This window comes from Balaenoptera acutorostrata, chromosome 5 (genome assembly GCF_949987535.1).
Source record: "Balaenoptera acutorostrata chromosome 5, mBalAcu1.1, whole genome shotgun sequence".
Classification (NCBI taxonomy): Eukaryota; Metazoa; Chordata; class Mammalia; order Artiodactyla; family Balaenopteridae; genus Balaenoptera; species Balaenoptera acutorostrata.
Genome location: NC_080068.1, coordinates 43,757,642 through 44,045,999, shown reverse-complemented (window position 1 = coordinate 44,045,999; position 288,358 = coordinate 43,757,642).

Sequence of the window (288,358 nt, the reverse complement as noted above, 5' to 3'; positions counted from 1 at the left end):
CTTGCTGCTTTTAATATTTTTTCTTTGTATTTAATTTTTGATAATTTGACTAATATGTGTCTTGGCGTGTTTCTCCTTGGATTTATCCTGTATGGGACTCTCTGTGCTTCCTGGACTTGATTAACTATTTCCTTTCCCATACTAGGCAAGTTTTCAACTATAATCTCTTCACATATTTTCTCAGTCCCTTTCTTTTTCTCTTCTTCTTCTGGGACCCCTAAAATTCGAATGTTGTTGTGCTTAATGTTGTCCCAGAGGTCTCTGAGACTGTCCTCAATTCTTTTCATTCTTTTTTCTTTATTCTGCACTGCAGTAGTTATTTCCACTCTTTTATCTTCCAGGTCACTTATCCGTTCTTTTGCCTCAGGTATTCTGCTATTGATCCCTTCTAGAGAATTTTTAATTTCATTTATTGTGTTGTTCATGATTGTTTGTTTGCTCTTTAATTCTTCTAGGTCCTTGTTAACCGTTTCTTGTATTTTCTCCATTCTATTTCCAAGATTTTGCATCATCTTTACTATCATTATTCTGGATTCTTTTTCAGGTAGACTGCCTACTTCCTCTTCATTTTTTAGGTCTGGTGGGTTTTTACCTTGCTCCTTCATCTGCTGTGTGTTTCTTTGTCTTCTCATTTTGCTTAACTTACTGTGTTTGGGGTCTCCTTTTTGCAGGCTGCAGGTTCGTAGTGCCTGTTGTTTTTGGTGTCTGTCCCCAGTGGCTAAGGTTGGTTCAGTGGGTTGTGTAGGCTTCCTGGTAGAGGAGACTAGTGCCTGTGTTCTGGTGGATGAGGCTGGATCTTGTCTTTCTGATGGGCAAGTCCAGGTCTGGTGGTGTGTTTTGGGGTGTCTGTGACCTTATTATGATTTTAGGTAGCCTCTCTGCTATTGCGTGGTGTTGTGTTCCTGTCTTGCTAGTTGTTTGGCATAGGGTGTCGAGCACTGTAGCTTGCTGGTCGTTGAGTGAAGCTGGGTCTTGGCGTTGAGATGGAGATCTCTGGAAGATTTTCACTGTTTGATATTATGTGGAGCTGGGAAGTCTCTGGTGGACCAATGTCCTGAACTTGGCTCTCCCACCTCAGAGGCATAGCCCTGACGCCTGTTTGGGGCACCAAGAGCCTGTCATCCACACGGCTCAGAATAAAAGGGAGAAAAAAAGAAAGAAAGAAAAAGATAAAATAAAATTTAAAAAGTTATTAAAATAAAAAACAAAAAATAATTAGTAAAAAAATTTTAAAAAGTAATTAAAAAAAAAAAGAAAGAAAGAGAGAACAAGGAAACCAAAAAACTAATGCACCAATGATAACAAGTGCTGAAAACTATACTAAAAAACAAAAAACAAAAAACAAAAAAAAATGGACAGACAGAACCCTAAGACAAATGGTAAAAGCAAAGCTATACAGACAAAATCACACACAGAAGCATACACATACACACTCACAAAAAGAGAAAAAGGGGAAGAAAAAAATATATATTGTTGCTCCCAAAATCCACCGCCTCAATTTGGGATGATTTGTTTTCTATTCAGGTATTCCACAGATGCAGGGTACATCAAGTTGACTGTGGAGATTTAATCCACTGCTCCTGAGGCTGCTGGGAGAGATTTCCCTTTCTCTTCTTTGTTCGCACATTTCCTGGGGTTCAGCTTTGGATTTGGCCCCGTCTCTGCATGTAGGTCGCCTGAGGGCGTCTGTTCTTCACTCAGATAGTATGGGGTTAAAGGAGCAGCTGATTCGGGGGCTCTGGCTCACTCAGGCCGGGGGGTGGGAGGGCTACGGATGTGGGGCAAGCCTGTGACAGCAGAGACTGGCGTGATGTTGCAGCAGCCTGAGGCGCACCGTGCGTTCTCCCGGGGAAGTTGTCCCTGGATCATGGGACCCTGGCAGTGGCGGGCTGCACAGGCTGCCGGGAGGGGAGGTGTGGATAGTGACCTGTGCTTGCACACAGGCTTCTTGGTGGCGGCAGCAGCAGCCTTAGCCTCTCATGCCCGTCTCTGGGGTCCGCGCTGATAGCTGCGGCTCCCGCCCATCTCTGGAGCTCCTTTAAGCAGCGCTCTTAATCCCCTCTCCTCGTGCACCATGAAACAAAGAGGCAAGAAAAAGTCTCTTGCCTCTTCAGCAGTTCCAGCCCTCTTCCCGGACTCCCTCTGGGCTAGCTGTGGTGCACTAGCCCCCTTCAGGCTGTGTTCACGCAGCCAACCCCAGTCCTCTCCTGGGGATCTGACCTCCAAAGCCCGAGCCTCAGCTCCCAGCCCCCGTCCGCCCTGGCGGGTGAGCAGACAAGCCTCTCAGGCTGGTGAGTGCTGGTTGGCACCGCTCCTCTGTGCGGGAATCTCTCCGCTGTGCCCTCCGCACCCCTGTTGCTGTGCTCTCCTCCGTGACTCCGAAGCTTCCCCCCTCTGCCATCCACAGTCTCCACCCGCAAAGGGCCTTCCTAGTGTGTGGAAACCTTTCCTTCCTCACAGCTCCCTCCCACTGGTGCAGGTCCCGTCCCTATTCTTTTGTCCCTGTTTTTTCTTTTTTCTTTTGCCCTACCCAGGTATGGGGGGAGTTTCTTGCCTTTTGGGAGGTCTGAGGTCTTCTGCCAGTGTTCAGTAGGTATTCTGTAGGAGTTGTTCCACATGTAGATGTATTTCTGATGTATTTGTGGGGAGGAAGGTGATCTCCACGTCTTACTCTTCAGCCATCTTGAAGCTCCTCTCCTCTCATTGATTTTATACCAAGTAGTTTATATCTCTTAATCCCCTTCCTCTATCTTGCCCCTCCCCCTTCCCTCTCCACATTGGTAACCACTAGTTTGTTCTCTAAATCTATGAGTCTTTTTCTGTTTTTTTATATTCATTCATTTGTTTTATTTTTTAGATTCCACATATAAGTGAAAACATACAATATTTTGTCTTTCTCTGTCAGACTTACTTCATTAGGCATAATACTCTCCAGGTCAAATCATGCTGTTGCAAATGGCTAAATTTCATGCTTTTTTATGGCTGAGTAATATTCCATTATATCTTCATTTTCCATTCATTTGTTCATGGACACTTTTAGGTTGCTTCCATATTTTGGCTATTGTAAATAATGCTGTCATGAGCATTGGGGTGCATATATATATATATATATATCTTTAAAATTTGTTTATTTTTGGCTGCACTGGGTCTTTGTTGCTGTGCGCAGGCTTTCTCTTGTTGCAGTGAGCAGGGGCTACTCTTTGTTGCAGTGCAGTGGCTTCTCTTGTTGTGGAGTACGGGCTCTAAGCATTCAGGCTTCAGTAGTTGTGGCACATGGGCTTAGTTGCTTTGTGGCATGTGGGGTCTTCCTGGACCAGGGCTTGAACCTGTGTCTCCTGCATTGGCAGGTGGATTCTTAACCATTGTGCCTCTGGGGAAGTCCACATATATTTTTTTTGAATTAGTGTTTTTGTTTTCTGTTGGAACTCTGTAGATGGGCCATGTTATGCATGTTTGCCTCAGTTCCCACTTTGTCCGTTTAGCCTTCTAGATTACCTGCCTGACCCATGTAGAAGCAAATATTAGAGGCTTAAATCCGGATTATGAAAGTCTCATCTCCCTACATATATATGCCTTTAAACGTCAAGTTTTAGTTCCCTCTGTCCCTGTTATCCAATAAAATGGGCATAGACAGCTAATTAATAACTGAGAAAAGCCATTAGAGTTAAGAGTTTTCAAATCTCCAGATAAGGAGAGCCATAGCTTTCTTTTGCAAAGGAGATAGGAAAGTATTAAAAAATTGCTTTGACCTGCTTTTTGCAGTCATGATTTTGATGAGCAAACCATATTAGATCCATTGTAAAGAGCTTAAGCAGATCTTTGTCTTCAAAGACATATGCACATATTTGTCTATAGATATATTAAAATATTAAAAATTTTGGAAAAGGTATGCCAACCAACTAGAGGGCCTATTTGTTCTTTTAAAAAAATATAATAGCCAAAAAACCTTTATAAATGTGTCCTGGCCATGAGAGAGCTTATCATGGTGTAGAACTTGTTCTTCCACCATAAACAACTAAAAGCTTGGATAAAATAAACAAATCTTTTCAAACCACACAGAATTGGGACAAAAAGCCATCCAGGACTGTGATCCCTGAAAGAATAGAAAAATATGGGCCCTATGAATAGTCCAGTCTCTAGAGGCAATTTTCAAACACTGGCAGAGGGAGGGGGAACTCAAGCATAGCACATTACACTCACTGACTTGAGGAGATAGAAACTGCAGTGCTCAGGCAACTTGAATTTTAAAACAAAGTGCCAGTGTAGAAAAAGCTGTGCAGAGAGAGAGAGCGAGCTTCATGAACCTGCATGGGGGGTGTCCCTCAAGTCTTTGAATGAATACCTATCTGTCCATTTGCTCATGAAGCCAGGAAAAGAACATGTGTCATAAGAGAGCTCTAAGGTGAACAATTCCATTAACTCATGTAGGACAGAGAGTTAACCAGGTTCCATCAAGCCAGACTAGAGAGACCTCCTGGAACACTTGGGGCAATTAGTAGATACCTCAGAAGAATCATGCCTCAATAACAGGGCTAAATTAGTCTCAGAGTAAAATTCCTGTTTAACCTGCCCTAAGTTTTAAAAAAGTCTTAGAAGGATTAAGCTGTAACTTATCTGATAATTAAAACAAATTGCAAAAACAAAAATATCCAACAGTCAATAGTATAACATCCACAATGTCCAGCACCAAAATCACTAGATATGTGAAAAAACATGTGTGACCCATAACCATGACTGGAAAGTCAGTCAACAGAAGCAGAGCCAGAAATGGCAGAATTAATGGAAATAACAGATGAGGACTTTAAAATCTCTACTACAAATATTTTCAAGGATTTAACAGAAAACATGAACATAACGAGGAGAGAAATGGAAGATATAAAAAGAACAAAGTGGAACTTTTAGACAATAAAAATATATATCTAAAATGAAAAATTCACTGGATAGGTTTAAAAGGAGCCTATAAGCTACAGGTGAAAAACAAGTGACCTTGAAAACTTAGAAATAGAAAATATTCAAGCTGAAAAACAGAGAGAAAAAAAATACTGAACAGAGTTTTAGTGAGCTATGGGACAATATTAAGAAATTTAACGTGCATGTAATTGGAATCCAAGAAGAAGAGAATGGAGCAGAAGAAAAATATGGAGAAACAATGATAAAGAACTTTCCAAGTTTGATAAAATATATAGACTCACAGATATAAGACAGTCAAAAATGGCAAGCAAAATAAACATGAACAAAACTATGTTGAGGCATATCATAATTAAAATGCTGAAAACCAGTGTCAAAAAGCAAATTTTAAGAGCAACTAGAGAAAAAGGTCATATTCTGTACAGTGAAACAAAGATAAAAAAGACCACAAATACATACCACTACCAAGTAGGATTAATTCCAGGTATGCAAATCCATCCTTCTTCAAGCCACCTTGACTGGGGTTTTCCCATCAAAGTTTTAGCACTTCTGTTTAGAGCAGATTGGGCTTGCTCTGAAGTTAAAAAAAATAAAAAATAGGAAATGCATGTCAGTCCTTTCTTCTAATTGATTCTTTTCCTGTTTCTGCCTGTTTTGGTTCACTCTTCATTGCCTTCAGATAGGTGTTTTTTGAAAATATTTTCCCATAATTTATAGATGTTATTTATAGAGGGTTCTGATAGTAGCTATTCATCAGTATCAGAAGAAATCATTGATAATTGTCTACAGCAAAAGTAGTAATTACTTATTGTGGAATTTATAATATCAAATTAAAATCTCAACTGTAGAATAAAGGATAGGAGAGGAGAATTGTAAGATTCTTTATATGTGAAGTATAACATTATTTGAAAGGGGACTGTGGTTAAGTTAAAGATGCATTTTGTAAGTCATATAGCAACAAGTAAAATGCTAAAACAAACAGGTATAACTAATAAGCCAATGGTGGAGATAAGATGAAGTCCTAAAAAATACTCAGTTCATCTAAAGATAAGAAAAGAGTAAAGAAGGAACAAAGAGGAGATGGAACAAGTAGAATGAAAATGGCAAGAGGGTTGACTTAAATCCAACCATATGATAATTAACATAAATGTAAATGGCTTAAATGCTCCAAATAAAAGGCAGAGATTATCAAGATGGAAAAAAATCAAGATCCAATTATATGCTATCTGCAGGAAACACACTTTATTAAATATGAAAACATGGATAGGAAAAAGTAAAATGATACAATCAAACACTAATCATAAGTAAGCTGAGGTGACTATATTAATGTAAGAAAAAGAAGACATCAAGACAAGGAATATTACCTGAGATAAAGGATATTTCATAATGATGAAAGGGTCAGTTCATCAAGAAGACAGCAAATGTGTGTCTAACTGCAGAGCTGAAAGGAGAAATAAGCTATCCATAATTATAGCTGATAAAGGAGCAGACAGAAAATCAATAAAGGGGTAGGGGGGAAGTCTTGCAGGACTGAACCCGTAACCTGTGGAATTTGATGCTATCTCTGGGTAGATAGTGAGCTGAATTGTAGGACACCCAGCTGGTGCCTGAGAATTGCTTGTTGGTGTGGGGAAAACCTTGCCCCCAACCACATTGGAATTGGTACCAGAACCTATTTAACATGGTTCAAAACTGTGTTAGGAGTTAATGAGATGAGTTAGTATAGTATATCCCCAGCCTGTTTCACAGTATACCAAAGTTGTGGTTGTACTGTGAAAAAGTGGTTCCTTAGGCAAACATTTTGAGAAATGGTGCATATGTAATCCCTATCTGGAAATCCCTCCCCAGGCTTTACTAAGTTTTGCAGAAAAGAACTTGTTTAACTTCATTTAAACCAGTGTTTTCCAAGTTTAGTTAACCTCTAACATGGAATGCTCCATCCATACCAAATACTCATCAACATATTCTGAGAGTGTCTTACAGAAGCCACTTTGCAAAACCTGCACTTAAATATTGTTGAGTTAAATAGAGGGCCCTTCAAAGTTAGACAAAGTGGATTTATGATAGATTCTGTCAGTGTCATTTCCTCATATCTCCTAGCAATACTCTGCCATCCAGGAGTCAGAGATGGGGAACATTGGGGCAGCCTAATGTGAGCAAGATTTGAGGTGGGAGTGGTCAACTGTAAAACGAATGTCACTAACCCTTAGTGTCCGTGGTATTGAAACTGAGTAGAAAGATGAAAGAAGCTAGATAGTGATGAGAACTAGGAAAACAGGGAGGCTGGTGGCTTTTATGAAGATGGAGAGCAAGTTTGGTAGAAAGGAGGGAGCAGGAAAGGCAGAAGGTGGTGGACAGAGGGAATTTTGAGAACTTGAGATAATAAGGTGTTGACAACCTGAGCCCATTCTTCAGATTCTTTAGGGATTCGTAAAATGTAGAAGTTGTTTATTTGGAATACACAATCAAAAATCATCTCTAGTCATAGAGATGACTGGAAGTTTACTGCAGAGACAGTAGATCAGGTGGTTTTCAATGTGTGTTCATATTTGCCATATCTTTAGCAAAGACCAAATGACATCTAGTCTGAGAAGGCTGACAGCCAACCTTAAATTATTTTGCAATGTAGGATCTGTGTATCTATAGACTGTGGACAATTGCTCATTACTCATATTGATTTATGTTAGGCAGTGCAGTGAACATACAATTAATAGTTGACTTCATTGGCAGCCAGCTGTTAGTACCATAATTTACTATGAGAATGGTTTGGTCTGGGGATGAACAAGAATTATACTGGGAACTGTATTTTTTAACATTTTAAAGGTCAAACTCAACTCTTATTAATTTAGTCAGAGGTTTAGGTTGATTAAAAAAAAGATTTTTGCTGATGCGGGATCTCTCACATGCTAATGTGAGGCTAAACTTAGGTAAAGTCTCTTTTATTCTTTGATTTAAAGTTGCCTTTGAATTTAATGGTTAATGAAATCCAGATTTGGACTGGGTGCAAAATATCTGAAGATATTCATGGAGAAGTTTTCAGAGTCTCAGAGAGTCTGAAGTCAGAACATAGCAGTTATTTGGCAGCAATAAATATTTTTTGCTTCTTGGAAGAAATACTTAAAGTTACCTCAAAGAGATAATCATAACACAGTTGTGGCTTCAGTTAAAAATCATAAGCAGAGACTTTTCTATGACCATCTTAGTATTTAAAAAATATTTATTGTGTGCCTACTATGTGCCAAGTTGCCATGCCGAGTGCTCTACTTGTTGCTCCCTTTCAATTCCCAAAATAGTTTTGTGAATTGTTCTCATTACCACCTCTCTTTTAGATGGGAAGAAACTGAAGCCTTGAAGGCAAAGTCATACCGCTCATGAATGGAAGAGCATGAATCATAATCTAGGCAGCCTTACTCTAGAATCTGCTCTCAAGTCCTGCATTAGACCGATCTAAATGCAGAAGGAACTCTGAGGAAGTCGGCATTTGGGTGTTTACCGAGTATGGTCTCTCTCTCCCCTTTAGGAATCTAAGATCAAAGCGTAGCTGAAGAATAAAATCTTTGGAGGCAGATGACTTGGGTTCAAACTTTAGCTTCCCATTTCCTGGCTGTTATTTAACCTCTATAAGGCTTAGTTACCCCAGTTGTAAAATAGGTATTATAAAAATAATATCTGTCCTAGGTTTTTTTTTTTTAAGATTAAATGAGATAATACGTGAGAAGTGCTTAGCAGTATGACTAGCACATCATAAGTTCTTAATAGATTTAGCCTGTGATTTATTATTAATTTTGATGAGTGCACAACAATGACAAACGTCAGAAGAAATGCCAGAGATATGGTCCCATAGTAAGCTCTTTCAAAGCTAACATGGAACAGGACATTTAATGAGGGCTCACTCATTATACCATTTGGGGGGTTCATTATTTTATAAAAGTACTATACGGCCCCTACTGGGACAGTTTGAACATCTAAATGATCATAATGGCTTTTTACCCAGTGAATAAAACAGGAATTTCTAAGACCACACTGATAGAAATAAATGGGGAAGAGGAAAAACTCTTCATTAGAGTAGAAAGCTAACTGATACATATAGAAGGAATGATGGAGTGATAAAATCACCACCTGGCAAATGTCATGGTAATGTTGATTCCTGCAAGAATCATCAATAAATGTTAAAACTTGGTAAAAATTTGATGAAGAACAGGATATTTATGTAGTTCCGTAGTATCTTTCTACAAAGCATTTATTACTTACAAAGGAAAAATAGTAACTTTATAGTGGAGAAACCAAGTGATGAAAGTTAATATCATAGTAATGGTGCAGACCAACATATTCCTCTTAATATGATGCACTGAAATGGACATAACACCACTTCCATGTTAATACTGCCAAAAATGCATAACGATAATCTAATCATGAGAAATTCCCTGATAAAACCAAATTGAAGGCCTTCTACAAAATAACTTGGCCAGTTTTCTTAAGAATGGTCAAGGTAATGAAAGAAAAATATAGACTGAGGAACTGTTCCAAATTAAATGAGACTAAAGAGACATGGCAGCTAAATGCAATGTATGATACGTGATAAGAGATTTTTTTCCTATAAAGAGCATTATTGGGATAACTTCTGCAGATTAGATAATAACATTGAATCAATGTTACTTTCTGGATTTTGGTGATTGGTTATGGTAGAGAATGTCTTTTTTCTTAGGAAAAACATGTATTTATTGGTGAAAAGATATCATGTCTGCAACTTACTCTCAAATGGTTCAGAAAAAATCACACCTCCCCACCACATCCGTACACAAAATAGCAAAGCAAATGTGGTGTAACATGTTGACAATTGATGCATCTGGGTGAAGGGTGTATGGAAGTTCTTTGTACTGTTCCTAAGCTTGAAACGATTTCAAGCTTATCTGTAAATTTGAAATTATTTCAAAATAAAAAGTTAAAATTATTTCAAAAAGTACAATATAGGAAGTGAGTTATAGTGAGTTTTGCTTCAGTTAGCAAACAAGATTACCACAGTCAATTTTGTTCGTTAAAACTTTTAAATTTCCCTAGGTGCCTTTCTCTGTTTTGATATACTTAATTTTTCTGATTTCCCCTTCTTTTCTAGGTAAGAATTCATAGTGAGTCACTTATGACTTCATTGTGCTCTAATTTAATAAATTTCTTTTCCTGGAACATTTCACACTGGATTATGCTAGTATTTTTCATATGGTCAGGTTTATTTTCCATATGAAGACATGAAGTCTGCTTTGGTTATTTTGGAACATTTAAAAAATGTACATGTGGTAGATTGAATTGTTGCTCCATTTCTTCAACTCTCTATGTATCCACACTCTTTGCCATGTGACTCTGGAGTGCTTGCCAGTAGAGATAAAGTGTATTTCCTGCCTCTTGATTTTGGTCTTGATCACGTGACTTGCTTTTGGCCAATGTGATGTTATCAGGTGTGATGCAAACAGACACTTGTTGTTGCAAATGGCAGGATTTCCTTCTTTTTCATGGTTGAATAATGTTCCATTGTATATATGCACTGCATCTTTATCCATTCATCTGTTGATAGACATTTCAGTTCTACATATCTTGGCTAATCTTGAATAATGCTGCAATGAACATGGGGGTGCAGATATCTCTTTGAGATCCTTTTTTCATTTCCTTTGGATATATGCTCAGAAGTGGAATTTCTGGATCATATGGTATTCTGTTTTTAATTTTTTGAGGAACACCCACACTGTTTTTCACAGTGTCTGTACTAATTTACATTACCACTAATAGTGCACAAGTGTCCTCTTTTCTCCACATCCTTGCCAACACTTGTTACCTCTTGTCTTTTTGATGATTACCACCAGGGCACTTTCAAGCCAGCAACATGACATCACAGAATGAGGAGTTGGAGACAGATTTGCACAAATGCCTTTTGCAAGTTGATGGGAACTGGTTTTGGCTCCTCCACTGGAATGGAGGAATCTATGGTAGTATTTAGGTTTCTGGTTTCAACAAATGAGTGGATGTAATGCCATTCACTGAGAGGGTGACACTTTTTTGAGAAGCAAATTTGAAACAGACAATGATAAGTTACATTTAGGACATGTGTCTAAGTTACAATTTTCCATTCGAATTGGTTAAATGGATCTTGAGCTTAGAAAAAAGTTCCAGCACAGAATTTGGAGTCATTGGAATATAAGTGGTTTTTGAAACCATGAAAGTGGCTGAGACTTTCTGGATAGCAAGACTGAGTGTGTAAAGTAAACAAAACTGGGGATTTCATTGCCCCCAAAAATTGCCAACTAGATACATTCTGTTCTTCTGTTCTTCCTTTGCTCCATTTTAGGCCTTGAGGATTATTTATAAGAGAACCAGGTTGTGGGACTGCCCGTCCGGCCTCCCAAACTAGAGCTGTGTGTCTGCTTTGATCTGTGTTTTAGAAAATGTAGTAGTTACTGCGAAGACATCTAGAATGATACTGTTTCTTGTTTTCAGATTGAAGACTGCCAAGATCAGGTAAGGAAAGATCAGAGCTTTTAAAATTTTACTACATTTCAGAAGAGGCAAGCTGTTTTTACTGAGTAGGTAGAAAAATCACATGAGAAGATGGATCGGTCTACACTGTGGTTCAAAAATTGCTGCAACTAAGAACATAACAACAGCCTGGCTCAGCAAGAACAGAATGGGGCCAATACAAATATCATCATTCCCTTGCCTTTTTTTCCAACTGCGGGAGGAATTGAGGCAAGAAGGTGATATTATGCAAAAAGGAAAATTCTGTTTTTACTCATCTAGAAATAGTTATGATACCAGGCAAAAGTTGTTTTAACCTCCATCAGTTTAAAATTCTAAATCCCCTTCCTTGTTCCACATCAACTTCCTTTCCATTACACTGCCCTTCAGGCATTTTTGATAAGGGCAAGTTGAATTGGGAAATCATTTAGTTGAGTTTAGTGCAATACACGTTGAGGTTCAGAGTAACTTCCACATAGTTACGTTATTCCTAGCAGTCCCTGGATAGGAGAGTCTTCCAGGGATACTCTTAGAGCCTATGGCATGGATATCCTTTGTAATGGGAAAGTGCAAGGCCAGAGATCATATCTCATTATGAATACATCCTTCAGTCCCTGTTTCTGGAAATATGTGGGTAGTGGAGGAGAAAGAAGGATTAAAATGTGCAAAGTCAGAAGCCAGTCTATGGAAGATTTTTCCAGTCATCCATCATGTACAAGTTCTAAGTGAGGAATTTCGTTCTCATCAAAGTGGAAGTTTTTTCTTGTCAGAAATATATTCAATAAGACAGTGTTTACAATTATAAACCTCTCATGATACATATATTTTTCTCTTTTGATGAGAATGATAAAAATAGTGTTTCTCAGAATTCTTGTGTTACACAGACATAAACTTTAGCAGAACCACAAATAGCAGATACCTCTGTGTGAAGTGGCCGGTTCTATGCACCTCCATTGATTGCATCATGTCTCAGCATAAGTCATGCATCTTGTTTTGACAAATTCTGTTGGTTCCAGATTAAATGGTACACAGAATTGCCACCAGTAAAAAAGCTTACTGCTTTCTAAATATTGTCTCAGAAAAATATGTAGTTTTAAAAAATAGAGGACCAGCAGATTGTATTAGTGTGATTTCTAAATATTTAATACCTTGGGTTACTGTGTATGTGTTGGTTTGTAAATTGGCCCCTATATGCAGAGGGCAAGGAGGGACTAAAGAAAGAGAGTAGCCACCCAAGATTGGGAGGTGGCATATTTAAATAGTAAGGGAACCTAAACAGGAGACTTGTCATTGGTGGCTGCAAGACAAGTAAGTCTCCACACCTGCCCAACAGAATCAAAAGTTTATATATAGAGGCCTTAATGGGGTTCAGTCACACATACCATCCAGATGGTCTCAACATCACATTGCTCTCTCAAGGCTGTGTCCTTGAAAACGGCTCCAACTGTGCAACCAGTGGGTGTAACGTTCACTCCAAGGACGGGGGAGGGGGCGAGGAGCCTCCAATTGCCCCAGTCCAGCTCGTGGGTCAATTAGAGGTCACGTCTTCTCAGTAACCTCCATCAACAGTATGCTAACTTTTTCCATTATATTTACCGGCAGTTTATTGTTAGTACAATAAACAGTAGTAATAATTAATAGGCGATACTAATTTTTAAAAATATCTAGCTACTTCACTGAGCGCTCATACTGATGGATCATTTTTTTCAATTGATTTTCTTAGGTTTTGTAAGTATTCACACTATCGTTATTTGCAAATAGCAATAATTTTGCTTCCCACCCCCAATTTTCAAATAGCACTTATTTCTCTTTCAGACACAACTCAATTATTTGTGGTGACAAGGGATAGAATTTATATGGCTAAAAGAAATAGATAATTAAAATCTAAAAGTCATTTTAGCCTAATATTTAAAGCTCTTCTACTAAAATCTTTTATAAAAAATACACAAACAATTAATGTTGCCTGTGTTTCACCCTAATTCTTTTTCTCAGCCTAGGATAGGACTTGTCTTTAGAGTTTTGAACAGAAGAGACAGAGTTGTGATCAAATTCATTTGGAGGGAAACAGATTCGGCCATGCAGTGACACTTTTTACCTTTCTTGTAGCCCATACATTTTCTTCATTGTATTGGAGTTATTCATGAATATGTCTTCCGTTTTTTACTGGACTATAAGATTTTTCAAAGACTGGATCCTTATCATGTTCTTCCTGTATTTCGTGCTATGTCCAGTGTTTTGTGCAAATCATGAGTGTATTGAGTGGGCTTTGTTTTCTTCCAACTACTGCCATTCACCATGCTCTTCCTTCCCCGCCCCTTGACATCTTGGGTAGATCTCATATCTTTCTTTTTTAAAAAATTATAAGAACACTGATTTTTAGTAATCAGGATATTTTTTCAGTTATTATAAAGTCTGGTCTGTTATAAACTAAAACTTTCATTTCACATCCAATCCCAAGCTCACCCATTTCTTCTAGCTTAGACTTGACTTGTGGCACAGGAACTTGAGTGAGGAAAGGAGACTGGCATGTTATTTCACTTTTCCTCCTGGCCGTGTCACACCACTATCTCTAATTCCGGTGCTTCTGCTGCTTTCAGGGCTGGATGGGGGAGGAGGGAAGAAAGACAGGAGGGGTGTGGATTAGGGTCCCCTGGTATAATTCTGCCATGGTGTTCTGGAGTGCCAGGTACCCACATGGTAGGGCTCTCAAACGGGACATTTATGGGCTCTTTGGAAACCTTCTGTGGCGATCTGCCCATTTCTTTGATCAGTACCATGTACTTTCAAGCATATTTCTGATGACTTTCCCTTCAATTCTTGCTCTTAAATTGAACTCCTGCAGCAGACATTTACTTCTGGGATCTGCTCTCTCCAGGAGGCCATGATTGAACCCTATTTCATTTGACGGCCTCCACTTGGCTCATAGGAAACGTATCATCTTTGCCATGTAAAACCCTAGGGGTGTGGTTTGCCCAGTTGCTCCTTTCCTTCCTTTCCTTGCCATAGTTGGCATAAGTAGATTGCCTTCTGTCTTCCAAATTCACCAGGTAAGAGGCAGATACCAGTCTCCAAATTCATAATTCCTCAAGCTCTAGGAGACACGCTGATTTCTTCTTAGAACTTTCTCACTGGGCCTTCTCCTGGTCCTGTGGCAGCACTGGGGTTAAATATTTTGTAGCCGGTAAACAACGCTCTGGGGAGTGAGAGTAGGGTTGTTCTAGTGATAGGGGTCGATAGTGCTGGTTGATAGCCATTTAGTAAGGCTGGCATTGATGTGATTATTTCCCCTTTTTTAGATTGTGAGGGTACTTGTTGTTTTTAGCTTTTGTGTTTCAGCTAAGATTTCATGACTACAGAGATTAACCTGTCTAATGTTCTCTTATATACAGTATTCACTCAATCAATATGTGTCATTTAATTATTGATTAATTGTGAATCTGTAGGCAAATTATGGTAATATCTAAATTAAAACTAAAGTTATGCTATGGAGTTTGATTTCCTTGAGTGATATGTCTAGAGACATTTACAGTCCTAATTTTTATTAGAACAGAAAACCTTAAGTGACTCCTTAAGGGATTTCAGTTCTGTTTTGAGAATACTGAAAGGTAAACTGAGGCATATAACTCTTTGACATAAATCTCAGCAATATTTTTTTTGCTCTGTCTCCTAGAGTAATGGAAATAAAAACAAAAATAAACGAATGGGGCCTAATTAAACTTAAAAGCTTTTGCACAGCAAAGGAAACCATAAGCAAAACAAAAAGACAACCTACAGAAATATTTGCAAACAATACCACTGACAAGGGATTAATCTTCAAAATATATAAACAGCTTATGTAGCTCAATGTCAAAAAAACAAACAACCTAATCAAAAAATGGGCAGAAGGTCTAAATAGACATTTCTCCAAAGAAGAGATACAGATGGGCAAAAGGCACATGAAAAGATGCTCAACATTGCTAATTATTAAAGAAATGCAAATCAAAACTACAATGAGATATCACCTCACACTGGTCAGAATGGCCATCATCAAAAAGTCTACAAACAATAAATGCTGGAGAGGGTGTGGAGAAAAGGGAACCCTCCTACACTGTTGGTGGGAATATAAATTGGTACAGCCACTATGGAGAACAGTATGGAGGTTCCTTAAGAAACTAAAAACAGAGCTGCCATATGATCCAGCAATCCCACTCCTGGGCATATATCTGGAGAAAGCTATAATTCGTAAAGATACATGCACCTCGATGTTCACTGCAGTGCTATAGCCACGACATGGAAGCAACCTAAGTGTCCACTGACAGATGAATGGATAAAGAGGATGGGGTATATATATATATATATATATATATATATATATATATATATATATATATATATACACATACATATACACAATGGAATACTACTCAGCCATAAAAAAGAATGAAATAATGCCATTTGCAGCAACATGGATGGACCTAGAGATTATCATACTAAATGAAGTAAGCCAGTCAGAGAAAGACAAATATCACATGATGTCGCTTATATGTGGAAACTAAAAAAATGATACAAATGAACTGATTTACAAAACAGAAATAGACTCAGACATAGAAAACAAACTTATAGTTACCAAAGGAGAAAGGGGAAGGGAGGGATAAATTAGGAGTTTGGGACTAAAATATAAACACTACTATATATAAAGTAGATAACCAACAAGGACCTACTGTATAGCAGAGGGAGCTCTACTCAGTATTTTGTAATAACCTATAAGGGAAAATAATCTGAAAAAAATATAAAACTGAATCACTGTGCTATACACCTGAACCTATCACAACATTGTGAATCAACTATATTGCAATAAAATTTTAAAAAAATTTTTAAAAAGCAAAAAAAAAGAGTTTTTTGAAAATACATTGATGCAGAATTTCGGCACCAAACCAAAGGTGTATAGGAGCATACCACTGATAGGAGCTAGGGGAAGCAAAGCAAGGAAATTATTTGATTGGCTACAGCTTGTTGCCTTATTTAGGGAAGTCTAGTTGGCTGTTTTTGATTGGTTGTTCTTAAGTTTCATTTTCTCCAGTTCAGTTGCGTTGAATCTGGCTTAGGTTTTGGTCTGCTTATGTAGACTGCCAAGGTACTAGAGCCACTCCAGTCTAATGGCCTCCTTGTTTAATTACTTTTATAAGAATCTCTGTACATGTGAAAACAAGTAAGGAACAAAGCTCCACCAAGAGTCTCATAGTCTGCCCAAGCTGAGTTGCTACCACCTTACTGCTTTGACAAAGTTTGATTCAAGTGCTTGCTTTAGCAAAATTTAAAATCTTTACACATCTTAGACTTGTGACAGTGCTAAGAAATAGTTAAAGCCACAAATATCAAATTCACCACTGCTAAAGTGAATTTTATTTGGTGGGTCTACTTTTTATTAACCTTGTATTATAAAGACATAGAAAACTTTTGATCTGAATTTGTAATTCCTCTCTAAAAGACTGTGTAGTACACCATTCATTACAACAATATAATTTGCAGTGTTTAGAATGATAAATATTTGCTATAATTAAAGTCAACTGCTCCTCAAACAATCCTATATTCTATCTTAATATGAATAGCCAGTTGGTCAAAAATTAAGAAAATAGGAAAATGTGTATGATTTAGAAAGCTTGTTAGCAATGAATCCAATGAAATATTAGAATAACCCTGTGAAAGAAATACTTAGATTTAGCTTTTTTTTTTTTTTTTTTAATTTATTTTTGGCTGCGTTGGGTCTTCGTTGCTGGGCGTGGGCTTTCTCTAGTTGCGGGGAGCAGGGGCTACTCTTCCTTGCAGTGAGCGGGCTTCTCATTGCGGTGGCTTCTCTTGTTGCGGAGCATGGGCTCTAGGGCGCCCAGGCTTCCGTGATTGCGGTGCACAGGCTCAGTAGTTGTGGCGCACGGCTTAGTTGCTCCGTGGCATGTGAGATCTTCCCGGACCAGGGCTCGAACCCACGTCTCCTGCATTGGCAGGCGGATTCTTAACCACTGTGCCACCAGGGAAGCCCTAGATTTAGCTTTTTAACATTCATCAAATCATATTAAGTTTTCATGGGCTCTGTGGATTTTGCTACCCCTTGGGACCTTCAGGCCATAGACTATATATATATTTTTTTGTCTAAAACTATTGGTTTTTTTTAGTAGCTCAAAATTCAATCATTTTCTCTATGGGAGCTTTACCCATGGTTAACTCCCAATAGTCATTAAGACTAGAAAATGCCAAATACATTAGAAAATAAGGATCTTATGAATCAATCCAATCCTTAAGGAAGGTTTGGCTCTCTAGGCCCATCATTCAACACATTCAACAAGTAGTATATTTATTGCGTGCCTATAAATGTTAGTATTTTTATCAATTCCTAGGACAAAACATGGATATAATCTTGACTACTGCTAGGCTTATTATATTTTATAATTTGGTAGGAAGGCTTTTTTAGCCTTACATGCCGATTTTCCAAAATTACCCACTTATCACTCAATGTTTCCATTGGCGTGATTGATATTCCCAGTTCTTCCTACAAAAACAGAGAACAACCATTGCCTCCTTAGTCACTGTCTCACTTCATTTTTTTATAGATTTATTTTAATATTTATTTATTTATTTATTAGCTTTGTTGGGTCTTCGTTGCTGCACATGGGCTTTCTCTAGTTGTGGCACGTGGGGGCTACTCTTCGTTGTGGTGCGAGGGCTTCTCATTGCAGTGGCTTCTCTTGTTGCGGAGCACAGGCTCGAGGTGTGCAGGCTTCAGTAGTTGTGACATGCGGGCTTCAGTAGTTGTGGCTCGCGGGCTCTAGAGCGCAGGCTCAGTAGCTGTGGCGCACAGGCTTAGTTGCTCCGCGGCATGTGGGATCTTCCCGGACCAGGGCTCGAACCCGTGTCCCCTGCATTGGCAGGTGGATTCTTAACCACTGTGCCACCAGGGAAGCCCTCACTTCATTTTTGATGTCTCTTTCTTATACCCTCAATTTTGTTGCCTTTCAAATATTTCTAAATGAACAACAAGTGAAAACAGCAAAGTTAGGACTTTATTGTTGAACCTGATGGCCATGTACTCTAACCACTAGGAGGAGCTCCATATTCCCAACACTTTTATACGCACACAAGACACACACAGAGACACACACACACGCACACACACACACATCAAAAGAAACACAATTAAATGTAATTTTTAGTAGGAAGGCTAAAAGTATTACAAATAAAATTAAATGTAGGCTGTGCACTCTCCTTGGACCTTTCTTTGAAGTTCTCTTTTCTCTTAGCCCCATGAAACTTGTGGTTTAAGTTAGAGCTTCTAGGCATCTTACACTTGGCAGATGCCTCCACTTTTGGGACGCTAAGCTAGGCCAGGCTGGGGCTCAGAGAGAGGGAAGCATTGAGAAGAAACTTAGGCATCCTCCACACTAGACCTTTGGAAGACAGGATGGTACTGTTTTGTTTACCTGCCTTCTCATAATGTTACATCCAGATGACCAAGATCAGCTATATGGTATGGGTGAAATTGGGCAAGAAGATGGTTCTTTGTTCTGTTTCTAGTTTAGATCTTAAGCTAAAATAGCAGAATGAATCCACAGGCTTCTACATGGTCCAGCCCAGTTAATATCATGCATGTATGTAGATTGTCCCTTGTGCTTTACATCTCTCCTCAACCTACTGCAATGGGAGACAACTGTTAAGTCCTGGAGGGTTCTAGCCTAGCCTCTGTTATCATTAGGAGACCCAAATAACAGATCTCCTCTGCATTTGATTGAGAAATGATGTTCAATCATATAGGTGTCTTTGCATAGATGGTCTAGTTTATGTTGGCAATATGATATCAGGACTTAAAAGGGATAAAAAGCTCATGATAAATAATAATAAATGCCTGATAACACATAACTATTAAACACTGGGGCTTGCTCCTTTATTATTTATTCTCATTGCAAAAATAAAAACACATGCTATAAATAATTTAGACAATTTAGAAATGTTTTAAAAGGTGACTCCCATACTTTTAATTTTCACAGATAACCATTGTTCAAAATTTGGTATCTATGTGTCTGTATATATATGTATATGCACATATGTATTAAATATATAACAACATAAAGAATATATCTTAAGCATCTTTTCATATCAGTACTCATAGGCCTTTTCCTATTAGTATACATTCTTTCTAACAGCTGCAGAAGATTCAGTTATGTGTAATTAATATCCTATTCATTAGTTTTAAAATCTTTTTATTACAAATTTTGCTGTATTGAATATTGTTGCTTATATTGGGTTGGCCAAAAAGTGCCTTCAGTTTTTAAGTAAAAATAAAAGACACATTTTTCATTTTCACCAAGAACTTTATTGAACAACGTATTCACCCTTTATTCCACTACCTTCTGCCATTTTTCAGGCAACTTCATAATTCCATCTTCCCAAAACTTTTTATCTTTCTGAGCAAAGAACTGTTCCAGGTGCCTTTTACAGTCTCCCAGGGAATTGAAATTTTTTCCATTAAGAGAATTTTGTAAAGACCAAAATAAATGGAAATCTGAAGGTGCAGTGTCTGGTGAATACGGCGGATGAATCAGAACTTCCCAGCCAAGCTGTAACAGTTTTTGCCTAGTCATCAAAGAAACATATGGTCTTGCATTATACTGATGGAAGATTATGAATTTTCTGTTGACTAATTCCGGATGCTTTTCCTCGAGTGGTGCTTTCAGTTGGTCTAATTGGGAGCAGTACTTGTTGGAATTAATCATTTGGTTTTCCAGAAGGAGCTCAGAATAGAGGACTCCCAAACCCACCATAAACACATCACCATCTTTGGATGAAGACCGGCCTTTGGTGTGGTTGGTGGTGGTTCATTTCGCTTGCCCCACAATCTTTTCCATTCCACATTATTGTACTGTATCCACTTTTCATCGCCTGCCACAATTTGTTTTAAATATGGAACGTTTTCATTATGTTTAAGTAGAGAATTGCATGCGGAAATACAGTCAAGAAGGTTTTTTTCTCTTAACTTATGTGGAGCCCAAACATCAAAGTGATTAACATAACCAAGCTGGTGCAAAGGAATTTCAATGCTTGATTTAGATATTTTGAGCATGTCAGCTATCTCCCGCGTGGTGTAATGTTGATTGTTCTCAATTAATGTCTTGATTTGATCACTGTCAACTTCAACTGGTCTACCTGGCCATGGAGCATCGTCCAGCGAGAAATCTTCAGCACGAAACTTCACAACCCACTTTTGACGTGTTCAATCAGTCACAGCACCTTCTCCATACACTGCACAAATCTTTTTTTGTGTTTCAATTGCGTTTTCACCTTTCTTGAAATAATAAAGCATAATATGCCAAAAATGTTCCTTTTTTTCTTCTATCTTCAATATTAAAATGGCTACACAAAAATTCACCAATTTTGATAACTTTTTTAAAATACACGCTGATATGACAGCTGTCACAATACAGTCTCATAAAATTGTTTCAAATGAAGTTAAAGATAACTAAGTGCTACTAGAGCCATCTTATGGAAAAAAACGAACGAACCTTTTGTCCAACCCAATATATGTGTACACACATCTTTAATTATACTTACGATTATTGGAAGTAAAATCACTGGGGGTGGGGATCAAAGGGTTAGCACATTTAAGACTTTAATAGATTTTACCAAAGTTCTTTCTAAAAGGAAATGTAAGAATGTGTACTTTTCTGATAGTATGTGAATATTTCCCCACACCCTTGGACATTTTAAAACTTAAAATCTTTTAAATAAAATCTCCATTATTTGTTTTAATTTATATTTTAAATAAGGTTGAGCCATGCTAATTGACTATTTTTAGTTCTTCTTCTATGAGTTTCCTGGTCATGTCCTTTGCCCATTTTCTCATTTTGTTTTACCTTATTATTGTGCTTTGTGATAACTCTTTGTGAATTATGAGGTTTACTTTCTGACTTGTGTGTTACATTTTTTTTTAAACAATTTGTCATTTATCCTTTGGCTTTGTTTATGTTGTCATTATTTTGCAGTCAATTTAAAAATTTTACTCTGTTCTTAAATCTGTCATTCTTTTATGATTTTTTATGATAAATGAGTCAGTCTTTTATTATTTTTAGTTTTCATAAAATGTGCAAACAAAAGCTTCCCTATCACCCTAAGATTATAAAAAAGTTCACTCGCATATTATCCTAGTACTTTTATGACTTCATTTTTTTACATTTCCATCTTTGATTCAGTCTAGACACTAAGTTCCAGAAGGGCAAGACCCTGTTTCTTTTGTTTGTTTCTACATCTCCAGTGCCTAGTTTCTAAGTGATGCATGAATGAGTTTAGTGGAAAAACAAAGTGAATTGGCTTGTGGAAAATGAACTTTATGGAAATGTGAAAGGTTTAGAGAAGTTCTACCTTTATGTTTTTGCAAAAAACAAACAAAGAAACAAAAAAACCTATGTAACCAAACAATTTAGGTTCTAAAGAGAAGAGAAGATAGGGTAAACTATTGGTAGTTTGAGGGGGAGGGACACCATCAACACAGACACTTTGCATTTCTCTGGTGAAGGACTGTGTACAGGTTTTGAAGTCTTAGGATTTCTTGATCACAGTACCCACGACTCCTTCTGAGGTGTTCCTTGACAGTTGTGTAAATGGTGAGAATAACTTTACAAGTTTGAAAATAGGAGTGCTGTTCCTATTTCCAGAGTTTATTGTTCATTCTTGGATATGCATTAATGTAAAATATTTGTGTGAAGGAATATGAACCCAAAGTTGAAGTTTGACTATTCACCCTTTGGTCTATTATCTGGGGGATTAGGTCACTTCTGTTTCCCCCTTTGGAAGCTTACTTTCAGAAATTCAGGCATATTTGTATGTCTCAGGGGGAAAAGGCTGGCTACTCAGTTTCCTAGTGAGAGCTAGATGTTGGTATTCTGTCATATAAACTGATTTTAGAACTTGGGATATTACCCAGGAACAGAAATCAAGGTGTAGTTGTTAATTATATTTTCTATTCCATCGGTACTGAAATTGGGAAAGACCTACAAACTGGACAATGGACTTGATACAGCTATAGCTGGCCTAAACAAAAAGGAGTGCTTTATTTTTCTCTCTGTTTTCTCTAGTTTTGCTGGTGCTCCAGGAGTCACACAGTGATCTTTTTTGCCAACATTTTTCTTTTTTGTTGTTGTAGATCTCATAGTTATCGTTCCTCCTAATTTTTCACAAAGAAAACTTTTTCAACGTTTCTTGTATCTTCTTCACCCCTCCCCCACCCAAAAGCTATCATCAGCTATCTCCTCACATTCATTTTTGTTGTCTTTATCTTCATTTGTTAGTTGAAAGGCAGGAAATATTGCCTCTTTGCTGGGACATAGGTGTCAGGATGTCTTAGGAGGATGAGCTAGGCAGGAAGGCCTCCTAGCTGTCATAAACCAGAGGGCAAGCTATTGGTCCCAAAAGATTGAATGGAGCTAGAGTGGATTAAGTATACAAGTAAGAGATTCAGTTGAGGGAAATCAACTAAATTGGAAAGGCTATTCATATTTGTAGGGTTCAGAGTTCAGGAGATCAGAGTTTCAAAAGCAGTGATGTTAGCCCTCTTCAAATCTTCCCAGAGCTCATTCTTTCACACCATTTGGGTTTCTGTTGGGAGATCTCCCTGCCCACTTATCTAAAATTGCTCTCCTCATCTCCCACAACTCTGAGTCTTTCATTCCTGATTTATTTTTCATTATCGCTGATCACAATTAGAAATGATTTAATGAATTGATTTTCTTACTCATTGTCCCACTAAATATAGGGTACATGAAGGTAGCAACTTTGTTTTGTTCACTTCGGTAGCCACAGCACATACCTGCCCAAGAGTAGACTTGGACGAATATTCATTGCATGCATGAATGAATGAGTGAATGAGGGAGTGAATAAAACATAATCCTGTTTGTCTTCTTATAAAGGAAGTTGCCTAATCTGTGATAAATCTGTATCATATATTATCTTCAAAGCAGAGCACAGTAATTGTTTTGAAAAATAGGCTTATGGACAACAGCTTTTTGTATTCAGTATAACTATTCTACCCTGTTGGTCATAGATTGGCAGAAAGGTGAGAATGGATGATACAAATTCAGGAGTCCTTCATGCTGAGGAAACCCCTAGAGTTATCTGGGAATGGTTAAACAGTTAAACCTAAGAAGAAGTTTCCTTTGAATTGACTGAAAAGCCTTATAAGGTTAGGTCCAAAAGGTCTTGGTAGGTAATGACATATGGGACAATACATGAAAGGTGCTTGAGCCAGCCGACAGACTGGAGGAACAAATTTTCTCTGAAAGGGATTGTGGGTAGTTTCCTCTGCATTGCCATAGTTACCTTTTGGTAACACCTCAGCCCTGAGTAATATGATGAAGCAGTAATATGATGAGATCTCTGCCATTTCTAGTTATTTCTTTAGGGTAGATTGTGGAATTACTACATCAAAGGGATTAAATATTTTAAACTGAATTAAAAGATTTTTCTCCATAATTTCTTCAGCTGAAAATAAAGGATGCTAATATTTGTCCTGTTGACTTAGCCAGTGTTGCCAGATGGTTTAAACTCATGTATGTAAGAGTGCTTGGTAAAACATATGGTGCTGAGCAAATACCAAATATGGTTTTTTATTGTAATGTATATAGGTTTTGCTCTCAGAAGTACCATAAGACACTTCTTAGAGCTTAGGCATATTTGGTTTATGTGGAGGAAAAGAGAAAATTTTCATTAGGTGTGCAAATGTGAAATAGGAAAGTATGGATGTTTTGTTTGGAGGGTTAAAATGTTGATACTATGTTATATCATGATGTTCAAAAGTGCATACCTTCTCCAGAATTCTTTCTCCCACTTAGTCTTTCTAGTGCATCTATAACTGATTACAAGCTCCCTCAAGGTTTTAGCAAGTGAATCACTAGCTACTTGGCAGGCATTTGGAGAGCTCTGTAGTGAAGGAGTGTGGAGTTGCCAAAGTGAGCTGATTGTAATCAATGTTCTGTGATTAATGCAGGGACATGTTCCTCCATTCTTTTTAGTATTGATGGGAGATCATGCTTAGCAAATGGAGAGATGGATGAACCTCTTTAAGAGTTCTTCTTCGAGGTATCATAGATGTTTCTAATATCTAGTTATGCCCCTGGTTTTACAGAGCAATACATTCCTGAGGTCTTCACCGTGAGGTAACTGAGCAAAGTGACAGCAAAATTCTTCACCTTGCTAGATAGCACCGTCACTATCTCATGACAGCAACGAAGAATCACACTTAGTCTATTTCCCACACTCATGTTATAGATCACCAACTCTTATCAGTTCTACTTCCGAAACATATCTGGAATCCATCTACTTCTTTTTACTGTACTGCCATCATGATAGTCAGAATGTTGTTATTTCTCACCTGGGCATCGCTGTAGCCTTGTCTTGTCTTCCTGATTCCATACCCACTCCCTTACAATACGTTCTCTACCCAACTGTTACTGTGAGAGATCTTTTAAGAACATAAAGCAGGTCACATCACGTTCCAGCCTAAACCTTCAAAAATTTCTCATCGTTCTTCAAATAAAACCAACCCCCTTAAAATGGCCTACAAGGTCCTGGATGCTCTGTAACCCCATTTTATCCCTCTTTCTGCACCCCAGCCAACCAGCCTCTTTTCTGAACCTCTGACCCAGCAAGCCCTCTTGTGCTGTGAGGCTTTCCTGCTCGCTGTTGCCTCAACCTGCAGTGCTCTTCTCCAGCGCTTTGTGTGTTAACTTATCTTCATACTTCACTTTCAGCTCAAATGATTCCTACTCAGAGATTTTTTTTTTTTCTGATCACCCAATGTAAATTGGCCTTCCCTATGACTGTCTCATCACCCTATTTCCCTCATAACACTTACCAGGATGTGTAATCATATTTTAAAATTTTGTTTACTTGCCTAATTCCTTTCTCCCCTCCTGGAGTATAAGCACGTGAGGGCAGGTTTGCATACTCATGGGGCTGGCCCTAATGCTTAGCAAAGTCTATGGCATGTGGTTAGTGCTCAATGATTGAATGAATGAATGAGATCCAATGTGTTTTATCCATCAGTTAAATTTGTTGAATGGGCAGCTAAAAGCAATAATCAGTGATGCTTAGCTGGAATTAGTGAGGAAGCAGTGTGGAAGAATGGAAAGGTTTGTGGATAAAGACTCAGGAGCTCTTGTTTTTAGTCCTGACTCTGTCACTAATAAGCTTTGTAAGCTCTCTAATCTCTACTTTCTGTATCTGGACAGCAGTTTCAAGCTCTGGTATCTATAGGGTTCTTTAGATACCTTGGGTGAGATCTTTCTGATGTAAGATGTTCCTAAGCTTTTACAAAATAGGTACCCTTAAAATTTTATGGGAGCCAGTCCATGACCTTTAAATGGGGTATCCTTTCCAAGAATCAAGAGGTGCAGTATCCAGGTTGGGACTGGGCATTTCTGGATATTATTTCCAACTTGAATCCTTTAGTGATTGTAGGAAGAAACATCTCTCTAGATTATTCAAGGATGCTGAGGAATGGGAATTGCCCATGCTAAGTGGGAATGGAGGGATTGCCTTCAAATTTGGTTATCTTTTGGGCTGGCTTCCAATGTACATCTAGAGGGTTTTGAACAAATTTCTTAAGAGAACTACTCTTTGAAAGAATTAAAACCATTTTCACTCATGTAATATGGAATTTGAGTGCAAAGAAGAGAGACACACCCTCTTCTGTCATTCTTGATCGAGGCACATCCTAAATGATGAATTCCAGAAAGAAAAGTTGAATTATACTATCATAGTATTCTGGGAATGTCTCTAAAGTGTATATCAGAGTAAGATTTTAGGAATGCTTAGAAGTTCTTGCATTGCCAATTTAACTCTCTCATTAGAGATGTAGATATTATTTCTGTACAGTTTGAGTTTAGATATAATAAACTCTTTGAAAATCAAAAAGATGGTAAATAATTTCATACAGCTCTTGTGGCAGTATTACTTAATAAGACATTCTTTTTAAAAAATTTTTAAATTTTATATTGGAGTATAGTTGATTAACAATGTTGTGTTAGTTTCAGGTGCACAGCATAGTGATTCAGTTATGACATAAATCACAGCAATATTTTTTTCCATCCATCTCCCAGAGTAATGGAAATAAAAACAAAAGTAAACAAATGGGACCTAATTAAACTCAAAAGCTTTTGCACAGCAAAGGAAATCATAAACAAAACTTAATAAGACATTCTATGGTGACTTTATGATGATTGGGAAGGGACTGGTACATTATATGTAAAACCAGGTCCCAAATATTTAGTTGCCCTTTCTTTGCTAGATCTTTCATTATCCTATATCTATTAATGTTTCCCCTGGGCTAATAAATTCTTAGATTATTAACAATTAGCTTTAATGCTAATTATAATGTTAATTAGAGACATCTTAAAATCTCAAAGCAGGTTAGTCTCCAGATTAGATATTAACCTAATCAGTGACTTAATTCTGTTGCCCAGACTTTGTGAAAGAAGAAATTGAGGCAAAGAGAATGGATATAACTTAGTCCATGCCCTAGAGAATGTCAGTAATGGAGTGGGAGACAAGAAGTTAGACCCACCAGGTCCCTGAGTGGTTGAGTTGCTCTTATCAGACTTTAGACATTTTACACTCATGTAATGAGGAACTAATTGATTTAGATTTGTGGTCAGGAGCAGGCGATGGAGCAGGAGATGGAGTGGGCAATGGTATGGTACTTCAAATAGCCATGATTAATCTTGGCGACATGGAGGTGCAGAGGGAATTGTTAAATAGGAAGTAGAGGAAGATGAAGAAAGACTTGAGGGGTGCATGAGAGTTGTTTTCAGATAATAGCTTTGGGATTTCTGGGTTGTAGTAAAAGAGGCTCTATGTGCATCACCTGCTCAACTGCTCACACTCTCTGCTGAGCCCTCCAGGGACCTCTTTCCCTGTCTTTACTAATTTCAGTGTGTTTTTGCTTCCTTAGCTGGGTGATGCATACCCAGTGGGGTCTGCAATTGTCATGACGTAGATGCCAATATATGTTGAACTACACACAAAATAAAAGTCCCTGAGTAGGCCCAAGAAGAAAATAATATATTTTTTTGGTCCTTTGGAGAGTCAAAGCCAGATTAGACAACTCAGTCTAAGAAGAAACTCCTTTACACTCATTAGGATGGCTATTACTAAAAAAAAACAAAACAAAACTAGAACATAAGTGTTGATGATGTGGAGAAATTGGAACACTTGTGCTTTGCTGGTAGGAATGTACAATGATGCAGTTGCTATGGAAAACAGTGTGGCAATTCCTCAAAAAATTAAAAATGGAATTGTCATATGATCTAGCCATTCCACTTTTGGCTATATACTCAAAGGACTTGAAAGCATAGAATTTAACTAAGGAGATGAAAGATCTGCACATTGAAAACTATAAGACATTGATGAAGAAAATTAAGAAGACATAAATAAATGGAAAAATATTCTATGCTCACAGATTGGAAGAAATAATATTGTTAAAATGTCTATACTACCTAAAGTGATCTACAGATTCAATACAATCCTTACCAAAACTCCAAAGCCATTTTTTATAGAAATAGAAAAAACAATCCTAAAATTTGTATGGGACTACAAAAGACCTGGAAAAGCCAAAGCAATTTTGAGAAAGAACAAAGTTGGAGGTATCACACTTCCTGATTTCAAACTACATTACAAAGCTGTAATAATCAAAACTATATCGTACCGGCATAAAAATAGGCACAGAGCTCGATGGAACAGAATAAAGAGCCCAGAAATAAACCCATGCATATATGGGTTAACAACAAAAGAGCCAAGAATATACAATGAGGAAAAGATAGTGTCTTCAATAAATGGTGTTGGGAAAACTGGAAAGCCACATATAAAATAAGGAAATTGGACCACTAACTTATACCATACCTCTAAATTAACTCAAAATAGATTAAAGACTTGAGCATAAGACCTGAAACCATAAAACTCCTAGAAGAAAACATAAGTGGTTAGCTCTTTGACATTGGTCGTGGAAATTATTTTTTGCATTTGACATCAAAAGCAAACGCAACAAAAGTAAAAATAAACACATGGGACTACATCAAACTAAAAAGCTTCTGCACAGCAAAGGAACCATCAACAAAATGAAAAGGCATCCTATGGAATGGGAAAAAATATTTGTAAACCACATATCCAATAAGGAGTTAATATCCAAAATATACAAGGAACTCATACAAATCAGTAGCAAAAACCAAATAATCCAATTAAAAAATGGGCAAAGGACCCGCATAAGCATTTTCCAAAGACAAATACGCATGGCCGACAGGAACACAAAAAGGTGTTCAACATCACTAATCATCAGGGAAGTACAAATGAAAACCACAATATCACCTCACACCTGTTAGGATGGCTATTATCAGGATGCAAGAGATAACAAATGGTGGCAAGGATATGGAGAAAGAAATCCTTGTGCACTATTGGTGGGAATGTAAACTAATACAGCCACTATGAGAAGAGTATGGAGTTTCCTCAAGAAATTAAAAATAGAACTACCATATGATCCACAATCCAACTTCTTGGTATATATCCAAAGAAAATGAAATTATTATCTTGAAGAGATATCTGTACTCCCATGTTCACTGCAGCATTATTCACAATAAATAGGTTAGTAAAAGGGTACAAACCTTCAGTTATAATATGAGTAAGGACTGAGGATCTAATGTATAACATGGTGACTATAGTTCATAGAGCTGTATTGGATAATTGAAATTTGCAAAGAGAGTAGAACTTAAATGTTCTCACGAAAAAGAAAAAAGGCACATACATGAAGTGATGGATTTGTTAATTAATTTCACGAGGGGAAACCTTTCACAATGTATTTGTATATCAAATCATCAGGTTGTATACTTTAAATATCTTACAGTTTGGTCAATTATACCCCAATTAAAGCTGAACAAATGAACTGAAAGCAGGGATTTGAATAGATATTTGTATATACACATCTTCATGGCAGCATTACTCACAGTAGCCAAAAGGTAGAGGCAACCCAACTGTCCATCAATAGACAGATGAATGAATAAACAAAATGTGATATATACATACAGTGGAATATTATTCAACCTTAAAAAGGAAGGAAATTCTGATAGTGTTACAATGGGGATGAACCTTGAAGACATTATGCTAAGTAAAAAGGAAAAATACTGTATGATTCCACTTATATGAGTTCCCTAGAGGAATCAAATTCATAGAGACAGGAAGTGAAATGGTGGTTTCCAGGGGTTGAGGGGAGGGGGCAATGGGGAGTTGTTCAGTGAATATAGTTTCAGTCTGGGAAGATGAAAAAGCTCTGGACATGGATGGTGGTGATGGCTGCACAACAAAGTGAATATACTTAATGCCACTGAACTGCATACTTCAAAATGGTTGAAATAGTAAATTTTACATTAAGTACATTAAAAATTTTAAAAAATTAAGATTAAAAAAAGAAGAAACTTAAAGGAGCTGTTGTGAGAGGGGCTCTTTAACCTTTCCTTTTCAGGTGCATCTGATTACCTTCATGGTGACAAGGGACTAACATACTTACTAGAGGGCTAACGGTAAGGTGTGGTAAGAAGAGCCACACTTTGAGAACTGGTGTTATTTATTTTTGTTTCTGAAGAGTGATTTTGCTCCAGGCATTCAATTATTGTTTGTATTATGGTAAAAGTGCCTCCCCAGTCAACTTAAAATTGATCATAATACTCAAGCCCATCATGATATCCATCACCCTTGCTCTGACAAAATCTGCCTTTATACTATTATTAGGGAAAGTGGTGTTTTTCTATCTTTTGTTTCTTTTCTCTTTTTTTTCCTCTTTCACTTGCCAACAAAAGAGTTGTCAAAAGTAATGTTTATAATAATTTAACGGATTATTTGCTTATTAGGTATTAATCATTCTGCCGTGCCTAGGGCCCATGCTGCTGCTTTGCTGCTAGAACAGTGATTCTGATCTCAATTAGATTATGTCTCTCTCCTTTACCTCCCCATAAATCATTCCGGCAAACTGAAATTAACAGCTACTGGAGCGCATTAATAATCTGCCTCACACATTGGAAAATGCATTAGCCGGAACCCTCCCATCGCTCTGACTGTTAAGCACATCATTTTGTTTATGAAATATAAACATTTCATGGAAGAGCTCTCCCACATTTCTCTGGGCCTGTGACAGCTAAAATGATTGCACACGATTGCCAGTCAGTCATGCGCCCAAATAAAGTTTGTTTAAAGTCATGGTTCTGTGACTGCCCCATTTTCTCAGGCATTTAAAAACCTACATTAAAAAAAAAAATCCCCTGTGATCATGAAAATAATAATACTAGTACCTTAAAATTGATACCTCATGTGTACAGTCCTTTGCATCGTTTACAAAGTGCTTTCACTTTCTTATGCCTGTGAGCTAGCAGGATGCTATTATTATTCACATTTTATTTTTCCCCATAGGGGAACTAAGGCTGAGAGATGATTTGATCAAGGTCACACAGCAAGTGATGGAAGGACGGTCTAGAGTCCAGGATTTGACTGTAAGTCTCATGTTCTTTTCAATGTTCTACATTCTATACTGTAAACCACACTCTTTGTGTATCTATGTTCACGCTATTTCTGTTTGTTCATTTTATAATGCAGCCATGTGTCCTTTGTGGAGAAATATCTGACAGATTAAAGAGCAAAATCAAGAAAAGTCAGAGGTAAAAGGGTTACTTTCTTTATTTTAATTTACTGCACTTATTCATTGCATCAATTACAGTATATTCACTGCTGTACAATTCAGCGATGATGTACACAGCAGAGTACTTAAAATGGAGATTTGATATATTATCAACAGCATTTTTGGGAATTCGCTGGTGGTCCAGTGGTTGGGACTCCGCGCTTTCACTGCCAAGGGCCCGGGTTCAATCCCTGGCTGGGGAACATCCTGCAAGCTGCACGGCTCGGCTGAAAGAAAAACCCAGCATTTTTTTTTTTTTTAAGTTTTTAATTTAACTTAATTTATTTTTTATACAGCAGGTTCTTATTAGTTATCTATTTTATACATATTAGTGTATATATGTCAATCCCAATCAAAACCCAGCATTTTTTACTCCTATATAGATAGCATCTCTGGATGATTCAAGAACTTAAACACCCTCCTTACTTCAACAGTAAATGTCTTGGTCTTAATTTACTTTGATGGCAGAAAAAGTCAGATGGCAGCAAAGTTGATCAGTATTTTTTGTTGTTGTTATGCCCAAGCAGTTTTACTTAGTGAAGTTAAACTGATTACTGCCCAACTAGTATCTAAGTTCATCAGAAATATTGACTGCAGCATGTTTTGGCTGGTTTAATTATGGCAGGTAAATAACAGTCTTAGCTACCGAATGGAAGAAACAAAAATATAAATTTGTTGGAATTTTTTAAAGATTTATTGACAATCCAAACTTCAGACAAATTTGCATCTAGTCCCCATTGTTTTTATTTATTATTGTTTCTATACTCCTGACTAGTCCCAGAATTGTCACTTCTGTGTGGTTAACCTCTCTAAACTTCAGTTTATTTATCTAGAAAATAAATATAATAACATACCCTCCTTATCCCAGAGGATCAAACAGGAAAAAGTATGTGAAATGCATTTCACTAGAAAATTTTTTAAGATTATATATCATTTTAATCAATTATTTTGTGGCCAAGTAGTTGAACAAATTCTTACGAGGCGTATTTTTTTCTAAGGAGTTCAGGTAGCTGAGAAGACACAGTCTCTTTTTTTTTTTTAATTTATTTTTATTTTATTTATTTATTTTTGGCTGCACTGGGTCTTTGTTGCTGTGTGCGGGCTTTCTCTAGTTGTGAAGAGCGGGGGCTACTCTTCGTTGCTGTGCACGGGCTTCTCATTGCAGTGGCTTCTCTTGTTGTGGAGCACGGGCTCTAGAGTGCAGGCTCAGTAGTTGTGGCACATGGGCTCAGTAGTTGTGGCTCACTGGCTCTAGAGCGCAGGCTCAGTAGTTGTGGTGCACGGGCTTAGTTGCTCCGTGGTATGTGAGATCTTCCTGGACCGGGGCTCGATCCCATGTCCCCTGCATTGGCAGGCGGATTCTTAACTACTGCGCCACCAGGGAAGCCCGACACAGTCTCTTGACAGACTGTTGATTGATGCTGCAGGTGCCTTCCTCCCTTTGTCCCCACCCTCCCAAAGACTAACTCATTCACTTTCTTGCTGAACAAGAATAATACCTGAACTGTCTTTTGCCTGACGTCTATAGTTTCATGAGTATGTGTTAATAGGCTGGATGTACCTATGATTAAGTTTGAACACCAACCTGAAAAAAATAAAAATTTATTGATTGTAGACCTTAAGAACTTTGAGAACATGACTGGTGTCTTTGGGATCCCAGCACCTAGCACAACGTTTGGCCTGCAGTAGGCATGTAATGAAAGTTTGTTTCATGAATTGAAAAATGTCACATTTCAGTCATGCTTCTATTGCACAAAACATTTTCCCATACTCTCCTTTTAGGTTGCTTACAGGTCACAGAAAACAAACAAACAGAAAACCCACAAACCAAACCAGTCTCATTAATCTCTGGCCAAACCAAAACTCTTGTGCTGGCTTCATTCACAAGTCTTGGCTAGTAATATCTTTATCTGTTTCAAAAGACTTTGCTCCTGAGAATTCCCTGGTGGTCCAGTGGTTAGGCCTTGGTGCTTTCATTGCCGGGGCCCAGGTTCAATCCCTAGTTGGGGAACTAAGATCCCACAAGCCATGTGGTGCTGCCAAAAAAAAAAAAAAAAAAAAGAAAAAGAAAAAAAAAGACCTTGCTCCCAAAAGGATTTCGATCAGTCATAGTGATGATATTCAAATGACTATGCAAAAGCGTTTCACAAAGGTGTTACACCTTGTCAATCCATCTTGTAAATATGTATTATTACAAGTGTGTTACTTAAGTGTTTTCATTAAGGGAAAGAAATACTATGCAGATGAAAGTCAGTATGAATTAAAAAAAATTTTTTAAATGAACCTATTTAAACTTGGTTGAAGTCCGTGTGTTTTGAAATACATTGTGGAGCACGTGGAATATTATTGCCTCTTTGGGTGAAACTATAGTGGCGCTTTCTGTGAATGCTTATTAAGCATTATCCTGATCTTAATTATTTTCTTTTATGCCTCTGGATCCTGTGAAAAAATCACCATTGTAGTTTTCCAGAAGTCTTCATGGCAGGGTAAGATCTTTCAGCCAATATTAATTTGGAGGTAAATAATTACTTTTAAAATGATGCAGGAAATTAAGTAATTTTTGTACAATCTATGTTACTCTTCAAGCAATCTTTAATGAGTGCAATATAATAAAGCAGTAATTGAATTGGTAATATATTTATCATTCCTGTTAAAAGCTCTTTCTTCTGCCCAGCAATAGGAGAGGGTCATTTGGAAAGTGAGCATTAAGTATGCGTGATACATACAGTATCGCACAGTACTGCCAAGTATCTTTTGGAGAAGCAGCTTCTATGCATGTGTAATAACCAATCTTTAAATGTCAAAGTTGCAGCCATTTTAAGAAAGAAATCCATATTTTGGACTAAATGTCATTTCAGATAACCAAGCTATTTGAAAGCTCCACGAGGATTTTTAAAAAAGTAGAAAAAAGCCAGATCCCCATAAGCTTTGACTTATTTATTTTTGCATTTCCATAACTTGATAATGACCAAACCAAACTTCCCAGAAAACTGAAAGCAAAATTGTGCTCTGAGCCGAGACCTGGTGTTTCTTGCTTCACCCTGAAGGAAATCTTCAGTTTAGTTATAAATCCCTGAAAATTAGGTTTTATATTGGAAATGCTGAGAGGCTCTCTGCCATTTTAACAACCAGAGCTAGAACTGCTTTAAAAAGGATGTATGTGCCTATAATATGCATATATCAGGAGGTTATAGCTATCTTACCAGTGATAAAACATAACATTCATAAAAATTAGTTTCATATACTGTGTGTTGAATAAACTTTACCTGTTCCTCTTTGCCTTTCTCTTTACACCCACTTACCTACCAACAGGGGGGTAACAAAAACTATGCTCTTTTGCACCCAGGAGTAAAACTTGGTGCAGTCAAGTCCCTGGCTCTCCTGGCTTGTTGTTTCTTAGAGCAATTCATCAGATACCTAACAGTATCTGTGCAGACTAGAACCCAGCCTCTTTTTCAGCCTTTGTTTTATTGAACAATAATTTCTTGATCTCTTGTGAGTGAAATCTTACACAGTTTTCTTTTAGGGCACATTCAGTACAAACCTATATGCAATACAGCTTATATGTGTGGCAGGTTTACGCACGCTGCATTCAAAGAAGACAGCCATCCAGGGATGGGGCTATGATTGGGCGTGCAAGGGAAACTTCACGTGGGGAGAGGATTGGACTTTGAAATGGATTGCCCCCCGTTGCCCCACAACAGATGACTACTACTATTTGCTTCTGTCTCCAAATTTTATTTGATATTGTGGAGAAAGAGTCACTGTATCTTGGAACCAAAAAGAGTTAAGAATCTAGTCAAGAAGTAGTTCTTTTCTATAAAGATAGACAACAGGGATAAAAACCCCTATTAATTCTTATTTCTAGTGCATCCCTTGTCCTTTGCAGGAGAGGCAATAAATCTTTGCTCCCCAAATGAACAGCAAAGGGGAAAAAAATAATGTTAGGAGTGCCTACAACTTGTCAGATCAAATGTTAGTGAATCATGTCTTTGGAGGAAATGGTTTGCTGGAGAAGAGCTAGCTTGCTTGCTTGCTTTCTCTCTTTCTCTCTCTCTCTTTCCCCTTCCCTTCCCTTCCCTTTTCCTTTCTTTCCTATCCTTCTTGCTGCATGGGGTTGCAGGATGACAGCCATCATCATCATGTTTATTACGTCATATTTCTCCCCCTCTCCTCCTGTCTTCTAACACATAGACAATGCTTGGGAATTACTGACAAGTGACTTCTTGCAGGAGTTAGGAACAGGAAGAAAGACGCTACATACTCTGTAATACTGGCTGTGTGCCACGTACCTTTATGATGACTCTAAAATCTGCTTGCAGCTAGAATTTTGTGCCCTTTGAGCTGAAAACAAAGTCAAAATGGTAATTGATATTTTTTGTCCTTTCATTATTTCATGAGCATTATCTTCATTAACTAAATAACATAACCCGTTACTTTGAATGGTCAAGGTTTGGGGGCGTATATGCTTTGAAATTCAAGTTTTGTGTTTCCTTGCAATGCAGACAGCCCATTTTATATTTTCATAAAGAAAAGGATGCCCGAAGGTGAATGATGGATGAATCTTAAATGGTTGGTGTCCAGTTTGAACAAGCACCTGGAAGGTGGGCTGTTTTGCTGCATTCCTACAGATCTTTATTATTACTTAGCATTCATACAGCATTTGGTATTTGCAAAGGGTTTCACACTCATTTTTATAAGCTATTCTTCATACCAATCCTGAGAGGCAGGTTCATTTTCCTCAGTACTCCGCTGAGAAGACTTGGCAGAGGACTAGTTAGCTTCTTGCGTTAAGGCATGTGGGACCTTAAACAGGGCAGTGGTTAGGCTGAGTACGCTCAACCATTGTGTTTCCAGGGCGTATTGGCGAGTGCTTGTTTTCATAGCTGAAGTTACTTTGAAAGAACACTTTAATTTTACTAAGGCACAGCTTCCAAAGGAAAGAAAAGTTGATAAAGTAGATACTGTACTATAACAAAGAAAGGCATCGATTCCCTGGAATATTCAAGGATCTCAGATATTTGATCTACATTTAGGGTGTTTTAGAGAAAGAGTACTGGAAAACAGTTCAGCTGAAGTCATTTTTAAAGGACATCATCCTTCTCTCCTCTCCTTTTTTTTTTTTTTTAACCTTTTCTCCTTTCCCTGCCCCCCCCCTCCCCTCCCCTTTCCATCTTTTGCCTTGTGTTCTAAGCCTTCTCCTTAACTCCTCATTTCTAAAATGTTGCTGTAAAGTCCTGCCTGAGATAATGCTGGTAAAGTGCCTGGTAAATTTGTTGGCTCACAGTAAATCGACATATCTTGTTATATTAGTGGTATTGTATGTTCCGGGATCAGTGTTATTTTCACATCTCTGGTTCAAATTAGGCATTAGCAGCAATATGTACCCAAGATTCACACAGAATAAAGAGGAAGACTTGGTAACTATCCCAGTAGCTTAGCTATATTCCTTCCTTCTCAATTTTATAGGCAACTTAGGCAAAAATCACTGTTAGACGTTTACGTTAATATTAATTTATTTTGGAGGTGGGAGTAATTTGCTAGAGAGAAAAGCTGAATTACCTTTGGCATTATGGAGTAAAGAATGAAGTCTGAATGTGAGACAAGCATTCTTATAATGTGGCTTCTAATACATCCATTGCTTTTCTGTCCATACATTCAGCATAAATTTTATCAAGTGGCCATTGATCAGTACTGACTTTTCTTTCTCCTAATCCTCACTGTAACGGGAAGGATTTGAGAAATGACCTACAATTTATGATGCTTTATCAATGTTTTTACTCACTATGGAGGAAAGTGTGAGGAACATATTTCATGATGAAGTGGGTTTCTAGTTAACAGGACAAAATGAAAGCAAAGTCATAGATCAGTGTAATATGTCAAGCACAGAAAGGATTCAATTTATTGTAAATAATACCCAAGTTGCAAAAGAAATACAGCAACAGAAATCAGCTTATTCTATATGTGAAAAAGGAAAATTACCAGGAAAAGGTAATAGGCTCCATTTATCCCTTGACAGAAATTCATATTGTTTGTGCTTATCCCCTCTGGGGGATCAAGGACTCTGTCTGTCTTTGGGATTTTTAGAAGGATGGACAAACATATTAAACTTCCTATGGCAAAGTTATAATAACCAGCACCTTTAAATTCAAAACATTTTGCTGCTGACATACAAAGGTACTTCAGGGGACATTCCACCATTTAAGCAGTGTTTCTCAAAGAGTGGTTCCAAGTCTGCCTGCACTGGAATCATTCATAGTGATTAATTAAAAAATAAGCTTTCCTGACCCCACGATAGAACAATCCAATCCAAATCTATGGACTTGGGAGGGGAGGAATTGGATGAAGGAAGCCAAAAGGTACAAATTCCAGTTATAAGATAAATAAGTACTAGGGATGTAATGTACAGCATGATTAATACAATTGACACTGCTGTATGTTATATATGAAAGTTAAGAGAGCAAATCCTAAGAGTTCTCATGACAGGAAAATTTTTTTTTTAATTTCTTTACTGTTGTATCTGTATGAGACGATTCATGTTCACTAAACTTATTGCGGTAATAATTTCATGATGTACGTAAGTCAAATCATTATGCTGTACACCTTAAACTTATACAGTGCTGTATGTCAATTACATCTCAATTGAAGAAAAAGAAAAAAACCCAAATCTATGGGGTTTGGAGACTGAGAATCTGCATTGTAAAGTAAATATTCCAGGTAATTCTTATTCTAGGCTTGCTAGATTTAGTAAACAAAACAAAATGCAAAAAACAAGCAAACAAAGAAAAAAAAAACCCAGGACACTCAGTTAAATTTGAATTTCAGACAAACAACATTTTTTAGGGATAAGTATATCCCATGTGATTTTGGGAACATATTTGTATTAAAAAACACTTTATTTTGATCTGAAATTCAAATCAAACTATGCATCCTGTCTTTTGTATGGCAACCCTATTTGACACACACTGAAGTTTGAGAAACACTGATTTAAGGGGTATATTCAAATGTTCAGAACCAGCACAAAGCTCTGGCCATAGCTGAAAACTTTTTGGGAAATGAAGGGTGGAGGGATTTTTGCTGATCTGACTCTAAATGCCTAAGAAGAGCTTTGTAAACTACTAAAGCATGCAAACATGGGGTCAGCAAAGCCTTGCTTCCATCCTGTTTTACCAGGTAAGTGTTTTCCCACAGGAAAAGCAACAACTTTAGGAAATCTGTGTGTTATCAGCACACAGCTTGTTATCTTTTTAAAGCTTGTTCTCTTAACGGTAGGGGAAAAGAGAAGGGAGGATGGACAGGTGCTTCCTAGATGGACATTTTTACAACCTTCTTTGGGAACCTATGATGATTTTCTAAATATTGGGCTAAACAGTTTGTTAACTCCTGTTCAGCTCTATCCATGTTAGGGAAGTGAAGTTATTCCTTGGTTAACATCAGTCTGTATTTTTTGTAAGGAAACTTTTTGGAATTCTTGGTGTAAGTTTTAGTTTCTTTTAGAGGAGACGAGGGTTTGATGATTTTTTTATTTCGATAACAATCCAAACAATCTTTCAGGCTGAAAGTTGTGCAGAATTGTGAGAAAGTGATTGCCTGGGACATCTGTTCACACAGGCATGCTCTCTCTTCAGAGGCCTGCTGAGGGGTGACTCTGGAGGAGTGAAACCATCTTTTCACCGCCCAGGTTTGTATGAAACGTGCTTAAAAACATGCTTCATGAACAGACTGGAGAGTCCAGTAAAGTCTGATCCACAGTGGGCTCAAGAACATTGATAGAAAGAACATTCCTTCTTCTGACTTCATTTTACTACAGTTTCTTTCCAGCTGAAGGTAAGGCCTTTCATTGATTTTGACTGGCTGGGACCATATTTCTAATTTACATCTCCTGAGTCTACACTCACTGCAAAGAAGCCCAGATAAAGTGGAAGCAAACAGAGCCTGCTGGAGAAACCCTCAGCATGAGTAATATACTATTTACCTTAATGAAAGCACTATCAGAAACAGGAGGGCCAGCCTGTTTTGTTATTGCTACACACAAGCAGTCTGCAACCTGAAGGAATAATTGCTGCTCCGTGTTCTGTCTGAACCTTTCCTAAATAATTTCAATTCTGTTGATTTTTTTGGCCTTTTAACCAAGCCATCAACTTTCTAGATAGCTTTGCTTCCATTTCTAGAAATCCATAGCCCGAGGAAAGAGTGAGTAGCTCAAGACATCTTATAAACCTTACTTCATTTATCCTTACCATAGCCTTGAGAAATAAAAGGTCTATAAGTCCTAATGACCCCAGTTTTCATATATGAAGAATGAGGTACAGAAAGGCTATAAATGACACAGAGGCTGAGAGTTCCCTGAAAAACTAACAGTCTTCATACTTTTATCTGTGATTATTAATTATAAGCATTGGTTGGCTCTAGTACTAGGTGAACTATGAATAAAATAAAACTGCCTCTTTCCTGGGAGATTTGTAAAACGTTATGAGATTTTATTTAGAGTCTATATTCTTATCATGTTAGAGCAATGTGCAGAAACCAAGGTCCCCTCTCAATATTGCCTAAGTTCTTTGAGTTTATCAAACACAGGTGATACACCATTAGAAGATGTTTATATGGGAGCTTTGGTGAGATGAATGCTTGTAGCCAACTGATCTAACCGAAGTCTTTCTTGGTGTGATCCAAGGGGCTTTAGTACCTAAATGATCAACCATTATACGGTCTTTTCTATCATATGGGTCCATTGGTGGGATGGCAAATATTTTCTGGGTTAGGAAAGATATCATCCCTTTATGACCCTGTTGCCGTAACTCAGACACTGGGTCCAAACCCAGCTCTCTAACCCTTGATCTAAAAGGTTGCAAATAAAATAGTAGACCATGGAACTGGTGAAAAGAATAGAAACACAGGGGGATGCCTGAACCTACTTGAATAAGGGGGACACTTGAGACTTCCACCTCTGGAGGGTTTTGCCAGTGTTCACAGACAGGGATAGTTTAGGTGGCAGATATATATGTCAGCAACTTTGACCACTCTTACTCCTTAGTGGTAAGATAAGAAGGGTTAACAGTTGAGTTGAGGAGAAGGTCACTACCTATGAGCTGAGTCTTCTGAACTCTGCTATGTTTATTGTCTAAGGAAGAGACCTGTGTCTATTAGATACCTTTCTGGGACAAGTGACAGGTCAGATTAGATGGGCTGGAGAGAGAGAGGGCTGGAGGACTAGATACAGAAAAAACAGAGGAGGCGGGCTGTGTGCAGCCCCAGCTAGATTTATTTTAGCCCTTATAAATAAAAACATGAGCAGAGCCTCTCTACAGAATTATTTACGGAAGAATTTTAAGCTTTGGGCCCTTTCCAGGCTAAGCACTGAATGCTAAAGTTCATGATGTAGAATGACTTTGGCTCCTGTGGCCCCAATTTGGACAAATCTGCTATTAACACCAGCATGGCAGTTATTTTACTGGGGGTGACAGATTGTGAGGTAGGGAGAGTAATTCAGACTATTACCCAGGTGAAGGCACGAAAGCTCAGTGATATATGAAGACCACTTAAATTCATTGTATCTTGTACATCACATCTTTGATAGATTATAGCTGTGGCATTAAAATGGAAATGGTTTCTCTGAGGCCTGACAGGGGCTGGGGTGACCTATGACCTCCCTCTGAGGAATGTGACTGACCGAATTATCAGTTAAGAGAAAAATCTACGGGGAATAGACTCACAGTGATGGCGAATCCCCCATGCATATATATATCTATATCTTTTAAACCTTTGGTTTGATTGAAAGCTTCAGCACTCAAACCTTGTTTCCACCTCCTGCCCCGGACCCTCCCCCCCGCGGCGCGCCTGCCGCAACCCACGCTAACTTTCTCAGCTCAGATTTCATACCGGCGAGGCCCCTAATATTGATTGAAAAATTGTTATTAGAGATAGTGGGCCTCCTGCACGCTGCCTACTGATTTAATTTGGAAAACATTTAATTTTATGAAGCGGTAAATGACCGTGCCACGCTCCCCTGTGTTAGGGAGCATCTGGCTCGTCACCTCCTCACCCGCCCGAGTCCCCAGCGTCCTCTTGGCAATCATGTGCTCCCTTCCCCTTTGCTTAACAAGTTATTTCAATTTCGAAACGAAGGCTGAACAAGAGAAAGACAACATGCAAATTGAGCTCCAAGCCGCCATTCACACGTGAAAAAGTTCCCCTGGAATTCCCTCAACTCAGCCCACCCCCCCCACCCCCTGCATCTGTCATGAAAAAAACAGAGCCCTTGTTCTCCTCAGATTGTTTTCACCAATGACCTGACACCACCATCTATAATTAATTACATCATTTACATTAGACTATTGACTAAACAAATACATAAATCATAGGCAGAGTCAATAGGTGCAGACATATTTAATCATGTTCTAAATAATGATTACTGCTCCCATAATGCAATAATTATTTTCAGCAGCTGACTTGAATTAATCTTCTGTCAGTGTGCCATCTGAAAAAAAAAAAAAGAGACGAAGGTGAAGAAGGCAGCGCCAGCGATGGAGGAACTCTTCTGTTTCTCTCAGTGTCTCTTTTCATTCTTCCCTGCAGGTGCCCGCTGCTCTCCCTCTCTCTTTCTGTGACCCCTCTCGGCTTCTCTTTTCCTTTTCCTCTGCTTTTCACGCTCCCCTTTGTCTCCTCCTGTGTTCACGTCCGCGTCTCATACTTGTTCTTTTTGCCACCTGTCTCCGTGGCTCTTTCTCCCCCGACGTGTAACTTCCCCGCTCTTCTTCCTTTGCATTCGTCCTGCGGCTGGACCGTGGCCCTGGCGGCATCCAATCCCCCTTTCCAGCCCCCTCCCCTCTTGCCCCAACCCTCCTGCCCTCCCATCACCTTCATTTCTAAATCTCTGTGGACAGTTTAAATGTTAAAGACTCAGAGAAGCAGTTTTCTTAATAACTTATCCAGATTAGATTTTCCTTCTCTCCTGTTTGACAGCTTTTCCTAAATCACTTTCCACTTTGGAATGGCAAATTGATTAAAGAGATGGGGTAGTTATAACACAGGAGTACTCTCCAAATGCAACGCTCGTAATTTTTAGACTAATTTAGCTTTTGTCATCAGAGAGAAGAGAATAAATCAGTGTTTGTAGGTGTACATGGGTCTAACTTAGAAATGGAATCAACTCTTCAAAGTATTTTATTTGGGATAGAACATACTACAGTTAGTGGGTGCTTTGCAAATAAAATAATGCCTCCTATTCTACTTCATATTTGGCTATCGGTAGGCAAGACCAATTATTAAGAAGTGACAGCCTGAAGGAAAGACATTTATTTACATACCAGTAGTTTGAAGTACTAATTCTAAGAGACTGCGTTAAGCATAAACGCAGAATATAATTTTACATGCTGTCTTGTCCTTAGCACCATCCCTTGCTTTCTTTTTTAAGTTTATAGACAGTTGTTACATGAGAGGAAAAGTCATTTTGGGTCAAATAATACAAAAGAGTTGCAAATGTTTACTCCCTGTAGTTAGTTTTAATGTTCTCTCCTGAAAGCTTTTCTGCAATGACCTTTTTAATTAATGCTTGTCCTCAGGGATTTGTGATCAAAAAAAGTCCCGGATCACTATCCATGAAATGGGGAATATATTTCCTAACCTCTTTTCTCTAGTCTCATCCCAAAGGATGAGCCATTTTTGATCCTGTGCACACTCATATGTTGTGTCTGGCCGGCCAGGCCCCTCTTAGCCTTTCAAGCAATGACATCCTTTGTGGTTGTGGTACATACTTGCCAATTTAAGGGCCATGTAATAGGAATGTGATTGGAATTTGTCCTGATTAGCGATATAAGGGAAGACAGCCTTGGCAGGGAATATTTAGAATCACAGGTAATAGACTATTCATTCATTCAAAAAATATGTACTGAGTGCCTGCCTGTGGCAGATACTGTGCTAGGTACTGGTTATCCACAATAATCATCAGTTCATAGACATTATTAAAGCTACTTTCCTAAACTCCTCGTTAAATTCCATAGAAGCAAATTTAAATGAACAATTATTTTGAGAATAGCACACTGTACAATTGAAATTATTGAATATGCCAGCTAGGATGAATTTTTTTTGGTGTCATGTGAACCAGGTATGTTCCAAACAGTTCAACAAATGTGTGAGGCTAATGTGAAACTCAGTGAAAAGTATCTGAAAATGTTAGATGTGGGGTTTGACTTTTTCCCATTTACATGTCTGTTCCCTAAGGAAAAAGTCAGAGGATAGAGAAGGATAGTTAAACAAGAGACCTAGTAAAGGGAAAGAGAGAGGGCTATTAGGAAGAATGAAATAATTTCCCCCTGTCCACTGACCAAAACCATCACGCACTGTGGAAGTACTTACCTCAAACAGATCCTGCCTCTGAAATGAGAGCACTATTTTGTAATTTATCCAGGGAACAAGTGGAAAGGGAATACACAATTTACATGAATTGTTTGAAACTCTGAGGTGTCATTTATTCAATATATTGCTTATTTATCAAGAACAACAAAAAATATCTTAGTAAAAAGGGTAAAACTGGCAAGGCAAAATGCAGTTTTCCTATGTGAAAACAGGGGGAAAAAATCTACTTCCTAGGGATGTTGTGAAGTTTAAATGGCAACATATTTATGGAAATGCAGTGCATCTGGCAATAGGCCATACACATAGTAAGTTCTCATAAAATGGGCTCTGATGCTGTTACTACAGAATGATCAAGTACAGAGTCTTAGGGTGCTTGTAATTAATTGAAGGATGGGTTGATTATTTTTAGGTAGTTTTGAGTAGAACAAACCTTTGTATGGTTCTGATCCCCCCCAAGATATATGTGTGTGTGTGTGTATGTGTGTGTGTGTGTATATATATATATATATACACACACACACACACACACATACACACACATACATAGTTTGGCTGCACTGCATGGCTTGCCGCGGCAGTGAAAGCCTGAAATCCTAACCACTAGGCCACCAGAGAACTCCCCTAGGTATGTTTTTATATATACAACTCCATCGTTAGTTAGTTAATCTTTTATTAGTTACCAGAATCATTCATGCAAAAAAACCCACAAAACTATGCATATTCTGTGTGTTAAAGAAATTCACATTCTAGGACTGGAGGCAAGTGCACAGACAGTTTTCATAAAATTATGAAATGCAATGTAATATAATGTTCAATAATCCTTTGTTCCTGTAGTGACTGGAACTTCCCATCTCTGTAGTGGTACTGTATAGTGCTTGGATTAAGTATACTGTTAAACCAGATTTAAAGTCAACACAGAGGTAAATACAAACTAAATTTTTCTAAATTAGCATGGCAGTCACTTCCTTTACTTGGTCTGCGACTCAGTGGTTTATTCTAACAAACAAGCCATGTGCCCACTAACTTGCCTGGGGAGGCCTGTTCTTAGTTGCTGTATAGTCAGTGACATACTATTTTTATGTGTAAGCATCTTCTGAAATGCAGAGAAGTGTGGGGGCAGTTATAATAAACACTTCTTTTGGGACCCATAGCAAAGAATTTGTAGTACTTCATAACCTAGCACATCAAGGAGCTTATATAAAAATGGAGGAATTGTGCATTTTGGCTACCGATTTGAAATATTTATAAAGGTAAATGAAAAAGGAGTCCACCTTTCCATCAGAGCCTGTGTTATAGCCTGGTTAATATTGCATGATGAGTGACCTATAAATAAACAATAAATAGAAATAAACATAGTGAATATAAAAATAATTATTGATATAAATAATAAATGAATAAAACATAAGTTTAGGGCTGAGATGGAATGGAACTAGATATGAAATTTAATTGAGCTTGATTTTGAGTTTAAGTCTTTTGGAGCCAGTAGTTCAGTAAGGATTTCAGGATTTTTTTTCCTTTTAATTTTAAATGAATGTGCTCATAGATCCTGGCTCCTCAGGTCAGTCAACCAAAGATAACTATTACTGTAATTCTAAATAGCTGCCTGGGGGAAAGTATTTGGCCTGAGGATAGGTTTAGACCAGGGGGACCAGAGGTTTCCATTTTAAAAGGATCATCCCCTGCTCAAACAGTTTTGATCTGTCTTTTAAGAAGTCTTTGGGGAACTGTACATTATTCCCTTTTCTCCGGGAGAAAGCAGCAGGAGGAAATTCTTTTCTTCAGTCTTGGGAGAAGCCTTCCAGATCATTAACCAACTGGGCTATCGGAACCAAATTTTCCAGAGGAAGTTGTTTGGGGAAAAAAAAAAAGTTTTAGTGCTCTACCTGCATGGACTCATTCCTTTAATTCTCCCAACAGTTTAATTCAATGAGGCAGGCTGTAAGAGTTCACATCTCTGTTTTAGAGGGGAAACTCAGAGAGATTAACAGACCCTTGCCCCGGGTTATAAGTGATGGAGCCAGCCTTTAGTTGGTCGGTCTGACTCCAGAGGCTACACTGAAAGGGGCAGGACACATGGTGAAATCAGAGGCCAAATCCTATGGGGAATTCTGAGGTTTTCCACCAGTAAACCAGTGAGATAAGCAAAGGTAGAACTCTATTCCTCCCTCTCCCCAGCTATCCCACCGTCCCTACGACCTCCCTCTTCTACTTCTTTTCCATGCTTTTCAGGTACATTTTGCCTCCTGCCTAGTTTCCTTTTGGATAGTTAATATTCCTGTCTTATACTTCACTAACGTATCCTTTTGTAGTATCTAATTTGCCATTAATATCATTCAGTGTATTTTTTCATCTTACACATTATAGTTTTTATCTCTAGAGGCTGTTTGGATTTAAAAAAAAATCTTCTATGTCTCTACCTAAATTTTGGATAATTATAAAAACTGTTATAAGGCTTTTGCCTGGTAATTCTAACATCTGGGTCAATATCAATTAATTGATCTTTTTTCCTCTTCATTATGGGTCACATTATCATGCTTTTTTGCATGCCTGGTACTCTTTGGTTCAATGCAAGGTATAAAAATATTGTTGCATTTTGTTCTAGGACACAGTTAGGATACATTTGGGTTTTGCTTTCAAGATTTGTTAGTAGGACCAGAGCCATGTCTAGTCTCTGGCTGATTATTCCTCACTACTAAGGCAAGACCCTTCTGAGTACTCTGCCCAATGCCCCATCCATTATGAGGTTTTCTAGTCTAGCTAGTAGGAACAAGCACTATTCCTGGCCCTGTGTGGGCACCAGGCCCTGTTCTATCTAACAGTGAGCAAGGTAGAAGACCCTGTGTCTTCCTTTATAGTCTATTGGGAGTTAATGCTGAGTGATAACTGCTGAGTGATGAGAGAACTATGATGGTATATCAGAGGCAACCATGGCCAGACTAGAAGGATCAGGGAAGTTTTTTATTTTTGTTTTTAAGAGGAAGTGATCTCTAAATCAAGTTTAAAATCCGAGTAGGTGTTATCCAGGCAAAGAATAGGGAGAAGTGTTTTCCACTTAAAGAAAATGACATATGCAAATGTCTAAAGCAAGATAGAACAGGGCCAGTTTGGTTTGAAGGATTGAAATAAATCTTAGATGGCTTTAGTGAGGAGTATGAGGAGTAAGGGTAGGAGGCTGCCAGGTCAATTACTCTTAATAAGCAACTGAATACAGCATTAACACAAAAGGCTCCACAGTCAGACAACCTGTGTTCAAATTCTTGGGGACGATAATATTTATATATTATAGTAGGATTGGGTTGGGTGACATGTAATAGAAAATCCAAAAGATCAGTAGCTTAAGAAAGGTGGAACTTTACTTCTCTCTGTGTAAGAGACGTCATCAGAACGACCTAGGCTCCTCCTGTCTTCTTCTGACATCCTGATGCATGGTTCAAAATGGCTGCTGGAGCTGCACCCATCACATCTGTTTTTCAGACAGAAGGAAGGAGGAAATGGGGAAGGGGCAAAAGCGGAGATGACTTTTTTTTTTTTAAAGGTTCTTTCTTTCTTTCTTTCTTTCTTTTTGGCTGTGTTGGGTCTTCGTTTCTGTGCGAGGGCTTTCTCTAGTTGCGGCGAGCGGGGGCCACTCTTCATCGCGGTGCGCGGGCCTCTCACTATCGCGGCCTCTCTTGTTGCGGAGCACAGGCTCCAGACGCGCAGGCTCAGTAGTTGTGGCTCACGGGCCTAGTTGCTCCGCGGCATGTGGGATCTTCCCAGACCAGGGCTCGAACCCGACTCCCCTGCAATGGCAGGCAGATTCTCAACCACTGCGCCACCAGGGAAGCCCGGAGATGACTTTTTAAAGAAACTATCTCTGAAATCCCTAACAACTCTTCTGCATAAATCTCATTGGTTAGAAATTATTCTCATGGCCTTCCTAGCTGTAAAGGAAGCTGAGAAATGTCTTTTTAGTTGGCAATATTGTCACCGTGAATAAAATTAGGGTTCTATTGCTGAGGACAAAAGGGAGAATGGATATTGGGTGAGCAAGAAGCAGTTTTTTTCTATGTCTCATAAGCTTAATGTAAGAATAAAAAAATGCATATAAAACATGTGTCATAGTCTCCGGCATGTGTTAATTGCTTAGTAGATGTTATCTCCACAAAGCCAATTCAAAACAACCCCTTTTCGGAAGCATTGTATAAGGGCAATTAGCTTTAAACTAAAGGGTCTCTTACCTACACTTGGATGAACTGGTTTTTCTCCTTCATTGCTGTGGCACAGGTGGGAGTCTGTGACACCATGCATATGACTAACAGCACAAGATCAAATAAATAAGTCTCCTTCACACTGTATTGGTATAATATATCCCACATCTAATTGCCCTTTGTTGACTTGAAGAGTTATTAATCTTTGTTAGAAAGACATGCTAATTGTACCTGATCAACCTGACAGAATAAGCAAATCATAAAGCCAACCAGGTAGAAGTCAAACAGAAAGAAAATGAATTTTTTTTTGGTCATGGGGCCACCATATTTATTCATGAGGTGAAGCAAACAGTCATTTTATTGACTCAAGTTCTTTCATTTGCATCTTATCTCAGGCTATTTGCTTTAGTAGTTTAGCGCCCATCAGTTAGGAGAGAAGGCTGTCCGCATCCACCTCACATGCTGGCATCAGCATCATCATCATCATCACCAACACCATTACCCTCCCTGTGGTCATGATTACCCCCATGCAGGGACGTTTTTCGCCAACCTACAATTAGCTTAGCTGGGCATGGTAAACAAAGGGAAGTGCAGCCCTACTTCCCCTTGGCCTGCTTGACTGGGGATAGATCTAGCTGGAGCATTAACTAAGCACTAAGAGATAAAGCTATCGTCAGCTGGAGCAGTGAGGCTGGGAGGCAAGTCCATTAAAAACAGGGGAGGCTTGACTTATCACTACACGTGACTGTGTGCTTTTAAATGTCGACAGCTTCTATAAAAATTCCATCTTCCTTGCATGGGGTCAACTTGACCTACTGCAGTGAAAACTGGCAAGGTTCTGACCCTTCACATTTGTCTCAGCTAGAGCCAGATAACCTTGCCCTGTGGCCTAAAAATACCCTGCCCTCCCCGGTATCCTCTTTATCTCTCTAGCAATAATGACAAAAATGAGCCTGGGCCTTGGAAACAACGTGTGGACTTGGAAAACTGTGCATTCCCACCCCTGCAGCCCGAACACACTAGACCTTTGTTTTCAGGAATTGTGAACACAGAAGCTCACGCCCAGGGGTGAGCTGAGGACACCTGCAGGCTTTCTCAGGCTCCCGCTGCCCCAGGTTGCAGCTGCTCCTGAAGTCCGCTGATCACCAGGCCGGTCTGACAACACTTTCCGTGGTTCTCTCTTCCCCTTCACTGGAGTAGTGGAATTAGGAGTCCAGAAGCCCTTGTTCAAGTCCTGTTTTGTCACCGAACTGTTGGCCTTGCGAAAGCCACTCAGATTTTGGGGTCTCCACTTCCTCATCGGTAACATAAGACAATTGATAAATCGTTTTCTAAAATCTTCCAACCTCTACAAGCAATGATTCTTTTTTCTCTTGCTGTTAACTTCCTAGCTTTTCATCCGACTGCCTCAGATTTTGCCTGCTTAAACTTCTGCTGGTGGTTTGCTTTATTTAGCATCTTGTATTTTCTCCTCTGTCTCCACCTGGGATGTCAATCACGTGATCCCTGGGTTGGTGGGTAAGTCATTGTGGTGAGCGCCCCTGTATCCTCCACGGCACACACGAGCTGCCCAGAGTTTCAGAAGTTCCCAGGGATGATCTGAGATAAACCAAGACGATGTTTCTGGCCTCAAAGTGCTCCTGGTATGTTCCTGGCAGTTTATAAAATTAAAGGAACAGAAAAGCTTTCCAATGTGGTCTCAGTAAACATTCCAGAAAGCACAAAGCCAGCAGAAAGAAACCTCGGTGCCTGGTTTCAGATATAACACTGAGGCTGGGGACTAATCACCTGGACTGTCGTTTCAGTCATACTGAGAAAGGACAATCGCAGTGTGCTTGGTATAAAATGAAATTTAGGCTTTTGGAGGGATTGTGCTTGTTTGGCCAGCCCCAGCTCAACCCTAATTTGGTTCTGTACAGCACGGTGTTGACCTGCCTGATTTGCAGTGTGTCTCCTGGAGTTTGCTCCTTGGGTCGGAACTGACACAAACTTGAATGAGCTGAATGTGGCCTGAAACTGATACTGTAGGTGGAGCCCGAATGTTTTAAACAGTCCATAAGCAGATTGTTATTAATGAACTTTGTTAATTATCAGCTTAAGCTGTATTTAAAAATGACCTTTTAAAGTGATGCTTGAGAAGCACAGTCTATACCAATGTGAGCAAGCCTTTGACATGATTAGATCCCAATACCTTTATCTTGATGAAATTGCAACTTATTAACATTCTCAAATGAGATGGAACTATAAATGTAAGTGGGTTTTAATACAATCATTTCTGAGGGAATGTCAAACTTCATTGCACTCCTCTCTCTCCTGCCCCCTCCTTTAATGGAAGAATTCAGTGAAGGACTGAGCCAGATTAATGAGCGAGGGATGGAGAGGATTTTGGAGCCAGGGAAAAGACCACATAGCCGATCAGTCTCTAATTTAACATTTTAGTAGGCTATTCAGTGAGCTAGCATTATTGAACTACCCCGATCGTATTTATGTACCTGTAGAAGGAAAAACAAGGGAGAAACTAGGGCTGAGTTTATGAACATGAGGGAGACAGGAAAAGAGCAAAATTGTCAGCCCGAGAAGTCTGTGACCTGGAACCAAAAAGCATAATTAGCTAAGAAAATCCACATAAGTAAATTAAATATCAATAGCCACTGATTGGGAATTGCACCACGGACAGAATATGCTTGCTGTTAATGACCCACAACTTATTTACACCTTAAACACCGTGTTTCCTTACTGCTCTAAAGTAGTAAAATTGCCTTCTTCCTGGTGAAATTTATTGCCATTTAAACATGCCAAAAGGCCATTCTGGCAGTCATTACAATAATCTATCATTTCTGCAACTGCTGGTATCCTGTTCTGTGGTCAAATTCAATCTGAGAAGGGTCAACAGAATTTTTCCACCAAATGCTTCCCTCTTGACTATCATCAATTTACTTTTGTCAACAAAAAGGGCATTACTAGGGAATGAAACAGAAGATCCCCTTAAGACCTCTGGCAAACACCGTGAGCTTCTCTGTGTCTAGTGTCTCTTCAGCCTGCAGATCTGTCTTTCTGCATGTGTCTCTATGCATGGTTGGGTCACTGCATGCAGAAGCATGAGCGGGAACCCTGCCACCTGTCTGTTTTTCTTGCCAATGACAAAAGAAACGTACCTGACAGGAGCTGACATTCTTTATAGTTTCTGGTTTCCTGTAGGACTGGCATTTTCTTTGAAGGAGGAACTTTTTGGGATTTAGAGATGAATTGTTGCTATTGCTAGTCACACTGCTTTTCCCCTCTCTTCTTTTCTCTTCTTTTCTGTATCCCCTTACACCTCTTTGTCAGTTTTGATATGACACTTCTTGTTCAACATTCAGACCACACAGTTCCAACCACTGCACACAGCAAGGGATGCTGGCTCTCTGATATAGAAAGGAAAAAAAAAAAAAATCCTTTGTTACGGAGGTGAGCATTGAGATTTTCTCCACTCTGGAAAAATGAGATGGAGAATTAAAGAAAAAGAATGAGGTTAATTCAGATCTTCACCTGTGTTTTTTTCTGACAAACTTGGAAAAGGGGGCTGTTGCTTCTTATGGGAGTAAGGAGAGGGACTTGGATAAGTGGAACCATTTCTGTATTGTCTCCCTTGGTTAATGTTTGAGGATATAGCCCCCATTCCAGCTTTCCATGGCTGGGAGCGCAGCACAGCAGAACAAGTGACTGCCCTCTATATTATAACTACGTGGTGGTGATCACATTGCCCCTCAGCCATCACCTGGTCACATGGGCTGGAAACAGGTTATGATTTATAACCAACAGGTTTATTCTTTTTTTAAAAAAATTATTTTATTTTATTTATTTTTGGCTGCGTTGGGTCTTCCTTGCTGCGCGCGGGTTTTTTTCTCTAGTTGCAGAGAGTGGGGGCTACTCTTTGTTGTGGTGCGTGGGCTTCTCATTGCGGTGGCCTCTCCGGCTGCGGAGCACGGGCTCTAGGCGCGCGGCCCTCGGCAGCTGCAGCACGTGGGCTCAGCAGCCATGGCTTGCGGGCTCTAGAGCGCAGGCTCAGCAGCTGTGGCGCACAGACCCAGCTGCCCCACGGCATGCGGGATCCTCCCGGACCAGGGCTCAAACCGCGTCCCCTGCATTGTCAGGTGCATTCTTTTTTTTTTTTTTGTTAAAGATTGATTGATTGATTGATTGATTGCTATGTTGGATCTTCGTTTCTGTGCAAGGGCTTTCTCTAGCTGCGGCAAGTGGGGGCCACTCTTCATCGCAGTGTGCGGGCCTCTCACTATCGCGGCCTCTCCTGTTGCGGAGCACAGGCTCCAGACGCGCAGGCTCAGCAGTTGTGGTTCACGGGCCCAGTTGCTCCACAGCATGTGGGATCCTCCCAGACCAGGGCTCGAACCCGTGTCCCCTGCATTAGCAGGCAGATTCTCAACCACTGCGCCACCAGGGAAGCCCCCGTCAGGTGCATTCTTAACCACTGCGCCACCAGGGAAGTCCCAACAGGTTTAATCTTGAATGATCAGACTGCAAACTCGAGGATGATATAGTGTTTATAGTGTGTTTTTGGGGGTGGGCAGGATAAAAATTAACTTTTTATTGTTAGTAGCAGTCTTATATTTCTTTGATCATATAAAGTTTACTTTCACATTTTATCAGTTACCTATATATATATTTTTAAAATATTTATTTATTTATTTATGGCTGTGTTGGGTCTTCGTTTCTGTGAGTTACCTATATTTTTTTGCAACAATTCCAAGCAGGCTCTCTCTTCCTAGGAAAATGGATTTTTATTGGGATAGAATTGCCTTTTTAATTATGTATAAGGACCTTGACAAGCTGAGTGTTGCTCTTCTTTGGCTTTTTGATGCCTATCTTACCATTACATTTGTTAGGTTTAGTTTGTGTTTAGTTTGTTTACTTTCAACTTTATATATCATATGGGCAGATTTGGAATTTGGGTTAGTTTAGATGTGGCCATTACTTTTTTCCCCCAAGTTATTAAATTTTTATTTTATACTTTATGTTTTTTAAGTTTTAAGAAACATTTTACAAACCGAAGATTACAAGGGTTTCTCTTAATTTTATCTAGAAAATTTATATTTTTAACTCTCATATTTGGTTGATTATCTATTTTGAGTTTTCAATTACATACTGTGGAGATAAGAATTGAAGCTCAATTGTATATGGCTATCAAATCGTTGCAACATCATGTTTCAAAAAGATTATCTTTTCTCCATTAAGTTTCCTTAGCAGCTTTGTTGAAAATCAATTGACTACATATATGTGGGTCTATTACTCAATTTTCTGTTTTGTTCAATTGATGCATGTGTCCATGTTTTTGTCAAACCATGCAGAATCTATTACTCTAGCTTTTTTTTTTTCAATTCTAGGCTGCAGCATAACAAAGAATGTATAATTCCTGCAGGGAAATCTGCATCTATCAGACACAAAGTGTGCTAATGTAAGCATTTTAAAATTGATCATCATCTCCTGTTTAGTTTAGTTAGAAGAGTAGGGAGTAGCAACCCATAGAGAAATGGCTATTTTATGGAAGTCCTCCAAGTAGCTAATAATAGAAATAACCATGATTTATTATTGTTTATTAAGGCTAAGTAGTCTACTAGGTGTTCAATTTGCTATCTATATTATTAAAAAGCTCTTCTTAGGTATTAAAATTCACCTAATTAAAAAATAAAGCTTATATAAGAATTATCCCAATTTTTACCAAAAAAAGAAATGAAGCGTAAGTAAGGTAAATGACTGTTCAAAGTCATACAGGCAAAAACAGTAGGATATAGAACAGGGATTTGAACTCAGAGGTGTCTGAACTCAGTGTCCGTACTATTTACCTTATGCTAGGTACTCCTAAAATAAGCAATGTACAGTGTTCCCTGGAAATCTCTGGAACAGAAATCTATGTCTGACTATTGTAAATACATTGTCTGATTTTTAGCTGTCAATTCTTTTTTTAAAAATTCTTTTAATTTTTATTTTATATTGGAGTATAGTTGATTAACAATGTGTTATTTTCAGGTGTACAGCAAAGTGATTCAGTTATACATACACATGTATCTATTCCTTTTAAAATTCTTTTCCCATTTAGGTTATTACAGAGTATTGAGCAGTGTTCCCTGTGCTATACAGTAGGTCCTTGTTGGTTATCTGTTTCAAATACAGTAGTGTGTATATGTCATACCCAAACTCCCAATTTATCCTTCCCCCCGACCTTTCCCCTTTGGTAACCATAAGTTTGTTTTTTTTTGTCTCTGAGTCTATTTCTTAGAAAACATTTTTTGTTACAAAAAATTGATTCTAGAAAATATAAATAAGAAAAAAGAAAATTTTTATTATGATGATATTAAAATCATTAATAATCCTACAACAATAGAGATAATCATTTTTAATATCTGGGTGTATAACTCCATACTTCTTTATCTATCTCCCTATATATATTTACAGAAAATATAGGCACACTATGAGTTTTATATAAGATGTTTGTAGGACTGCCATTCATAATAGCAAATACCTTCAAACAACCTGAATATTCATCAAAATAAATTATAGTTCATTTATACAATGGAATAGTATATCGCAGTCAAAATGAATGAGCTGAAGCTGGCCACAAAAATAGATGAATCTCAGCAACATAATTTGAAGCAAAAAATGTTTCTCCAAAGATTAGATACAGCATGATACCCTTTTTATCATTAAGACAAAACCAACAAAACCAAAAAATGTTGTACCTATGCTTTAGAAATACAGATAGATGTGGTAGAAGTTGGAGGGTTTACTGCAAAGGTGGCAGTGGGAGTGGAGTAGTTGCCTGCTGTCCAACTCTGGGGAAGAAGCCCAGAGATGCTAACACTCGACAGACCAGTTTCTCTCTTTTCTGTCCCAATTCTCATCTGCTTCCAAGCCATCGGTATCTCAATCTTGGCACTACTGACGTTCAGGACAAGAGACCCCTTTGGTGTGGGAGCTGTCCAGTGCATTGTAGGATGTTTAGCAGCAGCCCTGACCCCTCCCACTACCTTCAGTAGCACCCTTCCCCCAGTTGTGATAATCAACAAATTCTCTAGACATGGCCAAATGTCCCCTGCTGGGCAAAATTGTCCCAGGTTGAGAATCACTGTGTTAGGAGAACACACATCAACTGTTACTGGCTCAAGAAGAACATGGCTGGTAAAGTAGATCTTGTTTTAAAAATTCTCTGTTTTTAAAAATGTAGTTAATCACCACTTAGGACTATCCATCCTATAAACACTACAAAATGTAGTTTCCCATTTGGTTGATTTTGGTGTTAGTAGAGCCTGCTGAAATAACATAGCACAACCCACTAAAATGACTTGGTACAGAAATGGATTTTGCTGTTTTATTAAAAAGTCCTTTGTAAAAGCCACTGACATATTTTTGTTGGCTCCTATGGAGCTCTGTTCTGCAACATCATTGATTCTCTAGGCTGTATGGTAGGGGACCCATCCTGCTGGGTGACCTCAGGGAAGCCACTGTGCTTCATCAATCCCATATGGGAGAAAAAAAGAGCAGTCATAACAATTAAACTGGCTAGCCTAGAAGGCCTTCTGAAGAAAGGTCTGTGTGAGGACAAACTTGTAATATTTATTGTGATTATCAGCCCCTCAGGGGCCTTTTGAAGAATTCTGTCTGATTTATCAGGCAGCTGCCCCATGGATATGCATGAAGGGAGAGGGGAAGGATTGGGGGTGGGGTGGGGAGAAGTGGCGAGTGTGACCAGGCTGATGGCAGTGCTCCAAGGGTGACCTCATATTTACCCCCAGATGTTCAAATCATTTCTAAATATCATCACAATCTTGGTGTGATGCCATTTTCTGTTCTTGCTAAACTTTGGGAAGCAAAGAAGACTTCAGAATTTTAATGCTCACTTTAGCCTGTGAAAGACATGGTAATGTTCAAAAGTAGCCTGACCTTTTCATTTTTCATTGCTGATTGGTTGAGTGACCATTTCTATTCCCCATTCCAACTACTTCAGCAACTTTCTTGTCTCCTCCCCTTCTTAGCACCAGGTACATAATTCTGTGGAGGCCCTGACCTTTTCCAGTATATTTCCTTACCAAGATCTTGTTTATCTTATTCTAGCCCATTTTTTTTTCAAGGTGAGAACTGAATGATGGAATTAAAGTTTAGCAGAAAAATCAAAATCAGTGAATGCCAGTGTCTAGAATTATTCTTTCATCAACAACAAAAAAAAGGAACTATGTGATAGGCTAGCTTGTATAAGAAGCTGGGCATTGTCCTTAACAATTCAAATAATGTAGGTAATGAAAATGACTTTGAGGAGGAATACTCAGATTCCAATTAATTCCAAACAAGAAGGGGATATATATAATAAAAATATCCCTTTCAAATATTTTTCAAGCATTTCCTTGCCTGTTATTAGCAGTAACTCTGGCTGTTTCTCTACTTGTTATTTAAGGAAATCTTTAAGGCTCTAATTACCCAAATAATTTTCTCAGTGATTGGATTTCGTGAATATCCTGGCTAAAAATTCCCACCACTAGCATCACTCTTGCCCATTAAGGTAGGAATATTTACCCTAGAGGCCATTACTGGAGTTCATATCTGTTACCTGGAAACGGTAGAGGCATTGAGGAAAGGAGAGGTACAGCCATCTTCCATGGACACACTTTCAAAAAAATAGCATTAAATGGTTGACTAAATTAACCATTTAGACATTGAAAGCAGAGAACAAGCTCTGGGTTATGGGATAGAGGAAAGACAAACTTTAAATAAACCTTTGTTTTCTGATATTGACTCTGAGAATATCATATTGAATCCATTGTTTACCACTGGCTAAGTCCATTCTCAAGCTGTCCATATTTCTCTGATATAGAATAAGACATATTTGTGAAAAGAAGCTGGGGTGTTGAATCCATCACTGAAGTAGTGACAACCCTGTCAGCTTTAACTAGACAGAGGAAGCAATCGTTTAGTATGATCTTCACCACTTACAGATAAAGTAATCACTAAACACATGTTAGATGACAAAAAGATGTCTCTTCAATGACAGTTCCCTGAAAATGAAGAGCTGAGGTTCACCAGACAATAGAAAGCCCATGAACCAATACAAATTGAGGCTTTTCCTCCCCCATGTTAGACACTCCATCCTGACACCTAACAAGTACCAGACTTGTCTCTAAAGGGATTAGCTAAGAAATTATTGCGTGCAGCTTGCACTCTACTAAGCTATCTTATACACCCTTATCAAAGACCATTTTGAAGTGGGTAGAGATCTACTAGGTATTTTATAAGCAATTAGTACCACCACCTAAAGGAATTATAATAAAGAAGTTCATTTGGAGTGACACTGAAAAAACAACAGTCAATTTTTTTCTTCATTTTAGATGGAATAAAGACTGATTTAGACTGTGAGCTCCAAGAAGGCAGGGACTGGATCTGTCTTCTTCATGCTGTATCCTCAGCTCCCAGGGTGTACACATTAAAAGTTGTAGGATAAATGAATCAATGAATAAATGTTTGCATTATGTCAGTTTCCATGTGCAATTTCATTGATAAATGGCATTATGGCCAAGTTGTGAATTCCTCCATAGAATTATAATTGCTAACATTTACTGAGTATTTACTATGCTCCAGGCACTTTTTAAAGTGCTTAACGTGTATAAGCACATTTAATCCTCTAACAATCCTATGCAGCAGGCACTCTTTTAATCACAATTTTCATATGAGGAAATTGAAACTTAGAGGAGTAAAGTAACTTGCAGCTGGAACCAGAATTTGAATTCAGGTCTATCCAATTTAGATAATCCACTGTACTATTTGAGATCCATTTAATTGTTTACTAAGATTAGTTCTAGACTTGGGAATTCCACTACTCCAATGAGGTGCAAATCCTTCTTGAATTTCCATCACATCGTTTCCGTTTCTTTTTCCTTTCTTCCTCTCTGCTCTTCTTCTTCCCCTTTCCTTCTCATCTTCTTGCCTTTCTCTAACCCAGTGGGGTAGTTGACTTTAAGGAATAGGGTCCGGATTGTCAAAGAGAGCGAGGGAAGAAATCATTCCATTCCCCTCGTAGTTTCCCTTTTCTTAACTCCTTTTCATGTTGCTGCTTGTGGTAATGGAGGATGTACCATAAAAAGTAAATAAAATCCAAGAGACCAACTTAACTTTTAACGTCTAGATTTTTATTTTTTATTTTGAGTTTGGAATCCTAACTCCATCACTCACTGTCTTTCCCTGCTTCTCTTTGCCTGTTTCTTCATCTGTGAGATGCAGGACTCCTGATGGTTGTGATGATGAAATGACACGATATATGTAGTGCTGCCGTAATACTTTGCTCAAATTGTGAAAATTCAGTAAATGTTTAGTTTTTCCTTTTTCCTCGCTGTGTCTCTTCTTAGAAAGTGATGACCAAGTTGTGATGTCAGGGAATAGGGCAATAGAAGGACTATAAGGATGAAACAAGTTTAGGTGTAGTTTCACCCAGATAAGCCTTGTGTATTTAATGACACTATGGTGCTTTCTCTTGAAGAGTCTGAAACCACATTTTACTCAGGAAGGAGTGTCTCTCTTGGCCAGGCTCCACCTGATGGCCCATTTTAATTCCTCAGTAGGAGCCACTAAATGAACCAATGGCACATGTGCTCATTCTTTGGGTGGATTTTGAAATTTGTCTTCTTCAGGTCATTGTTTGAGTCACCTGATCCAGAGCTCCAGGGAGTCCCCTGGAGCTGTGCGCAGCCTGTGGGTTTTAACATTCCTGGAAGGAACCATCTAGTTTCTGGTACAGTACTACAGTAACCTGACCCTTTCTCTTGGCCCATATGGCTGGTACCAAGACACCTGAAAAACAGAAAAGCCAAATGAAGAAGACATCTGCCCACAATTATATCAGCTTTAGCTTTGTTTGGTTTTCGAAGAGTTATAAACAGGACATCATCGTAGGAGCAAATTCAAGTTTTTTGGGGGGCCTGAAGCTTATACAGTTCAGGGGGTATGATTCAAGAGGAAATATCAAACTGTCCCTTGAACATATTGCTAAAGCCCCTGGCAAGGCTTTGGAAGGAGCCCATGCAATTTGAGAGACTCTGCAAAGAAACTTCATTAGCTTTGTGTTAAATCCACCCATGGTCATATGATTAAATCAGTTAAAGCCTTTTTAATCAACAGCTTGGACCTCAGCTGGGCCCATTTTATTGGGAGGTCATGCTCATTTGCATGAAAAATATGTTCTCTTTTTACTTTCTTTTTTAGCTGTTTGAAGACAGTTTTTCCTGTCTTGGAATTACCAGAAGCTTCCAAATATCATTATAAAAGCTTCTAAATATCACTCTAAAGGGACCCTTGGCAAATAGATTATAGTTGTTGATTTGTAAGAGTAGCTAATATATTTAAGCATTTACCGTGTGCTAGACACTGGGATAAAAACTTTACATGTAGTTTCCCGTTTAATTCTCACACTATCTCTACGAGATATCTGCTCTATATTTTTCTCACTCGATAAAGTAACTTGCTCATTCTCATGCCCAGTGGATGGAAGAAACAGGGTTCAAACCAAGGCCTGTGTGATTAGATTAGAATCCAAGTTGTTAACCACTTTGCTGTAGTTTTAGGATTGAATATGTAGTGGGTGGGCGATACTAGTTGTTCTATGTGCAGTGGAAACAGTACACTTTAAAAAAGCAGGCAGTTTGGGATCCAGTTCTCCTCCATCTCATTTGCTTTCCTCCCCTCTTCCTTAACTAAATAACTGTGCAGCCATTAATAAATGAACCTACTTCTTCTACACCTCAGATGCCCCAGCTGTAAAATGGAATAATACCTTATCTGCCTGAAAGCTGCTGGCTAGGTCATATATTCCTTGAGGCTTAAGTTCTATAATTACTCAACCACTGCTCAAGTTCCTAAACACCTGTCTCAGTATTTGCCTGATTTCAGATCTTAAATAAATAACTGACATCCAAATGTTGTCCCAGAGTTTAGGATGGAGCCAGCCATCAAACAGAAGTCTCCAGTGGAATGAGCCAGTGCTCAGACTGAAAAACAAAGATCAGTCTGAAGAAGTTCAAAGAGAGGAAGAAAAAGGTATGTTCCTAGTTAAATGCACCCATGTTGAACTGAAGACTCAGAAAAGTTCTTTTCATTTTATTTTATGTTGGACTGACTTTTAAGAAAACAATCTTGGAAGTGTTTATTTTATAACTCTAACAGCGTCCAAGAAAATGTGGACGGCCAAACTCTGAAAAAGCACAGTTGTGAATAGAACTCATTTTCAGTAAGCAGAAAGCCCTTTCCTGTCCCGAACCTACATGGTCATAGTGAAACTGTCCCCCCAAGAGGAGAACAAAATACACTGTCAACTGGGTAAGGCCTCCTGAGCTAAGAAGGCTTCCTCTGGTGCTTCTTGAATTGGACAATTTGAAAGCTTGTTCTCCATCGCAAAATGGGAGAGGAAGCCATATTCCTTATTCTTTTGATTAGTGTTGCAGCTCAGATTATGATTTGGGAATTTGGGGAGTAGGATGTCATCTTAAACAGACCCGAATGGACTACAGTTTGTGTTTTGCAGCACTGATGATGTGTATCAGGACAGTATTTCTGCTCTTTGTGTGTTCTTTAGTATTTAAGCAGTTGTAACCAAACAGATATTTCGTAGATCTTAGCTTATGCTATCGAGATTTGTTCAAGATAGCTTTAGATGGTATAAGGGCCTGTTTGTGTGTGTGCGTGCACGCATACTGCTGATATCCAGAAAGCACAGAACAAAACTGGAAATGACTGAAGTGATAACACCACTAGTTCTTAATACATATATGCACCTTGTATTTTTTGTTAGCACTTTAAAATACTTTATCAAAGAACTAATAGTTTACCACAAATTTATATTGAGGAGAAAATCCTATTGCTGTTAATCTGTGTTTAAATTTTTGATGAAATCTATATGTGGATATTAAAAAATATTTATCATAGTTTAGACTGGGATTTTTTTGTTTTTTACAGATTTGTACCCAACTTATTAAAAAGTGACAATACTTTAATGGAAAAGAATATCAGATTACTAAATTCTAAAGATAGGGTTCTAGTGTAAGTCCTGTTACTACCTACTCATGTAACTATGAGCAAGTCCTTCAATATCACTGAATCTCAGTTTCCCCATCAGCAAATTGGAATAATGATAACTCTGCCTCTTTCATAGACTGAAGCAATGACCAAATGATTTAATATATTTATGGAATTTAAGTGCTATGAAAATGCAAGGTGCATTTTGCTTCAGATATTGCTTCAGATTGTAGCTCCAAAACATAGAACACATAAAGAACACAATTAGGCAGCAAGAAGTGTGATAACATTTAACCTCATGGCAAGAATAGCTTATTTCTCTAGTTTTCTGGCCAGATCATACACAGGCCTATGGTTATGATATCTGTACTGTAGATTAGAAGAGCTGCTTGGAGATATATAGAGAGTTTATAAGGAAATACGTGACAGCTGAAATATGGAGTTCTGTAAAATATTACACCAATTCTTACAAGTGCAGATGGTTAATCGAAGGAGTCTAATGCAATACATAGAGGTTTTCGACCTGGTTGTGCATCAAAATCTGTGGAGTTTTCTAAAACCACAGACTTGTGAGTCTCTTCCCTGGAGATTATTGATCCAGAGGTCCACAAATCCTGGGCATCTGTAGAGTTGAGAACCAATGCTGTGGCTATATTTACTGGCTAAAGTCATTACCATGGAATACAGTGAGGTGCATGTTTCTGTTGGTTCTAATTGGAGTTTGCAATGATGTCAGCCACATTGCATGACTGGTCATCAACTCCCAGGTCCTCACTCTTATGTTCTCTTCATCTTGCATGCCTTTTGGGTAATCTTTTTTTCGGCCCATCTCCTGAGCTTTCGGCTTCTGCTCTAACCATACAACCTTCTTGACATTCCTTCTGAGCCAACCACTCCTGATTGAAGCCATCACAAGTTCCGCCAACCAGAAATGCTTCCTTTACAAGTAATCTCTCTTAAAACCAGCCCGAATCTCAGCCTTCCATGATACCTTTCCAGATTGAGGAGTAGAGAAATAAGGATGCCTGCCACTCTACCTCCCTGGATTTTATGAATAGGGAGTAGTGTGATGAAAGCAATATTTTATGTTTTTTTTTTTGGCTGCACCATGCGGCATGTGGGATTTTAGTTCCCAGACCAGGGATCGAACCCACTCCCCCTGGAGTGGAAACATGGAGTCTTAACCACTGGACCACCAGGGAAGTACCCTGAAAGCAATATTTTAGATAGACGAGGCTAGCAGTGGGGTGCAGAATAGATGCAAAGGAGGAAAGCGTGGAAGCAAGGACATCACTAGAATTTTATTGCTTTGGTCTAGAGGGATGATGGGAGAATGATGCAATTTCCTAGTTGACTGAACTAGGGATGAGAGTGGGAGTGAGGAACAGGAAAGGTGGAACCATTTGAGGAGAACAATCAATTTCATCTTAAATATTCAGGGAATTTAGTGGTCATAATCCTTTTTGTTAAATAGTGAACCACAAATGCATTTTCAATGGCACATAGTATAGCAGAAATGGCCTGAAACAGGCGAAAGAAAATTTGAGGTCTTAATACTAATCCTCCCTGGCTGTGTGTTCTCTGGCCCCTCATTTACCAAGTCTCTGCTTCAGTCTCTTCCTCTGAGGATCATAACACCTGCTGTATCTACCACACATGAGAAGGAAGTGTAACATACATACCACATTTCTGGTTTTCTTATGTGATAAGGTAGTTGAATAAATTCCACTTGAGGAAGAAAGGACGTCTTCAAATGTAGCCCAGGGAACAGACATCATGAGCACTGAAGCTCATTTCCACCCCTGGGTTATGCATTTTGCTCCTGGATTTTAAAGGCCTTGTCCTTGCAATCAAATTGCACTGAGTTTGTTAATAAATGACATCCAGGGAATCACACTGGCATTGGGATTTGTCTATTCAGGCAGGGCTTCCCGGAGTGAGGCAGCATGCTGCCCTCAACAGAGAACTCTGTTTATCACTTTGGAGATGCAATAAAAATAACAAATGTCCAGAGTAAACCTAATTCACTATGCTACTTAGTATTTGAAATACATAAATATGTCAAGCAAAAGACCTCTAATAGACCCTTTTATCCTGGTAATAGTGTACATATAATTTTCCTCTCATTAGTACAAAAACTACCTAGGGAACTCTCGGCCCATCCTTCATCCATTTAATCTGCATTAGCTTACTTTTACCTTGTGTTTAATCTGCTTTCCCTCAAGGTATTTTGAATAAATCAATAGGAATACATGATTGTTTAATGATTTTTAGAAGAGCTCCCTTCGACCACAGCTGCATGATTTGGAATGACTAATTCCACTTTTTACAATTGATCCTTCCCTGTGTTGACCATCCATTTCTGCCAGGCCATTGTGAGAGAATTCTACAGCAGACTGCTCCCTACTCTTGGGGCTCCTGGCGGCCGGATGGTGTGCTAGCTGGCAGTTCCACTACCTCATCACCATCTGATTAAGCATCACATAAAGGCCTAGTCTCAGCCCCCCTGCTCAGCTGCTGTTTGGGGGCAATTTTCTGGGAGCTTGAAGGTGTCCAGTTTCAAAATCTCTTTCTTCCATTTCTCTTTTCACTGTTCATGCCTGGGAGCTGGACTCCCCTTTAAATGTATTCAGAATTTCCTGAATATGCTGATAGAATGATGGGTACAGATATGACGAAGTAGCAGTAATTCACTTTGTTAGAGGCTCATAATAGCTGTCTAGGTTTATCTTGTGTGTGTGTGTGTGTGTGTGTGTGTGTGTGTGTGTGAGAGAGAGAGAGAGACCTTGGGATTCCTGTATTCCTGTTCTATATGGTTACTTTTGAGAATTCTGAATTGGGACTGAGAGATTCTAGTCTCATCCTGGGTCAGTTGCTTGAATGCTCTGAGTAAGGAGCTGTGGATGGTGATGGGCTTGGAGAAGCAGAGAAAACTGACCAGCAAAGAAGGATGAGGCAAGAGGGGCAGACACAGGAGACTATGTGATGCCCTTCAGGGAGGGCGAGAGCTGAGAGAGTGACTGCTGCCTTCCTGCCAGCTTTTCAGGTCCTGGTCCTGCTCCTCTGAGACCTGGTGGTCTTCCCTCCCTGCGGTTCTCTGACTCTCTGTTTTCTTATAATAAATAAATCTCCTTTTTTTTTCTTAAGCAAATTTGATGTTTCTGTTACTTTAACTCAGGGAACTTTGTTTTTTATTTATTTTGAATTTTTGAATTTTATTTTTTTATACAGCAGGTTCTTATTAGTTATTTATTTTATACATATTAGTGTATATATGTCAATCCCAATCTCTCAATTCATCCCACCACCACCACCCACGCTACCACTTTCCCCCCTTGGTGTCCATACATTTATTCTCTACATCTGGGTCTCTATTACTGCCCTGCAAACTGGTTTCATCCATACCACTTTTCTGGGTTCTACATATATGCGTGGAAATATATACGATATTTGTTTTTCTCTTTCTGACTTACTTCACTCGGTATGACGGTCTCTAGATCCATCCACGTCTCTACAAATAACCCAATTTTGTTCCTTTTTATGGCTGAGTAATATTCCATTGTATATATGTACCACTTCTTCTTTATCCATTCGTCTGTTGATCAGCATTTAGGTTGCTTCCATGACCTGGCTATTGTAAATAGTGCTGCAGTGAGAACTGGGGTGCATGTGTCTTTTTGTATTATGGTTTTCTCTGGGTATATGCCTGGTAGTGGGACTGCTGGGTCATATGGTAATTCTATTTTTAGTTTTTTAAGGAACCTCCATACTGTTCTCTGTAGTGGCTGTATATTCCCACCAGCAGTGCAAGAGGGTTCCCTTTTCTCCACACCCTCTCCAGCATTTGTTGTTTGTAGATTTTCTGATGATGCCCATTCTAACTGGTGTGAGGTGATACCTCATTGTAGTTTTGACTTGAACCTACCTCAACATAATAAAGGCCATATATGACAAACCCACAGCAAACATCATTCTCAATGGTGAAAAACTGAACACATTTTCTCTAAGATCAGGAACAAGACAAGGATGTCCACTCTCGCCACTATTATTCATCGTAGTTTTGGAAGTCCTAGCCACAACAATCAGAGAAGAAAAAGAAATAAGAGGAATACAAATTGGAAAAGAAGAAGTAAAACTGTCACTGTTTGTGGATGACATGAGAATACATACATAGAGAATCCTAAAGATGCCGCCAGAAAACTACTAGAGCTAATCAATGAATTTGGCAAAGTTGCCGGATACAAAATTAATGCATAGAAATCTCTTGCATTCCTATACACTAACAACAAAGGATCAAAAGAGAAATTAAGGAAACAATCCCATTCACCATTGAAACAAAAAGAATAAAATACCTAGGAATAAACCTACCTAAGGAGGTAAAAGACCTGTACTCAGAACTCTGTAAGACACTGATGAAAGAAATCAAAGATGACACCAACAGATGGAGAGATACACCATGTTCTTGGATTGGAAGAATCAATATTGTGAAAATGACTGTACTACCCAAAGCAATCTACAGGTTCAGTGCAATCCCTATCAAATTACCAGTGGCATTTTTTACAGAACTAGAACAAAAAATCTTAAAATTTGTATGGAGACACAAAAGACCCCGAATAGCCAAAGCAGTCTTGAGGGAAAAAAATGGAGTTGGAGGAAACAGACTCCCTGACTTCAGACTATATTACAAAGCTACAGTAATCAAGACAAGATGGTACTGGCACAAAAACAGAAATATAGATCAATGGAACAAGATAGAAAGCCCAGAGATAAACCCATGCACCTATGGTCACGTGATCTATGATAAAGGAGGCAAGGGTATACAATGGAGAAAAGACAGTCTCTTCAATAAGTGGTGCTGGGAAAACTGGACAGCTATATGTAAAAACAAACAAAAAAAATGAAATTAGAACATTCTTTAACACCATACACAAAAATAAACTCAAAATGGATTAGAGACCTAAATGTAAGACCGGACACTATAAAACTCTTAGAGGAAAACATAGGAAGAACACTCTTTGACGTAAATCACAGCAAGATCTTTTTTGATCCACTTCCTAGAGTAATGGAAATAAAAACAAAAATAAACAAATGGGACCTAATGAAACTTAAAAGCTTTTGCAAAGCAAAGGAAACTACAAACAAGATGAAAAGACAACCCTCAGAATGGGAGAAAATATTTGCAAATGAATCAGTGGACAAAGGATTAATCTCCAAAATATGTAAACAGCTCATGCAGCTCAATATTGAAAAAACAAACAACCCAATCAAAAAATGGGCAGAAGACCTAAATAGACATTTCTCCAAAGAAGACATACGGATGGCCAAGAAGCACATGAAAAGCTGCTCAACATCACTATTTATTAGAGAAATGCAAATCAAGGAACTTTGAATGCAAGAGAATAGTGTTGATTGGACTCTAATGATATAAGACTTAATTAAAGTGATCATATTAGCTTAGATTCTTATCCCTACTAGACTCAGGAGGATAATCTTGGCGACTTCCATGTTCACAGAAAAATAGATAAACAAACTGTATTCACAGTTTTCTGAAGCAGTGCCCACTATTAGTGAATAAAAATAAAATAGTTGATTCTCTATTGTTTGTTATATAGACAATAAAATGTAATGTGTATTATAATTATTAGAAAACAGTGCATTTTAGCAAGGATTTAGGTGTTGAACATCAGTTTCTTTTGCCTTCTGAGTCTATTATGTACCTTCCCAAGCCTGTTTACTCATTTGTTGTATAACACGGAGATAATTTCTTCTTCTCAGGGTTGTCGTGAGAATTAAATGGGTAACATATGTCAAGTGCCTGGCTCACAGCCGGTATTTATTTCAGCACAGGGGACATGTATAGAGTGGTCTCTGATGTATCCCAGTAATAATAGCTAGAACTTAAGGAGTGCTCACTCTGTGCTAGGCATGACTCTGCATCCTTTTGCATATTAGCTTATTTAGTTAAATTCTCACAGCAACCACATGAGGTATATAGCACAACTGCTTCTGTCCTGCCCAGTGCCCTCTGCACTCACCTGCTCACCTGCAAGGACCTTACTGCTTGCAGCCGCTAGCTCCTGCAGCTCTCTGTCTGACCGTGGGAGGCTGCCAGGCCTGCAGGTGGAACAGCAGGAGTGCCAGATCTGAGAGTCACACCTGGGAAGCCTGGCTCTGGAGGCCACATGCCCAACCACCTTGCTTTTCTAAGACTAAGCAGGATCCAGGGAGGTCAAAGCCAAACCAGAAACATCTGCTTTCCTTCTTGGCTGATGGGATCTGGGACAATGGAATTGTATATCACTATACTTTAGAGCTTCGGTCTTCATTTTTTTGTAGGACAAACATCGTGCTCAGAGACATGGAAAGACTTGGCTAAGTTCACAGTATTCAACACAGATTAGGAATGGAATTAGATATAACTCATTCTGCACATTTTGGGGGAAGTTTTAAAACTTCAAAATTTCATTTTATTTTGAATCACATAATAAAATCATTGGTTAAGTTTCTATAAAATTGCAAGAATTTGGGCATAGGAATCAACCAGGCTTCAGGCTGTAACTGCTATGACAGTGAGTGAGGCTGATGATGGAGAAGGACTTGGGAAATCAGCTGGACAGGATTCTCTTTAATAGCTCCAATGATGTCCAGACCTCAGCCACCTCAAGCTATAGTCAGTATAGGACCCAGATGCACTTTTAGAAAATAGGAGAATGGATCTCATTATCAGTTAAGATTATTAAAAAAAACCTTTGGGGAAGAACAATGACAGGACTGAATGTCCATGGGAGAAAGAAGCAAAGTCAGTTAATATTTTTCAAACCACCCCCCATGCATGGGCAGACATCAATCTACTAATGTAAGGGAGCTTGCCCTCTAATGGACACCTGTAACTCCTGGTACCCGAAGCTGACAGTGCTTCTTTCTCTCATCTCACCTGATTTCATTCTTCCTCTCCAACACCCTCCCATTAGGCTGTAAACACCTTAGTGACTAGCCATGCCCTGCGTTCATGCTTTCTGTCTGCCTACATTGACTACCATCGATGATGTAGGTACCTGATTAAGCATTTTCCAAGCATTCTCTCATTTCATTCTTTCAACAGCTTTAGGAGGTAAGTATTGATACTATTATTAACTCCATTTTAGAGATGAGGAAGATGAAGAAGTTGAGAAACATAGGAGCCCTATAGAATGTAAGTGAGCTGCGGTTCAAACCCAGGCACTCTAACTAAACAATTCTGTGTATAACCTCTCACCTTGGACATATTTATCTACTTGAGGCAATTGCTGAGCATAAAAGTTTCTTTGTTCTGTAATCATGAGAAGGAAAATATGTGCTAGACTCTTTTTCGTGTTTTAAAGACTTAATTTTTTAAGAACAGTTTTAGGTTCACAACAAAATTGAGAGGAAGGTACAGAGATTTCCCATATACCCCCTGCCCTGACACATCCATAGCCCTGCCATTATCAACATCCTCCACTAGAATGGTACGTTTGTTACAACTGAGGAACCTACATTGACACATCATAATCACCCAGAATCCATAGTTTACCTTAGGGTTCGCTCTGGATGTTGAACATTCTGTGAGTTTGCACAAATGTATAATGACATATATCCATCATTACAGTATCATACAGAGTATTTTCACTAAACTAAAAATCCTCTGCACTCTACCTAGTCATCCCTCCTCCTCACCTTGATCCCTGAAAACCACTGATGTTTTTTGCTGTCTTCATAGTTTTGTCATTTCCTGAATGTCATATAGTTGTAATTATACAGTATGTAGACTTTTCAGATTGGCTTCTTTCCCTTAGTAATATGCACTTAAAGTTCCTCTATGTCTTTTCATGACTTAATAGATAAATTTCCTTTTCAGCACTGAATCATATTCCATTGTCTAGAGGTACCACAGCTTATTTACCCATTCACCAGCTGGAGGTCATCTTGGTCGCTTCCAGGTTTTAACAATTATGAATAAAGCTGCTATAAGCATCAGCGTGCAGGTTTTTGTGTGGATGTTAAGTTCTAGATACTTTTTTTACACACAGTGTTTAATCTGCCACAATTTTGTGAGGTACTTCCTTCACATTTTGTAGGTGAAAACTTAGGAACTCAAAGAGATGCAGAGCCACCCAGAGCCACCCAGCTGGTAGGAGCAGTGCTGGACTGTACACCCAGGCTTGCCTGACTCCAGAGATGGCATTTTAACCCTTTCCAGCACTGCCTGTCTCAAAGAAAGGGTGACTCTGGATCTCTCTGTCCATATATTTTTAAGGGGGCTTGCATAGGTTGTTGATTAAATAGAGTTACACAACACTTCATTTAAATTTAGTGGAGGAAAGCATTGGACATGCTAAAATGAAGGAGTGGGGCTGTTCAGGCTCATGCTCCCCTAACCATAGGTAGTAGAATTAGAAGGTACAGAATATAATGAAGGGGGCTATGGGGAAGTTTGCTCATTTGGAAGGAGGAGAGTGAATGGGGAACCATGTTGGTGAATCAGGTTAGGAGAACCTACACTGACAGAGGGGAGACCTTAGTTGAGTCTTTGTTAGTGTTTGTTAGTCTGGAGGGTACTTCCCTTCCATGTGGGTTTCAGAGAGAGGGTGTGGCTGATTTGAGAAGCAGTTTATTCAGTAAAGAGCTGGCAAAGGCTTGTATTATTTGTAGCCCAGAGATGGTCTCTGTTTTAAAATTTCTCAGTGTCTCTTTAGCCCTGAACTTCAGTGAAGAACACACTGGGCTTGGGATCAATTAGAACTTAAGTCACTGAGATAGAACAGCATTTGGAATTCTTCGCTTGAGGTTGAAAGAATTGAAATTCGGTTGCCCCTTGCCCTGCCTTCTCAGACTAGTGCACACCCTGAATTAGGAAGTTGCTCTCCTGCTGTTTGACTTTCCACCTGGAGGAAGCCCTAGCTGAAATTCAGTTGACCACCTTTGGGCACTATCATAACCTGTCATAAGCCAGTATATTCATAATGTACTGACTTTGTTAAGGAAAACTGGACCAGTGAGTCATTTTTTTTTTTTGAAGGAAGTTTGGAGTTGAGGTGCTATTATTGTATTAGAATAGATGAAGAGTATATATATATATATATATATATATATATATATATATATATATATATATATATATATATTAAAAACAGAGCTCTTTACTCTCACCAGGTCTAGAAATAGAGTCCAATTGACTCAAGGCAGACAAATATTATTTAGTAATTTCTTTAAAGTACAGGAGCCACACCATTAAACCTCCTGGCTGCCTACTTCATAGTTAGAAACCTTGCTAGCTGCTCTTTCCAGCTAACTCACTGAGCCCATTCTTCAGGTTGAGCAAGACCTGAGGGTCCAGAGAAGCTGACATTTATATGTGTCACGGGGCATTATTCTTAGCAGCCATCTCATCATAATGGACTAGGTGTTTATTAGATTGACAAGCATTGGGACACTCAATAAAGAGTAAAAAGTTGGAAATGATCATTTGGCTATTTCAGGCCTCTAAAATTATGTGATTAATTCATATCCTAAAATTCTGCCCTGTGAAAAAATTTATGGTCTGAATACACCCATCCATAAATCACCTGATGTATGTCTGATGGGTGGGTAGAGTATGATTTCCTTTTTCTCTTTTTGGGTGGGAATGAGCGTGAGGTTCAGTGAAAGAAGAGTTTAATTTTATGTTCTTGACTTTAGATTTGCAAATTAAAAACATTTCTTTGGACTTGAAGTGAATATGTGTAATAAGCATATGGCATTGTTAACAGACTATAAAAATGTTCTTTTGTGTAAAAGCATGCACGGGTGGGCTTATACACATTTCTACATGAGATTGTTAATGGACTGTTTTAAACCCTTACATCAACTGTTTTTTAAACAAGCTTCTTTGGGGCATCGCTTAAAATGTTTGCATTTTGGTAGCTGATCAAAGTCTTGAAGGTTTTGTGTAAATCAATAGAGCTGGCATGACCAGTGCAGGATCTGAGGCCAAGGGAGGTTTTGTTTGAAGAATGGCACTGTTGCAGGGCTTGCCAGCCAGACTGTGAAGAATGCACTTCTGTTTTTGCCTCCCTACTGTACCTTCTTTTATCCTCTGCCTGTCCTCTAAGGACATATGGAATTCTTCCCAGCACCATTCTGCTTAACCTTGCTTCTGATCTTTCTATTCAGTCCTTTAAGACTCTCACACACATAAACATCTTTCTCTGACAACATGCCCATGTATACTGATTCCAAGACCTGGCCTCGTTTGCATGCAGTTGGTTTGGCTTATGTATCCTGAAGGGGGCTGCCTTGGATTGGACACATAAGGCCCTTGAAGTTGTGCCAAGCAAAAGCACTGGCAGTGAGACAGAACCTAAAAAGCTGAGTTGGCTACCTGTGCTGTGAAATGTAGACATGTCAAGCAGCTCCTCCACTCTTAGGCTCATTCAATCTGACACTTTCCAGAGTGGAGAATTGCTAATATTTATTTCTCACTTTGTTTGGGATGAAACTTCTGGGGTGAAATTGGTTTTGGCCATAGTGACCTAATTTTATTTGATGTATGGAGAGAGGGTTTAAATACCGAAGACTCCCTTATCACCAATTTTACCAGCAAACCCTGAGCAAACAATTTAAAACTAACAGAAAACACCTTGATGGCACAATCGTTATAATACTTCTCTAAAAGTAGTGTTTAACACTTGAATGATTCCTACTTATTAAGGAAACATTTTTTTTTTGCTTGTGTTTAATAAATTAAAGGCTATAATAAAGTGTAGGTTGGAAATAAAATCCTCTAATGCAATTTTATGTTGCTTTTTTTTTTTTTAATCATTAAGGAGACAGTTCATTGTCTCCATGATGGGAAAACATGACAAAAATGGTAACAAAAAATTAACAGTTTTCATGAAACAAGCTATTGCTTTCTCTCTACACGTGGATACCAAGGACCTTCTGTTTTACCAGAAGAATAAAACACCTCTTTGATTGTCCGAACTTCAAGGTGTTAAAATATGAAAAAATATATGCATCTTAAAATTTGTGAAATCTGCTAGGTTGTTTTGCTCCTGGGGTAGACTCTTTGAAGACTGGAAGGGCCTTGACAAATCTTGTTTTTCTTATAATGAAGGATCCCTGCCATCCATCCAGGAGTCCTGGGTAGTTGTGTCAAGAGAGGAAGCAATATTTTCCAGAGGAAGCAACATTTTCTAGAGGTTTTTCACATTGTCGGTGTTCTCAGTGGTTCTATATGGTGGGAACCTCATAGTTGGTGATTTTGATCAAGAAAAATGGGAACAACAATATCTACTTCTTTGTGTTGATATAGAAATTAAGTTAGATAAATCTAAAAGGCCTGGTGCATAGTAGGAGCTTAATAAATATTAGCATCTATCCCTTCTAATCTGAAAATAAGGAATAGATTGAGAGATTTCACATTCCCTAATTATTTATTTATATATCCATCCGCATATCCACCCTTTGCCTCAAACTGTGCACACCACATTTTTGCCCCCAGTGTCTAGAATATTGCTTGGCATGCAATAGGTAGTTGTAAGATAATTGTTGAATTGAAGACTGGGTAGTGGAAAATAATGTAAGATATCTGTATTTGGATTAAATTATGGAAGACTGGACTTGAAAGCTATGAAAATATGCTTTTTAGTTTGCCACTTAGTAAATATTCATCTTCTTTCCCCAAAACTTAGTTCTTAGAATCACCCATGTTCCTAGACTAGAAAGCTTGGGTTGCATTCAACTCTACCCTTTTCTTGCACCAAATTTTGTCATTTGTGCCTTCAAATTTATGGATTCAACATTTTCTTCTTTATTGCTATTTTATTCCCACCTGTCAAGAACCTTAACACATTAATTACTTCAATAGCATTCTAACTTCAATCCTGGCCTTCGGTTTTTTTTTCTCTTTCTAACGTTTCCATGTGAGATGCAAGGCTAATCTTTCTAGAGCACTCCTTTGATTATTTAAGACCAGGCTCAAATTTATGACCTTCCTGTGATCATGTTTCCCTCCTACTTAACAAAACGAGTCCAAATCCTTTATCTGACTGTCAGAATCTTCCACTGTGTAGAGCCCACTGTACTTTTTCTGTCTATTTCTTTTCACATATACCATGAATGTTCCACCACAGGAAGACTTCTATACCTATTTTTTTCCCATATCCTCCTGAATCCAAATACTTCTTCCTGCCATTTGACTTTGGTCATGTTTTTCTCTTAGTCTGAAATCTTCTGTCTTCTCCCTCTGCACTTTTCTACATCCTATTCATAAGCTCAAGTGCACAAAGTCTTCTCCAGAGATCTCAGTGCATGTTGATCTTTTCCCTATTTGAAAACCTCTGCAGTTATTCTTAATTGCTTTATGTATGTGAGTTTTGCTTCTCCTGCTAAATTGTAAGGCCCTTGCGTGTCACAACTACAGAGACCACGCACTCTGGAGCCTGCACACCACAACTAGAGAGAAACCTGCATACCACAACGAAGAGCGGCATGCCACAACTAAGACCTGATGCACTCCCCCCCAAAAAATTATATATAATAATTATATATATATATATATATATATATATATATATATATATATATATATAATTGTAAGGCCCTTGAGTCCAAGCACCTGAACTTATGTATCTTCTGTGTTCCTCTTAACACAGAGCTAGGACTTCATCATAGGAGTTGAAAATTGTTTTCTTATTGATGAATCGAATTAGAGGAGCAGTTAAGATGACTGAGCAAGAAACTCTCCCCAAAGAGAAAAGTGGTTCTTGAGGAATATAGTATGGTCCAGGGTGGGCAATGGAATGGAATGGAGTGAAGGGAGAACTCGTATCAGGAATAAAGCATTTTAGGTAAACTTGTGGATCATTGTGTAAATTGTTGCTGAAAGCTACTTGAAATTTATTTCTAAAATGTGTGGATGTTCAGGAATATAGTGAAGAAATATTATTAAAATCTCTTCAGTGTCTCAAGATGTAAATAATGTAATGGTGTGAATCCCTAGTTGATTTATACTTTTTGTGAGACTTTTCAAAGCTGTTACATGAAACACTGTATTCTGTGAGAAAGCAATAGATATTTTTTAAAAAAGTGTTTCATGGTCAATATATTTTGGAAATATGATTAATCTAAAGAGTTTTTTTTTAACTGCAGAGATTCTCAAAGTCTTTCAAATGCTGTTGTACACTGTGAGTCTCCAGATTCATGACTACAAAACTCCCCCTTTTTTTGAGAAGAATGCACATTACATCATAATGAACACTGATGTTCCATAGAACATAGTCTAGGAAACACAGCTGTAAAGGTAAAAGACTATTCAATTGTTTGATTAATGTTAGTCATTTTTATAATTTAATCTAAATAAACTTAACCTATCTTAATTAAGATAGGGTCCCTTCAAATTTCCCAAGTGTGTATGGCAGTGAGATGGTTAATGAAAGTCAATTTGCTCAAAAGTAAATCCACAGCAAGCTCTTGAAATGGGCAAGCCGAACTCTTTTTTACAATTGTGCTATCATGCTGGCAGCTTCAATTTATCAAGCTTACAGTGTTGCCAATTTTGTTGTTCAAATCCCTCTCCTAGAGCAATTGGATTTGCAAACCAGGAACTGGTAAATGGATGTTGGCTAAAGCTCACAACGGAGCTATAGATGCTTTGTTGGCACCATGACTTGGCATGGAACTGCATCAAAGCTTATTTGCTCATTTTTCCCCCTAAATTGGAGGCATTTAAACCTATTTAATGTTCTAGATTTTCCGAGTAAATGTTCTATGAGTTCATTATAAAACTGTACTATAATAACCTTCTGGAAAGCTCAAGTTTTTCCAATTCAGCATTCCAGTTGTATTCTTTTTAAAAGTTCTGTATTTCATTGTTCTTTCAGGTACCCAACAGCACACCATCATGACCACCATCATAACTTCTACTACCATTAACACCATTTAATGACCCTTACTGTGGACCAGACACTGTACTAAAAATATTACATATATTATCTCATGTAATCCTCACAACAGTTCTTTGAAATAGGGTTTTACATATGAGGAAATTAAGTTTGTGAGAGATTAGGTAACATTTGAACTCAGTTCTGTCAGAGTCCAAAACTTACACTCTATTCCATGAGTTTAGGCACAGTTTCTAATGGGTACTTATACACATATATGCATAAGAAATCACATATGTTCTTTTGTTCCTTTGGGTATTTCTTGGCCAAGATGGTGACAGATTCCTTTCATCTTGTGGTGGTTAGTTGGTTCCGTCACCAAGTCTAAAAAGCAGGGATATCTAATATAGGCAGTCCTCAATTTGCAAGTTGCTGATATGAACAGACTTCAGTTACTATGGTTTACTTGAATAGTATCAGAACCCAACAACATGGTTCAAACTTTAGTTACCACAGTATATTAACAGTGAGTAATTGCATAAACTTCACTGCTAGCTCTTTAGTCCACAAATCACTATGTAAATAACAAATAAGTATCATAATCAGTGATCAATCACATCACTTTTTCAAACTCTGTCAGTGATTGGTCATTGAGCAACTGTTATGCAGCTCATGCACAGACAAAAAAGTGTGTTGTTGTGTTGCCTCCTTGTTTTCCTTTGTTTTTTGCTAATTAAATATTTACTGCACACTCACTATATACCAGCCATCATGCTGGGTGCCAGAGATCAAGTGGTAAACAAGACAGCCTTTGAGGAGCAGATGCATGGTGAATTTGGGGGACTGACAAAGCCACATGGCATTTTACAGAAGTGGATCACTGAAAGAGGGAATTGGCTAACAAAGATGAAATTGCAACAAAGAAATGAAAAGTGATAATTCTGAAAGTGATATTCAAATTAAACTTAAATGGAGTTATAGAAGAAATAACTGACTGAGAGAATGTTGACACTGTCCTTATTCAAGAGACTCTGAATGTGCAGCCAGAGAAACTTGGTGAAGGCAAACTGGTCAACATAAATGAGGAAAGTGGTTGTGATGAAAAGGATGAATATATGCCGGATGAAGTGACACTGGCAAAAAGTTTCACATTAAAGGAACTCTCGGAGATATTTCATAACATTGATATTGCAAAGGATAAAAGATTGGGAGACAATTTATATTTAGAAAGGAGTAGGTCAATTTATCAAGGCATAGAAAAGATGCTAACGTGTATATAAGCAAGAGGCAAGTGCTACAAAACTATTCTGAGTAGTTTTTTTTTTAATGAATAAAACATAAATATTTCTAATGTTTTAAATTAGTGTATTAAATTAATATTAGTTTTACTATTTTTCATTTTATTACACATTTATAACTTACAGTAAGAGAGTTTTTAATGTTTAGATGAATTTTTTAATATGTTATGAGATCACCATGATTTTTTTTTTGTTTATTATTTAGGTTGATTTGCATGGTTTCAGTTAGAAAGGTCTTTTTAATGGTCCCATACTACCATGCAAAGTGAGAACTGCCTGCATACTAAAAAAAGTGTGAACTTCTGGTCTATCTGGGTCCTCTTGTGCCCATATAAATAAGATTCTCAGACACTATCACTTTGAATGAAAGACTATGGTCTCTATCTATGCTGGAATAAAGGACTTCACCAACTGGAGAAGACACTGAGAGCATATTTCAAAAAATGTTTTGAACTTGTTCAGCAGTTGATGAAAATCAGATACCTGGCACTATAGGGGCTTTATAGAAAGATATATGATATATCAAAAATGCTTTCATAGTTACATTCTAATACCAAAATTATTATTCAAGATGTGCAATTAAATAAGCAAACTTGCCCAGGGACTAGGGAGGGACTTGAGGCTAGTGGAAAATATTTGACTCTATTTCCACTAAAATGTAAGAATGGAAATGCCACTGTTAGACCCTGAAATATTCTTTTTTGGTGAAGTTACATTTTTAGTGTCTTGGTCATATTCAGTAAACTCAGGCAGAGCTGGGATGAGGGTGTGGCTTGAGAAGTACATGCCTTGGGCTAATTGGCTGAGCATTCACTCTTTCATTCATTCAACCAGTGATTTCTACCAATAGTTTTCTATCACATTCAAGGCACTGAGGCCAGTGGTGAATGACTCAGTCATCCCTGTTTTTATCTTGAGAAGGTGTCTTGACTACATGGATCACATATTTAAAGTGATAGCAGGCAAACCCCAGCTACAATTATGTAAATACTCCACTTAATGTAAGGGTTGTTTAGGAAATGCCACTTTGGAAGATACAACAAATATTTTGATAATTTTTACATTTGATCAAGACCTGGGGAAAATGTTCCTCTTTATTGTGGAAACAGCTCTTCAGAATAGGTTCATCTTGCCAGTTGTACTAGACCAGTTTATGCATCGTTCCAGATCTGCTTTGTCTTCTTCCCCCAGCCCTTGGCCATTTTCCCTGCTTGTCAGCCAGATCAACTCTGCTGACAGCTCACACTCTTCCTGTGACTGTAAAGCTCTAGCAGCCACAGCCTTATTTCCTAATGCCTGGAGTTGTTTTAGCCTCCTCTGTGGATGAACGCTGGTTTCCAGCCTGGTCTTCATTGAGCCCATGGAGAAATGCAGTGGCTATGGCACCATGTTCTGACCCAGTAAGACCCAGGAAGCTCTGACTTCCCCAGTGACTTACTTGAGGGGCCAGACAACACAACCAGGAAGCATCAGGTTGTTAATACTCCAATGAAAGAACTTTGACTGATGAAAGTTAGGGGACAGAAAGGAGGCAGTGGACATTCGCTTACCCTTCTTTTCTCTGGCAGACTTCTAAGACACAGTGGTCCCTTTAGCCTCCCTGTAGCTGGATAGGGAACAATCTGACATGATTAATCTACCGGTGATGCTGTATCAACTTCGTAACATACCATCTTGTACATGGTTTCCCCTGTTTCCTGCCTAGTTTCATTTTTTTTTTCACCTCACTCTTCCTTCCCTGGGATTGTGCCCTCAATAAAGCATTAACACTAAGGTTTGCCTTATGCCTATCTTTACTAGGAACCCAGGCGAAGACACTAGTGTCTGCTAAAAATGATCAAGGTCTGGTCTTAAAATAATCTGGTGGCTTTCTCATGGCTGAATAATATTCCATTGTATGTATATACCACATCCTCTTTATCCCATTCAGCTCTTGATGGGTACTTAAGGTAATTCTGTGATGTGCTAGAGGTGCTAGCTAACACTGCAATGGCAATCATATTGCCACGTATAAGTGTATCAAATTAACATGCTGTACACCTTAAACTTACACAACGTTATATGTCAAATATACTTTAATAAAAAATAATAGACTGGCTTAGTTCATTATTAGATATATTTTTACTAGTTTCTTGATCTGTCACATACACACACACACACGCACACACACACACACACAACCAAAACCCAAACTAACAAACAACAAAACAAGACAAACATCTCCACACAAAAAAAGAGTCTGGATTTAATAAATCTTACTTTGTGTACCATATGATTATACTAATTCCTTTTGAGGGTTCAAGATGGTCCCATCTCAAACAGTGGAGATTAGGAAAAGCTATAAGCATATGTAAACGATCACAAAAATAACTTTAATATGTGTTCATATAAGCCTTCAAAAATTTCTAGGCAATGAATGAAATGGTTTGTCAAAATTTTTCATTCTGTTATTAAAGCCACTAATAGTGGTGACAAGAACTTTACTGTGGGATTAGATGAGGAAGATAGATCACTCCAAAAGTTAAATTTTAGAAAATTATTGCTGTTATTCTAATCCTTACTTGTTTTTCCTGGGCCATGAGGCTGTCCCATGAGCAGCCTGAGGAACTCACAGATGGGAGGGACATACATTACCATAGATATAATTATTCAAAATAATTTTCATTAGGAAAAGGAATCTCATTTTAAAAGACAAGGCAAGGCAATCAACTATCATTCTGTAGCACACAGCCAGCAAGGTGTACAGCCCGAAAGAGGCCACACACCCCTGCCAGGCTACCTAAGACGGGCTCTGTTCCCTCTTACTGCCCTCTGGTCCTGAAAACCATTAATCCTATTAATTGCATATCAAAAGACTGGTAGCAATTCTACAAATGAGTAAACACAGAGATAAAAGTGTAATCAGACTAGTCCAGCAAATTGGATTCAGGTCTTCATTGAACAATCCTGTTTCAATTCAGCAATTTTATTATCACTGTTACTGGAACAAATCACTTTATTAAACAGATGGAGCTTTTGTGGAGAAATTTCTTCTTGTGGCCAACATTATGAAGCTCTCTAACATAAAAACAGCACTTATACTTGCAAGGGATTTCTTTAGGCAATTCAACTAATGGCTTGTGACAAGTAGGACTTGAAATGTTCATTCAAGCCTTCCATTTTGCAATGCAGCTGTATTTTTTTCATTCTAAGGGAAAAAAGCAGTCTTTTGATGCTTTTAGTGGAATTAATATTTTCAGTAAGGAGTTTGCCGACAAGAGGCTCTCTCTCTCCTGCTCTCTCTCTCTCTGTACATCCCACCACTCTCTCTCCCTCCCTGCCTCCCTCCCTCCCTTTTCCTCTCCCCTCCTCATTCTCTTCCTCCTACTCCCCCTTCTTCTCTGAAGGACAGTGGAGCTTGAGGAAAGAGATCATTGCAGAACATGACAGTATTTCTTTGGATTTAATTGAGGCAGATCATTCCATAGAAAATGTTGCACAAGGACCTTTAAAATATGAGAACAACTCATCCTACTGCTAAGGCTAGAAAATGAACAAACTGGAAATGGTCAATCATGAGCTTGCTTTTTAAATTCCCTTCCTAGGCAAGTAGGGCCCTGAGGAGTCAAGACCAGGGGCAGTAGTGGAGTCCGGCTCATCAGCTGCTGCAGGGCCTAGAGCTGAGGGAATCAAAGTCAGAATCCTAGGGAAAAAGCAGGCTCGGGACTCATCACGCAGGTTTAAAATGCCGTCCAGTAGAACCTTCTGTGATAATGGAAGTGTTCTCCATCTGAGCTGCCCAATATGGTAGCCAGCAGCCACTGTGGCTGTTGACCTCTTGAGATGTGGCTCATGTGACTGAAGAACTGAAATTTCAGTCTCATTTGATGTTAATTAATTTAAAGTTAGATAGCCATATGTGGCTAGTGGCTCTTACACATCTAAAGTCTGAGGACAATGAGGTCTGAGCAGTAAAGTGAAAACTTCCTCCAAAGAGAAAATAAGGTTTGGCAAGACATAGTGAAACATTTAAAAGAGTGAGAAAAGGTTGAAAGAATCAGCAGAAACTGGAAAACATTCCCATATGAAACATTGACATTTGGTCATTGATGAAGATGTACTTCTCTGAATATTAAATATAGTCCTAAGGAGACCACAACCCCTCCCATATGATCTTAGGTCTTAATAAACTGAATATCCCTGAAAATGCTATTCTCAAAACAAAATAAAAGCTGGTCAACCATGGACAGGGACCCAATACAAATTGCTGGAAACTTTATATAAATGATCAAAAGGGGTTTTTTTTGGTAAGTCAATAAATTTGGTAAATTATGAATTGAATGTTTTGCAAGTTGATTTTTCAGTGAATTAGCCATTCTGCAAATTGCTATCAGTGAATATGACAGCTGTTCCCATCTCTCTGTCCTCCTCCACATGCTCCAGTATGCTCAGGCTGGAACAGTCCCTCAGGTAGAGGAGAGCCTGTCTCATCCCATCCTTCTTTGCCTGGGAAACTCCTACACATCACCAAGATGCAAGTAAATGTCACTTCCTCTAGAAGTCCTCTCAGACTTCTTCACCCCATGCCCACAGGCAGAGTTAACTGCTAATTTCTGTGGGTTTCTGGAGGGATTAGCAATTGTGAGGATGATGTAACTCTGGAACTTTTGGTGATATTTCTGCCCAAAGAGGGAGAATCTGCTGGAGAACAGTGTGAACAGGGGAGCTGAGTGGAGAGATGGAAAAAAGGGACGGATTGTTTGTGACATTTTAACATCTGGATCTTGCTATGCCTCTTCAGCCTTGCACTTTCTAGTTACTTTCTAGTTACAGGAGACTCAGAAAGTACTACTTCATAGGGCTGTGGAGGACTTCCTGAGACATTAATAACTGTTAGCTCTTGTGATTACTTTTCCCGGCATTTGATGTGGGGCTCCTACCCCTTGATGTGCTCAAGGTGGACCCTGTCTCATAAAGAGGGCACAGAGCAGGGTAGAACATCCTCCATTGGTGGACTCACCAGCTCTAAGCAGCCTGGTGTTGTTACAAAAGGAAGACAAGTTGCTCCACCCAGGCTGATGCTGAATAGCCTTGAGGCAGAATTTACCCTTGGATGGAAGGAGCTGTTAAAATGTCCAGATGAAAGAAGAGGCATGCAGCTAGACTGCACTTGCTCTGGAAGACTTAATGGGAATTAAAAAGAGGAAGGTGAAAGAACCTGCCTATATTTGAAAGCACTCTTATTGTTCTTATTTCTTATATTTGGACTTCTGTCATTGCCAGTACCTTCACTACTTTCCAGATTTTGTCATGTGATGGTAGCAATGCCTTAGAACACACCAACTGAGATGCCTTTCCCAAAGACGTCTCAGGGATAACTTTCCCAGAGACACCTTGGCATTGTAAAAGATACCCTGCCTTGGGATCTCTCTAACTGGTTTCAAAGTCCAGATCTCCTTCCTCTTAGGCAAGATGTTTAATTTCTTTCTTTCATCTATAAAATGGGATGGTGATCATACTACCTTACAGAGTTGTGTGAAGATTAAATGAAGAAATGCAAGAGAAGAAGCCGTAAAAGCATTATATGTGATTATGTTGTTATTCCCAGTTTCTTATAGTTCTAGCAAATAGAGTTTCTGTTAAACTTATTGTGTACAGGCTCGACACCGCATACATAGTCCCTGTACAGATTGTTCACTGAGAACAACTACTCAGAGGTCATCCATGGGAAACTTCCCCCAGAAGTTTCAGATAGACGTAAGGGAGGAAAGAATATTGGTCTTTAGTAATTTGCACTGGAATGTGAATGATTGATAGATTTCTTTCACTCTTACCAGGAATTTTTATTTTTTAAAAATTGAGATATAATTGACATATACCATTATATTAGTTTCAGTGTACATCATAATGATTCAATATTTGTATATATTGTGAAATGATCACCACAATAAGTCTACTGACATCCATCACCACACAGTTATACATTTTTTTCTTGTGCTAAGAACTTTTAAGATCTACTCTCTTATCAACCTTCAAATCTACCAGACAGTATCATTAACTATAGTCCCCGTGCTGTACATTACATCCCCAGGACATATAACTGGAAGTTTGTACCTTTTGACTCCCTTCATCCATTTCACCGCCCCCCCACCCCCACCTCCCAACTCTGGCAACTACCAATATGTTCTCTGTATCTATGAGTTTGATTTTTTTTTTTTAAGATTGCACATACAAGTGAGATCATACAGTGCTTATCTTTCTCTGTCTGCTTATTTCACTTAGCACAGTGCCCTCAAGGTCCATCCATGTTGTCACAAATGGCAAGATTTCTTTCTTTTTTATGGCTGGACAATATTCCATTGTGTGTATGTACACCACATTTTCTTTCTCCATTTATCCATTGATGAACAGTTAGGTTGTTTCCATGTCATGGCTGTTGTAAATAATGCTGCAATGAATATGGGGGTACAGATATCTTTTTGAGTTACTGTTTATGTTTTCTTGGGATAAATACCCAGAAGTGGAATTGCCAGATCATATGATAGTTCCATCTTTATTTTTTGAGGAACCTCTATATGTTTTCCATAGTGGCTCTAGAAATATTTGGTTTGGGTGAATACTAAGTGTGGCCAATGATGTGAACACCATACTGAGTTGTAATTTATTTACAGCAACTGTTCACTCATTCATTCATTCAATTCACATGTGTGTGTGTGTGTGTGTGTGTGTGTGTGTGTGTGTGTATGTGGACAAGGGGATGGAGGGGGCATTGTAGGAAACAGGACACTTTGACTTGGCTTTCAAATAATTTAACTTTCAGTTTTGAAAACCCTCCAAGTATTGTGTGATGCAGACATCCTCAGTCCATCTCTAAGTCTCACCCCATCCTGGAGGATGGGGTCAGGGATGATGTGAAGCTGAAAAGTGCCTTCTGTACAGATTAGAAAGAAAGAAAGAAAGAAAAATGCCACTAGAGTTTTTACTTTGTTAAAATGGCTGTGCCCCAGAAGCCCATGGTAATGTCCCCGACCTGCATTACTTTCAAGTAGCTTCAGTGAGTCAGCCCCCTCGCTGGCCTAGAGGGGAACCCCTGATGCTGGGATCTGAAATCTGAGAAGTCCTGGTGGTGGTGAGGCAGGCAGCTGCCTCTTCAACTTGCCCTTTTACCTTCTGGCTTATTCCCTGAGCAACTGAGAGCTTGTTCCCTGCTGGGTGGCCAAGGACTGCTTTCTCAACGAATTGTTCAACATTTGTTAGTGCCAGCAGTGTATCAAATCCACTGCTTAGCTGCATTTAGGAACATTACAGCTGAAAATACCAGTATTGACTGAGAGTAAGGTGACATCAAAAGAATTCATTCATTCATTCATTCAACAAAGTTTTATTAAAAAAATAGTCTGTGCCAGGCATTGATCTCCAGGTTATTTATGGTCTCCTAGGTGCAGTAAGTGCTTTTTCATTTTGATGACAAGAACACTTTTTTTTTTTTTATCATCCTCAGACTTTTTGTGTGATTTGTTCTTTGTCATAAGTGGAAACTAAAACCTTTCATTTCTTTCCCCCTACATATCCCCTGCCAAAATTTCCCCAACAGTCCAAAAACCTGAATTTTCTTCTGTCAGTTCTTTTTCCACAAGTACATTAGGTTCACTATAGCTCTGCATTCAGTAAAGGGGTAAGAAATTAAAGCAATTCGCATGACTAGAGGAGCTTTTAAAAACTCTACTGTTTGGGGATGGTCATGTAATTTCCAGGTTTTCACAAAGGAAATGGAATTAAAATGAAGGTCATCGTTAAATTGAAACAAAATTAACTCCTTTTGCACCTCATCAGGGACTAATTAACGAGACTCTCACGAGTACTGAACAGTACTATAGATTAGGGGCTCCTGTCAGCACAAACACTTAGATTGGAATCTGTAAAATGCCCGCTTTCCCAGCGATGGCCCGGGCAGCAGCGCTGGGCTTGCCAAGTCTCTGTTATTGAGGATTTATTTAAAGATACTTTTAAAAGCATTTCCTCCTTTACAATGAATACTTTTCTGTGTGTATTTCAGTAGACATTTAAAATCCCAGCCGTAATCTTTTTGAAGTCTTTCCCTCATTAAAATGACTTGGCTTGAGAGCCCGTTGGCATTGCAACCTCTGATTATGGAAGGAAAAGCTGTGAGGAAAAACGGTTAAATAGAAATGAGTTGCCACTGAGGATAAACACTTTTCTCTGACTTGGGGTGAGTAATGGATTTAGGGATGGGTGGGCAAGAAACCTGGGAGAAAGGACAGTTTCTCATTACCTCTGGCTCTTGCCCCTTTTTTGGAGTAACTCTGGGGACTTGGAAAAGTAGGAATTTTTCCTGGGAATCTGAAATTTAACATCTCAATTTTTTCCTCATTTTTTTCTTTTTGCCTTCTGTGTTACTATTTTTATGTGTTTGTATTCTTGTGCGTAATTTTTAATTTTCCCTTGTTTGCTGCCCTTTGTTTTAGGATTCCAAAACAAAATTCTAAAGTTACTGTGATCTAAAATTTGACATCTGTATTCCATTGAAATTTTGGAGAAATTCTAAAATATATATATATATATATATATATATATATATATATATACACACACACATATATATACACACAACATTGGGACAGTAGCTGAGGTTTACAGGGGTTTTGCCTTTTCCCTCTAGTAGTAGCTCTGACCCATCCACAGCCTTTTTCCCCCCAGTTGTATTGAGATATAATTGACATATAACATCGTGTAAGTTTAAGGTGTACAACATGTTGATTTGATATATGTATATATTGTGAAATGATTACCACAATAAAGTTAGTTAACACATTCATTATCTCACATCATAATAATTACTTTTTGTGGTGAGAACATGTAAGATTTACTCTCTTGACAAATTTCAAGTAAATAATATTTGTTTCTATGAGCTCCACATTTTTAGATTCAACATGTAAGTGAGATCATACACTGTTTGTCTTTCTCTGACTTATTTCACTCAGCATAATGCCCCCCAGGTTCATCTATGTTGTTGCAAATGGCAGGATTTCCTTCTTTTTTATAGCCGAATAATATTCCATTGTCTACATATACCACATCTTCTTTATCCATTCATCTGTCGTTGGACACTTAGATTGTTTCCATGTTTTGGCTATTGTGAATAATGCTGCAACTAACATGAAGGGGTGCAGATTTCTCTTCAAGCTCCTGATTTCATTTCCTTCAGATATATACCCAGAAGTGGGAATTCTGGACCATATGGTAGTCCTATTTTTAATTTTTTGAAGAACCTCCATACTGTTCTCCATAGTGGCTCTACTAATTTACATTCCCACCAACAGTGCACAAGGATTCCCTTTGCTCCATATTCTCACCAGCACTTGTTACCGCTTGTCTTTTTGATAATAGTCCTTCTAACACGTATGAGGTGATACTTCACTGTGGTTTTGATTTGCATTTCCCTGATGATGGGTGATGTTGAACACCTTTACATGTGCCTGTTGGCCATTGTATGTCTTCTTTGGGAAAACTTTTGTTCAGGTCCTCTGCCCATCTGCAGTCAGCTGATTTGATTTTGCTATTGAGTTGTACATCCATAACCTGTAAAACTGTCCCTCTCATGGACTGAAGCCAGGTACACGATAGCAAGACGGCTAACCAGTTAGCAAATGTGGTAAGGCTTTGCCCTCTTTGTGATATTCTGAGTTCAGGAAAAACCTCTGAATCAAAGCACTGTAGATAAGATTCCTATTTCTTTTTTTCTTTTTTAAATTTTATTTATTTATTTATTTATTTATTTATTTATTTATTTATTTATTTATTTATGGCTGTGCTGGGTCTTCGCTTCTGTGCGAGGTCTTTCTCTAGTTGCGGCAAGTGGGGGCCACTCTTCATCGCGGTGCGCGGGCCTCTCACTATCGCGGCCTCTCCCGTTGCGGAGCACAGGCTCCAGACGCGCAGGCTCAGTAATTGTGGCTCACGGGCCTAGTTGCTCCGCGGCATGTGGGATCTTCCCAGACCAGGGCTCGAACCCGTGTACCCTGCATTGGCAGGCAGATTCTCAACCACTGCGCCACCAGGGAAGCCCCCTATTTCTTGTTAAAACTCTTTCCATCCATGCAACTTTCCACATCATTATTAGGGAAAGTCTGGGAGATGAGGGGGGCCACAGCATGAAATGCTGGGTAGAGACATAAAAGAAGTCTAGGGAATATTTGCCCAGCCTGAGTCTGCAGAATGACCGGCAGCAGGTGGGGAATGGCGGTAAGGACGTGGGGTGAGCACGGTCTCCATTTGAAGGCTGTGGCACACCTGGATTAGCCTGGTGACAATATGAGTGGAGACTAGGAGAGCTCATTTTCTTAAGCAAGAAATGACCGTACTCAGTAATAGAACAAACGGAGGGATGGAAGGAGAAGGAGTGAAAGATAATACCTATGATTTCTGCTTTGGAGCCACTGATTTGCAATAAAAGAGAAGAAACAGGTAACCAACAAGTCATTTATTAAGCATCCACTCTGCATTTAATATTGTGCTTAGAGCATCAGGGGGTGCAAAAGATATGGAAAACCTGTTCTCTGCCATAAGACAACCATGATGTAGTTTGAGATAGTGGAGCAGTCCGTGCACAGGAAAGTATAAATTAATAATAACAATAACACTAGCAATTTCTCTTTATTGGGGTTAACTGTGGGATGGGTCCATTGCTAAGCACTTTCTGTTTCTTTTGGTCAAATTCTCATACAGACCTATGATAGTAACACTATCTAAAATGAAAAATTGATAAAGTAACAATAACTTAGTTTCACTGAATGCTAAGATGCCAAGGAGCCATGCTGAGCTTCATAGGATGCTTGTCCCTCTGTGACTGGCACTATAGTTGCCCATAAGTTTCAGAGGAGAAAATGAGGCTTTGAGGCAAGTTCTTTGTCTAAGTCACATGGCTAATAGCTCCTAATAAGGGCTGGGGACAAACCTAGATCTGCCTAATTCTAAGGCCAACGTTGTTAATATACAACACAATGCTAAATAATCTAGAAAAAGAAATGCCCCTTTACTCCTAAAATACATTTAAGATTTTTTTCAGGGTAATGCAGAAGGTCTAGCAGAACCAGCATTCACATGAAGTTGCCTTATTCTTATGGTCAAGTCTTATTCATGAGAGCTCTGTACCTTCCATTTCCTGTATTCACTCTGTTGACCCACAAAGGACTTTATTATTTCTAAATGGGTGCAAGTGATTGCTGGGAAGCTTTGCATTTACACATGCTCTCTACGAAAATGCTATAAAGACTCTCCATTTGCCGTAAAGCGTGGGCTGTGCTGTTGAAAGTGAAGTATTGTCAAGATAAATCAGGAGAAAAAAATCCAGAACTGAATGCTGTGTTGGAGAGTACCTTAAAGAGCCTGTGCTTCAGAGAGATTTCCTTGGAATGTTTTAAGGAAACATAACTTGTTTAAAGGGATTCAGCCACCCTTTGCACTCTTAAGCATCAAATGCTCCCAGCTGGCGAGAAGGGGGTAACAAAGCGGTGCAGTGTGGTCGTCCCATTCCAAATCCATAGGCTCTGTGGGTGTCAGAGTTTCCCTTTTGTGTATGGCATGGAGTAAACTTTCAAGAGAGTTAATATAAAGTCTTACATTCTCATTCTCTATCTAGATGGCCGATTTTGGATAAGTAGTCCCGTGGGCAAAAGATTCTTGTGCCCGTTTAGTTCAGATCTCTTCCAACAGCTCCATTCAGTTTTGGGGGTTTCCAATTCATTTTCAAATTGTTTAATTCCAAAGGCAAATCTTTTAAAGTCACCCTCCCGTCTACTTTCCTCTTCACAAGCAAACTGTGCTACAAAAGCGGAGGCTTCCTCCGGCCCTGTTTACTTAGAGCGCAAACCGTATTCAAGCCGGCTATGTCAGATTAAAGGAAGAAAGGAGAGCGCACCCAAAGCCTTAAACTGCACATAAAAGGCAGCCGCTGGCAACCAATCTGTTCAACTTCCAACTATTTGCACTTTATGAATAAAGGTCAATCTGTTATTGGCACCCAAATGTTAATGTTCTTATGAGGGTTTAAGCTGCTTTAACAGCTGAATAAGTGAGAGTGAGCTATAGGGCCACACCTAATCATTCAGGCCCAGCTGGGACAGGGGGAGCTTCTCAAAAAGTCAAGAGATGCAGAGGGTATGGGTGTAGGGGGCTGGCCGAGGGGAAAGGGGCATGCATTTCGTGAGGGGGCAGTGAGGGGTAAAAGATGAAATAACTTATATAATATATACAGGAAACTCAAGAAGAAATGTGCCTGTGCCTTTTTTCTTTCCGCCTGTTCTGCATGCTGCTTGCTGTCTATAGCAGCTACCCCTGCCCCAGACCTTTGCAGTTTATAGCATTAATTATCTTCTAATATGTATTTGAGTTTTCTCTTTGCAAAACAATACCTGCACGCATTTTATAACCCCTCCCAGCAGAGTTCTCTGGGTGAACGGTAGAGAGTGCAGCTAGTCGGCAAACCTCTGACCGGCCCCATGGTTAGAGTAGCCTCCTTACTCCTCAGACTACAGGGACACAGTCACACTCAAGGAGTGCCGTTTCCAGGGGAAAGAATGACAGTAGATGCATGACAATGCCCCCTCCCCCCCCCAAAAAAAATAAGAAAGGAAAGAAAGAAAAAGGCTTGGTATCCTGCATCTAGGCAGAAGACAAGTATATATGAGTCAAATGCCACTTTATTGTATTGATACCTCCAAATTATTCCATGCAGATGAGGGCAATGCGTGACTGGAAGACAGATTTGTTTTGTCCCCCGTATGTGTGAGGCGAACAACCTCAGAAATTTCTGGTTCTGTTCCTACCTAAATGTCCCATACCCTCCCTAGACCTCAGTTTCCTTCTCTGTAAAATGATAGTTTCCTTTAAAATCCCATTCAACTCTGCTGTTCTCTCTTAGCGATTTTCTTCAACTATCTAGTAAGGATATGTTATTGTGAAGTAAAACAAAGTTATTTGCGAAAACCTTTAGAAAACTAAAACGTCATACTCAAGTAAGGCGTCATCGTTACAAATAGGACTTTTGTGAAAAACGTAGGATATCCTCAAGGCTGGGCTTCGGGAGGGACTGAGGACTGTTGCTTATCCTCACCCGTTGTAGTGTGAGCAGAAGCAAGCTGCTCATGTCCTTCATTCCCTCTCTCAGGCGTCTGTGGCCAGTTGCCCCACTTGGTGCATCCTGCCCCAATACTAACCATCTGTTCATATGCAACTCAGATACATCAAGTGGAAGTGACTGTCCTTCCATCTTTATTCTGTGACTTCACACATTCCTTGATGGATTATCACTGTTTCTGTACTTTTCTGTCTCCTCTACAGGGCGTCAGACTCTAAAGTCTGGAACTCTGTCATAGTTCCCTTTATACTCCTTGTAGTTCCTGGTGTGGTCCATAACATGCAGTAGTTGGGCAATCTCTTTGCTGAACAGAATTCAAATGATACTTGCTTTCTTCGCCTTTTAAATAAACTGATTTATTTTTCAAATAGTTAACAAATTCAAATGCTATAAATGCCAGAACTTACATATTTTTTTAAAAAATTTATTTATTTATTTGGTTGCATTGGGTCTTAGTTGTGGCAGGTGGACTCCTTAGTTGTGACCCGCTGGCTCCTTAGTTGTGGCATGTGAACTCTTAGTTGTGGCATGCATGTGGGGTCTAGTTCCTGGACCAGGGATCAAATCTAGGCCACCTGCATTGGGAGTGCGGAGTCTTAACCACTGTGCCACTAGGGAAGTCCCCACAACTTACATATTAACTCACAAAAAGTAATTCTCCTTCCTGCTCCCTTCTCCCTGTCCTCAGATTCCTGACCAGGAAGCAGCTGTTATGGGTTTCTTGTACTAGTCTTTTCTTTTCTTTTTTAAACCTCCTTCAAAGTCATGGAAAGTAAAATTAAGAACATATCTCAAAGTGGTTGGAAAGCCAAGGAAGGAAAAGTATCACAAAATACAAAGAGTCATTATTAGGAGACAGTGCTTCTCCAGTGCAAACAACAGTTGCCCGAATCAGGGAATCCAGGTTCTAGGAGAGTGAAAGGATGTTATTAACGAGCTGTATCTTGTTGGGCAAGACCTTTAACTTCGTTGGGCCCTTTGGATTCATGTCCACCCAACCTCCCATCTCTACAGTTCTCTGATTCTTATCTAGACAAGAGTGATTTCACAAAATCAGAGAATCAGTGTTTGAGAAAATGAATTCCATATTAGCATTTTCAATCAGGAATTTAACCTTCAAGCTGGTGAAGCGGCTTTGCCAAATCAATCTATTTAGAAAATTAAAAATAAAATTAGGCACATTTATTGCAAATTAAAGTGAGCTGGAATCGAACATTTCTAACTGGCGCCAGAAGAGAAATGTCCCAGCTAGATCTTTGTGCCAACAAGGCTAACGGGGCCAATCCTGAGTGCTATGCATTTCTTCCGGAGCTAGGATTTTCATTCTTGCCTCCTTAGATGGGCTTTGAGATGAGGGTGAGGGCAGGGAGGACAGTGGAGTCTATATCTTTGTGTCCAGTCTTTTATGTATATATGTGTTGGATTAGCCAGGGTCCTGACAGGAAGCAGATCTCACACTCAGACTGGGTAATTAGAAGAGAGGGTAATAATGGGCTATTTACAAAGGGCTGGGCAGGGTTTTTGAAAATGAAAAAGGATAATCCAGTACTCTGAAGTTAGCAGGGGAAAACGGTTATCACTCACCTGTTGGCCTGAAGGGGTCAGGAGGAGTAATTCTGGAGAAGACAGCTGTATGGAAAGAGCTTCCTAAAAAGAATTTCCACCTGCAACATCCACTTGTTCCTTCTTGCCTGGGTATATGCAGCTTATCCTTCAGGTTTCCCAGATGTCTGCTATGCCGGGAAGACCTTCCCTGAGTTCACCAGTCTGGGCTGAGTGTACACATTGGTTGCCATGAAAGAATCATGTGACTATTTCTATCATAGCATTTATCACACTCATTCGTAATTGCCACTTTACTTTTCTGTGTCTCCTACATGTCTGTGTACTTCTTGAGAGCATAGATTCTATCTTATTGGGCTTGTTTCCTTGGTATCCAGTCAAGTGTTTATAGAATGACAGGAAGGAAGGAAATGACAGCACTGTCACATCATTATTGTTCAGGGGCCTAGACTATAATTACAGGCAGTTCTCTAAGTGCCTGGAGGGGCAGAAGAATCCTAGATGTAGGTTTACTTGATGCAGTGATCACAAATTGGGAACATACTTTGCTAACTCATCTGTGAAAAATATGAAAACCTCCAGCCAATAGCTATTGAGTTTACATGATACCCATTATTGAGGCTGCATGAGAGGAAAACCAGGAATTAGAAGATTTAAGTTTTGCTCTAAATCTTATGTCTAAGAATTAACCCTAAGGCGACTACTAGTGAAATGTGAAAGAAAGTATGCTCATGATTTTCTTTTTCTTTTTAAAGATTTATTTATCATTTATTTATTTTATTTATTTTTGGCTGTGTCGGGTCTTAGTTGTGGCATGCGGGATCTTCGTTGAGGCATGCGGGATCTTTTGTTGTGGTGCGCGGGCTTCTCTCTAGTTGTGGTGTGTGGGTTTTCTCTCTCTAGTTGTGGCGTGCGGGCTCTGTAGTTGTGGTGTGGGTTCCAGAGCGTGTGGGCTCTGTAGTTTGTAGCATGCGGGCTTAGTTGAGGCATGCGAGCTCAGTAGTTGCGGCGTGCGGGCTTAGTTGCCCCATGGCATGTGGGATCTTAGTTCCCTGACCAGGGACTGAACCCGCGTCCCCTGCATTGTAAGGCGGATTCTTTGCCACTGGACCACCAGGGAAGTCCCGCTCATGGTTTTCATCATGGCAGTGTTTACAAAATAAGAAAACTAAAGGCAAGCTAAAGTCCATCATTTAGAATTTATTAATTAAATTATGATACTTACATACAATGAAATATATGTAGCCATGAAACATGATGAGGTAGACACATGGGAAGATGCTTATGATATGTTGTGTGAAAAAGCAAGTTACCTACTTATATGATCAGTATGATCATATTTTTATAAGTAATATCCCCAGTTCTGTGAATTTGGGCAAGTTACTTAACCTCTCCAAGCCTTGCTTTCCTCATTTGTAAGTTACATCTACTTAAAGGAGTTGTTCTAAGGAGTAAATGCAAATATCCAAGATGTCAAGGATAGTACTTGGTTCACTGTAAGAAGTTAATAAATCTTATTATAATCATTATTAATATTATCTATCTATATGAAAAAAAGATATACGGAAGGATGTTTGCAAAATATTTCTGGTAATTATTGGTATGTATTTTACTTTCTTCTTTGTACATTTCTGTATTATTTGACTTTTTCTCAATAATCTTCTATCAATTTTGCAACAACATTAAAGTTATTAGAAAAAGAAGACTTTTGTTTTAATTCTTCTTCTGCCACTTACTCTGTGTATTTGGGAAAGTAAGTGGAGACCCCTGAGCCTTATTTTCCTCACTTATAAAATAAAAAGAACTATTCATTTCTTTTCTACCTCAGAAGACTTTACTGCAGATCAAAAGAGTTATCGGATTTGTCTGTGTTCTTGGAAAACAGCAGAGTACTATATTAGATATTATTATTATTGTTATCATTTGTATTAACTTCACTGGGATCACACTTACTTGGATTTTTTTTCCTACTTCTCCTCTGGATGTTTTGAAGGAGACAAGTAGCCATTATGAAATGAGGCCTTAAAAAGCCCATAAATCATGGATTTGCTTGTAACATCACTGATCTGCTACCATCCTCATGATGAACTGAGAAGTCCTAGCCACCAAATTATTGACAGTGCAAACTATTTTATGAGCTTACCTTTGCCCTGGTTTATTTTCACTGGTTGTGGAGATCACTCTCTTCCTTTTTGGGCCCAAGCCTCTCCCCTTTCTGTGTGGGTTTGTCTGTTGCAACGCTTGCTGCTCACTTGAGCTATTAACTTAACAAGAGTGAGAGGTGAGCCAATCAGCAAACGTTTGGTGACTCCGTGAAGGGAACGTATGGATTTGGGAGGCAAGTCACTGCGTCGGTTCACGAGGTGGAACTGGCGTTGGGAGTCACCGGGGATTTGATCATATTTACCGTCGTTTCTGACGCATCATCTCCTTCCCCTTCACCTCATGAAAGATGCAGACGCCTTCAGGGAGGAGGTCCAACTCGAGCTTGACAGTATTCTGGGAACACAAGGAGGGACCTGTAGTCAAAATCTGCAAATCTGAAGGAGGTCTTTGTGCACAGAAGCTGTCCTGCCTGTAACCGTCCCCAGTCACCAGATTAGTGCCAGTTTATTTTCCAGTGAAGACACCAGTGGTTGGGGAGGGGGTTGGAGTTAGCAGCAGGGAGCACAAAGGAAAAGACGCACTTAGCACTAACCAAAGGAGCACCAAAGGAGCATCCGCCCAACGCGTGTTTGCTGAGGTGCCCGCTGCCGCCCTCAAAACAGCGCTCAAGCACATGTGCTTGAATATTTGTGGAACAGGCTTATGAATATTCCTTTTTCGTGATACCTTCAAAATGTGATTAATTTTTTTTTGAGGGGAGGGAGCGGAAGGGGTCCTGCAACTGAGAGAGAGCGTTTTTTTTTTTTTTTAAAGATGAGGAACATATTTCTAGTGAGAAATGATGAATGAGTTTGAGTGTCTTTTGCTGCCTAGGCACCCCCTCCCCCGTCCTGGGATTCTGACCACAAGTTTCAGTACATATTGGGCTGCTGGTGTGCTCAGGATTTAAGGCCTCCCTGAGAACCAGAAAAGGAACATTTACTCTCCCCCTTCCCACTCTTTGGAAGGTTGCAGTGCAAGCTTCTAAAAGTCATTTCCATTTTCAAAAGCGGAGCTGGTGAAACACTTTGGAAACTTTCCCTGCACCCTCCAGCCCCCCACCCCGCCCCACTCCATCTTCTTGTTCGAGAAATGCAAATTTAAAGCCAATCCTATTTTATGCTAAAAAGTGAAAAACATTTCAATGTATTCTTGTCTTGTATGACTGGCTGAGAGCCTCTAAATCCCCACCATTTACCAAATTAAACTAATTGAAAGTGCTTCCAAAAGCCACATCTGTAGGCTGACGTTTGTCCCTGCCTTTCACTTTCGGCTCGGGGAACTGTTCTCCATTCCATTGATCCCTGAATAGTCATGCCTGTCAGGAAGCCACATCAGCCATTATCATTCTAATTTTACTGCCTTTCTTGGTCCCTAATCTAATTTGCAATGATGCTTAAGCATTTCGCAAGGCCATAGCACTTTCTTCAGAATTTCAACAAGAGCATTAAACCCCCAATTTACATTAATGAAGTGCACATTTAATTAGGGAAGAGGGTAAATGGAGAGCTCTACAGGGGCAGTTTGTGTGATATGATAGGCACTCCAGAAGGGAAGGAGACAGATCTGACCAAAGATGTGCTGTATATCGGAAGGCTGCGTTTCTTTCCTTCACCCCCTAGCTTCCTCCCAGCCTCATCTTCCTTCTCCTCACCCTTCCATCAACAAACTCTACCTCTCTAAAATTTGCTTCACAGCCACGACAATAAAATTATGAAAGCAGACTTGTCAACAAGGAAGCACCAGGCAAAGAACTATGTAGGAGGATCATGGGGTTTTCAGTTCCCCTGCTGCCCCCCAAAGGGGAGATTAACTTGTTCTTTTAAATAATGAGAAACATAGGAAACCGTCTCCAGTCTCCTGTTTAATGAATGCATTAAGCACACAGGCCGAGCGGCACAGTGGTACTACACAAACTTGGCTTTATGTGGCGAGAGGGGTGGGCGAGGGGGAGGGGTGGGGATGAATTTCTGGTCATAGATCCATGCAATGAATTCATTACCACATATTACCCGAGAAGCAGTGATGTCACGCCTTGAAGTCTCTGCCATAGGCTCCGCTGGGCCAAGGCTTCTGACGCAGGGGCGGTGGGGTGTGTGTGCACCTGCGTCCCCTTGCATATTTATCTTCAGACAAAAAAATGTTCCTTCTTTTAGTGTAGCCTTTTGCATATGAATTTCACTATGCATGCTTTTCTCTTGTTGCAGGACTATCTCTTTTCTTTTGTAATCCGTAATTCATGGGGTGCAAAGGTGGGAGTGAAACTTATAGATGAATTTTAATTTTGGAATCTTGATAGTCTTTCTTCAAGTTCTCCGTCTCCTCTATTATGGAATAATAACAATGAGGGCAATGATGATGATAGTAATAATAGCAATGCTCTCAGAAATATAGTGACGTGAATAGAACAAGAGCAACTCAGTAATTCAATGCTGTTTTATGCTTAACATTTTTGCAAAGATTGATATTTTGCAGCTAAACATAAAAACATTTGTTCAGAATAGGGTTCCGTTTGTGTTTCTCTCAAGCATATAAGTTACAGTGCATGGAAAAATGTATGTATTCTACTAATTCAGCAGCACCACCTAGACAGTGATGTTTGGTCAAGTACAATGTCTCTCTTTCCAGTGTCTTATTAAGATATTGATTTAGGGCTTCCCTGGTGGCGCAGTGGTTGAGAGTCTGCCTGCCAATGCAGGGGACACGGGTTCGAGCCCTGGTCTGGGAAGATCCCACATGCTGCGGAGCAACTAGGCCCGTGAGCCACAACTACTGAGCCTGCACGTCTGGAGCCTGTGCTCAGCAACAAGAGAGGCCGCGATAGTGAGAGGCCCGCGCACCGCGATGAAGAGTGGCCCCCGCTTGCCGCAACTAGAGAAAGCCCTCGCACAGAAACGAAGACCCAACACAGCCGAAAATAAATAAATAAAATTAAAAAAATTAAAAAAAAGATACTTGATTTAAAGTCACACATCTTTAGAAACAAGTACCATTTTCAAGCACAGACAGGATGAGTATTTAACTAAGGATCATAGCTGTAAATAAGCAGGAAATCGCCTCCCTTCCAAATACATAGTCCATGGTCATTGCTCCCATGGCTGTGCCCTCACTATGACTCTGAGTGGCAGGAAAGGAAATCCTGAAAATAATCCCTTACTTGGATCTTGGACTTGAGCAAAGAAAACAAAAGAAGGTACTACAGGGACAGGGAAAACAATGGAATATTGAGGAAAAGAGGAAGCGGTAAATACCATGAGGGCATTAGATAGTGAGCAGGAGTTTGGAAAAACATGAAATTTTAATAAAAAGTTTAAGGAGTGCGGTAAGAATAGCACTTTTACAATCTGAATGTGAGCAGCTCTGGGTAAGATGTGTGATGCGGGGCAAGGTACTTTAATATTTGACTTTCTAATTTGCAAAATGGAGATAATAATCATACTTCATAAAGTTTTTCTGAAGATTAAATGAGATGCTTCACATAAAGTGCTTAGGATGGTGCCTGGGATCTAATAAGCAATCAATAAATGAAATTAAAGAGAGAATATAGTCAGCACACAATAAATGTTATTAGAGAGGAAAGGAGAGATAGATAAATGAATGGAACCCTAACAAGGACTGAGAAAGTTATGCAAGAGAATACATACTTAAAGGAAGAAGTCACTAGAGAAAGGAAGAACAAATCACATTTGGTAACCAATACTGTAAGTGTGGGACCTTGTGTCTTTTCTTTGGATGTGTCCAACAGAGAAAGAAGAGGCTGTTAAAAACCATGTCAAAGAGGGAGAAAATAAAATAGGTTGATGAGACATTTAAAAACCTGCATTCTAGACTATTAGAATTTATCTTTCCCGATAGCTATCTCAGTGGAGACTGATTTTTTTAAAAATGCAGCTGGGGAAGTTCTGCCTATGTCTGAAATCAGAAGTGTCTTTGTTTTCCATGTGAAACAAAATTGTATCTCTCCAAAAACCACAGTGCCTGCCCCTTTCTCCTCCACTGATGGTGGCATTTCAGTAACATCCCTTTCCCCAGAGCTCAGTCCTCTTCCCAGAGACAACCACTCCAAGGTGTTTTAGACCCTTCCAGAGAAAGTTATGCATATACATGAGATCCAGTTAAAAATTTCACCGTTCTTTAATCTCTTTGGTTGTGCCCAAGTCTAGAATATGGTCATGTAAAATGTCAAAGCGTTCAGCTCTTTTTCTCTAGTTACAGAAATAAGACCTAATCATTATTAAAAAGTTAGGAACAACACAGGACTCGATGAAGTCAGCCTGACTCTTACGACATTTATGGTCCACAAACTAAGTGTGAAAATGCTGTCTATGGGGAGGATGCAGAGACAGTTTAGTTGCTGTGGAGTGGTACAGATGTGCTGGATACTTGGAGGACACCCCCCGCCCCAAGTCTTCAGTTCTGGCCACCCAAACCCACCCAGTGGGGTGGAAGGACAAATCGCATAAGAGAAAGTAGGCTAAGCATCAGCACATATTGTTTTTGCAGTGGGCACAGAGCTTGCTGGGGCACCACTGGCCTCGTGGCTTCCTGGAGCCAAGGCTGACTCCGTTCATTGCTCAGGAAAGGCCTTCCCCCAGGAGTTTGATCTACAATTACAACATTCATTCCTCATCTGAAAGGTGAAAGGGCTGCTGTATCCTGGTGGGGACTAACTCCTAGTGAAATGGGTGATGGTTTTGTATTTGTGTATTTGCACAGCAGTTGGACTGTGACCCTTTCTCAAGCAAAAGAAACCTGGTGCAGGGGCTGAAGGATATACAGCCAAGACTTGCTCTGAGGACTGTAAGGCTGTTCATAGAGTGCTCTAAACCTGGCCCTCCTAGAGCCCACTCTGTCCCTACCAATGAACGCCAACAAGGATTTCGATGACCTGGACTTGGAAGCCTACTCAACCTATAGCACACGTGTAAAAATAGGCGAACGCAGGGGAAAAAAGTTGACTTTTAATCAAGATTTCTAACAATGGACTCAAAGCCTATCAGAATAAGTGAGGTTGATTTTTCAGGTAATTATACAATTTTCCGGATCCTCCTTTAATCCAGTTTAATTAGGAAAAGGAAGACTGCAAATAGAATACGTTGCTAAGCAATTTTCTGGGTAGAGTGTGGCTAAGAATATCTAAGGCATATTTGCCTTTTCTCTAAATATACTGCCTGATGGCTTGTGAAAATTAGGAACTTGAGCTCCTCAGTAAAAATCTTAAACTGGTAACTTTGTGGACATGAACCTGTGTATAAAACAGACAAGGGGAGGAATAGAAAAGATGACAAAATTTTAAGCACACAGGAATCTTTTTTTTTTTTTTTTCTAATTGCAGTATAGTTGCTTTACACTGTTGTGTTAGTTTCTACTGTACAGCAAAGTGAATCAGCCATACGTATACCTGTATCCACTCTTTTTTGGATGTCCTTCCCATTTAGGTCACCACAGAGCACTGAGTAGAGTTCCCTGTGCTATACAGTAGGTTCTCATTAGTTACCTATTTTATACATAGTAGTGTATATATGTCAATCCTAATCTCCCGATTCATCCCACCCCCTCTTCCCCCTTGGTATCCATACATTTGTTCTATACATCTGTGTCTCTACTTCTGCTTTGCAAATAAGTTCATCTATACCATTTTTCTAGATTCCGCATATATGTGTTAATATACGATATTTGTTTTTCTATTTCTGACTTACTTCACTCTGTATGACAGTCTCTAGGTCCATCTATGTCTCTACAAATGGCACAATTTCGTTCCTTTTTATGTCTGAGTAATAATCCATTGTATATATGTACCAAATCTTTTTTTTTTTTAACATCTTTATCGGAGTATATTTGCTTTAACATGGTGTGTTAGTTTCTGGGTTATAACAAAGTGAATCAGCTATACATATACATATATCCCCATATCTCCTCCCTCCTGTGTCTCCCTCCCACCCTCCCTATCCCACTCCTCTAGGTGGTCACAAAGTACCCAGCTGATCTCCCTGTGCTATGCGGCTGCCTCCCACTAGCTATCTATTATACATTTGGTAGTATATATAAGTGCATGCCACTCTCTCACTTCATCCCAGCTTACCCTTCCCCCTCCCCGTGTCCTCAAGTCCATTCTCTACATCTGCGTCTTTATTCCTGTCCTGCCCCTAGGTTTTTCAGAAGAATTTTTTTTTTTTAGATTCCATATATATTTGTTAGCATATGGTATTTGTTTTCCTCTTTATGACTTACTTCACTCTGTATGACAGAATCTAGGTCCATCCACCTCACTACAAATAACTCAATTTCGTTTCTTTTTATGGCTGAGTAATATTCCATTGTATATATGTGCCACATCTTCTTTATACATTCATCTGTCAGTGGACACTTAGGTTGCTTCCATGTCCCAGCTATTGTAAATAGAGCTGCAGTGAACATTGTGGTACATGACTCTTTTTGAATTATGGTTTTCTCAGGGTATGTGCCCAGTAGTGGGATTGCTGGGTCTTATGGTAGTCCTATTTTTAGATTTTTAAGGAACCTCCATACAGTTCTCTATAGTGGCTGTATCAATTTACATTCCCACCAACAGTGCAAGAGGGTTCCCTTTTCTTCACACCCTCTCCAGCATTTATAGTTTGTAGATTTTTTGATGATGGCCATTCTGACCAGTGGGAGGTGATACCTCATTGTAGTTTTGATTTACATTTCTCTAATGATTAACGATGTTGAGCATTCTTTCATGTGTTTGTTGGTAATCTGTATATCTTCTTTGGAGAAATGTGTATTTAGGTCTTCTGCCCATTTTTGGATTGGGTTTTTTGTTTTTTTGATATTGAGCTGCATGAGCTGCTTGTAAATTTTGGAGATTAATTCTTTATCAGTTGCTTCATTTGCAAATATTTTCTCCCATTCTGAGGGTTGTCTTTTCATCTTGTTTATGGTTTCCTTTGTTGTGCAAAAGCATTTACGTTTCATTAGGTCCCATCTGTTTATTTTTCTTTTTATTTCCATTTCCCTAACAGGTGGGTCAAAAAGGATCTTGCTGTGATTTATGTCATGGAGTGTTCTGCCTATGTTTTCCTCAAGAGTTTTATAGTGTCTGGCCTTACATTTAAGTCTTTAATCCATTTTGAGCTTATTTTTATTTATGGTGTTAGGGAGTGTTCTAATTTCATTCTTTTACATGTAGCTGTCCAGTTCTTCCAGCACCACTTATTGAAGAGGCTGTGTTTTCTCCATTGTATATGCTTGCTTCCTTTATCAAAAATAAGGTGACCATTTGTGCGTGGGCTTACCTCAGGGCTTTGTATCCTGTTCCATTGATCTATATTTGTGTTTTTGTGCCAGTATCATACTGTCTTGATTACTGTAGCTTTGTAGTATAGTCTGAAGTCCGGGAGCCTGATTCCTCCAGCTCCGTTTTTCTTTCTCAAGATTGCTTTGGCTATTTTGGGTCTTTTGTGTTTCCATACAAATTGTGAAATGTTTTGTTCTAGCTCTGTGAAAAGTGCCATTGGTAGTTTGATAGGGATTGCATTGAATCTGTAGATCGCTTTGGGTAATATAGTCATTTTCACAATGTTGATTCTTCCAATCCAAGAGCATGGTATATCTCTCCATCTGTTTGGATCATCTTTAATTTCTTTCATCAGTGTCTTAGAGTTTTCTGCATACAGGTCTTTTGTCCCCTTAGGTAGGTTTGTTCCTAGGTATTTTATTCTTTTTTTGCAATGGTAAATGTGAGTGTTTCCTTAATTTCTCTTTCATAGATTTCATTATTAGTGTACAGGAATGCAAGAGATTTCTGTGCCTTAATTTTGTATCCTGCTACTTTACCAAATTCATTGATTAGCTCTAGTAGTTTTCTGGTAGCATCTTTAGGATTCTCTATGTATAGTATCATGTCATCTGCAAACAGTGACAGCTTTACTTCTTCTTTTCTGATTTGGATTCCTTTTATTTCTTTGTCTTCTCTGATTGCTGTGGCTAAAACTTTCAAAACTATGTTGAATAATAGTGGTGAGAGTGGGCAACCTTGTCTTGTTCCTGATCTTAGTGGAAATGGTTTCAGTTTTTATCCACTGAGAAAGATGTTGGCTGTGGGTTTGTCATATATGGCGTTTATTATGTTGAGGTAAGTTCCATCTATGCCTACATTCTGGTGGGTTTTTATCATAAATGGGTGTTGAATTTGTTGAAAGCTTTTTCTACATCTATTGAGATGGTCATATGGTTTTTATTCTTCAATTTGTTAATATGCTGTATCACATTGATTGATTTGTGTATATTGAAGAATCCTTGCATTCCTGGGATAAACTCCACCTGATCATGATGTATGATCCTTTTAATGTGATTTTGGATTCTGCTTGCTAGTATTTTGTTGAGGATTTTTGCATATATGTTCATCAGTGATACTGGCCTGTAGTTTTCTTTTTTGTGACATCTTTGTCTGGTTTTGGTATCAGGATGATGGTGGCATCATAGAATGAGTTTGGGAGTGTTCCTCCCTCTGCTATATTTTGGAAGAGCTTGAGAAGGATAAGTGTTAGCTCTCCTCTACATGTTTGATAGAATTTGACTGTGAAGCCATCTGGTCCTGGTTGTTTGTTGGAAGATTTTTAATCACAGTTTCAATTTCAGTGCTTGTGATTGGTCTGTTTATATTTTCTATTTCTTCCTGGTTCAGTCTCAGAAGGTTGTGCTTTTCTAAGAATGTGTCCATTTCTTCCAGGTTGTCCATTTTATTGGCATAGAGTTGCTTGTAGTAATCTCTCATGATCCTTTGTATTTCTGCAATGTCAGTTGTTACTTCTCTGTTTTCTTTTCTAATTCTACTGATTTGAGTCTTGTCCGTTTTTTTCTTGATGAGTCTGGCTAATGGTTTATCAATTTTGTTTATCTTCTCAAAGAACCAGCTTTTAGTTTTATTGATCTTTGCTATTGTTTCCTTCATTTCTTTTTCATTTATTTCTGATCTGATCTCTATGATTTCTTTCCTTCTGCTAACTTAGGGGTTTTTTTGTTCTTCTTTCTGTAATGGCTTTAGGTGTAAGGTTAGGTTGTTTATTTGAGATGTTTCTTGTTTCTTGATGTAGGATTGTATTGCTATAAACTTCCCTCTTAGAACTGCTTTTGCTGAATCCCATAGGTTTTGGGTGGTCGTGTTTTCATTGTCATTTGTTTCTAGGTATTTTTTGATTTCCTCTTTGATTTCTTCAGTGATCTCTTGGTTATTAAGTAGTGTATTGTTTAGCCTCCATGTGTTTGTTTTTTTTACAGATTTTTTCCAATAATTGATATGTAGTCTCATTGTGTTGTGGTTGGAAAAGATACTTGATATTATTTCAATTTTCTTAAATTTACCAAGGCTTGATTTGTGACCCAAGATATGATCTATCCTGGAGAATGTTCCATCAGCACTTCAGAAGAAACTGTATTCTGTTGTTTTTGAATGGAATGTCCTATAAATATCAATTAATTCCATCTTGTTTAATGTATCATTTAAAGCTTGTGTTTCCTTATTTATTTTCATTTTGGATAATCTGTCCATTGGTGAAAGTGGGATGTTCAAGTACCCTACTATGATTGTGTTACTGTCGATTTCCCCTTTTATGGCTGTTAGCATTTGCCTTATGTATTGAGGTGCTCCTATGTTGGGTGCATAAATATTTACAATTGTTATATCTTCTTGGATTGATCCCTTGATCATTATGTAGTGTCCTTCTTTGTCTCTTGTAATAGTCTTTATTTTAAAGTCTATTTTGTCTGATATGAGAATTGCTACTCCAGCTTTCTTTTGATTTCCATTTCCATGGAATATGTTTTTCGATCCCCTCACTTTCAGTCTGTATGTGTCCCTAAGTCTGAAGTGGGTCTCTTGTAGACAGCATATATACGGGTCTTGTCTTTGTATCCATTCAACCAGTCTACGTCTTTTGGTTAGAGCATTTAATCCATTACATTTAAGGTAATTATTGATGTGTATGTTCCTATTCCCATTTTCTTAAATGTTTTGGGTTTGTTATTGTAGGTCTTTTCTTTCTGTTGTGTTTCCTGCCTAGAGAAGTTCCTTTAACATTTGTTGTAAAGCTGGTGTGGTGGTGCTGAATTCTCTTAGCTTTTGCTTGTCTGTAAAGGTTTTAATTTCTCCGTCGAATCTGAATGAGTTCCTTGCTGTGTGGAGTAATCTTGTGTAGGTTTTTCCCTTTCATAAATTTAAATATGTCCTGCCACTTCCTTCTGGATTGCAGAGTTTCTGCTGAAAGATCAGCTGTTAACCTTATGGAGATTCCCTTGTATGTTACTTGTTGTTTTTCCCTTGCTGCTTTTAATATTTTTTCTTCATATTTAATTTTTGATAGTTTGATTCATATGTGTCTTGGTATGTTTCTCCTTGGATATATCCTGTATGGGACTCTCTGCGCTTCCTGGACTTGATTAACTATTTCCTTTCCCATATTAGGGAAGTTTTCGACTATAATCTCTTCAAATATTTTCTCAGTCCCTTTCTTTTTCTCTTCTTTTGGGATCCCTATACTTCGAATGTTGGTGCATTTAATGTTGTCCCAGAGGTCTCTGAGACTGTCCTCAATTCTTTTCATTCTTTTTTCTTTATTCTGCTCTGCAGTAGTTATTCCACAATTTTATCTTCCAGGTCACTTATCTGTTCTTCTGCCTCAGTTATTCTGCTATTGATTCCTTCTAGAGAATTTTAAATTTCATTTATTGTGTTGTACATCACTGTTTGTTTGCTCTTTAGTTCTTCTAGTTTCTTATTAAACATTTCTTTTTTTTTTTCTCCATTCTGTTTCTAAGATTTTGGATAATCTTTACTATCAATACTCTGAATTCTTTTGCAGGTAGGCTACCTGTATCCTCTTCATTTGTTTGGTCATGTGGGTTTTTACGTTGCTCCTTCATCTGCTGTGTGTTTCTCTGTTTTCTCATTTTGCTTAACATACTGTGTTTGGGGTCTCCTTTTTTCAGGCTGCAGGTTCGTAGATCCCGTTGTTTTTGGTGTCTCTCCCCAGTGGCTAAAGTTTGTTCAGTGGGTTGAGTAGGCTTCCTGGTGGTGGGGACTAGTGCCTGTGTTCTGGTGGATGAGCCTGGATCTTGTTTTCTCGTGGGCAGGTCTGCATCCGGTGGTGTTTTGGGGTGTCTGTGACCTTATTATGATTTTAGGCAGCCCCTCCGCTAATGGGTGGGGTTATGCTCCTGTCTTGCTAATTGTTTGTCATAGGGTGTCCAGCACTGTAACTTGCTGGTCATTGAGTGGAGCTGGGTCTTAGCATTGAGGTGGAGATCTCTGGATGAGCTTTTGCCATTTGATATTACGTGGAGCCAGGAGGTCTCTGGTGGACACATGTCCTGAACTTGGCTCTCCCACCACAGAGGCACAGGCCTGACACCCAGCCAGAGCACCAAGACCCTGTCAGCCACACGGCTCAGTAGAAAAGGGAGAAAAAAAGACCAAAAGAAAGAAAATAATAAAATAAAATAAAGTTATTAAAATAAAAAATAATTATTAAAAATAAATTTAAAAAATTAAAAAGTAATAAAAAGGGAAAGGAAGAAAGAAAGAAGAGAGCAACCTAACCAAAAAACAAATGCACCAATGATAACAAGTGTTGAAAACTATACTAGAAAAAAAACAAAAATAAAAAAACCCGACAGACAGAACCGTAGGACAAATGGTAAAAGGAAAGCTATACAGACAAAATCACACAAAGAAGCATACACATACACACTGACAAAAAGAGAAAAAGGAACAAAATGTATATGTCTTTGCTCCCAAAGTCCACCTCCTCAATTTGGGATGATTCGTTGTGTAATAAGGTATTCCACAGATGCAGGGTACATCAAGTTGAATGTGGAGATTTAATCCGCTCCTCCTGAGGCTGCTGGGAGAAATTTCCCTTTCTCTTCTTTGTTCACACAGCTCCTGGGATTCAGCTTTGGATTTGGCCCTGCCTCTGTGTGTAGGTCACCTGAGGGCATCTCTTCCCTCCCAAACAGGAAGGGGTTAAAGGAGCAGCTGATTCAGGGGCTCTGGCTCACTCAGGCCGGGGGGAGGGAGGGGTGCATACTGTGGGGCGAGCCTGTGGCAGCACAGGCCAGCGTGACGTTACAGTAGCCTGAGGCGGCCATGTGTTCTCCCAGGGAAACTGTCCCTGGATCACGGGTCGCTGGCAGTGGCGGGCTGCATAGACTCCCAGGAGGGGAGGTGTGGATAGTGACCTGTGCTTGTGCACAGGCTTCTTGGTGGAGGCAGCAGCAGCCTTAGCGTTTCATGCCCATCTCTGGGGTCCACACTGATAGCCGCGCTTGCACCCATCTCTGGAGCTCGTTTAGGTGGTGCTCTGAATCCCCTCTCCTCGTGCACCCCATAACAATGGTCTCTTGCCTTTTAGGCAGGTCCAGACCTTTTCCCGGACTCCCTCCGGCTAGCTGTGCACACTAGCCCCTCCAGGCTGTGTTCACACAGCCAACACCAGTCCTCTCCCTGGAGTCTGAGCTCCGAAACTGGAGCCTCAGCTCCCAGCCCCCGCCTGCCTCGGTGGTTGAGCAGACAAGCCTCTCGGGCTGGTGAGTGCTGGTTGGCACTGCTCCTCTGTGCAGGAATCTCTCTGCTTTGCCCTCTCTCCCCCTGCTGCTGCGCTCTCCTCCGTGGCTCTGAAGCTTTCCCCCCCACCCCCGTCTCCACCAGTGAAGGGGCTGCCTAGTGTATGGAAACCTTTCCTCCTTCACAGCTCCCTCCCAGAGGTGCAGGTCCCATCCCTATTCTTTTGTCTCTGTTTTTTCTTTTTTCTTTTGCCCTACCCAGGTACATGGGGAGTTTCTTGCCATTTGGGAAGTCTGAGGTCTTCTGCCAGCGTTCAGTAGGTGTTTTGTAGGAGTTGTTCCACATATAGATGTATTTCTGATGTATTTGTGGAGAGGAAGATGATCTCCACATCTTACTCTTCCGCCATCATGAAGGTCTCCCCTCACATTTTCTTTATCCATTCGTCTGTCGATGGGCATTTAAGTTGCTTCCATGTCCTGGCTATTATAAATAGTGCTGCAGTGAACATTGGGTTCCATGTGTCTTTTTGAATTATGGTTTTCTCTGGGTATGTGCCCAGTAGTGGGATTGCTGGATCATATGGTAATTCTATTTTTAGTTTTTTAAGGAACCTCCATACTGTTCTCCATAGTGGCTGTATCAATTTACATTCCCACCAACAGTGTAAGGGGATTCCCTTTTCTCCACGCCCTCTCTGGCATCTATTGTTTGTAGATTTTTCGATGAGGGCCATTCTGACTGGTATGAGGTGATACCTCATTGTGGTTTTGATTTGCATTTCTCTAATAATTAGTGATGTTGAGCAGCTTTTCATGTGCCTCTTGGCCATCTGTATGTCTTCTTTGGAGAAATGTCTATTTAGGTCTTATGCCCATTTTTGGATTGGATTGTTTGTTTTTTTAATATTGAGCTGCATGAGCTGTTTATATATCTTGGAGATTACTCCTTTGTCTGTTGATTTGTTTGCAAATATTTTCTCCTATTCTGAGGGTTGTCTTTTAATCTTGTTTATAGTTTCCTTTGCTGTGCAAAAGCTTTTAAGTTTCATTAGGTCCCATTTGTTTATTTTTGTTTTTATTTTCATTACTCTAGACAGTGGATGGAAAAAGACCTTGCTGTGATTTATGTCAGAGAGTGTTCTGCCTATATTTTCACCTAAGAGTTTTACAGTCTCTGGCCTTACATTTAGATCTTTAATCCATTTGGAGTTTGTTTTTGTGTATGGTGTTAGGGAGTGTTCTAATTTCATTCTTTTACATGTAGCTATTCAGTTTTCCCAGCACCACTTATTGAAGAGACTGTCTTTTCTCCATTTTATATTCTTGACCCCTTTGTCATAGATTAGTTGACCATAGGTGTGTGGGTTTATCTCTGGGCTTTCTATCCTGTTCCATTGATCTATGTTTCTGTTTTTGTGCCAGTACCATATTGTCTTGATTACTGTAGCTTTGTACTATAGTGTGAAGTCAGGGAGTCTGATTCCTCCAGCTCTGCTTTTTTCCCCTCAAGATTCCTTTGGCTATTTGGGGCCTTTTGTGTCTCCATACAAATTTTAGATTTTTTTTCCTAGTTCTGTAAAAAATGCCATTGGTAATTTGATAGTGATTACACTGGATCTGTAGATTGCTTTGGGTAGTATAGTCATTTTCACAATATTGATTCTTCCAATCCAAGAACATGGTATATCTCTCCATCTGTTTGTGTCATCTTTGATTTCTTTCATCAGTGTCTTATAGTTTTCTGAGTACAGGTCTTTTACCTCTTTAGGTAGGTTTATTCCTAGATATTTTATTCTTTTTGTTGCAATGGTGAATGGGATTGCTTCCTTAATTTCTCTTTCTGATCTTTCATTGTTAGTGTATAGGAATGCAAGAGATTTCTGTGCATTAATTCTGTACCCTGCAGCTTTACCAAATTCATTGATTAGCTGTAGTAGTTTTCTAGTGGCATCTTTAAGATTCTCTATGTATAGTATCATGTCATCTGCAAACAGTGACAGTTTTACTTCTTCTTTTCCAATTTGTATTCCTTTTATTTCTTTTTCTTCTCTGATTGCCATCGCTAGGACTTCCAAAACTATGTTGAATAATAGTGGTGAGAGTGGACATCCTTGTCTCATTCCTGATCTTAGAGGAAATGCTTTCAGTTTTTCACCACTGAGAATGATGTTTGCTGTGAGTTTGTCATATATGGCCTTTATTATGTTGAGGTAGGTTCCCTGCATGCCCACTTTCTGGAGAGTTTTTATCATAAATGGATATTGAATTTTGTCAATAGCTTTTTCTGCATCTATTGAGATGATCATATGGTTTTTATTCTTCAATTTGTTACTGTGGTGTATCACATTCATTGATTTGTGTATATTGAAGCATCCTTGCATCCCTGGGATGAATCCCACTTGATCATGGTGTATGATCCTTTTAAAGTGCTGTTGGATTCTGTTTGCTAGTACTTTGTTAAGGATTTTTGCATGTATATTCATCAGTGATATTGGCCTATAATTTTGTTTTTTTGTAGTATCTTTGTCTGGTTTTGGTATCAGGGTGATGATGGCCTCATAGAATGAGTTTGGGAGTGTTCATTCCTCTGCAGTTTTTTGGAAGAATTTGAGAAGGATGGGTGTTAGCTCTTCTCTAAATGTTTGGTAGAATTCACCTGTGAAGCCATCTAGTCCTGGACTTTTGTTTGTTGGAAGATTTTTAATCACAATTTAAATTTCATTACTTGTGATTGGTCTGTTCATATTTCCTATTTCTTCCTGGTTCAGTCTTGGAAGGTTATACCTTTCTAAGAATTTGTCCATTTCTTCCAGGTTGTCCATTTTATTGGCATAGAGTTGCCTGTGGTAGTCTCTTATGATGCTTTGTATTTCTGCAGTGTACATTGTAACTTCTCCATTTTCATTTCTCATTTTATTGATTTGAGTCCTCTCCCTCTTTTTCTTGATGAGTCTGGCTAAAGTGTTATCAATTTTGTTTATCTTCTCAAAGAACCAGCTTTTAGTTTTATTGATCTTTGCTATTGTTTCCTTTGTTCTATTTCATTTATTTCTGCTTTGATCTTTATGATTTCTTTCCTTCTACTGACTTTGGGGTTTGTTTGTTCCTCTTTCTCTAGTTCCTTAACAGTAAGGTTAGAATTATATCTGAGCTTTTTCTTGTTTCTTGAGGTAGGATTGTATTGCTATAAACTTCCCTCTGAGAACTTCTTTTGCTGCATCCCATAGGTTTTGTATTGTCGTGTTTTCGTTGTCATTTGTCTCTAGGTATTTTTTGATTTCCTCTTTGATTTCTTCAGTGATCTCTTGGTTATTTATTAACGTATTGTTTAGCCTCCATGTATTTGTGTTTTTTACGTTTTTTTCCTGTAACTGATTTCTAATCTCATAGCATTGTCGTCAGAAAAGATGCTTGATATGATTTCAGTTTTCTTAAATTTACTGAGGCTTGATTTGTGACCCAAGATGTGATCTATCCTGGAGAATGTTCCATGTGCACTTGAGAAGAAAGTGCTTCTCAATCTGCTGCTTTCAGGTGGAATGTCCTATAAATATCAATTAAATCTATTGGTCTATTGTGTCATTTAAATGTTGTGTTTCCTTATTAATTTTTTGTCTGGATGATCTTTCCATTTGTGTAAGTCAGTTGTTAAAGTCCCCCACTATTACTGTGTTACTGTTGATTTCCTCTTGTATAGCTGTTAGTTTTTGCCTTATATATTGAGGTGCTCCTATGGTGGGTGCATATATATTTATAATTGTTATATCTTCTTCTTGGATTGATCCTTGATCATAATGCTGTATCCTTCCTTGTCTCTTGTAACATTCTTTATTTTAAAGTCTATTTTATCTGATATGAGTATTACTACTCCAGCTTTCTTTAGATTTCCATTTGCATGGAATATCTTTTTCCATCCCCTCACTTTCAGTCTGTATGTGTCCCTAGGTCTGAAGTGGGTCTCTTGTAGACAGCATATATATGGGTCTTGTTTTTGTATCCATTCAGCAAGCCTGTGTCTTTTGGTTCGAGCATTTAATCCATTCACATTTAAGGTAATTATCAATATGTAGGTTCTTATTACCAGTTTCTTAATTGTTTTGGGTTTGTTTTTGTAGGTCCTTTTCTTCTCTTGTGTTTCCCACTTAGAGAAGTCCCTTTAGCATTTGTTGTAGAGCTGGTGTGGTGGTTTTGAATTCTCTTAGCTTTTGTTTGTTTGTAAAGCTTTTGATTTTTCCATCGAATCTGACTGAGATCCTTGTCAGGTAGAGTGATCTTTTTTGTAGGTTCTCCCTTTTCACCACTTTAAATATATCATGCCACTCCCTTGTGGCTTGTAGAGTTTCTGCTGAGAAATCAGCTGTTAACCTTATGGGGATTCCCTTGTATATTATTTGTCATTTTTTTCCTTGTTGCTTTTAATAATTTTTCTTTGTCTTTAATTTTTGTTTGATTACTATGTGTCTTGACGTGTTTCTCCTTGGCTTTATCCTGCCTGGGACTGTCTGTGCTTCCTCGACTTGGGTGGCTATTTCCTTTCCCATGTTAGGGAGTTTTCGACTATAATCTCTTCAAATATTTTCTCTGGTCCTTTCTGTCTGTCTTCTCCTTCTGGGACTCCTATAATGAGAATGTTGGTGCGTTTAATGTTGTCCCAGAGGTCTTTTAGGCTGTCTTCATTTCTTTTCATTCTTCTTGTCTTTATTCTGTTCCATGGCACTGATTTCCAACACCCTGTCTTCTAGGTCACTTATCTGTTCTTCTGCCTCAGTTATTCTGCTATTGATTCCTTCTTGTGTAGTCTTCATTTCAGTCCTTGTATTGTTCATCTCTGTTTGTTTGTTCTTTAATTCTTGTAGGTCTTTGTTAAACATTTCTTGCATCTTCTCGATCTTTGCCTCCATTTTTTTTCCAAGGTCTTGGATCATCTTTAGTATCATTATTCTGAATTCTTTTTCTGGAAGGTTGCCTATCTCCACTTCATTTAGTTGTTTTTCTGGGGTTTTATGTTGTTCCTGCATCTGGTACATAGTCCTCTGCCTTTTCATTTTTTCTGTCTTTCTGTGAATGTGGTTTTTCTTCCACAGGCTGTAGGATTGTAGTTCTTCTTTCTTCTGCCGTCAGCCCTCTGGGATGCATGTATCTTTTTGAATTATGGTCTTCTCCAGGTGTATGCCCAGGAATGGGATTGCTGGGTCATATGTTAGTTCTATTTTTAGTTTTTTATGGAACCTCCATACTCTTCTCCATAGTGGCTGCACCAACTTACATTCCCACCAACAGTGTAAGGTTGTTCCCTTTTCTCCACACCCTCTCCAGCATTTATTGTTTGTAGATTTTTTTGATTATGGCCTTTCTGACCAGTGTGAGGTGATACCTCTTTGTAGTTTCGATTTTCATTTCTCTAATAATTAGTGATGTTGAGATCTTTTCACGTGTTTGTTGGCCATTTGTATTTCTTCTTTGGAGTAATGTCTATTTAGGTCTTCTGCCCATTTTTTATTGGGTTGTTTTTGTTTTGATATTGAGCTGCATGAGCTGTTTGTATATTTTGGAGATTAATCCGTTGTCAGCTTCTTCATTTGCAAATATTTTCTCTCATTCTGAGGGTTGTCTTTTCATCTTGTTTTTGGTTTCCTTTGCTGTGCAAAAGCTTTTAAGTTTAATTAGGTCTCATTTGTTTATTTTTGTTTTTATTTTCATTACTCTAGGAGGTGGGTCAAAAAGATCTTGCTGCAATTTATGTCAAAGAGTGTTCTGCCTGTGTTTTCCTCTAAGAGTTTTATAGTGTCCAGTCTTACATTTAGGGCTTTAATCCATTTTGAGTTTATTTTTGTGTATGGTGTTAGGGAGTGCTCTAATTTCATTATTTTGCCTGTAGCTGTCCAGTTTTCACACAGGCATGTTTTTAACATGGTATGCTTAAGAAGAAAAGCCATGTTACTCAACTCTCTCAAAGCTCTTGAAAATTGTCCAGATTCCAGTCTTTTGGGAAACAACCACCACAACTATAAAAGCCCAACAACTTTTCAGTGTCCCCTATAGCTTCAGGTAGGTGGTATTTTCCATTCTCCATAGATGGAGTAACTGAGGGGCACCGAGAGATTCAGCAGTTGTCTGAAATCTCCCAACAAGCTGAAAATGGAGCCCCAGATGACAGCCAAGTTTCCTGCCCTGAAAGTGAAGAGAGTGACCTAAAAATTAGGATTAGATTTGAAAGAGCATATATGCTTTCCAGGGGCTTATCTGAACTGTGTCTCCTCTCTGAGCATCTTTGAGTTTACCCATCATAAGTAATATCATGACCTCTTCCTCAAGTTATTCAAAAATGCATTTGTTCTCCATAATAGAGAGAGAATCTCCAGCCAAATTATATTCTAATGTATCATAGCCTTGAACCCAGGGACCATTATTGCATTGCTGACTAGGTGGCTTCTGAATACATTATTATTCTGCCAAGGTTTGTGTCAGCTTTGTAAAGAGGCAGATTACCCAGCTTGTCTCCAATATTGTTATGTTTATGGACTTTTTGGGGGGATGGGAAAAAATAAAAAGGGGAACAAGAATGAGTACTTGGGTATAATCTGCTCTTGTGACTGGATAAGTGTTAGCAGTCCTATGAGCCTTCATTCCTGCATGAATAGATATAGTTGTGCTGAAAATGGGTGTGTCTCTGACACAGGGGTCCCTAACCCCCAGACCATGGACCAGTACCGGTCCACAACCTGTTAGGAACCAGACCGCACAGCAGGAGGTGAGTGGCGGGCGAGCAAGCGAAGCTTCATCTGCCACTCCCTATCACTTGCATTACCACCTGAACTATCCCACTTCCCTCCCCCTGTCTGTGGAAAAATTGTCTTCCACAAAACCGGTCCCTGCTGCCAAAATGTTGGGGACCACCGCTCTGACAGAACTGTATGTTTCCAGTTGGGGGAGGTGTTGTAAGTTGTAGAAGGGCCAAAGAAACTCAAGGGGGTAAGTATTTTAAATACTGGAGGTAAAAGACCTATACTCTGAAAACTATAAGACATTCATGAAGGAAATTTAAGATACAAAGAAATGGAAAGACAGCCTGTGCTCTTGGATCGGAAGAATTAATATTGTTAAAATGACCATACTATACCCAAAGCAATCTACATATTTAATGCAAGCCCTATCAAAATACCCATGACATTTTTCACAGAACTAGAACAAATAGTCCTGAAATTTATATGGAACAACAAAAGACCCCAAATTACCAAAGCAGTCCTGAGAAAAAAAAGAACAAAACGGGTGGTATCACCCTCCCTGACTTCAGACTATAATACAAAGCTACAGTAATTAAAGGAGCATGGTGTTGGCACAAAAACAGACACATAGATCAATGGAACTGAACAGAGATCCCAGAAATAAACCCGCCCACCTGTGGTCAATTAATCTATGACAAAGGAGACAAGAATATACAGTGGAGAAAAAATAGCCTCTTCAATAAGTGGTGCTGGGAAAACTGGACAGCTACACTTAAAAGAATGAGATGAGAACACTTTCTCACACCATATACAAAAATAAACTCAAAATGGATTAAAGACCTAAATGTAAGACACCAAACCATAAAATTCCTAGAAGAAAATATAGGCAGAGCACTCTTTGACATAAATCATAGCAATATTTTTTTGGATCTATCTCCTAAGTCAAAGGAAATAAAAACAAAAATAAACAAATGGGACCTAATTAAACTTAGAAGCTTTTGCACAGCAAAGGAAACCATCAACAAAATGAAAAGACAACCTATGGAATGGGAGAAAATATTTGCAAATTATATGACTGATAAGTGGTTAATATCCAAAATATATAAATAGCTCATACAACTCAACATAAAAAAAAAACAAAACCCAAACAACCTGATTAAAAATTGGGCAGAAGACCTAAATAGACATTTTTCCAAAGAAGACATATGGATGGCCAACAGACACATGAAAAGATGATCAACATGGCTAATTATCAGAGAAATGCAAATCAAAATCACAGTGATATATCACCTCACGCCTGTCAGAATGACTGTTGTCAAAAAGACCACAAATGACAAATGTTGGCAACACTGTGGAAAAGGGGAACCCTGTACACTGTTTGGTGGGAATGTAAATCAGGGTAGGCACTGTGGAAAACAGTATGGAGTTTCCTCAAAAGACTAAAAATAGAACTACCATGTGACCCAGCAATTCTACTCCTAGGTATATCTCTGGAAAAAATGAAAATACTAATTCGAAAAGGAACATGCACCCCAATGTTCACAGCAGTGTTATTTATAATTGCCAATATATAGAAGCAACCTAAGTGTCCATCAATAGATGAATGGATAAGGAACATGTGGTATAGATATATAATGGAATATTAGCCACAAAAAAGAATGGAATTCTGCCATTTGCAGCAGTGTGGATGGACCTAGAGAATATAATGCTTAGTGAAATAAGTCAAACAGAGAAAGACAAATACCATATGATATCACTTATATGTGGAATCTAAAAAACCCCACACGAATGTAGATGGACATATGTAACAAAACAGAAACAGACTCACAGATATAGAAAACAAACTAGTGGTTACCAGTGGGGAGATGGAAGGGGGAGGGGCAAAGTCGGGTTATGGGATTAAGAGATACAAATTACTATGTATAAAACTGATAAGCAGCAAGGATATATTGTTTAGCACAGGAAATTATAGCCATTATTTTGTAATAATTTATAATGGAGCATAATCTGTTAAAATACTGAACACTATGCTGTACATCTGAAACTAATATAATATTGTGAGTCAACTATAAATCAACTTAAATAAATAAATAAATAATAAATAAACACATAAATAAATAAATAATTCTGAATTTCCAAGTTTCCCATGGCCTGAAGGAGTTGTCAGTTATCTACCCAGTGACTTGGACATGGAGAGGAGTCCACAATGCTTGATACTCCAGACCCTTTTTTATATGGAGAAAAAAAAACACTAAAAATTATTCTTCCATTTTAATTTGAAAGTCTGGATTCAAGATTCCTAGAAGAGGCAATCAAAGGAAAGCATAAAATGACTTACTGGTGAGAAATATCTTCTTCCACTAGAACTGGCTGGAGCCAGTCAGTAAGTGAAGCCAACAAATGAAGTAGTGAATGCTGCATTGCAGTTACCCATGCTATGCTAAATCACCTATCACCATAGCATCTGGATCCTTCGCCAGTGAATCTGCATTAGCCAGACCCCAGACACTGCATTACTAATGTAATGCATTAAATGGTCCCCTAGTGGCTGCACAGAGGGAGTGTTCCTTCCCAAATACCCTCTTAGTGCCAAGGAGGACTAAGAAAGGGGTGGGGATGGCAGATGGAATCCAATTTACTATTGGACAGAAACCTCACATAATCCCTTGACAGCTTGGCAATGTCATCATTTGGGATCCATAAGTCCTCAGGCATAGGTCCTAGAGCAGTTTTCATCCATGGGGAGGAAACTTGGCAGGCCTAGGGAAAATGTTTTTCTTTGTCTGGAGGCCGGAGTGGCTGAACTGGGTATTTCAATGCCTGAGTTTGCTAGATTATTCCTCAGTCCTGCCTAGTAGTATATTTTGACTGTGTAGACTCTGCCTGTATGAAACTAGGAGGAAAAGCTGCTTCCCCACCAATGCTGTTCTTGCCAACTTCTCTCTTCACATGTGAATTTGCCCCCTTGGGGCCTTGTGTGTTCATGGCAAGGTGAATGTCACTTTGATAGGGAGAATGTGATGTCCTTGTCCAATAACTTTGGAAACATCCCTGTGCCACCTTCCCTGTGGAAAGCAATAGTTTATTACCGACCAATTAGGAAGGATGAGCATTGTATCTTCACGAAGGATAATAGATGGTTAGAAGAAGTAACTGGAAGGAGAACAAGAAAAGGCATAAACCCTTTCTTTTCTTTTTGTTTCTTCTTTGCCAAGTTGAAGGTTCATGTTGCAAAGGCAGGGCAGTGGGAAGATCACCCGGCTGGGTGATCGGAGACATTCATTTGAATCTCTTCCTGACATGAGCTTGCCGGGTGACTCTGAACTAGCTCCCTAACCATTCTGGGTTTCCTCCTAGGGAACATTGGAGGGTTGACCTCATGTGTCTAGAAAGCTCCTCCAAGGTCAGTTATTTGATCGTCTGAGCCTTTTCTGTCTCATGGCTCTCACACCTGGAAGGACATGTTCATTTGATCACTTCAGTTATTCATTTGTTCAAACGACAACAGGTGTTAAGTCCTTTCCCTTCAGTTGCAGCTTCTTGAAAGTGGTCCACAGTCATTGCCTTAATCTTCTTTTTTTAAAAAAAAATTTTATTGGAGTATAGTTGCTTTACCATGTTGTGTTAGTTTCTACTGTACAGCAAAGTGAATCAGTTATATGTATACATATATCCCCTCTTTTTTGGATTTCCTTCCCATTTAGGTCACCACAGAGCACAGAGTAGAGTTCCCTGTGCTATACAGTAGGTTCTCATTTGTTATCTATTTTACATATAGTATCAATAGTGTATATATGTCAATCCCCATCTCCCAATTCATCCCACCCCACCTTCCCCCTTGGTATCCATATGTTTGTTCTCTATGTCTCTGTCTCTATTTCTTCTTTGTAAATAAGATCGTCTATACCATTTTTTTCAGATTCCACATATATGTGTTAATAATATATGATATTTGTTTTTCTCTTTCTGACTTTCTTCACTCTGTATGACAGTCTCTAGGATCCATATATACAATGGAATTTTACTCAGCCATAAAAAGGAATGAAATTGGGTCATTTGTAGAGATGTGGATGGACCTAGAGACTGCCTTAATCTTCTTAAGGCTTTTGGAGGCATTAGCTTTTCCAAGTGGCTACCCTGCCTCCGCGAAGCTCCTGGATCTGCTCTCCACTAGCCAATGTCTTTTTCTCATCGTTTCTCAACTTCCTCTGACCCTGGCGCATTTGACATGGTTGACCACATCTTCCTTCAAGAAACTGCTTCCTTGCTTGGGCTCCTCTGTGACGCCCATGATATCACTCCTTTCCTTCTTCTCTCATTGCTTTGCCTCAGACTCCTTCAGTACTTCTCCTCTGTAATCCTGTTCTTGGAGCTTTCCTCTTGTTTCTTGTCATGATTTCCTCAGCAGTCTCATCCCCTTCACTGTCTTCAGTTCCTACCTTAATGCAGCTGACTCACATCTATGACTCTGGTCCAGAATCTTCTCCTGGGCTCTAGAATCATCCAGTCAGCCATGGCCTAGATATTCCATTTGGATATTTCACCAAACACCCCCAGTCAGCAGGTCTGAACCATGTTTATTTTCTTGCTTCTGAAACCAGCTGCTGTAGATGACATCTGATTCCTCTAAAAAGTGCCAGCTTCTTTTAATGCCCAGATCAGAATGCTCGGTCTTTAATTGTTTTGGCTCCATTACTCTAGCACATCTAAAAAGTTACTAAATCCTGCAGGTTCCACCAGCCAATTAACACTCATATGTCCCCTTCTCTCCATTTATAATTCCCCCTCAGTTCCTTTTCATTTAGTCAGCCAGAAAATATTAACTGATTCCTAGGTGAAAGGGACTGCATTACATGCTGTGAGAGAGAGAAAATGTAGAAGATATGATATTTCCCCTTTAAGAGTAACAATCTAGGAGAGGTTTCATAAATTAACTCTAAAGAAAGGTAGATATGACCTAGCACTGGGCATATTTGATGAATATTGGCTGAATCAACAAGTAAATAATTTTTGGTAGAACTTCTTGAAAAAGAAAGAGAGGTAGAAAGGGCTAGGTGGCAGAAGAGAAAAAAAAATACAGTAGACGGGAGTTTGTAATAGCTACAAAATACACTTTTGTTAAATTTAATTTGTCCCAAATTCCATCTATTTTTATATTCCCGAATATAGTCTAAATATAAAAATTTTTGGTCTGAATTACATTTGTAGTTCTCATTTCTTCCATCATTTTGCATGCTTCAGGCAAGTCAGGTATTTATCTGATGTCCTGCTTTCAGCATTTGTAGTCTCTGACAGCTCTCCACGTAGTTGAAGTCTTATTTTCAGGAGTTTTGCATGTCTGTTATAGGAGTATCATACCTTTCCCTGGCCAGGGGAACTGCTGGATACTCTCAGATCAACATCAGTTTATTTCATTCCCATTTATTCTCAGCTAAGTACTCTATATGATCAACAAAATGTTTACACACCTGTTATGTGCTCTGGTGGTATAGGTTGGGTATAGACTGTTGAATGGGACCTGCTCCCACCCTCAAAATTCTCATATTCTAGTAAAAGAGTTAGACAAGTAAATGAATAATTTTAATTCAGTATGGTACCATGCTACAATAACTCTGATAGTGAACATTTATTGAGAACTAAATATGTCTAATGTACTGTTCTAGATTTCTTACATATAGTAACTCACTTAATCCTCACTGTACTATAGGAGGTCATTATTGTGATTTTCCCATTTTACAGAAGAGGAAGCTGACGTATAATTGTGGAAGGGTCAAGAGTTAAAAGCAGGCAGTCTAACTCCTGAGCCCACACTCAACCACTACTGTAGACAGCCTTCTTGTGTTCTGGTAGCACATAACAAAGCAGGATTGGTAATTTCAATAAAGAAGACTAGTTTCATGGTGTTTTAACTGTCTTGAGAAAAATGCGTAGGGTTTTAACAGAGAAAGAAAGAAAGGTTGGCACTACTTGCCAATGAGAGTCTTGAAGGGGCTACTGTTTAGAAGATTCAGTAAGTAGCTCAGATATTTTTGTGGAAGATGAGTCTGGCAAGGGCTAAGGATGGAACACTCACATTTAAAGAATGGAGGAAGAGGAGAAATAATGGAGAACCGGTTATCACAGGTTATCAAATAAATAACCTTCAGTAGATTGTAGCTTTGACATTGAGATGGAAAGGGCACCCAGTGGATTCTTGGGTCTCTTGGGGTACCTTCTTGCTCTGTTGCCACTGAATTGTATTGGGCAAGTTACTGGTTATATCTGGAATTTCTCCTTTTCTGTCAATAATGAAATGATTAAATAAGTCTCTTCAAATTAACATTTTAAGATGCTTGGATCTCCTTTTAACTCACAGAAATAATCAGCGTTAGACAGCTGATGGCCACTCTTTAATCTTTTGTCCTCCATGACATGGGGAAGTGATTTCTTACTCCACTTCAGCCTGATGATCCAAACAACTCACATCCTGTCAACCAAGAAAACTTTTTAAGTCTTGTGCTCTAAATTTTCTTCATTTCAACAGAGGCCAATTTTTTATCACACCCTATCAAGGGTACATACTATCAACATGAATTATGACTGTTGTTGTTAACTTTGGTTAGCTGACTGATGTAGTGTATGTCAGTTTTCTCCACTGGAAAGTTATTCCTTTTACCCCCTTTCCATACTGTACATTTTGGAAAGAAGTCACTATGTGTAGCCTACATAAGGAGTGAGAGTATGCCCTGCTTCCTTGAGGGTGGATTATCTATGTAATTTATTTGGAATTCTGCAGTGGAGATTTGTCTCTCTCCCATTTATTAATTTATTTAGCCATTATTTATGTCACCATGGACTCATGGATGTTTGCTTACTACTTCGTGCTATAATTCAATACTACTTTATTTGTTGTGTTCAATTTGCTCCAGTTTTGGCCATTGGGAGCTCTTTTGGTTGCTCCTAGTCTCCTTTTTTTTTTGCCAGAAAAAATTGTAACAATTTAAATTTTGACTGGCCATGTCTTAATATACTCCTAACAATATTAACATTTTAAAAACATATCTTCACCACTTTAATAAGAAAAAGTTACCTGTATTTCTTATCTATTGCTGTGAAACAAAACCCCCCAAAACTTAGTTGGCTTAAAACAACATGGCTTATTCTTTCTCATAATCCTGTAGGCTGGTTGGATTTAGCTGGGTAGTTCACCTGCTCATGTGGTATCACCTGGGGTCACTCACAGAGGTACTGTGCTCCTTCGACATATTCCCATGTGTGTGTGTGTGAGAGCACTTTCTTACTTTCTGGCTCTACAAGATGTTCCAAGATCTTGTATGCTTCCTGTCCCAGTCCTAGAATCAGCCACCTCTCTTTAAGAAGCACTACTCTCTTTCATTGGAGAATGGTATTATCAATAGAAACCAAGATCTGGGCATTAGGTATGCTTGTTGCTACAGGAGTATCATTTCTTCTGGACCCTTTCAACTGACATAGAAATTAATCTGATTTAAAGCACTGTAGTGGGTTGCATAGTGTCCCCTCAAAATTCATGTCCACCCACCAGAAACCTCAGAATATGATTTTACTTGGAAATAGGGTCTTTGCAGATGTAATTAAGATAAGGATGGGGATGATTGATTGAATTAGATGCAATGAGAGTGTCCTTATAAGAGACAGAAAGGGACCCACAGGAGCACAGGGAAGAAGACCATATAAGGAGATAAGGGATATTGCTACCATAAGCCAAGGATTCCCAGAAGCAAGGAAGGATTCTCCACTAAAGACTTTGGAGTGAATGCAGCCCTACAAATACCTTGATTTTGGACTTCTGGACTCCAGAACTGTGAGAGAATAAATTTCTGTTGTTTTAATTCACTGAGTTTGTGGTACTTTATTATGATAGCCCTAGGAAACTAACACAGGCAGGGTGAAGATAATATCTCTGTCCTTCTCCAAGCCTGCATGCAGCAGAGAACTCTGTGTTGGGCAGCAGAAGAGAAGGAGGCAGAGGCGATGTGTTGGAAGTAAGGATGCAGTGTGCTTATAGACTAAGAAAGGCTGGTTGGTACCGTCCTTCTTCCCTGAGAGTGCGGGGTCTAGGCTTCCCAAGGCCAGGAAAAGTGAGTGGTGAGAAATCGCGTTGTGATGGTCTCTCTATGTACCTTCATACAGACACTCTACTAGATTCTGATTCTGGGTGGTGAGGGAGGTGGGAGAGTAACATTCACTGAGTGTCTACCACATGTTAGGCACTGTACCCACATGATCTCATTTCATCCTAACAAGAACCCTGTTAGCGCCTGTAAAGCAGGCACTATTATTACCCTATTTTACAGACGAGAAAATGGAGAGTCAGAGAGGTTAAGCAACTTGCCCAGAATTATACGTATATTTTGAAGCTGGAATCAAAACTCAAGTAGAGTCACCTTTAATTCCTATGATGCTCTTCCACTACACTACCCTGAGTTTCAACACTCTTTTTTTTTGGTTTTAGCTTGACAATCACTTGATTAGAATTACTTTTCAAGTTTTTCCATTAGGGATGCTACTCTCCTTTTATCAGTGGATAGAATTTAAAATATTTTATTTTACAAATAATACATATTCATTACTGAGAAAAATAAGTAAGTCACAAAGGTTCTAAGCAAACACTTTTAAACATACCACCCAGAGAGGATAAAACTTCATAAATACGAAATGTGATTTTATGTGATTAAACTATACATTTTGATTTGTATTCTGCTCTTTAAAATTTCTTTTCACTCAAAAAGCTCACGAATGTTTGATGTGCCTTTTCCCTTCCCTTTCTTTTTCATTACCTTTTGCCACCACTTTGGCTTGGATCTTTATTGACTTTTAAAGGACAGCCTCAAAATGCCTTCACTGGTCTTCCCATTGCTTTTCCCTGCTTGATTCATTCCATGTGACTTCTCTGATCAGACAAACAAACAAAGCAACACACACACACACACACACACACACACACACACACAATCCCAAATCTGAGAAACACTATTCATGATCTGGCCCCATATGCTTTTTCAGCCCCATTTCTCATTTCCTTGTGTGCATGTGCCTTGGCCATATTGGATTATTTTCTGTGTATTGGATGTACCGTGTCCCCCCCCCCTTTGTTTATGTTGTTTATTTTGTGAAGGGTATGTCCTTTCCTCCATCTCCACCCATAAAAACTCTTTAAGGCTCAGCTCAAAAGCTACCTTGTCAATCATCTCTCTCCTTGCTTTACTCTTACGTTCTTTATCCAGAGGCAATATTATATGTCCTAGATTAAAAGTTCCTTAAGGGCTGTACTCTGCCTTCATCATCTTTGTATCTCCTGAGCATTACTTTCGAGTCTTGTTCAAAGTTTGCTTGAATACATGAGGTAGATAGATAGATGATATAGATAGATGATACAGATGGATAGATAGATAGATAAAGGGAGCATTGATGATGCATACAAAATTTACTTAATGCTGAAACTTCACAAAAAACAATAATACCATAACCCTGGGCCTCATTGCATTTTTTTTTTTTTTTTTTTAAAGAGTCTCTCTTTTTTTTTTTTTTTTTAATTTTATTTATTTATTTATTTTTGGCTGTGTTGGGTCTTCGTTTCTGTGCGAGGGCTTTCTCTAGTTGTGGCAAGTGGGGGTCACTCTTCATCGCGGTGCGCGGGCCTCTCACTATCGCGGCCTCTCTTGTTGCGGAGCACAGGCTCCAGACGCGCAGGCTCAGCAATTGTGGCTCACGGGCCCAGTTGCTCCGCGGCATGTGGGATCTTCCCAGACCGGGGCTCGAACCCGTGTCCCCTGCATTGGCAGGCAGATTCTCAACCACTGCGCCACCAGGGAAGCCCCCCTCATTGCATTTTTAAGTGTAAGGTAATTAAGCAAGCCAAAGAGAATGCTAATACCACTCTGTTAAATTTTCTTGCAATTATTTCTGTCTTTAGATTTAAAAGAATCTGACTTGATTCTTAAGCTGGCATTAAGATGACTTGGATATTATGACATAATAATACCCAGAGAAAGCAGGAAAACAGACATATTCATGTTGATTTAAATGGAATTTAGATTTATAATGACTAAAAATGTTGCAATAGAAGATACTAAAGGCATATTATGTCACTTTAATTTGGCTTCTGAGAAAGATTGGGAGGTGACTGAGGAATTAAGAAACAGAATATAACCACAATAGATGCATGTCATTTCAGGGAAAGCTTGTACCCAGCATGGAGCTGCACTGGATCTCAATTCAGAGAAGCTTAGGGCTCCTGTAGTGTTCCTTTTTCAAAGCCCTGTGCAAACATGAATGAAGTTAATCTAATTAACTTATTAGCTTTTTAAGCTAGTGGTACCAATTAGTCACCGCATCAGACTCTGGCTCAGTCTCATCACACGGCGCTTAGCTATAAAGGGGCTTTCATCAGAACCCCCAGGAGTGCTCGCATGGCATTTGCGTGTGTTTTCCAGAGAACGGCAAAAAGAACCAGGTGCGAGGCAATTACGGGAACCCTCTCTGGGAAAACCTTAATCACAGGGACCATTCTCTTCACCTCTTCCTAAAAAGGGAATCACGTGTTAGGTTTCATTCGTGGAAGTATGAACCCTTTCCTCAACTTGAGTCTGAAGAGTGGTTATAAATCTTAGACTTGAATTCTTGGATGCCTACAGCGGAGAAAGCCCCACCAGCAACAGGGAATCATGGAAGGTCTGGCAGTTTGGGTGGTATTTTTCTAAAGAGGGAGAAAAGGGGATTCAAGCAGAGTGCAATGAGAATAGTGATCCCAAAATACAGCCCTGAAGGAAGACTTCCAGAGAGACAATGGGGAGGGAATAAATAAAAAGAAAGTTATAAATTCATCTATTTGCTCTTCCCTGACCCTTGCTTTTACTCCTCTTCACTGCAACTACCCTGGGAAAGGCACAATACTTTCCCCTGTCACAATATTGAGAAAAATTGAAACGGGGAAGAAAGACCACCAGATGCTTTATTGTCTTAGACGTTTCCACATAATTAGCTGGGGATAAAGGGCCTCTGCATGGTTTCATTGCATTGAATGAACTTGGATATTGCTACACAGTAGTGTGTTTTATGATTCATGCTCTGTTATCCTGTGGCTTTTTGAAAACTGCCAGCTACTTTATCACTGCCGGCCAAGCCTGGGCCCACCACTTAAAATGCAGCAATGCAAAGTTAACTGTGCATGACAGATGTCCATGAAATTGTTTAACACACACATACACGCTCACACAGAGCACAAAGCTGGCTCTGGCCCTCTTACGAGTCCTGCTGTCTCAATGTCCTTATTAAACATAAATAAAAGTATAGGGCCAGGGAAGAAAGGAAAATTCATGAAACGACAGAGTAGAGAGCACATTTTGGACTCTGGTAACATCAGCTGCATTTTGAATTTCAAAAGGCCCTTGAAAAAGTTAAAAATAATGAAGTCATTAGAAGAGTAAAGGACTGCGGTACTTGGGGTTAGGTTAGGATACTGGGTATTTGAGGTCATCTTCTTTTCTCTCTGAACTGGTATCACCCAAGTACTATTCTTGTCTCCTCTCTTTAGTCTCCAATCCTGTGTGCCCTGGGGAGCAGTTTCTTAGTTCGGCCCCTCATCTCTTTTACATCTCGATGTCCTCTGTCCTAACTCTCCCATCCTTTAAGTCCCATGTATCTTGTATTTCAACTTCCCTGCACATCCCCCTATTCAATATACCAGGTCCTTTCACTTTTCTTGGGCAGTTACTTGTTCTCCACTCTACTTCTGTAGAACAATTTTTATATCATGATATATATTGAATTGTGACATTTGATGTAAGCGCCTCTCTCTCTTACCAGATTTGAAGCTCTCTGAGTGCAGGCGCTGTGACTTACTCATGTATGTATATCAGAGCTCATTGTAGCAGCTGACATACAATAGATACTGAACCAACATCTAGTGCACAGCGAGGGTGAGTGGGAGCCGAGTACAGACATTACCAGAGGAGGTGGGTGAAATGCAGACTTTCAGGAGTTTCCTTCAGTGAGGCTTCCTTCACCTTGACTTGTATATGTTACATTTTGGCAGTCACATGTTTCTCAGAAAACCCTGATGAATTAAGTTTCTAAGTAGAAATCACTCAGAGAGAGTAGGGGGTTCAAAGGTACAGGAAAATAGGACTGAGGTGGGTCGGGGTAGAGAAAGTCCCAACTCCAAACAATCCTGTTCCAGGGCAGACTGTGAAAGGGCACCCCATTTTGGAGAGTGACGTGCAGTGCCCATACGTTTTACCCTTTCCTTCTGAATCTTTCTTTCTGAATCACACTTAGCCCACCTTGGGGTTTGTCTTAGTCAGCTCGAGCTGTCCAAACAAAATACCACAGCAGAAGTTTATTTCTCACCGTTCTGGAGGTTGTTAGTTCAAGATCAAGGCATCAACAAGGTAGGTTTTGTTATGAGACCTCTTGGCTTATAGGTGGCCGCCATCTTACTGTGTGCTCACATTATCTCTTTTTTGTGTGTGTGGAGAGACAGAGCTCATTCTCTGGTGTCTCTTCTTATAAGAACACTAATCCTATTGGATGAGGGCTCCACCCTTATGACCTCATTTAACCTTAATTCCTTCCTTAGAGGCCCCGTTTCCAAATACAGCCACACTGAGGATTAGGACTTCAAAATATAAATGTGGCAGGGGGACACAAACATTCAGTCCGTAACAGGGTATCTGTAGTAAAGTTGTTGTTAAAGTTTTTGGCTAATTAAATAAAGCTCCACATAGAATATCATGTATCAGCCAGGGATCAGCAGGGCATGAAGACTTCCTTCAGTATTTCTAAAGTTATACCTGATAGGCTACATGTAGTCCGGCCTGACTCTATCTTGGCATTTCCCACCTTGTACCTTCTTTTCTTCCCCATTCCCAGGGCAGGATTCTCCTGCCACTCACAACTCCCTGCAGAGAAGCAAAAGCTGGCTCACTTCCAGAGAACACCTGTGGCTCAGATCTTCATGTTTTCCACCTCTGTTCCTTACACCTCATTCTCTTGATCAAAATTTACCCATCCTTTGTTTCCTTCAGTTGGGAGCATCTGTTCCTCACTCATGTGATTATTGGTGGAAGTGGATGCTAAAACTTCATGTTTTAATGTACCCTAGAAGTTACAAATTTGCATTTTGTTATATCCTTTTGGAGATAGTAGATTATAACTCTCTCTAGAGGAGGGACTCTAATCATGGAAATCTTAAGCACCAGAACAGGCCTGTGTATGAGTTCATCAGAGATGGGAGACAGAGGAGAACTGCCCCAGTAGGTGGCCTTCTCCTGTGTCCACACATGGGAATCTGCTCTTTTCTAAAACTCTTTGGCATTCACAAACCAACAACAATCAAAAAAATCCCCTCATAGAAAAAGGCAAAGACGTACTCATGGTCCTGGAATAGAAACATGGGAAAATATAAGTATAGATATATTGGACTGTAAAGAAGTTACCTTTCAGAATCTCTACTTTTTTGAAATAGAAAAGCAAAGAACTCTGTAGAGATAAAATGGGAAACCTTCAGTGGAATTTTCATCATGAGGATTTTGAGTTTTCATTCTCCATTTTCCCTCCCTCTTTTCCTTAACTTATGACATTACCGAGAAAGGCAACTTCCCCTCAGCTGGCTGGCAGCCAGCAGTCAGGCCCAATTCAATTGGTGGGGCTCTGCGCGATGGGACGTGTAGCCCCAGCTCCCCTCCTTCCTGAAAGCTGGGTTTCAGCAAAGCTTTGCAAGGGAGTTTGGTCTTTTGTGCTGCGGCAGGCTAATCCACGGTTTACAAAGAGCCTCTTGATAAATCAGAACACTCCTGTACCGAAGAGCCTCAACTCAGACAGGAGGGGCTCATGGACAACCTCCCCCCGATTCCAAGAGCTTAATTTTTATGCTTTTGTTGACATGTTTCTTTATATATTGTTGTTCTTTATGAGAGGTTAATGTCTCCAAAAAGTGAATATGCTTCCTATATTGGCCTTTTAGTCTGGAGTAGTTTAATGTGCCTTGTGAAGTCCTTCCTGGTGTGTTTTTAAGATTGTGCACTGAAGGATTATCAATGTTTGTATGTGATTAGAAATACCTGAGGATAAAAGAAAAAAAAAAGCATCTGAACTCTTTAACTTTCACAATACCCACTCTCCTCCAACTTAATAGATTCCTTATCATTATTAAAGGAATCAGTCTCTCTGGTTCCTTATAAAACCGTTTATCCCTCTGGAGAATCATGAAGTATCTCCCTAGAATGCCCACTAAATCCTGGGGAGAGAAAAGAAGATGTGTGAGGGCTCCAGATGTGCGTGTGTGTGTTTGGGTATATGCTGCGAGTATGTGAGTTGTGTGGGTGTGTGAGTGTGTACTGTGTGTGTGAATCGTGCGTGGTTGTGGGTTGTGTGTATTTCGTGCATGCGTGTGTGGGCTGGGTGTGGGTGGGGACTGTGTGAGTGTGTGTCTGTGTGTCCGTGTGGGGACTGTGGGTGGCCTGCTCGACATTTGGGTGGATGTTTCATTCCCACCCCTTTTACTATGACCCTGGTCAGACCACTTTTATGCCCCTGACAGCTTCATGAAGCACAAAACATGGAGCAATACATGGCATGAAATTGGCAACAAAGCCGAGCAAAAGGAGGAACAATTCTCTGGCAGGATGTGTTCACAATATGGCTGATTGGATCTGGAAGCAGATGCCAGCAGCGGGTATTGTCCTGGTGACTGAAAAGACATGACCCCTGAGAAACCGAAGACAAGGAGACTCTCCTCCTGAACCAAGGGGGAGGGGAGAAGAGGTGAAACCAATGAATAAATCAGGCCATGAAAACCGGGGAGAAAAGAAAATGCTAACGAGGACTTTTTATGGGGAAAAGGGGGCAGTTCAGTATGCAATCGCTCCAGCTCCCCGCCTAGCTGAACACTTTCTCAGACAATGGCTTTTTAACAGATGGGAGACCCAGTGAAAGAAGCCAACTTTTGCGCAGTGGAGAATCCCTGTTTGTTTAGTCTGCTGCTGGGCAGGTGTCTGGAGAAAGGCGATCCAGCAGGTTAAGGGCTTCGGTGCCAGTTTAATACAGAGCAGCCAGGATGTCAGAGGCGACTGGTTTTAATGGGGAGGACTGAGCTTCTTAGAATGGTTTGGGAAATTCTGCAGAAATGAGGCAGACTAGAGGCTGTCTTCCGATGTCCAGTTCTCCCCCTTCCCCCTCCCCCTCGCTTGCTCCCTCACCTCTCTCTCACCAGCCCTGGGGGCCAAAAACCCTGTTGAAGAGCTGTCCATCAAGGAAAGGATGAAGGAGGGATGGGAACACCGCAGAGTCTGCATTCTCAAACCAAACGTCCTATTTCCAAACACTTTTAAACCCACGAGCTTGATTAGGTGGGTTTAAAAGTGCAATGCAGTCTTAACTTTCATCAAACGGGCGCTCTGAAAATTTAAATGTACTAGAGAAGGCTTTGCATTGTCCAACATATTCTAAAGCTGTTTAGACTTGGTCACTGCCCCAAAAGATCTCGGCTTAGCTTCCAGCAGTGTCCAGGCTGGAGGAGTTTGAGGAAGATAAGTCAGAGCTTTGCTGCGGCGTCTGTGGATCCGCTCTTCCAGCTCTGCAGCCTTGCTCTTCCAGAGATTCTCAAGAAGGTGAGGTAACATTTGCAGAAGAAAAACGGGGATGTTCTGCTTTGTAGAGCGGAAGTATTCAGAAGATTCTCCCTCGTTTCAGAGTGTACATATCAGAGGCCAAAAGAATATCCAGGTAGGAACCTGGGGCTTCGTTTCTAACCTTAATTATACCATGAAGAGCCACTAGTGTATACATGTTCAAGGGCAAAATGAAAAACCTGGCTTACGTAGGTGGTGGGGATTTTATTCCCTTCATTGGTGAGAAGTGAGTTGTGTAAAACGGGAGGACAACCCCGCCGATCTCCTTACCCCTTAAATGGCCATTTTCAACCATTTTTCCCTAACTTCATAACAAAGGCATTGTCACGTGAGGCCATATTTGCCTCACTCTGAGACTTGGTTCACCAGGGCTGGAAGCTTCTAACTGAAGCGGCCCTGGTCACAGGCCTCCACAGGCAGGGCTTGGCCATTTGTAAGACAAAGGCCGTTTTGAAAAGACGGGAGAGAATGGTCATTGGAAATTGTAAAGGAAATAACAAACTTCTCATTACGTTTTAACAATAGAGTTTAATGCTTTATTTCTGTGCAATCTTATGAAATCTATCTTATTTTATAAAAATCTGAAAAAAAGGTTAGATTCCTTTCGCATAAAGATATCAATTTGCTATTAATAGCTTTAAAATATGTTGAATGCTTTTGACATGAAAATCACGTACCTCGTTATCATTATTATCAAAAACATTTAGTGAGCATCTCCTATGTACAAAGAGCTGTGTTTGAAGAGTTACAGGGCAGGGCCCTGTCCCAAGGACCTTTGATAGCCTGTCTCAATAAATACTTCATTCTTTCACTTCTTCCTTTGCGGTCGTTCAGATATCACAAAAAGAACATGACTCAGTGTGTTGGGGTAGTCAAAAGGACACAAATACTGGGACATTTTGCTGCAATATTTTGTGCATCTCTAAATGCCATCCCTGAATAGCAACAATTATGATGACAAAATTACAACTGTCATTTATTGGGAACATACAATGTCAAAGCACTGTGCTAAGCGGTTTAAATAATCACTAGATTCTCCCAGCCACTCCAGGAGATTTCTCTCGTATTAGTCCCATTTTATACATGGAGTCTGAGCTTAGAGGGTTTAAGAAACTTCTAGTCTTTTAGTAAGAGGCAGAGCTTGAATTTAAGCTCAGTCCTGACTTCAAAGCCATATTTCTAATCATTTTGCCCTGTTGTTTAGTTCTGCATGGTGTACAAAGAAGAATGTATTTATTTGTTTAAAACTTATTTGTTTGATATCTACAATGTGAAAAACAACACATGTAAAATTCACAGGCAAGGTTTTACTTAAGAAGCAAATTTCAGGGGACTTCCCTGGTGGTGCAGTGGTTAAGAATCTGCCTGCCAATGCAGGGGATACGGGTTCGAGCCCTGGGCCGGTAAGATCCCACATGCTGCGGAGCAACTAAGCCCCTGCACCACAACTACTGAGCCTGCACTCTAGAGCCCACATGCCACAACAACTGAAGCCTAGCCCGCGCACCGCAAGGGAGAGCCGCAACTAGAGAAAGCCCGCGCGCAGCAACCAAGACCCAACGCAGCCAAAAATAAAAATAAATTAAAAAAAAAAAAAAAAAAAGCAAATTTCAGGAGGGTCCTGTGCTGAAACACAAAGTGACCAGATCTTTATGTATTTTGTCAAATGTTGGAACCCCAGATGATGAGAGACAGAAACATCAATAACTTTATGTGCCAGTTCACTTATCTATGTCTGCTTAGGAGATGCACAAAATTATTTGGGAAGACTGAAAATATGTGCTCTCACTGTCTCCTTTATCAACAAAACAGTGACATAGAAGTCTACTTTATTCTTCGGTTATTCTTTTAACAACTATTCAAAAAGTTTTAGAGTAAAGGTTATTAGTGGTTGAAATGATTATTGATATGCTGAAATCCTCCAGGTAGACCCTGCCATCAAGCACCAACCTGATTCTGCATGAAAAAAGGGGTTTTCAGTGGAGATGGGAAGTTTCAGGCAGTACTTGTCATTCCTATTAAGTTCCTCAGGGTAAGCGGCCTCCCCGTGGTCTCTGCATCTCACCTGACATTCAGATTCAGTGTCAACATGATTCAATTTGAATGAAAAAAATATTTAAGATTTTCAGAAGAAAACAGAAATGGCATCTCCTACTATCTCTGTTAAGTGTTTTTGTGGGATGTAGAGTTCTTAATCACTGCGAAGATGAAGGAATACAGAAAGGAAACTAGTGTTCTTGTCTAAATGTCAGTTGAAAGAAGAATGCTCAGGACAAGTCTCTGTGTTTACCAACCAAAATTTGGAAATAGATGATTTTAAGATCCCATTTAATCTTGCTGGAGAGGGTGTGGAGAAAAGGGAACCCTCCTACACTGTTGGTGGGAATGTAAATTGGTTCAGCCACTGTGGACAACAGTATGGAGGTTCCTTAAAAAACTAAAAATAGGGCTACCATATAATCTAGCAATTCCACTCCTGGGTATATACCCAGAGAAAGCCATAATTCGAAAAAATACATGTACCCCAATGTTCATTGCAGCACTATTTTTTTTAAATTGGGGTATAGTTGCTTTACAATGTTGTGTTAGTTTCTGCTGTACAACAAAGTGAATCAGCTATATGTATACATATATCCCCTCCCTTTTGGACCTCCCTCCCACCCCACCCTCATCCCACCCATCTAGGTCATCACAGAGCACAGAGCTGAGCTCCCTGTGCTGTACAGCAGGTTCCTACTAGCTGTCTGTTTTACACATGGTGGTGTATATATGTCAATCCCAATCTCCCATTTCATCCCACGCCCCTTTCCCCTCCCCGTGTCCACACATCCTGCCAAGACATGGAAGCATCCTGAATGTCCATCGAAAGAGGAATGGATAAAGAAGATGTGGTACATATATACAATGGAATATTAGCCATAAAAAAGAACAAAATAATGCCATTTGCAGCAACATGGATGGACCTAGAGATTATCATAATAAGTGAGGTAAGCCAGTCAGAGAAAGACAAATATCATATGGTATCACTCATCTGTGGAATCTAATTTTAAAAAATGATGCAAATGAACTTATTTACAGAACAGAAATAGACTTACAGTTATCGAAAGCAAACTTATGGATACCAAAGGGGAAATGTAGGGGGAAGGGATAAATCAAGAACTTGGGATGAACATACACACACTACTATATATAGGATAGGTAGCCAACAAGGACCTACTGTATAGCACAGGGAGCTCTACTAAATATTCTGTAATGACCTATATGAGAAAAGAATCTAAAAACGAATGAATATATATATATATATGTATAACTGAATCACTTTGCTGTACACCTGAAACTAACACAACATTGTAAATGAACTACACTCCAATAAAATTAAAATTAAAGAAAAAGTAAAATTGTAATGCAAAAAAATGTCTCATTTAATCAAAAAACAGTTTGGGAAAGAACCTGACCTCTACAACCTTAACTCCATTCTGTTGTATGGCAGAGATCTGGACAGATGCTTCTGTTGGTGTTTTCTTAAGTAGTTATTAAATATTTGTTGAAGGAATGTATAAGTGAACATCTTTTCTTCCACTAGTCTGGATTGTACATTCCTTGAAAGCATAGACCAGCTTATTCCTCTTTTTGGTCTCAGCCTTTTGCTGCATACTACATGCTTAATACATTTTTATTGAATGAATACATTTGTTATCCCCATTTTACAGACAAGGAAACCAAGACAGAGAAAGGTTAAATAATTAGTCTTGTCACACGATTAACAAATGTTGGAGAGTCAGGATTTGGTTCCTGGTTTCAGAGCAGGAGTTCTTAGCTATAATGATAATATGTAGCAGATTAAAGACATCCACAAATTCTTCAACATTGCTCTCACCTAGAGGTGAGATCTTTGCCTCTTTCTCCTTGAATCTGGGTCAGTTATGGGACTTCTTGGGTCAATAGAATATGGAGGAAATATACTATCAACAGTTTTTGGGCCTAGGCTTTAAAAGATTGGCTGCTTTCACTTCTTGTCTCTTTAGGATATCTGAACTACCATGTAAAAAGTCTGACTACCCTGGTAGTCTCACAGAGGTGCTCCAGCTGAGATCCCAGCTGTGCTTGGCCTTCCAGCCATCCCCACTAAGACACCAGACACATGAGTGAAACCATCCAGTTTAGTTCCTCTGCCAGCTGAGTACCACCAAGAGACCTCAGTCAATGCCATGCGGAACATAAGAAACTTCCAGCAGAGTTCTGAATTCCTGATCCATGGAATTGTGAAAAAAAATGAAAAAAACCCCAAAATAACAGTGATGATGATGACACCAGCAGCACCAGTACCACTAAGGCTGTAGTTTAAGCCACTAAGTTTGGGGTAGTTTATTATGTATAGCAATAGATAACTGGGAAGGAGGTATATATTTGAATGGAAAGATACAGAAATCCACAGACCTCAAGATGGAAGAATATCTGTGTGAGGAAAGAGAGAGATAAATAGAGTTACTATTGCTGTGGGAAGTTACTATAAACTTAGTCATATGGGTGACATAGATCATGCTTTCTTGACACAGAGGCAAAATATGATGAAGATGAATGACTTATTCTGCTAAAAGTAGACTATGTGAGTAAATCTGGACTCATTTTGCTAATAATTTAGTTGCTTTGGTGGTAGAGGATGTAACGGACAACTACCCTTAACTTCAAGTTTCTACTTGGATGTCTAACAGGTGTCTCAAATTTAACATGTCTAACACCAACTCAAGGTTTTCACTTTTTCTTCCCCAAACTACTACTCCTTCAGTCTTACATATCTCAACAGATGACAGCCATTCTTTACAGTTTCTCAGGTTCAAAACTTTGAAGTTTTAAACTCTTCCCATATCCAATATTCAATCCAACTACGGTTTCATCTACCTTACCTTCAAATTACAGCAGTTCTATGGGAAGGCAACAGGTTTTGTGTGAAGAAAAATGAGTGCCAATGTCAATCATATTTGAAAAATTGATGAGGTTTTTTAACTGTAAGATAAAAAAATTAGAGCTGCCACAGTTTAGGGTAACATGCTTTATGACTCAGACAATTTTTTTCCAAAAATTATTTGACCAGGATTGGTGTTACATGGAATAAACTTGGGGAAAACTGCTCTAGGCATTATATATCCTGTATTCAGTAAAGTATTTAATAGTCTTTATGACATGGTTGTGGACATGAAAGAGAAATGTGGGATGCAATGAGAATATTGTCAAGTGGGTTTATATCTGGTCAAACAAACATTTACAAAAAGTGGTAAGGAGACCAATTTCAGCATAGAGAGGTTTTTTTTTCTTTCTTTTTTTATGCCATGCTTAATGCCTTTATCACCAGATTAAATGGCAATATGGAAGCTTAGCAAATTTGTGGATGCCCACAAAATTGAAAGAGCTGGCTAATACATTGGATAGATTCAAAACATTTTCTTTAGATTGAAATGTTGAATTGAAAGCATCAAGATGATATTGCGCAGGTATAAGTAGAAAAAAATCTACATACTTAATTTTCAAGAGAAGTCTACTAATTAAACGTAAGATTGAGGTAGACTTGGCCTGACAGCAGTTTATGTGAAAAAGACAAGTTTATGTAGTTGCAAAAAATGCTTATGCAATATTAAATTGCATTTATAGAGAAGTCCAGATAAACAGACTTGATAAATAAATATGTACATATCATAAACTTGATCAAGGTATTTGCAGCAACACAGATGGACCTGGAGGGTATTATGTTAAATGAAATAAATCAGACAGAGAAAGACAAATACTGTATTTTTTCACTTATATGTGCAATCTAAAAAACAAAACAAATTAACAAATAAAACAGAAACAGACTCACAGATACAGAAAACAAACTAGTGGTTGCCAGAGGGGAGATGAACGAAATAGGTGAAGGGGCTTAAGAGGTACAGACTACCAGTTATAAAATGAATAAGTCACAGAGATGTACTATATGGCAGAGGAAATTAGTCAGTAATATCAAAATAACTTTGTATGGTGCATAATCTATAAAAATATTGAATCATTATGTTGTATACCTGAAACTAATAAGTCAACTATACTTCAATAAAAAATTTTAAAAAAATTCTCAAGACAACGTTTTAGGCCGTTTGTTCATTTCAGAAGTCTCATCCCCTCTGCTCAATCATGCTACTTTTTGTTTCTCTCTGGTCAGCAACCTCCCATTCCCAAGCCTTGAAATTTTCTTTTACCTCAAGCCCTTTCCTCATACATTCCTTACCTTCTTGTTACTTCTTTTCCTCTGTCTTAGTTAGGATACATTAACTACTGTAAAAGCCCCACAAATTTCTGTATTAATCAGTGTAGGTATCAGCTATAATATAAAACCTCCAAACTTTCAGAAGATTAAAATAATACGAGATCACTTACCCAGTAATTTAATGCAAGTGTTCCTTGTTGGGTAGATCTCCTACCCTTATCTAGCTTCTGAGCTCAATATCTCTAGCAAAATTCTAGAATTAATTATTGATCAGATGGTATATAAAAAGGACAAAGTACATTTATTCTAATATTTTTAGCATCCAGCAAAGTGACTGGCATTCATTCATTGATTTAACAAGTACTTATTGAGTGCCAACTTTGTTTCAGTCATTGTTTTAGATTCTGGTAAAATTACAAGCAAAGCAGAAAATGTTACTGTTTTCATGGAGTTTATATTATGTGGGGAAGAGACAGATAATAGTCAGTGAATGAGATACTTTCTGATAATAATAGGGCTCTGAAGAAAATACAGCTGAGTGATGTAATAGAGATTGTGCATTTGGGAATTCTTCAGATTGGTAGGCTTTGTTGAAAAGATGAAGTTTGAACCGAAACCTGTCAAGATGGAGCTGGCCATACAGAGATCTGCTGAGAGGGTGTCTCAAGCAGAGGAAGGATTAGGCACAAAGGCTTCAAGCAGGAATGAGTTTGGTGTGTTCTGGGAATAGGAAAAGGATCAGAGATGAATTTGTAGAAGTAATGGGGGTTGAGGTCTTATAGGGCCATATAGGCTGTGCTAAGGAGTTTGGATTTTATTCTGCACTTGATTAGAAATAAACTGAGTGTTTTCAGCAGGGAATGGTATGACCTCATTTATGGTTTTCAAAGTTAGCTCTGGCTGGTGCCCAGGGACTAGGTTTTAAAGAGGGCTACAGCAGAAGCAGGGAGATCAGCCGAGGCAGGAGGCTGCAATAATGCAGGTAACAGACTTGGTTGAGGATGGTAACAGTGGAAAATGCACTGAAATGCACAAACGTGGGGTATTTTTTTAGAGTGAGTGTTGACAGGACTTGTTGACAGATTTGGACTCGGCAGTGAGCAGTTGGTGCGTGGTGGTGACATTTACTGAGGTGAGAAACAGTGGTACAAGTTAGGGTAGAGGCGGGGGAATAAAGAGTCCTAATTTGAATATGTCAACTCTGAGGTACCAACTAAATATCCAAATGGAGATATCAAATATACGTATCTGAAGTGTGGAAGAAAGATTAGAACTGAATGTATCAGATTTGCGGTCATTGGCCTATTTATAAGATGGCCACAGCCGTCTGTAGCACCCATTCAAACAGGCAGAAAAGTCTTCCATGCCTTGTCTCTTTCCAAGAAGGAAAGAGGTTGATCAGACTTATCTTCATGCTCATTGGCTAGAATTGCATCACATGACCCTAAGTCAGCTGTTGGCAAGGGTAATGGGATCACCATATTTGGCTTGTCTTAAGCAGAACTGGCCCCTGGGCTGGGGATGGGGCCAGCCTTCCCCAACTTATAAGGCAACATGGAGAAAGTGTAGAGGTGTGGACAAGATCAAGGGAAGCAGGAAAGAGTGGATGGATATTAGGGAGGCAATCAACATTCTAGCTAAAGCCCAATTCGGTTTTCTCATCATTAAACAGGCCAGTGTCTTACCTCACGGAATATGTGTGAGACAGTGGTGTGAAAGCGTTTTGTAAACTATAAAAACTATTTTACTACTTAAAATAAGTTAGTCTGGATCAGATTATCCTTAACATTTCTCCATTTCTCCATTTTACTCAAGGGTTGCCAGTGCTCTGGCAATATTTGTTATTATGTTGTGGAAATATTTTTTCAAAACATTAAGAAATGAACACGAAAAATAAGTTTAGTTGCCGTTAGCACATTTTCTTTCCACCAATAGATTTACATATGTTTTCCTCTTATCATGCATTGCTAATGTTTTCTCCTTCTTTTTTATATTCACAGGCTCCTACACATGAAACATGGTATCATTTCAAAATCAGATATTTATGGAAATGAGATGTTCATTAATAAAAGCCTGCAGAACTCTCTGAGGCATTCATTTGACCACTGATAGCAACACGTAAGAAAGTGACGTACCTGAGGTGAGTTGTTGGCAGAGTTGAAATTATCATTTCACAATTTTTAAGGGCCTACAAGGTGGCAGGTCCTGATTAGAACATGTAATAAACATCATCTTTGACCTAGAATACAGGAATTACCAGTTCCAATTATAGGTTTAATGCACATTGTATTCTACTTGCTTTTAAACATCAAAACCGTAAATTCATAGTAAAATAATGCAGTTAACCCAAAGATAATTTTGTTCCATTTTTCTGGGTCTATATTTCCCCCATTTTAAAAGGAGATAAACTTTGAAAAAAAAAATAAATCTGAGTAGAATAAAATCAACCAAAGTGTGGGGTGAATGTGGGGGGCTGGGAGTTATTTGTCGCAGAGGAGGATGGAGCTCTTGTATTTTTCTTGTACCATGTTCTTTAACTCTTTAACTCTTCACTGGTATGAGTTCTTTACAGAAAACTTCTTGGACTTTGTTGATGGTAAAGCAGGAATCACTGATTTTAGGCTGGTGACAGACTGACTTCTGTTGTCAAAGGCTGTTGGCATTGGGTTCCTGCCTGATACAAAAGGACATCTTTTCCCCCAATTTTTAAATAGATATTTCCTTTTATCACAAATGCTTTGGGGCAAGGCACGTGGTTGTATTGTTTTGTTTTTAGCCATTTGTTCATTCTACAAATATTTATTGTGTGCTCACATGTGTTAGGCCCTATACTAAGGTTTTAAATAAAATAAATATGATCTTTCACTCTATGGGGCATATCCATTAGCAAGGAAGACAGTCATTAAACTAATAATCGGATCTGCACCTAACTTTTGTAGGGCCTGGGGCAAGAGGACAAATGGATGCCATGAATCAAATATTTAAATTTAAAAGTGATAAGCTCTGCCCTTGGCCCAATTCACATTCCCTTCCAAAGCCTGGAAACTCACACCCTGGGGATGATCCTCGTGACCTGGAGGCTAAAGGATCCTTGCTCTCTCCCAGGTCAGTTCTGCCACCTGTGAGCCTGAGTAGCAACAGGGAACTTTTAGCAGAGCGCAGGAAAGAAGGGGGCAGGGTCTCGGAGTCCAGGGTGGTGACTGAACTCACCTGGCACTGGAAGAGGAAAGGACATTGTCCAGGTGTCCAGGGAGCTGGGCTGGGAGGTCCTGTTTCTCATGCTTCACTTTCTCATCCCCTTTTAGGCTGTTCTAAGCACCTCTCTATCAGAGAAGCGAGGGATGGCGTGGAGTCCTCTGGGAAACGCCATCTGCTTTGGGTGTTCTTGGGGAGGACAACTTCAAACAAAGGGAGCCCTCACTATCCATTTCCCAGGGCAAAGGCTAAGGTTCTCTTCTTCCTCAGCCATAGGCTCACTCGCTCTCAGCCCAGCGCCCTTTGGTCTGCATGGTCCAGCTTGCTCAGAACATCCTTCTTCCATAATTCACTCAAAAATAGACTGAACTCTCAACAGTCTTTCTTTGGAGACTGAAAAAGGAAAAAAAGGTATGTGCATTTTGATAGATGTGACATGTGTGATTCTCTAAAGCAAGGGGACTAGGTAGGACAGAATTCCTTCTGCCTGGGTTTAAGCAGGTTTGCCGGTCATTCTCACACATGCGTGTGTAGTTACAAGCCATGATAAGGGCTATGAAGGAAGAGACAGAGGGCTGGGAGGGAGTCTACACAGGAACCCCAGCTGGAGAAGTGCTGCGTATGAGCTTAAGTCAGGGAAGGCCCCCTGGAGGAAGTTACATATCAGCTGAGACCAGAATGTAGGCAACATTGTTGCCTAATCTGAGCCATGTTCTCAACTTAACTAACGGATTTCAGGGAAAGTTAGAGAGACTGCAACTTGGGTTTTTACAAAATGCAATCTTCATGTTTAGTTTCTTTTCATAAAAGTAATAACTGTTCATTACAAAAAGAATCAAGTAATATAGACATGTAAGGTTAAAAAAATGTAAGGACTTACTTTCTGTAAGTCCACCTCTCTGTAAATTTAAAATCAATAGTGTGATTTAATTTTCTCCTAGATTTCTTCTCATACATACACAAATTTTTATATGTATGTATAAAAATAATCACTTATTATTTTATAATCACTGCTTTAAGGTGGGGTCTCTTTTCCATCTCCATGGTAACTGCCAGTTGACTAATCACCTACTTTCCAGCTCGGCAGTGGATTGAACATGTCCAATGTGTATTCCTTCCTAGGAGGTAGATAAAATGTGGATAATTAACTGCCCCTAAAGCCAAGATCCATATAGTTTTTGTGTCATCCTGCATGAACCTGTCTTCTGGCCATGATGCAAAATCTAATAGGTTGGAAAAAAAATCTAATAGGTTGGAAATGATTGCAACTCAGTTATTATTCCCTTCCTTGATTTTCCATTATTATTATTTTTGATGTTATTATTATTATTATTAGTTTCCCTTCCCTTATTTTCAAATGATACCTAGGTTGCTTTATTGTTCCCCTTTGAATGCCTGGGGACCCAGTCTTTTTTCCCTTTTTATTTGTAAATGCACTTCAGGCCAATTCTGCAAACTATGGGCCACATCAAATAGTGAACTATCTCTTGGTCTTGTTAGTTATTGTTGCCTATGTTGGCCCCAGAACTGAATTTAGAAAGTCCTAAACCTACATTCAATTTTTGGCTTAGTCATTTACTGATGGTGTGAACTTGGACAGGCACCTTCACTCCTCAGTGTCCTGCTTGAAACACAGCATCAGCATTTGCTCTGTCCTCCCCTTAGGGGTATGGAAATATTACATTGAGATAAAGTATGTGAAAAACTTTTGTAAACTGTAAAGTTTGCACCAGTACTTTCTAGGATAAGCTTCCACTTGACTGAGAGATCACTGCTTCCCTCTGCTCTTCTTTTTTTTTTTTTTTTATAAATTTATTTATTTTATTTATTTTTTGGTTGTGTTGGGTCTTCATTGCTGCACGTGGGCTTTCCCTAGTTGCGGCGAGCAGAGGCTATTCTTCGTTGCAGTGCACGGGCTTCTCATTGCGGTGGCTTCTCTTGTTGTGGAGCACGGGCTCTAGGCAAGCGGGCTTCAGTAGTTGTGGTACATGGGCTCAGTAGTTGTGGCTTGCGGGCTCTAGAGGGCAGGCTCAGTAGTTGTGGCGCATGGGCTTAGTTGCTCCACAGCATGTGGGATCCTCCTGGACCAGGGATAGAACCCGTGTCCCCTGCATGGCAGGCAGACTCTTAACCACTGTGTCACCAGGGAAGTCGCCTCTCTGCTCTTCTAATGACTATTCTCTAGGAAGCATGTCCTGAACCAAACAAGGCAAGGGATGGAAAAGTGTGCTCATTTTAATTCCTTCAACATCAAGATACTTGGTTTCCTTTTTATATAGAAAAGTTTTATATATAATTTTGTATATAGCATCCTTTATTTTAGTATATGGCCTAAAACTTATAAATAACCATCAGACAAATATTCCCCAAATTCAAACATACTTTCTCTATGGAAATTCTGATGGTAAGATGAAGTCAACCTGCATTTTTAATCAGTAGGCAGCTGACTTTTTTTATGGTTTATATAGAATTATGGTCTATTATCTATAGTTTGTTGCAAATAATGCCTAGGCAAGGGTTTAGGTGATTCATTAGGTGGTAATTTAGGTCCATGCATATTATTATTGTTAATTAATGATACTAAAAACAATCTAAATGTTGGCATAGGGAGAGGTGACATCAAGTTTGATAGACCTTCTTGAGAAGGTTCCAAACACCCCATAGATTTGGGGGTTTTGTCTGAGCAGCTTTGCTGAATACTCTCACAGTCTCTGAAACTGAAGCCAAGATGGGTTATCACTCACTTAATGTGTGGTCTCTTTCCTCCCACACCACCCTAACTGTAAATCACACAGTCTCACCCTCTACAGCCAGCATTTAATATATCTGACTTTATTGCTTTCCGTTTTATGAAAATTAATTACAGCTCACATGCTGACACTGAAATTAAAGAGTAAGCACTAAATCTTGTACACAACAATAGGGAATTAAGAGAACATTCTTTATTATCAGAATAATGGGGTACTTGTTTTTCTTCTCTTAAGGCACTGGGCGGTGAGATAAAATCAGATTTAAACAGACATCATCCCTCCTTAACTTGTGCCATTGCAATGTGAAAGACAGAATAGAATTATGATATTTTAATTATAAAGCTCTGACTCTTTATGTTTTCTCCAGAGGGATATAGTTTTGTGATAGCACTGTAGGCTATGGAACTCTGTCCTTGCAGGCTGTCTTACTAGGAAATAAGGAGATGTAGGAAGTGAGACAACTAGCCTCTGCACCAATAGTGGACCAAATTCAGTGGATTCTATGAATGCCTCCAACAGAAAAAACATTTTGTAGAGAAAAGTATCAAAGAGCTTGAGATGTATACATGGCGTAAATGTGCTATTTGTGATAGCCTACCTTTGGCCATAGGTTTTTCAAAGGCAGCAATCATGTAGAATACCCAACTTTATAGGCACTTTACAGAATGTATTTTCAAATATATCATTTCATTTAACACTCACATTAATCTAGTACAAAAGTTATTTTTTTAATAGATCAAGCAAGCAACTGTGTTCAACTCATATAATATCAATATATATCTTAGATTTAGAGGTTTCTAAATCTTTTTCTTTTTGCCATGGATCCATTAAAAAAAAACCCATATGATAAGCTCTAATATGTAAAATTGGGAGTGAAAACATAGAAGGGGTCAGATATCTGTTCACTTGGTCTTCTCCAGTCCTTAGCTACACTCTCTGAGGCACTTTTTGGTGATCCGTGGAGCACAGTTTAAAAATTCATAGTATAAAATTTAAAGTGTTTAATAAATGTTGTTGTAAACAGCAGCAACCTCAGGGGCAAATAATCAGAAAATACTAGCTTCACAGCTAGCTTGAGGTTGTCATCATGTTGGGCTAAGCAACAGCCTAGCAGACTAGCTAGAAATTCAGCATGGAGATCTGGGGAGATGAGGTAGCCATAGTGAGCCTTGATAAGCTCTCCCATATCCCTGGTGGTTTAGAAGGATGCATGCTTGTAAAAGGCTATACACATTCTCAAAAGACACTGGAGAAGGCCTAGCTCTCTACTGGTCCCTGGCTCAAAGTGAGGTCTAGAGCATACTCAGAAGACACATGAGAAGACCCAGCAAAAGGCAAAAATAGGATAAACTGACTGAACTTTGAATGCATTCCCTAACTCATACATAGCTCCATTAATGAAGAGTGAAAACCATACTGGCTTAAGGTGTTTAAGCTCAACTTTTGACCAGACATTGATTGATGACTAAGCTATGCTGATTGATAGACAACCCTTAGGAAGACAGGCTTAAATATAAAAACAATTTTAAACAACAGCAAACTCAGCAGAGACATCAGCAGCTGCACATTGCAGGGAAGACAGCTCTACAGTATTAGTTAAGTTACTAATCAAAGCATAACTCTCTGGGAGGAATCAGAATCTAGAGCAGCTACATGATCAAAAATGCCTTGTCTTCCCCAAAATAATTATGAGATGGGCCCAGAAACAGGAAAGTGTGACATATACAGAAGGGAAAAAAGCAGTCAAGAGAAACCGTCTCTGAGAGCGTCTAGGTGTTGGACTTAGTAAACAAAGGCCTCTAATTCGTTATTGTAAATATGCTCAAAGAAGTAAACTATTCTTAAAGAATTACAGGAAACACTTAGATCTACCTTTTTAGCAAATTTCAAGTATATACCGCAGTATTATTAACTACAGTAACCATGCTATACATCAGATCCCCAGAGCTTATTCATTTTATAACTGAAAGTTTGTACCCTTTTTAAAAAAAAAAAAAAAATTATTTATTTATTTTTGGCTGTGTTGGGTCTTCGTTTCTGTGCGAGGGCTTTCTCTAGCTGCGGCAAGCAGGGGCCACTCTTCATCGCGGTGCGCGGGCCTCTCACTATCGCAGCCTCTTTTGTTGCGGAGCACAGGCTCCAGACGCGCAGACTCAGTAGTTGTGGCTCACGGGCCTAGTTGCTCCGCGGCATGTGGGATCTTCCCAAACCAGGGCCCGAACCGTGTCCCCTACATTGGCAGGGAGATTCTCAACCACTTCGCCACCAAGGAAGCCTGAAAGTTTGTACCCTTTGACTAACATCTTCCCATTTCCCCCAGCCCTTAGTCCCTAGTAAAAAAAAAAAAAAAAAAGTTAATATGTGAGGTGATGGATGTGTTAATTAACTTGATTGGATTAATCATTTCACAATGTATGCATTTATCAAACCATCAAAACCATCACATGTATACCTTAAATAAATAAATTTCCATCTGGTTCTTTTAAAAATAATTTCTATCTCTTTATTGATATTCTTTATTTGAGGGATCATTTTTATCATGCTTTCCTATAATTCTTTTTTTTTCCAGTTTTATTGAAGTGTAATTCACAAATAAAAATTGTACCAAGTATGTTCTCTGATCCAATGGAATTAAATTAGAAATCAACAATGGAAAGAAATTTTGGAAGTCTACAAATCTACAGAAATTAAGAAAGAAACACATCTAAATGACTCATGGGTGAAAGAAGAAATCACAAGGGAACTTAGAAAATAATTTGAGTTGACTGAAGATGGAAACACAACATATTAAGATTTATGGGATGTAACTAAAATGGTATTCAGAGGAAAATTTATCATTTTAAACACCTATATTAGTAAAGATGAAAGTCACAAATAACCTAAGGAACTAGAAAAAGAAGAGCCAACTAAACCCAAAGCAAATTGAAGGAAGGAAATAGAACATATACAAGGAAATGGAAAACAGGAAAACAATAGAAGAAATCAATGAAACCAAAAGTTGGTTCTTTGAAAAGATTTTAAAAAATTGCCAAACCTTTGTCTAGACTGAGTAAGTAGAAAAGAGAGAAGGTTCAAGGAAGTCAAGAATAAAAGAGGGGATATCACCAGTACCCTCGCAGAAATGAAAAGGATTAAAAGAGAATCCTATGAGCAACTTTATACTGATATATTAGAAAACTTAGATGAAATGGTCAAATTCTTAGACAGACACAAACCAAAACTGACTCATGAAAAAATAGAAAATTTGAACAGATCTATAAAAAGTGAAGAAATTGAATTATATTAAAAATATTCCCACAAAGAAAAAGTCCAGGCCCAGATTGCTTCACAGATGAATTTCATTAAATGTATAGAGAATAAATAATACCAATCCTTCACAAACTCTTCCAGAAAATAGAGGGAGAGGGAACACTTTCCAACTCATTCTATGAAGTCGGAATTACTCTAATGAAAGAAGTCAGATACAAAAGACCACATATTGTGTGATTCTATTTGTATGAAAAGCCCAAAAAGGCAGAGACAGAAAGCAGATTATTGGTTGCCTGGGGTTGGGAGTAGGAATGGGGATTAACTACAAACTGGTACTGAGGATCTTTCTGAGATGATCAGAATGTTCTAAATCTGGATTTTGGTGATGGTTGTACAATTATATAAATTTACTAAAAATCATTGAGTTATATACTTGAAAGAAAAATAGAAGAGGAAAAAAGTAGGTATTAGTTAGGTGAAGATATGGAAGGGGGAAGAATGGAGAGCCACAGGGAACAGCATGTGCAAAGGCTCTGAGGTAAGGAGGTACTATGGTGAGTTTGAGACAGTAAAAGAAATTCAATATTGATTTGCTTAAAGTACAAGGGAGATTGAAAAAGTAAAGTAGGCCATATCATGGGCCTTGTAAGCCTACTTAGGAAGAGAGGACTTTATCCCAATAACTGCAAGGATCCTTCAGTAGATGTGTATAGTTAGATTTTGCTGTACAACTTAGAGAAATAACATGATTGTGATAATTATTTACATAAATATGTTATAAACAATTAACTATAAAAACTCAAACTCCAGATTTATTGTGATTTTACAACTTTGGAAAGGAAGAGTCACATTTCATTTCATTGTATGTGAATGAAAGAGTTCCAAAAAAAAAAAAAAATGGAATTAAGACTATAAGTTTCAGCTCATAGTTTATTGTTATTAAAGGGAAATATAATCTCTGTTGGTTTAGCCATTGACTGTGGATCCAAAGCGTAATTTTCACAAGAAGTAAAGTTAAATTCTTTACTGTACTGAAAAACTGAATTCCCAAATTTCAAAAAGGATTAAATATTTTAAAGAATGGACTGATTGAAAATATCTGCTGATTCAACATTGGGAATAATGGCTGATAACTGTGTCAAAAAAAAAAGAGTTACCATATACTTCTTTATATTTTATATATTTTATACCCAGCATATCAGTAACAAAGAAAGCAAATCAGAGCATGTTTGTCACATGAACACCTGGTTGAATTTGGATATTGCATATGTCTGGCTCCAGAGGCCCAAGTTCTTAACTTTTTGGTTTTTGAAGACTTAAAATTCTAAATAGCCTCTATAGATCTTTAAAAAGTTTGCTTTCAATACCTAGTCTTACTTTCATTGTGAATTTTTAAGTGGAAATTTCATTTCAATTTTAAATGAGAAAAGGAAATGGGCAGCATACCCAGAATTAGTATAAGAGAGAGCTCTATACAAAAATATGAATTCTGACATCAAGATATGGAATTTACTGCCCTTCCTCCTCCTCAAGCCCTCCCCCCCACCAAAGCATTGCTGTCACCTGACTGGTGGTTGTCAGATTTCGCCTAAGTCAACTTTCATTCTCAATCCCATCTTGGCTTTTCTCTCACCTATGATCCTTTGTCTCTATGGAGTAAAGGCAACCAGGCTGAATAAAAGCAACAGGGTGATGGTGTGATGGGGACCAGTGGTTCCAGACACTGGGTTAAGAGGCCACCAAATTGATTTCACTTGAGAGCAAATTCAGATCTGAACCCAGTTTTTCAGAGGTGAGAAAGATCTATTGATTTTCGTCACAGTCAGTTTAAAACTGAAATGATCACCATTTTAACCGTGTCGGACTTAACAGATCTATTGGAAATGAGTATCGTTGCCGCTGGAAGCTGTTTTTCTTTTGACTGAATTCTATATTGTACATCTGAGATGGAAAATAAAGTAATAAGACAGTTAAAAGCAGCTGGGAACTTCTGTGGTGGCTGTTATTTAGTAAATGAAGCAGGCCAGGGAGGAAGAACACTTCCTTCACAGAAGTGTCTACAATATCTGAGTCCCCCACTGATGGAAAGGAGTCACCTAAGCCATGAGCAGATCTCCTACGAGGCTGAGCTCATTTTGTAAACACCTCGGCGCTTCCAGCTGTTTAGGGTCTGTGAAAAGAAAGAGCCCTCCCGGAGGCTGCAGAAGAGGCATCTCCAAGGACTGTAGGTTTTTGGGTTACTTTGCAGAATTTGAAGTTTGAAGCTTAATATTGAACTTTAAACAACCATGCAGAGTGAATACAGTTGACCCTTAAACAACGTGGGTTTGAACTGCATAAGTCCACTTACATTCAGATTTTTTTCCAATAAACACATATATGTACTGTAAATTTATTTTCTCTTCCTTATGATTTTCATAGTAACATTTTCCTTTCTCTAGCTTAATTTATTTTAATAATACAGTACATAATACATAGGCATACAAAATGTGTCTTAATCGACTGTGTATATTATAGGTAAGGCTTCCGGTCAACAGTAGGCTATTAATAGTTAAGTTTTAGGGGAGTCCAAAGTTAGACATGGATTTTTGAATGTATGAGGGTCAGTGTCCCAAACACCTGCCTTGTTCAAGGGCCAACTGTACATATATATTAGACTATTTCTGGAAAGTATAAGTAATATGATGTTTTTGAATGAACCTGTTTCATGCATAGAAGTTACAATTCTGTATTAGTCCTTCCTGTTAGGAAATGCCAGAGTGAAAAAGACTTGTTATATCTTCCATTGGTTGATGTTCAAAATTGGCCATTCTTAGCCTAGCTACATGAGAAATCTTTTATAGGTTGTTTCCGAGATTAAGTTTTCATAAAGTTAGTCTTTACTCCTAGAGAAAATGTTTGTCATCTTGGTGTTTTGAAAGTAAACAAATAGAATCAACTTCTTTTCTTAAATTTTGAACTCTATTTCCAATAGTATCCCAATGATAAGCTCTTCTCATAATTTCCTCACACACATTTTATCCAAGTACTGAATCTGTTCTGTCAGTTAACGAACAGGTAATTTTTTGTTGCTGTAAGCTCCCCTTTCTACGCAGCCTTTTCTTCTTCTTTTTAAATTATTGTCATTATTATCACCATCATATCTTCATCACTCTCTGTTTTTGAGTCCCTACTTTATAAAAGATATTTGTATATTTTGTGTGTGTATGTGTGTGTGCATATATGTGATACATTAAAATAAAGGTAAAATACTGCCACCACTGTGATCACTATATGGGTGATGGTTGCAGTGGTGATAGGCAGAGACGAGGGAAATGAAACCTATCATAGTCCTTTCATCCATCAGGCTCAGTTACCTGATTTATTTATATCTCACTTAATCTTCACAGCAAAAATATGAATGTGTATTATTATTATTCTCATTTCATCAATGAAGAAATGGAGATTCAAGAGGTTCAGTAACTTGTTTGAGGTGACAGAGCTAGTAAGTGGATTGCCAGCAAGTCTTTTGGAATAGTAAACCTCTGCTCTTGCTCAAAACTGGGCTGTACCCAGGCATTCCTGCAAGGCAGTTTGAGTACGATGATGGTCAGGTCCTGTCATTCAAAGGACGCATCCACCTGGCAGGGTAGCGGTGTTTACAGATCAGCATTGCTTCACATTTCAGGGCTTCATCAAAACAGTGTATTCATCACCAGGTTGTGGTTGAGTGCTCTCATGGAGAAAGTCTACAATTGAATTTTTTCAACCAAAAGTTGTAGTTTGAGCAGTCTGTAAACAGATCTGTTAACTGAAACGGCATAAATTAAGACAGAGCTTAACAGTTAAATTTATCCAGAAGTTACAAAAGCATTCCCAGGAGTAAATTAACATGCCTTAGAAATGTCCAAGCCCATCCTCAAGTTCTTTATCAATGACTTAAAGGCACTCCTTGATTATTCAAACAGCACACTATATCTTATTCCTTCATGTACTACTTTCAGTGTATGGTTAGATTCTTGTTACTCTGGGTAAGTACAGAGCCTCTTGGAGTAATTTTCCTACACGAATAGAGTGAAGAGGGAAAAGTTCAAATTAGATTTTATAGAGAATGATGAGGTGAGGGTTAGGTCGTGCAAAACCAAACATTGAAACCAAGTGGATAGGGACTTCCCTGGTGTTCCAGCATTTAAGACTCCACACTCCCAGTGCAGGGGGCCTAGGTTCGATCCCTGCTCAGGGAACTAGATCCCGCATGCCACAACTAAAGATCCCGCATGCAAAAATCCTGCGTGCCACAACTAAGACCCAGCACAGCCAAATAAGTAAATAAATAAATATTTAAAAAATAAATAAAACCAAGTGGATAGCAGACCAGAGTGCCATGGCGTGGTGAAAGATTCCAGGGAAGTTCATCTGGGTCTTCCTTGGATAAAAGTCTGGGTGGAATCCGTGAGGCTCTGAATTTCAAGATTGAGTAAGTAAAATTATATGAGGTCTTCCAGACTGGGCCAGTGTTCCTTAGCCTGGCCATGCGTTAGTGTCACCTGTGGAATTTTTCACACATCCTGAATCTCACTGCAGCTTTACTGATTTGGGGTTTTGGAATATGTGTGTTTAAAAAGCTGTCCCCCAAAAAAATATTATGCAGAGAATAAGGGAAAGAGAGAAGAAAAAGGAGGAGGCAGGGGAGGAGAAGGAGGAGAATGGAGTACAAATACTAAACTGAAGAGGGTGACATGGTAACAGTGAGTAAACCTAGATAAAGGGCAGCAGTGCTATGCTGGAGCTGGTATGAATGGGCTCGTGATTCCGTGCGTCTCTGCCCACTCTGTGTCTGTAACTTGACATTGGTTGTTGGAAATTGACTGTGGTTAGAGTATTTACACTACAGAAGTCAGAAAATGCAACAAATCAGGGCTTCCTCTCCACTTCAAAGGCCTATTCAGCACACCATTGGGTATATGGGTGCTCTCTGTAAAACTTACACCCTCTCTAAAGCCAAACCAAAACAAAAAGACCCCACTCTTCTCGTGATTCAACTGCAGCCTGTCTGGCATCAACAATTGGGATTTGGTAAGTACTGCACTTGAGAGTAAGCTTCCTGAGGGCAGAGATCATGTCCAGCTATATCTTGACTATATACCCAGCATGTAGCTTCATGCCAGATATATGGTGGACAATAAATATTTGTTGAATAAATGAAGAGTTTCTCATATTAAGACATTTTACACTACCTTAATTTGGGATGGGTGGCAGAGAAAAAGCAATGGAAGAAGATGAAAATACATAGTTAATATTCTGTACAAAACTTCAGTTAGCTCCTGTGGGGAGAAGGTATTTAGCAAATGGAAAGCATAAGGTCCAAAATTAATCCCATTTTAACCTCAGGAAATGCATAGGGGAAGAAAATTCGCATTACTGATTACACACTGCTACCTGACAGATAGAAATGAGATAATAAGTAGATATTGACTTCTGTTGAGGTGAACATCAAGATCTATTGACCTGAGAGGTAAATATTGACCGAGGTGAAGTCAAGGTCAATATTTGCCTCAAAGAACAGGAAATCTTAATGCTCACCAATATATAAAGGTTATATGTGAATTTTTACATACATTTCCCAGGCATAACATCATGAAAGCTATTTCCTCAAGCAATTCACAAAAGTCTGTTTAAAAATTTTAAGTTCTATCAAAGGGTAACTTTAAAGAATAAGAATTTCCACTTCCTTCTCTGTTGTTGATATTTGCCGAGCCATTAGTTAAGAGGATTTGATATGGTCTGCTTGTGGTACAGCAAAGGTTAACAACAGTTTAACAGAACTCAGGCCATCCCTTAGGAGGGCACAAAGAGCATCTTACTGAATCATCATGGTTACCAGTGACATTTTCTCACAGCTATCTTTGCCAATCATGAGTTAAAATCTTTTTTTCTGTAACAGCACATCGTTAATCATAGTTCTTAGGCTTTAGGTTTGCAAGTGTATTCATCTAGTTATTAGTTATAATTTGTTTCCTGGCTTCAAGGTGGACTCTATCAAAAGATGACGCAGGGCTGGTAAACCCTGGTCATCATGGATCTCCAAATGAAGTTATTCTGTTGGCTCCAGTAGTGGGGAAGAAAGGATGAATCTTTGAAGGACTAGAACATTTTAATTGCTCTCCATTCCTGGGCTCCTTGGAGAAGCCCCCATCGCTATTGCCAGAGACTTGAAACCATCTGGAAGCTAATGTCCAGCAACTTCCAGTTCCCCCAGTAACAGAGTGTTCGGGTCAAGCCAGGAGGGAACTTCTCTAAAAACTCAATGACCGCTCTTGCCCGCCATGTTACTGTTCCCTACTGCTGCCTCTACTGGTGGAAGTTGTGCTTAATATTGAGAGATTTGAATGGAATCATCCTTACCAAGCCTCCTTTGTTATTCTGCTCTTGTTCCTTCTCAACCTAACTTTCAGACCAAGAAACAAACCTGGAGGTCCCTCCAAGCAAAGAAAATGCCAGTGCATACCAACAACACACGCTTGGTGTCCCAGCTCCCTTTCAGTTCTCTTAAGCTCTTTGAGGGTAAAGACAATGCCTCACACCTCTTCACTCCTCCTAAAGCACCTAAAGCAGAACTGAGGGGAACAGACTTTCAACAAAGAAGTGCTGAAGGGATCAAGTGAGTGAGCAAATGCAAAGGCCCTCCTCATTGTCTCCTTACTGATTCTCTCCTGCTACCTCAAGGCATTTGCAGAAATGTCAGGAGGACGGGATTAACAGCATCTATAGCCAATGCAAGGATTTAAAAATGCCCACCCCTGTCCCCTCCCTCACTGGCTAGACTCTAATATATGCATTGCCTGATTTTCATACATGCTGATTGCCTAGCGATTTCTTCTACAAGTGCCAAGGAGAAGAGTCACCCCTGGACTAAATGTAAAATCTTTATTCTCACCAATGTCTAAATCATTGTTTTCTCGCGGCCGAGATCCTGTGGCACACATTATTAATAGCTCTGGTCTCTCCACCACTTGACACAGCGCTCCAGCTGTCATTCTGCTGCCTGGCTCGTATGATTCTTGCACTGGTGAAGTGCCAGGCCCGGGCCTAGCCCATCAGTCACTGTCACCCACCACCCAGTGATGAATAGCCCGGCCGTCGCCGTGGCGAGGCCCGGGCTCTGATTCACACACGCCTGACTTTTACCAACTTCAGCATACCAGCTGAGGCCTATCCCAGCTGAGGAAGGCCGCAGTGACCTGGAAATGGCACCGCCTCCGCTCCTCTCCCCTCCCCCTCCCCTCCCCCCTCAGATTAGTTAAAAATGAAACAAATCCTAATGTGATCATGTCACTAATTATGCATTTAATTCAGTTATAAGGAGCTAATGGCTCCCTCAGTGACAGCTTTTACTGCTAAAAGGCAATTCATTCCTGAAACGGAGAAATCTAATTACACAAAATGCTTCATCCTAATCCTTTCAAAGAATAATCTTATTTGTAGACATTAACATCCCAGATGCTGCTGCTGTTTGTCCATTATGACAGTGTTTGTCCTGAATAATGTATAAATAGCTCTTTCTGGACAGTTGCATGTCACTAAATCAATACAGTTTGCTGCCTTCTGTTACATTAAGTCGGCCTGGGCAGGCTGGAGAAAATTAACCTTTTGTTTTCCTCCCCTCCCCCTTTCTCAAAGGGCGTTCAGAATTAGAAATGAGCAAAGGATCAAAGGGGACTGGGGTGGAATTGAAAGGGGACAGTGGGGAGAGAGGGAGTGAAGAGGGACAGGTATGAACGAAGCTGCAAACAGCAAAGGAAGGAATGTCAGGTGTAGAAACGCTGTGAGATGAACCACAAATGACGAGTGAGAGAAAATGGCAAACTTTTAGGAAGACTATTTTGAAATTACTCCAGATGTGGACCCGGACCAAGCATCATATGTGGTGATCCTTGGTCTCAGCCTTCTCAATTCTAAATGATGCTTTCTTTGAAATGGTGCTTTGATGCATATAGACAGCTCATGGCGAGTGGGGGTAGGCAACTAATGTTAAGAGAAAATGATAGCTGCATGAATCAGTTGACTGAGACATCCTTGCTCAGACCACCATTTATATGGAAAGCGTTCAGGGCGGTGCATAATAACAACAACTTATACGTGTGTAATTTATGGCTTAACAAAGGGTTTACCCAGAGATAATTTCATTTGATTTACACAACCTTGAGAGGTAGGCATCAGGGTTCTCGTTCCAAAGGTGAGAAAATGGAAGCTAAATGACTTGTCCAAGGTGACGTAACTGCCACTCTGTCTTCCAGCTCTTGGTTCCGAGTGGAGTCTTTCCATCATCCCACAAGTGACCCTCTGCAAATGCCACACCTCTGAGCATTTGGGAAGCTCTCCTAGCAAGGGTGTTTTATATTTCATTTTAGGGCACCCGACAATGCATGTGCATGTACACACGACACCCCTTCCCATACACACATTCCTTTCTATGTAAAACATAGATAGGTGAGTTTTAATATGTAATTATTCAAAGATTGTAATAGTGTGCAAATATAATTTAATTTCTAAATACTATGAGTTCTCTTCTGAAGATTAGATAACAGACTGATGAAATTTTTCTCTGAAGAGCCAGATAGTAAATATTTTACACTCTAAGTGCCATTGTCTCACTGTCACCACTGCTCAATTCTGCCATCGTAGAACAAAAGCAGCCATAGACACTGAGCAGACTGATGGGTGTGGAAGAGGTGGCAGGCTGGATTTGGTCTTTGGGCTGTAGTTTGCAGACCCTTGGATTAGAGAATATTAAAAAAATTTAACCTGAGTAGTTTTACTTGAGTTGTAAATTTTACCTTTGTTTCCTTCATATGATTACGCTTGCTCCCAGTCACTGCTTTGTTTTTAATATTGTCTCAGAAGAATACAGTTATCTGCCTTCATATAAACTCCATAAAGAGAGAGTCCTGTAGAAGCAAAATTGACAAAGTGGATGAGAATGCTTTATATTCTCCTTGCCTTTGCTTGATTTCTGTTTAGTTCACTCTGATTGCTCTTGGGAATATGGGCCAGAATTCAGTTTCATTGCTACACTGTTGGCTGGTTCTTGTTTATGTTCATGTTTTGTTTCAGTGCAGGAGTAGGATGAGGGGCGAGGGACACAATGCAGCTATTGGGATTAGCTTCCACTGTTTGAAACCTCCCACTCAAAGCTTGCGTTAATGCATTTCAGCAAAGAAAATATATCACTATAAGGCAGACCTGTTTTAAAAAGGGCTTTAGCTCGGTGAACCACTAGAATGCTGTGCTGGGGTGGAGTGTCATCTTTAAGATGGTCTAAGGACAATAGCCTATCGAGGTTTCAGGGTAGAAATGAAAGCCAGGTAAGGAAACAAGTTCAAATCAAAGATATAGACATGTACGCTCGTTGATGTGCTTCTCAAGCTCACACCACACAGTGAATGACATCGGAGCCTTACTACAAACGCGATCTTCATTATCGACAGCCTGCCGCAGAGACCTGCTTAGAGGCCCGCAGCTGGCATGCATTGGTGGATGCGGGGAGCTATTTTGGATAAGCACTTCAATCGGCAGTGGAAAAGCAAAATATTGTCTAAAGTTGATTTTGAGAGCAAAAAATCAAATAAGAGGCCCAGAGAAATGACAGAATAATAAAGCATCGAAGCCTGCCTTTGATGAAATTAAACGGAGTACCCTGGAGGTGCATGGATTGTACAGCATTTGAAGGGTCCTTGTGGAAGAGTTCAGAACATTCTTTGCTTTATCTTTTAGCCTAGCTCTTTATCTTGTGTTATATTCCTTTACTGCTTTGCTGAAGTACGATTTTTCTTGCCTTCTTCCTATTTCCCTAAAAGTATATGTGAGATAGTCTATTTTGAAAGTAAGCCTACGCATGGCATTATAAGGTTCACTCTTGGGAAAGGATTCAGTGTTGAATTCTTAGATTAGCCTCTTCCTGGGGAAGCTTTGATTTTGTGTATCTTTTGAATGTGAGTTGTCGGGTTTCTTTGGAGTGAACCCTTTAGCATCTCAGAAGTTATTATTAAGTCCTTGGCTTTGTAACTTCTACATTTGTCAGACTTTCAAAAATCGTTAAGGCTCAGTCAAACTGACCATATTAGTAATTCCATTACTACTTGGAATATGAGATTTTAAAAGTAAATAATAATCTATTCTGTAGAAACAGGCAGGGCTTCTCCAACGGAATCTGAATTTACTGTGAAAGGAAGTACTATAGGATGAGATGCAGAGCAGAAAGTCTTATTTCTGGAAAGTAATTTATTTGGGGGGGTGCCCCTTTAAAGGATCAGGGCCAGCGTCACTGAAGAGGGCTCAGATTAGCTGATCTGGTTGATTGGGCCTTAATCCATCACTGCTTGAACCCCCTCAAATGTGTTATCACCAGGGATTTGTCTGGCTACATATGATTTCACACATCTGTCATCTAAATCACAGATCCAAATGCAAAGTCCAGCACTAGAAAACGTCACAGGCATTTGTGAAAATCCTTGGAGGAACTTGGGACCATAAATCAATGGATGGATTACAGTTCAATAGTACGACCTTCTCATTTATGATGAAAAGATGTTGTCCACGTGAATGCTTAGGTATTATGGTGATGAAACTATAAACAGGTATTTGAGAGTAAATCTCTCTGGTTCTTCCTTAGACGAGTCTCTAAGTACTATCTCCAAGACAAGAACCTTTTAAATTAAGACCAGACTGAAAAAAATAAGCTGTATGAAAGCTTACTGGGGATTAGCTTTGTGAATGGGCCAGACAAGTTTTGTTTTTGTTATTTTTAGATGGAATAGTAGTAGTAGTAGTAATGGTAGTAGGAACAAATATTCCTCCGGTGTTTGCTATAACTGTGCACTCTGCTGAGCACTTCTTTCGTATTATCTCAGGAAACAGTGTCAGAGAGATGAATCCATGCCCAGTGTGCACAGCTATGTTTTCGATGCAAAGAGCCAGGACTCCAACTTTGTGCCTCATCACAAGGAAAGGAAAGTCCACATCAGACTTTTCTTGATTTCAGAAGCAAAGTGAGAGGGTCAGAATTTTAAAAATATGTCCCATAAAGTGAGAGGCTCATCAAGTCAAATATTCTATTTGTTGGTCTAAGCATTGCAGAAAACATCTGTGGGAAGAGAGTCACTGAGAGTGCTTTCGGCTATGACCAAGCTCTCCCACTTGCCCACTGAGCATGCCTGGAGCTAACATGCCATAAATACTGATGTAATGGGTTAAAAGCCAGTGGGCATAGAGCGAGGCCGCATGTCCTTAGAGCCATCTTGGAAGAGATGCCTTGGACGGTAGAGATTTTTACAAATTCCCAAGGAGATCATATTTGATCATCACATTGGAAAGCAAAGCAAAATAAGAAAACAAAACAACACAAAACAAGAACTACCCACTTCACGAGCCTGAAATTGTTGCGTTATAGGAATCAGTCTGGCATCACCCTGATGGCAGGGTCTAAAAGTACTGTTCAGCTGTCTATTGGGAAGAGGGGCCTTTATGAAGGAATTTTAATGCTTAGTTAATTTCCTTGGGAACAGGAAGATTCATCCCTTCCATACCTCCCATAATTGGGCATTTACCATTATTTTTTCTGATTGAGACTGAAGTGTGACAGAGTGAGGAAACTTTCACTGTCTGATGTTTTCACAGAAGGAAAATTTTATATACCTTCATTCTTTCATTTCTTGAAAATAACTTTCCATGAGAGTCTATCTATGTAGTCAATGTAAATTTCTTTGAATGTTATTTCTCTTCTCAAATTGAAATACAAACTTATGAAATAATACTTGAAGATGATATTTTTTCCTTTGATTTTGTCATTTAAAGGCTTTTTATTGAATTAAAATAATGAACATTTGTTGAGCCTTTATAATGCTCCTGGAACCATGCTAAGTGTTTTATCTGCATGATCTTACTTTTGTTTCTCACAATAGCTATGATGTAGCTCTATTATCATCCCATGTTAAAGATGAGGAAACTGAGGCACCAACTGGATAAGTAGCTTGTGCAAGGCTGTTTTCCTAATTAGTGGCAGAGCATTTGAACTCAAATCTGGCTGACTTCAAAGCCCTTTCTCTTAGTCACCTTTTTTTGCCTCAATCTGAGAAAATTAATACCTACAAAAAGTATGAATGTTGAAAGCAGTTGTAGGCCTTGTGGATGTTGTACAGCTGAGAGAAACCTTAGAGATCACTTCTTATCTTTATTTTAGTAGCAGATAAATCAAGATAGGAGATTACGGCTATATCAATTGATGTTAAATGCCTGTGTCAATCCGCTCAATTAATCTGGTGATGTTAATTGTTTGGTATCAAACAGAAAAATAATGTTGATTAAACCAACTTTTCACTGTTCAATTGGTTATTCTGACAGAAAATGAACTCAACTTTAAAAAATTATTTTATTGAAGTGTAGTTGATTTACAATGTTGTGTTAATTTCCACTGTACAGCATAGTGATTCAGTTATATATATATATATATATATATATATATATATATATATATTCTTTTAAAATGAACTCAACTTTAGACAAAGCATCAAGATCACAAATACATTGTAAAACTGATGATTCAAACTGTTTTGGATTTCTACTCTATGCAACATGATGCTTATTTATGCTACTGAAAGTGAAAAACAATTCTCTTCACTTTACCCCTTTAATTCAAAGGCTACACAGTGTCAAATAGCTTGACAATTTTGTTGTAAATGAATTGAGTATAGAGACAGCCAAAGTCTGTTTCACCTTTGAGGGCTGCAAGATTTCCTTTGGACCTGGGCAAACGTCTCTATTTTCCCTCTAGTTATCTTTGAAGTAGTCATGCTTGCTCACATAATAAGTTCCCTAACTCTGTATGCTTTTGTCAGCTCAAATGTCTTTGAGTCTCTCGTCATAGAACTAAGAGGTTGAGCAGACTGGAGATGTTCATCTCCTGCGTTGATAGATCAGTCCTAGAATCAGTCCTCCCGTGTTTTACTTCTCTCGGAAAGGCTCTTAGAATCCTACACACTCATGATAAAGTAAAATCAGATCAGCTCCTCCCTTCCTGCCTCCCTCCTCTCCCCCAGAACATTATTGTCATTGGGACTGATTTAAGAGACAGGGTACGTGCATCTCGGTGTCCGGATCTTGCGTTGACCTGACAGTGCCCACATCTATGAAAAGCATTGCTTGATCTAGACACTGAGGCAGTTTGATATAGAGGCTATTGACAGGGAATCAACTTGAAAGCCCCAACACGCCTTTTCCGGAGTCACTTTTCATATTGCAAGTGCAATTCACACGTATTTGCCCTGTGGCACCATCAGGCATTACGAGAGAGCCAGGAAACCTGGAACTCAGACATTATGGGAAAATAAAAGGAAATTATTTTATGTTGTTCAATAATGTTACATCATTATCTTTGTGATGGGCTAATTCATATACTCTACAGAAGACTATTTATGAATTAATGGCTTGGGATTCCAAATTTAAGTTAAAAAAATATGTAACTTAAGCTGATGGATTCAATTTGCAATTCAAATGGGTATTTTGTACATTTGCCCAGAGTCTTTAAGTCAATAGGCTTAAATAAGTAAACAAAAACTTCTCCAATCATTTTAATAACTTTCTCTTGGCTATAATACTCCAAGTCACTATGACCGGAAGTGACATCAGCAACATAGCTCTACTTTCTATTAGCCCAAGGTGTTCTTTGAGCTAAAATGTGCCATCTATATGTATCTTTTTGATGACTTTTTCACCATGTAAAATATTTCCAGGGAAGTTTTTTGTTCAGTTTTCTTTTCTCTTTAATCCTGTTAATTTTACTTTTTGCAAATAATATTTTAGGTTGAACTCATTTATTTGCTCTGACAAAATCATTGTTTTTGTTTTTACAAAGGACTAAGAAGGTGAATATCAGGAGAAAACACAGGATTAGATTCAGGATAAAGATAGGAACACCACATTTTAGTTATCACTGTGTTGAGGGAATTGGGATAGCTCAAGCTGGTCCTTCAACTTAAAAACATCTGGAACTCAAAAGACAATCATGAAACATCTATTCCAACTATTCCTGCCCAGCCCCTCATGGCAGACTCAAGATCAGGACTCTTGAGACCAGTAACATGTTACATTATCATTTAAAAATTCATATCATAGCTTATAGGATGTTAGAACTGGAAGGGAACATGTATTTCAAACTTCATCCACTAGAGATAAGTAACCTCTGGTCCGGAAAGGTTAAATTAGTAGCCTGAAGTGTACAGCTTATAACGGAGCTTAGCGCGTGTCTTCTATTTCCATGGATGGCTTGGCCTTGGGATGTTGACCTGTTTATTGGCCTTGGATTTGCCCTTTAAATCTATTCATTCATTCATGCATTCATTTATTCATCCAGCACCTACTATGTACCATGCTATGGGTAAAGCTCTAGGATACAGAAGAAAATAGGCAAAATCCCTGACTTCATTGAATTGATTTTCTAGGGAGAGAAGATAGAAAATAAATAAGTAAATAAGTAAGTAAATAAATAAATAAAATAATTTTAAGTAGTGATTAGTATTCTGAAGGAAAAATAAAGTAGGGTAAGATGTTAGAAAATGCTAGGCTGAAAGGAGGCATCGTTTTGATAGGATGGTCAGAGAAAGCTTAACAACTTGATCAGGGTTCATTTGAGTAAAGACCTGAAGAAGGCAAGGACAAGAGCTATCCAGGTATTTAGGGGGAAAGTGCTCTAAGCAGAGGGAGCAAGTGCAAAGGCCCTGAGGCAGGGTGTGCTCATCCACTGGTTCTCTAGAACTTCTTTTTGGGCAGACTCTGATTCGGTTTCTGTAGAGCCACCATGCTACCTGCAAGCCAGTGTTTTCCTGGGAGGAGCTGGAGCAGGACCAAATTTTGGAGTCAGATCCAATGTGAGGTTTCCTAAAGCCCTTGATATTTAGTTAGATGATGTTGGGCAGATGGGCCTGATTGTGTGTCAGTAAGAGGGAGAGGAAGAGAAAAAAAATGCCTTTTGGGGATGGATATCTCTTCTGGCTACCAGTGATAAGAAGTTCACCTGAAAAATCTTTCCACTAAATAATATTAAACTTCAATAGTGTGATAAAGGATCTTTATTTAATTAATTTGTTTTCAATTGATTCCAAAATAGTGCATTAGCTTTTTAAGGGTCCCCTGGGTCCATGAGGCCCAGGGCACATTGATAACTATCTTCTTGCTCCCAACACCCAATGTGTACTTGAGGGTAGGGACAGGCTTCGTCTAGAGCCAAGCCTCCTGAAACAGGAGAGGAATGCCATCAGGACTTGGGGCTTATCCCATTAGGAAAAAAGAAGGGATTGAGGGGAAAGAGGGAAAAGGTGGATCCCCAGTTAATCCAGGGGACTGAAAATATTCTTCCATCTCGTGACATCTAGAAAAAAATGGAAATTAAAATATTGAGTGACTAGAGTTTAAACAGGGTATCCTAATTTGTAATTCGTACTGAGTGATACTTTTTAAAATATACTTTCGAATTATGCTATGGACTGAATTGTGTTCATATGTTGAAGCCCTAACACCAGCCGCCCCGCCCACCGCCATTGTGAGTGTATCAGGAGACAGAGTCTTTTGGAGGTAATTAAGGTTAAATGAGGTCATAAGAGTGGGGCCTTAATCTGATAGGACTGTGGCGTTGCAAAAAAAGGGAGATCTTTCTCTCCTTCTCTCTTTCTCTGCCATGTGAGGGCACAGAGAGAAGGCAACTCTGTGCAAGTCAGGAAGAGAGCTCTCTCCCGAACACAACCCTGCTGGTACCTTGATTTAGAATTTCCAGCCTCCAAAACTGTAAGGAATAAATTTCTGTTGTTTAAACCACCAAGACTATGGTGTTTTGTAATGGCAGGCCAAGCAGACTAAGGCAAATTCGTATCTGGATGGCTACCCTGTGATACAAATTGATTTTCATACCAAATGCTAAAGTATTCTAATCTGGATCCCAAGGGACTCTTGGTAACCTGGCAATTTAGGGATACCTTTCCAAACTCCATGGCCTTCTGTGTCCTCACATCCACAAAATAAATCATGTTTGGAGACAGGAACTAAGGACTTGGCTAGGCTTGGCTCTGCCATTTTAATTTCTCATTAGCTTTACCCACCTCTGTCACTAACCAGCTGAATAAACTCAGGCAAGCCACTTAACCTCTCTGTTTCACAGTTCCCCCATCTTATGAGGACCAGATGCCATCGGGTCTGTGAAAGTACTGAACATTCTGAAGTTTTAAATGAAAGCGAAAACATTCTCGTTCAATAGAAAACCATTCTCTTCATTGCAATTGAAGGGCCGCTGATTTTGAAGCCAGGGCTTCTGAGCTGTTCAGAGGTGGTAACAACCAGCATTTGCATAGTTCATTCAGCATTCCCACACCTCATCCCACTGATTCTTCAAGATGGAACCTTGACAAAGACACTTCAGAGGCCTTGTGAAGAGAGGCTCCCTCATTCAGCAGAGGTGGTCGGAACATGCTTCTAGTTGCCTTGTCCCTGCACTGTGTGCAAGTCAGAGCCTCCTGTGAGGTCGGGCAGCAAGCCTCGCCAGGCATCCGTGGCCTGCCACCCCTCCATCATTGTCAATAAGCGAGATGGAGAGACCTGTACATCATTTCATTTACTATTGCAATGATTACATAGCTCATTGCCTTCCCATTGTTTCAGTGATAGATTTAATTAACTTCCAATTAATCATAGAGGGTGATATTTAATGCTTAGCCCAGCACTGAGCACAGTGTCACAGACCAAAGAATATATTCTGAAGGCTTCAGTAATCAAGAGGTCATGTAAGATAGATGTTCTTCACTGAAGGAGAGGGAAGATAAATCTGTGTGTCCAGACCACTCTGGCTAACTGTTTTAGGATAATTGTTTTGCATCCAGATGATAACTTTCCATAAGGCACAACCATGCATAGCACAGGAGAGATAGATGGAGGGAGAGAGAGATAATAGGGTTACAATATGGAGAATTCACTTGGCTGTAATTCCCATCTGATGCCAACCAGACTCAGCTCACCAGGGAATTCTGCTTAGATTTGCAAGAGTGCAAGTGCTATAGCGGGTCTAACTTAGGACCTTATGCTGAAGAGACGCTCTATAAATCTTTGTTCAGTGAATGAGAAAGGAGGCCCACAGATCTTGGTTAGGTTGGCTTTTTGCTTTCAATAATCACGAGGGCTTACTGACATTTTGCTCATGATGTGATACCAAGTATTTCTGTCTCTGTTTCTTGAGAAGAGGTGAGACTTGCATGTCGGAGCGATGGAAACCCAATGTCTCTGGGTCTAGCAGTGTGGCGGTCACTCTCGACGCTGTGTCCCCAAAAGGATGTAGATCCCTGAGCTACAGCCCAGGCAACTAAAATGTTTTTAATGAAATAGATCAGAACCTCTGAGGAAAAGATTCTAGAAGTTTCCTGAACACTCTGTGAGAAACTCTGTTTTGACTCAGAACAAAAACATACTTGAGGAAATCAATCATATATCTTGTATTTACATTTACTTTCAGGTAATGGTATGGTAACAAATGATAATACAGATTACAGCCCTTTATTCTTTCTTCACCCATCTATTTGTCTATTCATAATTACGTGCTAAGCATTGTTATATCAATAAAATGGTCATTTCTATATTATTTCAAACAATGTCTAGAACATTAAAATCTCAGGATAAAAGGAGTAATTCAAACTGAACTGTAAAGTCACTGTTGACAGGCTTTGACCAGGAGTGATAACAAAATTTTTGGAAAGTATATGGTTCTCATTAGATTACTTGTTGTAAGTAATAAAGCCCTTGTTATAATATAAAAAGTTGTCTGGGTGTGTGTATATTTTCTGGAGAAAGTGTCTATAGCTCTAAATGTGGATTTGTGACATTGAAAGGTTAAGAACCCCAGTGCTCCAGCGTTTCACTCCCAAGAGGTTAATATATCTGTGCCAATTGACATGAAATAAGGAACTATTAACCAATTCCATAGAATTACACAATCCCTGTTCTCAGAAAAGTAAGATGTGGCATTATGTCTGGCATCTACAACTTTATTTAGATAAATTATTTCTGCAGTTAACTATTCAGAATAAGATTTCAGATCAGGATACACATGGCCCAGGCCTTGGAGATGCTATTTGCTTTAAGTCCGAGGAGAGGGCTTCCCTGGAGGTGCAGTGGTTAAGAATCCGCCTGCTGGTGCAGGGGACACGGGTTCGAGCCCTGGGCTGGGAATATCCCACATGCCGGGAGCAGCTAAGCCCGTGTGCCACAACTACCGAGCCTGCGCTCTAGAGCCCATGAGCCACAACTATTGAGCCCATGTGCCACAACTACTGAAGCCTGCTCGCCTAGAGCCCGTGCTTCACAAGAGAAGCCACTGCAATGAGAAACCTGCACACCGCAATGAAGAGTAGACCCTGCTCGCTGCAACTAGAGAAAAGCCACGCACAGCAACGAAGACCCAATGCAGCCAAAAATAAATAAATAAAATAAATAAGTTAAAAAAAAAAAGAAAGAAAGAAAGCCATTCTTTCTTTCTCCTCCATTAAAAAAAAAAAAAAGTCCTAGGAGAGGGGCATCTGACAAATAGCATACTTAGTGACTGAATATGCTTGTGATTGTTACTGGAGTGTGTGTGTGTGTGTGTGTGTGTGTGTGTGTATGTGCTGGTATGTGTGCATGCACACCGCAGGACTCAAAGCTCTAGAAATAACTTGACAGAAAGATTGAAGCAAGGGGAGGTCCACCTGGTCCACTTTACTTCACATACCGGGAGTCAAATGCAAAATGAGAGGCACATGCCTTGCTTTATGATGGAGACGCCCCGCTTCACTTTGCAGTGAACAAATTGGAGATGGAACAAGAATGAACTCTTGTATTATCTACCTGCCCTTCCAGTCAAGAGGTTGACAACTGAGCAGGGCCATGAGATTATAGTCATGACCCAGTATAAAAGAATGAGAGACATTTGCCACTCTTGTTTCAATTCTGGTCGTAAAAATGCATTAAGTTTGGCGTGAGTTTCTGTTCTTGTTGAAAGTGTCATCATAGGAAAGCAGAATCAGGAGAAGCTCCCAGAGGATTCCCTGGGATAGATCACAACATGTGCCTGGTTTGCTCTCTTACTAGGGACTTGAATGATTTCTCCCATCGATCTTGGGAGGCCACTAGAATATACTTATTTGGACATAAAAATAAAGATTCCCTTTCAGGACAAACTACTTAAGCAAAGAAGCTGTAGGATACGTGCTGTGTGAATATAATCCAACCATTTGAGTAATTCTACCCAAGGGAAATCACAGCAGAAACCTCTGTGTATCATGTAATCTATCAGGGCAAACAGTACAATGTACCAAGCTGGTCTGCTAGCCCTCAGGCTGTTTTCTAGGCACTTCTTTCCTCCCTTAGGAGCCAGCGCTTTCTGATGCTCCAGGCCTCTTCACATATTTAATGCAGACCTTGGTGCAGATCTTCCCTCTTTAGATATCACTTTTCTCAGTTTCTTCTTCCTATCAAAATCATCCAGTTCTCCATCGCATTTCCTTCAGGCCCGTGCATTTTTCAAGTTGCATACATTCTGATAATTTAATCCCTGTGGAGGTGCATATGTGTGCTAATGGTTTGATGTCTCTTAACATATTTGCATTTGGCAGTCTTTTCAGAGAAACCCTGTCTTAGCTCGAAGGAATAAATCTAATGGTAGTAAATCTCAATTCGTCGCAGGGGCTGAGATATTTGGAAGTGGGATGGAGGAAGAATGGAGAAACTAAATCATATTGGTTGTGCAACTGTGTGGTTTATTATACATATATCCGATTTTTAACTGGCGATCAAGGAGGAATAATTCTCTCTCAAACTCCCCATTTATATTTATCTCTAAATAAAAATGGGAATTTTCAAGGCTACTCATCCTACAGTCACTTTCATCTGCTCCTGATAACGTGGAGTTGGACTTTGTAATCTTTCCTTGATATTGAGTTAATTCAAAACATGTTTACTGAGTGTTTGCTATGTCCCAGACCTGGTGATTGGTGCTGGGATACAAAGGCACAATCTCTGACTTTAGGTTAGTGTTGGAGATGGACAAGCAAGCAGGCAATTTCGATACAGGTGATATGCCCTGTGATGGAGTTACTGCAGAGAGGCACCTAAGCTGTGTAAGGAGAGAAGGAAGGGTTCCTGGAGAAGCCATATCTTATTGGAAAGCCAAGGAATGAGAAGGTATGTGGAGAATTGTTTGCTATTTGTTAGGGTTTAGGCTAAGATCGGTAATAGACTTCAAAATACAGTGGCTTACACAGGATAGATACAGATATCTCTCATGAAATCCTAGCGATAAGAGGCTTAGAGTGATGCAGCTATTTTCAGCAAGTGCCTCTTGCCTCTAGGTCCAAGAGAGGTGCCTTTGCTGCATCTGTGTCCCTGCCAGCAGGAGTGTGTCAAGGGTCGGGAGCAAAAGAGAACAGCAAGTTGGCAGACTCTTAGTCATTCTGTATGGGAGGATAGGAATGTCAGAGGCAAGGGTAGAGTGACCATATATGCTCTGCTCAGAAATTTGGATTTTTCCATGGAGAGTGATGGGAAGCCTTTGTAGGGTTTCAAGCAGAGTAATGACCCAGTGAGATTTTAATTTTAGAACATTTACTTTGGCTGAGTAGTTCTTTAGTTATCAATAACTTTCAGCATTTCATACAGCTGAACTTCTACTCTGAAGGAGTAGTGAATATAGAGATGAGCTACAGATTATAATTCAGTAACTTAATAGTTCAGTAACTGAAACTTCACATAAAAAGAAGGATCTCTATATGTAAAAACTGGCCTTGGGATAAGGTCAGGTTGTTTCTGGAAATGTGTTTTTGGAAAATGATCAGAATTTTTTGATCATGTGGTCTTTTCTCTCTCACTGACTTCTTTCTCCTTAAAATATATGCTGTAGGGAAAAGTTTAAATAAAACGTTTTTCAAGAATTGCAACCTTAAGTGGAGAGCAGAACAGGCAATGCCATGTAAAACGGGATGGTGGTAGCTAATACAAGTTCACAGGCCACTCCCTCCCGCTCTGCTTTTACCCTTTCCCAAATATTTGTGGTAATATATTGTGCTTTTTATACATAACTCTAGAATATAGATTTCCTTCTCCATTGTCTGCAGTATTTTCCTCTTTATGGAATAATTCATTTTTAACTATGGTATTTACATTTCACCATGTAGTAAATTTCACCTCTTATTTGAAATCTACTTTTCATAGCACTTAAGTTCCACAAATGGGCTGAGGACAGAGCTAAAGAGGTTACTGTAGGTCAAGACAAGTGGTAAACTTGTTAGCAGCGCTAAGTTCCAATAATTAGGACTTGGAGAGAAAGACCCATTTCCTTAGTGGCATGTATCTTGTTTTGTCTGATGTTGGCTAAAAATGAAAGATTGTACTAAAATAAGACACAAAAACTGAAGATTCCTGGGTTATTGGCAATTTTGTGTATTGGGGAATGTGGAGTGTTGGGATTTTACTTGAAGGGGTGAATAGAGGCTCTGCTTTGGAATATTAGACATGATACTAGGATTTCAGGTGTTGAAACTCAAATGTAATTCTGTGGATAGTATTTTTCCATAAAATGTCAGCAGTCATCACAGGGATGAGTGCTTGGGGGAAGAAATGGAGACATCACAAAACATTGTCTCTTTCACAGAATTGTATAAGGTAGGGCATTTCCTGGTAGAGCAATTTATAATACTTAGTTTTCTAATTACCTATGATATTCATAGAGTTCACAGTGGAAAAATATCTAATGGTATGGAAAGAACATTATGTTTGACATAGATGGGCCAAGAGAAATCCCTTGGCTTTCTAGGAAGAAGGAATATAGATGATGCCATGGTCCGAACAAGTGAATTTATTTCCAGTAGCAACAGAGTGCAATACTGAACTTGAAGTAAAGCATGTTCATTCTAGAAAACGTGTTCCTTCTCTGATAAACTGTTTCTGTCTCTGATCAAGAAACTAGAATAGTACACTGGAGGATCCAGGTCATGCTCCCAGGAGCCTAGGCAATAGCTCAATCAGAAACAGGTAAAAGCTGAGTTGAGAGAGTACTGTCAATCACTGCTCAGTTAGATTGAATTGACAATGGCTTTTCAGTATGGCTTTGCCTGGCAAACATTTGGAGTTCTAAGAGAAGGAAAAACAAGCCTATGTTCTCAATGTCAAATTCATTTTGGCCACTTGCTTAAGACCCCCTGGAGAATCCCAACAGGAATGAGACCCTGCATTTTAGAAAGATAGACTTCTGCTCAATGTATCAGCAGTTCTGCATGGCTGCTTCTATCACCAATTTCTCTGATAAAAAACTTTATTTACCAAGTGCTGCACTTCCTTTCTCTTGCTTAACCTGTGGAAAAATTCAGTCGGTTTCCAACTGCTCTTTTTTGACTGAATTTGTCCAAGAAAATACTTCTATACCCTTCAGTGAACAGAAGGAAGACAGCATTTTGGGATGAGAGATGGCAAGAGAGGAAATTCCACAAGTGGAGGTTAGACGTGACCATTCCTTGGGCTCACGCCAGTCATTACTATTACCTACACTGCTTCTGGGCTGATTCGTTTGTCCATTTGTGACCCCTACATATAGAAAATGCATTCTTAGGAGAGCATTTATCCCATGGGCTTTTCTACAATCTCAATATCACAACCCTGGAGGCCTCAACTACCTTATCAACAGGAAGTTTGAGCAAGTCTTCCCGACCCCTTCTTCTCTTTCAATACTTCTCTATCCACAAAAACAAGCATTATTTTGACTCATATTAGTCCAATTAAACTGAAACTCTTGTTTTACTTTTTATTTTTTTAATTAATTAATTAATTAATTTATATTTTTATTTTTGGCTGCGTTGGGTCTTAATTGCTGCACGCGGGTTTTCTCTAGCTGTGGCGAGCAGGGGCCACTCTTCGTTGTGGTGCACGGGCTTCTCGTTGCGGTGGCTTCTCTTGTTGAGGAGCACGGGCTCTAAGTGCATGGGCTTCAGTAGTTGTGGCTCTTGGGCTCTAGAGCGCAGGCTCAGTAGTTTTGGCGTGTGGGCTTAGTTGCTCCGCGGCATGTGGGATCTTCCCAGACCAGGGCTCGAACCCGTGTCCCCTGCATTGGCAGACGGACTCTCAACGACTGTACCACCAGGGAAGTCCTCTTGTTTTACTTTTTATGATTTTTTTTTCTTCCTGTTTCTAACAATGTTATCCATGCCTTCCCAGATACTCAGTCAAGTCTTCCTCAGTTGTTGAAGACAAGAGACATTGCACTGGGAGCCAAGATCCTGAGTGCCTTTGACTCAGCTCACCTGACTCTGCCACTAGCTAGTGGTGTGATCCTAGGCCAGTCACTTATTTTTCCTGATCTTTAAAACGAAGAAGTTGGACAGGATGTTCTCTAAGGTACCACGTGGCTCTATAGGCTTGACTGAACTGCTAAACACTGCTTCTCTCCAGGTCTAGCCTTTAGCGTCCACACCCGCTGTCAGCAGCCTCCTTTCTGTTCCCCAGTTGCTTCTAGTTGCTAGAAAGATTTCACCAAACTAATTTTGTTCTATTCATTAATTAACAATATAAATACATACATTTAAATTAACAACTCCTCCAAAAACCGGTGAACCATTAATAATAAAATTTTATAATCATCATAAAACTGTCTAGGGCATGGAAGATGGTATAATAATTCACACATAATTGCTTTCAACCTTGGGCCCACAAACACACTAGTTGGAGAAATGAATTCAGATACTGTAATTCATGCCAGGTCATGTTTTATTATTTAAGTCATCCCTGTTACTTAAAAAAAAAACTTTGATGTTCAAATAATCTACAAATTCACAGTGCCACAAACTACAGGGGAATTTAGAGAAAGTTCACATTTGCCTATTTTGTCGGCCCTTCATGCAGAAGATCCATCTGAATCTTGGTGTTCTCTATAGAACAGAGGTTATTTGACTAAATGGTAGAAATAATTTATATAATATAAACAATAACCTTAATTGCAAGATTAGAGTATTGAGAAAATTCTTCATTAACTTACAAAAAAGAGGTGAGCAGCCCACAAAGTGAGCAAAAATAGCAATTGCAAACCAAGTGGTAGAATTAAATCATAATATTTAAGAGCACAAATTCTGGAGCCAGGCTTCTGGGGTTGAAATCTCAGCTCCACTACTTACTAGTTGTACTTGACCTTGGGTAAGTTACTTCACCTCTCCAACCTTCAGTTTCCTTATCTGTACACAGAGGAATATGATAATACCAGGTTGATATAAGGATTATATAAATTGATATAAGGAGATGTTTAGTACTTACATTAAGTGAAGCATTATATTATTAGTAGTATCATTAGAGACCATAGCATCCTTCCTTGAAGGCTTAGAAAGATGTGTGTACTTTGTATGTATATAGCCCGGGTCTTAATTGTATACGCAATGCTGCTTAAGATGGGTGGGGCTCCTCTGAGGTCTATTTGCAAATTTAACATGGTCAACTAAACCAGGGCAATTAATATGACATTGAAAATGTTCATATGAGTGAGGAAAATAACAGATTAAAGGAAAGGAAGCAAGACTGGGGAGGTATGTGTGTATTTTGAAAGTAAGTTAGCAGCATTCAAATGGATTTTAAAACTCAGTAATTTAGACATTTCTTCTAGGGTTGTTAGTGAGTCACTCTGTTTCTGCTCGTGAATCCATATTAGAGTTATACAGTGATTTTTTCTCTTAAAAAGAATATGTCGTACAAGGAAAGAGATGCACTTGTATTGATTTTTCTTGGGCACACATGTGTGGTCTGCCGAGTGGGGTGTCTAAGTCAGCTGTGCCACCCTCCCCCGACTCCCGTGTGTGTTTTGTTTCTGGTCCTCTGGTATGCGAGTACTGCCTCACAGTGTCCAGGGCTGTTAGCTGAACCCAAACCTGGAACACTTGAAAGCTTGTCAAAATCAAAAAGGTAGATACGTTTCTCTATGATTAGGTGACCAATGCCTATAGCAGATCGTGAATACCCAGAGGGCATCTGCCCAGACTTTGTATCACAAACTCTACCTCTCTCTTTCTGTCCCTCAGCTTTTAGGGCCCAATTAATTTGTGTTTGCCTTGTTCAACAGAACCCATTCTCAAGCAATTAATTTGTGTTTGCCTTGTTCAACAGAACCCATTCTCAAGCAAAAGATGCTGCTTGCTTTCAATTTGAAATATAAACCAGAGACTGGGATGAACTATACAAGGAAAGCAACTCAGTAATGTCATCTAATGGGAAGATCAGAGTTCTATGTCCAAACCTCCTGTAGGTGGGCATTTAATTGCTCTAACTCCTCATCTGTAAAATAAAAAGATTGGATTTGGTGACTTCCGATATCACTTACATTCAAATGGTCTATGTGTTTCATTAGGCTCAGGAATCTCAAAGTGGATCTGTTGACAAGAGTGTCATGAGGTTATTATGTTTGTGGATTTGGTTGGAGATGTCTGACACCTCTTTTTTATGTACTATTGATGTTTAATTATTTCATACATAAATTAATTTTTTTGGAATAATGTTCCAGGCACTCTATTAGGCAGTGGGAATATAACAGTTATTTTAAAAGGTATATATTCCTGTTTTCAAAATAAGGTGATCATCCATTTTCCCAATGAAAAGATCCCTAAAATAATTAAGGGGACAAACTAAATATACAAACCTTTAGGTTTATAGAGAAAGAAGTTGTCTGTTTATGGTATTTGTTTACATAATAACATTTAGAGTCACAGCATATAAATAACGTTAATGTAGAAATAGAATTTCGTCCACTCTCACATTTTTTAAAACAATGTTGTCCAGACTCTTCAGAAGCATTGTCGCCATCATCAGATACCTTTTCAGAATCATTACCACAGTTTGCCAGAGTGTATAGTCTCTCTCATCCAACTTGTTTGATTTACGTACTTTCTGGAATGCATGTATACTATATGCTTTCCTTGGAAATGCTATCCCGAGTCACAGTTTGATAAAAGTCATATTCTGTGTGTGTGTGTGTGTGTTTTAAGTAGTTTTTAAAAGGCTTTTTTGCAGCAACATCTCACATGCAGTTGGGAGAACATCCCTCAAGAAGAGTGACAAATCGTGTTAAATTTTTTGACTTTTAAAACATTTTTTTGTTGCCTTACCTCAATATATTTTTGGACAATAGTTTTCATTTATAACCCTGCAGGTTTGTGAATTGCAGTGCCCCTGAGCTCCATTTTTCAACTCGGTTTTTTGGGAGCTGGCTGCAAAACCGCAGGATTGCTTCAGGCCCTATTCTGGTTCCAGGGGGCAGGCTGAGCCTTTGGTTAATTCTTCTTCCTGATTGGAAATTAGAGTGACATGTGCCTGTCCAAACACCTAGAGCTAGTCTCTCATTGGTTCCCCCCTCTTCCTGTTCATCCTCAGGACGAATTGCAAACTGTGAGAAACAGGAGGTTAAAGGTGCTGATTCTCCAAGTGGGGAGATTGATAGTGAAGCGGCTGGAATGGCGAACCCGAGCACCAGGAGATGAGAAATGCGGTGCGTTTGAGAAACCTTTCCCGATCACACGGTGTACCATCCTCTGGGTTTCCCATGCATGTTTTAGCTGTAGGAAGGTTCCCTTGAACCTGGAGATTTGGGACCTATGGAATGGATACCACACAGTATTACTTTAAAGGGTCTGCATTTCCTCACCCAACCTCAACAATCCTCTCAGCCCCAAGAGTGTGCAGCCTTATATCTCATCCAGCTGTGGGTCTAGATGTGTTCCATCCAGGTTGCATCACATCGCCTGAACGAATTTTGTGAGAATTTCTCTCTCTTTCACTGTCTTTTTTTTTTTTTTTGTAATTTATTTTTATAATGGGGTTTAGCTGATTTTCACTGCTGTGTTTATGCCGCTTTACACCCACTTGATTCACTTACAGAGAGATATCAATAAATACTTTTTAAGATTCAAAAAAATTTTTTTTTTATTAATTCAGTAAGATAGTCTCTATGAATATCCAGAACTAGTACTGATTGAAATAATTATAAGGTAAAGTAACTTCTTTATAAGAACAACCATTTGTTAGAAATAAAGTAATTGAAAGGGTACTTTATATATATGGGATACGTTAAAAAGATTCCTAAATAAGGTGATTCTTCCCCTTCTTTGAGAATTTTAGGAAAATTCTTCACCTATGTATGTGGGAATCGATTGAGCTTTGAGAAGGCATACATTCCTCGTTCTGTTTATGCAGGTGGGAGTGTGGGATGGATGATAACAGAGAAATTATATTCTTTGTAAATCCTGACCTACACAACCATTGGTCACCGGGCACATTTACCTCACAGTAATATCAGACATTGTAATAACACATCATGCAACTTTTCTAAATGCTGCATTCTCATAGACAATTTGAAGAAAATGATGACCATATGCAGTTTATGATATATCTGTGTTGCTAAAAGCAACATTTCAAAAAAAAAAAATGCAACAAGGCACCCATCATAAATCAGGGGTTTAGGAAAAACTACCAAGTGAGTAAAGTGTGTGTAGCTACACACAACAAGAAATGCCAGGGGAGAAACTAGAACAATGAGGTGAGTTTCTAAAATCACTGTGGAGACTAGTCACACCAATTTTTCAACTTCTTTTTTCAACCTGTTTTGCAAGGTTCATTTCTGCCAGAATGAGGGTGATTTCCCCCAGGCAATGGCCTCTAACTTGTTGTAAATGAATCAATGCCCATCAGTTTCACAGGAAAAAGCATCCTAATCAGATAGGTTATCAATGGATTAGATTTCTATCTTGCTGGACATTTACTTCTCTTTTAGCTTTGGAAGGGAACTAAACATTTCGAGCCAAGTTGTTTGGTTTTGTCTGGAAGCACTGCAATGCCTTATTGATCTGTTTGGAGAGGAAAGTTTTCAGAAGAGACAGTTTCCCTGGATAGCTTAACCACTATTAAAAAGATAGCTGATTTCAATGAAAACCTTCCAATATATACACATACTTCCCTATTAAACAGAGTTCCTCGAGAGTAAATGAATCTTTTTGTTGGGTTATGGTCACCACTTTATGGACACCAATTAGTGTGACACTCACTGGAATACAGGGGTATTGTGAACCACAGTGCTTGGCCCCCTTGATGACTGGCTGTTTTGGGTGGTCTCATAGCATGCCACCAGCTGTCCCTTCTCACTGTAAGAACTTCTAGAAAAATCTTTCAACCCTCTTTTTATCTGTTATCTGCTGGAGATTATGATGGCGCCTTCATATGCCAGGGAAAGTTCAATAATCAAGCTTGGGAAGCAGTAGTGGGGCAAAGTTTTTTTATCCCTACTCCATCACTTACTAGCTGAGTAACACCGAACCCATTTCTTTACTTCTCCAAGCCTTGGATTCCTCATCTAAAAACAGGATAATTATACCCACTCTTCAGGATTAGAGTGAAACTTAAATGAGAGAAAAATAAGTCCCAAGGTCAGTGTCTGGCATATGGTATGGGTTCTATAAATGATACTTTCCATTGAAGTGTTCCAAACCCCTCCTTCATCAACAATAGTAAGTGAATAGACACTGTCCCTACTCCCTTCCTGCGGAGGAAAGTATTTCAGGTCATTACTTCATAGAGCTTTGATCTCAAGCTCTATAGGAGGCTTTGGAGAAAGGATGGTGAACAGGCAGGCCTGGTTCCTGCCGTTATGGAGCTTAGTGAGTCTAGTGTAGAAGACAGACAGGAAACAAATAATTATCCAACAAATTATTTAATTCCAATTGTCTTGAATGCTATGAAGGAGAAGGGGAAGTTGTATTTAAAAAGAAAACCTGTCTTAATATGGAAGGTCAGGAGAAACTTTTCTGAGATGCCACATCCAAGAAGAGGACAGAAAGATAACTAGGAGCGAGCTGGAAGGACAGATGAGTATTCTAGGCTGAAGGAGAGGCATTTGTAAAGGCTTTGCAGCTTGAAGTTTCAGAGCGCTGGGGAGCAGAGATGAGATGAGGGATTGGAGCTGAGCTGAGGCTGGTGAGGTGCATGGTGCAGGCTTTGGGGATGATGGCAAAGTTTTGGGCTTCACTCTGAGAGAGATGGGGGCCACAAAAGAGAATTAAGCAAGGACAATAATCCACAGGTTTGCAACCATTGACCGAATCTCGAAATGTTTTCATACTGCTGGGTAAATAGCTATACCCTGAGCCTCCTACCACCTATAACCCCTTTTCAGACCCACTCCCCCTTCTACCGCCCTCCACCCTTTGGGGTTAAGAAGGCCTCCAGGACCTTTCTAGCATTTCTTCCAATTGGTTGGTGGCCAATAGCATATAGGTTGCTAAATATGTTAAATATTTTATCTAGTTTTAAGCAAGATTCCATCCTCCCCTAAATTTTCTCCTTTACATATAAATTTACAGTTGTGCTCAAAATTGTTAAAGTAGACTGAAAGTATTGTAATTTAATGTGGTTGAAATATTTAAATGGTCTTAGGGCCTTTTGTCCATCTTCCCTTTCCTAACCCCCACCATATTGAATTTAACCCTGAGGTCTGTTGATTCTACTTCTGAAATGTCTCTTAAACTTATCCATTCCTTTCGACTCCTGCTGCTCTCATGCAGTCCCTTGCAGCTCTCCCTGGGCTTCTGTAATAACCCAGCAGCTCTCTGCCTGGTCCTTGTGTCCCTCTGCCTGGTCCATTCTCTCCCTGGCCCAAACCACTCTCCACATGGCTGCCAGTGTCCAGACAGTGTCTAATACACAGTTGGTGCTCAATAAATGTGTTTTGAGTGAATGAATAAATAAACAAATGTATTGTGAGACCATGATCAAATGACACATAAACAAATGGGTAAAAAGTGGAAAAACACAACCAATTACCCTCTGTTAGTGCTTCCCAAAGATTTTGGATGGGACACTGACATTTTTCATTTTATTAGTTATGTGTGTATTTTAATATGTATAAGAAAAATTTGATAGTACACTGAACTTATGCCTTGTTGCTTAGAATAAGATTGAATAAAAATGTAAATCAAGTTAAAATTGATTAAAACATATTAAGTTAATAATAGCTCAGTACCATTCAGATATGGCAAAATGGTGTAGTGGTCATACAATGACTGAAGTTTGGGAAAAATTGGTGAACACAATGCCACAAAAGCAAGTGAGGTTATACTCCTCCCTGAAGTAGAATGGGCTTGGATGAGTTGTCAGGGTCAAGCAAGGCTTGAACATGTGGCCCGCAAATCCTGGTAGGCACCAGTGCCTCCACATGTAAGTCAGGTTTAAAAAAAGAAAGAATAAGATAGCATTGAGAATGTGTGCTTCACAAGACTTCTGGGCATGGTAAACAGCCTCAGGTTATTTCAAGAGCCCTGGAAAACCTTTTAACAGATTGAGAAGTATAAAACAGGTTGAGTTATTTTTTTTAATTAAAATTTTTTTTAATTGAAGTATAATTGATTTACAATGTTGTGTCAGGTTTTTTTTCCCCCTTCTCCTAATTTTTTTTTTAACATCTTTACTGGAGTATAATTGCTTTACAATGGTGTGTTAGTTTCTGCTTTATAACAAAGTGAATCAGCTATACATATACATACATCCCCGAATCTCCTCCCTCTTGCGCCTCCCTCCCACCCTCCCTATCCCACCCCTCTAGGTGGTCACAAAGCACTGAGCTGACCTCCCTGTGTTATGTGGCTGCTTCCCACTATCTATTTTACATTTGGTAGTATATGTAAGTCCATGCCACTCTCTCACTGCGTCCCAGCTTACCCTTCCCACTCCCCATGTCCTCAAGTCCATTCTCTACTTCTGTGTCTTTATTCCTGTCCTGCCCCTAGGTTCTTCAGAACCATTTTTTTAGATTCCATATATATGTGTTAGCATACGGTATTTGTTTTTCTCTTTCTGGTTTGTTTTTTTGATATTGAGCTGCATGAGCTGCTTGTAAATTTTGGAGATTAATCCTTTGTCAGTTGCTTCATTTGCAAATATTTTCTCCCATTCTGAGGGCTGTCTTTTCATCTTGTTTATGGTTTCTTTGCTGTGCAAAAGGTTTTAAGTTTCATTAGGTCACATTTGTTTATTTTTGTTTTTATTTCCACTTCTCTAGGAGGTGGGTCAAAAAGCATCTTGCTGTGATTTATGTCATAGAGTGTTCTGCCTATATTTTCCTCTAAGAGTTTTATAGTGTCTGGCCTTACATTTAAGTCTTTAATCCATTTTGAGTTTATTTTTGTGTATGGTGTTAGGGAGTGTTCTAATTTCATTCTTTTACATGTAGCTGTCCAGTTTTCCCAGCACCACTTACTGAAGAGGCTGTCTTTTCTCCATTATATATTCTTGCCTCCTTTATCAAAAATAAGGTGACCATATGTATGTGGGTTTATCTCTGGGCTTCTATCCTGTTCCATTGATCTATATTTCTGTTTTTGTGCCAGTACCATACTGTCTTGATTACTGTAGCTTTATAGTATAGTCTGAAGTCAGGGAGTGTGATTCCTCCAGCTCCATTTTTCTTTCTCAAGATTGCTTTGGCTATTCGGGGTTTTTTGTGTTTCCATACAAACTGTGAAATTTTTTGTTCTAGTTCTGTGAAAAATTCCATTGGTAGTTTGATAGGGATTGCATTGAATCTGTAGATTGCTTTGGGTAATATAGTCATTTTCACAATGTTGATTCTTCCAATCCAAGAACATGGTATATCTCTCCATCTGTTTGGATCATCTTTAATTTCTTTCATCAGTGTCTTACAGTTTTCTGCATACAGGTCTTTTGTCTCCTTAGGTAGGTTTATTCCTAGGTATTTTATTCTTTTTGTTGAAATGGTAAATGGGAGTGTTTTCTTAATTTCTCTTTCAGATTTTTCATCATTAGTGTATAGGAATGCAAGAGATTTCTGTGCATTAATTTTGTATCCTGCTACTTTACCAAATTCATTGATTAGCTCTAGTAGTTTTCTGGTAGCATCTTTAGGATTCTCTATGTATAGTATCATGTTATCTGCAAACAGTGACAGCTTTACTTCTTCTTTTCTGATTTGGATTCCTTTTATTTCTTTTTCTTCTCTGATTGCTGTGGCTAAAACTTCCAAAACTATGTTGAATAATAGTGGTGAGAGTGGACAACTTTGTCTTGATCTTAGAGGAAATGGTTTCAGTTTTTCACCATTGAGAAAGATATTGGCTGTGGTTTTGTCATATATGGCCTTTATTATGTTGAGGTAAGTTCCCTCTATGCTTACTTTCTGGAGGGTTTTTATCATAAATGAGTATTGAATTTTGTTGAAAGCTTTTTCTGCATCTACTGAGATGATCATATGGTTTTCCTCCTTCAATTTGTTAATATGGTGTATCACATTGATTGATTTGCATATATTGAAGGATCCTTGCATTCCTGGGATAAACCCCACTGGATCATGGTGTATGATCCTTTAAATGTGCTGTTGGATTCTGTTTGCTAGTATTTTGTTGAGGATTTTTGCATCTATGTTCATCAGAGATAATGGCCTGTAGTTTTCTTTCTTTGTGACAACTTTGTCTGATTTTAGTATCAGGGTAATGGTTGCCTTGTAGAATGAGTTTGAGAGTGTTCCTTCCTCTGCTATACTTTGGATCAGTTTGAGAAGGATAGGTGTTAGCTCTTTTCTAAATGTTTGAGGGAATTCGCCTGTGAAGCCATCTGGTCCTGGGCTTTTGTTTGTTGGAAGATTTTTCATCACATTCTCAATTTCAGTGCTTGTGTTTGGTCTCTTTATATTTTCTGTTTCTTCCTGGTTCAGTCTCAGAAGGTTGTGCTTTTCTAAGAATGTGTCCATTTCTTCCAGGTTGTCCATTTTATTGGCGTATAGTTGCTTGTAGTAATCTCTCATGATCCTTTGTATTTCTGCAGTGTCAGTTGTTACTTCTCTGTTTTCTTTTCTAATTCTACTGAGTTGAGTCCTCTCCATTTTTTTCTGATTAGCCTGGCTAATGGTTTACCAATTTTGTTTATCTTCTCAAAGAACCAGCTTTTAGTTTTATTGATCTTTGCTATTGTTTCCTTCATTTCTTTTTCATTTATTTCTGATCTGATCTCTATGATTTCTTTCCTTCTGCTAACTTTGGGTTTTCTTTGTTCTTCTTTCTGTAATTGTTTTAGGTGTAAGGTTAGGTTGTTTATTTGAGATGTTTCTTGTTTCTTGAGGTAGGATTGTATTGCTATACACTTCCCCCTTAGAACTGCTTTTGCTGCATCCCATAGGTTTTGGGTCATTGTATTTTCATTGTCATTTGTTTCTAGATATTTTTTGATTTCCTCTCTGGTTTCTTCAGTGTTCTCTTGGTTATTAAGTAGTGTATTGTTTAACCTCCATGTGTTTATATTTTTTACAGATTTTTTCCTTTAATTGATATCTAGTCTCATAGCATTGTGGTCGGAAAAGATACTTGATATGATTTCAATTTTCTTAAGTTCACCAAGGCTTGATTTGTGACCCAAGATATGATCTATCCTGGAGAATGTTCCATGAGCACTTGAGAAGAAAGTGTATTCTGTTGTTTTTGGATGGAATGTCCTATAAATATCAATCAAATCCATCTTGCTTAATGTATCATTTAAGGCTTGTGTATCCTTATTTATTTTCATTTTGGATGATCTGTCCATTGGTGAAAGTGGGGTGTTAAAGTCCCCTAGTATGATTGTGTTACTGTCAATTTCCCCTTTTATGGCTGTTAGCACTTGCCTTATGTATTGAGGTGTTCCTATGTTGGGTGCATAAATATTTACAATTGTTATACCTTCCTCTTGGATCGATCCCTTGATCATCATATAGTGTCCTTCTTTGTGTCTTGTAATAGTCTTTATTTTAAAGTCTATTTTGTCTGATATGAGAATGGCTACTCCAGCTTTCTTTTGATTTCCATTTGCATGGAATATCTTTTTCCATCCCCTCCCTTTCAGTCTGTATGTGTCCCTAGGTCTGAAGTGGGTCTCTTGTAGACAGTGTATATACAGGTCTTGTTTTTGTATCCATTCAGCCAGTCTATATCTTTTGGTTGGAGCATTTAATCTATTTACATTTAAGGTAATTATTGATATGTATGTTCCTATTACAATTTTCTTAATTGTTTTTGGTTTGTTATTGTAGGTCTTTTCCTACTCTTGTGTTTCCTGCCTAGAGAAGTTCCTTTAGCATTTGTTGTAAAGTTGATTTGGTGGTGCTGAATTCTCTCAGCTTTTGCTTGTCTGTAAAGGTTTTAACTTCTCTGTCAAATCTGAATGAGATCCTTGCTGGGTAGAGTAGTCTTGGTTGTAGGTTTTTCCCTTTCATCACTCTAACTATGTCCTGCCACTCCCTTCTGGCTTGCAGAGTTTCTGCTGAAAGATCAGCTGTTAACCTTATGGGGATTCCCTTGTATGTTATTGTTTTTCCCTTACTGCTTTTAATATTTTTTCTTTGTATCTAATTTTTGATAGTTTGATTAATATGTGTCTTGGTGAGTTTTTCCTTGGGTTTATCCTGTATGGGTCTCTCTGTGCTTCCTGGATTTGATTGACTATTTTCTTTCCCATATTAGGGAAGTTTTCAACTATAATCTCTTCACATATTTTCTCAGTCCCTTTCTTTTTCTCTTCTTCTTCTGGGACCCCTATAATTCAAATGTTGGTGCATTTAATGTTGTCCCAGACGTCTCTGAGAGTGTCCTCAATTCTTTTCATTCTTTTTTCTTTATTCTGCTCTGCAGTAGTTATTTCCACTATTTTATCCTGCAGGTCACTGATCTGTTCTTCTGCCTCAGTTATTCTGCTATTGATTCCTTTTAGATAATTTTTAATTTCATTTATTGTGTTTTTCATCATTGTTTGGTTGCTCTTTAGTTCTTCTAGGTCTTTGTTAAACATTTCTTGTATTTCCTCCATTCTATTTCCAAGATTTTGGATCATCTTTACTATAATTACTCTGAATTCTTTTTCAAGTAGACTGCCTATTTCCTCTTCATTTGTTTGGTCTGGTGGGTTTTTACTTTGCTCCTTCACCTGCTGTTTGTTTCTCTGTCTTCTCATTTTGCTTAACTTATTGTGTTTGGGGTCTCCTTTTTGCAGGCGGCAGGTTCAGAGTTCCCATTGTTTTTGGTGTCTGCCCCCAGTGGCTAGGGTTGGTTCAGTGGGTTGTGTAGGGTTCCTGGTGGAGGGGACTGGTGCCTGTGTTCTGGTAGATGAGGCTGGATCTTGTCTTTCTGGTGGCTAGGACCACGTCCTGTGGTGTGTTTTGGGGTGTCTGTGACCTTATTATGACTTTAGGCAGCCTCTCTGCTAATGGGTGGGGTTGTGTTCCTGTCTTGCTATTTGTTTGGCGTAGGATGTCCAGCACTGTAGCTTGCTGTTCGTTGAGTGGAGCTGGGTCTTAGCATTGTGATGGAGATCTCTGGAAGAGCTTTCGCCATTTGATATTACATGGAGCCGGGAGGTCTCTGGTGGACCAATGTCCTGAACTCGGCTCTCCCACCTCAGAGGCACAGGTCTGACATCCGGCTGGAGCACCAAGACCCTGTCAGCCACATGGCTGGGGCCCTGGAGGATGGGCGTGAGGTGTGGGCCGTCGGTCCCTGGTGCAGGGTGAGCACAGCGGAGTCAGCTCCGACCCCAGTCCGGGTCCCATTCATAAGTCGCCGGTGGCTGCTAGCGGCCCCCGCGGCATCTGCTGACAATGCTTCCCTCGTCTGGTGGCGGCCGCGGAGCGTTGTGTCAGTTTTGGGTGTACAGCAAAGTGATTCAGTTATATATATATGTATATACACATATATATACATATATGTTCTTTTTCAGATTCTCTTCCATTATAGGTTATTACAATATATTGAATGTAGTTCCCTGTGCTATACAGTAGGATCTTGTTGTTTACCTGTTTTATATAATATATAGTAGTGTATATCTGCTAATCCCAAACTCCTAATTTATCCCTCCCCCTTTTCCCCTTTGGTAACCATAAGTTTGTTTTCTATGTCTGTGAGTCTATTTCTAAAACAGGTTGAGTTTTATCCCCCAAAGCTGAGGGTAGTGTGAAGTCATCGAAAGAGGCTGGATTTTGTAGGTAGAGAGATGTGAGTTCAAACACCAGCCTGTCTGTCACTTATTTGCTGTTTGATGTTGGGCAAATATTTGTGCGTCTCTGAGTTATTTCATTAGTGGAACAGACAAAGTAATTACCATCTTGGAGGGAATACAAGGCTACATAGAGATATTGGCTAGCATGGTTTCTGGCACATAGTTGGCATTTAATAAATGCAGCCTTTCTTTTTAACTCCCTTAAATATAATTTGCTTAAAAATCAAAGTAAAAATAGAGTAAAATCAAAGCAGATGTGATTGTACCAGATGTTTTTTTCTCTGAGAAAACCCAAACCCCCAAACAATAGGGGAAATCCGATGAAAAAGAAAGTAATTTTCAATGGCACTGAACTATTCCCCCGAGTCTTTAAAAATCTCTGATTGAAATGAATGAATATGCAAGTGTCACTTATTGATGGTCTCCTCCCATAAGCAGTGAACTCCTTTGAAATCATGTGGTGGTAATTGTAAAAGAAGTTATATACATAAAATTACTTCTCTGGTATAATAAGGATCATAAATCAGTTCACAATGAATCCATCTGCATCTTCTTCTGTTGCTCTGATTTCATAGATTGCAACAAAAAATAAGTTGAGGATGAATAACTGAAAGGTAATGAAGGGACCCTGAGGCTCTTGCTTACAGCTTTCTTTGTGATAGAGGCTGGATGAGGGTGAAAGAAGGCAATGAGAGTTTTAGGAGCTGCCTTATGACGTCACCATCCTTTTCCTGGCCCTGTTTGGTTTCTTGAGAAGAGAGATTTAGTCTTCTCCATGAGAGAAGGTGTTTATCACCTACTTGCCATGCTTCACACTGCACTCCTGCTGGCTTAGGGCAGCCCAGCACCTCCAGTCATGGATACTTGGGATGGGTGCTGGACCTAATCATTCTGACCTTTAGAAGCTCCTCTAGCTTGAGTGTTAACTATGAAACCCTCTCAGAGAATTTTGTTGAGGATTTTGTCTATAATAGGAAGTTCCATTGGCCGGTCTCTAAGAAATAACTAGGAGTAGAAAGGTGTCTGCCTTTGTTTGCCTTGGAATTCTTAAGTGACAATAAAACACTGTACTTTGTTCTCAGGAGGACCCAACTGTTGGCAAGTCCTCCAAATGCTTCCCTCCTGGTGGCACCTTTAGCCAATCATGACAGGAATATTGATCAAGAATAATCTAATGAAATATGAGCACCAGTGGATGTGTTGGGAAAAGAGCAGATCTAGTCTGTGAGAGTTATATTGAATAAGAATTGGGCCCATTAGGTGCCTCGTTGAGTATTCAGGGGAGACAATTCTTGCTTTATAAAATATGCTTGGGTTTGCCTTATGGAAAATTTATTGTTCATTCATTTGATGCACTCCTTTAAGAGGTCAGCTTTGACTTTCAGTGCTTTCAGAATTTATTCTTTACTCCATTGTTCCTTGCAAACTATCTTTTATTGAATTTCTTTGTGCATTTGAGTTGTCAATAGCCAATGCACTCTCTAAACTGCATTATACAGTTAACAGGTATTTTGTGATTGGGGCAGGATGAAAATCTAACTTATTGGTGCTAGTACTTATCAACATAGAGAGAGCAAATTATATTAATTAGCCTCCTCTGTTTTCAGAAATAAAACATGCCAAAGCCAATACTCCCACATCCATATGGGTCAACTAACTGGGAAATGGTTGGACCATCAGGACTGTAATCCTGTGAAAATATCTGACTTCTGTGAAAAATGTCCAGGCATGTTTCCTTTTGTGTTGGGACTGAGAGCTTTTAATGGGAGTGCATTTTAATAGCTAGGGAAACATAGAAGATTGAAGAAGATCTTTGATACCGTGTCTTAATTAGACTCTATTTGATAACCATTGGCATGGCTACTTGATATAAATTTTAATTCTAATGACCAAGCAAGGTTATTTTAACCACACGGTTTACCTGAAGTAGCCTAAAAATCCTTACAAAACAGAGTGTTCACAGCATCCAAAACTAATCTTAAGACAAATTGTTGTTCGGTGTTGGTTCTTTCACTATAAAATGGGAGTAGCTATTAATACTGGCGTTCAGAATGACTTTTTCAATTGATTCTATGTGATGGCATATGACCAATAGTTTTTATTTTCCAGCTGAGGTACCTGCTCCAAGTGTATTGAGGCCGAGTTGCCCAAAATAAGAGCTCAGTAAAAAACAGTTCAGATAAAAGGTTCCACTTGTCAGACGGGCAAACAAGGCTTTCTGCAGTCTTTGCCTGGCTACATTTTCAGTTTCACTGTGTGATTTCTCCTCTTTGTACTCTGAGTCTCAGCTGTGCTGAAGTATTTCCACTTCCTCAAATTCACCCAGTCATGTTGCCCATAATGTTTCCTTGGCCTGGAATATTTTATTTATTTTCTCCTTCAGTTTTCCCAAACAAATTGGCTATATGAAACAATTCTCGACCTTCTCCCAACTTCCAGTAGAGCTGACCATTTTTTTCTTTGTAAACTCATTGTAACCTGCTCTGATTTCTTGGCATGATTACAATACTAGTCTACATATTATTAATATCTCTGTCTCCTTCTACAAACTTACAGAATCTTGAGGTCAAGGATCATGTCTGATTCATCTTTGTACTCTGAGCACCTGTAAAATGCCTGACAATGAATAAATAAATGAACAAAAGAGTGAATGAATGAAAAAAATCCAGTGAAGTAAATATCGGCCTTACAACCCAAAGTAGAGATGGCAAACACATGCCCCCCAGTGCTGTACTTTCCCATCTCTTATGCAGAACAGACTTTCTGAATTACTTAGCAGCCACTAAGCCTAGATCCAGGCAGCCTACGCCTTCAGAACTTAGCTTTTTTTCTAGCATAATCTTAATACCTAATGCAGTTATCTAGTGTAGTGGTATCCTAACACTTTTGATTATACAAGGGAGTAAACCTAATAGTAAAAGTAACTGGGGGCACATCCTCTATGGATAGCTTCGGTGTACCTCTCCAGGCCACATGGGGAGACTAACCCATATGCACCACATCAGTGGGCTCTTTTGTCCTCTGACTTCAAGTGGGTTTAGCAGGAAACCTGGAGGATAAGAGCCAATGAGGCCAGGGTACTATTTCCCTGGCTCACACCCTGCTCAGTGGCTGTGGGTTAGCCTGCTCCCTCTCCTGAAGGCCTCAGCTCCTGTCACATGGCCCCCTCCATACCTCTCCCTTTGGTTCTGGTATCTCTTCCCTCCTTTTACCCTTCCCTGCAGTTACTTGTCCAGAATGTGTCCTCTTTTGTTGCTCTAACTAAATCTTAGTGCCCCAAACTGGTGTCAATTGTCCTTCTCTTAAACTCTCTGCAATTTATTTGAAGATAACTTCTATTTCCTGCTGAGACCCTGACTGATATTTCTCCAAGGCACGTAATCATTTTTAATGTATTATGTACATGTACTAATCACCATCCAGATATCAAGTACTAGTAAAGCCTAATTTCTTTTATTTTCTTAGAGAAGATGAAGTTTTAATGTTTTTTCCCACACCCTGGCTGATCACTTTTTGTTCTCACACTTTGGAAATTATTGATTTAGAAGCTAGTTATCCAAGTCTTCCTATCAGGATTCATAGAGTAAGGCTCTGTTGAGTGTGGCTTTGAAGGCACAACAAGAGCAGAGACTGGTTTCTGCATGATTTATATACTTAGAGAAAAAATGATGCGTGTGGGATGGGCTTACTGCTGTTGACTTCTCCATTCCCCTCAGGGCCTCAGAGCCAGCACGGAACTGCAGGGCAGAGAGTAATAGCATCATTCAGGCTCACAGGCAGCCAGTAAAGCGAACCTGGAGAGTATTAGGCTGGGACCAAATAATGCTTGAATTGCAGTCTTTCATTTTAAAGAGATTTGTTTTTAAATAATGAATGAAGGCATCACAAACCTTTGACTTTGAGACTTTTAATTCTTCATTCTTTACTATAGAATGCTTCTAGCTCCCCTGTCTCTGCCCAAATCAAAATCCATGTTCCAGCAATGCCTATGGACAGCATCTGTGAGCAATCTGATTCTGACTTATGGTCGATTCTATTTTACAAGGGAATTCTCTCTACCTAATGCCTCTTGGAAACAATTGAACCCTAGTTTTGTGATTTATATTTATTTTTACAATTGTGGACACTTTCAGACAAGTGTTTACATCTCCTGTGTATCAGCAAAATAACCATAGTTATATCTTGTGTCATCTAAAACATTTCTTTCAGGGCCCTCGTATGCAATGCAGATATTCTCTCCTTAACTCTCCAACCAGTATTACAAATAGTGCCGGTCTCGTTAGCAATAAATAGGTCATGTTAACTTTTGGTATAAAGCTAAACATTTTATGAAGTTTTTGTTTTTAATATTTATTTATTTATTTATTTGGTTGTGCCAGGTCTTAGTTGAGGCATGCGGGCTCCTTAGTTGTGGCACGTGAACTCTTAGTTGCAACATGTGGGATCTAGTTCCCTGACCAGGGATTGAACCCAGGCCCCCCTGCATTGGGAGCTCGGAGTCTTATCCACTGCACCACCAGGGAAGTCCCTATGAGTTTTAGTTGTCCGTAATCTCTTGATTTCCAGAGCATTAGGAAAAATGTTTCCTTTTTAATGAAGATGATGTTTTTTTCCCATTTTGATTAAAACCTTAAATAAATATGATGTAATGACCAACGGGAATATTAAGAGAGACAGCCTCATTGTTGAGGCTGTTACAATCACCTTGCTCTGACATACCTTCTATTCTGGTGCAGGAAAGCTGAGAGTCCAGGGTAATGCGATAATAAGTAATGAATTAGCAGAGTAAACTGGGCTGAAATAGGGAGTTACTCAATACCAAGCCAAATAGTTGAAACCAGGATGGTTGTGAATTTGAGGGGAAAAGAAATGCTTAAAATGATCAGTTAGGGAGAGAAAATTACTCCTGCTACACATGGAAGGAGTTCTGCCTTTTTTAGATCTTTAGGGGTTCTTGTTTAGGGTTAAGCTATAGGAAATTAAGTTGAAGCAGGAATCTGATCTTTTGGTGCCTAACATCAGTATTATACATACTAATAGAATATTAGAATTTGAAGGGATGCTCTTAATGCTCAAAATTATTTGTTTACCAGTGAATAAACTGAGGACCAGAGATTTGGGGCGACGTATTCATGGAACTGGAGAACCAGACCTACACCCCACATCTGCTGATCCCCAGTCTCATGGAGTTTCCACTAGACTGAATGTCTCAAAACGTTAAGCTTCTATTTTAGAGATGGAAGAGATCCAGGAAACTGTGTTGATTCAAAGTGTTCCACTTTGCAGTGGGGAAAGATGCCCAACTTATACATGAAGTGAGTGGCAGAACAAGAACAAAACCTAAATCACATGATTCCTGGTCAGGTGCTTCTTTCCATGACACCAGTGTTTATTCATATACTAGATACTGTGTTAGGTACCAAAGTACAAAGACAAACACAGTAAGATCTCTGCCTTTCAAGAGAATTTCCACATGTATTCCCACATAGAAAATGTGTGTTTTCCTTCATACCCATACGTATTCAAGCTAAATAACAGGCTCAAAGTGCGTAGAGCACACGGTGGTACATGATTTGGTAGAAAATAATAAAGTGCCTTATGTGAAAAATCTAGTTCAATTCCTTTAGATGTGAGTTCCATGGTGGCAGAGATTGTTTCTGTCTTATCTTTTGCTACTGCCCCAGCTATGGCCTGGCACACAGTCAGTGCTCAATAAATTTTGAATAAATGACTGAGTGAATATCTGCCTGGTATTTAGTGAGTATTCAATAAACTTTGAATGAATATATGAAGGAATAAACTGTGCAGTGTTCTTAAGGATTATCCAGAATCTGAAATGATGACCCTAGGGGTCACAGTTCATAATGCTTATTTTATGGCTGGAGACAAGCTAATTCCATACTGTGATGGGCTCTGGAAGATTCAAGGCTCCTGAGTTTGAATCTTGGCCCTGTCATTTTGGTAGAGACAGACAAGAACCAATTTCCCTTTCCTCCTGGCATATAGCCAGACTACATTTACCAACTTCCCTTAGAGCTGGGCACACCCTTGTGACGAGTTCTGGCCAAACAAAGTAGGCAGAAATTATGCATCTCACATCTGGATCTGGCCCTTATAAACCTCCCATGCAATACTCTACTCTCTGCTGTGTGTCTGGTGACCAGATGCAGAAAGCCAGCAGAGGCCCCTGGGGCCCTAGGGAATGTGTCACAGGATTGAAGAAGCCTGGGTCCCTGAATCACCCAGTGGTAGGCCATCTACCTTATATCCTTATTGAATTGATGTGTGAATATGACCTAAACCTCTGTGTTAAGCCACTGAGATTTTGAAGTTATTTCAACAGTTATCCTACACTGTTAATTCCTTTTGGATGTGTCCTTGGATGCAGCTTAGCTTCTCTGAGCCTAGATTTTCCGATTTGTGCAGTGGGGATCATGATGTACTGCCTCTTTGTGTTGTTATGAGACTTATCAATGTGAAGCCCTTAGCATAGTGCTGGGGACATGATAAGCACTTGATAATTATTTGCTATTCTTATATAATTTTTATCATCTCAAGTTTGATAGCCAAAGTGTGGCAATTTTTAAAGATATTTCAAAAATCGCCACATATAGTTTTTCTCTGTTAATCTTCTGGTTACTAAGGCAAGCAAATAATCCTCCAGAATCTTTTATCATTGAGTCTCAAATATTTTTTAGAAATAGAACTCTTCTCTTTTCCTAGTATGATCTTATATACGGATGCCAGGTGATAAAAGCATAGCTGTTCCGGTTGTAGGATATGCCCAACATCTACCTGTTTAGCCTTCCCCTGGGCCTTTTGTTGGGCATCTCTACAACATCTGTGAGCTAGAGAGCACACAATTTGAATACCGCTGCCTTGGGTAAATACTAGGGGAAAATACGGTATTATCCAATTCCCTAATGCAATGTCCTTGTCCACTCTCCCCACAACTGCCAACCTGCTTACCACTCCAGCTTTCCCTCACTCCCTCTCTCCATGCTTGTTCCGGCTTCCGTACAGAGACCACATGACAGTGGGGCTGTGGTAAATATGCACTTCTTTTTCTTTCATTTAAAATAGATTGGTGGCTCTTTTCAATAGACTATTAGAAGAGTAACTGCTATGTATGATTTAAAGGGACTCTGAACTTTGGCTCTCCACTGTATGATATATGGATGGATTGAAGCTTTGGGGTCAAGGGTTAGAAGTAATGAATTTATGGCTAGATTCTGCCTCCTCTCACTTTGAAAAAAGATGGTATATTTGGAACATTAAATTATACATGTTTTTTCTTCCAGAAATTGTCTTAGAGAAGATGTACTAAATCAATATTTTCCAACTCCAATTAAACTATCTTATTATTTATCATGGGCTTCAGGAGTGATTGAAGGAAAAAGGACCTGGGGTGAAGAAAAGACCAAAGCTACTGTTCCTGTGTTTAGGATTAAAGGAAGGACAGGAGGTGGTAACATTTTTTACTTGCTAGGGCCGAGGTAAATAGTTCGGAAATACTACAGATCTTTTGAAGTATCAGAAGGCATGATAGGTGGAAATATGATGGATACTACTCTAAGAGAAAGAGAATGCCTTTAAAAAGTTCGTAGTTCTTAAGAGAAGCTTCAGGTTAGACTCGGAGTCAGGGGTTGTTGTTTGTGGACAGTCATGCTCAAATGTTCCAACTCTAGGCAGGCCTTTCCTTCCTTATTAAGCTCTTGGTTAGCCCACTCAGTTCTTCCTTGGGATTATCAGGAAAAAACATATGATTATCGATTGTCCACAGTGATCCTTATTTAGGCTTTGGTAACCCAGTTGCCCATGTAAAAATGCTAATGATAATTTTTTTTTTTTACCACCAATACCATAGGTTGTACTAAGCAACATACACATATTGCTTTATCTAGTTCTCCGTCTGATCTCATGAGACTGTAATACCCATTTTACAGATGAATCTGAGACTTTGAGATAGTACAACCGTTAATAAGGGAGAGAGCCAGGATTTGAACCTAGGTCTGCTGGACTTCAAGGTCAGCATTTAATCCCACCTCTGATAGCCACTTTCAACAATACATAGGCCACCCATTTTCCCTCCATCTGTCCTAATACACAGTCCCATGAAACTTCCTATCACTTTGTTGAACCACCGGAAATTCCTCTCATCAGAAATATTAAATATGTAACTGACATTTTTTATTAAACAAAGCTTCTACAAATCAGGTTAAATGCAAAGTAGTATAAACTGGTTAAATTACATTGCTTTCTTCTGAAGGCTTGACTGAGATCAAAACACTGAAGGCACAGGAGTTGTGAAAGAGGATTGTGATTGCAGAAGAGATTATTATTACTATTATCATGTGAATTATAAGCCTCAGTGAGATGTGGCAGTTGTTTTCAGGGGTGAATTTTGGTGTAAGATGGCAACATAGGGGTTCAGATTGGTAACTGTGAAGGGACATGGGAAGGTAAATAGGGGCACACAAAAAGGAGGTAGATGGAGCACAAAGACAATCTTTATCCATTTTGCTCTTTTTCCAACGACCAACCCCATTTGTATTGGGTAGAGAGAGTGGGGGGGGGGGATTGAAATTTTCTCTGGAGGCCATTTTACTATGTAATTCTCATTCTGTCACACAGATAGACTTGCATAGCTGTATTCTAATTTTTCCCCATAGCCTACTCATATATCGTTATTCAATGAAGTAATAATGTTAAAAGCAAGACAATCTATAATGCACTTTCAATAAAACTCTGAAAAACAGTCATTGATCTTTCCTTAAGTCAGCTACCTACCCCCAGCTGCCTTATTGCTCTCATTGTAGAGGTGGTTAAATGACCAAAGATACTTAATATGTAAGTTATGAAACATTTCCACTTCCTTATTTACCACTTAATGGTCATTAAAAGAGTAGGAACATCATCCTTTTTCAGGTGATGTAAGATGGATCCTGGCTTGAAGAGAGTACTCATTTATCAATAATCAATTACTCAGTTAACCATTAAAGATAATAATCATTTCCACCACACTTATAATAAAATGCTACAAACGTCAATGAATCATTATTTTACCCTAGGGCAGACCTTAAATCAATTTCTTATTACCATTCATTTTACTTCTGCAATTGTGATGGACATTCAAAGGGCTGGAACATAAGAAAATTCTTAAATGGCTAAATGGTTGGGAGAAGGGAAGCCTGGGAAGTGTGATTGTGGAAACTCCATGGATTTTATCCAGGGATAACATCCAAGTGGTTTTGATGCATGGAATTTTTTCTTGGTCTTCAGGTTCATTCCCCTAAGAATCTTGATTGGGGATTTCCAATTTCAACTTGTTCAAATACCACTAGTTGCTTTCATACTCATTCACCAGATTTAGTCCAATATTATATTTCATTAAATGCACAAGGTGGCAGCTGGGATGATGGTGTATTCATGTGGTGGAGGTGTAATATCACTCTTCAAAGACTTCCCATTGCTCTTAGAATAAAGCAAAAACTCCTTAACAAGACTGACAGGACCCTGAACAGTCTGGCCCCTGCACATCTCTCTTGCTTCATCACATGCACCACACTCAGTTCCTCTCCCATCTTCAGTGAACCTGGCCTTCTTTCAGCCCCTTGTACTCCATGTGAGGTCCCCTGCCACAGGGCGTTTGCATATACTCTTCCTTCAGCCTATAAGACCACCTGCTCCCTGTCCCCATTTTCACTCACTTAACCTCTATTCTTCTTTCAGTTTTCAGTTGAAGTTTTTCTTCCCCAGGGAAGCCTTCCCTGATCTGCCCAGTCCCTACTGTGTGCTCTCAGAATACTATTTCTGTCTCTTTCATAGCACTATCACGGCTTCAGTTTTACATGTAATTGAGTGGTTGTTTGACAGATATAGTCTCAGTTTTCCCCAAACAGACCATGAGCCCTGTTTGGGCAGGGTTGTGTCTATTTGTGCTCACCACTGTATCCCAAGGATTAGGATAGTGCCTGGTCCATAGTGGGTTTCAATAAGTGTCTGTTAAACAAATCACAAGTTGATTAAGAAAGAGCCCAGAAAAGCATACCATTTAGCCCAGAATGAAGGAGATGTCAACAGCTGCTGTTAGAAGTCTTTCCTGGTCCTCATGGAGTGGTAATAACATTGTAAGCTCATTTAAGGTTATGAAGTTTCACTGATGCAATTATTTCCCAGCTGACTTCTTCTTTTCCTAATAAGACCCAGGCTTCTCCTATCTTAGTTCTGTTTCCTTTCAAGGATTTTCTGGTTTGTGTTGTTCCCCACAATTTTCTGCCACTTTCTCCGCTATCAGTGGAAACACCTAGAGCTTCCTTGGGGCTGCTGACTGCCCCACATTCCTGTGCCTTCTGAGATCCTCTTGAACACACCTATACAATAAATCTCTGCAATAATCTCTCATCTGAACAAAGAGGTGGCCCTTCATTCAAGTCTACCAGTGACTAAGGGATTTCATAGCACTGCTCGAATATGGAGAAGGAATGGTAATGTGATTATCTTGAGTCTGGTCATTTGAGAAGATGGATCTATTTTCAACACCAATTTTTATTCCATTTGAGCCCCTGATTCAATTTGGAATTATTAATAACCTGCCTGGTCCAACTGACTGAGAAAAGGGCAACTTAGATTTGAAGGCAGCTCGGGGTATATTGATAGCTGGTCTGGGTGAAACATACACTCACACACTTCATAATAATCCTGGGGCATTTAAGTGTGAGCCTGATAATTAGAACTAGTGGAAATAAATAGTCATGATGGAAATAAATACTCATGGTGCATAGAGAAGTAACTTCAAGAGAAAGTGTGAGGGAGAAAAAAACACAGAAAGACTCCACTGTAGATTCTGAGGTGGTTCAAATGATACGGCACGGATTTGACTCAATCTCTCATAATGACAGGAAATGACGTTATCAGCTATGCAGAACATATGACGCAGAAAACCACTAGGATAATTTCTCAATAACTAAAGCAAGGGAGAGTAGAGTCAACATTCTGGGCTACCATAGATAGTATATGCTCAATGTTTACTCTGAGCTATTGAGTTTGCAATTTCATCAATCCAGGCCATCTTAAAGTCTATTGCATTAGATTTAAATCTCAAAACCCTGCGATTCATTAATTAATAACATATTTATTGAAAATCTCATGTGTGCTCCAGGCATCAGCCTAGGTACTGGGTCACCAAGGCAGACAAGTGACAGGGGACAGACACCAAGCAAACAAAGAATGAAATCTCACATTAATGGTGTTCGCGCTGTACCTTCCTGAATCTAGGACTTTACTCTTTTTAACCAGTACAATCCTCCCCAAGTCCTGTGATGTGGGTGAAATTATTATCCTACTTTTCAGAGGGGGAAACTGAGGCAGAGAACCTTACTCACAGATATTAAGTTGGAGGACCAGGATCCCAATTCAGGCAACCTAACTCAGGATCTGCATTCATAACAGCTGCACTAATCTTACCATCTAACAAATAAACAGAAACAGTATCAAATGATAACTTCTCTGCAGAGAACTAAAATCAGATGATGTGACAGAGAGTGGATTGGGTGGTCAAGGAAGGCCCCGAAAAACGATGTGGAACCTGAGCCCTGAATAACAAGATGCTGCAGGAAGCATTCCAGGTCCTTTATCACTTTCTCCCTGATGGACAGTATTTCTTCAAGATTATTTTAAGACACAAATTAGAACAAGAGCAATGGCATTTTAAAAAAAGTTTGGTTAGCCTTCTCTTACCTCTGTTTACCCAGAGAATAAAAAAGGAGATGAGAGGGGGGAAGGGGAATTCTTTCATCCTCTTTTCCAGCTCTTGGCTTACTCAGCCTTGTTGCAATATGGCTGGAACCACACGTGACAGCCTGAGCAGCTTTCCTAGGCTTGTAGGCTGACTTGCTAGTAGGTGTCCCTTCAAGAATCCCGTGGGAGGGGAGCTGTGAATCTACCCACATTGGGTGGCTTCCTGAATGTTTTATTCCCTCTGTTGTGTATATGATTTCTGAAGTCATAGCTTCAAGCCTGAACTCCTTTTGGGTCCACCTTGTAGAAAAGAGGTGGAATGAAGTCACTCCCGCACTGGTGTATGTGGAGACACCCTTCTCATCTGTCTGCACTGCACTTCGGGAGGCCTGTGCGGACAGGTAACTTTTCTCTGAGTGCAATCTTAGGCCCCAACTTATGGTGAACATTCTAGCTAAGACATATCTTCGCCACAAATTTAGGCAGTTTATTGAGGTGAATTTCATATATATATATATGCGTACATATATATGAAATGTATATATACATATATATATGGTGCGAGTATGTTCTCACTACTATAAATACCTTAATGAATATAATTTTCATAAAGAACAATACTTAAAATATTTTCATGTCATTTCTGAATCTGAAGGGAAGTTAGAGTCGGGAAGACTAGGGGCAAGGATTCTGATGAGTTAAGGATTGTCTACTAAACCCTTTTCTATATACGTTTAAAGTTTAGTTCAATGAATAGAGTCCAGTGAATATCACTCTCTAAAGAAAACTCCTCCTGTAAATGAGAAGGTTCATTAGTCCTATGGATTCAGTTGCCATTTTGAAAACAAGCTCTAATTATAAGTACAAAACCAAATCAGTCTATAATGAGTGAGAATTGGTGTTGAAAATGAATCACTCATTTAAAATTATATCAGTCAAGAAAAATCACATTAACATTTCATTATACATGAGACATGATGAAATTCTCTATGACTTCAGAAGATATGATTGAAAGACCATTTCTTCCATGAGGTGCTGGTGATATGATGTCTGTAAAAAAGATCTCCAAAAAGTTCCCTGTTGGGTTTGTAATCTTATCTTATTTCATCTAGTCTCAAGGGCTTTCATTCTTCTTAACCCAAAAATTCAAAATTAAAATTTGTATTATTCAGCTTATTATAATGTCTTGCTCTGGGAGAATTAATATAATTTCTTTCTACCTCCTTCTTGCATTATATTTTAATGTTAAGAAACCTTAAATAGTTTTCTATTGTATATATATAAAAACTCTTTAATATACTGAATTACACACTCATTTTAAATATCAAACAGTTGTAGAATTAATCCCAAACCTATTTTACATGGTAATGGACCACATGCTTTTAATCATTGCACCTCTTTTAATCAGTGCACAGGCTCCCTGAATAATTACATATTGTAGTTACACAGGAGAAATATATACTATTTTCAATTTATTGGTTGTCTAGGATACCTGTTTGACTTAAATATTGATAAAATATTGTAATAAAATCTAACATCTTCAGGTACATTTAACCTGTATACTTGTTCAAAAAGACTTGATCCTATTTGAATTTTTCTTTTATTTAATAATAAAATGGATGACATTTAGTGGGACCAAATTGTTTTAATGCTGTCTTAAATAGTTTCTGAAATATACCTAAACAATTTCTGCTTAATAACTAATTAGTTCATGCCAAGGACACATTATGATAATTCAATTAAGCTATCATCTCTCAACTTGCATATGTAGACCTATAATTCAAGATTGGATGGGGGAGCAATTTGACATTATCTAGCAATGCTGAAGATATGCAAAGCTACAGCTTCACAAATTCATTTCCAGATTAATAGCCTAGAGAAGCAATCTACAAAGTCTCCAGTCTCAGAAGCCTCTTACACTCTTAAAAATTATTGAGAACCACAAACAGCTCTTGCTTATGTGAGTTATATCTATTAGAACTTAAAGCTGAGAAATTAAAAAGACATATTTATTAATTTATTTAGAAACAAGAATAACAAACCTATTACATGTTAACATAAATAACATTTGAAAATAACTGTATTTTCCAGAACACACACATACAAGAATAAGAATGACATTATTTTTAACTTACTTACACATCTCTTTCAGATATGGCTTAATAGAAGATAACTGGATTCTCAGGTCTCCTTCTGCACTCAATCTGCTGCAACATTTTGTTGTTGCATATGAAAAAAATCTAGCTTCCAACAGATATAGAGCTGGAGAAGAAAGTGTTATTTTAATAGCTGTTTGGGACAATTGTGGATGTTCTTTTTGATATCACATCAAAACTTAACATGCATTAACTTCCTAAAGGTTAGTTGCAAGGTGAAGTTTGAAACCATATTAGTAAACATTTTGCACTTTATTGCATTACAATGCATTGGCCTATCTTACACTTTCAGGGCCTCTCATACATAATTTTGTCACATCATGTATTAGTCATTTGGAAAATATTGGTTCATTGAGTTATATAAATATTCCAAATATTAATGCATTTATTATACAATAAGATTACAGTCATTAATATCATCACAGATCTTATCATAGAAGTCTTTAGACATTGAGAAACTGTCAATGTCATGATGACAGATACAAGTTCTCTCAAATTTTAAATTTCATTTGAAATCTCACCTTTTAGTATGGGCAACAAATACTGTCAGTTGTTCTCCTCAAAGTCACAAACTCAGTTTGCTCAAATATTCAAGTTGACCAAATATCTGAGTCTGAATTAGTCATTCTTTCAAGTGAAATTATGTTCTATGAAAAGAGCGCTGGGTTCAGTTCTCATATCAAACAATCACTTAAGTGATTTTTCTTGAGGTAAACATCCTACTTCGTTTGCAGCAGAAATGCTTCATGCTTCTTCCCATTTCATCATACAGAATATTAAAAAGATATGTACTGAAGGGTCGAGATCTAGTAAATTAATAAATAGAGTTAATAATAAATGAGAAATGAAATTAATGAATTTATAAAATAAAAGTTTCATCAAGACATTTAAAGGAGAAACTAACAGTAAAAAACTCCGCATTGCATGGTATGAGGAATACAATGACAGCTAGTACTCTTTGTCATCACTGCCTGGATGAAGGCACAACAGTGTTACCTGCCATTGCTTTTGTACCTTCAATACAGATGTCAACACTGTGACAAAGGCAAATCATATCTTAGTGTTATTATGAAAAGGATTTTGACCTCACGAACACTTGAGGACCCCCAGAGGTCTGTGGACTATAATTTGAGAACTACTGCCCTAGGGAAACCCTTGTTCATGTATAAAAGGAGACGTAAAAATGATGGTCATTGCAGTATTATGTAATAGCCAAGAAAAAGAGAAAATATTCAAAATGTTCACTGACAGGAGAGTGAATAAATCTAAAGAATGAATGAATGAATGAAAAAATATGTATATATACAGAGAGAGAGGAGGGAGAGAGAAAGTGGTAAAATGTTAACAGTTTGGTAATTTGTGTAAAGGAATTTGGGAATTCCTTTGTACAATTCTTGCATATTTTCTGTAAGTTTGAACTATTGCACAGTAAAAAAAGATAGAAATTGAAAACCAAAATCAAATAGTCTGAGGATATGTGTTTCATAGCAACACGGGGAAGAAGGCATGTTGCAGTTGGCAGATCTACATCATTTGTATGGTTCTCTGCATTAATAAACAAGGAGAGAAGTATCCAGAGCAGCGGGGATACAATTCATAAAACTGAACTTTAAAGGGCAAATATTAAAAAGTTGCCGCCTCAGAGATTGAGGATGTACTTCAGTTAACATAGTCTAGACACATGCAGGTAGTCAGCCTAACAGGAACTTTTAGGGATGTCAGTGTGGATCAGCATATAGCATACACTCACAAGAATGGCAAAAGAAAAATGATAGTATACAAAAATTTCACAGAGCCCAGAAGACTCAAGGTTTCAGGAATAGATTAATTAAATGAGACTAGGAACCATTTAGTGGATATATGGATATATTATCTGCAGCCATAACTTGCATCTATACTTAGATTTAAATTTACTGTTTAATGAATTGTTCATAATTTGTTTCTAGGTATGATTTCAGTAATTCTCAGCTTGAAACTTTTTGATATATTTTTTAAGTTTTATGCTAAAATAAGCCTATCAAATACTGCTACAAAATATCTGACCAATATGAACTCAACCAACATTTGTATTCAAGACCCTAGTTCAAAAGAGTGGGCAGACCAAGTAAACAGCATCCATTATAGAATGTTGCCTGGACATGGCCTATTTTCTTTTTCTTTTTTTTTTAAATTTAATTTTAGGTATTTATTTTTTATACAGAAGATTCTTATTAGTTATTTTATACATATTAGTGTATACATGTCAATCCCAATCTCCCAATTCATCACACCACCACCACCCTCCCACCACTTTCCCATATTGGTGTCCCTACATTTGTTCTCTACATCTGTGTCTCTATTTCTGCCCTGCTAACCGGTTCACCTGTACCATTTTTCTAGGTTCCACATGTATGCGTTAATATACGATATCTGTTTTTCTCTTTCTGACTTACTTCACTCTGTATGACAGTCTCTAGATCCATCCACGTCTCTACAAATGACCCAATTTCGTTCCTTTTTATGGCTAAGTAATATTCCATTGTATATATGTACCACTTCTTTATCCATTCATCTGTCGATGGGCATTTAGGTTGCTTCCATGACCTGGCTATTGTAAATAGTGCTGCAGTGAACATTGGGGTGCATGTGTCTTTTTGAATTATGGTTTTCTCTGGATATATGTCCAGTAGTGGGATTGCTGGGTCATATGGTAATTCTATTTTTAGTTTTTTAAAGAACCTCCATATTGTTCTCCATAGTGGCTGTATCCATTTACATTCCCACCAACAGTGCAAGAGGGTTCCCTTTTCTCCACACCCTCTCCAGCATTTGTTGTTTGTAGATTTTCTGATGATGCCCATTCCAACTGGTGTGACGTGATACCTCATTGTAGTTTTAATTTGCATTTCTCTGGTAACTAGTGATGTTGAGCAGCTTTTCATGGGCTTCTTGGCCATCTATATGTCTTCTTTGGAGAGATGTCTATTTAGGTCTTCTGCCCATTTTTTGATTGGGTAGTTTGTTTTTTTAATATTGAGCTGCATGAGCTGTTTATATATTTTGGAGATTAATCCTTTGTCTGTTGATTCATTTGCAAATATTTTCTCCCATTCTGAGGGTTGCCTTTTCGTCTTGTTTCTTGTTTCCTTTGCTGTGCAAAAGATTTGAAGATTCATTAGGTCCCATTTGTTTATTTTTGTTTTTATTTTCATTACTCTAGGAGGTGGGTCAAAAAAGATCTTGCTGTGATTTATGTCAAAGAGCGTTCTTCCTATGTTTTCCTCTAAGAGCTTTATACTGTATAGTCTTACATTTAGGTCTTTAATCCATTTTGAGTTTATTTTTGTGTATGGTGTTAGGGAGTGTTCTAATTTCATTCTTTTACATGTAGCTGTTCAGTTTCCCCAGCACCACTCATTGAAGAGACTGTATTTTCTCCATCGTATATCCTTGCCTCCTTTGTCATAGATTAGTTGACCACAGGTGCGTGGCTTTACCTCTGGGCTTTCTATCCTGTTCCATTGATCTGTATTTCTGTTTTTGTGCCAGTACCATATTGTCTTGATTACTGTAGCTTTGTAGTATAGTCTGAAGTTAGGGAGTCTGATTCCTCCAGCTCCGTTTTTTTCCCTCAAGATTGCTTTGGCTACTTGGGGTCTTTTGTGTCTCCATACAAATTTTAAGATGATTTGTTCTAGTTCCGTAAAAAATGCCATTGGTAATTTGATAGGGATTGCATTGAATCTGTAGATTGCTTTGGGTAGTTTAGTCATTTTCACAATGTTGATTTTTCCAATCCAAGAACATGGTATATCTCTCCATCTGTTGGTGTCATCTTTGATTTCTTTTATCAGTGTCTTATAGTTTTCTGAGTACAGGTCTTTTACCTCTGTAGGTAGGTTTAGTCCTAGGTATTTTATTCCTTTTTGTTGCAATGGTGGATGGGAGTGTTTCCTTAATTTCTCTTTCTGATCTTTTATTGTTAGTGTATAGGAATGCAAGAGATTTCTGTGCATTAATTTTGTATCCTGAAATTTTACCAAATTCATCAATTAGCTCTAGTAGTTTTCTGGTGGCATCTTTAGGATTCTCTATGTATAGTATCATGTCATCTGCAAACAGTGACAGTTTTACTTTGTCTTTTCCAATTTGTATTCCTTTTATTTCTTTTTCTTCTCTGATTGCTGTGGCTAGAACTTCCAAAACTATGTTAAATAAGAGTGGTGAGAGTGGTTATCCTTGTCTTGTTCCTGATCTTAGAGGAAATGCTTTAAGTTTTTCACCATGAGAATGATGTTTGCTGTGGGCTTGTCATACATGGCCTTTATTATGTTGAGATAGGTTCCCTCTATGCTCACGTTCTGGAGAGTTTTTATCATAAATGGGTGTTGAATTTTGTCAAAAGCTTTTTCTGCATCTATTGAGACGATCTTATGGTTTTTCTCCTTCAATTTGTTAATATGGTGTATCACATTGATTGATTTGCATATATTGAAGAATCCTTGCATCCCTGGGATAAATCCCACTTGATCATGGTGTATGACCCTTTTAATGTTTTGTTGGATTCTGTTTGCTAGTATTTTGTTGAGGATATTTGCATTTATATTCATCAGTGGTTTTGGTCTATAATTTTCTTTTTTGTAGTATCTTTGTCTGGTTTTGGTATCAAGGTGATGGTGGCTTCATAGAATGAGTTTGGGAGTGTTCCTTTCTCTGCAATTTTTTGGAAGAGTTTGAGAAGGATGGGTGTTAGTTCTTCTCTAGATGTTTGATAGAATTCACCTGTGAAGCCATGTGGTCCTGGACTTTTGTTTGTTGGAAGACTTTTAATCGCAGTCTCGATTTCAGTGCTTGTGAGTGGTCTGTTTATATATTCTATTTCTTCCTGGTTCAGTCTCGGAAGGTTGTGCTTTTCTAAGAATCTGTCCATTTCTTCCAGGTTGTCCATTTTATTGGCATATAGTTGCTTGTAGTAGGCTCTTATGATGCTTTGTATTTCTGCGGTGTCCGTTGTAACTTTTCCTTTTTCATTTCTAATTTTATTGATTTGAGTAATCTCCCTCTTTTTCCTGATGAGTCTGGCTAAAGGTTTATCAATTTTGTTTATCTTCACCAAGAACCAGCTTTTAGTTTTATTTATCTTTGCTATTGTTTTCTTTTTTTCTGTTTCATTTATTTCTGTTCTGATCTTTATGATTTCTTCTACTAACTTTGGGTTTTGTTTGTTCTTCTTTCTCTAGTTCCTTTACATGTAAGGTTAGATTGTTTATTTGAGATTTTTCTTGTTTCTTGAGGTAGGATTGTGTTGCTATAAACGGCCCTCTTAGAACTGCTTTTGCTGAATCCCATAGGTTTTGGATTGTTGTGTTTTCGTTGTCATTTGTCTCTAGGAATTTTTTGATTTCCTCTTTGATTTCTTCAGTGATCTCTTGGTTATTTAGTAACGTATTGTTTAGTCTCCATGTGTTTGTGTTTTTTACATTTTTTCCCCTGTATTTGATTTCTAATCTCATAGCATTGTGGTTGGAAAAGATGCTTGATATGATTTCAATTTTCTTAAATTTACCAAGACTTGATTTGTGACCCAACATGTGATCTATCTTGGAGAATGTTCCAAGTGAACTTGAGAAGAAAGTGTAATCTGCTGCCTTCAGGTAGAATGTCCTCTAAATATCAGTTAAATCTATCTGGTCTATTGTGTCATTTAAAGCTTCTGTTTCCTTATTCATTTTCTGTCTGGATGATCTGTCCATTGGTGTAAGTGAGGTGTTAAAGTCCCCCACTATTATTGTGTTACTGTTGATTTCCTCTTTTATAGGTGTTAGCAGTTGCCTTATGTATTGAGGTGCTCCTATGGTGGGTGCATATATATTTATAATTGTTATATCTTCTTCTTGGATTGATCCCTTGATCATTATTTAGTGTCCTTCCTTGTCTCTTGTAACATTCTTTATTTTAAAGTCTATTTTATCTGATATGAGTATTGCTACTCCAGCTTTCTTTTGATTTCCATTTTCATGGAGTATCTTTTTCCATCCCCTCACTTTCAGTCTGTATGTGTCCCTAGGTCTGAGGTGGGTCTCTTGTAGACAGCATATATATGAGTCTTGTTTTTGTATCCATTCAGCGAGCCTGTGTCTTTTGGTTGGAGCATTAAATCCATTCATATTTAAGGTAATTATCGATATGTATGTTCCTATTACCATTTTCTTAATTGTTTTCAGAGATCCTTTCTTCTCTTGTGTTTTCCACTTAGAGAAGTCCCTTTAGCACTTGTTGTAGAGCTGGTTTGGTGGTGCTGAATTCTCTTAGCTTTTGCTTGTCTGTAAAGCTTTTGCTTTCTCCATCAAATCTGAGTGACATCCTTGCTGGGTAGAGTAATCTTAGTTGTAGGTTCTTCCCTTTTATCACTTTAAATATATCGTGCCACTCCCTTCTGGCTTATAGAGTTTCTGCTGAGAAATCAGCTGTTAACCTTATGGGAGTTCCCTTGTATATTATTTGTCATTTTTTCCTTGTTGCTTTTGATAATTTTTCTTTGTCTTTAATTTTTGTTTGATTACTATGTGTCTTGGCATGTTTCTCCTTGGGTTTATCCTGCCTTGGACTCTCTGCACTTCCTGGACTTGGGTGGATATTTCCTTTCCTATGTTAGGGAAGTTTTCAACTATAATCTCTTCAAATATTTTCTCAGGTGCTTTCTCTCTGTCACGTCCTTCTGGGATCCCTATAATGAGAATGTTGGTGCATTTAATGTTGTCCCAGAGGTCTCTTAGGCTGTCTTCATTTCTTTTCATTCTTTTTTCTTTATTCTGTTCTGTGGCAGTGAATTCCACCATTCTCTCTTCCCAGTCACTTATCCATTCTTCTGCCTCAGTTATTCTGCTACTGATTCCTCCTAGTGTGTTTTTCATTTCAGTTATTGTATTGGTCATCTCTGTTTGTTTGTTCTTTAATTCTTCTAGGTCTTTTTAAAACATTCCTTGCATCTTCTTGATCTTTGCCTTCATTCTTTTCTGAGGTCCTGGATTGTCTTCACTATCAGTATTCTGAATTCTTTTTCTGGAAGGTTGCCTATCTCCACTTCATTTAGTTGTTTTTCTGGGGTTTTATCTTGTTCCTTCATCTGGTACATAGTCCTCTGCCTTTTCATCTTGTCTGTCTTTCTGTGAATGTGGTTTTCCGTTCCACAGGCTGCAGAATTGTAGTTCTTCTTGCTTCTGCTTTCTGCCCTCTGGTGGATGAGGCTATCTAAGAGGCTTGTTGGCCTATTTTCTTTGAGTGTATTTATTAGGTATATTTCTGATGCCTGCTTGCCCATACCCCTTCTCACAGAATCTTCCCACCTATGGACCGAATATGTGGAGTTACAGAGGGGGGATAGTGGTTTGTACCACATGATCTCTCCCACGTGGACCTGAAGTCAGTCTATAGATTATCCATGTAAGCTGTGCTGATCAGATATTTAAATCTCCCTCTCTCTTCACTAATTTTAACTGAACAGGGAAGATACTAAGATTAAAATCAAGTGGTGAATTCAGAGGTGCTATAAAGAAGATAAGGCACATAGTGGTTTATGTATAACTCAAAGCTATAAGGGAATGGAAACTATCAGAAGACTGAAGAAGTCAGGCAGCAAAGAAGAGAATAGATCAAATGTGCTGAGAGAAACAGAAACATCATGAAACAAGGAGAGACCAATGTGGTCCTTGAAAAAGACTATAGGAAATAGCCTGTCTCCACAGCTATCCACATGCCTGATGATTACTAAGCCTGCTCCCATTCCAAAATCCTTACTGAGCGGGTTTCTGTCTATACAACCAAGTAAGTCTGACAGTGTATCACTGACCCCAAATAGACTGTTAGGTTAATTTGTGGTTCAAAATTTATGTATAGACAACAGCATGTTATTTACATTCATATATTAGTTAAAGAGCATATGTGCCTATGATATTTTTATGCCTAAAATAGCAAAAAACTGGAAAAAGCAGCTTATAAAATAGAAATATAGAATGAAGTCATGATTAGGAGAGATGTGGACCCTCTTACTTTAAAAAGAGGCACTAAAAAGGAAGTGTCTGTTTATCTAGGTTCTGGGAAAATAACTAAATCCTGGGTTTTGTTTGTTCAGCTGAATGATTAGAGCAGACCTTGCTACTGCAATCGGACCGAGGATTGTCTTCTCAGTACATTAGTAGTCACTTCGCTCCAGATGCTGTCTTGAGCCTCGTACAGACTTTGGGTTGGAAGGAGCTTCCCCTTCTTTACAAACAAATTAAACCAGTGTTTCATATAAAAATGCCAGTAGTAATACTAGTGGCAACCATGTTTTACCTTTAGGCAGTTTGAAAGTAGTAACTTCAAACCTGAAATACATTCTGAAAAGAGAATTTATTTATATGTGTCACTATTAATAAGTAATTTCTGTAACTTTTTCTCCAACCCTCTCATCATTGTTTATACAATGCAATAGCAAATACTTACATGCCAAACATATTATGTCTTAACTGATTCACTCTTCCAACAACCCTATGAGTTAGATATTATTTTCCCCCCATTTTACAGATGAGAGAAAGGCTATGTGGCCTCCCAAGGCCACAGTGGTTTAGGGGGTGAAATAGGAAATGAACCCAGGCAGCTGGCTTGATGCTACCATCACTACTACACTGTACTTTGTTTACAGGTTTATTTGATCCATTCAAGTACTTAAATTGATAGTTCATTTCCTTATGTTCTTCCACATTGATCTTAAATGTTGCTGTTAAGAATATCCATTGCAGTGGTTATTTTGTAGAACCAGAAGCAGGTAACTACTTAATAATTTTTTTCTCCTAATGAAACAAAATTAAGAATCAAGAAAAAATTTGTAAATAGTTATTTTTTATTTGACAACTCTTCTGGATTTACATTGAAAGGCTAAAATTTACCTAAGTTGGAAATATTATGAGATTTTTACATTACAAACCAACAAGATAGCATTCAGTCATTCATCCAGGAGTTGAGAATCTTCCCTTCTCACCTATGAACTCTTGTTACTTGTCTCCCCATATCTCTCATCTCTTTTCTCTTTCCCACACAGCAAAACAACAATAACTCTAAGATATTTAAGTACTACTTGTCTCCAAGATAAATTATAAAGCTTAATGTCGTGCAACATTTGTCTTTTTTACCTATATGGGGCTCTGTACAAAAGTATTCATCAGGAGTTATTAACAACAATCTCTTGGCACATTTAATACCTAATAACAAAATAATAATAGCTGTGATCTGTTGACTGCATAGTACGTTCCAGTCACTGCGCTAAGTGCTTTAACTACCTTATTTTGTTGAATCTTTGCAACACCTTTGTAGTACAGGCATAACCATCCTCATTTTACAGGTGTGGAAACTGAGGCTCTGTAAGTATTAATGTGAGGATTCCAAATCTTTTGATCTTCTTCATACAGACTATACTGCTTCTTTCTTCCACTGTTCTTGGTTTTATGTTTTCATTTGGAATTGTTTCTCTTCAGCCTAAAATGTTCCTTTAATATTTCTTATAGTTCAGGAGCAGTTCAAATCCTTGTAGTTCAAATTCTCTCAGATTTTCTTTTGCGTGTTGTTAAAAATGACTGTACTTTGCTCTCAGTTTTGCAGTGGATTCTGCTGGATATAGAATTCTAGGTTGACAGCTTTCTTTCTTCTTTTCCCAGAACTTTAACAATGCTATTCCATTATCTTCTGGCTTGTGTTGTTTTTGAGATGTCTGTGATGATTTTTATCTTTGTTCCCCTGTACCTAGGGTGGCTTAAGGTTTATTTCTCTTTATTATTTGATTATTAAGTGCTTCTGTGTGGTTTTCTTTGTGATATCCTGCTTAGGAGTCATTGAAATTTTGAATCTGCTGGTTTGTTGTTTTCATCTAATTTGGAAAAAAATTAGCTCTTATTTCTTCAAAAATTTCTGCCCTAATCTTTTCGCTCCTCTCCTTCTGGGGCTCTAGCTAGGAAGCTGCTTTATGTTGCCCCAAGGTCTCTGAGGTTTGGTTAACTTTTTCTTGTCTGTCTCTTTTGCCTCTGAGCTTCAGTTTGGGTAACTTAAATTACTATGTCTATAAGTTCATTGACATTTTCTTTTTCTGTGCCTAAATTTCTGTTAATCCCACTGAATGCATCTTTATTATACAAAAATAATTTCTCATTTTGTATATAGTAGTTTTTCTCCTCATCTTGCTCATGTTTTCCTGTGATCATATTTATATATAACACCTGTTAAAATTTCTTTATCTCTGATTCTGGTTTTGTGTTTATTGACTGATGTTTCTCCTAGTTTCAGATTCCACATTCCTGCTTCTGAGGGTGTGTCTAGTAATTTTTGATTGGAGGTCGAAGATCATGAACTTGACATTGCTATGTGTCTGGCTTTTGTTGTCTTCTTTTAAAGGGTGCTGTGTTTTGTTCTGGTGGGCAGTTAAGTCATTTGCTGTTCTGTTTGATCCTTTTGAGGATTGTTTACAGTTTTGATAGGGCAAATCTAGAGTAGCTTATTCTCTGGGGCTGGTTTAGTTCTACAACTAAGGCATGGCTCTTCTGGTCTGCGAACCAAATACCCCAGATGTTCATTGAGGGCTATCCATTCTGGCTTCTCAGAACTCGATCACTCCCAGGCCTGTATGAGCTCTGGCAATTGTTTGACTGCTGACAGCACCCTGGTAGTTATCAACCTAACTTCATGGGGTTTTATCCTGCACGTGTGTAGCTTAATGTTCAGCAACATATGTGAGAGGATGCTTGTATGCATTTGTAGAGCTTTTCATTTTCTGGATAGCTCCCTCTTTTCTAGTAATTTGGCCCACAAATTCTAGCTGCCTCAGCCTCTCTGAACTCCAGTGTCTGTCTTTTCAACTCAAAGAGGTCATGACAGTTTAGTAATCTTCCCCCGCCCTGTACTTTAGTCTGAAAAGTGCCTCCAGGAAGAAGTCCAGGGTAATTGCAGGACTCAGTTGATTTACTTCCTTTCTCTCAAAATCATAGTCAGATGCTGACTATTGTCAATACTTGAAACATATATTTTATCCTGTTCATGTATATTATCATCTTCTATAGTTGTTTATAACAGGAAGAAAAATTCAGTCTTAGGTACTCCAACATGGTCAGAGGTTTCTTTTTAAGATGATATATACACCATCTCTTTAGGAATAAATCTATTGAGAAAAATGAGTTACTTAATGTAAATGCGTATTCTGTGATTAAAGAGAATATGCAAATAAAAATGAGATATATCAAATCTTTTCACTGTTAATAAATAATAATGGTTGAAGGAAAAATAAACTCTTCTCAGAGCAGAATTTGTCAAGAATCAGAATTTTTAGGCATTAACCTATTTTTCCTCGGGTTTTAAAACATTCTATTTTGAAGAAAGAAGAAAAGTCATCTGAATTCTTTTACATTCAAGCAAGCTTGACATTCCTGCTCCTGGGAATCTGATGATAGCTGGGTTTAACAGTGTGAGAAAAATTCTCTTCTTTGGGCATTCTGTTAGAAGGGAAAAGAAATCAGTTTGGGCTTTGTTTTGTTTTTCACATAGAATGAGAGTTCAGGATTTTGTTTATTTATTCAAGTTTTATTTTAATGCTCTTTGTCCTTGGCTAGACCTTGGTGGGGGGGCATGGTAGGGTGGGAGTTGAGCTACCATATTTTAAAAACACTAGTAATGGTGGAGCTTATTTAAAGAATTTCAAACTCAAAACACTTATCTTCCAATCCAACAGCTATAACTTTGTCCACAACAGGTCCCTGACTTCTTTTTTCCTAAAGAATGATAGATAGTGGCCTCTTCTCCTAAGCTACCTTCTGGAATGGGAAGGGGAACACATATTCTTTTATCCTTTCTCATTTTCTATAATCCACCCTTTTAGAGGAATCAAAACAATTTTCTCTCCTTCCTGCATAAGGATAGTGTTGCTGGCTCTTTATCATGAGGATGTGCTCTTGGGGCTATTTTCTTGGGCTTGGCAAGGGTTTGTGCTTACCCCTACACACACACACACACACACACACACACACACACACACACACACACAGAGTTTTCTGGAGTTCCTCAAGGCCAGTGGCATATCTTTGGGACACCTCTGGTGTCTGGCAGAAAATCTTGGAGGCCATCTCAGAATTCTACCAAATTTGACTACCAAAATGGGCAATAGGATCTCATTTTTCCGAAGTATTTTATTCATCTATTTATGTGCGTGCACGCGCATGTGCACTTGTGTGTGTCTGTATCAATGAAAAAAGATTTTATAAGCCACATCCCAAGGTGCTAAAAATTGTTATCACTGGGCAAGTGAGAGAGTAAATGTTTATTTTCATCTTCTTTCTTATCTGTACTTGCTAACATTTCTATACAGATGCATATGAAAATGATGAGCCATTTTTAAAATATTTAAGTAGTAACATTAAAATGATAACTCCACATGATAGAGCACACACATAGAACAAAATGCTGATGGTATTTCCTGAATTATTGACTTTCTTACCAGTTGCATAACTTGACTTAATATTTATTTAAGGCAGAGGCACTTAATGCAGGAGTAAATGTACAGCACTTTTCTATGCTTGCTTTGAGAACACCAAAAATGGAAAGGTAGAGAAATTGATAGGGACACTCATTACGGAGCTCACAGGGAGGGTGCTTCCTCCCAGCATGAATTGCTCATTAAAAAAAAAAGTACAGAAGATTCATGACATTGCTCCTGACAGCATTGAAATTCATTTTAATGGGGGTATGACCTAAAACAAACCTTTGATACCTGATCATGATGATGGGCTGTTTATTTATTTCTTCTCCTTCATTTCCAGCAGGGGAGATGATTAATGTACCTACCTTTGTTGTGATGGCCTCTGTGGACAAGGTGCATACTTGAAGGACATTCAATATTTTAAAGTGCTGATCCATCTCATTTTTTCCTTCCAGGCTGTCTGGGGAAGAACACCAGTAGGAACCAATGAGAATAGCCTTCCAACCTGTTTGGGAGGAAAATGGTCACATTGGGAAGCTTAGTGAGATTCATTGCTTGAATCTCAGGTGGTGGGCAGCTGCCTGATGTGTGGAGGCCTTTCACAAAGACAAGATAAGCAAAAAGCAACTGAGTTGTTTGTTTTGTTATTATTATTTATTATTGTGATAAATTACACCTAACATGAAATTTACCATCTTAACCATTTTTAAGTATACAGTTCAGTAGTGTTAAATATATTCATACAGTTGTGCAGCCCATCTCCAGAACTTTTTCACCTTGCAATACTGAAACTCTATACCCATTAAACAACAACTTCCCATTTCTCCCCCCTCCCGCCCCGCCCCCAGTAACCATCTTTCTACTTTCTGTTTCTATGAATTTGACTTCACTAGGTAGCTCATATCAGTGGAGTCCTACATTATTTGTCTTTTTGAGACTGGCTCATTGCACTTAGCATAACGTCCTCAAGATTCATCCATGTTTTAGCACATGTCAGAATTTTCTTTCTTTTTAAGGCTGAATAATTTTCCATTGTATGTATATACATTTTGTTTATCCATTCATCCATTGATGGACACTTGGGTTACTTCCATCTTTTGGCTATTGTGAATAATCCTGCTATGAATATGGGTGTGCAAATACCTCTTCCATACTCTACTCTTAATTTTGGGGGGTATATACCCAGAAGTGGGATTGTTGGATCATATGGTAATTCTATTTTTAATTTTTTGAGGAACTGCCATACTATTCCCATGGTGCCTGCATTATTTTACATTCTCATCAACTTGTTTTGTTATTATTTTTGTGATTATGCTTTATTATATATTTGCCATAACTCAGACTATAGCTAGATTTTAAGTAACTTGAGAGCAGAGATGGTTTCTTAGAACTTTAGGACATTTTGTAGAATTTTGCATCCCTGTAGCATAGTGCTGAGGACATGGCAGGTGCTGAATACTTACTGATAAACCAACTGTGAAGGCCAATCATTTCATATATAATAAGTTTCTAACACTCTATCACTGGGACATAAATGTCAGAAACTTGGGAGTGGGGGTTTTGGTGCAGAAATGTCAGGAGATAGAGACCATTATTGCGATCCTTTAGGCCAATTACCCAATGTCATCATTTTGATGATACATCTTTTGTTTGACAGAGGTTGCTTTATGACAACAATACAGGCAGGATGGGAAAACTGAAGGATCTGGCAGACATTGGGCATCTGGTCATAGGACATGAGATTGATAGTGGGTATATTCAGAAACACCTCGCATTATGGGAATAAAGGAGAAAGCTGTCATTTTCAAACTTCAGTGAACTTAGGGATTTTGAGTTGCCTTTTGAAATAAAGATCCCTGGATTTCACCCTCTGAGATTCCCTTTCAGTTAGGTCCTGTCTAAGGCTCAAAAACTTGCATTTTAATAAACATCAGAGAAAAATAACTGGAAACAGATGATTCCCAACAAATTCAGATGCTGTCAGGTGATAAAACCAACTCATGACTCCCTGTGTTAACCTCAAGAAATGAATGGTGTCCTTAATCAATGACTCTCACGTGCTGGGCTGCACTTTTGTAACCAGGCTGGGCTGGCTACTGCATCACTTGGAGGACTTGCTGCTTTAAGAGATACCTGGGTCCCCATCCACAGTTCTCAGCTTGTGCTGAGTTATTCTCTACAATAACCAGGGTGGTGATTCACACTCTACCCACAGAGGTCGGCAATTTTGGAGAAGGTCCCCTCTTCCAAGTTCTAGGATGATGATTAAATCCAAGTTACAGTTGAGTACTTTAGACAAAAGAACCCAGGTGGGGACCTTGATACTTAACCTAAATGTCATCTGGGCTTCCCTGAGTCTTTGAGTTATAGGTAAACTTGATTCAACCATAATATCACAGTCTGTACAAGTCTGGCCTCTTCCTAATGATTAGTCCAAATTCTACAGTGTAATTCTTCCAGGGGCCTTGGTCTCTGGGCCCTCTTGGTTGGGCTCTACCCAAGCAAGTACAAAGGTTTTAGCCTCTTTTTAATTTTCAATAAGAAACCCACTCGTGAACCTTCTGAGGTTAATAAATTTACTGAAAATCCGTGGATTTACAGAGAGGCATCGTTCTGCTGCATGGCAGTTGTCAACCATTTTCTATTTTTCCCACGCCATCCTCTGTTGCAACTTCTTTTTTTTTTTTTTAAAACAACAGCTCCTGTTTATTTTTTAATTTTTATTTATTTATTTATTTTTAATTTTTATTTATTTAATTTATGGCTGTGTTGGGTTTTCATTTCTGTGTGAGGGCTTTCTCTAGTTGCGGCAAGTGCGGGCCACTCTTCATCACGGTGCACGGGCCTCTGACTATCGCGGCCTCTCTCGTTGCAGAGCACAGGCTCCAGACGTGCAGGCTCAGTAGTTGTGGCTCACGGGCCTAGTCGCTCCACGACATGTGGGATCTTCCCAGACCAGGGCTCGAACCCGTGTCCCCTGCATTGGCAGGCAGATTCTCAACCACTGCGCCACCAGGGAAGCCCTGTTCCAACTTCTGTTGAGAGACTCTGAGGGCAACGACCTGGAAGGCCAAGGAGCTGGCTGAGGCAGTGTGAGTGGGAGGGGGGTGGCTGGAGATACGAGGGGCAAGACTAAGTTCTGGACACTCAGGACCTCGGGAGGTGAGGGGGAGGAGCTCTGGGCTGTGTAGAGTGGGGACAGGAGAGGCACAGCACCAGAAGCAGGAAGACCAGTCGGAAGCTCACTAGCTCCCCCGCACCTAACAGGTAAGGGTTAAATAAATATTTATTGAATATGTGGGTGTCTCACATGCTCAGTTGACTTGAGATGTAATGGCTCTATTCCCCCAGTACCTAGCGGAGTGCAGTGTACAGGGTACATGTGAGGATTAATTTAGGGGCGTTGGCAGAAGGACTACATAGAGTTGAATATTTTATCTGGTGTTTTCTCTTACTTTATTTTATAATGTTACCTGCACAGAGTTAGGAGCATTTCTCTGTGAATTATTCATTTCGGCGCATACCCTATAAAATATCTAATGTCTCTAACCTTTGGGGACCATGGGACTTCCCCAAGCAGTATTTAGAGGAAAATCTCTGTGGTAGCACTTTACCAATTTACCCCCTCAGCTCTTTTTCAGTTCTTGGCTCGTGTGAATAAGGAGGCCAGAATGCTCTTCTGGGAATGCACAGCATGGATATATATTTTTTTACTATCACAGCAGAATTGCTTTGAATACACTTCGGTCATGAGGTTAAAGCTCTCCACAAGGAATACTTCAGCAATAATTCTGCTGCCCTCTAGCCGAGCACTGAAATCCCTCTGGAATGCTGGCATTACCCTTCAAAAACGGTTTTGAAACGACTTTACTCACTTGCCCGGCCTTTCTATTCCTATTGAAATTCTTCCAGAATGCTCACAGTAAACTTCAGTCAGATGCCAGAATCACTTTTATGTTCCAGAAAGGTTTCTGTAACAATTTATTACACAATGCAACACAAGCTTACTTTTTGGAAAAGCAGGTCAAATCTGTCCTTGTGGATATCTTGTGGTTATTTCAGCTTTACGGATAACTGAGCAATTATCTAAAGGGACTGTGAAAGGACCAGCATAGTGTACTGATGAAAGGGTTGGATTTCCTGGTTAGATTCTGCTGCCACTACTACTATGGCTATTTCTTTTTCCCCCCAATTATTATTTTCCCAAGAGAGACTGGGCCTTGAGTCTTTGCTCCACCACTTAATATTGAATAAAACCGAAACAAAATGTATCCTTGTAATCTGACCCCAAACTTGAACAACACGTAGAAATCAAATTATTTCCAAAACTCAAAAGCATGGGACTATGTATATTTTTTATTCCTCTATTAATTCATTTATTGTGCATATATTCATTAAGCACCTACTATATGCTGTGCCACGTATACGTGGGGGGACAAGATAGACATGGAATTTATAATTTAGCAGGGGCTGTGTTGTTATTTGTCACTTTGTCTGGAGATAACAAACTACCCCAAGAACTTAGTGGTTCAAAACAACAAGTATTTGTATAATTCACAATTCTGCAAGCCAACAATTGGTGCTGAGCTCAGCTGCATTGTTCTTCTGGCCTTGGCAGGTTCATTCATGGTTAAGGTCAGTGCCAAGTTGACTGGGCTCTGGTTAGATGGCCTCAGCTGCGTTGGCTGAGTTGGCAGAGCCCTGCCCCACATGGCTCTCATATTCCAGCAGGCTAGCCCATGCTTGGTCATCTGCGTGTCTGGGCAGGGCTCCAAAAGAGAGGGCCAAAGCATGCAGGGTCTCTGGAGGCCTGCTTGGAACTGGCACACTTCCTTCCATTGCATTTTATTCCTCACAAGACTTTCAATTTTTATTTGTAAATTATATCTCAATGAGGCTGGGAAACATTTTAATTTCTTACAATTACATTATTTTTTCTGTCACATCATGTTGGGATAACAAATGATTTTTCTATTTTTTAAAATTTTGATGCAGTCTTTCTAATTTCAGTTAATCAGCAGATAGTGTAATTTATAACAAATCATTATCCAAAGGCTAGCCAACTCTTTTGTTCTAATGTTCTCTATAATTAGAGTCTAGTAAATTCAGCATAGAATATTCTAGAAGAGTTTAGTTTTATGTCTTAAAATACAAGACATATTTATAGTGCTGACTTACTAAGAGCTTTACAAAAGTGGTGTTCTCTTGAGGAATGCATTATAAAGTCTGTCAGAATACAGTAATCTGAAAGGAATAGTTAATGTGTCAATTTAAAGAATCCTGTTTAAATTCTATGGGCTGAGAATTCCTAAAAGCCTAATTTTATATTATTATTATTATTATCAGTGACAGGAGGCAGCATTGTTCCACGTATGGGGACAGTAGAACATGTAAATGAAAGGTTTTGATCAACGTTTAGACCTCTTTCACCTTTTCAATGTAAATTTTTTCTTAATGGTAAAAGACAATACACTTGAAATAATGCACATGGCTCATCCTTCCTTAATATTGAAAAAAGTCACGGATGGTGGCTGAACTAATAAGAAAGGGGTATGTCATATATTTATGGCAACCAGAATGTGTTGGACAGTTTTAAATTCAATTATTTTGACCAGTTTTTAAACCATGTATTAAAACAAAACTTATGGTTTTGGAAATATGGTTATTGCAATAATAATAGAGAAATCACTGGGTCAAGAGGCATGAGTTCAGGTACAGGATTTAAGTCCTGATCACTGAGTATTTTGAGATGATTGTGTAGTTTAATAGAAAAGCATGTGTTCTGTGGTCAGATGGGGTTGTTTCAAAATTTAGGTTTCTACCTGCCTGTCCTTAGAAAAGTTAAGTTTTAAAACTTCCTGAGCAATTATTTTCTTAACTGTCAATTCTGAAAAATTACTCTGACTTCATGAGATTTAAGGATAAGATGAAATAATATATGTAAACTCTCCGACTCTAAGCCTGGCATACAGTAAATATTTAATGCTCCAATTTTTCTTTTCCAAAATGGAGACATGATAGTTACTTGGAGCACTGCAGCCTAGTGCTTCAGAACATGGGATTTGAGTCAGAAAATCTGAGTTAAACCTCCAGCTGTGTCACTACAAAGCTGTGCAGCTTTGGGCAAGTTAGGTCAGGATGAACTGAAGTTTCAGCTTTGACCTTGGGATCATCCCTAGTCTGCTTAGATTTTGGACAGCCAATTAGCCAGTTTCAATGTCACTTCTGAAATCCTTGAATTTGTATATGATCGAATAAGTTACCATCATATTCAGTCAGCAAAATAATGTTATTTACACAAGCAAGGTATGTCTTTCAGATGCATTGCTAGTTTATGTGATAGTTTGGATTATTATTCAGGAAATATTCAATCTTCTCTCCGCCTATGTGTGTGAAATATGCTTCCCTTCCCTATCAATATTGGGCTTGGCTGTGTGATGTACTTTGGGCAATAGAATGTAAGTGGCTGTGATACAGGTAAAAGCTTGGGATGTGCTTGTGGGATGGCCTTCCCATCTTCTTCCTCTGGCACCACCAAGAAAAGAGCTTCTTCTGAGCATCTGGAGTCCAGAAGGCCCACCTGCAGAGCAGACCTGAGCCCAAGATACAGTGAGGAGCCAAGTCCAGCTCGTCCTGCATCTTGAATCAGTCACCCAGCCTAGATCAGCTGACCTTCAGCTGACCTACAGATGTCTGAATAAGAATAAATAATTGTGGTTTAAGCCACTGAATCTTGGGGCAGTTGATTATATAGCATAGCTATCTAACAGAGCTGTGAATATTCACTTTCAAATACTATCGGTAAGCATTCGAGATTTAACTTGGAGAAATATTTCTTGAGAACGTTATCTCATAAAATGTTATCATTCGGTTGATATGTGAATGCTTGTTATTGAAGTAATAGTGTTACAGTAATTAACAATGATTATGAAAGCTTTTGACTTTTTGTACAGAAATCCTTTCTGGAACTTTCAAATATTTAAACAGGGAAACATTTGCAACATGAATATTAATAGAGTTCCTTAGTGAGATACTTTTAGGAAAAATATATTCTTTAATCCAATAGATACTTATAGAGGCCAAATAACAGAGATTAGATGAAATCATAGTTCCAGTCTTTGTAGAATGGCTTGGTGTACTAGTATTTTGTATGTTAAACAAATACCATTGAGAACTGATTTAAGGTCGCACTACTTAATTCTGGAGAAGTTACCTGAATAAATGATTGTGGTAATCTTAGACTGTTTTGAGGTTTGGTAAAGAAGATTTCTATGAAATCTCATGAGACATTTGTTTTCATCATCATCATCTTCATCATCACATCTTCGTAATCCCTGAATCAGTCAGGATAATTTGGCTGACACTTTGGTTGAAACTAATAGGAGCAGGTTGGCTGCTTAAGTAAAAAGAATATTTATTGGAAGGATATTGAACAGCTGGCAGGCTAAAGAGGAGATTCTGATCCAGGTATGAAAGGAGCCCTGGCACGTCAAGGTGGGAGGCAGGGGTCTAGGAAGGAGACATTCTCCAACAGTCTTTCCAGGGTGCTTTTTGTAGAATGGCTGAGCTCAAACCATTTTCTGTCTTACTGATACTTTGTTTAAGATTCAAATTCCAGGAGTTGAGCAACTGAATAGCCTAGCCAGGAGAGGATAGAGAACCATTGGGGATCACTGGAGAACTATCGTTTCCACCAAAGATATCAGGAAGTTACTACCAGAGAAGGTAGAATGGATACTGGTCAGGCAAAAGATACCACCTCCCCTTTACATTTGTTTTCATTTTTATGAATATTACTCTCCATGATCATCTTGTTTTAAATTTTTAAAATTTATATTGGAGTATAGTTGATTTTTATTCTTAATTGCTAAAAGGTTGAAGGAGAAGATGTATGCCTGAGACCTATCTCTAAGGTATCATGTGAGAGCTCAGGGCTAAGATGGGATTTATGGCTGTGCATGAGTCAAATAGTGAGGAGTTCCTAGACAGAAGTAGAGATATTGCAGACATGGACCAATTTGGGACACCTGTTCATGTGTGACAAGACCTTGAAAACCAGGACTGTCTTTCCTAACAGAGAACAATTGGTCAGTATATATCCCTGAGTTTCTCCAAAAGAGTTTTATAGCTTCCTCTAAGGTGTCTGCCAACAGGACAAGAAGATTTTCCTTTCTTCCTTGCTGAATGAGGTCTGTTTCACCAAACATTTTACCTTGCTCCTAGCCAATGTCTCCATATTAGTATCTTATTCTTTCTTTGCAATACATGTAAAAATCACCTCAATTTTCTGATCTTTGTTATCATTTACTTAGGCAGTCAATTACTATGCCTCATGCACTTTGGAAATGACTGTAGAAGGGACAGGACAAAAGAGATGCCCATCCTTTGGAGCTTAGTAGGAAAAATATATTGAAAGATAATGCACATAATCACAGTTTTGATAAAAGTGCCGTGAAGGAGACCTGCAGGGTGTGATGACAGTGTTTACACAATGGGGGCCTAACTTAAACATGGAGGGTCAGGGAAGACTTCCATCAGGGCCAGAGTTTAAGCTGAGACATAAAGGTTGAGTAGGAGTTAGCTGGGTTAAGAGGGGTAAGGTGAAGGCAGTAAGGGTTGGGGGCTGGGGTGAGTATGAGGGCCAGGAGGTTGGAAGTAGCTCAGCCCTCTGGAGAAATCTTAAGAAGACCAGTGTTCCTGGATGACTGTGAGTGGAAGAGACTGCTGAGAAAGAAGATTTCCTTTCCTTTGTCCAATGCAAATGGCAACAACTTTCAATACTTGAAGATGTTTAGCTTATCAAGTCTGCCAGTGTTGACAACCTTTTAGGAAGGGGGTGGGGCGAGAAGGGTATTGCAAGAAGAGGATGTTGGCTAGTCATGGTGTATGCTCCAGAAGAGTACTGGAAACTACCACTCTGCCTGTCTCCTTTCAACTCAGTTTTCCTTAAGCTGCGGTGACTAATCAGAGATGCAAATCACATCCAATGTTTGAGCTGTCCTCACCCTTTCAAAACCCATTTGAAGACTCGTCATTTTTTCCCTGTTGAATGCCTAGAAAATTTTCAGAGAAACAAGTCAGGCAGAGTGGGGAACACCGTATGTGCACATATGCCCTCTGGCCCGGGGTTTCCAGTTCATGGGGCCAACTTTCACTTGTCATATTGAATCCTTTATTACAACAAAATATTATTTTAAAGCTGCACTAACAGTAATTAGAAGCAATTGAGTTTTATCAACTAACACAAACTGTGGGATTTCGAACTTGGATTTTAGCTGGTATTTTAATGAAGTGTGTGTTAACAACCCCAAATCTTCTGTCAGCCCAGCAGCTGAGTTGCATATACAGATCTTGGATAGAGGGACCATGTGTTAACGCTCAGAGGCGTCAGGTTCATTGCTGGCTCCACACACCCGCGCTTCGCAGAGCTGTCTCTCAGGCCCCTTTTTTTTTCTCCTTCTCCTAGTGACTATCTCGATTGTCGCCACATTGGTCCTTATAAAATTTGGAATTAAAGATGATCGGTCCCATGCACACATTTTAATAATAGGTATTTAGATGTGAATAATGATGACTTAAATGTTCTCTGTGCTCAACTGTCTCATTTCAGCCTGAGATGCTAAAAGGACATATGGTCCAGAGTGTTAGAATTTATTTAATAAAAGGTAAGAGGTTGAGAAGAGAAAAGGATAAAAGAAAGGAGGAGAAGGATGCTCTCTAATTTTAAATGAACACTTTTAGAGGAATAAATAACTGGAGGAAGCAGAGTGGCTTCTTGTTTTTAAAGATAACCTTCTAAATCTTGGCTAAAAGCCTTTTCAATTGGACATTTTGAAAGAATAACGAGAAATTTACTGAAAAAGCTCACACAACCAAAGCCAGGGTGGTATGAATCTTCATGACAATGCTGAGCCTTTTAAGAGATGAAAGGAGTGCTCCTAGCAGGACAAAACCTAAACCAGAGAAAAGTGGATCCGCATTTTGTAGACAGATTTTACCTAATCAGCATACAATACAATTAAAATCTAGTACTTTTAACTTTGTATCAATTCTTCCTGTCCTGACCAATGCCAGAAAATGTATGGAGGCAGTAAATGCCATTTGACAAAAGAAGGTTATGCAGTTGTTCACTTTCTGTTGAGCTTTATCCCAATGAGGGAAACCGCCCCGGACTTCTCTGATGCCCACGGGAAACTGCTCACACTTGTGCTTACACAACCTGAAAGTGTGAGGGCGTTAGTACCTACGGGGCCTCCCTTGGCCAACAAGGCATGGGATACATGCTCCCTCATTACATCATCTGGGCTGACAGACTGGAGATACATTTTATGACTCCTCAGATGGTCCCATGGAATTGGCAACCAGCAGCCTCTAGTAGTGGCCAATACAGTAACACATCCTTGGGTGGAATTTTCTTGTTTCCCTATCCACTCACCCTAACACACCTGATGCCTGGAATCACGTACTTAACCTGTGTCAGGCTCCGCTTTCAGGCGACCTCAGGCTGAGACAGTTGGTAGCAGGAGAGTTCCCAGAATGCCGACCTTTAGGATGGGATTTTGAGCCGCATCCCTCACCAGTCAGACTGTAACAAAAACCCCATTGGTGCTTGTAAGTGAGTGGTGTAACATGTTGCATCATCACGATCACTAAGACAGTCACCTCTAGTGGATGGAGATGACATGCATGCTTATTTAAGGCTGTGGCACTTAAGCGTCAGAGGGGCTATGGTGTGATAAGGACTGTGTAGTTGGTTGGCGTTTGTTAACACCTTTAAAAGCTCTGAAAAGAGAAAATAACAGGCATTGTATGAACATCAGAGGGCCTGTATGGTGATGATTAAGGAGACCGGTGTCTTCTTCAGCCACTGAAGATCATGTCTAGGATCTAATTGTGTGGGTAACTGAATGGCAAAGAACACTGAGTGCATAGTTTTGACAAGTCTTGTATGACAAAGTCAGGGCCTTAAAAGGGTGGGATCCTTTTTTAAAAAATTTTATTGAAGTATGGTTGATTTACAATGTTGTGTTTTATTTCTGCTGTACAGCAAAGTGACTCAGTTATACATATATATGTATATTCTTTTTCATATTCTTTTCCATTACGGTTTATTACAGGATATTGAATATAGTTCCCTGCGCTGTACAGTAGGACCTTGTTTTTTATCCGTCCTATATATAATAGTTTGTATCTGCTAATCCCAAACTCCCAGTCCTTCCCTCCCCCACCTCCACGTTGGCAATCACAAGTCTGTTCTCTATGTCTGTGAGTCTGTTTTTGTTTCATAGATATGATCATATGTGTCATATTTTAGATTCCACATGTAAGTGATATCATATGGTATTTGTCGTTCTCTTTCTGACTTATTTCGCTCAGTATGATAATCTCTAGGTCCATCCACGTTGCTGCAAATGACATTACTTCATTCTTTTTAGCAGTTGAGTAATATTCCATCATATATATGTACCACATCTTCTTTATCCATTCATCTGTCAATGGACATTTAGGTTGTTTCCATGTCTTGGCTGTTGTAAATACTGCTGCAATGAACATAGGGTTGCATGTATCTTTTTGAATTATAGTTTTGTCTGGGTATATGTCCAGGAGTGGGATTGCTGGATCATATGGCAACTTTATTTTTAATTTTTTGAGGAACATCCATACTGTTTTCCATAGTGGCTGCACCAATTTACATTCCCACCAACAGTGCAAGAGGGTTCCAAAAGGGTGGGCTCTTGACCCCTGATTTGGGGATAGCTGGGTACATAAGCCTGAAAATCTTCACCCCTCAGGTCCTTCTGAATCCTTTAGTCTGGCAGAAGCAGCCCCCTCCCCTCTAACAAGAGGATAACAGTTTCCCTTTGCCAGGAGACCCTGCAAAGACCTCACTGAAGCAGATGTCTTACAAGATGCCATTGCCCTGCCCATGATCTGCCCTTGTGTCCCCTCATTGCCTCCAGACTGAGAAAGAGGGTCAGATTTTGACACAATTCAAGCAGGGAAATAGTCTTTATTCTACTAGGAAATGGCTGACACACCAAAGTCCCACCCTTCCTGGCTAGTGTTCGTGGCCAGGAGCCTGAATAACATTTGTGGGAGCAGATATCTTGTTGGACCAAGGTGGTGTGAGATGGGGGTATAGGCTAAAGCTGGGAAGAGGAACATGTATTGACACGGGAGCACTGACTCATGACTCAAGGTTCAGGGAACTGGCAAGGGCACCTGAAACTGGTCCTACTGTGACCCTGGATGGCTCCTTGACGCTTGGACGTGGTGATGAGGTGGGGACACTGGACTGCCTTGACAGAGTGTTGCAGGAAGAGTCAGAAGGCTCAGGGAGATGGGAGTGTTAGGATGGATTGATATGTGAGAACAGAGCCCCCATCTGTACTCAGCCCTCTGGAGAAATCTTAAGAAGACCAGTGTTCCTGGATGACTGTGAGTGGAAGAGACTGCTGAGTGTGGAGTACCATCACTCCACTCTGTTTTCTGGGAGGCCCCGGAGGACACTGCCGTCACCGAGGCAGAGTGGAATTCACTGGTCCGAGGCCTTTGGCATCTCCGAGAGGCTCAGTGGTAGCTTCATTTGCAGGCTGCATGGACAGTAAAAGACGCTACCATGAAGTGGAGCTCTGGGAAATGCAGAAGGCCAGTGATGACATTTAATCACCTTAGGCATGGTTAATTATCCTAATGGGCAGTGAGACCAGAGTGGCTGGCAGGATACCGGAATCCAAAGATCTGTGATAATGGCTAATAGATCATGGCAGATAAACTAATAGATGCTAGGGTATCAATGGACTCCTATAACTGAAACTAACTGATAACTGGGGATCAAAATTCTGCCATCAACCACTACAATGGAAAATTGCAGACTACTGTTTTCACACCATGGACCATGGACATTTACACTCTGGGAGGCATGTTGGCAATCAGCTGTCTTTCCCTTGGAAACATCCCATCTGTAGCTTTCTCACTTTAAAAGTTGAAAATCATGAAGGGGAGATGCATTTCTTGGGCTGTAATAGCTTGGATCAAGTACAGGGTACTTCCAGTAACGCAGTAGGTTGAAAAGTGAACAGTATCAACCTCACCCGGAGTTTATTAGGACTGTAGAATCAGCATTTTAACAAGGTCCTCCAGATTATTCAAGATTGAGAAGCATTGCTGGGTGGTGGGGCGGGGGGCATGGGGGTGTTACAGAGCAAGAGACAAGAGGGAGAAGGAAAGTGGAGAGAGCTGTTTCAGCCACTGTGTGGTATAGGTGTGAAATGATGGCAGAGCAGAGTTGAAATAAACATTGGGGAGATGCTATAGGTGTGTCTCTGAATGATTTGGAACAAGGAATTAAAATGACCCAGGTAGCAAAAGTACAAAGAGAGAGAAGCTGTGTGTAAATGAGGGAGAAGTTAATGGCCTCTGAATTTTACCAATTCACACAAAAAAGAAGAAAAATGTAAAAGCTTAATAAATATTGAAAAAAAATGTAAAGAACCCAAAATTTAATGAGTAATGAGATAACCATATTTTAACCTATTAAAGAAAGTTTAAAAAAAATGATTCTCATCGTAGGCAAGGGTTACTCGTCCATTACTAACGGGGTATAAATTATTACTATACACATATATAGAAGAATTTTATGGTATGTGTTAAGATATATGAATTGAAATGATCATATGATCATATGAATTCAGATATTTTGTCCTTAATTTCAAATCTAGGAATATTTCCTAGATTTTATTACATATATATGTGTATATATATATATATATATATATATATATATATATATATATATATACATATATACACACACACATACTCTGTGTATATGTATATGTATATACTATGCACATTATCATCGTTAGTAACTTATTGTTTAGTATATATCAGGCAATGTGCTAAACTCTTTGAAATTACCAATGCCAGTTTCTGACCTCACTGATTTTTTGAAATCTTTTAAGTTGTTTTCTTTTCTTTCCTCCCTCCCTCCCTCCCTCTCTCCCTCCCTCTCTCTCTTTCTTTCTCCCTTCCTTCCTTCCTTCTTTCCTTCCTTCCTTCCTTCCTTTCTTTCTTTATTTTTCTTTCTTTCTTTCTTTCTTTCTTTCTTTCTTTCTTTCTTTCTTTCTTTCTTTCTTTCTTTATCTTTCTTTCTTTCTTTCTTTCCTTCCTTCTTTCTTTCTCCTGCCTCTTGTCTTTTATTCAACCAGTGAAATCCTCTCATACAGAAACTTCTACTCACCAAATTGTATCACTCTGCTGAAATACAACTTGAGAAAACTGTCAGATAAAGGGCCCTTTACAGAAAAAAAAACTGCCTAAAATAAGGATTTAGAACAGAAGTGCCATGTGAACATGATCTATTGGATTTCAGCACCATCGCAAACATATATTATTTAAGTAGGATGTCTTTTTTTTCTTTTCCCCAGTAGAATTATCACAGCCTTTCACAGAGCCCTTCAGAGGCCGTTAACTTCTCCCTCATTTACACACAGCTTCTCTCTCTTTCTGTCGTATTTTGCATCACTTAACCCAGTGGAGTGTTTTCAGACAAAGGCTGCCTAGAAGCTGGGGCCCACTTTGTGGCTGGCTCTGTGGCATTCATGGTTGGTATTGTTTTTGAAGACCATCTGCCTGTCATTCGTTTGCTGATTGAGTTAGTGCACCTAATAATATTTTTTTTATTGGGCTGTGCTAGCCAATGAAAAGGAAATTATACACTCAACAGATGGGTCACAAACCTTTCTACCTTAGTGCAGCTACTCCTCGAGTTAGTTAAAAGCCAGCATGAAAGCAGATTATAAACAGAATAATAGCCTTTTTATAAATGGTTTTCACAGTGGTTACTCATTGTGGTGCCAAACATGATGGCATTAGGGTTTCCCTTCTCTCCTGTATAGATTTTCCCTGTAAGAACAATCTGAGCAATGAGGGATGTGGAAGTGAAGAGAAGAAAACCGGCTGAGGACCAGAATGGAGGAGAACATCCACATACGCAGGAAGTAGCTGCCATCACATTAGCTCGGTATCACTTGTGCTATTGGGAAACAATGTGTGCCAGAGGGGCTAGGTGCTCTGGCTCTGCCTTTACTTTGTGGGTGGAGAATGTAGGGGCAGCAAAGTCTATCACAAAAGAAACCCCAAATAGCTTTACTTTATACAGAGAAATGGAGACACTGAGGGTCGCCAGCACTGGACATCATGTAAATGAACAGTAAAACCCAAATCTCCTTGGCTTGACAGTGATCCTCCCTCAGATGCCTGCTCCTTTCTAAAATTGGTAGCTTCCTGCCCTTGGAAACTGTTCCTCGTGAGCTCACATCATGAAAATTCACTTTGCCTTAAAGAGGAAGTGAACCTCCCTCGCCAGGATGCTATTAAGTCAATTGGAGGTATGTTCAAAGAGCATGAGAGCAAATCTCTTCAGGAAGAATCATGATGCAAAGGATTATTTTACTTACCTCTGAACAATGAAGTTGCATCTCCCACTGGGAACATAAACAACAGTGACAGACTTTTCAGTTTTGCAGGGATAGACTTAATTTTTGAACACTTGTAATATGGGAGAAAGTGTGTATTGTAAAGACCTGGCTTGTTCTCTTTTAGAAACAAATAGATTCTGCTTTCAAGAGTCAAAAAAAAAAAAAAACCCAAAAAACAAAAAACCCCACAAAACTGGAGAAGACAGTAATTACTTTGTGAACCACTCTTCTAATTGTGCTCATGAATTACTAGCTCACTTTTCCCCCATAGTCTTTGGCCTTTGCTTTGTCCTAACTTCAAACCTCAAATGGATTCTTAGCAGTATACTTGCTTTGATTTTGGTATAAAGACACTGTCTGCCTTGCTGCAGGTGGTGGGTGGAAGTGGTGGCAGTGTGGACATGGATAGGGGAAGATTTGGGGCAGATGGGATCACTGGGCACATGACCAGGAAGAAGAAAGACCAGGTATTGCTGAGAACCTCTCATCATTCAAAATCAATGGCCTTTTACTTTTTTCCAATTGATGAACACCAACAAAATATTTTAATACTACTCCCTGGCTTTGTTCAACATTCTGAACCTAAACATTAGTGATTTTTTTCCAGAGCTTATCTGATACTGCAGCTTTTCAGAGATTTTGTTTCTTCCTTTAGGGATTACTGAGGAATTCTGGTGGGGTAGCCCACCATGATGGGCAACCTGAGGGTTGGAGAAGGAGTGAGTGTCAGGGGGTCAGTTTCCTATAATTCTTGGTCACTCTCATTCTCTGCATCAGATAGGTCCCAGTGTAACCAGATGTTTGCCCAGATGCAGTCACACTGGAAGAGGTGCAGCCCCTCAGATTAACCTCATGAGGGTCCCTGCTGCCTTCTGTATATCATCCTGCAACCCACTGATGCTTGAATTCATACCTGGAGATTGATTCTCTAGTCAGTTTTGTCTTATGTTAAAATGCATGGTTCTGGGAGTATTTTCACCTGTAGCCTCATCAGTCCTTTGTGCCTAGATGTAAATGACTTTGGGGACATAACCCTGAATTTTATGAGGGGATGTATGATTTCATGAGCACACTGGAAGCTTAAGAAAATGGGAGAAAGCCTTAGGAAGGGGGAGCGGGCAATAGATCAGGAAAGAGAAGATGCTGAGACTGAGCAGACACCTTTAAAGTCTGCTCTCCTCTTCTCATTAGGACCTAAAAGGGACTTTAACTCCAGTTCATCTTTAGGACCTATTGGCAAGTCAGCCCCGAGGGAAATTCAACCACAGTCGCTTAAAATTCCCAAAGCCTTCTGAATTGATTATGACTTTCTTTCATCACAAAATCTGCATCCTGACCTAGTTACACTGGCAGGTGACTCAGAGGCAGATGTGTCCAGAAAGACAACCAAACACAGTAAAATCCCCACCCATTCTGGCTTCTCCCCCAGGTGCCTGCACCCCCAACAGGGCTGCTCCCTGCCGCCTCCCTCACTGTCACTCAGCGGTCCCCCCCACTGCATGCCATTGCACCGGGATGTATCAAGTTAGGAACCTGCCTCTGTCTCCATCCCACACCTAGCTCTCCTTTTTAGCTTGATGTTGCTGGGATTTAATTCTGAGCAGGATTTAAATAAAATCAGAATCCTTCTGTGCTGGAGGAGATGTGTTTGCTCGGAAATGGAATTCATTGTCTGGGTCACTTGCTAGTTAGCCCCGTATCCCACCTATGCTGGGACCCAGGGAAATGGTATGCTAACCGCCCCCCTTCCACACCGCTCATGCGCTTTTCAGGGTGAGAAGTTGGGGTGCTGTGTCAGGGGTTGGAGGGAGGAACAAAACTCCTCTCTCCGCTCCATATTTAATTACTAACTTTAATGCTTTGTGGCCTTGAAACATCTCTACATTTTAGGGGAAACAGTGTTTCAAGTTTACATTAAAAATTAACAGTGGCAACTGTTTTAGGTGGGGGCATATTGGCTTGTAAGGAACCAAGCCCCATCGAAAAGGCTTACGGGAAGAGAGGACTTATTATAAGGATATCATGGAATGTTACAGAAGCCAAGAGCAGGAAAGGTAGGCAGGGTTCAGGAGAGGTGAGACCATCAGGTAGCCGCTCTCTGCAGGTCTCTTACTCCGCTTTCCTCTGCCACATCAGTTGTCCTTTCATCTCTGCAGACTTGCTTCTTTGCAGGCTCTTAATTCTTGCTTTCCATAATCTGTGTTATGCATTACCTTGGTCCTTTTTTTTGACTCCACATTCTGGCGAACTCTATTCTTGACTCAGCCCAGTGCCTGATTTCTGTTAGGTAATTATCTTTGGAATGAATGGAGAAATGAACAAACGAATGAATGACTCTATGGCCTTTCAGTGTAAATGCCCATCATCACCTAACTACATGTTGAGTGTTGTAGTTCAAAATCTTATGAGAGAGGATCTGATGGGCTCAGTTTGTCCCATTTGATGGGTATTCACTTCTGGTCCAGTTGTCTGTTGCCAACGAGTGTGATTACTTAGTACAAACATGACTACTCACAAGGATGATGGATGGAGCCATTTCCAAAACAAGGATGGTGGGTTCAGCAAATATGTTTACTATAGCCACCAAACTAACATTTCTTTCCTGGAAATATGCCTAAGTAGTGTCCATGTTTACTCAAAACATGACAATCTCATATTAAAGGGATTACCTGTTCAGCTCAGAAAATGGTTTGAGGGTGTTCATCTATTTTTAAGTTCAAGTAAGAATGGATTTCCATGTTGATCGTTTTAGTATAGCCAAGTAAAAAAATCAAAAAGATTTTTGACTCATGTCTTACCTTCCTAAGATATTATTTAAAGTTTTTTAAATTCAGAAATTTAAGGTTCATATTTCCTGTTTCTTCATGACTTCAGTGCCTAATTTACATTGATCTCTAGAATCTTGTATAGCTCTTTAAAACATGTGATTTAATTTCATTTTTTATAACAACCTTGAGGTAAGCCCGGAAGCTGTTATTTTTCCCATTTTGAAGATGAGAAAACTGAGGTTTGGATAAAATAAGCCAATGGGTCCCAATCTTGGGCCTTGACCTCATGTAGAATATGAGCATATAAAAATGGAAAGTCAGGGACATAAGTTACTTTTAATATATCCAGAAGCCTAATGGAAATCATACATTCACCTTCAGTCAAGCTATCTAAGATAATTACATAATCAACTTCCATTGGTTTATAACTGCTTATTATGGTAACATGGTCATCTGTAGCTGTCTGGAATATTCATTTGATTGAATATAGCTTGTGTATGAAGGAAAAAAATGGGATAAAGATTTAATTTTCTACTTTGTAAATATTGTGTTTGGCAGACCTAATCTTTCCAATGATATGGTCAAGGAAAAAAAATAATAAAGGGGATTCTTGGTGGAGAAGAGTTGGTCTTAAACGGCAGCACAGGGTTCGCTCAGAAGGTCTTCTAATGCCCTGCCCCATTGGTTTTTTACTATATGGTGCTACTGTACTATTTGAGCTTGGATCAATTCCTCCCACTGCTAAAAGGGAAAAAAATCTCTCCCCATGTATGCTTCTCTTGGTAGGAGGAAGGACTACCGCTATGAACCCAGGTCCAAGTTTTATTGCATGGACTCTGGTATACTCAGCCATCTTTTTGTAGCGGATGTTAAAGTTCAAGGACATGGCTAATAACCACATTCTTTTAGAAACAAATGACTGGACATATTCCACTCTTACAAAAGCAGGCAGTGGTAAAGTAAACCTCACCCAAACAAAAGAAAACACATTTTAAATGTCCATAGAGACACAGCCACGAAGTTATACTCAACAACTTCAGCCCCAAGAAACCTGGTACCTTTCACAGTCATGGACTCATTTAAATGGGGGTTTCAAGAGAAAGGGCTAAAAGAAACATTAATTTGAGTGAATCCATTCCCCCACACACAAAAGTAGGAGGTACAAAAGTCCTAGTGAGATGGAAGTAAAAGGATATTAACAAAAATACAAAGCTAAATATGAAAAAAGAGGAATTTTGTTGTTTTTGTTAACGGGTGAAGGCAGAGAGGGAAGAAAAGATCTCTCTTGGCCTGAAGCCATGAAATTTAAAAATTTTTAAAATTTTTCTTCCTTTTGCAGAAAAAGAAATGCTCATTAACAAAGAAAAATGTTGCCTGAATCTGAAGTAAGAGCAGCCCAGACGTGTTTATCTTTGGCTTGGGGTGCTGACATCAACAATGGCATTCTCCTCTTAACCTAGTGCCCTTATCAAAATGGAGGAACATTTTAATCACTTTGTTCCTACTTTTATCTTGGATTAGTCCCATTTTTAGCTTTTGTGAACCTGAATTAAAGAAAAAGCATGTAGAAATTTAACAAGAGTTATGAGTACCTTTTACAAGACCAAAATCCATTATGTAAATCCTAATTTGGGCTCCCTGTCAAAAAATCTCTTTAGGACCCTAAAACTATTTCAATAGCATCTGCATATTGTGCTTTAAACACAAAATGTTCTAAGAGGTTAATTGGGATTTAAAAAAAATCTCGAAACAGTTCTAAGTTTATGATATCGGTGTCAACAATGAACAAAATAAATATTCTTGCAAGCCTACCCAGGTGTATAAGGCAAATAAATGAATAAAATCACTCGTTTATTCAAACGAATAAAATCATAAAAGTAAATTCATCTTCTGGATTTATGAGTTTTTAGGGCAAGCTTGAAATGTTTTCAATTTTTAAATTCCCACAACAGTGGCTAGTGCTGCAATAAATTGAACAAAAAAACAATTGATGTTTTAGGAAGCGAGGCGTTGCTGCTAAACTTCCTACTACTAATTTAACACAGATTTCAAGCTGAAATCAAGACAATATGCTTTCTTCAGCTGTGTTTATGTGACTTCCCACATCCCCGTTAATTCTCTTTTGGCTTTCATGTAGACGTTTTTGGAAGAAAGCTGGACGAGGGCTAAATAACTTCATCCACCACCCCCCCGCCCCCCCAAAAAGATCAGGTGTTCCAGAATGCATCACATGGAACAACAGCACCCTACACTGATTGTTTAATAAATATCATGGTAGGAGTAAACAAATGCTAAATAATAGAACCTTTAGTAATTTGAACCGCTTAGCTCTGTTTGCGATACAAATCTTAATAAGGTTTCAAAAGTCTCCTTGTGCAGAAGATAGTTTATTCCTTACATTTCATCCAAGACAGGATGTGTTTAGGTGGCCTGATCAAAAGCGTGAAGGGACACGGCAGAAAAAGAGTTTTGATTTCTGGATTCTATCTTTACACAACTGCTGTGACACACTGCCTCCCTCTAGTAAATAAATAGAAAACCCTTCACTCCTGGTGACAGTACATCAATGCGTGTGATTCGGCATTAGGCAGCGTAAACATGAATTCAGATCCCTACCCCGCTCCGCTGTGTCGTTGTCATGGGGGGGACACAGAGGTTATTTGGAAGAGCCAGGTGGATGTTTTCAAGAGTGTGTGATCTCACAGAAAGAATCTAATTTATTAGTGAGGAGTTGAATCCATTAGCCTTTGAGACTGTGTGTTATTTCACATATTTGTGCCTCAGTTTCCTTTAGGTGCAGAACAGGGCTGACAAATATGCTCGCCTCATCTGCACCAGATGGAGACAAGGGGTAAAACTGAGCTGTCAAACATTTTCAGCACAGGATCGACTTCTGTGCACCCTCAGGAGATGCTACGGCTTATGATCTGAGTCACCTGTGAGGGTCGCCTCACCTGAAAGGAGAAAGAAAGGTACGTGGGGGTCGGTATTGCCGCTCGCTGCTAGTTCGCCATTGAGAGGACCCTTTACTCCTCTCTGGCCAGTTATTGAAACTTAGGACTTTTTAACCCTTCAGAGGACAGCAGTGACCTGGCTTGCAAATGCCAAAGCTGTACCCTCTCCAGAGCTCACATCCATACGGGGTTTCCTTTTTTTCTCTTTGCAGAGGAAGGTGCTCTACTCAGGCCTTGACTTGGATTGGGCCCCAAAGCGAAAGATGCTTTTGTAGCTTAACAAATCTCTGGCCATATTTATGGCTAGAGTGATCCAAGGCTGGGGCTGTGGGGAGCGGACGGTTGAGTTCAGTGAGGGACATATCAGGAACCAGGGACCAAAAGAAAGCAGCAGACGGAAAGCCCCCAAATGGATACCCCTTTGGCTTGGAGAAGCAGGGAGTCAGCTGGGGCTGGTCCTACCTGAAAACAAACTCTCAGTGATTTCCTAAAAGTGACCATGCGGGGCACAGATCCATCCGTGTTTTCAATGAGTGCAGCCAGCGCCGTGGAAGTCGGGCGATGGGCAGCGACAGATGGAGGGCTTCCACGGCGGCGGGCGGCGCCCTTTATTCCCGGATGAAGGCTCTTTCCTGTGTGAGTGTCGACCGGCCATCTCCACTTAAACAATCCCTTTGCAGGGAATGGGTGTACGACACATAACACCTCCTTTGTCTACCAGCCTTTCCAGAGCTCTCTGCCTGTCTACCCTCTGCCTGTGCATTTTTATGGTGACGATCAACACAATTCCTCACTCCAGAGACACCCCAACTTGGTTGAAAGCGTGGCCTTTTTCCACTGAAAGCGAGGTTTTCTTGGGTAATTGAAAACCCAAGGGAGTCAAAGTGAATTCTTTCAGTCTTTAACAATGAATTTAGTCTGTTTATGACGTTGGAAAGTCAGAAATTTCATCTTTATGACTTTAGAAGGTCATAGTAACAAAATGAAAAGAAGATAATAAAAAGGATGAGAGAAGAGAGAAAATAGAGCTTCCGTAAAACTCAAGAGGTGCTTTATGTGTGCAATTTTTTTTTGCGTCTAAATTGAATACTGTCTTTGCAATCTTTGTTTCACTTTTCTTTGGAGAGATTTGGAAATGTCTCATTCTGTTCTGTCCCTTCACGTGGATGATATCTCAGGCAGGTTCTGGATGAACATGTATGTGCTGGGCCCCTGAGTGACCATGTTTCTGCCACACTGTGGTGGGGAACACGACCAGTTAAGGTAGAGCTGACACCTCCTTGCACACCAGCAATGCCCATCCCCCACTGCTTCTGCTCTGCCCCCCGAGGTCCTGCCACAGAGGTACCCACATACAGCACATACAGAACAACACATACAGGCAGAACAACACATGCAGTTACACATCACCTATTGTGGAAGCTGATTTTATCAGAATAACCTGGCAATCTGCTTGACTTTTATTTATTTATTTAAAAAATTAAAATATAGTTAATTTACAATGTTGTGTTACTTTCAAGTGTATAGCAAAGTGATTCAGATATACGTATATATACCTATGTAGATATATATATATATTCTTTTTAAGATTCTTTTCCATTATAGGTTATTACAAGATTTTGAATATAGTTCCCTGTGCTGTATAGTAGGTCCTTGTTGTTTATCTATTTTATGTGTGTCTGTTCATCTCAATTCCTAATTTATCCCTCCCCCTCCCCTTTCCCCTTTGGTAACCCTAAGTTTGTTTTCTGTGTCTGTGAGTCTACTTCTGTTTTGTAAATAAGTTCATTTGTATCATGAATAACTTACATACAATAAAATTCAGTTATTTTAAGTGAATTTTGGCAATAGTATATGGTCATGTAACAATCACTTCAATCAGGTTATAGAATATTTCCATCTCCCTAAGACATTCCCTCATGCCCCTTTGCAGCTGACCCTCTGGACCCCAGCCCCAGGCAACCACTATTCTGCATTCCATTGCTCTAGTTTGTCACCAGTCTCTTTCAGTTTCTCTTTCCTGCCTCAGTATCTTTGCACATCCTGTTCTTTCTGTGAGAAGGACCCTCTCTCATTTCACACACTTCTCTTTCCTTGGCTAATGTCTGCTCATATTTCAGCTTAAGTGCCATTTCTTCAGAGAAACTTCCATGATCCCCTTTCCCCACAACTAAAAGATGTATCACATTATTTTCATTTATAGCACTTCTTTCTTTCCCTCCATGTCACATGATGTACGTGCATATATGGAGGTATTTATTTGATTACTGTCTGTCTCCGTCACTATTCTTTGTTTCATGAATGCAGGGAAAACATCTATTTTGCTCACCATTATATTTTCAGTTCACTGCTAATCACTTCACTCATACATCAGTTATATTCTTGGAACAAATCTGGTGGATCTCACATATTTTTTAAATGGATTAATTGAATAAATAGTTTTATGTATATAAAAATTCTATCAGGTCTTTCATAGGGCCAGTGGAAACTCTATCTCCTTGTCACCCCTGGCTGTTTATCTGAGTCCCACCTCCTCTGCACCTGGGGTGCTCAAGATGCATCTTTCAGTTCAAAAGCTCTGAGGTTCAGTTCACCTGAGATTTTTAGCTAGCACAACCAAAAAGGAAACTTCTGCCATAGGTTAATAAAGAGTAATCACTTTACAGACTGGCAGGAGATGGGGCAGGAAGGCAAGAGAGAGGCAAAATATGGAGACCGTTGGGACTGTCTCCATGACTTTGGTTGCCCAAGTTATGACTTTGGCTGCTCATTTAGACTGGAAGTCTGAGCAGGGCTCAGTGAGTGAGTGGGAGAGGAGGAAATAGTGGGGAGCAGTGTGGCTTAGGATTCTGGGTGTGCTGCTGTAAAAATCCCTCTTCGGTGATGATGACAGTGATGACGATGTTGGTGGTGATATGGAAACAGTGGTAGCAGTGGAAAGAACAGTTATGCTAACATGTGTGCACTTGACACGTTAGAAACCCTTTCCACCCATTCCATCCCTGTGTTTTATCATCTCCCACCTCCCACAAACTGGGTGCGTTGACTTCCATTTTCATGACCCAGGTCAGACCCCCATAAAGAACCAAGCCGGCAGTAAAGTAAGGGTGAGAAGTGGAAGACCATGGGTGTCAGGCCTGCCGTTTCCTCTGCCCTGGGACTGGCTGTGGAGACTTTCCCTCTTTGGGTTTACAACAGCTTGCCCTTTGGCCGTGGTCAGGGAATTGGGATCATCGTGATCATCATTATAATTACTATGACCCAGGAGCTTTTGCGAATTGCTGGAGCTGAGTGTCAGAATGAAAGTGATGTGGGTGGAGGAAGTGTAGCTATAAAATCGTGCCCAGGACAATAAATCAGCTCAGGGGTGACCTCAGCATTGTAACTCATGTAAGGGCTTTGGTCCTGGAAGAGACTTGAGTCTTTTATAACAGGGAGTTGGGCCCAGGGAGCTAATCTGGCCACACGTTCTCTGCGAGGTTAACTACAGCACTGGTACTTGTGAGCAGTAGTTCAGACCCTTGGAGCCACCATGTACCCACATTACTCCATTTCCTTCACCTGCCATTGGAGGCTCCTTCCCACTGAGTAGGTTATAGCCCAGAATGACCATTTTCTCAGTATGTTGCAAGAGTGAACCTACTCCTTTTCCATTTTATAGAAGATACATTCAGTTGCTAGCAGCTGCCATTCCCTTGGCAATCTCACCCAAGCTCTCAAGGCTGAAAATACCATCTATACACTGATGCCTCCCAAATGTATATCTCCAGCCCAGACCTCTCCCCTGAGTGCATCCAGCAGCCTCTCTGACATGTCTACTTGGATGTCAAATGGTCATTTGAAGTCAACATCCAAAATGGGCTGCTGATAACTATTTCCAAACTTGTTGTCTTCCCCATCCCAGTTAATGACCATCCGATTTTCCAACTGCTCAGGCCCCAGATCTCTTTCTCTCACACCACACATTTGATCTTTCAGCAAAATTCTGATAGCTCTCTCTTCAAAATATATCCAGAATCTGAACACTTCTCACCACGTCCACTGCTATGAGCTTTGTCCAAGGTGCCATCATGTTTTATTCGGTTTGTTATAATAGCTTCATAACCAAACTCCTCACTTCTACCCTTGCCCCCTTTTAGTCAATTTTCAATATAGCATCCAGAACACACCTGTTAAAATATGTCAGCTCACACCACTCCTCTCGTCTGAACCCTGCAATGACTTCTCATCTCAGAGTGAAAGCAATGTCCTCACAAAGATGTGCATGCAAATTCTACACGAGCTTGTCCTTGTTACCTCGAACATAGCCTGCCTTTCCCACCTCACCTTCCACCAACATGCCTCCACATGGCTGGCCTCCTTGGTCTTTGAGCTCCTGCTTCATGTTTGGTATTTGCTATTCCCACAGCCTGGAATGCTTTCCTCCCAGGTATCTCTGTGGTTTGCTCCCTCACCTTCTTTGGTATAAAATATGGAGTTGCAGTTTTAATTGAGGGACCTAAATGATAAGGGACTGAATGGAAATATAAATGGTGACTTTTAGCTGAGGGACCATGAGTGTATAAGAAAAGAATGTTCTAGGCAGAGGGTACAGCAAGTGCAAAGGCCCTGAGTTAGGGCGATGCCTGGTTTGTTTAAAGAAGACCATGTTGACCATTGTGGCAAAGGGGAGAGTGGTAGGAGATGAGGTTAGATTTGGGGGCCAGATCAGGAAGCACCTGGAAACACTTTGGCTTTCATTCTTAGTGAGATGGGTGTTGAGCTGGTCAGTGACATGGTTTGACTTATATTTTAGGAGAATCCCTTTGGCTTCTATGTGTAGAAAAATAATCTATAGGGTCCATATTGGAAACAAGGAGACCAGACAAGATAATTGATATAGTCCAGAGGAGAAATTGTGGTAGCTTGGATCACAGTTTAATATTAGAAGTGATAAAAGGATTCATTTGGATTCAGCCAATGGGATTTCCTAATGGATTAGACAAGATATGTAAGAACAAGATATGATGCAAGGATGACTCCATATTCTCCAGGGTGCGATATTGCCCAGAGTTCTGTGATAGCCCCCTCACTGTTCCACCTGTACGTATTCTTGTCCCCTCTCCAATCTCTGTCTACCCTTGTCCCCTCAGCAGTTCGTTCTTCACACTCCAGCAGAACGATTTTTTCAAAGCACAAAACCTGTCAGTGGATTACTATTTACTATAGGAAGAAGATAAAACTGTCTTCCATGGTCACATGATCGAGTCCCCTCCTACCTCTCGGGTCTCATCTTGTGCCTGGTCCCCCCACTTGTTGTCTGCATCACCCCACACGTGCTGGCTTTTGTCCCTCAGCTCATCATGATTCCTTCCACAGAAAGGACTTTGCACATGAATTTCTTTTGCCTGTAGTGTCTTTTCCTCTCCTCGTCACTGAATTAATTCTAACTTATGCTCCATGACTTAACTTATTCATCATTTCCTTAAGGAAATCGTCTCTGAACCCCCTGACAAGGTCAAAATCTCGCTCTCAGAGAATCATGTTCTGCTCCTTGTTAGAAAAGACCATGGTCGCAGTTTTCCCATTTGTCTTTGCCTCCTCTCTAGACTCTAAACTGCAAGGGGACAAGGACTATATCTTTTTTCCTTTCACCATTTCCTCCCTAGCACCTAGCACTGTGCTTAGGACATAGTACCTTTGCTGAATGAGTGAATAAATGCATATTTTCTGTGCTGAAATGGGATCATTTCTTTCTGAAGTTTCTCTAGACACTGATTCTATGTCCCTCATGTTTCTTTATCCATAACCTGCTGTACTGCTCAAGCATCCACCTCTAGTCTGCAGAGTGGCTGACTCCTTTATTTGTGCTGTTTTGTTGCAATTCTCAGTTACACCAAGTGTATGAGCATGAATGACCATGAGATACTGAACAGGAGACTTTGGCAGTGTATTTGAGTGGCTTTTGAAAGAACTATATAGTGATTTACAATTTTCTAAAAAACTGAGGCAGAAAGATAGGAATTATACTCCTGGTGATAAAAAGCAAAAAAAAAAAAAATTGAATGAAGACACCTTTATTGAGGAACCTGGTAGATGCTTCTTTGCTTCTGAGCAAGGAAAGAAAATTGCTTGATGAGAAAATTAAAGCATTCCTTACTGCACTGTCCCTTATAGGAGCCACATGTGGCCTTTGAACTCTTAAGATGTGGCTGATTCTAATTGAGACATATTGTAAGTATAAACACACACACACACACCCCAGATTTGGAAGATCTAGTATAAAATATTGATTACACATTGAAATGGTAATATTTTGGATATATTAGATCAAATAAAATATATTATTTATAATAGGTTGAATAATGGCCCCCTAAGACATCAGGCCCTAATTCTTGGATCCTGTAAATGTTACCTTATTTGGAAAACAAATCTTTCTAGATGTGATTAAGTTAAGGCTTAAGTTAAGGATCTTGGAATGGGGAGATGATCCTGGATTATTCAAGTGGGTCCTAAATGGAATCAGGCGTATCATTATGAGAGAAGGTAGAGGGAGTTGGACATGCACACAGAGGGGAAGGTGGCATACGGAGATGGAGGCAGAAGTCGGAGTGATGTGGCCACAAGCCAGGACTGCCAGCAGCCACCAGCAGCTGGAAAAAGAAAGGGGTGATTCTTCCCTAGGGCCTCCAGAGGGAGTGCAGCCCTACTGCACCTTGCTTTCAGCTCGGGGATACTGATTTTGGACTTCTGGCCTCCAGAACTACAAGAGAATAAATGTGTTGTTTGAAGGCCCTGGGTTTCTGGTGATTTGTTACAGCATCCACTGGAAACTAATACAGTAGTAAAATTAATTTCACCTGTTCTGTTTTAGTTTTTTTTTAAGTGGCTACTAGTTAAGTAACAATCACATGTGTGGCTTGCATTCTGTTTCTCTCGGACAGTGCTGCCTTAGACCATTTGAAGGATAATTGTAAAGATGGCAATGACCAGCTGTCTCTAAATCTGTAGTGGACAGAATAAAAGCTGATGGGTTTAGCATGCAAAGAGAGTTTAAATATATGAAAAAAGATAAACTAGGTTTAATGGCTATTAAATATTGAAACTGGCAAACCAATCTCAGAAAGACAGATAAGTAGCCATATGTCAGTTAACCTTTCTATAGAACTATCTGGAAAATGGGAGTGGGATCAGGAGACTTGGAACCTTGTTTCCAGCTTAAATCACACGAAATTGTTGAAATTATAAGGTGAAGTGTTTTCAATGATCAAATTGATATTCCACCATTCCTACTTCTGTCTGGAAATTTCATCTTTCTCATGGTGCTGAACAAACAGATCGAGATAATGAAGCCAAGAACAAACTAGTTAGAGACATAATGTAAAGAGTGAAAGGATAAGGGTTAGATAGAGCTAGTGCATGTCAAACTACTTGCAATAGTGAGACCTTTGGGTGAAGACCCTGATCTCCCTGCACCTCAATTTTATCATCTATAAAATGGATCTAATAGTATCTACTTTGCATATTGTTCTAAGGATTGGAAATAATATATGTAAAGTACATAACACATAACTGCAACATCTTAAATGGGAATTTTTGTTATTTTTATTAAGGCTTTTCACATTGATGTTAGTCAATAAACGGAATTGATTATTTCAAATTGGCCTTTACCAAGATAGCATTATATTTTCTACTGTGGTTAAAAAAGGTAAGGAGTGTTGTAAAAGTTATAAATCAGCAGTTTCTGGATTTGTAAGAGACTAGCGTTGCAACTAGACTTGGCATGAAGTACAAAAGATTGAAACTAAACGTTTATCTGTGGAATTCAAAATTTTGATCAGCCTTCAGTAGTCCATGTTCTACAGGAGTGAAGGTCTTTGAATCTGTTTAGGAAGAGAATGACAACTAATGTTTATTAGACGCTACCATTAAGGCACTTCTCTAAGTACTTTTAATGAGTAGATTAATCCCTCTAATCTTTATAGCAACCCTTGGTGGTAGATACTATTATGATCATTTGCATTTAACAGATGAAGAAACTGAGATACGGGCTGATGAAGGACTTTGCCTACTGTAAACAATTATTAAAGACTGGTATGGGCATTTGAACTCAGGCTACTTGGCTTTAATACTCTACTTCTTATAATAATGTACTCTCTATATATTGCCTTTCACAGAATATGGATCTTTCAAGACAGACCAAGGCATTTGCAAGTACTCAGTGCTGATGGCTTCATTTCATCCACATATTGATAATACATTCAGATCATATTTATTGGACACCTACTATTTGCAACATATTGTGGAAGACACTAAAGGAATACAAAGACAAATAAGACGCCATCTGGCCTCAGGGAGTTCACAGTGTAAGGAGGAAGATGGTTATGTTAGCAATAAACTATGAGGCAAAGAAAATCAAAAGGAGTGTGAACCAGAGGTATAAGCAACTGCTGTTGGAAAAGAGTCTCTCCCATGGGCTCCAAGTGCCATGTGTGCACCTTTATTACTTGTATCACACTCAAATGCAATCATCTGTCCAATTCTCAGTCTTCCTCACTAGACTGGGACAATGGGGATTGTGTCTTGTTCATCTTTGTTTCTAGGCATCTCCCCTTTGATCCTGGGCATCTATCAAATTCCTTGGCATCTAGCAGGTTCTCAATAATTGCTTATGGAATGCATGAATAAATGGAGAAATGGGTGCAGAGTAAAAAGGGATCAAATTTGACTGGGAGTGTCTAGCAAAGCTTGACTGAAACATTGGCTTTTGAACTCAACCTTGGAAGATAAGGAGGATTTTGAGAGAAGAAAAGGTGAGACTTGAGGAAAGGCAGAGTGTAGGATTGATGAAATAGAAGGAAGAGTTATATAAGGTTATATAAAGAGACGCTTGAAGATGTGGAAATGGTTTATTGGACTTAGTGTATTGTTCAGAGACAAGAACCTGTGACTTGTTGATCAAGGTCAAGGTTAAGGGCAGAGCTGATGTAGCTCCAGATAATTCAGGCAAATCCCCGAGCAACTTGGCATGAAGAAAAAGAGCTTGATGAATACTTGAATTGTTCTAAATAATAAACACTGTGTTATTTATTGACTACTTATCGCATGTCCAACATTTCACAGATATTAGCTGATCCTCAAAGCACCATGTATCTACTTATTTTACAGATGAAGACACTGAGCTTCAGTGCAGGTAGATGACCTGACCACACAGCTAATAAGAGGTGGAGCCAGGATTTGAAACTCAAGCCCTTCTGGGTCCAGGGCTCTTGTTGTTTTCTCTATCACGTGCCTCTAATACAGTGAGCATACATTCGTCCAACTTACGTATTTGTTTTATCTTTCGTATCTTCTTTCACATGTACCTAAAATCTGCCTTGGTTAGTAAAGGCTCAAAAATGCTGAGGCTGAAGTTGAATCAGGGAAGCAAGATTTCTTTTTGTATCCCTTTAGCAAAGCAGGAGGCTGCAGCTCATTGGAACTCATCTTCCTATATACTCAAGTGCCTCCAGAGAATTCAGAAAGCTGGGCATGAATATGTAGGCACACAGGAAATGAGCAAGGCAGATGTTGCGCTGATCTCTGCTGGGCCATTTTAGATCATAGTAGCTAATATACAGCACCTTTTTTGGCTGTCAACATTTTTTTTGTCCCTGTTTATCAACCTCCTTTCCTCCCTCTCCCCCACTGCCAGACCCTTGCATTTACATCTTTCTGTCCCCAGAAAAAGCATACTTTTGATTTTTCTTCAGAGCAGGTTAAGTCAAAGCCGTCCAAAGAATGAATCCAGTTGGCAGAAGAGCTCATTGGCTTCAAACTCGCTGTGATATGTGAATGCTCAGATCCCCCATCGGCACCCCATCACTACCTCTACAATCCCTGACAGGCTTCCTTAGTAGCCTATGTACTGTGAGTAACTCGATGGCAATTTCTTTTAGGAATTGGTTAATGCATCCAGTGCCAGGGAAGTGTCAGCGTGGGTAGCTTAACCTTTGTATTCTCTTCCTCAATATACTAGATGGTACTACTGAGGTCCTGCCAGAGGGTCAGGTTCTCAAGCTATTTCTCAGCAGCAGTGGTGAAGCAACCCATTCAAGATATGTGCTTAGATTCAACTGGGTTCATTCATTCATTCATTCATTCATTCTTAAAATATTTATTGATAGATAACTGTGTGCTAGGCACTGTATAAAGCAATAGGGTTACAGTGGCGAACAAAACTGATGTGGCCCTACCTTCATGGAACCTATATTCAAGTGGGGAGACGTATTAAACAAGCGAACCATGAACAGCACTGTTACAGATTGACACAGCTGCTGCGACACAGTTACAAGAGGGATGGGCTAGAAAGGGGCTGTGGGAGGCCCCATTAAAGAGCTGGCCAGTGAAGACTCTTCTTAAGGGGTGACCCATGGGCTTAGGCTTGAAGGGAGAGAATAACTCAGCCATGAGGAGAGTGTGGGCAGGAAAGCATTCTAGAGTCACGCATGGAAAGTTCTGCTAGTGGCAAAAGTGAAGGAGGAAGAAGGGACAAAGAGCACGTACCTCATTGATTCAAGAGAGGCTGAAATTTTTTTAGGACTTCTCTTTTGTAGAATTACGTGAAGAATTATCTGTGTCCATTGATAACCATTGCATATTCGCACTTTTTCTCTCATTTCACTTTGAATATTTTGTAAGGTGGTTCATGACGTACTTGGTGATATTCATGTTACCAAGAAGGCACTCTGAAATGTAAGCAGACTAGCCCTCTGCAATATCCCTACCTTGACATGAATTATCATTTAATATTCAGAGTATATAATATTTGCTTAATGCGTACCAGATTTGCTTCTGAACCAGTGACCTGGGACCCCCAAATCCTTATTATACCTTCCTGTCCTTATTCTATTCTCTGGAAGAAACTGTATTTCAAGGAGAATTTATCCTTGGGATGTCATTAGATATACCATTATGTGATTACTCCTAAGATGGTGAATATATTATAGGCAATTGTTTCTAGAATACTGTTTTTATGGAAAACCAGTTGTGCACAGTAGTAGATTTCACCAGTCGTGTTTAAAATTAGCATTGAAGATCTGCTGAAGCTCAGAGTTCGGAATACATGTAGCCACGAGCCTTCAGAGACCCTTAACTGCCAAAACATTAGCACTTTCACTGGAAAAGACGTGAGCTCTAGTTCCCTTTGCGTGACTACTGTGTAACCACCTCAGTGTCCCAAAGCTGCTACATCTTATTATGTAACGATAATAAGCAGCATATGATAGCAATATCTCTTTTCTATTAACAGCCACTTTGGATCACTTCATGATTATTTGAAAAACTAGGTGACCACAAATAAGCCACACACAGACCAGCCCAGAGACCCTCTAATTCTTCTATGTTGCCTTAGCCTTTCCTACTACTCAATTTTCTTAAAAATATAATTCTAGTATAGAATTTATCTTTTTAAGTCTTAAATTTAACAATGAAGCATAACCAAATTTTTGGATAAATAATGTGGGAGGAAAAAAAGAATGCACATTTGTATTGTTAGATTTCTGCTTTATCCTGTCATTGAACAGCATGAATTTAACTCTGCTGCCTCCCAAATCCCGAATAAATGATAGTAAAAAAAAGAATTGAGGAGAAGAGATGAGAAAATGACAGTTGAAAACAAAAATTCGAAAGACAGAAAATCAGTGGGCAAGTGGAAATTAAATTATTTTGCTCAGTTCTTTTGCTCAGTTACCTTCACTAACTGTAAATCAACAGACAAGAAAGTGATTACAATGATCTTGTTTCCTTAGAGCCCCCATGCAATCTGCAATATTGTCCACATTATAAATGGGAAAATTGAGCCACAAAGAGATTGAGGATTTATAATTACAGAATATCAAAATGTTTAAGGCAATTTTAAAAGTTTTATTACAACTACAAAAATTAGAAATTTGACTCTTTAGGGGTAGGTATGAACATGGTTAGAACTAAGATCAAATTTATATACCAGAAGCAAGAAAGAGAGTACCAGAGGCAGTTGTGTGGTTGAAAGGTTAAGCTTGGTGTGTGTAGTTGCATTGAGTATTGATTCAACATTAAAAAGAAGTTTTTAACAATTGAAGCTTTCCTAAAATGGAGTGGCTGCCTTCTGGAGTAGTGTGTTTGAATGTCTGACCACTGGGTATATTAGAAGGCATTGCTGTGATCAATGGGAAGCAAGACCAGATGACCCATAATGTCATGGTTGTGTAATTCTAATGTAAGTGGTAAAATAAATACTTAAACTTAGAGTTTCTAATTCCTGTTACAGAGCATTTCTCTTATATCATCCTGCCTTTTACTTGACCATGTGATTAAGAATCCCAAGGATTATAATATAGAACACCTTTTCCCAGCCTCTGTACATGAGTTATGGTGTGATACTCCTGATATACTCTGTATATGAGTTACGTGGTGTGATATACACGGTGTGATACTCCTGATCTTATATTCCCACATCTGCTTTTCTTTTTCCATTCATTTCCCATCTCAGTAACTCAGGCCAAAGACCTAAGACACATCTTTGATTCTTCCATATGCCCCATCCCAATATCAAGCCATAAACAAGTCTTGTTTTTCTTATCTCTAAATTAGATCTCACATCCATTTACTTCTTTCCATCTCCATTCAAACTGCCATCGGCATAAAGATGATCATCCCCTCCAACTCCTGGGTTCCAGTTAATCTTACAGTAAAATTTTAGTTTAAAAAGTTCTTCATGGGGCTTCCCTGGTGGCGCAGTGGTTGAGAATCTGCCTGCTAATGCAGAGGACACGGGTTCGAGCCCTGGTCTGGGAAGATCCCACATGCCACGGAGCAGCTGGGCCCGTGAGCCACAACTACTGAGCCTGCGCGTCTGGAGCCTGTGCCCCGCAACGGGAGGGGCCGCAATAGTGAAAGGCCCACGCACCGCGATGAAGAGCGGTCCCCACACCGCGATGAAGAGTGGCCCCCACTTGCTGCAACTAGAGAAAGCCCTCGCACGAACCGAAGACCCAACACAGCCAAAAATAAATAAATAAATAAATAAAGTAGCTATAAAATTTAAAAAAAAAAAGAAAAAAAAGAAAAAAAAAAGCTACTCTTTAAAAAAAAAAAAAAAGTTCTTCATGAACTGACTCTTCCCTTTCTCGTCAACCTCCTCTCATGTCGCTCTCCTTCTTGGTCACTCTGCTTTAGACACATTGGCCTTCTTTCAGTTCTTCTAATCCTCCCCCATCTCTTGGCCTTTGCATTTTCTCTTCCTTCTGTCTAGAACATTCATTGCTCCCCCCTCCTTCTAGCATCCCCATCTCTTCACTTGACTATTTTCATCCTTTAGGTTTCAGCTCAAATGTCAACTCTTCTGAGAGACCTTCCCGTGTCACCTATCTTCTGTAACCACCCTCAGTTACTCTAGCTCACCACCTTCTTTATTTCCTTCATAACAAAATTTATGTGCATATTTGTTAACTTGTTTGTTCACTTATTTGACTAATTTACTATCTCTACCACTTGAATGCAACCTTTAGGAAAACAGTGATCTTGTCTACCTCATTTAATTCTCGATTTAGCAAAGCACCTGGCATATAATAAACACAATATACATGTATATGATGTTTATATTTAATCACAGATCATTTTTTAAACTTAACTCATAGCTCTTGACTGGCCTTTAATTCTCAATAGTGATGTATTTCTGAAACATTCTCTACTGTCTTCTAAAAGATAAGCTTTTACCAAATGCAGCCTTGAAGTTTTTCAGATTCATTTGGGTTGGGTAAGAGAATAGAGAATGAGGGACAAAGAAAAGGCACTGGGCTAGTAATAACTATGCACCTGAAATATTAGTCATTTTAAAGATCTCAGAGGCACAGAAGCCCCCCATCTGTATTCTATTTTCAGTATTCTTTCTAACCTGATTGATTTCACCCTCGTTGCTTAATTTTCATCATTATTGTGGCTTGTCGTCTTTGGACAGAGAATGGTATCAGCACAGCTTTGCACAAGCTGCTGTCTACTGTCAAATTTGTTAATGTCCTTATTACAGGCATATAAAAACTTTGTCCTCCACTGAGCTATCAAAGGCCTACTAACTGTCAACATGTCATCCAGAACAGAGTGACAAAGTCTTCATCCTTGTCTTGCAACTTGAAAAGCCATTTAATATTGAACAATCCACTCAGCTTCTATGCTTTGTTTAAAATCTTATTCTTTCACTCCATTTTTTCATATAATTCTTCTTGCCTCTAGATATATAGAAACCTGAGTATGTTCTCCAAAGATGAGACCCAGAATACCAATCACTTCTTCCCTTGATTTGCTTAAGCATTCCCCTGGAGATTTTGATTTATTAATAATTTCCATAATTATACAACTTCGGTCCAGTCCCTATTCAAATAATTTAACACTGCATTTTACAAGGTTGTTATTTAATAAAGTTTCACTGTAGTTTCATAGACAGGCTTGGGAGAAATAGACATTCTGAACATTAGCCTTCATGAGTCTCTAACTTTTTTGAAAGAAATGCCTCCATATCTGAGAAAACACCTGATCCAAGGAAATCTTGAGAGCTTTAATCTCATCAAGGAGTGAATTGTTTTTTTTTGTTGTTGGAATTTTTGGTTTGTTGAGGGCTAGCTTATTTATGCATCTTTTAAGTGTTAATACTAGCAAATTACAAAACATATTAAGTACTTTCTAAAATAGAGTATACTGAATATAGATTAATCTTTATTTGCAACTTACAATCATTAGTAACATTAATTCTTAAACTTTTTAAAAAAATACAATGATGCACTCAGGAACCACTGAGGAATTTAAGGCTGTTTGCCTTGATACTAAATGGGTACCAGGGTGTTTCTTTGTTTGCCTTTTGTAATTTCTTTGAATTCATTATTGTTGGGCTGCATCCTCCATTGCTATCATTATGCCTTTTAGTAGCATTTTGTTTCCCCTATTATTTAGATGCTTCTATTTTATAAGAGCTTATTTACTTGTTAGAGAGGAGTCAAACCAAATGCACAGAGGTATTGGAGGCAGAACTCCAGAGCCTCTATAAAATGACAGTGCATAAACTCTCATGGGTTGGTTGTGAGGATGAAGTGAAATCTTGTATGTAAGTACTGAGCCATCGAGGGTACTCAGTAACTGTAAGGTTTTTCTTTCCTGTTTTCATCTCTACTTCCTTGACTTTTTTTGCATTAAGTAGAGATCTGTCCTATCTTGAACCCTCAGTGAGGTCATTGACCAAAACCAGAGAGGCTATTTCCTCAGAGGTGATAAGAATTATATCCATCAAGAGGGCATCAGAGGGTGAAGAGAAGCAACTTTGTCCAACCCCTTCCTCCAGGGAGCCTGCCCTGAGTCTTATTCTCAGTCTTGTCCCAGGAATGGGTTGGGGGATGGGGAGAGAGGAGGAGTAGCTTGTTCCCTTCTTAGTGTGCCTCCACCTATAAAAGCCTAGATCTCTGTGGCAAAGATGTGAGGAGGGGGGAGTCTCCCTGCAAGAAGCACGCACATTTTTAGTATATGTACATTATGATTGCTGTTCATTGTACTGTGAAAATGCAGTGAGTGGAATCTTGTTAAGCTTAATTTACGTATTAACTCAATAAATACTAAGTGCCAAGCACTGAGTATTTACCAACAGATAGAGGAAGACAGTCTATGCCCTCAGAGATTTATGTTCAAATGGGTTAGACAAGTCAACATCAAAGTATGACATGTACTTGAAGACAAGGAGATGTGGTATGTTATGCAAACCCAAAGGAGCACCTGAACCATACTCCACAATGGTGAGTGTGTGTGTGTGTGTGTGTGTGTGTGTGTGTGTGTGTGTTGGTTAGGGGTGTGACTCTTGACTTGAATCCAAAAGAATGACTAGGAGTTATCCAGGCAAAAGAGAGCTAGAATATTACAGAAAAGACTCAGTTTTAGTTTCAAAATAGGGCTAGGAAGTTCTCAAGTTGAACATAATCTTTTGATAGACTTTGTGTTTTGTTTGCTTGGTTATGTCTTGCTATTGCCTTTGAGTGTTTCTTTCCTTGTATTTTACCTATGCTTATTTTATTTTAGAGAGGTTCCTTTAGAAAATGCTAGACTTTCTTAGTTGTGCTGAAGGAAGTTTTTAAAAATTAAAAAATAAAAGAGATGAATCCACCTTTGGGCTATAGACTGATAGCTTAGAGATTGGTGTTGCTACAGGGGCAACTCAATGGGAGACTCCCATGAGACAGGAGCAAACTCATGAAACTTGCCCTAATTTAGAGTCCATTTCCACAGCTGTAAAAGGGGAACAGCATATCTAGCAAGGAAGTAAGAAGGTAGCTTTGTAGACAGATTGCTCTGGTTTTTATCTTAGCACTGTGATTAACTTTGTAATCTTGGACACATTACTTAACATCTCTTTTCCTCAGTTTCCTTATCTGTGAAATGAGAAAAAAAAACCCAATACCTATTTTATAAGATTTATTGTAAGGGTTAGATGAGTCAGTATTTGTAAATATTTGTCCAGCACTTGAAAAATATTAGGTATTATTATTATTGTCATCACTATGACTTTAAAAAAACAGCTACTATATGTAAAGAGCATAGCCCAGTGCCCAGCACATTGTAATAACTATTGTCTTCGTTCTTTTCCCCCTCCTCCACTTTTTCTTCCACTTTCTCATTATCATCTCTTTCAAATGGGTATTTTCAGTAAATATTTTGTCACTTCTTTCCTAAAAGAATCATAATCATGGTTCAACATTATAGTTTAATACTGAATTGTTCTCTGATTCTTTGTTGAGTTTCTCTCTTTCCTTCCTGACAAACTACGAGCTACTTGAGGATAGGAGCCAGGCTTAATACCAATAGTACAGTGTTGAGAATTTATGAGATGCTCCGTAAATTTTTGTTGAATGGATTATCAAATAGTTGGTAATAACCAAATACTCTTTTTTTTTTTTTTTTTTTAACATCTTAGAAAAAAAATGGTTCTGAAGAACCTGGGGCAGGACAGGAATAAAGATGCAGACGTAGCGAATGAACTTAAGGACATGGGGAGTGGGAAGGGTAAGCTGGGACGAAGTGAGAGAGTGGTATGGACATATATACACTACCAAATGTAAAATAACCAAATACTCTTGATTGTTTAAAAATGGGGAAATAATCTATCATTGGTGAAAGTTCTTTAATTTTTTTATGTGCTGAGTATTCACTCAAGAGTTAAGAATGTTTCAGGACTTGATGGAAGATTTCCAGATGGATAGCTTTAGTTTTTATCACACCTGATAGAAATATTTGTCTTATCTTTAAAATAAAATGTTTTCATCGCTTCTAATATTCTTTTTTAAAAAACAGATATTTGAAAAAATGGAAATGAAGAAAAACCAGATATTTGTCTTCTTCATTTTAATCTTTGATCATGGACTAAGAAAATAGGGTCTTTGGAAATATTGAAATTTTACCTATAATGTACATGTTTCAGTGAGTTCTTATTCTGTGATTTGGCAGACCCAGGGATATTATCACTAATGTAATTGATTTACAACTTTTTCTTTCTCTTAGTTTCATACTACTCATCTATTTTCTTATAAAGTGCAATTCTGTCAAGAAAGGTATCTGAAAGTACTTTACACAGTCATCTGCATGGTCCTTCATTGAATTAAGTAAGCATCAGCCATTCCTACTGCCATTTGCCATTAAAAAATGAATTGGTGATTGCCATGGAAAACTTGCACAGGTCAGTTCCCAAAAGAACATTTCCTTGTTCTTCCTTGTTCTATACCAGATTTCTGACCTTAGGCTTGTGCTTTGATGCTTTCATTACTTTATCCTGATTCAACTTGGGTTTAGTAGTTGGTTTTCCTTTCCACTAGCTTCTGTTTTAATAATAGGTTGAGAAAGATTGTGTCCAGGCATTTTAGGCATTAAATCACTCAGATCTTGTCCAACAATTCCCCACATATGTGTTGCCCCTCATTTGTTCAAGACAATAAAATCACCCACAAAAACACAGAGTCAGCCAAGGAACACATGACCCGTGCAATTGCCCAGATGCAATCTTTGCTTCTTCGCATCCTGATCCTGATAACCCTTCTTTGTGTTTCCTTGGCTCTGTTTTGACTTCCTGATCTTTTTAATTTTTTAAATGTGCTCTTGAGGATCTATTTCATCTCTCCTCTCTGCTTTGGATTTGGTTTCCTTTATGTCTCCCATTTGGCTCTTGACCCGGATTTTGATTGTCTGCAACTTTGGGTGAAAGACGCCCTCCCTTAGCTCTGCCCAGAAAACCCCACCGGCTTTGTCCACCGCTGATTATCTCCTCCTCCCCACATGAGAGAAAAAGGATTTAGACATGTAAGTCATTCTTCCTAGTTGAGTTTTTATGAAGTTAAGTGGTCAACACCATTTCTTAACTAGTCATAACCCTTTGAGACATAGCTGAAAAATTCAGTACAATTTATTTTCTTTTCTAATTTTTGCCTTTATATACAAGCTAAAATTATGTCCACATGTATAAATAAAGTGGCTCAGTAAATTAATAAAATCAGGCAAATTAGTAAAAAGATAACCATACTAGTTTTATGACATTAAAGTGATAAAACTACTGATGCCTTATTGATTAAAAAAATGCTTTCAGTTAGCTGCATCTAAAGTCTAATCATTTGGTGAGATAGTTATAAGCATATATAAATGAGATAATAACTTAACAATACAACTTTTTCAAGGCTGTCTTGCCAATAGCTGATTGACCTAAACATTTGAAAAAAGTTTAGTATTCACATGTTTTTCATTGGTATTTAATTTTGATAGAGGAGGGCTTAGTATTTCTATGGCATTTATTATTCTATACAGAGTGATGAATAGTTCAAATATAACAGCAGCACTTTCTTAAATAATATTTATTTTAATTGACAAAAATAGTTGAAGAGCTATGAATATATGTCCTAAGACTTTTTTCCTATAAGACTAGAACACAGTCTTTTGGGGGGGGGGTACATATTAAAGTAGCATTGTGTCTTTTATATATAGATTACAGATAGAAAGATAGATATAGGATTTTTTTCCCTACTTGGGCTAATTCACATCAGATAATTTCAGAAGCTAGCATTTTATAATTCACTTAACCTATCCCAGGAAAGCATAAACTATATACTAATGCAGATGTTTGGAAGGGAAAATGTTGTATTTTTTGTGAGTGAGAAGGAGAAAGTGACATCCATTGAGATTTAAATGATAGCATGTGACAGTAGATGCTACAATTAAAAGTCATTATGGGCTTCGAAGTAACAAATTATCATTGAACAACAATCTCAGGAAAAGATTAACAAAGCAATATTTGGATGAGTGACTTGATCTATCTACGTAGGGGTGAGTAGAGGGTAGGGGAGAAGAGGTACAGCTCTTTATAGCTCCAATGACTAGGAAAAATAGCTTGAAATGGCTGGTTCAGACATAGGTGGCAGACATCTTTCATCAAAGGAAATCACATGATATCCTCTGCAATACTAGAGTTAAGAGTACTATCATTTTACTTTTTGGCTTAGGAACTTACAAACTATACTCATTTGAATTCATTCTGCCTTTACTAATCTTTGAACCCATATAGAATTCTTGAGAAGTATTTAGGAGTATGGTTAATGGTGGACTAGTCTGACAGCTATAAATTTAAACAGTATACAAAAGTTAACATAACTAATTAAAAAAATAAAATTTTTTGTCAAACAATACCCTTCCATGGCTATGGTTTTGGATAAGAAGTGGTAGGGTAATCTTTAAATACCAATTAACTGAATAGATGGGATAACATGACCAAATTCCATAATGCAGGCATACTTTCACAGTTTTTCTCTGCTGGTCTCCTGTTTTTGGAGTGAATTGACTAAGAGAAGGAAACTTTGCTTAAGTTTAATGCTGAGAACATGACTGATACTTTGAGATTTTCTTGGCATCAATGCATTTTATTGATTTCCATTCTTATTATGGATGCCATTGTAATATTATTTTATTTTATATTAATAAAAAGTGTTCACTATTGTTGAGAAGGAAGTGTTCAAATGTGTCACTCTTAGACTATACATGAAGATATGATTTATCCGCTTCTCCACCAGATGTCTAAGCATTGTTTGTGAAACCATGTGTCTTGGCACTGGTTGAAGTATGACTACTCTTTTCTTGGATATTCCTTAGCTTCTTCATCTGCCAAACTGCTTCTGCCAAGGGAACAGTATGATAATAAGTCTTTTTACCAAAATTTTTTGGTTTGGTTATTATAATTGAAAACAATCGTATAAGACTTACTGTCGAATTACTGTATACCTATCTATTATTTAATAGCAACTGCAATTATTGTTGATTCTGATTATCTGATATAAGAAAGTGGGCCGAAGGTGCATAACTTTCTTTCTTATCTTGGCTCCTTATCCTTCACTGTTTTTGCCTCACAGACCACTTGGAGAAGCTGATGAAATCCTGGATTTCTTCTCCAGAAAAATACACATGTGCTCATGTATGTAGAATTTCAACTGTAGTTTCCAGAGGTTGGTGGGTCATTGAAACCCAACCATGGCACAGTGGACTCCAGTTTAAGAACTCCTGCTTGGTGTATTTAAGGTTCCATCTATATCCCCGCTGCACTCAACATTCCCAACCCATAACCTCTTACTACACGTTCCTATGACTCTACAGGAGAGGGCTCGCCCATGTGTAGGACAGGTCAGGTGCCTGGATGTTAGCACCCCAGAACACCTCTCAACCAATGATGGATAAATACCCTAGTTTCATCATCCATCAGGCAGGACAACTTGGAGGCATTTTCTACACCATCTTCCAGGGGTCCCCAGCAGCAAAGGACCCCATTGACCACAGTGGTAACCTGCTCACTAACATGCTGATACTGGCTTTCTTCCCTTCCCTGTCCCACTCCCCTACTCTCCAACTGATGCTTCCTGGGGTCAGCTTTCAAATAATCTTCTTGCAATCAAATCCTAATTACAGTCTGCTTTTGGGAGAACCAAACTCTTCCAGTTATTACTGCCATTATGATAAATTATCTTAAAATTTAGTGACATAAAACAAGAATTTATCATTTTATTATGCTCATGTAGTCTCTGGGTTAGGAATTCAAGCAGGGCACAGCGGGGATGACTTGTCTCCACTCCATGATGTCTGGAACCTCAGGTGGGAGTTCTCAAAGGCTGAGGATGACAACTGGGGTCTGGAATCATCTGAAGGCCCCTCCCGCACATACCTGAGGGCTGGGCTGGAGTGACTAAATGGCTGAGATCAGCTCAGAGTGGCGACCTGAGAACCTACAGGCAGCCTCTCCAGCATGGAAGTATCAAGGTGGTCATTCTTATTACATGGTGACTAGCTTTCCCCAAGAGAACTGGGTAAAAGCTATATGGTCCTTTGGATCTATCCTTTGAACTTGTACAGCATCACTTTTGCTACATTCTTTTGATTACAAGATCATTACTAAATTGGCCCAGATTTGTTGGAAAGTACGTCAGAGAATTTGCATACATATTTTAAAACCTTCACACAATTTAAGACAAAGTTACAACACAAGTAGGAGGATTTGGTTCCTAATGAAGAACATTCTCCCTGCAAAAGCTTTAGTGAGTAAATATGGAAAACTAGATTTACAATTTTTTAATTCTGTTATTCTACCACATTGATGATTTTTATTAGCACAGGTGTAGCTATAAATGAGCCGAGAACTGATAAGTCAAATTCATTTTTGTAATTTAACCTAATTTAAAATATACTAGGAGAGTGCATTATTTAAATAAATATTTCAGTAAATTATCTTTTAATGGGAATAATAGAGTGAATTTACTTTTATAGGATTTTCTTGGAACTGATCATACATGTAATTGCATTTTTGAACATCTGTTGTAATTTGATACTTTAATAAATATGAATTTGGTCTTGAATTCTAAGTTTAAATTAGGCAGAGAAAACAAAAGAAGGAAATACTGGAAATTATTTTACGATGAATAAGAGATAACGTACAGAGGTCTATGTGTATTAAACAGTACTAAGTGCATGTCAACAGGAGTTTAGAAAATTGCTTCCTCTTTTGATAGGAAAATCAAAGGATAAATCATAATATCATATTGTACCTTGTCTGAAATAGGACCTAAAAGCTCTTTTAGTTCAAACTCTTTACCTTCTTTTAGATGAAGCCTTGAGAGATTATGTATGGAGACTTTTAAATACACAATTTTGCTCAGTTTCCTTGTCTACAATGATCAAAACAGCCAGATAAAGTAAAATTGTAGAAAGAGGAAAATGATCAGTGGTTGTCAGGGGTCGGGGCGAGGAATGAGGGATAAATAGGTGAAGCACAGGGGATTTTTAGGACAGTGAAATTATTCTGTATGATACTGTGATGGTGAATGCAAGACGTTATGCATTTGTCTTGTATTCACCATAAAAGTGTACAACACAAAGAGTGAAACTTAATGTACAGACTGAATTGTGTTCAAATGTTGAGACCCAAACCAATGTAATTATATTTGGAGATTAAAGCCTCCAGGAGGTAATTAAAGTTAAATGAGGTCACAAGGGTGGGGCCATAATCTAATAGGATTGGTGGCCTTATAAGAAGAGGAAGATCTCTTTCTCTCTCTCTTCCCCCTTTTCCCCCCTCCCTTCCTCCCTCCCCCTCTTTCTCGCCCTCTTTCTCTCCCTGTGTGCACACACTGAAGAGAGGCCATATGAGAACACAGTGAGACGGTGTCCATTTGCAAGACAGAAGAGAACTTTACCAGAATGTGAACCCTGCAGGAACCTTGATCTTGGACTCTCCAGCCTCCAGAAGTATGAGAAAATAAATGATGATATGCATGAGAATACTTGAGAAATGTCTGTTGTTCTGAAATAAGAAAACAGCATCTATTTCATTATGACTCCTCTGATTAGATTATTGATAGCAATACAGACATTCCCCATCAGAAAAGAGACTTGCTGGACTTGACATTCTGTTAGGTTCCTTGGACAGGATTTGACAGTTTTGCAATATTAAAATATGCTCATTTGCATCTTCCTCAGGAACATCTGGAGGCGGGAAAAAAGTGGCTTTGGAAAGCTGTTCAGCTCACAGAACACTGGGGCTGAGCAAACATTCCAGCTTTCCCTCACTGGCCATCACTCACACCCAATGTATTTATTCTTTTTCTCTGACAAGAGAGCAACATTTGGAATAGCTCAAGCTGCTGAGTTAATCATCGAGACGCCATGGGGATGTTTTAAGCTGTGGGCCTACCCACCTTGTATGATTTGGAATCAACACAACCAACAGGCAGAGTAAGGCAAGCACTGTAGCTTGTCCAGTGCAGGGTAATCAGATTTGCTACCTTTCAGATTTCTTCTCTTTGTTTAAAGCATCAGTGCCAAGGGCAGGAACTTGCCAGTATTTCAATGAGTCATTGGCTTCAACTCAGCATTGGCCCGAAAAGATTCTAACCTAACATGGGTACATGTTTCTTGCCTTTTATCGTATTGTGCAATTTCACTCTTTTTCCAAGTACTGGGGTTCAGAAGCTGGATTTTATCTTGTTATTCTTGCGTTGTGGTAGAACCTTCTGAAGTCATTCTCTATACCCACAACTCCTTCCCTCCTTCCCAACACCTACCGAAGTGCTCTAAAACCAATAACACTTCACTACCAAAAAATATTATCTCCCATCCCCTCCTTATGATTCCAGGTAAAGCCAGACTTTGAGGTCTGATGCTTAAAATAATGGTTCCTTACCTTGTTTTTAGTAGACAGATATATATCTTTGCTTTGCTAGATAGCAGCAGTTATTATAGACATTGCATACTTATATTGAGCTATAAAGTCAAATATAAGGCATGAACAGGCAGGTAACTTTTGCCCAGAACATGGCTTTTTCAGTAGTGAAAAGTTTTGAAGGATCAAATAAGATGCTGATTGCCTTAAGTTAGCTTGTAAGTTATCAGGACTCTATCAAGAACTTAAAATATAAGTTGAAGTCAAGGTATGTCCCTTTTCTAAAGGGGTAAATTAGGAGGTTGGGATTAACATATATACATTACTAATCTATCTATCTATCTATCTATCTATCTATATATATATATATACATATAAAATAGATAATCAACAAGGATCTACTGTATAGCACAGGGAACTCTACTCAATACCCTGTAATAACCTGTATGGGAAAAGAATCTGAAAAAGAATAGATATATGAATATGTATAATTAAATCACTTTGCTGTACATCTGAAGCTAACAACATTGTAAATCAACTACACTCCAAAATAAAACAAAAAAATTTTAAAAATTGTTATAAAAAATTTTTTTTAAAAGGTGAAATCAAATTATGTCTAGGAAAAAATACTTTTGCCTGTTAAGTTTGAGAAGTATGTAAGTGTAAATCTTTCCATTTTCATTTGTAAAGCTGAATTATAACAATGATGATAATGATTGGGACCTATGGCTTGAAAGAACTTCTATTTATCATGGTGAATTGATATCAAAATTTTGAAAATTCTCTACAGATCTCACATAGCATAGTTGAAGCCAAAGTGTTTTGGGGGCTTCAGTTATCTGGGTAGTTGCTTCATACTTCTGCTTTATTTGATAAGGGCCAAAAAGTCAATCTATGTTTCTATAATAGGTGATGGTCAGGAAGACCAAGATACCTGGAGTGTCAACTAGAAAAGAGTTAAAGAAATAATTTCTACTTTTCCTTTCCAGTAGCAAGAATTTTGTAAAAAGTTCTCTGAAGTGCTTTTATAAAATCTCCAAAGATTTTTTTCCCTATTTCTCTGATGCTTTTGTCTTAAATTTCTCCTATGGTAGCACTGTTGTTTAACACACTGGAATTAAATTATTAGAACAAATAAGTTTCTGCCAGCTTTTTGCTGTTAAAAAATGGTTTCCTTGTTTTGGTTCATCTCAGTTAACTGAAAAGGTCCTCACCTAATCATGTCCTCTTGTCACTGAAAGGCAGGAAAGGAACTAACACAGCAGAGAAGACTATTTTCAAAATCAATCCTTCATATTTAAAAGAGAGATCCATCCTCTCCAGGAGGTGCAAACACAGTCATTAGAACTGAGACCTCCGTCTTTTCAAGTGCCCTTCCATTTTTTTCATACTGAGAGGAGCTTTTAGGTGCCTGCTGGGCTAACTAAAATAGATGGCTTTTTTTCTTTAATGGGGTTCAGTTTGACTTTCTGTCATTGTGGTCAATGACACAAGACCTGTTCCACTGTCTGAATGCTAAAGGAACATCATTTTCCCTCGCATCATTTGAGCTGCATTATTTCCACTCACCTGTCAGCTCAATGTCCTTCTTTGGGAGTGTTCTTTGATCCTGGCTCTAACATGTCACAATTTCCCAAGAATGCAATGTACATGGGGTCCACTGGGTAAAGGTACTTCTCTTTTCTGAAACTCTTCTAGGCTGTAAAGGAGAACAATGAGTCTTTGAGCTGTCTTTTCTGCTTTATGTTTGATCTCTGAGACAAGGAAGAAACATCATTCTCCTACAATTTCCTCCCATTGCAATTTGTGCAAGGTCTATCTGTAAAATGGCTGAAAGGACCCCATGCCCACCTTGATATTTGACTTAGTTGTTCATTTTTCCATCTCTCAAGAGGAAAGCTTCACTGGCGCCCCAGTTCTCAGGCAGCACATAACTGTCCATAAAACCATCCTTACAATGTCCTTGGTGCCAGCTGTATATCAGACTCAACTCTTGAGCTCACCACATCAGATTCATCAAGACAGGCCTCTCCTGTACCTTAAACAACTCAAATTACACTCACCAAGTCACAGCCTCTAAATCACAGAGCTCTGAGTACCATGGATTGTGTATTTAGAAAGTACTAGGTGTGGAGCTGCTTGCTTTACACACTTTGATTCCATTGAACCCTAGGAATGATGTTAGCAGGAGGCATAGTTCAACCCTGTTTTACAGCTGAGAAGACTGAGGCTCAGTGGGGGTAATAACATTTTATTAAAGTCATCAGTAGTGACAGAACCAGAATTTAAACTCGGATTTTCTGGTTCCAAAGCCAACGCCCTGAACTTCTATCATATGCCAGAGACTTCCTCTTCTACTTATCCTGCGTATATCAGGGAGGCTGGACCAGGGAGGGAGTTGGCAATGGACTGATTGAAAAAAGACAGAGTAGGCTGTGACGATTTTGTTGATTTTTGACCTCAAATTTAGTTTTATGAAGAAGTGAGGAGAAGAGAAAGTAAAACCCCTTTCCCAAGACCCTCTTGGAAGCACAGAAAATGTATTTTTCCCTCAAAGGTCACTGAGCCAATATTCGAGTATTCTCTGGGGTTATTTGACCTCGACTCCTGGAAAGAGCAAGCCTCCCATTAGTAAGTAAGGCTTTGAAACGCTCAACATTTTGGATAAAGCTTGCACTCTTTGTCCTATGACAACGTCAAGGGTATGGGAACATTATTGCCGTGTGTCTCCCTCGCATCTCTTTTGTGGGTGCGCACTCCTGGTGGGTCGGTGCAACAGAGATATCCGCTCTTTAAATGGCTCTGAGGAATGTTGCCAAGGAGTCCACTTACATTATTTAAAGACCTTTTAAAAGAGAACCCTCCCCCCCTCTAGCACACTCTTGGCTGATAATCCCCATTGAACAATCTACTGCTATATTTCTTGGAGACATTATTTAAAATCCTTTTAAAGTGCAGTTCTTCCTACTTCCCGACGATTGATACCTGTGAAGGGCTTAATAGTATCAGGGAGGGGGGGTGTTAGGGAGGAGAGAAGGAGGGTGACTGCTGCTTAAAAGGATTTAAAAGAATGTTGCAGCCATATTTCATAACCATGATGTCTAAAAGCCTACAGTAAGGGGAAAAAGGAGCTGCTGCTTCTTTTTCTGGGCATTAAAAAAATGGGAATATATTCCTGCTGAGTTTTCCTTCACCTGCTTAAAGAACCATCAGAAGATGACCAGCCAGTCTGTAGTGGTTTAACATCTATCCAGAGCCCATTACTCATTTGGAGAAACTGGAGGAGCCTTCAGAATTTTCTGAAGTAGAGGCTGAAAATGCAAATGTCTACAGAGGCCAGGAGGAGTGAAGTGGGATGGATGTAAGACAATAGGGACTCACGTATAATGTTATATTTAAATCCATATATATGCATGTGCTATATGTATACATACACACTCTGTATATACATATATACACATACATATAATATACACACATATATACATATATATTTATATAAACACATATACACCTGACTTTCAGGTAAGCTTAAACAAGTAATACATATAGCTGATATTATTATTGAGCACTGTGTTCCAGGCACCCTTCCTAAACTTTATGTGTAGTATCTCATTTAATACTCACCTCAGTAATATGAAGTATATACTCTTATTACTGTCTTTTTAAAAATGAGAAAACTGAGCCACTGAAAGAAAGATAAGTCACTCGGCTGGTGAATGGGACAGCCAGGAATCCCACCTGGGCATCTGAGCTCTCACTCCAGAGTCCAAGTTCTTAATCATTACACTTTTCTGAGTGCCCAAGCATCCTCTCATAGAAGTAGAAAAATTGCCCATGTAGGAGTCCACAAGTGAAGTGTGATCCTCTTGCTGCCCCATTGTGATTCTTTTTCCCTGCTACCTTAATCGCCCAGCCACATCGCTAAGGTTAACACAGGGTTTTGAAGCATTTATAAGACCTGATTACAGAAGTTAGTTCTTTTCATAGCAGATTTGGGTATTTATTCACACAGTTGCTTTACAGGCCATCTAAGCCTTCCAAAATTAAAGGATGTTCAATTAAAAATAAATAAATTAAAGGATCTGGGGAAATTTAGAACTTGAATCTGGGAATTATTTAATCAAGTAACCTCATCTTATACATGAGAATGCTAAGACCCAGAGAGAGAAAGTGACATGCTTAACATGACACATTTGGTGACAAATACAGTGCTAGAATCCAGGTATGTTATTTGCCACTCTAGCAAAATGTTCCTCCCATCCCTGTTTCTATGCAACTTTGCCCTTTACCACATCCTGGGCTTGGCCATGTGACTTACTTCAGCCAATGAGGTATTAGCAGAATTGTGAAAAGCACTTGTATCATGGGGCTTGCTTGCTCTTGTACTTCTGCCATTTCTATGGGAAGGAGAGGGTGAGGGCTTTAGATGATGGAGACTCATTTTTTTCTTCTAAAATGTTCTACACTAAAACTCAGCTAAAGTTAAAAAACCAAAACTGATATTGAGAGACATTGTTTTATTACTTGGGTCTCAGCTCAGATACTACCTCCCGAGAGAAGCCTTCTCTTGACAACTAATATAAAATTGCCCCTTATCCCCCTAGCTACTCCAGCACGGTACTTTGTTCATGTGTCTGAAATTATATATATATATATATATATATATATATATATATATATATATATTTATATTTATATTTATATTTATATTTATATTTATATTTTACCTATTTGTTTATTTTCTCCACCAAAATTGAAGTTCCATGAAACTAATCTTACCTGCCCTGCTCACCTCTATATTCCTGGCATCTATTACAGTGCCTGGTACATGGTTGGCCTTCACTAAATGTTTCTGAAGAAAAAAGTTATAAAGTATTTGCATTTTGCCTGTTAGACATTTTGGGGTCTAACTTTCTACTAAGGGCTGCTCAACCCTTAGTAGAGTAAGTGGTCTAAGGAATTAGGAAAGGCATTAGAGAGGAGGTGGCATTGAACAAGCCGTGAGAGAGAATATTTCACCAAGTGGTGTGGGATGACATGAAGGCAGTGGCACTCCAGCATAAATAAAGACATGGGAGTATGAAAGTTCTCAGTATAACCATAGCAATCCAGCTTGGTTAGAACTTAGGCTCACGTATTCATAGTGAGAATGGGGGAAGATGAGCCTTAAATGTTTCTTGGTTCCAAATTGGAAAGTGTCTTGAATATCACCCTAAAGGATTGTATACTCTTTTAGATTATAAGGTTTTTTAAAAAAAATTTTTCTATCCATTCACATCAGTTGAAATATTTTTAAAAATTTATTTTTATACAAATTTTAAAGGTTACTTTCCATTTGCAGTTATTACAAATTATTGGCTATATTCCGTGTGTTGTGCAATACATCCTCGAGCCTATCTTACACCCCAGTAGTTTGTACCTCGCACTCCCCCATCCCTATATGGTCGCTCCTCCCTTCCCCACTGGTAACCACTAGTTTGTTCTCTATATCTGTGAGTCTGCTTTAGATCATAACGTTTTTAAGCACCAGTATATTTTGGGAAGGGAATTCTGCTGGTAGTGTGGAAGGTGAAGGTGATATAAGAGAAAGCAAGAGATCACTTAGAAGACTACTGTCAATAGTCCAGGAGAGAGATGATGACTAACTAGTACAACTAAGATGTGACAGCATTAAAAATAAAAGGGAGAGAAAGCTTTTAGGCACATTGAAGGGAGAGAATTGATAGGTTTTGTTGATCAATTTGACATAATGGGTGGGGAAAGGAGTCAAAGGAAAACTCTAGTTCTCTTGCTTATATGACCTGTGAGATGCCAAGCTGGAGAGAACAGCAAGAGAAACAAGTCTACAAGAAGATCCTGAGTCTTGGATATGTTGGGTTTGAGAGGTTGGAGGTTTCACTTTAAAAACTCATTACATTCAAGGCTTATGTCTGGAGTTATCACTCCAAACATGCAATAAGCATGAGCCTTCTGGAATGGTCATTCATTACCTTTGTTTTAAAACATCTTTCTCTACATGTGCACTATCCATAAATGGACATCATGGCGAGTTAAAACAAGCACTTTTTTTTTTTTTTTTTGTCCTCTGCTTACACTGTAAGGCCAGTGACAGGATTCAAGATATTTTGCATTTAAGTTTTTGACGGAGGAGGGAGATGAAAAGGAATGGCTCTATTCTCACTCAACATTCCTGAGCCAAATCATTTATAGTCATGAGAAATGAGCTGGTTGGTGATGAACACAAGGTGTGAAGATAAACTTGGGTCTATAATGCTGAGGCCCCTCTGTAAAGAGACAGAAGGGTGTTGATGTTTGCAGAAACTAGATGGGCTGAGCAATGGGCTGTAGGGAGCATGTTTTCTGTGCCAGAGAAGAAGAGTTCACAGCAAAAGGTCAGAGCTACCTAGTTGGCATGGTGTTCCTAGACCCAACTCTTTTGGAAGCTTCAGATGAATTTGATGTATGTAATTCAAGCCATATGCATTCTAAAGATTTATTCTTAAAAATAATCCACACATTTGCAATCCCTCTTGATAATTCACACATCTATGTTATAATCCTCACCATCAAGAAGTTCATCTTTGAATCTAACCTTATTTGTTAGACTCTGACCACTTCCAGTCTAAGTTATATCTACCAACAGAGTCTGTGAATATTTCTATCTTGGTTAGACTTATCCTGTCTCTCCCTCACTAAGCTACAAGCTTTTTAAGGGCAAAGGCAATACCTTAGGCATGTTTATATCACCATGTTTGGCACTCAGTTGGTTCTCAATAAATGTCTGTTGAATTTAAGAACAAATGAATGTAGCCCTTTTAAATTGCTGTTATGGCTCTTGATATATGCAAAGATTGTCATTAAATCATTCCTCTGACTTGACATCTCATGTGTCTTAGAATCCCACTCTCTTTAGTGGAAGTGTAAAGGCATGCTTCTCACTATGGTGCAGAATAAAGAAGGGCTGGGGCTTCCCTGGTGGCGCAGTGGTTGAGAATCTGCCTGCTAATGCAGGGGACACGGGTTCGAGCCCTGGTCTGGGAAGATCCCACATGCCGCGGAGCAACTGGGCCCGTGAGCCACAATTACTGAGCCTGCGCGTCTGGAGCCTGTGCTCTGCAACAAGAGAGGCCGCGATAGTGAGAGGCCCGTGCACATCGATGAAGAGTGGCCCCTGCTTGCCACAACTAGAGAAAGCCCTTGCACAGAAACGAAGACCCAACACAGCCATAAAAAAAAAAAAAAAGTTATTGCAAAGTAATGGCTGTCACTGCCCATGCTGTACAATATATCCTTGTTGCTTATCCATTGTATATTTAGTAGTTTGTATCTCTTAATCCCATAACCTTATTAAAAAAAAAAAAAAAAAAAAGAAGGGCTGGTGAGAGGAAAGTTTTGATATCAACTAATTTATTGTGAAAAAGACTGTATTAATGGAAAATACCATCTATTTTCTGTACCCCAACAAAACTCTAAAGTCATCTCAGTATAAAAAATTGAGAAGTACATGTAATGGGATTAAAGTTTCCATTAGAGGGGACACATTTGAACCTCTCTGGAGTGTAACTTTCTCAAAGTCATATGAAGGGATTGCTTATGACAACAAATCATCTTCACTCTGTACTAACAGTTATTCGTTTAGGACTGCTGTCCATGCTAAGATGAGATCCCTATAGAATAAACTCAAGATGAGCAAAATTGGCAAAAGTTTCTTTTAAATGATGGGAAAGAAAAGAATAACCTAACCTTTATTTCCTTAGAGCTGTACTCATCATCTTCTTGTAGCATGAGTTCCTTGTATGAAATATATTTACGGTGTATCCCAGCCTACAGTCTTGATAACAAGGGCAAAAAAGCAAGGCACAAAAAAATGGTTTTACAAAACAGTAATTATATTACACAATGCATAAGCCTCTGTCTTCCTAAACAGCTCAGTGTCCTGTAACTTCCAAAAAACAAGCTAATAATTACTGCTTATGGGATATTAACAAGGAAAGACTTTACTAATTGATACTAATAATTCAGAATTTGTGTGTATACATGATTTTGTTAATTAAAAATTTGGGTTTATAATCTTTGATGAATCTGTCTAAAATAAATAGTCCTACAGATCAAGATACTAATGGTCCCTGATATGAGTATTTAGAATTTCGATTATGAAACAGTTCTTTTTTAAAAATTAAATCATCTAAAGTTATTTATAAGTGACCATTTTAGCTTAATTATGCTATGTGCTGTGCTATTATAACTAACTATAGTAGCTTTTTACAATCAGACTAATGAAACTACAACTTTTCATATTTTAGTTTTCAAATATGAAAACTACAACTTTTCATATTTCCTTTATTTTACTAATAAACGCCAGTCTTTTCTTCAAGTACTTTGATTTTAATATTTATCAGGGTCAGAATGTAAATCTTTAGAAATGGAAGGGTTACTATCCAGTCAAAGAGATGGAATCACATCTCACCATACATGCTCCATTGCACCTTGAAGTTGGTGACCTCAAAGAGCATCATAAATGCTTATTTTTATAGAATTGGTACAGAAAGTAAACTCACAATGACTCAGTTCCCATGGATTGCCCTAAAGCAGTAAACTTTATTTTGTTTTATTTTTTAACATCTTTATTGGAGTATAATTGCTTTACAATGGTGTGTTAGTTTCTGCTGTATAACAAAGTGAATCAGCTCTACATATACATATATCCCTATATCTCCTCCCTCTTGCGTCTCCCTCCCATCCTCCCTATCCTACCCCTCTAGGTGGTCACAAAGCACCGAGCTGATCTCCCTGTGCTATGCGGCTGCTTCCCACTAGATATCTGTTTTATATTTGGTAGTATATATATGTCCATGCCACTCTCTTACTTTATCCCAGCTTACCCTTCCCCCTCCCTGTGTCCTCAAGTCCATTCTGTACATCTGCGTCTTTATTCCTGTCCTGCCCCTAGGTTCTTCAGAACCTCTTTTTCTTTTTCTTTTTTTTTTTAAGATTCCATATATATGTGTTAGCATACGGTATTTGTTTTTCTCTTTCTGACTTACTTCACTCTGTATGACAGTCTCTAGGTCCATCCACCTCACTACAAATAACTCTATTTTGTTTCTTTTTATGGCTGAGTCATATTCCATTGTATATATGTGCCACATCCTCTTTATCCATTCATCTGTTGATGGACACTTAGGTTGCTTCCATGTCCTGGCTATTGTAAATAGAGCTGCAATGAACTTTGTGGTACATGACTCTTTTTGAATTATGGTTTTCTCAGGGTATATGCCCAGTAGTGGGATTGCTGGGTTATACGGTAACTTTATTTTATCAAAGTATAGTTGATTTACAATGTTGTGTTAATTTCTGCTGTACAACACAGTGATTCAATTATACATATATATACATTCTTTTTTTTTTAAAATATATATTATTTATTGGTATATATATATTTTTTAATTAATTAATTAATTTATTTATTTTTATGGCTGTGTTGGGTCTTCGTTTCCGTGCAAGGGCCTTCTCCAGTTGCGGCAAGCGGGGGCCACTCCTCATCGTGGTGCGCGGGCCTCTCACTGTCGCGGCCTCCCTTGTTGCGGAGCACAGGCTCCAGACGCGCAGGCTCAGCAATTGTGGCTCACGGGCCCAGCCGCTCCACGGCATGTGGGATCTTCCCAGACCAGGGCTCGAACCCGCGTCCCCTGCATTGGCAGGCAGACTCCCAACCACTGCGCCACCAGGGAAGCCCTACATTCTTTTTTATATTCTTTTCCATTATGGTGTATCACAGGGTATTGAATATAGTTTCCTGTGCTATACAGTAGCACCTTGTTGTTAGTCAAGTTTAAATGAGAACTATTTTCACTGGGGCTCCTTTATGTAGTCATAAACATTGTAGAGCTCCATACAACCACCTGCTTCTGGTGGTGCCACATTTGAGAAAAATCCCCATTCTTTCTCTTCCTATCATAACCACAGTAGCCAGAGTGAACCATGAGTTCAATAACTGAAGATTGATCTTTTTGCCTCTGCTCTGTGGTCCAGCATCCCTCCCCGGAGAGTGGGGAGGCAGGAGCCTTGACTGCAATGTGCTTAGCTAGGATGACTGGTAAAGGGCATAAGGAGGAACAAGTCAAGGTGATGGTGGACTCACTGTCCCGTATTCTCTACGCTTCTTGACTCACCCCTAGAGACTCACCCATCAGCTGGCAAGACTTCCCAGGAGGGGGTTTCTGGGGAGCAGAGCCTTAGCTTCTTTTCAGATTTAAAGGCCCAGACTGCTGCATGATGGATTCTCCCCTAATATCATTAGTTGCACATGCTGCTAATTGTAGTGGTTGCTAATCCATCTGAGCAGCCAAAATGATATTAGCTTTCAATAGGATTTACATCTATCCAGGCTTGTTTCTGCATCAGCTAGCAATTAAAGTTTAAACTGTTGAACATGCAGCTTGCTGTGGGCTAAGTAATATTTAATAACATTAACAACGCATTTCCCTATTTGACTCCGAATCTCTTTACAGGCTCTTCGATTCGCCATCACCTTTGTGTGGCACAGCCGACATTAGCTCTTATCCTAACAGCTTCCAGAGGAGGGCACTGTCATAAGAGACAAGACAATAGAAGTGCCAGCTGCACATATAAGTCTTCACAGCACAATTTATGTTTCTGGTCCTATCCACCCTCTTTCACACACAGACACACACAATCACTCGCACACTTATTGAAGGAGGTGAGGTAAGTTATCCTGTCAGGTCAGGCTTTGAGAAAATTGTAAATCAACTTATTTGGACCAAAGTGTGTATCGAAGATGAATATTAACTAAAAGGCTGTTCGAATCATTCTAAACCATGTGAGAAATCCAGCTCTTTCAAAGTTCAGTGTAAGCAGAATTAAACTCTCTTGATTGACTTGTTTGGTAAAGATTTGTTTGTGTGTAATTGAGTGAAATCAGGCTAGAACATAAACTCCATGGGTGTGGTTTCTTTGTCTGTCTTGTTCACAGCTGTATCCTTACCTGTCTACCGCAAAGACCATCACATATAATGTGCTTAGTAAATATTTGTTGGAGTAATGATTGCATGATATAAGTGATGGACAATTCAAACTTTGGATCCCAACCCCAAGCCCCTGACACCTCCTCCTTTGCTCTGTGGGGTATACACACACCCACTGCCCACACAGTCCTTGTTTCTAGGCCACTGGCCAGTGGGTGGACGAGTCAGGGGTGGGGAGAAGGGTCAATTTAGAAGACATTCTGTAATCACTGAAAGAAAGGTGTCCTTGTTAGGACCAGACCAAGAGTAGTTTGATGCAAAAATATGTCTCTGGCCTATAAATCTTCCTGCCTGGGGATCAGTGCTGGTGGATGTCAAATGATTGTCATCAGGGTGCAACTTCAGAATGAGAGGGTATTATTAGTTCCCTAGGGCTTTCATAACAAAGTATAAAAAACTGAATGGCTTAAAATAGCAGAACTACATCACCCCACAGTTCTGGAGGCTAGAAGTCCAAAATCAAGGTGTCAGCAGGGCCCTGCTCTCTCTGACAGCTGTAGGGGAGAATCCTTCCTTGTCTCTTCCAGCTTCTGGAGTTTACCAGGAGTCTGTGTTCCTTGGCTTGTACACACATCACTCCAGTGACATGGCTGTCTTCTCCCTGTGTGTCTTCATATTATCTTCCCTCTGCGTGTCTGCCTCTGTATCCAAATTTTCCCTCTTTATAAAGACACCAGTCATATTCAATTAGGACTCACCCTAATGACCTCATTTTAATTTGATTACCTCTGTAAAGGCTCTATTTCCAAATAATGTCACATTTGAGGTACTGGAGGTTAGGACTTAAACAGATCTTTTAAAAACACAATATAACCCATAACAAAGGGTTGTATGCAGTCTGGAAGATGATAAAGGGATATTTTCAGGCCTAGAAACCTCCCTTCTTGGGAACCAGAATAATCCATATTGTCTGGGCATAGAGGTCAATAATAATTGAATTTTTCTTATCATTTCTTGGCCCCTGCCATCTTGTAATTCCCACCTTAATTGACTTTTATTATATAATTTTCTCCAACTGTTTCCCTGATCATTCTTTGTGTTTAGTAATTTCTCTTTCTCATCCATCCTTTAGTGGCATTCTGTCTAAACTGTCAGTTGGTCCATATTCTTTTTGCTGTGTTTGGCCAATAAGCCACTGGTTTATTTTTTATTTTTTATTTTTTTAACATCTTTATTGGTGTATAATTTCTTTACAATGGTGTGTTAGTTTCTGCTTTATAACAAAGTGAATCAGCTCTACATATATATATATATATATATATATATATATATATATATATATATATCCCCATATCTCCTCCCTCTTGCATCTCCCTCCCATCCTCCCTATCCTACCCCTCTAGGTGGTCACAAAGCACCAAGCTGATCTCCCTGTGCTATGTGGCTGCTTCCCACTAGCTATCTGTTTTACATTTGGTAGTGTATATATGTCCATGCCACTCTCTCACTTCGTCCCAGCTTACCCTTCCCCCTCCCCGTGTCCTCCAGTCCATTCTCTACGTCTGTGTCTTTATTGCTGTCCTGCCCCTACATTCTTCAGAACCATTTGTTATTTTTAGATTCCATATTCCATATATATGTGTTAGCATACAGTATTTGTTTTTCTCTTTCTGACTTACTTCACTCTGTATGACAGTCTCTAGGTCCATCCATCTCACTACAAATAACTCAATTTTGTTTTGTTTTATGGCTCAGTAATATTCCATTGTACATATGTGCCACATCCTCTTTATCCATTCATCTGTCGATGAACACTTAGGTTGCTTCCACATCCTGGCTACTGTAAATAGTGCTGCAATGAACATTGTGGTACATGACTTTTTGAATTATGTTTTCTCAGGGTATATGCCCAGTAGTGGGATTGCTAGGTCGTATGGTAGTTCTATTTTTGTTTTTTAAGGAATCTCCATACTGTTCTCCAAAGCAGCTGTACCAATAACATTCCCACCAACAGTGCGAGAGGGTTCCCTTTTCTCCACATCCTCTCCAGCATTTATTGTTTGTAGATTTTTTGATGATGGCCATTCTGACTGGTGTGAGGTGATACCTCATTGTAGTTTTGATTTGCATTTGTCTAATGATTAGTGATGTTGAGCATCCTTTCATATGTTTGTTGGCAATCTGTATATCTTCTTTGGAGAAATGTCTGTTTAGGTCTTCTGCCCATTTTTGGATTGGGTTTTTTGTTTTTTTGATATTGAGCAGCATGAGCTGCTTGTAAATTTTGGAGATTAATCATTTGTCAGTTGCTTCGTTTGCAAATATTTTCTTCCATTCTGAGGGTTGTCTTTTCATTTTGTTTATGTTTTACTTTGCTGTGCAAAAGTAAGTTTCATTAGGTCCCATTTGTTTATTTATGTGTTTATTTCCATTTCTCTAGGAGGTGGGTCAAGAAGGGTCTTGCTGTGATTTATGTCATAGAGTGTTCTGCCTATGTTTTATAGTGTCTGGCCTTACATTTAGGTCTTTAATACATTTTGAGTTTATTTTTGTGTATGGTGTTAGGAAGTGTTCTAATTTCATTCTTTTACATGTAGCTGTCCAGTTTTCCCAGCACCACTTATTGAAGAGGCTGTCTTTTCTCCGTTGTATAGTCTCGCCTCCTTTATCAAAAATAAGGTGATCATACGTGTGTGGGTTTATCTCTGGGCTTTCTATCCTGTTCCATTGACGTATATTTCTGTTTTTGTGCCAGTACCATACTGTCTTGATTACTGTAGCTTTGTAGTATAGTCTGAAGTCTGGGAGCCTGATTCCTCCAGCTCTGGCTTTCTTTCTCAAGATTGCTTTGGCTATTCAGGGCCTTTTGTGTTTCCATACAAATTGTGAAATTTTTTGTTCTCGTTCTGTGAAAAATGCCAGTGGTAGTTTGATAGGGATTACATTGAATCTGTAGATTTAAGCCACTGGCTTAAATTGTACTTGCTCTTTGGTCTTACTACACAGGGATGATTGAGTCTACTTTGTGGAAAATTGGTCTTGTGAGACAGGCCAATTCATTCTGAGAGTTAGCTATTTTATTAGACACAATGATTTCTAAAGGTCATATTAATTTTTTGTTATTTATTTCAAAGTAATCTATTGTTTCGGCATTCATAGAATAAGGAATAAAGGTAACCATAGTTCTTATTTACATAGACATTATCTATTTTGCTTTGAAACACAAAATGCTGAAAACAGTCAGGGCCTTTAGGCTGGGTTTATCTCTAGGCTACCCTGGATGAATGAAACACATTTGTGTTTTCTCCCTCTTTGGAAACTACTTAGTGTAATTGTGATAAGCTTGGTATTTTGATGGCTTGCAAAACATTGACGTCTCATTTTAGAAGAACAAAATGTTCCTTGTGATGATGTGTAGCACGTCCTCATGATCAACACTTCATCCATCATTCAACTAAAAAAGAAGTATAGAAATAAGAAACATTACTGCGGCCTATAAACATTTCAAAAATTTAAAAATCTTATAATTTCTGTTGAGTTTGAATAGCTCCAGCCCCAGAAAAGAGCTTCACGTCGACATCCTTAGTGAGGAGAGACAAGAACAGATGAATGGCTTTCTTCACGCTTCTTGTTGGGTGAATCAGTCATGCTCCAGGGTCATGTTGAGTTTGCCATTTTTGTACAAAATCACTTAATAAATTGATTGGCACCTTATCTCGGTGTCAGTGTCACTCCACTTTTAGAGATGTCCAAACTGTTTAAATATCAAAAACAAACCATGGAGGACAACTTGGTGAGAAAGGGTTTGTGCTAGCTGAAGATCAAAGGGAGACGGATGACTGCTGTATATACGTGATGTTACCAGAGGAGAAGCACAGTGATTTAGTCAGTGCATATGGTCAGAGCTTCTTGGCTGGCCTCAGTGAACAGTGAAAGCAGCTGGAGACTAAGCCAGGACAAGCATCTACAGAAAATCAAAGTGACATGTTCTAAGGAAAACAAGATTTTCAGCATTAGGAAGGTGAATATTAGAATGTGACTTCATATAAACTATTTTTTAGAAAATTAATGATCCTAATTCTGGGTATGTTAAAGGAAAAAAAAAAAGAATCCATTTAAGTGGATAAGTGTTATGAAGTATAAAGCAAAATATGATCACATTAACAATATGATACCTTAAGCTGGCATGGTCAGGAATTTTAAGAGAGCTATCAATAAATTGTCAGTCTTGAAAAAAAAAGATCCTGTGGCCAAATTTTAATGTATGAGTATTTTATTAGCTTGGACTCAGTGTCTGAGTTTTCCACACATGGTCAGTTAATGAATGTACAATGTATTTGGTTGTATAATTTATTGCAAATATGCTGGGGAAGATTTAGGTAAAACATTAAAGAGTCAGTATGAAAAGCAACATTTTAACCTTATAGGGGTTATTCTCTTGAATGATTTGATCATAAACTATGTCATATATGGAGAAAATTTTCAGGACATAAGTTCCATTCAGACTGAAAAACAGGATATAACTATAACTTTAAGTAGTTTCCCAATTTGAATTTTTTTTTTGTCTGACACTCTTCTTGATAAGGTTGTAGGATGACTTTATGTAATCTCATTCTTTTCTGTAAAGCAGTCACTTCAAAAACACAAAGTACCCATTGTGAGAAGCCCAACCATGGAAGCAGAGATTGGGTATGATGACTTCAGACCATGCTCCAACCACGCTTGTCTATGCAGGATGCTATGGGCTTGGGTTAGGGGAAGCTAGAAGTCATAATGAAAGCAAACTGTGAGCAGCTGTTCCCAAAGTTACTATGTGTTTGGTTTGGACTTCTGCTTTCATGAATTCCTAGAATTCATTTGCAAAATGGTAAGTAAATTTTGCATTTCAAATTTGAACAAAGCATCCAAGGAAAAGAATCCTTAAAAGTAGTGTGACATTGTACCCTATGAAATCTCCAACCACAGAGCCTGCACACCTGCACACTATCCTATGTTCTATTTGACTTAAAAAAATTTTTTTTAATGATACTGGTATTCTTCTCCAGATGGTATGAGCTCTAAATACAGGGATTCTGTCTTATTTACTCTAGCATCTAATACCGTGTCAGGCACACAATAGTTGTTCAAAAATATGTGTCAAATATTCATCATATGAATAATTATAATTTAAGATGGCTTAAAAGTTAGAGCTAATGGATTTCTTTTCCTTCAAACCTCTTCTCCTAATCTTTCTTATCTTAGTAAATGGTAACAGTTATTACCCAATTGTTAAGCAGAAACCTGGGCACTGCCCTTGATTCTTTCCTTTCCCTCATCCCCCCTATTTAACAAGCCCTGTAGTTGCTGCCTTGGGTCCGTCCTCCACTCCACATCAGCACCGCTGTTGTGGAAGCCTAAGTCACGTCATTTCTTGCTTGGACCTCCGCAATGGTACCCTCACCAGTTTCTCTGCTTTTACTCTTGCCTTCCTTTAATCTGTTCTCTTCACAGCAGCCAGAATGATCTAAAAGCACAAATGGATCATAATATTCTACTGCTTATAACCTGAAATGGCTTCCCGCCAACTTGACAGACAATCCCCTTCCTTACCAGGGTCTACAAGACCCATCTGGTCTGGTCCTCACCTCCCTCTCCAATCCAGTCTTGATCAAGCCTTCCATTCCTTTTTTATAATCCAGCCATGCCGGTCTTCTTCCAGTTCCTAAGAAAACACCATGCTTTCCTCCACCTCTCAGCTTTTCTTCCTGAGCTTTCTTCTCCCTGGAATGAACTTCCTCCTGGTCTTTGAATGGCTGGTTTCTCACCCTTCCAGTCTCACTTCTCCTTTGAGAAACCTCCCTTGAACCCCCGCCTGAGTAGGTTTCCTTCACAGCCCCTCCTCAAGCACTTCATCTGCTTTGCATGTTTTTATAGTCCCATCACTATTTGCAAAAATTAATAATTTGTTTATTATCTATCTTCGCTAGAACTTTGGAACTTTGTTTACTATAGCATCCAGTACAATGCCTGATATATGTTATGTGATCACTAAATATGAAAAATTAATTGAGTGATAGAACATCCAACTAAGTATTTTATAAGTATATATAGTGCAGAGGGGAGGTAAATGGGAAAGTTTTGTTTTGGTTTAACCATAACCCTTTCTCCATTAACCCACTTACTAAGCACCAAATACGTGAAAGCTATTCTGAGGCTGTTGTGAATTCAAAGAAAGAGACCTGGTCCCTGCCCTTGTGTACTTAGACCCTGGGAGAGAAGACTAATATGTATATCAGTAACTATAATTCAAGAGACGATTGGAAGAGAGGTGCTCTGGAAGTTTTTTTCATTTATGTACAATTTATATTTAATCTTTTTTTTAACTGCATTAGACAGTGGATAGGAGTTCCAAGGAAAAAAAATGACTTGTCTCTGGATGAATCGGGGAAGGCTTCATGAAGGATCCAGTGTTTAACTGAGATTCTGAGGAATATAGGATTTGGAGGTGCAAGCGGAGTGAGAAAGGGCCGTCGCTGTAAATGAGCAAATGCTGCGCAAAGCGCGCAGCTCAGGCGGGGAGCCGCTGGAAGGGGCAAAGTTCGCCTGAATAGAAGGACTGTGTTGGGAAAGTGGGGTTGTCAGAGTGTGTGGTGTTTGTAACTGCCTGGAGAAAGAGTTTGTGTATTGTTTGAGGAAGCAAAGAAGAGCCGCTGAAGCTTTTCAAGCTGGGCAGTGATTTCATTCGAGAGCGGTCTGGGATGGTTAGTCTCGAAGTGCCATGTAGGATGGATTAGAACAGGGAAGAACTGGAAGTAAGGGCAGTGTTCGGAAACTTCCAGCTCTAGGAAAGAGACAAATAAGATCGATGGTGATCATAGTGGGAATGGAGAGTAGGGGGAGACTGGGGAGGTACTACGGAGGAGAAAGCCACCTGTTTTGAAAACTCATTGATAGGTTCAAGGTGTAGGCAGGGGACAAGATAGCTGTGGGGTGATGCCAATAGAATGAGAGCGGAGGTCTAGGTTCAGACAATAGTTGGGGAGGAAAACTGAGAAGTAGAGTTCAGTTAGAGTACTTGAGTGTGAGACGGGGATTATACTTCATGCAGAGTCAGACGACATAGGTTGAAACCCTGACTTGCTCACCAGCTTACTGCTTACTGGTCACCATGTGACCTTCTTAAACTCTCTAACCTCAATTTCCTTCCGCATGAAATGGAAACAAGTCCATGATTATTGTAATATCAAGCACTAGCGGAAGAATTCAGTGAGATTATGCATTTACAAAGTGCTTTGTAAACCCTCGTGGGAGGACAGAATCGGCAAGGAAACTCTAGGTATGTGACTGATGGGTATTGGATATCGGCCATATTATGGATTATAAAACTGCTTTAAACAGTTGTCACGTTTCCTAGCTTTTATTGTGTCATTGTCCCCGAACACACTATTAAAAAGAATTTTTTTTTTTTTTTGGTTTGTTTCATTGGTCAGATAACCTGACCTTTTTCTTTGAAAATTCTTAGTTATATAAAACTTAAACAAGCCACTGAGGAGACTCTAGGACTTGAACAGCGGAAAAGGTGAGCAAGCTGGCAGCCGCGTTGTCGCTCCCTCCGGCGGGTGGAAGCCCAGCTTTCCCGCACTGCCTCCCTGTGTCCGCAGAGAGAAGCGCGGCTGCGGGCTCCCCCTGGTTAAAGCGCCCTCTGCGTCTGGTTCAGAGGCGCTGACAACTGATGGGCTTGCAATGCCCGCAGCAGAGCTCCGCGCTGGGCTCAAAAAGCTCTCAGTGCTCTCTAAAGGAAAATGAAATCCGGCTGGCAAAACCTCGCTAAAGCTCGGGCAGAACCCGGGGGTTATATTTACTTAAAACCAAACAAAACATTTAGGGAAGAACCTGTTTCTAAACCTCCCTTACCATCGCAAGAAATTTAATTTCTTTTGAAGTGCCAGCATTCCAAAAAGAGGGATGTGAAGAGGTATCACAACCACTGACTATGGGGCAGACCCCCCTAAAGTAAATAAGCTCCTTGTCCGCTCCCAAATAAATGGCTTTTGTTTGAGGATGGGGTGAGTTTGATAAGGACGGTGTTACAACATTTAATGAGGTGCAAGGGAAAAATGACTTTCATAAGTTCACATGGCTGTCATTTCATTCTCTCTTATGTTCCCTTTCCTCCAAACTCCAGCTTTACAGACGGGCTTCTGGATCCTTCCGTATCTATTCAGTAGAAGTCAGGATTATGTTGATAACAGTCTGCATTTGCTGTGGGTTTATATACATCTATTTCATGTTCCAAGAAAAGCTATAAATGAGGGGGAGGAACAAAAAAGTTGTGTGTGGGCTGTTTTCACTGGCATGTAGTAGCCTGCTGGAGTCCACACAGAGTCTTTTGAATGGACTGAGCATAAAACACACACACACAGATTTCCTAGAGCCATAATCTTTCTTACTCTCTTTGATTCTTACCTCATGTGGATTTTATGTCTTGGTCATTTTTTTTTTTTTTTTAAAGGATTTTCTTATTTATTTATTTATTTATTTATTTATTTTTGGCTGTGTTGGGTCTTCGGTTCGTGCGAGGGCTTTCTCCAGTTGCGGCAAGCGGGGGCCACTCTTCATCGCGGTGCGGGGACCGCTCTTCATCGCGGTGCGCGGGCCTTTCTCTATCGCGGCCCCTCCCGTCGCGGGGCACAGGCTCCAGACGCGCAGGCTCATTAATTGTGGCTCACGGGCCCAGCTGCTCCGCGGCATGTGGGATCTTCCCAGACCAGGGCTCGAACCCGTGTCCCCTGCATTAGCAGGCAGATTCTCAACCACTGCGCCACCAGGGAAGCCCCCATTTTTTTTTTTTTTTAAATCAACAATAGCCTGTGGATTTTTTCTCCTTTTTAAGTCATCTGCTTCGGTGGCAACGTTAGCTAAACACATTCCCGATTCCATTACGCTCATTAGTATTAGTGGAGTAATCATCATTCCCTTCCTTGGCTCCTTAGACTTGCTTCAATATTTACACATTGGCTGAAGCTGATTGAGCAGAAATAATGAGCCTTCAACATCCTCACAGCACAAGGTGGGTGAAACCTTGTTTCCACTGGGTGGAGTTTATGGCAGAATAAATGATATGTCTTAGAATGATCAATGAAAATGACAGGTGGTGTCCCTGGTACTTGTCACACTAGCCCAGCACTGCGGTGGTGACTGTGACATGACCCAAGCTGGACCGACTCTGCCTATCAAGTGACCAGGAGAAACGGAATTGCCCTTAAGCCTTCTCCAGCCTCTACTCAAATTATTACCTCATTCTTTTTAAGTGAAGGGTCCCATTTTAGCCAGAGGGCTTTCCTACAGACTTGTCAGGTCTTTATTCCCACTTTGGGCTTCCTGAAAGTACAGTTTTATATGTAAAGAACTTCTGTTGGAATTTTTTTCTATTTATTTTCTGGTAAAATAAACAAGTCAACTTTCCTGACTTCATCAAACACCTAATTCACTGGGCATTTATGAAGCGCTTGCTACTTGCCAGACTGCTAGGAGCCGAATCCTTTCTAACTTATTCTATCCTCCCAGGAACAAGCTAAAATAAAAAGAATAGGAATTGAAGACAGAGTTTTAAAAACATGGAGAAATTCTAGAAAGCATGCACCTAAGAGTTTGCTTGACCTAATTTCAGAGAAAGAAAAGAATTTTAAATATGTTTTCATCTCTGACAATATCCTTGTCTTCTCAACCAACTCACCACAATTTTCTAGCAATGTGGATTATTTTGAGACAAGGAGAGATCCTTTTGACTAATATTTGTCCCCTAAGAGTAAGATGTTTGTATATTTAGACATCTGTTCTTCCCGTCACAGGACAGCTAAAGACTTTTTCTCACTGCCCTAGGTTTTGAAGATTTGTTTTTATCATTGACAGCCGTCCCCTTTAGCACTGGGGCTGCAGGCTGCCTCCCTGCTGAGAGTTTAGAATGTTTCCCTGCCACACAGACAGCGCTCGCTCCCCGCATGGCATTCGGCCTCCACGAACACTCTAGAAGACATCTATATTCAGGGTTAATTGTCGTTCACCCCACCTTCATTATCCAGCCCAGGCTTGAGCTCTTGCACCTTTTTGTTTCTGTCAGCAGCTCAGAAAAGAAAGATCCAGGGGACCTAAATCCCACCTTCAGACTGGAGATCCTGACCCACAGGAGCAGAGAAAATTGTGAAGCCGTTTTAGTCATAGAACTGTGAATAAAAACTGGTACGAGGGAAAGAAAAAAATCAGAGGGGGAGAGAAAAGAAGAGGCGCAGGAACAGGGGGATGAGAAACCAAGCAAAAGAGCTTCTGAGTTCACAAAGCAGCAGCCAGGGAGACGGGGAACCCACAGCCAGTGCAGGGAAGGGATGCACCACCCCAGACTGAGGGCTCCTGCGCTGGCAGACCCAGCTTTCCTGGGGGGTGCAGTGCCAGGGAGCCCCACCCAGCTCTTCTGGGATAATCTCCCAATTTTACAGTCAGAAGGGCTGTTAATAGTTGTCAATTCTGGCCACCTCTTTTTAAAATTTCTTCCTAATTTTATTGAGATATAATTGACGTACAGCATGATAAGGTGTACAGCGTGATGGTTTGACATACATATTTTGTGACATGATTACCGCATAAGTTCTGTTAGCATCCATCATCTCTTATAGATACAATAAAAAGAAAAAGCAAAATAAGAAAAAAAATTTTCTTTATGATGAGAGCTCTTAGGATTTATTCTCTTAACAACTTTCCTATATACCACACAACAGTGTTAGCTATAGTCTTCATGTTGTGCATTACATCCCTAGTAGTTACTTATCTTATAGCTGGAAGTTTTTACCTTTTGACCACCTTCCTCCAATTCCCCTCTCCCCTGCCCCCCAATCCTCCCCACCTCCGGGAACCACAAATCTGAATTTGGGGGTTTCTGGATTCCACACATTAGGGAGATCATACAGTATTTGTCTTTCTCTGTCTGACTTATTTCACTTAGTGTAATGCCTTCAAGGTTCCTCCATGTTGTCTCAAAAGGCAAAATTTCCTCATCTTTGTGGCTGAATAATATTGCATTGTATATCGTATATACATACAACTTCTTTATTCCTCCGTCGATGGACACTTAGGTTGTTCTCACGTCCTGACTGTTGAAACTAGTGCTGCTATGAACATGGGGGTGCCAGATATCTTTTTGAGTTAGTGTTTTCATTTTCTTTGGATATATTCCCAGGAGTGGGATTGCTGAATCAGATGGTAGTTCTTTTTTTAAGTGTTTGAGGACCTTCCATACTGTTCTCCATAGTGGCTGCACCAATTTACATTCCCACCAACAGTGCACAAAGGCTCCCTTTCTCCATGTCCTCGCCAGCATTTGTTATCTCTTGTCTTTTTGAAGATGGCCATTCTGACAGGCATGAGGCGATATCTATTGTTAACAATCTCTTTTTAAAGGTAAGAATATCAAGAATCTAATATGTTCATAAAATGCACAATTTTGCAAAGCTGACTAGTGGCAGACCCTGGTCTCTTGACTCTCAAGCCAGGGCAATTTAGCTGTTGGAGCCACTGCAATGGATTCACACTTCTGTGAGGTAGATGGAGTTGTAAACAGGTAACCCCCAAATGAGCAAAGTAGCTCACGAAGTAAAGAATCCAAATGCAATCCAAGTTCCTTGGCTAGGGTCTAGACCAGGATCATAATACCAGAATTATAAATATAAACTGAAAAGAACTGTTTCGAGTGTCTTCCTCAACTTTCTATACTTTCCAACAGTATCTTTAGCTGGGACCTTGGGAGGAGCTTTTATATCTTCTGGTGGAAAAAACCCTTCTCTGCTCTCCTGCAAACAAAAATGTTTGCATTGATTGATTAATTGATTGATTCCTTTATTTATTCGGTCATCCATTACATATTTATGGAGTCCTTGTTTTGTTCAAGTTCCTGAATTATGGAAGTTCCTTCTTTAAGAAAGTCAATATAATACATATTCTTAAACAACTGAAATCTGGTTCAGTGCCCAGTATCCCCAGTTATAAAGTAGTTAGCATACAGCGTGTACTCTTCATTTCAAATAGCCTGGCCCACAAAACTATTAATTGTTTTTTAAAAGGAGGAGGGAATTACTTAGGAATCTGCCTCCCACCCCAGAACTTCTTAGTAGAGAAGGTTGTTGCTTATTACAGAGGATGTAATCTTTTCTGAGCTCCTGCTATGAGCTAGGTAACATGTGAAGAACTTTACTATTTCATTTAATTGCTCTTATCATCCTCCAAGATACTCTACCCATTTTACTGATAAATATAGGGAAACTCAAAGAGTTGAGTAACTTTTCCATGGCCACTAAATTAAAGTGGCAGAGTCAGAATTCAGGTCTAATGAGTCCCAATTTCCTCTCTGTCGAACACTGGGTCTTGGGGTAGCCAAGGCTGACTGGTGATGTGACGGATCCATGAGTTGGCGATGATGTTGCTTCTAGATGCTAGGCTGGGAATATTTGTGGAGATTGGAGTGGAAAACTTGCCTGAAATTAAATTGCTTCTTACATTAAAATGCTTCAACATTATTTGTTCAATATCAAATGCTTCAATTGTGCCTGTCCATTACTATGTGTTAATTCGAAGACAAATAAGAAATTTCTCTTTCTCTTAAGAAGCTCATGATTATTTATAATAGCCAAAACATGGAAACAACCTAAGTGCCCATTGACAGATGAATGGATAAAGAAGTTGTAGCACACACATATATATATATATATATATATATATATATATATATATATATATAATGGAATAGTATTCAGCCATAAAACACAAGGAAATCCTGCCATTTGCGACATATAGATGGACCTTGAGGGCTGTAAGCCAGGCAGAGAAAGACAAATCCTGTGTCATCTCACTTATATGTGGAATTCACAATAAACCAAAAAAAAAAAATTCAAATTCATAAAGATCAGATTTATAGTTACTAGAGACAGGGAGGAGGGGACACTAGAGAAAAGAGGTTAAAAGTTACAAACTTTCCCGTTATAAGATAAATAAGTACTGGGGATGTAATGTACAACATGATGACTATAATTAACACTGTTTTATGGTATATAGGAAAGTTAAGAGAGTAAATCCTAAGAGTTTTCATCACAAGGAAAAAACATTTTTTTCTCTTTTTTTGGTATCTATATGAGATGATGGATGTTAGCTAAATTTATTGTGGTCATCATTGCATAATATATGTAAGTCAAGTCATTATGCCATATACCTTAAACTTACCCAGTGCTGTATGTCAATTATATCTCAACAAACCTGGACAAAAAAAGAGGTTAATGGTCTACTGGGAGTGGCAGTGACATGGGTATGAATACATGAATACAAATAAATGCGGTGTTCTGTGACTCCACGATAAATCAGTATGCATGATAGCATGCGTGGACAAGGGAGGGAGGTCAGCTCTGCTTGGGAGCAGGGTAGGTGCAAGGATGGCTTTCAGAGAAGTACATGAAAATACCTTCACAGTGCCTAGCCCCATACATGGCCATACATATTCATGATTTCTGTTTTGAGAACCAGAAAGGACTAAAACAAATATATTACATTTATTTTGTTCTGCTTAATTTTAATGAATTCTACTCCCTCAAATTTTCCTGGTCCTTATTTGGTTTTACTTGAAGTCATGGAAATGTGACCTAGATCTTTTGAAAGGGCTGGTTTACCTGCTTTTAGCTGCTTAGGAAAAAGGAACACAGGACACAGAGAACACCATCTTCTCCAGAGTCAATCATTAAGTAAGGGTTGGAAAACTCTCCTGTCCTCTTCTTTTGTTTCACTCATCAGCAACCTTCTCCATCTCTGCTATAACCTCCTCTTCGACCAGATTCAGAAAGTGGGAGGATGAAAGTCTTGGGAGAAGGAAACAACCAGCTTCCAAAAACAAGAGAAAAAACCAACACAGTGGAGCCGCTTTCGTGATGGGCTTCAAGTGCATGTATGTGTGTGGTTTCCTTAAGTCACTGGGAAAGTTTTTAATGCTCGTAGAAACCAAAGTGTCCTGGAGAGTTACAGAGAACCCCAGCAGACACCAGCTGACACTTTAAAGGAACTGAAGCCATATATCCACTCCAGAAAGAGTTGGGGAAAGGACAACAGTAGGGGGCCAGCTGCACTGAGTATTTTTTGTTTTTGTTGTTTCTTCCCTTAAAAAAGTACATGTCATAGATATGCCTTCATCAATCATCCTCCAAACAGAATTACACAGACAGGTTGGTAGCTTATTTCCTTATTTTCACATACATTCCTGTATGCTATCCCCCCCATACACACACACACACACACACACACACACACACACACACACACACACACCACACATTTTCTTGCTCTCTCTCTCTTACTTTCCCTTCAGGTACTCAGTCCTGTCAACCTTCTTTGTAACACTTGTTGTCCTTCAGCAATTACTCAAAGCCACAGCAGCATAAAGGTGGAAGAGCTGTCACCTTCAGGTGTTGGGAGCACGTTAGGATACAACTCGAGGCTGAATCCACTCTGAGAAACATAGATCTCACCTATCGTTTCTGTCAAAGTTGAAGCCATTTTCCATAAGCCTTTCTCCGAGGAAATAGAAGTGAGAGTGGCAAACTTACTACTTAATGGCAAATGAACCCAGTCTAAAGGGTGAATGGTAGAAGATGATACACACACACACACACCTTTATTGTCTTTCCTATTTGGTATATGCAGGATTAATAAAATAACGCCACTTATAGACATGGTGTCCAGAAAGTGGCTGACCATCTACATCTGAGCTTCCTGCTCCTCACTAAAAAGACCATCTCAGAGTAGGGAGTAGGGAGTATCTCTGGGTCTTAAGTCCAAATTCCTATGGGAGAGAATTTTGAGCGCAGACTGGATCTGATAACCCTCCTTGTTCCCAATAGTTATGACCAGGGGATTGGGCCCATGGAGAGGAAACAGAGCTATCAAAAGCCTATTCCTGCACATTGTGGATGAAGGCAGTTCTCAGTGGGTAGCAGTTCCTTGGTGGTTCTTTGAGACACAACCAAAGGGCATTTGCCACAGATGTATAATAAGAGAGTCCTGACTTTGCTTCTAATAACATAAATACACCTCATAATTCATTCCCATTCTCTGTACCTTTTCCCCCAATATTTAAAGCAATAATTTGAAATAGATGATACTTAAGCTCACTTTCAGCTGTAAAATGCTATGAACATGTCCTATGATTTAACTGCTCTTTCTTCAGTTGTAACTGTAACTTCTGGTTAAACACATCAACTTGAATCCAAGAGTTTCAATCCAAGAGTTTCTCAGTTCCCTCTGAACTCCTACTAAAATAATAATGAAGAACAGAAGAGGCACAAACTCCCAAGAACTAAAAAACAACAGAGTTGGAAAGGACAGCAAGTGAGAGATGCCAACAAAACTCCCGAAGCAGGAGAGCTGATGGACAAATGATAATAGACCTGGCAGAGCAGAGGAAGACAAAATCTCAGTCCAAAGAGGCCAAGAAGAAGGTAGCCCATCTATCCACAGAAACCCTGAAAACCTTAGGATTTAAAGACACTAGTCATTTCTGAAGAGGGTGCATGATAAGGTTGAAAACATGAGTGTTGGTTGAAAGTTTTTATAAAGAGTTGTGAGAAGCTCAGATCCCCCCATCAGATCTATCATAGACATTCAACTCCCATCACCAGGGGGCCAGATGACCAGAGGTTTACCCTTGGGAATGATGAACTCAAGAGGCCCCGGACTGAGACCCTGAGCAGTCAAGGGTGAGGCACTGTACTGAACCAAGGAGATCTACTGGGAAAATCCTTCTGACCCAGACCCTTTTCCCTCAACACCCAGAACACTGGCAACCACTCAGGAGATTACAGGGTTAGTATCTGAAGAAATTCAATGATGCAAAGAAGACCTGCAATGATAAGTTAGGAGTTTGGGATTAACAGATACACACTACTATACATAAAATAAACAACAAGGACCTACTGTAGAGCACAGGGAACTATATTCAATACCTTGTAATAACCTATAATGGAAAAGAATCTGAAAAAGGATAGATTCTATATATATATATATATATATATATATATATATATATATATATATATATAACTAAATCACTTTGCTGTACACCTGAAACATTGTAAATCAATTATACTTCAAAAAAAAAAAAAAAAAAAAGACCTACACTGACCATTTCTAGTGCTCTAGCAAAATAGCCAGGTTTCTAACTCACTAACCACCATTTGACAGACTTCACCATGCCCCAGAGTGTCCAATCAGCTTTTTAGTTCTTCTTTAAACAGTATAAACAAACAGACAAGGATCTCCGGGTCACCTGAGAAAAGGCTCTAACATGGAAGCCTAACAAGTCAGGGGATTTGAAAACAATACAGAAAGTAGAAGAAAACAGAAAAGAAAAATATCAATATTATTTTCCAAGAGATGAGAGAAGATATTACATCGTGAAACAATGAAAGAGATAAAAATAAACATTCATAGAGTAAGAAATAGCTCCAGGAAATGATGCCAGGTATGGTCAAAACAACACATTTGGGAAAGGATTGAAACTGAAAATTAAGGCTCAAAAAAGGAGAAAAAAAATACAGATAGAAAGTAGAAGAGAATAGATAAGAAAATTAGGAACCATCGAAGAGATCAAACATCGAATTAGTAAGCAATTATTAACTCCAGGAAAATAGAAATATATGTAAGAAGGGAAATGTAATCAGAAACACTAGATGGTTCTAGAGTGAATGATACTTATATAGTCATAATAAAATAATATTCATATTATATATAACAATATTGATTTAACAAAAATTGTGACTAACTGATTTTTGTTGTATTCCAGTGAAGTTGGATATATAACAATGTATTGTTTACCATTTCTTTTCCTTTTATTACATATTGTTATTCATGCCTTTGCTTATTTTTATTGGTGTGTTTACCTTGTATTATTGTTTTGCAAATACTCTTGATATAATACAAATATGTACCTTTGGTTATAATATGATGCAAATTTTGTTTTCATTTTGTCCTTCACATTGTTATCTAACTTATGTTATCTTAAATTTTGGTTCCATATCTACCATATCTATCTATATGGTTTACTTCTTCCTTATTTTCACATTGCTCAGAAGCTTCTCTGAAAATAAATATGACATTAACTTTTATTTTCTTCTTTGATTGTTTTGGTTTTTTATTTCCATGTGCATAAGTTGTAGGTAGAACTTTTTTTCCCCTGCAATTAGACTAAGCTCATTAGCCTATCGTAATTTATGGAATAATCCAAACTGTTTTCCCTTGGTTCAAAATATCATTATTTTTATGTACTAAATTCTTACATATGCTTGGACTTTAAATTTCATAGTTTTATTTATACAATTACAATTTCCCACTGGATTAATTCTTATATAGTAAGAGTTTTATCATTGTGAATGCAATTTTCTAAATTCATGATATTCTCTAACTGATCATTAGTATTAACTAGGAAAGTTATTGCTATATGTATATTTATTTTGTAACATGCCATTTTGCTGAACATTATTATCTCTAATAGTACTCAAATTGGGTTAGCCAGACAAATGATTATATAACTTCCAAATGGTTACAAATGTGTCTTCTTCTTTCAAATATTTATTCCTTTGATTTTGTTTTCTTGTCTTGGTTAAAACTTTCAGAATAATGTTGAATAATGGTGATAATGGACATTCTGATTCCTGACTTTGATGGGACTGCCTTTAAAGAAGTGATGTGAACTCAAATGCCTACAAAAGCCTGGCAGGAAACAAGCAAGTGACACAAGCCATGGTAAGAAGACCACAACACAAGTGGCATAAAACAGTCAATGTCACCTGTTCTTTGTGGCAAACCTGAGCGTGCATAGCTGGTTTGCAGTAGGAAGATGCTATTTAGCTACAGTTAATTGTTGTCATGTGGGCCTAATTTGCCAAAAGCCAAAAAATCTAGAAGTTTATTTAAGATGTGATTTTTAAATGCTGGCAACTAGGACAAGTTAAAAACAAAACAATGAAGCATCCTAACAAACTTATTTGTAGGTCATGTCTGGCCCTTGGGCAGCAAGCTTGAGACCTATCCACTGGGCTGTGGTTACACTAATGAGCACCGTATTGGTCGTTGGTTCTAGATAGTTTTTTTTTCACATTAAGGAAGTATATTTTAATTTATTCTTTACTAAGAAGTTATATCAGGGATGACTGCTATTCTTTACTAAGAATTTATAACAGGGATGAATTATATCAGGTATGAATGAAGTGTATTTTAATTTATTCTTTACTAAGAAATTATATCCAGGAATGGATGCTGTATCAGTATTGAGATGATTCATACAACTTCTCATACTTCCAGAAAATTGTGCTTTTATTGAAATTTTAAAATGTATTAGCGTCAGGTTATGTATATTTTTCTTATTATTTTCTTGATACAATCTGTATTGAAAGTTAATCATATTTTCTCATTGATATTGTAGTAGTTTACTAGGGTTGCTGTAACAAAATACTGTAAACTGGGTGGCTTAAACAACAGAAATTTATTTCTCACGGTTCTGGAGGCTGAAAGTCCAAGATCAAGATGTTGGCAGAGTTGGCTTCTCCTTGGGACTCTCTCCTTGGCTTGTATATGGTTATCTTCTTGCTGGGTCCTCACATGGCCTTTCTCTGTGCACATGTATCCCTGATGTCTCTTCCTCTTCTTGTAAGGACATCAGTCCTATTAAATTAGGGCCCCACTGCTTTGCCTCAATTAACCTTAATTACCTCTTTAAAGTCCCTATCTCCAAATACAGTCACGTTGGGGTTATGGCTTCAACATATGGATTTGGGGAGGACACAATTCATTCTGTAACAGATATATTGGTTATCTATTTTTTCCTCTTTCAGAATTATCAGTACTTTCTCCTTTTTAATTTTTATTTTCCCAAAGAATGAGCTCTCTGGTCCCATAGAGTGCCAAGCATCCTTTCTATCAGTTGTGTATTCCTGCACGGACTCTTAATTACTGCTCAGTAAAGTTGGCAAATAAAAACAAGAGCAAGTGGATGGGACTTTACACACAGATGAAAGAGTAATATTTTGGGGAGTCCAGGCATGGTACTTCTTTGAAAAGGGGAATGCTGAGTAGTGAGCTAGTACCTTCCATATCATGGTTAGGATCACGGACCCTGGAGCCAGGCCATCTGAATTCAGTTGCAGATCTCCCACTTAACTAGCTGTGTGACTTGGGACAAGTTACTTAACCTCTTTATGACTCAGTTTTCTCAGATGTAAAATAGAGCTTGAAATAGTACCCACCACAGAGGGTTGTTATTAGGATTAAACAAATTAATATTTGTAAAGTGCTTAGAAGATTGCCTGGCATATACTAGTTGCTTTAGCAGTGTTTGTAAATAATAAACCACTCTAGGTGGTGCTGGGATCATAGCAGTGGATACACTGGAATGCATTTGACCTGTTGTCTATAATCCTGTCACACTGATGGGATTCTCCATTATTTCCCCCTATAGGTCACTTGCACACAGGTCTCATTTTTTGAACTAAATGGACATCTTTCATTAATGGATAATTTGGGGAAGAGGTCATGAGTACAAATCACATGACTACAAATGACAGTTTAGGTCTGTCGGTTTAAGCCACATCTAGTTTGTACTCCAACTCGGTCAATTAGTTCCTACCAGTTAAATATATCAATTCTTTGTCATATTTTTAGAAAATGTTCTACCTTGCCCATCATGTTGTTTGCCTTTTGTTTGCGATTTCGACATATTTAAATGCATCTTAAATATTTGTGAATTTAAGTCCTTTGAATTTTTCTTTTGTGATTTCTTTGACTACTGGTGGGCTTCGATGTTTCTAACTATTTTAAGATTAGAGAACCTGCTCCCTTTATTTACCAGTCAAGACATTCTGATGCAGGTCACAGTACTGGCAGAGAGACAAATATAGTAGTGACGGGATCAAATATCAGCTGAAAGTCTCATGTCCTTAAAGCAGAGAATCAAGTCAATTCTTGACTTGCCTTGCTAACAATTTCATCTCTCAGATGGTGAAGGACGTGATGAAGGGACTACTATTCTCAACTTCATTATTCCCAGTAAAGAGCCACTTAGTGAAATGTAAATGATAAGAATTTTGGCAAAAGTGATCATGATGTCTTAGAATATATGATAAGGTAGAGACAGGTTGACATATTAGTTGCATGTTGTAGAGTAGAGGTGGCAAATATTTGACATGCAGTCACCCTCTTCCTCCTCCTAGGCTGACGGCTGTCATCAGTAATTAATCAAAAAACTTTTTTCTGCTGAGCTTGGAAGTAATTTCAAATCCTCCCTAACCCAGCTCTTCGAGAGCCACTATCAACAGATCAAGTTGACAAAGTGCTTATTTTCCATCTTCTTTCTATTTTATAAGGGGGCAGATTTACAAAGTTTCAAAAAATGTGTAGACTGGGAGTCTATAATTACGGTGAGAAAATTTACATGACAATTTAAAGCACTTGTCACATCTAACTATAGTGGATTCTTTATACAACAGTCTCTCCTGCTGGATGATGAGACCTTGGATGATGGGGACTATGGTGTCTTCTTTGTAACTGTGATATCTTACCTAGGGCCCTGTGGTACATCAAACTCATTCAAAAGCGCTGAATTGAATAATGCTGTTAATACATATGAAAACAGTCTACATATTTACTTAATTTACATATTCAAAAACTATTTTTATACACGTTTTTCATTTGCTTATACAGTCTACTAATTTCAAGAGGGAAAAAAAAAAGCTCCATCAAAATAGCTAAGTGATTGGTCTTTGAAGATAATTTTCAACTTTAAAGTAAGGCAGGATCTTTTTTGTGGTAACAGTCAAGGTTTTTTCCTCAGACAACATGATTTATGAAGGAAGGATAAGACATATTGGTTAAATATGGAGGAATAGCTCACAGGGTGAGTAGCAAAACTTGGTCTTTGGAACTATGTCAAGCTTTCTGGCCTCATTTTCTCTGAAGTGGGTCAACGTGATAAAGGCTTAAATGCAGTGTTTGCAAAGATGTTAATGATGTTCACTAAGTTGAAAGGCAAATCCTTTAGGCTGCCTCACTGTGCAGATATTAGGATATTTTTTCCGAAAGGACATGGTCATAACCCCGGCTAAAGCATGGAAACCCCCAGAGCACTGCTGGTCAGAGGCACAGCAAGGCCATGGGACTCCTTGCATGGCAAGTGCAGGTAATTCATTCTTACGACAATGTCAAGACGGAAGGGCTAAAACGAAAACAGTGATGACTGATGTGACGCTGTTTGACCTTTTCCTTTGGGGAAATGTGGCTAGAAGGGAAAGTAATTTAAACAGAAGTAAAAGGGGGGTGCCTTTAGTTTGTGACAATCCCTGAAGTCCCTAGTCATTATTCTATACCATGCAACTCCTGTAGTTACTCTCCTAGAGCAAAGTTATTTGGGCTGGCTAAACACAGGACGGAAACCAACCAACCAACCAAACAAATAATCCCCAAACAGGAAAACAGTGAAGGATCATAGCCTTGTCATTGCTAACATGTCAGAAGAAAGAGAAGTCAGAGATTCCACTGATGGTAACATTATGTCAAAGGTGATATTTCAGCAGGATTAATTTAGAGGGTCTTTTCATCATCAAGGATTGGAAGGGGGAGAGAGGAACTCTAACCAAAGCCCAGCAGTTAAAATCTAGGTGTAACTTTATAGCATTCCGAGCTACCGGAGTGACAATATGCATGAAGGAAAGGGATGGTGACAAGGACACTACGAAGGGAGTAGCAATAGGACTTGGGGACTGTATGTAGATAGGTGAGGGAGAGATGGAGAAATAAAATGCCTCCTCCACATCACACAATGATTTTCACCATCAGATGCTCATTTTAATGTTAGACAAATTCTCTAAAGTAAGACTTTGGTTTTAAAAAGGAAACGAGGATATATTCTTTGTATTTTTTTCCTGACTTGGTAGCTATTCCCTCTTCCCCACATTCTTTTATCCTTAAGAATATGTCATTAAAAGAGTCACCACAATGTAGTGGACCCACAGTGAATTGAGTCAGGAGTGCCAAGCTCAAGTTCCAATTTTGCCCCTGGATAACTGTGACTTACCCTTTCGAAGCTTCAGTGTCCACAGCTGTAAAATGAGGTTGGGCTGGACAATCTCTAAGGCCCATTTCATTTCTAAATTTCTATACTGACTTCTCTACAGGTTGTAATATTTCCTTCTCACATAAAAATGAAAATACAGCATTTCTATGAAGGGTGTTGCCTCCTTAATGTGTCCAATTTTCCTTTGACCTTTATCATTTTATTGGCATCTACCTTTATCAGAAAGCCCTTTAGGTTTAAAGACATCCATAAATTCCAGTTTGCAAACTCAGGGAAACAGAAAGATCAGAAGAATAATTTAATGCTGTTACAGGCAGTTGAGCAGGCCAGAAAAACAGAAAATGAAACTAAGTCAACAAGCAAAATGATGGATGCCACACAAGCGAAGGGCTGTTTTAGGAGGGAGGGAAGTGCCACTGCGCCGAAACATATGGCACATTAAACTGGGGAGGACATCAGCACAGGCCTTGAATATGGGCGGAATTCAGCTCATTTCTTCTTGAGCCCCCTGGCAAAATCCCCATTTGTCAAACTGAACCAAGATTAGAGTAACAACAAGGTGAGTAATGAAAGAAGGAAAAATAATACTTGCCCTGATGATTTAATCTGAAACTACAGTGAGTATTAAAAAACACCTCCGAGTGTTTTCATTTGTGCCAACCTTGGGGCAGATAGATTTCTGAGACTACAGTAAGGTTCCTTTTTGTCTAGCTTCTGTCCACTTATCTCTTAGGGCTGTACATATCTAAAATTCTTGGAAACATATCACTTACTCCTCAATTAGAACTCAAGTCCTAAATACAGGTATTCCTGGAGGTGGTGACACAGTGACTTAAATTCATACTAAAGTGTGCATGAATGATAGCAGATTTTGCCGGAAGATAAACTTTGATGCGTAGCACAGAGCTAGAAAGTGCTACGTCTCTTAAATCAAGAAGGATGCTACATGGAGAAGAGAAAAGATCGTTAAAGAGGGGAGACGAGGCTTTGAGCAAGGAACTTGCCTACTTTGCATTTTGCAAAAGCTAACTTATTTGATCTTCATATTAGCCAGAAGTCATATTTGTTTTGACAGTTTCTGTTAGTGAATAAAGATTTCTAGATCTTTTCCTGCTCATTTAATGCTTCTGTCCAAGGCATAAGCCCTATTGCTTCTCTGTTGGTAGAAATAGAATGGGTAAAAGACTGCTAGAAGAAAACACAAAGAAAGATAGCAAGGGTGCATCTCCACCTTACTAAACCTATGTTGTCTTCCCAAACTTCTGTTTCTCTGGGCATGTCTTGGAGGAACCTCTCCAGGAACAAATGGTCCCATGTGGGAAGAAATGCCCAGGAGTCAAGATTATCGAAAAATGAACCTGAAAATTCACTAACTTTCTGGAGGAATAAATTCGTGCCTTTGTTAAGTGTCAGAAACAACTTGATCATTGGACTTAAGGATTTACTTTGAAAGCAGCCAGTTAAGGTCTTTTGAACACCACACTTGGTTCTTTATTATTATTGCTAATCAAAAACCCATTTAGTGAAGGGAAAAAAATGAGTTCAGCTAGTGTGGCTTGAAAAGTAGCCTGGATGCTGCTTTCTAATGATGTCTTAATGTAAAATTATCAATAGAAGAGAGAAAAGAACGTATTTGTGTCGTGCATTTAAAGAAATAAGGACTCAAGCTTGCAGCGCTTGAATGAATGGGGTCTTCGTTTCTGAACTTCAGCAGACCTTACTGATATTTTTAGCTGCCTTTAAACAGTCATGAGCATTAACTCAGCATGTGAAAGAAATTAGGTCAAAGTTTTAAGGAAAACAGGATGAGGGGAGAACTGTTTACATGGAAAGCATGAGCAATGACACAAGTCCTGTCTTCTTTTGATTGCCAATGTCCTCAGCAGAGCCGTCGCAGGGCTAATAAGGAGGTGGAGAGTGGAGAAAACCAGTCAACAGGACACAGGATGTTGCCTCAGCCTATCTGCAAATTGTCCATCTGCAAAATGCAGTTTTATGGCTTAACCAGAAGACCAGGCTCAGGATTACCAACTTGGGTTTCCAAGAATTCACCAATTTGGTGAGTAGGAATGGAATTGAATTTTTAAAAGCTTTTATTTTGAAATAATTTTGGCTTTATAGAAGAATTGCAAAGATGGTATAGAGAGTTCCCCTATCTTTTTCACTCAGTTTCTTCTAATGGTTACATTTTACATGGACATGGTGCATTTATCAAAACTAAGAAAGTAACAAGTGCAATGCTATTAATTAAACAACTTGCTCTTCTTTTCTAGAATTGTTTTGCCTCTTTTAGTACCTTTGCCTTTCCAAGTAGATTCTGGAATCAGCTTGTCAATATCTACAAAAGAGCTTGCTGAGATTTTGATTAGAAATGCACTGAATCTTGGGCTTCCCTGGTGGCGCAGTGGTTGAGAATCTGCCTGCTAATGCAGGGGACACGGGTTCGAGCCCTGGTCTGGGAAGATCCCACATGCCACGGAGCAGCTGGGCCCGTGAGCCACAATTGCTGAGCCTGCGCGTCTGGAGCCTGTGCCCCGCAACGGGAGGGGCCGCGATAGAGAAAGGCCCGCGCACCGCGATGAAGAGCGGCCCCCGCACCGCGATGAAGAGTGGCCCCCGCTTGCCGCAACTGGAGAAAGCCCTCGCACGAACCGAAGACCCAACACAGCCAAAAAAATAAATAAATAAATAAATATATTAATTAATTAATAAAAAAAAAAAAAAAAAAAAGAAATGCACTGAATCTATAGATCTACAGACTAAACTAATCTGAGTCTTAAAATCCACAGACACATTTTTATTTCTCTAGCTATTTAGTTCTTCTTTGATTTCTTTCATTATGTTTTGTACTTTACAACATATGGAAACTACAGACTGCACACATTTTCTTTAATTTATACCTAGGTACTTTATTGTTTTGATCCTATTGTAAATAGTATTGCTTTTTAAATTTCAAATCTCAATTTGCCATTGCTAGTATACAGGAGTATAATTGATTCTTTTATAATGACCTTGTAGCCAATATTCTTGCTAAACTCACTTAGGATTTCTAGAACATTTTTAGAGATTCTTTGGGATTTTCAGTGTAGACAAACATGTTGTCTGCAAACAGAGACAGTTTATTTCTTCCTTTCCAATCTGTATCCTTCTTTTCCTTATTGCACTGGGTAAGGCTTCCAGCACAATGCTGAACAGGTGTGGTGAGAGGATATCTTGCCTTGTTCCCCATCTTAGGAGGTAAGTGTTCAGCCTCTCATCATTGAGCATGATGTTAGCTGTAAGTTTTTTGTAGATGTCTCATTGTGATAAGGAAGTTCCTTTCTATTCCTACTTTACTAAGAGTTGTGGTTTTTTTTTTTTTAATCAAGAATGAATTTTGAATTTTGTCAATGCTTTTTATGTATATATTGTCATGATCATATGGTTCTTCTAATTTAGTCTACTAATATAGTGGATTGCATTGACTGATTTTTAAATGTTGAACCAGCCTTGAATTCTTGGGATGAACTCTGTTTAGTTATGATGCATTATCTTTTTAATATATCCTTTGATTCAATTTTCTAATATTTTTTTGAGGATTTCTATGTCTATATTCATGAGGAATACTAGTTTGGATTTTTCTTTACTTATAATTTAAAATATTTTTGCATTTTTATTGTCTGAATATATGTCTTGGTATGTTTACTTTTGGTATTTAACTTGCTTGTTCTCTGATCTACTTGGATCTGTTTTGTGTGTGTCTGTCATCAATTTTGGAAAAGTCTCATACATTATTTTTTTGGATACTACTTCCACCTCATTCTCTATTTCTCTTCCCCTTCTGGGATTCCAATGATGTGTATGTTAGACTGTTGGATATTGTTTCACATCTCTTAGATGCTCTGTTCTGGTTTTTCAATTTTTATTTCAGTTTGGATAATTCTCATTGACCTGTCTTCAAATTTACAGATTATTTTTTCAGCCATGTTGAGTCTACCGACAAGCCTGTTGAAGGCCCTCTTCATCTCTGCTACTGTGCCTTTGATTGCTAGTATTTCCATTTGATTCTTTCTTATAATTTCATCTCTCTGATGAAATTACCTACCTACTAGTGCCTGTTGTCTACCTTTTCCATTAGAGCCTTTAACATCAAAATCAGTTATTTGATTGTCTCCTTCCTTCCTTCTTGCTTTGGGTTTAATTTGTTCTTTGTCTAAATTTGTAAGATAGAAGCTTAGTCTGAGTCTGATTCTGGTGATTGCTTTTTCTCTTCAGACTGTGCTTTTTTCTTACCTTGTCCTATGCCTCTTAATTTATTAATGAAAGACCGATATGTTGTGTATGACAGCATACACCGAGATAAATATATTTTATGCTTGGAGATGAGCACACCTTTCCTTCTGCTGGGCCTTTAATGTGGTGGTTTGTGTTAATATTGTCAGAAGTTCAGCTGAAGTTTGTTGTTGCTATGGTTCCATCATAGGCCTCAGATTCTTCTGGTGATGTCTTGTGTTTAGGGTGTAGGTTTGCATACCACAGAGTTTTTCTCAATGTATCCTCCCCAGAGAGAACGTGTCTCTTGCAGCTCTTTCAGAAGTATTTTACTGCTTTTTTTTTTTTTTTGCTTAGCATTTGTTAGTGTCATGTTAGGGAGTATGGGGCAGGGAGTGTTGTTCTCTGATGTTATGATTAAACTTGAGTCCAAGGCAGATATTCAGAATCTGGAGTCTTCCCAAATGCTCCTGCCCCTCCTCTAGCTCTAGTGCTGGGCTTAGCATATACTTCATTTTTTTCCAAAGAGGCAGAACATGTTTAGTCCTC